At 33.4% G+C, this 267,835-nt stretch overlaps 10 protein-coding genes across 26 annotated transcripts; 5 read left to right on the top strand and 5 right to left on the bottom strand.

Moving 5' to 3' along the window:
• The first annotated feature begins 2,416 nt into the window (after positions 1-2,416).
• Positions 2,417-33,741, top strand: LOC129810415 (mucin-2). Of its 8 annotated transcripts, none has more exons than XM_055860869.1 (6): positions 2,417-3,771; positions 19,415-19,642; positions 19,921-20,067; positions 25,697-28,815; positions 31,720-31,805; positions 31,869-33,741. In XM_055860869.1, the coding sequence occupies exons 1-5, from the start codon at positions 3,670-3,672 to the stop codon at positions 31,790-31,792; spliced, it is 3,669 nt and encodes a 1,222-aa protein (XP_055716844.1). In that variant the 5' UTR covers positions 2,417-3,669; the 3' UTR covers positions 31,793-31,805; positions 31,869-33,741. The 8 variants fall into 8 exon arrangements, with proteins under 8 accessions (XP_055716844.1, XP_055716842.1, XP_055716843.1 ...); XM_055860867.1 differs by having other exon boundaries at positions 2,417-3,783; XM_055860868.1 differs by having other exon boundaries at positions 2,417-3,783; positions 31,851-33,741.
• A 3,695-nt stretch (positions 33,742-37,436) lies between these two features.
• Positions 37,437-45,652, bottom strand: LOC129810414 (thyroid adenoma-associated protein homolog). Its single transcript, XM_055860866.1, has 2 exons — positions 45,550-45,652; positions 37,437-42,317 (listed from the first exon to the last, which is right to left on the bottom strand). Exon 2 carries the CDS (start codon positions 42,159-42,161, stop codon positions 37,488-37,490), a length of 4,674 nt encoding a protein of 1,557 aa, XP_055716841.1. The 5' UTR covers positions 42,162-42,317; positions 45,550-45,652; the 3' UTR covers positions 37,437-37,487.
• Positions 45,653-46,914: 1,262 nt separating this feature from the next.
• LOC129810386 (RNA-binding protein 25) lies at positions 46,915-59,816 on the top strand. 3 transcript variants are annotated; one of them, XM_055860826.1, is made up of 8 exons: positions 46,915-47,195; positions 47,330-47,448; positions 47,516-47,772; positions 47,844-48,094; positions 53,688-54,532; positions 54,605-54,910; positions 58,562-59,248; positions 59,326-59,816. In XM_055860826.1, exons 2-8 carry the CDS (start codon positions 47,380-47,382, stop codon positions 59,416-59,418), a joined length of 2,508 nt encoding a protein of 835 aa, XP_055716801.1. In that variant the 5' UTR covers positions 46,915-47,195; positions 47,330-47,379; the 3' UTR covers positions 59,419-59,816. The 3 variants fall into 3 exon arrangements, with proteins under 3 accessions (XP_055716801.1, XP_055716800.1, XP_055716799.1); XM_055860825.1 differs by having other exon boundaries at positions 46,915-47,231; XM_055860824.1 differs by having other exon boundaries at positions 46,915-47,448.
• An 8,694-nt stretch (positions 59,817-68,510) lies between these two features.
• LOC129810394 (uncharacterized) lies at positions 68,511-96,195 on the top strand. 2 transcript variants are annotated; one of them, XM_055860842.1, is made up of 5 exons: positions 68,511-69,249; positions 93,577-93,999; positions 94,544-94,778; positions 95,182-95,711; positions 95,804-96,195. In XM_055860842.1, the coding sequence occupies exons 2-5, from the start codon at positions 93,584-93,586 to the stop codon at positions 95,883-95,885; spliced, it is 1,263 nt and encodes a 420-aa protein (XP_055716817.1). In that variant the 5' UTR covers positions 68,511-69,249; positions 93,577-93,583; the 3' UTR covers positions 95,886-96,195. The 2 variants fall into 2 exon arrangements, with proteins under 2 accessions (XP_055716817.1, XP_055716818.1); XM_055860843.1 differs by having other exon boundaries at positions 68,575-69,249; positions 95,807-96,195.
• A 3,274-nt stretch (positions 96,196-99,469) lies between these two features.
• Positions 99,470-100,716, top strand: LOC129810405 (V-type proton ATPase subunit D). The gene is made up of 3 exons (XM_055860858.1): positions 99,470-99,589; positions 99,725-100,183; positions 100,246-100,716. The coding sequence occupies exons 1-3, from the start codon at positions 99,549-99,551 to the stop codon at positions 100,484-100,486; spliced, it is 741 nt and encodes a 246-aa protein (XP_055716833.1). The 5' UTR covers positions 99,470-99,548; the 3' UTR covers positions 100,487-100,716.
• LOC129810406 (arylalkylamine N-acetyltransferase 1) lies at positions 100,698-107,004 on the bottom strand. Its single transcript, XM_055860860.1, has 4 exons — positions 106,702-107,004; positions 105,333-105,646; positions 105,083-105,279; positions 100,698-101,407 (listed from the first exon to the last, which is right to left on the bottom strand). Exons 2-4 carry the CDS (start codon positions 105,555-105,557, stop codon positions 101,167-101,169), a joined length of 663 nt encoding a protein of 220 aa, XP_055716835.1. The 5' UTR covers positions 105,558-105,646; positions 106,702-107,004; the 3' UTR covers positions 100,698-101,166.
• A 3,108-nt stretch (positions 107,005-110,112) lies between these two features.
• On the bottom strand, positions 110,113-125,381 carry LOC129810393 (tubulin-specific chaperone cofactor E-like protein). Of its 2 annotated transcripts, XM_055860841.1 has the most exons (7): positions 124,825-125,381; positions 122,299-122,357; positions 122,120-122,242; positions 118,523-119,278; positions 111,140-111,239; positions 110,757-111,073; positions 110,113-110,683 (listed from the first exon to the last, which is right to left on the bottom strand). In XM_055860841.1, exons 3-7 carry the CDS (start codon positions 122,236-122,238, stop codon positions 110,494-110,496), a joined length of 1,482 nt encoding a protein of 493 aa, XP_055716816.1. In that variant the 5' UTR covers positions 122,239-122,242; positions 122,299-122,357; positions 124,825-125,381; the 3' UTR covers positions 110,113-110,493. The 2 variants fall into 2 exon arrangements, with proteins under 2 accessions (XP_055716816.1, XP_055716815.1); XM_055860840.1 differs by having other exon boundaries at positions 122,120-122,357; positions 124,825-125,380.
• A 5,529-nt stretch (positions 125,382-130,910) lies between these two features.
• Positions 130,911-141,408, top strand: LOC129810399 (histone deacetylase 8-like). 3 transcript variants are annotated; one of them, XM_055860851.1, is made up of 4 exons: positions 131,331-131,440; positions 131,504-132,123; positions 132,180-132,312; positions 141,355-141,408. In XM_055860851.1, exons 1-4 carry the CDS (start codon positions 131,369-131,371, stop codon positions 141,394-141,396), a joined length of 867 nt encoding a protein of 288 aa, XP_055716826.1. In that variant the 5' UTR covers positions 131,331-131,368; the 3' UTR covers positions 141,397-141,408. The 3 variants fall into 3 exon arrangements, with proteins under 3 accessions (XP_055716824.1, XP_055716826.1, XP_055716825.1); XM_055860850.1 differs by lacking the exon at positions 141,355-141,408 and adding an exon at positions 132,509-132,621; XM_055860849.1 differs by lacking the exon at positions 141,355-141,408 and having other exon boundaries at positions 130,911-131,440; positions 132,180-132,621.
• Positions 132,606-133,393, bottom strand: LOC129810407 (protein canopy homolog 4). The gene is made up of 2 exons (XM_055860861.1): positions 133,156-133,393; positions 132,606-133,085 (listed from the first exon to the last, which is right to left on the bottom strand). The coding sequence occupies exons 1-2, from the start codon at positions 133,329-133,331 to the stop codon at positions 132,635-132,637; spliced, it is 627 nt and encodes a 208-aa protein (XP_055716836.1). The 5' UTR covers positions 133,332-133,393; the 3' UTR covers positions 132,606-132,634.
• On the bottom strand, positions 138,638-210,129 carry LOC129810391 (visual system homeobox 2-like). Of its 4 annotated transcripts, none has more exons than XM_055860835.1 (7): positions 208,996-210,129; positions 188,383-188,436; positions 168,993-169,083; positions 168,648-168,774; positions 143,136-143,325; positions 140,397-140,859; positions 138,638-140,088 (listed from the first exon to the last, which is right to left on the bottom strand). In XM_055860835.1, the coding sequence occupies exons 1-7, from the start codon at positions 209,348-209,350 to the stop codon at positions 139,815-139,817; spliced, it is 1,554 nt and encodes a 517-aa protein (XP_055716810.1). In that variant the 5' UTR covers positions 209,351-210,129; the 3' UTR covers positions 138,638-139,814. The 4 variants fall into 4 exon arrangements, with proteins under 4 accessions (XP_055716810.1, XP_055716812.1, XP_055716811.1 ...); XM_055860837.1 differs by having other exon boundaries at positions 140,433-140,859; positions 208,996-210,123; XM_055860836.1 differs by having other exon boundaries at positions 143,151-143,325; positions 208,996-210,123.
• Between the last annotated feature and the right edge of the window lie 57,706 nt (positions 210,130-267,835).

The following is a 267,835-nucleotide window of genomic DNA, read 5'->3' as shown; positions in this document are numbered from 1 at the left end:
TACTTGATTTTGGCTTATCTCAGGAGTGATATTGAGTCTCATTTGACCATCTAGGGAAAACGGGGTAATTCAGAATGATGTCTATTTTCAAATTTTGCTACTTTCTCAGTGTTTCAGATGGTCAACGAGAAAAAGAAAACCATGAAGAAGTACAAGACCTTACATTCGAGAGTAATTCTTCGAGGTTTTTTTTTCCTTTTGCCCTCTTAAACTGTTAGGAAATTTCAAAGTTCCAGATTAGAAATGATTCCAAATTACCCCATTTTTTACTCTATCTTGAATCTACCTCAAGATCTTTCCGCTTTGCAACGGCTTCATAATCAATCATTCATTAATATTTTTAAGTGCTTTTAAACATCTAAACTTCAGTTTTCATTAAATTTTTGATACTAACTATGTTATAATTTCATTTTGTAATTCTTTAGGAACAGAATTAAATATATGGGACCTTTGTAATTCAAACTTAGATATACTTTTTTTCTGATTCTCCCGGAACCATTCAAGAGTTTTGGAGGCTAATAAGATCTTTTTAATACAAAAAATTCTGTCTCAATACAAATTTCTTCTTTAAAAAGTAAGGTTAAATAAAATTAGATTGTTAGATATCTTTTGAGATCTGGAAAGAGTTAATGAAAATTTGCCTTACATTTTGGGTTCTCTTGCATGCATAAGCCATGTTTTTGGCCACGTCAAAGTACGTTACTTTGGACTCCTGAAGCCTATCCTATGCCCTAGACACACCTATGAGTTAAACCGAGAAACAACTTAATGTAATTATAATCAAAATGATCAGATTACACTTCCATCAATTTCAGACTACTCTGTTTCTCGGCTTAAGCCGAGAAATGGCTTAGTTAGTAAGAAGCTGATGGGAATTTAGTCAAACCATTATTTTGATTATAATTACGTTAAACCGTTTCTCAGCTTAACACTAAACCTACCGACCGTTTTTGGTCGTTTTTCAGTCAAATGACAAACCGCAGTAGGGTAGGATACTCAGCAAATTTGTCTTGGAAAAAAGCAAGAAATTAAAATTTAAATACTGAAAAATATATTACATGCATATTTTAAGAAATTCATAAAGTTTGAGTGTGACTTTGTACGGTTTAAATGTGTGATAATTTTAAACCGGTCAATTTGACCGGGTCTTGGTACACAGTAAAAAATGTTTGGCTGCTTTACCATGATTTTCATTGTAAATTTTACATTAAACATGTAATCGTGTGTACTAATAGACATTTGTGTAATTTGTACACATTTTGTCTAAAAACTGTGTTATTTGTACACCTTTTGACCTGTTAAGCCAATGCAATGTAAATATTGTTTTTATACACTCTGAAAATCAAATATGTTAATCTTTAAAAAAAAATCGCTATTGTTCCAAACATCAAAAATTGTTAAAAAAAATTGTAAAAAATGAAACAGAAAAATGTAAAAAAACACTATACGGTTTATGACGGGGGTTTTCCGTCATTTTCAGCCCCCGAGACTGGTCACCAACCCTAAGACGGCGACGGCCGCAATTTTGTTTTAGGGGAATCGCCAACAATGACGAAAACCCCTCAATAAAATGAAATGAAATGTACACCTTTTATTTAAAAACTGTGTAATTTTACACGAAATATGTAAGAAAATATACGAAACTGTGTAATTATTCCCAGTTGATTACACGGCTTACTCTTACCTAAAATTTAAATTACACATTTTAAGATTACACGTTTTGTTGAAATACATAATTTGTGTAACTTTACAAGAATAATCGTGATAAAAAAGCAAACCAACGATTATCATTGTAATTTTTTTTTTACTGTGTAGGTTTAGTGTTAAGTCGTAAGTATGTCTAGGACATTAGACAAGTTTATTTGATTACTGCCTCAATTCAATAAATTTAGGATTTTGGAGTTGCCAGATGTTTTATAGTATAAGAACAGAAATTATTGTGCATTAATCTACATTAAATTTATCGGTCTACCATAGAATTAACCGAATTAACCATTAGATTTAAAGCCGAGGGTTTCGATAATTGATGTCATCGAACTACATGTCATGTCGTCGTATCCGTAGACACGTGGTTGTTACGTTTTATGACTGATAGGATATTTTTTCGGAAAGTATTTAGAATAGAATATGTAGCAAATAGTACGATATATGCTGAATCCTTCTATCCGACAAAGCTCAAGATGAGGGCAATAAAATTCTAATTTTATGCTCGTTGTACATAAGGCTGATTCGTACATGTCAGACAATCAGCCAAGTGAGTCACGCTATGCACATTTGAATTGAAATTGGTGGCACAAGACAAGGAGCTTCGTAGTAAAAAAAAATGTGCTTAATTCGTGTCTGATTTTTCAGGATCGATATTCCACCCGCACAAACACGCGCGCGCCAATCTTGCTTCTCCGTACACTATCGTGAACAATTCATAAAGCAGAGTGTCCAATATTTCGGGGTGAATAGGATTCTCTCTGTTTCATGCTCTTGGAAAGGAGGAAAGCACACATTCCTAGGACAAAAGGGACTAAAAATTTCTACTTTTGCACAGTTCTACGGTGGTCCTCAGGATAAATGTGAGTGCAATGTGAAGTTAAGTGTGGACAATTTACTGCATTAATCGATATCCTGTTGTTTATTGATAATTTTTCAAGTTTCACTTTAATTGAAAATTCATGTTAAATTCATTTTCTTGTGTGCAAATTATTTGTGAGATTGTTAGGTGAAAGCTAATATTTCTTGCCTAATGTGCTTAATCACATGAACTTCCTTTTTATACACTAAAAGTTTGTGAATTCAGAACGTGCTTGGAAGGCATATTTAACTGCAAGGAAAATCTAGTCTCGAAGGAAAAAAGGCCTGAAAAAAAAGCTCTCAAGGGAAAGCACAAGAACTTTCCCAAGACTTGAAGAGTCCTCCGTGTGTGTGTATATTTTTGTGTATGAGAGCTTGAGAGTGTGTTCCGCGTGCTATCGACAAGACAATAAAACATAATTCCTTGTGAAGGGTGCCCTTTTATCGACTACTTAAAGGCTGGGTAACTCAAAAAAAGGATTATTTGAAATCACAGCTATATATTGGTTGCCATTCTTCAGGGTACACCATGAATGACGAAAGGGAAATGACCAAGAAAAGCCGATTGAAAATTTGTGTAAAAAAAATTTAATTTAGACTTTTAAGTGTGATTATTTGGTTTTTGTGCAAATTTCTCACTATTTTTCTCCTGAAAAAATATCAATGAAGGGGTAATGAATGTATAAATAAGTGATTTTTGTATTATTTGATAAGCTCAATAAAAAGTTCCCACCGAAAATGGCGTGCATGCTATGATAAGAAAATCGACAGTGAAAGCTTACCAGGCGCCTCCACCGTTTCGTGCCATCTGAGAGTTGATTTTGGAGAAGCTTTGTAAGACTTTATTGTGTGGTTTGTGAGCACCAAATTTTCCCAAAATATATATCTAAAATTAGAAGACACTATTTGTGAAAGTGCGTAGAGGGTGGCAAAATGGTTTGGAAGATGCTCGATAAGAAATGTAGAAATTTACGTGAACGCATGGTTAAAATGTGAAAATATGGGCAAGGGCATTGAAGTAGTAGTGATAGTTAAACCCAGTGTACAGAAAAATTTGATACACTGCCAAGTAGAATTGTGAGCCACAACCCATCCCAAAAGGACATGGAACAGCATCAGCAAGAATCCTCGAGCAAGAAGCAGAAGCGACTGGGACCAGCTCCCATTGCTTCAGTGGAGTCAGTGGATATTGGGTCGTCGGATGAGGTGAGGCAAAAAGTACGTATCTCCTTCTATCTCTTCTCTTCTACTTCTTTTCACACTAATACTATCCGGCTAGTGATCATGGCGCAACAGTAAGATTTCCATATTCTTTTATGTACATCACAACGTATTCTCTGGTACTTTCCTCCAATGTCTCGTTAATGTGTATGCCTATATGTCTGTAATACAGTACTAAAATTAACGAATTGATCGATTCACAAAAACCACACATACATACACACAAACTACCATCCACCCTCGTGGCCATTCATTCACCTCACTTCCCTCGGCATCCACATGCCGGTTCGATGTCACACAGAGCCTATAACGAATGCCTTCTTCCAACCTAGTTTCTTCTTAGTGGAAATTGAAAATTTTTGCTACTCATGGTCTTACTCAAACCCCTTCCTATACAACTCTCATCTCTCATCCCTCTTATACTTTTTGCCTAAGACTCACCCCAGAAGAATACAATAGGGAGGAAGTGGGACGTTTCACGGAACTGAAAGTTTCAAAATATTGTATAGCATAAAAGTACTCCAACTCATCTCTATGAGCACTCTGCGAGTCTTATTCCCTTTACTATTTTATGTAACTATTTGCTTTTTAAAAAATTCTCAGAAAAAGAGTCTTTGTACTCAATTACGAAAATACCTGTAGAAAATTTCATCATGTTAGAATTTCATTTCAGACAGGAAATTTCCTTGCAAGATTCCATCTTCGATAATTCATATTTAAATTGAGTTCAAAGCAATGAAGAAATCATAGGAAGAATATTTTAAAAATAAACGTAGTTGTATTTTGTAAAACATAAAAGACCTATTATTAGAAATTTTAGATTAGGGGAAAGTGCTCATGTTTTACATGGTCCCTAGCTTCAAGATGGCTATTTTTTTCTATGTTTCTGAATAAATATCACTCTACCTACAATATATTTTAAAAACACTGTCCCCTAGTTTTTAAAATATGTGTACCATGAGTCACATTTGCTGAAAAACATAGAAAAAATTTAGTCATTATGAAGTTTGGGACTGTGTAAAGCATGGGCACTTTCCCCTATTTTTCGTCGTTCTTATTTATTTTATCGGATGGTTAGGATGCATGCTGAATTTTATTGAGATATCTTATGATTTTACTTAAAGGAGGGTGAGGCAATTTTCATGACTATAAAAAAGTTTAAGATTTTGTTATAATCAATCGAGGGAAAGACAAATCGTAAACCTCGAGATGAGATGTGAATTGACGAACCAGCTCCTTGCAAATTGCTTGAATGCTCATTCCATACGAACCATACCTGTATTTTCCTAGTATAGAAAACCAATTCCTTGTCAGATTCAGAATTTATTATCATAGGGGGAGGCGGGGCTTTTTTGAGCTTTGGGGTTACATTGACACACAATTTTTCGCATATTCTTAAAGAAAGCTAAGGCTTACAATTATTTAAATTAATTCCATAGGGGAGACCGGAGTACAATTAGCTAGGGGTAGAAGTAGACAGTGGATTTTACTTGTTGCCCTTAAAATGTACAATGAGCAAAGCATTTTTAATGAAAGCAGGAACACATCCTCATATTCCCAGAAATATTTATAAGTCTGATCCTGTTATCCTACAATTTAGAAGCGTTTTTATAAAATGGGTATAAAATTGTAATTTTTATGTTACAGTTTTTGGCCCAGCATTTGACTTTCTAAGGTGTTAGTCAACATCTCATAGTTTTACTTTGTTTCTGGTTTAATAAAGTTCATTAAGAGATATTTTTCACTTGGATAATAATTATCTCCTTTTTTATATAAGATGATAAGCACTGAAACAGCCCTCGGGGCAGATATAGCCACTCTTCCGTGGCGGGATAAAACTATTGATAATTTTTCACTAATACATGGATAATTGTTAGATGAAAAAGTACTATTGATATTCCAAGTAATATTTCCATTCGGATGAACAATTTGTGAAACAGATATTTTCAGTGTCATAAAAAAGTCGGTTAAAACCTTTTTCTTTAGGTTTAAGTGACATATTTCGCATTAGTGGGCTTCAGTGTAGCAAGTGAAACAATATTTTTGATCTCCAGTTTAAAATTTCGTCTGGAAAACTGGTGGCAATTAGTACCCCAAAAGTAACTATATCTACCCAGGCCGGGGCACATGTAGCCAATGTGTCAAATTTTTTCATCATCCTCTCTAGAAAAAGTCAAGGATTTTAGAGATTTAAACAACACTGTTTCATATAGCCAATATCCTAATCCTACTTATGAAACATAAAAATATTAGACAAACCGTATCATTTTTCCACAAATCATGCGCGAAAAAAACCTCATTTGCTGGCTAAAAGTACCCCAGTCTCCCCTAATTGTTTAATAGAACTAAATTACTTTACGTCCAAGCTCAATTTCATTTAGAAATATGCGAAACACTTATATATCAATGTGCACAGCTTAAAGTAGCCCCACCTCTCCCTAGGTTTTAAATCAGATGCCGTGAAAGTTCATCACAAGGATATTTTTCACAAATAAAAATTAATGTTGTATAAAACGCTATTTCCTACAGTTAAAGCAATATATTTATTGCCAAGAGTTTCAATAATAAAAAATAGCAAACGTTTTATTTTCCAAAGTTAATAGTCTCCATGTTTATGGGTCATGCATAACCCGTAATTTTCTCTCAAAATTTATGGGAAACAAATTCCAAATCTTTGTGATTTGTTGACTGTCAATTAGAGGAGTATTCTTAAAAAATAATAAAATGAATTAAATTAATTGAATTGTTTTCTGTTATTAATTAACACTAGAAATGCCTTATTATCCTTGAAGGAGTGAATTTTAATGTATTTACTCCACCCAATCTATTATAAAAATCCAATGTTGTTTAAGGTTGCATCGCATCAAATAGAGTGGTGTCAGGCTTTACAGCCTGTAGACACTACGGACAACTCGCAGAATTTTTTACCTAAAGTCGATTTCTAAAAATTACAAAATATTTAGCACGTTAGCGTAACATAATAATAATGGTAATACTATATAACATAACATAATTATCTAAACATGAAATGCTATTTCATCATTTATTTTTAAATCCGTTTTATGTAGATTTAATACGTCCATGATCCATAGCTCTACCACATTTAAAAAATGTGTTGCTTGTTGCTCCACCTTCCTTAAAAATTTCTTAAACCTTGAAAACCATAGAAGTTTTTTAAAAGACTCATTTGACAAACGTTTGTACTAGTCTTAAATTAAATACATGTAGCAAATTTCTCTTATAAGCTCGTTCTTATAATTTGTTTTAGTCATTAGGGGAGGGTAGGCCTTATTAGTATTAGGGAAGTATTCTTGACTTTTGCAAACATACAAAAATTGAAATAATAAATTCATTTTATGAAAAAAATGCTACAGATTTCGAAATATTTTATATCTAAAAGAAGGTAATCGATCATAAGCTCGAAAAAGTTTAGAAAATAGGATAAGATGGGATAATTCAGAATATTGTCTATTTTGGAATTTTGTGATTTTCTCTCTGTTTCAGATGGCCAAAGAGAAAACAACGAAGAAGTTTGTACTTTTTTGTTGCTTTTTCCATTCGCCATCTAAAACTAGTAGAAAAACTCAAAGTTTCAAATTAGACATGATTCCAAATAAGCCTTTCTTATTCTATGTCTAAAATATAAATTTCGGATCCTGAAACTGTCCTCCCTCATTCTCTTATAGTCACTTTTTGGAGCTAAAGGAGTCTTTAGACTAGAGGTTTATCACATTTCCTGAATATTTCGTGTTTCCATTTATTCCCTTTTATGTTTAATTCAAAGTCAAAATTAAATAAATAATATATTGCTTATCGAAAAACTATGGTAGTTAAGCCACATAAATAAATCTTAGATCCGAACATCGTATAAAATTACGTTTAATAAAACCTTTTCATCGTCAAGTCAAAGCCGAAACAAAATACACATCTAACGACGAAATTTATTAATCATAAAGTCTCATTTGGAATCAACATTGAGATGCAAAAAAAAAAAAAAACAAAAAAAAACACTACGAATTTTACCGTATCATTAATTTTAGATTGTATTATGGGTTTTCAAATTTTCTTTCAAACTTTTTTAAATTCTATAACTCTAACATAGGGGGAAGTGGTGTACCTTTGAAATGGTGTACCTTTGAAATCGGGTTTTTTCTCCTATATTCAAAAGGAATTGAGGCTTATAATGAAATTTGGCTTCACAATTGGTTTCTTGGGCTGAATTATATCGAGGTATTAAATTCCAGTTCAATATATAAAAAATAGGCGAAAAAATCCCGATTTCAAAGGTATCCCAAAGTTCAAAATGGGCAGTAAAAGATTAAAAATGAGTAGTAAAATATCTAATTAAGGTCAGTAAAAACTTAGATCTTCACAAAAATGGGTGTAATTTATTATAACATTTAAAATTGTTGCAGATAGAATGAAAAGCTTTTTTCCCTTTGCCAAAATTTGGACGATAATATCACTGTTTCAAATTTTTTTGTTACTGTTCAATTTTATCTTTTTACTGCTCATTTGTACAATGCTCACTTTTCCCTAAGTGTTTTAGGTCAAAAAGTTAGGGGTTAATATAATATATTCTGTTTTTCATTTGGGCCCTGGATTAAATTCTTCACTGAAAAAACTACATAGGAGCCATTTCTATAACATGGGAATATACGGCACCAAAATCCAAACCATAGGTAATTCTCTATATGGTAATCCGGAAATGATCAGTCATCAATCATCCATTTTCTCATGTGCATAGTAACTTCTACTATTTACATTGATCATCCATCAGCACTTTTCTTTACCATTTAAATGGGATTTAATACATATAATTATTATTAATTACCAAACTTATAGCAGTTTTTCCAAAGTTTACATATGGTATATAAGAAGTATATACTGTCAAATACCAATCAGAATAGGAATAAGTACAATATATATTGTATTCTTTATTAGGTAAAATGTACTTATATCAGAAAAATGACTATAATTTACCATATAACATGGCCTGAATACGAAGTGATATAGTAAATATTCCAGATCAGATAGTACGATTTCCAATATCTTTTGGAAAAGTTATTATCCTTTTTTAGAACTGTTACCATGTAGTTGGGGTAAAATTAACTTTATCAAAAGTATATTTTACCATATTTTAAAGGAATACAACATAGTCTATTTGTACACGCTACTATGTAATATGGGTAGCGTTCCTATGTACAAGAGGATATTGTACCATATTTCAATATGATATTTCCTAATATTTTTGTAAGAGTTACCATGTAGTATGTCTAATATTCCTCTTCACTGAAGTAGATTTTACCACATTTTAATGAAATGTTACCTAGTCCATTTGTAACAAATACCATGTATTATTGGTAGTATTACCAAATTTAAAAGTATACTATACCATATTTCAATGGATTTCGTCCTAAACATTTTGTAGCACTTACCATGTAGTATGGGTAATATTCCCATCCATAAAAGCAGAAATTCCAATATATCTTAGGAACTAGTACCTAATTAGTTTGGAATAATTACAAAATAATATCGATTTGATTACATTCGTTTTGTAGTTGTTCTCCATTTGAATATAGTAATACTTCCTATTAACTTGCTTTTGTTGCTATGCTCTTATTCCTTCAATATTTCTGTAGATCGACTTAGAAGCAACAGTAGTCCCTGGGAAGAATGAATTTTAATAAGACATATTTCGCTACGCTACTGTATGATAATTTTGAACAGATTTTAATTTGAACTTTGAGATTTGCTGTCTATTTCAGATGGGCAAAGAGCAAAAAAGACTATGAAGATGTAATTTTGAGTGTAGGACTAATTTCATGTTTTTTTTTCTCTTTGCCCATCTGAAATAGAGAGTAAATCTAAAAGTTTAAAATTTAAATCTGTTCAAAATTATCATACAGTAGCGTAGCGAAATATGTCTTATTAAAATTCATTCTTCCCAGGGACTACTGTTGTTTCTAAGTCAATCTACAGAAATATCGAAGGAATAAGAGCATAGCAACAAAAGCAAGTTAATAGGAAGTATTTCTATATTCAAATGGAGAACAACTACAAAACGAATGTAATCAAATCGATATTAGTTTGTAATTATTCCAAACTAATTAGGTATTAGTTCCCGAGACAAGAACCAACTGAAATGTATTTTTGGCAAAGTAAAATGGTCACGTCAGAAGTATATAGAAAAAACATTAAATGAACTTTTTCAGAAACATTGCATATTTTATTAAATCAGAATATTCTTAAATCTAACATAAAAAACTTAAGCGAAATATAAGTATTCATTTTATACCTAGTTATATGAATATCGAATATAACAGATTTCGAAAAGACTGAAACATTTCCTTTTTTCAAACATAAAATATTTCAAAAAAGTGCCAACTCAAAAAATAAGTTTCTTCAAGGAAATCATGCATATCATCACAGAACTACTTTCAATATCGTTTGAAGTTAAGGTTTTAAATGTTAACATTATCGCATATATGTAGCCTTTAATGGCTGATACATTGTGCGACACGTTTTGGGTTCCTATGTTGAGAGTGCTAAAACTTGTTAGAGATTCATTTAGGGATCTCAAATCTGAAATCCGTCTGTCTAGATTACGTACAGATTTGCTTTTTAAATATCACAGAAAAAAAAATTTTGTAAAAATGTTCGTAAATGTTTGTGAATTCCTATGGGGGAGTTACGAAATGCTCGTGAATCGTATAACCCACAAACAAGTTCGTAAAAGTTTGTACTTTTTTCAAAAATATTTTTCGTAACATGATCACTTAACAAGCATTTTTTGTACTTTTACAAACATTTGTTCGTAAATGTTCGTAAACACACAAAAAATGTTCGTAACATTTTGTCATTTGTTCGTAAAATATTCGACAGGAAAACAAAACGAACTTGTTTGTGGGTTATACGATTCACGAGCATTTCGTAACTCCCCCATAGGAATCCACAAACATTTACGAACATTTTTACAAAATATTTTTTCTGTGTATGCATTTTTGGTTTTTTGATGTTTACCAAAATTCAAAAATTTATATCTCCAGTTCTAATCATTGTCCTATGTTAATTGTATTGAGCTTAAATTGCGTCTAATTTCATATCCTACAACCCTTCTAAATACTCAAGAACTTATTCTGTAAATAAAGGCGAGTTTCATAGATTTTTTTAATATTTTTTATAATTATAAATATAACATTTTATAATTATATTTTTTTTTTAAATATATTAACCAGTTTCTCGCTTAAAGTTCTATAGTTTGACTACTAGGATTAAAGTCAGTGTATTAAACATTTTTATTTCGTCTTAGGTTGAGTTTTCTATCTTAATCCCTTCATTCACAATAATTTTTACAAGAAAAAAAAACACATGAGAAGGGCTCTACAGTAGGTTAAACGGTTAACTCTTTCGCGTCTTTAGGGTCATATATGACCCGGGGAAAAAAGTTTCTTTTTGGCTATTTACATTAATTGGAATCTAACTGGAGTCTTGAGAAAATGAGCCAAGAATCTTACATCCTTCTATTATGATGTTGTGCACGAACAGATAGATTTCAATTAATGTAAATACCCGAAAAAACTTTTTTCCCCGAGTCATGACATTACCCTAAAGACGCGAAAGAGTTAAACAGAGTCATCAATTCACAGGATCTTTCTTGAATATATGCAAAACTTTCAAGTGCATTCATTTCTTCTAAGAATCATTGCCAGTGAACGGATTAAAATAGAAAGCTTAAACTAAGACGAAATGAAAGAATATTAAAAATACACTAACTTTTAGCCATAGTAGTCTATCTATAGAGAGCATTTTATTTAAGCAAGAGACTGGTTAATATATGAAAAAGTCATAAAAATGTACATTTTACGGTGTTTTTCAAAAAGTTCTAAAAATTCACCTTTTTTACATCATAAGTCCTTGGCATGTTTCAGAAGGGTTTGTAGGCGCTATAGGACATGCCATTTACACGCTATTTAAGCTCAATAGAATTATCATATGACAATTATTAAAACTGAAAGTTTTTGTATTTTGGAAAACATCAAAAACCTAAAAATGCATATTAAAAAAAAATTAAACGTGACCCAGAAAGAAGGATTTCAGATTTGAGATCCTTAAATGACCCTCTAACAAGTTTGGCATTCTTGACACAGACACCCGCAAAAAGGTTCATTATTTGTCGCACATTATAACCAGCACGACTACCAAATGGACCAAATGCATTGTTTTTTTTCGAAATCATTGTAAAAAATTGTTAGTGGCTAAACTATAATCATTATTTAAATAGGTAATTAGCAAAGTTTTCCGAAAATCTGTCTGAAATTTCAAAATTCAAACACGTTCTTGATCTCTTAGTAACCTTTTACATTCAAAAATAGTTTATAACACATTTTCATTTGTCAAAAGCTGTGGTTAAATGTGTTTTCAACGAGATTTCGTGTGAATTCACATTTTCTGTTAGTAAAATAAAACCAATTTTAGGTTTAACTGCATTCATTCTGTTACTTATTATGACATCTTTTATAGAGACAAGTTGTTAAATGGAGGCGTAAGAAATTGTATTCTTTTACACCCAGTGCCAATTTGTCCAGAATAATCTTGAAGAGTGTTTAAAATACATTTTGTAAAGTTTGAATCTTTATCATTTTGAGCTGGCAATTTTTTAACTTCACAGTTAAATTGCTTCCGAAAACTTCGAAAACTCTTTGTTAATCTTTTCTAAAAATTTGATTACTGTTTAGAGAACTCCTAAATAAGACTCACATTCCAAAAATTAAAGAAAAATCTGAGGTCTTGGATACTATGAATAGATTTTGATGGTACTTATAAAACAACTGTGGGTTTTGAACAACCTATCTTAACCGTTGTGGGTATTTTGAGAAGTTTTCTTACGGCTTTTCAAAATGCGACACTATTCTTCAAAGTTTTGTCACAAATAGAACATTAAATAGATTTACTAAATTAAAAAAAGAGTTGTGGCTAAATGAAAAGTACAGATTATTTGTTAAAAACTTACAAATTGAGCACTTGAATTGCATTTTCGTTAAGATGAAAATTACTTCGTCGCGGTGATTAATTCCTCCACTGTTGCATATATACTTGTCGTTTGTCAGGAACATGTCAAATACAGCATGCTGAATGAAAATCCTCAAAGGTGTCCTTGATTGCTGACATCGAATCCTTGTAGTCTCACACAATTTCATTTATAAAAACGTGGCAGCTTTTGACATCTTCCATCTCTGTAAAACAAAAATATAATAAGAGGAAGCTTTTCATTTAACATTAAACATTACAAACTTACTGTAAGAATCTCCAACGATCATGACAATTGGTTAAAGTGTCGCTTTTTTCTTTGACTCCGTCTTTTGAAGTTTTGTAAAGGTCTTCTTTAGATTAGAATGGTTCTAAATAAAATAAAATAAAAATAAACATAAAATAAAAAAAAAGAAATTGATTAAAAATACCTTCATAAGCACCATGAAGCTACCAGGCATCTCTTTTGGTTACAGTCTGTTACATTTAGCTCCTTTCTCAAGTTGGTGGTTTTATTACGAAAGACAGAACACCTGGAGAAGAAGAACACCTATGAAATCCTTAAAATCTCCATTCAAAATATCTTAAATCTCTCCGTAGTAATTTCATTTTGCATATGTATTTATATAAAAATATTGTACACCGAGACCGAATATGTAATTAAAAAAAATTACCTGCATGAAAGATTTGTAGAGGCTTTGTTCCTCTTTAAGATTAGATGGTGATGTTGTTATCGAAGATTCTAAGGTATTTTCCAGAATTGTGGCAGATGAACTAATCTGTGTAAAATTTTCAAGAAATAATCTTGAAAACCATTTCAGGACCTTGACCAATAATATCAAGATTTATTAATGTAAAATAAAATCAACTTTAAAAGTATCATTATTATAAACTACGCATTAGAGAATGTTATTTTAATTAATCAAAAATAAAACAATTGTGAAAGAAATTAAATATGTATATAAAATTGAGTATATCTATCTCGCGAACGGTTTGAGATTTCTTCTTACTCTTTTTTTTATTTGAAAAATAATTTTATGCTCTTTAAAACGATATACTCGTTTTCGTATTATCTGCTCAAGTTTTTTTGTAATGGTCTTTTGAATTCTTTTTTGAAAAAAATTAAAAATTAATTTCAGAAATAGTGTATAAATCCTAAATGTGTGTTGAAGTAATGTTTTTGATCAAAAAAAAATTTAAACTGAAAAAAATTTAATATGCCAAATTTAAAAATGTTGATATTTTTATTTTTGGTTGGTGGTATTGTGATAAATACTATATATTCCCTGAAGAAAAGAGTTTTCATTTTTGAGTTTAACTACCCAAAATATTTTTTTAAAGCAAAAAAAAATTTTAAGTAGATAAACTTAAAACCGCTAGCTATTTTTCAAGGAAATGTAATACTCCATTTTTCAAAATTTTAATTGATTGCTTCTTTGCTCTTTTATGTAAATAATCAGTATCTGTATTGAAAAATTTAATATTAGGGGAAACTGGGGCACCACCAAACACGGGGTAGCACCAAACACTAATTTTTATTTTTAACTACTTGGACTATCTCGACCATTCCTTCAGTGGACAAGCATCCCTATAATGCCTATAAATTTCTGTAAGTCTTGTCCTCTGAAGTCGAATATCTGCTTAACTCTTTCCGGACCGCAGCATATGCTGCAAGCCAATTTCACAATTTTTAATCAAAAATATCTAAGCTCAAGAATTAATTGAGGTCCTACAAAAATTATCTTACATTTGGACATCCTTATAGTTTGTAATCATCCACAAGAATAGGATTTTTATCTGTTCTGAATAATTAAAAAACATTGTTTTTCATAGAAAATGCATATGCTTCTTTGGGTACTACAGTCCCAAAAGAGACGAAAGAGTTAAAAAATCGCAGTGTTTGGTGGTACTCCGTGTTTGGTGATGCCCCAGTTTCCCCTAAATCTTTATTTAATTTGAACAATTCTTAAGAAAGTCTGCGAGACTTGAGAAAAGGTTTTCACACTCTGACTTAAACAAAAAGAAATATGAAATTCATGATTTATTTGTAACATTTTAATTACATGATACCAAGAGATGATTCACAACCCGAGTAAGGTTTGGAAAAACTTCAAAATTTGAAAAATCGAATAACTCGGAAGCGCAAAAAAAGTTTCATTAATATTTAAATAAATCTTAAAAAATATTCACAAAAAGATTTGTTTGTGAAAATGGGAATGACTTTCCCCTTTCCACCTTTTTCGATACTATTATAAGACTAAATTTGCTTGTGTTTCATATGTACAAATCAAGAACTTGTTAAAACATGTTTCATTAGGTTTAAAAATTAATAAGAAAAAGATCTATCAAATAGGGATATGTGCTTGACATAAAGTAATTCTTACTATGATCTTTGGAATACACACAAGAAACATAAACATTATTACCATGTGCAAAGGAAATTGTTGAATGTGGAACAAAGAAATACCATGCGCAACGGAACATATACTATACACATAGAAAATATTACCATGTGCGTAGCAAATTTTCAAATGTGATGAAAGTAAATACCATGAGGATTGGAACATATTCTAGAAATTCGAATATTATTACCGTGAGCAAGGGAAATCTTTTTAGTCTCAATTACTGGAATTTTCCTCAGAATTCTCCTCAAAAGCACAATAAAATATTTCCTGTAATGAAATAAAATGAAAACTTACCAATGAATCTTTGGTTGTACTTCTCAAATCCGAGAGAATTGCAAGCACTTTTTACGTAATTTACACATTCTTCACAAATTTTCCTGTTCTAGAAACTGCACACACGATGTGAACTGATGAACAGCACAAAGCAAACTAACAAAGTGAATTTATGACGCTCGGACACTAACCCAGTTGAACCACAGCATTACAAATACACTACAGTATAGTAATTATTGCCTTGGTAATCTGATTAACTCCTTTATTAAAAATTAATTTTTATTTTGGAAAGTGTAAAAGTTTTCCTATGCCTCAGTGGAAAGACGCCTAAATCATGTAGCAATGATAACCAAAAATATAGCATTTTTTACAAAATATATTGTATATATTACCAGATCATCCCAAAATAATCGCTTTGTTTATAGTAATGAATTCACAAAATTATGGTAATATAGTTTTTCTTATTAATTTGTGATCAGAATATTCCTTGGTCGATATTACTATGTTGTATTGATTAATTTCCTGGTTCCTGATAATGAGTTCCAGTTACTTTTATCTAAAATACACTACAGTATAGTAATTATTGCCTTGGTAATCTGAATAACTCCTTTTCTAAAAATGAATTTTTATTTTTCAAAGTGTAAAGATTTTCCTATGCTTCACTGAAAAGACGCCTAAATCATGTAGCAATAATAACCAAAAATATAGTACTTCTGACTTAATATAGTGTATCAATTGTCATATTATCTTAAAATAATTACTTTGTTTAATAGAAAAAAATCACAAAAATATGGTAATTTAGTTTTTATTATTAATTTGCAATCAGAATGTTCCTTGGTCGATATTACTATGTTGTATTGATTTATTTCCTGGTTCCTGATAATCAGTCCCAGTTACTAATATCTAAAATACACTACAGTATAGTAATTATTGCCTTGGTAATCTGAATAACTCCTTTATTAAAAATTAATTTTTATTTTTGAAAGTGTAAAGGCTTTCCTATGCCTCAGTGGAAAGACGCCTAAATCATGTAGCAATGATAACCAAAAATATAGCATTTTTTACAAAATATATTGTATATATTACCAGATCATCCCAAAATAATCGCTTTGTTTATGGTAATGAATTCACAAAATTATGGTAATATAGTTTTTCTTATTAATTTGTGAACAGATTATTCCTTGGTCGATATTACTATGATGTATTGATTTATTTCCTGGTTACTGATAATTAGTTCCAGTTACTATTACCTAAAATACACCACAGTATGGTAATTTTTACCTTTGTAATCTGAATAATTCTATTATTAAAAATGAATTTTTGTTTCCCAAATTGTAAAGGTGTTCCTATATCATACAGGAAAATAGCCAATAATTTTAGTAACTATTGCAATGTGAGGTGTAATAATTTTTGTTTTTTATGATAATGTATACTATATTGCAAGGCACTTATCACAATATCAAAGGCAATCGGAACTATAATGAAGCTCTAATTATTCTCCGTAAATTCAAACTTTTTTTTCATAATTTTGCTATATTACATTGTAATTAATCAAGTATCACATGGTAATATTTCTTGATGAACTGTAATAATTACAATTGGTATAGGAATTGAATATTTCTCAATATTAAATGGAAGAAATTTCTATGGCATATTGGATTGTGTCCATTGAATTCATGTAATTTTATAAAATTTCCCATCAATATTGGGCTATTTCCTATACAAAATAGTGGTATTTTAAATTATAGTCAACATTACTATAATAATTAGAAACATTTCTACAATTATGGTGCATATTCCTATACGTATAGGAATTGACGATACCAGAATCATTAATTCATGATTATGGGTCACCTTATGGGAATCAGTCCTATACAGTTTTTTCAGTGTTGTACTGTATTAAGAATACCAATGATGTAGGGGAGACTGGGGCAAAACTTGTCAAAACGAATATTTAATTCTTTCACGAGCTCTGATAAAACTTAATCGTTTTAAAATGAGCATATTCTTATAGAAAATTTACTGCTCTACACCATTGCAGAAGACTATTTTCCTCTATCTCGAAAGAAATGTGATTTTCAAATCATTTTGTAAAAGTCGATTTTGTGGAGATTCTCAAAATTGCTGGGGCAAATTTTGTCAGTCTTCGGATAGTTTGTCACGTTTTACTCTCGGAAACGTTAAAAATATCAAATAGACATATTTTTATAGGAAATTTATTCCTCTACAACTTTGTCGAAGATAATTTTTCTCTATCTTAACGAGAAATGTGCTTAAATTGAGCTAATCAGTATTGATATTTTCTGTAAGTCAAATATTCCAAAAATAGGGCTCAAAATTTCCTTATTTTTTATTTTACACAATTCTTCCTCGAATCACTTGGAACTTTGTAAGTTTAAAAAGGTTGGTAAAGGCTATCTATAATAAAAATTTCAAGCCTCAGTCTCTTTTATTTTAGAAAATAGTGAATATTGAAATTTTCGTTTTGACAAATTTTGCCCCAGTCTCCCCTAGTAAGAACATACATATAATACGTATCTCAAAATTGCGTATTTTAATAGATACTTTCCGGACTTCAACTGTATAAAGATATTTAATAATGTAAATGGAATGAATTCAGTTGATCTGAATTCGTTTATCTGAAAGAAAGATTGTGGTGTGAAGATCTAAACTGGTAAACTACATATCATCATTTTATTCGGTATTTGTTGAGTTATGTGGATGAAATACCTGGCTTGTTCTTAGGTTCTAATGGAAATTGTGATAGATGCTTACCGGCGCCACTGGAAGAGAGCTGTGGCAAAAGACTGGAAGGGGAAGCTTTTGCAACTCACTCCCTTCTGCGCACTGCATGGGGCCGATTTCCGGAGAGACGGCATTGGAGTGACGTTGGCTTAAAAGGGAAAATTCAATGCATACACTTTCCACTCGTTTTCCTCTCAGAGGCATCCCCCTAAATACCAATTTTCTCTCTCGTGCCATGGAATACATACATAGCTTTGGAGTTGAATCCTCCCTTTTTTCAGACCAACAATCAGTGAGTGTGTGGACTTCCAGAAAGCACGAAATGGAGAGATATTTTCCACTTTGTGTGCATTTGCTTAATTCAGTGACTTTTCTTCTGTGCCCTGTTTTCTTGTGATATTCTTTTCTGTCGCATTAGAAGCCACCATTGGTAATGGAAAGGCTTTCCTATTGATAATCTCTTCGCGAAGCTCCAAAGAGAGTGAAAGAAAAAAATTCTATCAATTTGTACACTTTTTTTTGAGTCCTCTTATTGCTTCTCTGGGTGTGAAAAGGTGTGTAGTCCTGCTGTAGAGCAAGATAAAATACATCACAGAAAGCTGAGATTATTCATGGGGAAAAGAGTTTTGGAAAAAATTCATATATTTACGTACTAACTCATTCGTAAGTTCTTAGCGGGGTCATTGACTCATACGGAGCACGAAGGTGATAGAAATTTGCAATTTGCAAATTCTTGAGACTATTGCAACCATTAGAATTTTATATATATCGTTTCCAACTCTGGAATTGCAGATTTTTTGATACGAATTAGAGACAGGAAGATAGAAAATGGTGCAAAGAAAATACTGATGAGACATGAAACACTGTAGAAACAGCATAGAAACATACAAGGCTTAACATTCACATCGAGAACGGAGGATTACTGACTCATACCATGAAGAGAACGCATTGCTGTTTCAAGAATTATTGTTAATTTACAGCTTTCTCTGTCGTCTAAAATTAATTTATAATTTGATTTCCTAAAATTAGCAACGTTTTGCACATATTTGGCATGGGATTGATAAATTTTTCCTCAGGAATAATTTCTTATAAACTTTCTGTGTGGAGGAAAATTCACTGGATTTTCCAGATGATCTTAAAATTATATCTTTCTGTGCGTCTGTATCGCACCATAGATGGAGAGTGGTGGTTCTGGGGAAGGACGCTTGCCCGAAATACGTGAACATCCAACGACCCCGAGTACCATACCAGGCGTCTCCACTGCAACGACATCGAAAAGTGCTGGTGGATCGAATTTGAGGGTGTCTATATCGCATCCCACCCCGAGAATAGACATTAGTAGAGCGTCTAGTTCCTCCCACCAGGACAGCCGCGATAGCAGTCCGGAAAATGTTTTTGAACAGGTAAAAAATCGTGCTGTTTGAGATAAATTAACGATTCATTAGAAGATGGTAAGAGAACACGATGGAAGAGTCATCGTATTTTCTTCAGTATCCATTCCCTCTTCTGACTTTTCTCTTTCTTCTCTTACACCATCAATCTGGCTCAAAAGCATGTTTTGTTTTATTCAATTTATATCACAAAAATCCTTCCCATAAAGCAGACAATAAAACTCTTTTAAGAATTAAGTGGAGTGAACAGAAAAAAATGAAATTCTAATGAACACAAAAAAAAACACCAGATCGGCACGGGAACACTTCAGGAGGTCGCTCCTTTTGGGTTGGGCTTCGGTGAGGATGGAGCCTTGGAATTGCGTAGCTCCACAGAAGAGCTCTACTTCATGGAGCCGGAAAAGGGCATGACAGAACGTGAAAAACCATCACAACAGGTTACTCTCTCTCACTCTTTTATCTTCACATTCATTCTTTTCATTATTATTATAAATGATTTATTCTTTCCCATCATCCACCCTAGTCTATTATCCTACCCTCTCTGTTTATATCTTTAATCACATAGTGCACAAAAACGCTTCAAATTTATTTAAACTATTCTGTGCTTTCGTTGTGCTTCATTTTCTAAGTTACTTTCCATTTCTTAATCGTTACTATATTAGAATTTAATTTTTATCTAAGATGCCTATAAGACCGATTTTAGAATAACCATTGATTTTCATTTATCCCTTTTATTCAAATTGTACATTTTTGCATAACAGATCATTATGATTCTCCTCTTTCTCAAGAGGATTTCTTAATTTTTCATGCGCTGTTCACGTTTAAAACAAAAAATTGTTTGAGTAGGGGAAAGTTCCCATGCTTGATACTGTAAAATGATTTCCAAGGTTTGTGATTATTTTCTGAGTATCACACAGACCAAAGCGATTCCTCCAATATGACAAAAAAAATATGTATCACTTATTAGGTTCATAATCCCTTCTCAAATAGTTCCTGAAAAATCTTAGATTTTCTTCAAGAAGAAAATGGAAATTCAGTGGCGATTTTTATACAAGTTGGGTCCGGGGCCTTCCTGTATAATAATTGATTCGACAATTCGGAGGCTCATTTTCACTGTAAAAATTTCACCGGATACAAAAAAATGCATATCAATATTTAGACGGAACTCTAATCTATCTGCTTAAATCGTTTGTACGACTGGTTATTCGTTTTAAAATAACTTTTATCTAATTTTTCTAAGCCATGTTTTTATGACATTAGGGCGCTAGCGAAAATCATTTTTTCCCTTTGAGTCCAAGAAAATGTCACTCTGCAACCTTAAAATTCAGTCAACAGGGTCGAAGGCTATGTCAATTGTCGATAAAATTGGAGGATTACAATAGGTGCAATTATGAATGAATAACATCTAATTATAGAGTTGCTACATTTAAATTATCATTCATGGACCCTTCTTAGAATATAGGATGGACACAGGTAGAATTTATGAATTTGTCACCACCATCAAAAACAGTGTCCCCAAGTAAAAATATTTTTACATAAATATTAATACTGAAGAACCCTCTATGTGCCTATGATAGTAGTTTTCCTGAACAGCGACATTAATTAAGAAATACTTATGAAATATCATGTATCAAAATTACAGTTTTGGACCCATTTTTAATTTTTGCTTCCTGCAACTAGGGAAAAAGAGCTGGGATCCTAATTTTTTTAGGAAATGTGAGGCTTAGGACCAGGTATTAAAATATATTGCTGTGAGTCATAATTATTGATTAACGTAGGAAAAAAATAATTATTATCAAGCTTGGATCGTATCAAGCATGGTCACTTTCCCCTATAGTCTAATTTCTCAAGTGAAAGTAAAAGAATATTTAAAAACACACAATAAATTAACATAGGAATATAAATCTCAGCTGATTGTACAGTTGCCTATATTTTGTATATAATTATTTTTATTTTAATACTACTGTATTATATTAATAATTTGTTTTAATTTAATTATGAATGAATTAATACCTAATTGTTATCATTGAAAATAAATAATGGAAATATCTGCTGTGCAACTCTTAAATGCCACTCTTAAAATGCATTGGAAATTTTAAAGTTATTTTTTATTAGTTGAAATTTTTAACTTAAAAGCTGCAATTAATTTATCGCTTTGTCATTACATTACTATCCATCATCTCAATTTGATTTTTTCACATATCTCGCATTTATTACCACCGCAATTTAGCTGTGTCGAGCATCTATTGCGTTAATCATTCAAAAAGAATCAGTGTGGCAGGAAAACTTCAACATCTGTCCGTAGGCATAAAAAACATCACCGTTTGGGGAAAATGTTTTCCACCTTCTGGCACGATGAAAAAATATTCTTCAATTTGTTGTCATCTCCTGTTTTCCTCCATTCTTGTCACTGGGAGGAGAATTTTCTCTGCAATATTAAGCTTGTTTGCCTATTTAGCAGAAATATGAGGGATTTTCTCATATTTCACGTGAAAATCCTACTTACAATACAATATTTAATTATATTTAGTTATTAACGTGTTTTTCAAAAAACAAGTCACAAACTTTCCCTATCGAACATTAATTAACTTCGTTTACCTTCGTTGAAATAATTTTTGATTTCAATCATAAGTGACTACGTAACATTATTGTCTTTATTAAAAAAAAGAGCACAGATTTTTTTTGTATTAAATAAACATATAAAATCCAAATTGGAGTATCTGATGTTCTTAGAACATTTAACAATAACGTAATTCAAAATCGGATCTGAATTTTGATTTTGAGATTTGCGTAAGGGGAAGTGGAGCACTTTTAAATGTGAGTTAGCTTGAAATTGGAATTTTTCACCTATTTTTAAATCAAATTGAGCCTTATCATGAAACAATTTAGCTGCCAGATTGAGAAGCTGAATTACATTGTAATATGGCTCAGTTCCATTTAAACATAGCAGAAAAATCCAAATTTCAAAACTGCCCCACATTCAAAGATGCCCCACTTCTTCCTACTGGCTAAGATGAGTACAAAAAGAGGACCATGAGGAAGTACACTTAAGTGTAGATCTTGTACTTCTTTGTGATCTTCTTATTCTCTTTACCCATCTGAGAAATTGAGTAAAAATCAAAATTTTGTATCAATTTCTTCAACTTACTCTATCAGTACCCTAAAGCTACAGGATATAAATAAAAGCTCACGTAATATCTTCAAAGGATTATCTTTCATCAAAACTCAAAACATACAGAGTTCAGCATAGAGACCAATGTAGGAAGAAATTACTATAATGCTGTTCAAGAAAACAATGTGTATCTAGAAGATCACATCCTGACATCTTGGGGTTGTAGGTTAGGAAATGTCTCATGAAATCACTAATCAATAATTAAATGTTTCACTGTTATTCAATACAATTACCTTTATGCTACTTTAGGGAAGTCTTAGATTTATTAAATCACTTAAATTATTTACAAATCAGTAGTACTTGTTTATCCTTTAAACATATTAACAGAAAGGAATTGCAAAGCGTCTTTTTGCGAAATCTTCGAACTCATAAGTTAGATGTTGTCCCTCAAAAGTATTGTCGCATCGAGAAGTGGGGTATCTTTCAATTGGGACAGCCTTAAATTTGGGCTTTCTTCTCCTATTTTTAAATGGAACTGGACCTTATTGTGATATAATCTAGCTCAATAAACCCAAAAATAAGAGAAAGAGGTTCATTTTCAAACGTACCCAACTTCCCCCTATCACTGGTAAAAATTAAAGGATCAAGTTGATCTAAATTTGATCCTTTTCCAAAGGATGAATCAAATTAACATGTTCTATGATAAATGTGCATTCAACGTTTGACATTTGATCCATCCTTTGCAAATGGATCAAATTTGGATCAATTTGATTCTTTTATTATTACCAGTGATCGTCTACTGGATCACAAGTGATTTAAACCTATTTATAAATTACTCAAAAGATTTTCGGATAAAAATTAGTTTACGGTGCGAAATTGGTTAATTACTAAATCATAATCCTTTTCACCTATTCAACGAGCCCCAGTATGATCCTATTCAATTAAAAAATACATTCTATAGAGCATTTTTAACTTTTGATATCGAAAAATCTTTATTAGGAATGAACGAAATATTTGAATAAGTAATCTTTAAAATATATCTAAAAATGAAGCGGTAGATGTGTTACCTAGGTCCAAGTAGAGAGACCGGTAAGGGAATTTTGTAACACTATGGCGATGCCATATGACAAATTGCGTTCGAATCTCAAGGAGAGCTTTTTCGAAAATATGATTTTGTAGCCATGACATTGCCATTTGAGTTCCTGTAGCTTCTGTAGCATTGTGAAAAGTCATATATTTGAGATTTCTGGCAATTCAAATGACGATAAATTTTATTAAACAAATCAACCAAGGCGGACTACGTTTGCGCATACCATTAAGTAAAGAGATTTTAATAAAAAAAAATCAGTGAATTGCATTTTCGAACTCATGTGATATGAGAAGAAACTTCGATTGGCATTGTCAGGTTTCGAACTCACGTATGACATGCCACAACAATTACAGAATTCCCTTATTCCCAACGCAAATCACTTTTGTTTAGTAAATATGTTTTTGACATTTCAATGAGAGTGAGTGAGATCTATATCTAGTCATCTCGCTCTCTCTCATAGGAAATTTTGAAAACATGTTTACAAACAAAAGTTATTGTGCGCTGGGTATTGCTGGGCACAATGCGTTCTATTTCATATTTTGGGTAATGTCCCCGAGTACATTTATACGATGTGCGATAAATGTTAGCAAAATTTCCTTCCCGCGATTCCAATATACTAAGGGTCTATAGGGCATGATCGGGCAACTACATACAGTAGATTTTTCACGATTTTTTTGTCAAACTAAATACTGTACGAATTTTATCCTCTTAGATTTGTTATCGCATTGAAATGTAGCACTTCTAGATATTAATCAATAAAAAGGTACATTATTAAAGTCATGCAAGCGTGAAACTGCCCTGACCTTCCCTATCTCTGCTAAAACGTCTATAAATATACTGCAGAGTCGTTCCATTTAATTATTCAAAAAAAAATAGTTGAAATGAAACAAAAATTCTGGGTAGAAATTATTTACTCCTCTACAAAGGAATAAATTGATACTCTCTCACCGCAAACCCCAGGGAAACTAAGAGAAAAATTACATTAAAAATTGATTAATTAGGAAATAGATATTGAGAAAGACACAAAAATGCACAAAAAATGTCATTCTATTTCCAATTTCCATATAAATGCATGATCATCCACATATGTACAAATATGTGATATATATAGTATATTGCCTGACAGGGGACAAGTACGAAAGTAAAATGTGTGTAAAAAATCGAATTGGAGCAATGAACTTCATTATTATCGCATTCAGTTGACTGACATAGAAAGTCCAGAAATTGTCTCGTTTTTTTTTCAGAATGTATCATGTTTCCTGTTTTGGTCTCGATATTAATCCCCTCCTATTTGAAAAAAAAATGTTAACCCTGCTTATATACACATATATTTAAAATAGATATGTCCGATATACCACATTTTATTCCCAGTGTTCTAGTAGGTATATTTAACTGACAAAAAGTCAAATAATTAAAAATTCTTAACTATGTTTATAGTTTCGTTGCTCAAGTGAACGATTACACCATTGCCTATATAGTATCTTTTTTCACGCCCGCCGTCTTGTAATTGTGTTACACAAAATTGTGAACTACGTCAAAGATAAAGATTGCTGCAAATTTTCTAACATAGAAAAATTGAATTGTGAAAATAAAAACAAAAAAAAAATGAATTGGAAATTGTATTCAATAAAACAGCTATACAATTCAATAAAATTGCTATCATGAGTGCAGCATACGATAGATTTTTGCTATATAGTGTTTTTTTTTGAAATTGTGATCGTCCTTTTTCCATGTATAGTCTGTAGAAGAGCTTTGTAACCTAAGAGAGCTTAAAAAGTTCATAAAAATGCACGAAAGTTATGTTTTCTGTTGAGAGAGAACATCAATTGCAATTAAGCATATTCTAATATTACATTTTTTACAGGGCCCCAGCCAGTCACCTATCTTGTTCAAGTTCGACGAGCAACAGCAAGCATGTCTTCAACAGAATCAACGCAAGGATTCTGCAAGTTCAGAAGTTGCTGCACTGCTTTGTATTTCTGGGCGCACAAGTCGCATCTCTAGCGTAGGAAGTCAGGGATCAGCAGCAAGCCGGTTGTCAGCTGTCTCAGGGGTTTCACGATCACCTTCACCACATCGAATGCTGCTTGAGACTTCATTCTGTGGCCCTAAGCCTCTGGATGGTGCAATAGAAGGGGGCATTGTAATGAGTACTGAACCTCCTACTGTGGAGACCCTAGAACACATAATTCTTGCAAGAAAACAAGATCCAACACAAGCAGTCTTGGCTGAGGGTATCAAAATCGACATGTCCACGCCTAAGAAGACTGATCCCAAGTCTAATGGTACGATTATTGAGTCGACAGCGAAACGGAAAGAGCCTCTCAAAACAGCACCAGCGGCAGGAGGAAGTGTCGTAAGAGGTGCCCTTGCGAAAAAGACTGCTGCCGCTTTTGGACGACGTGAGCCACCTAAGGCAATTCTAGGCGTCACAAAGAGTGGCACTGAGTACATTAGAATCAAACTTAAACCGGACCATCTCTACCAGGACAATGGACTGGCAGAGAATGAGACTGTGATTGATGCTCCGCTTTCGGAGGTGCTCAAGAAACCCCTATCGTTGAGTCTCAAGCCTCAAGAGACAAAGCGAACAGACGAGATCACACGCCATCCTGAGCAGAAAGCTCTGGCTTCGCCGAAACCAGCACGTCATACTGCCCTTGCTAGAGACTCAGGTAGTCGTTCACCATCCCCGGCAACAGTTACGATCTCACGAAAGAGTTCCTTCTGCTCGTTGTTCAAAACTAAAGATGCCACCGGAAGCCCTGAGTCACCAACGATTTTTCACCGAAAAAAGAGCAAAGAGCCCGATGACACCACAACACCTAGTCGATCACGGAGTAAGAGTGGTGATCGAGACGCACCAGCACAACCAACTGTGACGCCGAGCAAACAAAAATCCGTGTTAGCAATATTTAAGCCACGTCGAAGTGGTTCAAAATCCAAATCTGCTTCACCTGTTGAACCAGAACCAACATCAGGGATTGAAATGACCAACGTGGAATTTCAATTTCAAGCCTCTAATCAACCACCACGACCAAGGAGCCAACTGAGATACTATGACACCCCTCTGGATGGTAGTAGCATTCATATTCCTCTTCATACTCCTCCAGACGAGAAAGATAATTTCCAGTCCCTGCCCACGACAGCGATACAAATGACTTCATTTACTCCAATACCCTATCAGCAAACCATCCATCCAACACCACTGCCAGATAAGCCGAAAGAGACGCAAAAACCTCAACGAATTGAATACCCGGACGGAAGTATACGTATACCCTTGCATTCGCCTACAGAGGAGAAGGAGCGCGAGAGTCTTTGGAGTATCGAAGCACAACGTCATAGCAGTCAAGAAAGCCAGGAGACAGTAATATCAACACAGGTGGCAATGGAAAGACCAAGAAAGGTGTCGAAACCTTCTCTTACAGACACAGAACCCCTGCCCTTAGTGCAAAATGGATCAGTTGTTAGTGCAGAATTGATACCCTCTGCACCATCAGCTCCACCACCAACTCCAGCTTCGGCAAATGTAAAGGAGAAAAAGCATATTGTGTTCACGACGAAAATAGGTAGCGGTAGTGAGGAACAGCTCTTTTGCACTCAATTTAGTCTGTCAAAGACTGAAAGTCTTTCAAGCCAACTGTCGGAACAAACGTCTCAGCTTGAGAGCCCCAAAGAACCCCCTACAGGATCTCAGAAGAGTCCTCCAAAATTGGTGGCCATGAGGCGCCAAAAAGATTCATCTGATGAAAGCAGAAGGAAGTCTAAAAGCAGTAGCCAATCGACAGAATCTATTAAAGAGGAACCCATTGCCACACAGTGTTCGGTAACAGTTCAGATGCCACAGCAATCTAAATTGCGAGAAGAAGCCATCAATACCAATAGACATTCACGCTATATTGAAAATATTGATCAAATTATGGAAGAGCAGAAAAGAATTCACATGGCCATACAACATAGTAAGAAGTCAGATCTAGCATTTAAAGAGGAACCATTCAAACTCCCAGATGATCATTCAAAATCAGTTTCCAAACCCAGCTCTGTGGAAATATCTCCAAAAGAGGAAATAGGTACAGTGAAGGAGACACAAACACAAACGGTAACGGAATGTAGTACCCAGAAGAAAGTTACCCCTAGATTGGATTCACTCAGAGGTTCATCTGAAAGTGACCGAGAGGATGCAACAGATCCAACGGATACACGTGGTAGGCATCATCTTACCCGAAGTGTTGCTGAAGACCATGAAAGCGCTGGTCTTGTGTCACAGGAATCTTACGACGATGAACTTCCCTACGTACCTACAACTCTGCCTGAGGAACGATCCGTTGGTGTTACTATCATTCCTATCAAGGAACGTGCACATATGGAGCTTCGCACTTGTCCTGTTGAACGGCCTCGTTCCACAACGCCTATTAATCCCAGTTGCCTCGAGGAATACTGTGGCACACCTGGAGCCGAGACACCAGAACCACCAACTCCCAAACTCCGCATTTCTTTGCCTAGACGAGATTCTCGTGGTGAAATTAGAGGATCGAAATCTAAGTCTCCACGTCGTATCTCAACCCCATCCGGTAAAAGTTGGTTCGAATTTGCTGAACAGGGAATCAAGGGAAATGTTGGAGAGGGATCCAGAAGGAGTTCTGGTCATCCAGATGATGATACCCCGCCGCCACCATTACCACCACGCAAAGGACAATCTTCCAGTCAATGGATCAACTTTGAGAACATCCCCGAAAAGAGAAAGCCTCCCAAAAGAATAACAACTCTGCCTAGTGCTAAGGATTCCAGGAGTGGGTCTCCACCTGTGCAGTACAATTACGTAAACCCTGAAGAGTGTCAATGCGAATGTCATGAATCGGGTCGTGATGGGGGATCTGCTTCAACTACCAGACTACCAGAATCTGAGGAGGAGGAACAAGCACCACCAGAAGATACGCAGCCACTTCTGGATGAAGGAGAACCAGGCGAGGTGGAAGGAATTAGGTGAGTTGACAGTCATTTTGAACTTTCCGACTTTTCTTGTTTGCAAATCTTAAAAATCATTCCACTCATGAATTATTCAACAATTTACATAAATTGAATTACTACAGCAATTTGCATTACATCCGTTTATAGTCGATATTGCAAATATGCAAATATCACTTCTATCCATTCCGATGATTGGAAAACGCAGTTTTATTACTTAGCATGCAAATGCAAATTGATGAAAATAGGCCATTTGAATCATTTTCCATTTAACATTTTCATTAAATTCACAAACTAAACTAATTGAATACGAAGTTCAGAAATTGTTTATACAGCCATTTTTTCTAGTTCTAATCAATAACTTTGTTAAACATTATAATTTTTAATCCTTTAAGAACGGTTTTTGTACAGGGAACATATAATATTATTAAAAAATGTTTTTTTTCTCAAAGAAAAAAAATTAATAATATCCTGGCTAAAACTAAAAGATATAGTAGGATGAGATAATGAGAATGAGATAATTTGATAATGGGGCCTAAATTGGTATTTTAAGATTTCCTGACTGTTTCAGATGGGCAAACAGAAAAAAAACAACAATTATATAAGCCTTTTACGAGAATGGTTCTTCGTGGTATTTTTCTTTTGCCTATCAAAAACAGAGTAAATCTCAAAATTCCAACTATATAAGGCGCAATTAAAAAATTTCGCATTTGTGCTCTAACTACTCAAATTTTAAACATTGTAATTTTTTATATGAAAATTTTTGTCGAATGAAAAGAAATAGGGTACTTAACTGCAAGAGACTTGAACCAGTCTGATCAGATAACCCATGAGAAAACCGAAGAATTGACAATGAACTCGAGGAATCCATAAATTTTCTTTTAAGAATTGGGAAACTTTCAACCGTTGAACAATAAGAAATCTAAAACTTAATGTAAAATTGTATTTTCTCAATATCGTAAATCAAAAGAGATTAGGGGAACTTCAGGTAGAACCGTACAATTGTAAGGTGTATAAAATTGGCTTAATTTTCAAGAACACAATGAATTTTAGGAAACTAATGAATAGAGCGTGTTTTGTTCATAGGTATAGGCTAAATCGAAAATAAACAGGATCAATTTTGAACATTTTTCATGGTGCTGACGATTAAATAAGAGATTACACTTTACACTAAACTCTTCTTAGTTCAGTAAATACCATTAGCATTTAATAAGATGATTTTAGAGAAAATTAAACAGAGGAAACTGTGTCACAACCGAACACGAGGTAACACAGAACACTCAGCATTTTTAATTAGCTATTAGACTTCAGAGCACGAGACCTATGAATCCATAGATACTATAAGGATGCTTAGCTTATTCACCGAAGAAATAGTCGTCAGCCTAAGTAGTTTAGAAATATATATAGATTAAATCGGTTTTGATAAACTTTCAGATCACGACCTTCCAATTTTTATAATGCTGAAAAAAACTTACGTTAATCTGACGAACAGCTGATAAAATGAAATGATACAGGAGTTTTTAAGAATATTGATATGAAAGTAATAGATCTCGCTTTGAGACTGATATTAATGATATAATACAAAACAGTTGAATTTGAGAGCGTATGGCTCATTCGATAATTGTTAACCCAGTTGACGGCCAAATCCACCAATCCCAATCCTTCATTCATATGACATACCCAACCCATCATCTCTTGGCGGGTTCTGAAGGTTATTAGTTATTTGGTGCTCTTGTTGCTCATGGCAATTACCACTGGTACTTCAATGAGTGAGCATCAGTCGCCGTGGACAGTTCACTCCAAGGAAGATGGGTGGCACCTTCAGTTCCCCATTTTCCCTTTATAAGTTGTAATATTATTTCAATAAGCCTCCTCAAGGCTTATAATTTTTTACAAGTACAAATTTTCGATTTTTCAATTCCAATAGTCTTCTAAATTCGAACTCTTGGAGGTATGAATGACACTTCTTATGGCTTAGGCACATGTTCTAGGTCAGGAAAATTTCATCAAATCGTAATTCGCATCTCTCGTTATCTCTTTAAATTATCTCTCGATAACTTCGTCATTTCTTAGGTTAAATAATTTAAAAAAATAATTGAAATATTTTTTTTATTGCTCGAACTTCACAGAGAGGTGTCGTATTTTGATAGAAATTTGGAAATCTGAAGTTTCAAATTTTTTGACATCACACTGTCTAACTGTGCGTCCGGCCGTTGCCACACAAAGAGGTCAAACGGTTAGGGACAGACTTGGACAATAAGACGCCCCTTATCTTCCCCCACAACTCCCCACCATAACAATGTTATTGGGATTGGTCGAAAACGTATCGTGCGATTTTTTTTCAGGTTTGAAAGGTTTTGGAGGTCTGGCGGGCATTTCGCACATAACGAAAATAACGTTAAATCATTCCTTATAACGGTTTTTCAAGGTCAAAGGTTGCATAGGTTCTAGAGAGCGTATTTCTCAAGCGAATGGTATTATGTTTGGACTTTTTGAAAGATTTTGGAATTTTTGATAAAATGGATAAAATCAAACAGGTTCCAATTATCAAAAAGTCAATCGGATAATATACAATAGGCTTTATCTGAAACTATATTTTTCTGGAAGTTGAAAATAGTCTTTCTTAGTTTATAAACAGCAAAAAAAATGCATTTTTTATAAATTGGCTGGTGAAATTAATTTTCTGCCTTAAAGGGTTAAATAATTACAATGATAACAATGATCTTTTCTAAATTATAATTATTTATCAATTGGGGAAAAATAAGCCACAATTAAGAACTGATAATCAAATTCGAAAATAATTGTTACAAAATTAGAGTAATTGTCCTTAATCCACGATACAAAAAATTATTGTTTTTTTTTAATATTTCTTAACAATTGACTTCAGAAAATAATTAATTAATTTTACAATTTTGTTTCTAGTGACTCTTCAATGGATCATTTATTGTCCAGCAGTCGGTCTTCAGGACCTGGAAAATCTTTCTCACGGAAATAAACTTAAGTAACTGGTTAGTATATAATTAACCAATAATACTCCTTTTATGCTTGCAAAGATTTTTCCATTTCTGCAGGGAATTGATACTATTTACTATGTAAAGAGAAGCTAATTTTTTGTGGATTTATCATCATTCGAGACTCCTTCAGTGCTTTTTGGGAGCTTTTACTACTTCATCTGTCGACGTGCATTCTTTTTCTGTGGAATACACACCACATTTTCTATGGACATTTTATTTGAGAGATATTTGAAGGAGAAAAGTAAATATCTGTGATCCGTGACAGAATAATCCTGAATCCATCCTTGAAAGTCCCTTAGAAAAAAATCACTACAACAAAAAAAAAGACACTCAATACACATTAAGAATTTCTCGTCATGCTTCACAATTCATCTTTCACAAATCTTCTTTCACCTCCTTTTCTTCTCTTCTATATAGCAATACAAGACAAAAAAAATCTATAATGTAAAATGAAACTTTAATAATATTCATGTTGTAGGATATAAAAAGGATAAATAAAAGAAGGAATTCAAAAACAAAAATTAACACTTTAAGGATATCATGTGAAACTTCCTTTTTTTAGATAAATTTTATTGAAGGGTATAAATAATTTTTTAGGTTTTTATGGAAAACGATCATTAACCCATACAAAACGGGTTTAAAAATTTATCTGAAAATCTAGGAAAATTTTACAAAATTCAATCTTTCTCATCATATTTATATTTATCTCTGGATGTGCATTTTATAGCATTGGAAAATAAAAAGCATTGTTTAATAAAAAAGAATATCGCATCGCAAAATGTTAAAGATGAGAGAAAAAACGCAATAATTCTTATATATTCTTTGAAGTATTAAAAAAAATAAATCGTACGTTTACGATATGTAAATTCAACTTTGAAACTAAAAGTAAAATTGAAAATTATAGTTATTTATAAATGATGAAAAATCTTATGATTGGGAAAAGTATTTAGATAAAGACAAATCAGTAGAAAATAATTATGCTATTTTGCCCATTTGTTGTTCCTCTTCGTTCGATGAGAAGAAAAGCATGACACGTCAGCATTAGAAAATTATCCGCTAAAGTTGCTTATCATTTTAATTCATTATCAAATTAAGAAATTAATATTATAAAAGATTAGAAAAAAAACAGTTACGCAATAAATGTTTATCACGGATTTCCCTCCCGTAAGACGAGAAAAAAACAATGGGATCAGTGGAGATTATGTTTTTAATTTACCAGATTTCTTTTTAATCTCAGAAAAGATGGTAAGAAAAATCACATAGAATTTTCTGATTCTCTTCATTCCCCTTTTTTATTCGAATATACCAATTGAATTGATTTAGCAAGGCGGAAAATAACTGAAAAGGACAGAGAGAGATTTTTCTGAATCCACTTCATCAAAAGAATAAATCGTCAACACGAATTTATCATGGAAATCGAGAACAAAGAATGAAGAAAAGAATATTATCAATATTGAAAAAAATATAACTTCGAGAACCTTAACAAAAAGAAATCAACTTTAATTGTACGACATTCCTGAAAAAGTGTTCTTCGAGTGAACTCTCTTGTTATTTAGAAAACGTAAAAAAAATGATAACCCAAAAATTATTAATAAAAATCGATTATTACTATTTTAAATCCTATTGAAATATTTAATTTATTATTAATGACAAAGAAATCGTGGTGAAATCTTTGAAGAGCGTTTAGAAACAAAGGATAAAAAATATATTTATGAACATTTTGTGATTGTTAAAGTATTTAAAACAAAACTTATTTCATAATCTCAATATTGACTAATACCTACTTATAAAATAAAATGAATACAAATATTATGAAAAAAATCATATATTCATTATAGGAAAGATCATAAAACATGTGGCTGATCGCAGAAAAAAATGTAAAAGTCATTTATCAGATGAATCAATAAAAAAATACATGAAAAGATCGCAATTCAATATTTTTCTTTATTAATTACATATTTTTCAAAAAAGTTGGACAAGGCGTGTCAGCTTTGCAGAATAGAATTAAATTTAAATTAAATGAATTAAGATTAACTTGATCAATTTTTTACAGATTTGGACTGATATAGCCGAATAACAAATTTCAAGACCTTTCCAAAAAATTCAAATTGAACCCAATCGGTTAAAAAACATTACCCTCTGAATTGATTAACCTTTGACCCCTTTGACCTTCAATAATTCAAAATGGACGGAGGTGATTTTGGACGAAACGTTCGCCTGGGGTACTTCCAAAACATATCCAAAAATAATTGAAAAAGCTTTGGTCAATTTTAAGACAAACAGAAAAAACATGGTTTTGGAGGGGATGAAGGGCAACAAGGAAAAATACGGTTCGAGATAATGTTCACGAATTTGGAGGGTCATCGAAGACCGGAAGTCGATATCTCTAACCATTTGGCCCTAGGGAACAAAACTTAAGGTCAAGTAAAAAATATTCCAAAAAAGTCAAATATCGGTAGTTAACCGTCTTAACCGATTCATTACTGATGAAGATCGATGCAGTCAAGTTCGAAATTTCAATACCTTTCCAAAAAAAAACTAAATTTAACCAAATCGGCTAAAAACTCAGCCCTTCAAAATGATTGATCTTTTCACCTTCAATAATTCAAAATGAAGAATTTTCCGGTTATAGATAAGTTTGGAGTTAGACGAAATGTTCGCATGGGTACCTCCAAAACATATACAAAAATCATTGAACAAGCTTGGGTCAATTTTAAAACCAAAAAAAATCATGTTTTTGGAAAGGATAGAGGAAGGTGGGGGGCGGGAAGGAAAAGAACTTCCGAAGATGTTCTTGTTTTTACCGTTTAAGCTACAGAGCGTGACAAATTGGAAAAAGCGGATCATATAACTGCTCTTTCTTTGAGTTCGAATTATAGGTCATTCCCCAAGAACCAAGGTTGCAATCTTTAACTATTAGACCTACAGCTTTGGCGACGGCTAAACAGACATTTTTCATTTAGGAAGCTTAATTAAATAAATTCATACATTTTTAACTACTTTTATCCATATGAGGGTTGCGGGTTTAGGATTAGGATAGGATACTCCAATTTAGCAATAAACGTCTCCAATTCTGTACCACTTTATAGGAAGGTGTTTGGGGTCAATTAGATGACGCTCCTGACCGGGAAAGATTTGAATTTGGTCCATTAAGATCCACTCACCTTATGTTGGAGCTGTTCCACAGGTAACTGCCCTATCTTGCACAGCTTTTTTATGGGGAATTTTTCATGCTGAACATGATCACACCATTGGAGTTCTGATCTGACCTCTCAAGATGAAGAAGCAGCTCTTCGACCCTTATAACTCTGTACGAACTACAAACAGCTATACGTTCCTTACTCGATTTTGCGGTCCCCTTCACCGCCTGGAGGCACCAAGGGGATGAGGATTTAAAAAGGTCAAATAATAAAAGGATTCGAGCCCAGCCCGGTGCAAGCCACTGAATGCCATAAAAAGACATTTTCACTGTGATAAAACGTAATATAATGCACCGCCTCTGTCCACAAAGGCTCTGGGAGCATGGAAGAAGCATGCACACTACAGGGAAGGCGCTCCTGGGCGGTCTACACATGGATTTAGCGAATTCTTCCATCACGGAATACAACAGCAATATAACATGATTACACTGTAACAAAGTGTTCCGATACGATTAATAATAATAATCTCAGACTATTTGCATCAAGAATACTCTTAATTTCAAACTTCGTGGCGTAACAAATTATTGGGAGTTAGTCAAGACCAAGAGTTTCCACATGTTTAATAGAATTAGACACAATTTAAAAAGGATTTAGGTACAACGAGAAGATCATCGAATATCATAATATAATAAAACCATAGTGAGACCCATTTGTACGTATGGCTTAGTTTAGATTTAAAGGTTCTAATCTTTGAGAAGCGAATGTTGAGACGGACTTTTGGCCTAGTGAGAGAAATATTAAAGCGGAGAATCCAAATGAAACGACCTAGAGGTCTTCTAAGGGGAGCTACACATTGTGGTCACCACACCATCAAAGAACACCAACAGCTAGCTGGGACTGAAAGCTGAAAAAATGCTCAGAAAGCTACTATGCAGTGAGGCTGGAGGGATATAAGGATTAGAGGACGCCCCAGAAAACGGTAGAAGTAGTGAACAGTATCTTTTAAACAGCTAAGGATTCTGCGGTTCTGCGGAGGAAGATGGCGGAGAGTCGCCAGGATTGGAAGTTAGTGCGAGAGGAAGAGTCCCTATTTCGACTTATAGACGTTGCAACCACCTAAAGTAAATAAAGGTACCTAATAAAGGTAAGCTATATTGTTGCGAACTCATTCATATAAAAATCCAGTTCGCGAATATTTAATTAATAAGCAAATTCCTTCACACAGAAAAATTTTGACTCTAAATTTAAGAATATATAAGATCCTGGGAACTTAAATTGGACGTGAATCCCCGAGGCGTTTAAGTTTAGAAGTTCTGAGCGAAAGAAATGGGCTAGAATCCCTGGCTCTTTCAAGTTAAGAGATCGGGAACTTAAGTTCTGCATTAGCTGGAAAATGGAAAATGTCTACGGATTTGCAAATTGCAACTAAAACTAAATGTTCAAGGATTTAGAATTAGGGCATTGGCATTCATTGGATGGGATTTAAATGAAATTCCTGGGAGTTTCTGTTTAAGAATTTTCCATTTTTCTGTGTGTTTATATGGCACTTGCAGTTGGTGCGGACACTGAGAGAAATCCGAAAAAGTTAAAATAACATTCTGGAAATGTTAAATTTACCCTGCAGTATTGATCCTAAATTGGTGTAAATATTACCCTTTTTAGGTGTAATGGGAGTTAAAGTTACCTTTGTTCATGTTAATTTTACCCTTAAAAAGGTGTAAAATTAATATTAAAAAATGTTGATATATTTTTACACCTAAAAAGTGTTAAAGTTATGAGGAAAAAAAGTTAATCGCACCCTCTTTTTTTCTCAGTGGAGGAATGCCGCGAAGCTAAGCATTTCCTTCGCTAGTGAGTCAGTTCCAGCTTGGCTTTTGTACTAATCAGTACAATTTTAAATAAAATGTTTTAATTAGAAGGGCAATTTGTGTGTAAGTTATTTGAGCCCCTACAAGATAATGCATAAACATCGACGGTAAAATGGCCATTATTTTAAACAGGGGCTCATCAAGCCTAATAAAAAGTGAAGATATTTTTCACTTTTCCTTGTAAAAATTTTGCAGATATTGTACCGCGACTTAAACAAATTACCTCGTAGTTCTTGTATTATTTCGGCGAGCACTATGAAATATGTATTTTTAGATAGCTCTTAATGCACAATTTTGAAATATATCAGACTGATAAGTCAATTTTCTTTAGGAAAAAACTTGCCAATAGTCTTCAGTGCCTCTATGCAAAAACGTATAGAAAAATAAAATGTCGAGAGGCCCCTGATTTTAAAACTATGTTCTGTATTTGATAGAAAAAGTTGAGCGCAATAAATTATAAAGCTGTTGAAGACTGGAGAAATCGTTAGTCCTAATGTAAGCCAAGACGTAAGTGGAAAGAATATTGTCGTTTTCCTAAGAGTGACTTCACTTCCCCGACAAATTCCGATTCTCTTCTACCATAAGACGTGAAGACTTACAAAAATATTACAAATACATTTTAAATACATACAAATTCATTTTATTAAAAAGCTAATCGTACAATTTTATTAGTCATGTTTGTTTAAATTTTCCGAGAACCACTTTATGGTCTTGATAGTAAATCCTCTGTCAGAAAATAAATTCGCTTCCCGCGTATCAAACACTTTCCATTCATTCTCAGTAGATTCATAATTTTCGCAAGCAGCATCACTCTCCTCTAGGTCAAGAAGTGTTTTTAGGAATGCCTTGGACTCATCTTTTGGAATAATAAATTCCAGCACTGTCTTCATGTAGATGTTTAAGGCATAAGAATCGCAGGGAATATTCACTTCATCAGACACATCTACAAACTCCTTTGAACTTTCCATTCTGATGCTTTTGTTATATAGCCAAATAGCTCTGCAAATAACTTTTCTGACATCTGCATCGTCATCTCTAAGGAGTTGCATAATAACTCTTGTGATCATGATGTTGAATTCACGGACGTATTTGCAATTTTTACTGCAGATTTTCAAAAGTTCAGAGACAAGAAGTGCTACATTCATCCTTGTGAAATCATTCTTTTCACTCCCACAGAATTCCAGAAGTGCCTCAATATTAAGATTGGAGATATTTTCAAAGGATGATATCACAGATAAAGCTTTTTGAATGGCTAAGATTTTGTCTTCCTCGGAAATTTGATCATCAGTAAGAGCTTTGTTAAGATCCTCCATTGTGAACACCTCTATGTTCTCTTCAAGAATCGGCATAGAGAGAAGAGCTCTATTTCTAACAAGAGGATTTGCACTTAATATGTGCTGTTCAATTACATGTCTTCCTGATGATGCAATCTTATGCTTCATGATTTGTTTTTGCTCCTCATTGAACGACAAAACAAAATCTTTCTCAATATCTGATATTTCAGAAAGAATTTCCTCAGGAATCTTATGCTTTTCCGTTCCGTTCACCAACAGAATCACATTGAATACTGATATGAACGTTGCATCCTGAATACCAACTTTCTGTTGTTTCATGCCCTTCAAGCATTTTATTAGGATGTTTCCTGCTTCTTGACAGTCTTTTGCAAGTGTGAGCTGAAGAAGAAGTTTCGAAGTCTGCACAGCAGTTCTTCCGATAGGCGTTTCCCTATCTGATAGAATTTTCTCCAAGTTATTAAGATAATTTTTCAAATATTCTTGTGCTTTCTCCGTAAGGACATCACTTAATATGGCAGAATTTGCTTTAGGCAGGTACTTTATCAAGATTTCCATAAATAATTTCCCAATGATTAGACATTCATTAGAATGAATCATGTGCAATTGTACCAATGCATCCAAATTTCTATTGATCACAGATAAATCCCTTTTGGCAAATCTCCGGAAAATTTCTTTGATTTGCAGAATTCTAGAATGAAGTTCATTGGAATTCGATGAAGTCTCAGTATTTAGGAGCCACTGAAGACGATTTAAATACTCATTAGGATGAGTAATAGTAATTATCGCCTTAACAGCTAAAATTCTGATTCGTAAATCATGACACTTTGCAGGGATCCTTTCACTTTCCTCTATATATTCCTTTGGATCTAACTGAGGTGCCCAGTGTCCATTTAGGGAAGGTAGACGTTCCAAAACCAAAAATATAGGATACAGTTGAGGAGCATTTTGCCCCTGGGAAAGTTGGTCATTGGCTTCCTTTAATTGTCGGTAGATAAAATCGTAAAGGAGCGGATAGTCTCGGAAGAATTCATTGAAAATCCAGGTATTTTCAAAGGGAATCTCTTCAGCTGCTCCCTTAGCACGGCATACACCAAAAATGCGTACAATCAAAGCTGAGAAGAGGAGCGTAGCTGAATTTCTTTCTGCCCAGGAGGATGATCCAAAGCTCTCAATTGCGATCAAAAGACCATCTCCTGCGTACTTGAATGTCTTCAAGGAAGAACATCTAAAAATGTACCTGAGGATATTTAAGCAGTGAATTCTTCCATCAGTATTCTTCTGGGATTCTTTAAGGAGCCTCATTATTGCGTAATTTAGGAGCGAAGGATCATAGGACGTAATGATTGATTGGATTATGAATGGAAGTCCAGCACTTCGACGTGTTACGCAGAGTTTCACATATTTTGAGCATTTTCTCTCATCTGGACACAAAACAGCAACCAGAAGTTCATCAAGCCATGCCTTTGGGAGTTTGTGAATTGTGGGACATTGGCTCAAATGCAATCGGGTACATAGCTTGGAAAATGCTACTGAAGATACTTCAAAGGCTCCTCTATGTTTTGATTCCAGGAGAATCTTCGTAAAATTCTCACCAATCTGCAGAATTTCTTCTTCGGATATCAAATTCGAAAGCTGAGGTGTTTTCTCACAAATCTCTCCCAGAAGAAGTGATACCTCCTTGATTGTACGCCAGCCACAGAGTAAAACCATCTGCGGAGTCACTTGATCTTCATTGCCTTCAAACATCGTGCTATCTTCCGGGAGAAAACCTTCCGGAGAGGAGTTGTTAACAATTGGTGCAACAATTTGAGAAGCTTCACTGCAGAGAGTTAGAACTTTCTCAAAAAAGCTCCTCCATCTGGGAGTTTCCTGGATGGAAAACTGTGGGATCTTCTTGTAAGTTCCTTTTGGAATATCATCCAGAAGATAGCGTATGCAGAGAATAGTTCCGTAGAGAGGATTTGTGGCAGATGCTTTTAAGATTGACTGCTTAGCATCTTCTGTTCCATTCCTCAGGATCTCCGTGCACCATTCTAGCACTCCTAGTATATCTTCACTGTTTGAAGTTGCTTCTCCATCTGCTGGATCATGGAAGATTTCAGGTGATACATGAGCAAAAATGACCAGTTGATAGGCCGCTTGTAAGGATTCTTCAGGTTTAACACTGGTCATCAAGTTCTGCAGCTTGATTCTGATCTTCTCCGAACTCCCAAAGGTCCTTTCAGTCCATTCAACGAGGATATTCTTCGGGAATTTTTTGATACACTCAACAACAAGCTTCTTAACGTATTCATAAGGTGAATCAAAACAACTGAAAACTGCATCAACGTGCCTGACTTCCCAGGAATCACTACAATAGATATTCCAAGTATCCTTGAGAATTTTCAATGCATATCTCTGCCGCGGAAAACTCCCCCTTGAATAATAATGGTCAAAAAGTATCTCTCGGAAACTCTCTATAAACCCCTTGATGATCATCTTTTCTTCTTCGTTGCAGTTTTTCTTTCCCATCAACGGATTCAGTAAACCAATCCAATTGATCTTATTCTCTGTGGATTTCTGCTGGAAGGCTACTCCAAATTTCAACAAATCCAAAATCACATCCAAATTTTCCAGGCATCCCGATATTTCCTGAAACACTTTTGCTGCTGCGATGCGAGTGTCTTCCTCAAAAGCTAGCATAGCCTTTAACAAGAGTTTCCGAAGTCCAGGATGATTCGTTAGACTCTCCGGAGACTTTTTCTGACAATTCAGCGTGAACAGAATCACTTCTGTTGGAATTTTTTCAGTGTGCTCCATTAAATGGACAGCTATGTCACTCCGCGATGAGACAAGTTTCTTCAGTAGACCTTTAACTTGCTTCCTGAACCATCCATCGTATGGTGTTGCCTGACATTCGAAAAGTAAATCTTTAAGGAATAATTCGTACTGATGCTTAGGATCGAATGTCGTCTTGCTAAGTTCTACCAGGGCCTTCAAACAGCTATTCGGATGCGAACAGAACTCTCCATGGCAGGTCAGATCACATATTTTTGTACATTTAAAATCTTCTCTAATGAGTGAGATCACGTTTGGAAGTCTTTGCATGACTTCTGCTGACGAATAGACATCACACAGAACCAAAATATGCAAGCTCCTGACTTTTGCAGTGCAGCCTTCGTCTTCAACAAAACAGAATACTTCCTCCTCGAAACTCTCAAAGGCACATCGTTCCTGCTTCATGCAGAAACGCAGGATATTGCTGACTGGTCGAGTGAAATGATAGTCAATCTTGGCTTTTTTAGCCAACTTATAGCATATTTCTATGCACTTGCGAAGATCATGAACTTCTTCTTCGAGCCAATCATTGACTTCCGACAGATCTCTCTCAATCATCTCAGTCATTTGCACCACAATATTCAACACAAAATAGGACTTCTCAGCTTCTCCCCAAAAATCATCATAAAGTTCCTCTGAAACTCTGGCACAAATCCTGAGAATCCTGCATTTATTTTCTCTGCCCTCAAGAATATCTACACAATCTGTCCTGAAAATCCCCTCCAAATACAAGGACAAATTATGCTTAGAAAAGTTCGAAGTTCCAGCTTCAATACTGCTAAAGAAATCCATCAACTGACCCTGCGCCTTCATAAGTAGTATCACAGATTTAGCAGAAAGTTCTCCAAGTTCTCTTTCATAGCGTTTAATGCCCATAAAGTGAGGAATATTAACAAGAAGGAAATTCATTTGATCCTGGCATACTTCCAACCGGACTTTCTCTTGAAATCTCGACAGTAGACCATCGAGAGCCGACAGTGAATTAAGGAGAAATTTATCCCCAAGAGCTTTATCCTCTTCCAGAGGTAGTGTTCGATTTTTATCGAGAAATTCTATTAAAATTTTAAGTATTTCTTGGAATTTCCTCTCTAATTCCTCCCCAGTGATAATGAAATCACTGAAAAAGCCCGCAATCTTCTCCGCTAAGTTACTTTTAGACTCAAATGTGACATACGCATCCGGATATCCAGACACAGTATTCGCTACGACTTCCCCTGCAACTTCCTTCATTAGAACTTCATCATGTTTAGTTAAAGCTTCCAAAATTTCCTTGAAGAAATACTTGGCGTCAGTGCCATAATATTCCGCACGCCACTCAAGTACAAATCGATAGATAATTTTTTTGGTTTCAGGATGGTGAACTTCTTTTCTAAAGCCATCTAGGAACTTAAATAAAAACAATTATTTACCGGAATGCACGGCAAAAGGACAATAGTCAAAGGAGTGTATTAGTCGAAAAATTGTGTACACCATAACCACGATTTTTTTTTAAATTTGTATGAAAAATTATAAACATTTCCCTACTTCTGGAAATACCAAAGATACTCCAGCACTTAGACCTTAGACCGCTTCTGGAAGTATAAATTTATAAAATAGACTAAAATTATATTAGGAGTTTCGTATATCGGGTTCATTTTTTAAAACGTTTCAGAGATTTAGATCTTCGCGACCATTGATATTTTAGAATCAAGGTAAGCCAATGCACTATATCAATTGAATGTAAAACAAATACAGGGAGTTCCGGCTTAAGTGAAAACGGATTGTTTTTAAAAGACTCTTATGCAATTTCTTTGAAGTGGTAAATTTGAAAAATGTAATTTATGGACAGTTGTTGGCGCTGAAAATAGCTTGAGAAATTGACACCAAAAATATTAGTATGCATAGATTATGGCGTTTCTGTAGCTTATTCGTAAGAAATATCCCATAGGTATACAAATTTTCTGTATACAAAATCGCGGGAAGATCCTTTAGTTAGAATCACGGACCAAATGAAATCACACAGGTATTTCTAATGGTGTGCGTCTCAGTGATCTCAACTAACTAAAAAATGTTCATACAGAAAAGGACGTAACGCATAGACAGCCATGGAAATCAATTTTAAGCAGTGGATTATAATATTCACAAGAAACTTGATTGAATTCGTGATGATACGAGGAACAGATTGCACGCTAGCAATTATACCCATTTTTATTATTTTTTGTGAATAGTAAAAATTTAAATACACAAGTATAGCTAACTTTTTCGGGACCGTAACATATCCAGCAAGCCACATTCAGTAAAATTCACATTTTTGTAACTCTTAGTGGTCAAATATGATACTTTTGCAGGTAAAGAATTTTCTCTACCTTAGGGATATTGGGAAAGTCTTGGATACTTTCGTCTCTAAAAGGACCGAATGAATGAAGACAGAATTCAATTTTACCGCAGTCAATATTACCGATTTTGTGAATTACTTTTCTGTCTCCAAGGACTCCTATATGATGTTGATCACTAAAACAAGAAGAATTATTGACTAATATCTTCTCGTATGTCCAGAACCCAGGAAAAGATCAAGAACACACCAAAATCGTACTTTCCAACAAATTCCTCATAATATTTCACACAATTATACTTTAAAACGCGTTTCTCTCAGGATCATGTTATTGTAAGCCACCTCCATCGCAAGTTCATTTTTTTTTTGTACATAGAGCTATTTGAAGTCAGCTCCTTTATTCAGCTCACAGAGTCGATAGGGGAAAGTTATTTAGATAGAAATCTAGTATTATTATCCCTACGTAGGGACCAGTAACTTCCAAAAGGGAAGCAATCCCTACTTTTAAATTATTTCGCATAAAGCAGTTTTCAGACTAGAGGTTTAGTCCAGTTGCCGAAGATCTCAAAATCCTTAATAGCGAGAAATTTAATTGCTTTTTGAGAGCCTATAGGTCATTTATTTTTAATAATCCAATCCTAAGTTAAATTTTTACAAAAAAATGAGATTGATAAGAAATTAGAACTGTTAAGCCATTTGGTTAAGCCTTATGTCCTGGACACACATACGACTAAAGTCCAGAGACGACTAAGCTCGTTCATAGCCAAGTTAGTTCCTGACACACTATAAACGAGACTTAACATTTTCTGGCACTCACAAAACATAACTTTCGTGGGTTTTTGTTTTTATGCAGATATTTCTACTGAAATACACTAGTAGTCCTTTGAAAATGAAACTGCTTTTAAATTTACTTCACAATTCACGTATAACAACAAAAATTATTCACTAGAATAGCCAAAATTGGCTTAAGTCGCGAGTTAGCTTCCACCTCACAAATAATTGTAATTAACAATAATTATTCGACGTGTACTGAGACATGATATTACACATAGTTTCATTTTCAGAGGAGTATTAGTGCATTTCTGTAGAAATATCTGCATAAAAACCCAGGAAAGTTATGTTTTGTGCCAGAAAATGTTAAGCCTCGTTTGTAGTGTGTCAGGAACTGACTTGGCTATGAACTAGCTTAGTCGTCTCTGGACTTTAGTTGTAAGTGTGTCTAGGACTTTAGGTCTGAAACCCGTATAACGGTTGCAAATGCAGAGAAATTTCCATACGTGTTTGTAAGAAGAGTGAGCTTTGGCTTCAACTCCACATGTTGTAGGCACAATGAACTTTCTCAAGAACCTAAAAAATATTTCCTGGACAATCAAGATTCACCACAATCGGGAAAACGGGAGACCCCGTTTCACCAACTGTGAAAATTATCGGACATATTGTCAAAAACAATGTTTGCGCTTGGAATAATTGTTTACAAGGTTGGTGTTAAAAAGCAAGTGATAATTAGCAGGACACATGTGTCTGCAGATGGATATAACGTCTAGAATTTCGGGGTTGCGCATACTTAAAAATTGAACAGGTGTTTTTGAAAATCTAAGACAAATCTTGTAATTGTTGGTTAGCTAAGTTATTGACTGCGAGAGATTTTTCCCTATTTTGGTCTATAAATATTAAAAAAAATAACAATCTTTGCAAAAAAAAAAGCAGAATTTCGCAAATTGACAATTTTTGATTAAAAATGTCTTAGCTTTGGGTTCCTGCAGAAAATATCCCAGATTTGGACATCCTTAGAGTTTGTATTTATCCAGAAAAATACACGTTTTCGCAAATATTGGGACCTAGTCCCCGGCGAGTGGCCTTCAAAGTTGAAGCCAATTTCTTACTTTCACATACAAATGCGTATGGGAATTTTTCTGCACTCGTGATCGTTATGCTAAATATTTAAAAAGTGAGTTTTTCTGTATTATAAGATACCTTTCCGTATGGAGGGATAAATATACTAAATTTTTGAATAAATAAATTTTTTGCTTGGAGCACTGTGAGCTGAGTCCGGGATCAATTTAGGAATTGGCTTCAAATAGCTCCATATAAAAAGGCCAACTTTCCAAGCGCTTGATTGGGACGTTTGATTAGAAATTAATCGAATTTTCATAAAATGAAATGTTTGATTACTTTAGGACAGGTCCCGAACATCTTCAAAATAATTTGAAAATTAAATCAGGAAATCTCCCAAAATTTCTGAACATTTCCTTCTCGATGTACACCAATTCCAACTAATATCTCCCCCTTGATTAGAATTCTTCTTACCTCATTTAGAAGCTCCAGCTGTTCCAGTTCAGTTTGTCGTTCAGATATATCACTCAAGAGCTTGTTCAGGCAATCAAATTTATCTAAAATTAGAGATAAGGGATGTTCTTCATTAATAATTGTAAAATCAAAGATGCTTTCTCCGGGAGTTTCATTCATTCTAACCTCTGTTCCTCCGGTAAATTTCTGGCAGTTCAAGACTTGGAGAATATTTGGTGTCATCATTGTAATATCTCTGGCGATGTCCTTTTATCATTTTTCCACGACTTTTAAGTATTCAGACTTATTAGATTTTCCAGAAAACTAAACAATTGAAGAGAGGTACACAAAAACCACAATAAACACATCCCGTCAAATCATTGCTCTACCTGCCGATTTTACTCGGAGGTTTTTTGAATTTTAACGGTATATTCTAGTACATTCAGAGAAAATCTGCAGATTCTCGGCAGAATTTCTCCCTAGAAAATTTGCATAACCTCCATTACTTCACAAAAATATTGTTGATTTATGAAGAAACTGTAGAAGTTATAAAGAAAATTGTATGCTCTGCTTAACAAGCATTACCGAGTACACATTTTAGATAAGTAAAAAAACTGCGAGCAAAAATACTAATTTCTTAAAAATCACCAATCGAATGATACAAAAACACGAAATTTAGGTCGATACTCTGTTTAAAGTTTTCACTTCACTTTTCTCTACTTGTAACACGGCGTCGCAGAATTCTTTATTTTATATAAACACCGTGATATCACTAAGAATAACTCTATAGAATTTTGCAAACTTCAGTGAAAAATTTTTCCATCTCTTCTGACACATCTTGTCTGGAAAGTCTGGAATGTAGAAAAAATCTACAGAATATCTACAGAAATTCATCAGAGATTCGTCATAAATCTGCCGAAATATTCTGACGAATTTTGTCCCAAGCCCAAATAAAATTCGTAAGAATATCTACAGAATTTATCTGCAGATATTCTGTAGAGGTGTAGATTTTCTCTACAGAAATCTTAAAGATATCTGCAGATATTATTTGACGGGATCACATGTGATATTGAACTATTTCTCTAAAACGCGGCGAGCGCCATCTGATCTTGAAGGGTTACATTGGTATCTCACCACAGAATTAACCCAGTGAAGGAAAAGAGATACCAAGGGAAATTAATTAATTTGCAATTTGGATAAAGTAGTTTTCAGAATAAATCACGAATTTTTCTTGGTAGCTTTTATGAACAATAATGAGCTAAAATATGGTAAAGTTTGCTGTAAGAAACTGAATGGGCGTTGAAATTTGAAATACCTGGACAGTCACGGTTTATTCAATATTCGAACCAAACACTTTCGCTGACTTTTTCACCGCCATCTGCACTCACCACAAATTGGAGTCAGAGAGTTCCGGAGTATTTGTGTGATATTTGGGATTTTCCGAGTCCACTTTTTTCTAATTTACAGTGAATATAGTGAGAATCCACTCGAAAATTTACTTGAATTTCGTGCACAGGCACCCTTTGATTGTGTTGTCCAAGTTTTCCGTGCTATAGTAAACTTGTGAAAGTTAAAAAAACGCAAAATATGTCAGAGCATAGAATGTCGGAAAAATGCTGCTGTCTCCGTGGAGGCTTTTTCCACTAATTTGGCAACAGTGAGAGATAGTGAGGGTTTTTCTCCATCTATTGATTACTATACTTGTGAGATTTATCAGTTGGAATCATTTCTGTGATTGCCTCTATCACAAATATTTCTCTGCTGGGTTGACGATTCACCCTAACCTCACTTTATCACACAGCGAGAGACTCTCTCGAAGAGGCCGACTCCCTCTCAGTGTGAAGCCCGAAAATGTCGTATCCGGGAAGGCCACCCATTGTCCCCGGTATGTCTTACATGCCACCACCATTGATTCCGCCGGTGAGTATCAGTCCTATTGGTTTTGGGGGGCCCAAATTGGATAAATTCTAGTTGTTTCCTTGAGCAGCTTCTTCCGGCTGGGATGCCACCCATGTCGACACCTCCGCCCACCAGTAGGCCCTATCGTGGTGGCAATTCCACCACCATCAACTCACGTCCACAGATGTACCAGCAACCTCCTTCTCTCGAGGGTCCCGTGATCACGGTATTTATCGGAAATATCAGTGAACGCGCCCCAGAGGCAATGATCAAAAAGATTCTAGCCACTTGCGGTACAGTGATAAACTGGAAGAGAGTCTCAACATTTGGATTCTGCGAATATGAGTAAGTAGCCCCGGGGCAAGTATTTCGCGGTAAAACTGGGACCAAATTTAATGTTCTTGGCCTGATTTCAGTGGCCCAGTGGCTGGATCTCGAGCTGTTCGCCTTCTACATGGATTCGAGGTGGATGGGAAACGTTTAGTTGCAAAAGTAGATGCGAAAAACAAACAACTCCTGGACACATACAAAGAGGAGGAGAGTCGAAATAAATCTCGCGATGGAGATGTTGAGCAGAAAAATGATGAAACGATTTTAGGAAGGATTTCGGGAATCCTCGTGGAGCATAAGGAGGAAATCCAGAATTTTGTGGCTCCAGACGCTAAAGGTAAGTGGTCAAATTAACTCTTTCGCGTCACACTTTTATTCAGCAGATGAATTCATGTAAAATTGAGTTTTTCCTAATGCTTTATGATCAAATATAATAGTTCAGAGAGGAAAAAAAATTCCATTACGTGAAAACTCGGAAAAACCCCGGGTCATATATGACCCCGTTGTCCTCAAGGGAAGTGTACATACCATTTTCAAAATCTATATCACGGGCTTTTTAAGAGTTTTTTTTGCTTAAAGTTACTAATTTGGCCAAAACCATGGCAAACTGGATTGTCTTGATGAACACTGTACTTCTGGTGTTCAAGGAATCTTCCTGGTAATCCCTTGAACAGTCACTGTCACAATATTTTGAGTGGTATTTGGCAAAAATAAACTTATCCACATATTTATTCACACACAATACAATTGCACAATATGAGACGCTTGCAGAATACTCTAAAATATTGCAAAATATGTTATATTTCATCAGATATAAGATGAAATGTCCAGGAGCAAGATATTTTCCTTCTGGATTTCACAAAGAAAAGCAATGTTCCAACTGTCAAATCTGGCACAAAAATACCTTAATAAACTTTTACCCTTGCCGACAATAGGGTCATATATGACCCGGGAAATTCTACGCGCTGTTTTGGAAAATTGATAGTTTATTATATCAAAATATCCAATATACAATCTTTGGATATTCTATTTTGTGTTTCTAAAGAACTTTTTGCTGAAAAAAATAAATTAAAATAAAAAAAATTGAAAAAGAAAAGTCATTTCACAAAGTTCGAAATTCGTGATTTTTGATCTCAAATATTTTCTTTTCCTGAATATCTGGAGCCTTGAGAAAATTAGCCAAGAATCTTACATCCTTCTATTAAGATGTCGTGCACAAACATAGATTTCAATTAATGTAAATAGTCAAAAAAAATTGTTTTTTTCCCCGGGTCCTATATGACCCTAATGACGCGAAAGAGTTAAGCAATAAAGTAATAAAAAAAAACTGCTAAAGCGACGAAATTACTTTTATAAAAAAAAGCGCAAAGGTTGATAAATTTAATGGATTTTTCCCTCGGATGTCTTGAAATTTCTTGCTGTTTTTTTTTGATTAATTTTTTCATCCTTTTCGCGCTTTGCAAAATGATCAACTGGATAACAAAAGTTTGTCAAAAGGGCAATGTGGCAAAATATTTTTTTTTTCAAATTTTCAGTGAACCTTTTGATAAATTTTAGCCAAAAATTTCATTAAAAAAAGTGGGACACCACCAAACACGGGGTAGCACCGAACATTTTAATTTCTTAATCAGATATTAATACGGGCTTTAGACCTAAGGCTTAGCCATGTGGCTTATCTTCTTTAATATCTTATCAGTCAAGATTTTTTGGAAAATTTTGACTTAGAATTGAATTATGAAGGCTAAATTACCTATTAGATTTTGAAAAATCAATAAAATCGGTTGCTGTTTTAGGTTTTGAGACCCTCGGGAACTGGGCTGAACCTCTAATCTGAAGACGGTCTAAAGTTCAGAATAGAAGACCTATAAAAATTTATAGGGATTATAGGGATGCTTGTCCACTGAAGCAATAGTCGAGATAGTCCAAGGAGTTTAGAAATAAAAAAATACTGTTCAGTGCTACCCCATGTTCGGTGATACCCCAGTTTTTCATTTAGCATAATTTTGTATTTTTTGCGGTAAATCTCAATCCTCTGAACATGAGTCCATTATCCGTTTAAAATTATTGGAAGAATTTTCCCTCTAGAAATTCTTGAGGTAGAAACTGGCAGAAGGTATGGGGCACTGAGAAAAAAAAGAGGGTGCAATTAACATTTTTTCCTCAGAAATTTAACACTTTTTAGATGTAAAAATATATCAACATTTTTTAATGTTAATTTTGCACCTTATTAAGGGTAAAATTAACATGAAAAAGGGTAACTTTAACCCCTAATACACCTTAAAAGGGTAATATTTACACCGATTTTGGATCAATACTGCAGGGTAAAATTAACATTTCCGGAATGTTATTTTAACTTTTTCGGATTTCTCTCTGTGGGTAAAAACTTTCAGAAATCTGCCCTGAGGGATATGTACTAGATCCATTTATCTGCAGTTCGCCTTTTCTGCCTTCCATATTCAAAAACAGTTTTTGGGAAAAATATTGAAACCCACATTTTTTCTTCCAGACAGAAATTGTTTTTGGAAATATTTATCCCGATATTTTTTTTAGTACATGGCTGTTCTCATGTATTTCTGCTTAGTTGACTATTTCTGTTAGTTCCAGTTACGACTGCATTTTTTGTGGTCCACGTCGTGTTCTAAAACAACCGAATAGTCGTGACAACAACCTACAGAAAAGAATTCGATTACGCAGAAGCACATAAGAACAGCCATGTTCTAAAAAATGTTCAGGAGAACGATTTTCAGAATAGCACAATTATGGTGTAGGGAATTTTTCTCCTTAACTCTTTCGTATCTTTTGGGACTCTGAGTACCCAAAGCAGCATATGAATGTTCTGTGAAAAACAACGTTTTTTTAATTATTCAGAACTGATAAAAATCCGATTCTTGTGGATTATTACAAATTATAAGGATGTCCAAATGTAAGATATTTTTTGTAGAACCTCAATTAATTCCTGAGCTTAGATATTTTTGATTAAAAAATTGTGAAATTGGCTTGCAGCATATGCTGCGGTCCGGAAAGGGTTAACATTTTTTTAGTGCATAACTATTATCGACTGCTTCCGCATTATCGATTTTTCTTTGTGTTGGACTCTTTCACAACTGTTTACTAGGGCGTTTCAACAAGGAAAAAATTTTTTTGGCACTATTCTCAGGGTGCTGTATTTGATGAGACAAGAAAGTTTTTCTGCGACGACCATATCATCAGACGCTGTTTAGAGGTGGCTGAACGACCCTCTCTGTAGAACATTTTTCTGATTTTACACTACAGAGAGGGTCAGCCACCTCTAAACGGCGTCTGATCATATGGTCGTCGAAGAAAACCAGTGATAAGCCCAGATGAGCTTATGGTAGCTGAGATTCTTTACAGGTGACCTCGAAATGCGTGCAACTCGGGGTGCTTGCAACTCGGAATGCGTGAAAATTCGATTGTATGTTGAATTTTGGGGGTAAAGAATCGCGTCGAGTAAACTGTTCTCGGCAGTCGAAATGAATGAAATTGGCTCGACGCGATTCTTTACCCCCAAAATTCAACTCACAATCCAATTTTCACGTTTCCGAGTTGCAAGCACCCCGAGTTGCACGCATTTCGAGGTCACCTGTAAAGAATCTCAGCTACCATAAGCTTATCTGGGCTTATCACTGGTCATTTTCTATTTTAAATAGTCTGAGTGGGGAAGACCAACAAAAGAAAAAAAAGTTCATTGAAATCGGTTAATAAACATATGTGATAGAGTCCGGTCCATATGGGTATAGTAAGGGTCGGGGTACAGTGGGTTGGGGTAGAGACGGATGGGACCCATTATTAGAAAGATCGTGCTCTCAGATACAATATAGGCTAAAATTTCATCGAAATCCCTTTATAAATACAGAAAATGCAGTCCGGTCAAGAAATTTTTGATTATAGCTCGGGTCGGGGAACATAAAGGGAGGAGTGCGACCCACCGTTGGAAAGGCCTCGACCCCAGCTACAACATATTAAAATTTAAAGAAAAAGCATCGTCTAGTTTGCGAAATATTCGAAATCGTTTAATCGAAAATCGATTTTTCGATTAATCGGACCCTTGATTAAATCGGATAAAATAGGGGTGTCACAAGGGTTGTAGTGCTCCACGAGAGCTTTCCAAAATATCATTTTTTTTGCATTCCGATAATTAGAACCGGAAATATGACCATTCAAAAATTCAATTTTTGACCCCCTCTAGCTCAGGTCAGGGGGGTCGGAGGGGGTGAGGTTTGGTATCGATCGAAAGCTATATAGAGATCGATCGATGCCATAGGGGCTGAGTTATCGATAAAACAAATTTTGGGGGTGTTCCAAAATGGCGGAAGGGGGGTTGGGGGTGTGGATTTGACATCATCAACTTCTAGCGGCCCAATGACTTTTAACCTTTGCCGAAAACCGCTTGTCGATATCTCTTTCCGTTCTCTCTCCAGAAGTCGAAATGTAACGGACGGGACGGGACGGGACGTCCACGAAAATCAATTTTTGGCGCACATGATTTTCGTGATCTATGAGTGTCAAAACGTGTACATCCAAAATTTGGGCCCGATCTGACGAGGTCGGATTTCACCTGTGACCACAAAAGCTGAGATTGTAAAGAATCTCAGCTAAAATTTTCTTCTCTCATCAAATACAGCACCCCGAGAATAGTGCCAAAAAAAATTTTTCCTTGTTGAAACGCCCTAATGTTCGGGTTCGATCCCAAGGCGCTCCTACGCAAGATCCTGAATTTTATTCAGTCACTTTGTCCTATGTCTGCCTCGAGGTCGAGGTCTCCTCACAAGGGCTTGCATAACTTTTTTGGGGAATCCTTCTTCATTCATGCGTTGAACACGTCCATACCATCGAAGTTGTGATCTCTCAACCCGAAGAAGCAGCTCCTCGACTCTTAGTTCCTCACGAACGGCTACATTCCTCACTCGATCTTGACGAGTGATTCCCTTAACCGCCCGGAGGTATCTCATTTCGGCAGCTTGTACTCGCGATCTTATACTTTCGGTCATTACCCAAATCTCATGACCGTGAGAAGAATAGGAATAAACACAGCTTTGAAAACCGATAATTTAGCCAGATGGCTAAGCTTGGCCTTCCTCACCACGCGTCCGCCACGCTCCCTCATTACTGCAGAAGCCTGACCGATTCGCGACGAGAGTTCTGCCTCCATCCTACCATCACTCGTGAATAACACCCCGAGATACTTGAACTTCTCCGCCTGTTTCAATGGGACTTCACTAACATATATAGTGCATTGTAACAGGCTGTCGTGAGATTACCATTACCTGTTTCGGCATAAATATTTACAAATCGGTCAAATGTGCGCTCAAGCTCTTCTTCGGAAGATCCAAAAAGAACCAAATCATCTGCAAAGAGAAGATGGCTCACCCTGAAATCCCCAATACGAATCACATTCCGCCCCCGACTGCATTCCATAATATTGTCCATGTATAGTATGAACAACGATGGTGATAGAACACATCCCTGGCGCAGTCCAACACCCACCTGAACACCTTCCGACTTGGATCCGTTTACATGAACACAGCTATCTATCATCTATAGATCTATAAATTTAGATCTTTAGATCTAAATCGTGGTTATATGGCGTAACTTCTCCAACTTCTTATCAATCAAAATTTTTTGGAAAATTTTGACTAAGAATTGGATAACAAGGGTGAATAATTCAATTGATTATTTGTTGCTTAGGATTTTAAAGTCTTCGGGAACTGGACTAAACCTCTAGTCTGAAGATCGTTTTCACGTTGGGATGAAGCTAGTACTAATATTCATAAAAAGAGTAATTTTTGAATAAAAATCCCAATAATTTGTATTTCAAGCGGTTACTTATAATTACAAGTTCGCGGACTCCGTTAGGCCTGCAATTTGTCAGCCGTTTTAAAAATCTCCGATGATTTCCATTATCCTTGCAGAAGTATCCAGTTCGAGGCACAACAAGGTGCTCAATGACACGGACATTGAAGAGGGGAAACGTGACTTGATTCACCGTGAAATTGGTAAGTTCCGGAAGACGGCCGAGGAAGAGGAGCAAAAGAAGGAGAAGGAAAAGGAACGTGAGAAGGATCGCGAGAAAGATCGCGAAAAAGACAGAAAGAAGAGAGATGACAAGGATCGGGAGAAACGTCGCTCGGCAACGCCAACTGGACGGAAGGAAAAGAAACGACGTCGCAGTAAGTCACGATCGCGGGAACGGGAACGAGAGAGAGAGCGTGAACGTGAACGTGAGCGAGAGAGAGAGCGCGAGCGTGAACGAGAACGTGAGCGTGAACGAGAGAGGGAGAGGGAGCGTGAAAGGGATAGAGAACGCGATCGTGAACGTGAAGAAAACAAGGTAGTGAAGAATATTAAGGATCTGCAGAAGGAAAAGGAAATGGAGGATGAGGCACGTGAACGGAAGAAACTGGAGAAAAAGGCTCGCGAGAAGGAGGCAGCGTATCAGGAGCGTTTGCGTAATTGGGAAATTCGGGAGAGGCGGAAGGCGAAGGATTATGAGAAGGAACGTGAGAAGGTGCGCTGTAAAGAGGAGGAGCGCGAACGTGAGGCTAAACGCCTCAAGGAATTCCTCGAGGACTATGATGATGAAAGGGATGATCCCAAGTACTACAAAGGACGTGAACTGCAGCGTCGTTTGGCTGAGCGTGTTCGAGAGGCAGATAATGATGCCAAGGACAGAAATAAAGAGCAGGAAGAATTGGAGGAGCTACGCAACAAGGTCTTCACCGGAGAGTACGACAATCCGACACAAGAATTCGAGAGGGTGAGTCTTCAAAAGAGAAATTAGGTATTTGGTAGTGTATGATTTTCATTGCTTCTCGTCTTGGTTCTGTAGTTAAAGAAGGAACGTGAGGAAATGTACAAGCCCAAGATCCTCATTGACGTGAATCTGGAACAGTCACAGCAGCGTGAACGTGAGTTGGAACGTGAACGTGAACGTGAAATTGAGAGGCAGCTGGCCAAGGAGAGGGAAAAACTTCAGAAGGAACGGTACGTGATGGCGCAGGCGTCCAGGGAACTTGCATCTATTAATGCTGAGCCCATTGATTCCGACTCGAGTGAGGATGTCCAATCGCCGTCACGCTCCAATCATCGTCGTTCCAAATCCAGAGATTCCAATGCCAATAGTCTCAATCATCAGGTTAGTACCATGCTTTTTCTGCTTCGCTTGCCATTTTTTTTACAGTTTCACCTGAAATTTTATGCAGAATTGCATAAATATTGCAAAAAAGCTATTAAAGATATTTTTATAACTTAAGGAAAGTCGAAAAATGAATAAGCCTAAATAAGCGAATTGTAGGTGAGATTCTTAACGTGAGCCAACTCGAAATGCAGCAGTAATTTTGAATCAAATTTCTGAAATCATTTAAAATTTTGTATTTATAGCAAAATATCTAGGATTCGCATAAACTGACAGAGAGATGATAGGCGAAGTGTAGACCAGAATATCCTCTAAGTTTCTTTTTTTACCAGAGTACTCTTTATGTCCATGTGATCCGTTCATAACCGGTTTACAACCGAAATATCCGGATTTGTAAATCACTCAAAACATTACCCAAAATAACTTGGGAGTAATAGGGTAAGTGTACCAAATTTCGGCCTGCTTGTAATTCCGGCCACAGTTTTTCTTCCTCAAATTTCCAAGAATTTTTAGTTTTTGCAACGAGCAAGATGATCTGAAAAAGGCATTGAAAGAATTCCAGAAGGGCAAGGAACTATGAGAATGAAAGTGGCCGGAATAGGCCACCAATGCTATGTCCACATTTTTATTCGTTTTAAAATGTTTTAAGAATGATTTTAGACAAAATAAAGACGATAAACTGTCTAGCAACACTCCTTAAGAAGAATTAACAAAAAAGATCAACTTGTATTAAAAATAATACATTACAAACTTGATACTTTGGCGCTTGCATGCAACTATGCCGAAATTTGGCACACTTACCCTATAGGGGAAAGGCTCATAATTTTGTCCAGTTTCTTATTTTGGACACTTTGAGGATAAAATTGGACACTAAAAATTAATTGATTAAAAATATGGATTTATATTTCAATATTTGATGAATAATGAATTCTATCTAAATATTTGTTCTTTTTGGAAGATTTTAACCAGAGCCCAAACAGAATACCATTCGAATGAGAAATACAATCTCTAGATCTAGAGCCTTTTTTACCATTGAACTTGAAAAATCGCTATAAGGAATGATTCAACGAAATTTTCGTATAAGGACGAAATGTACGCCTGGGTAATCTCTAAAACATATCCAAAATATGAGAAAGAGAATTGCACGACGCATTTTCAAGCAATCCCAAAAAAAAAATCATGGATTTGGTGAGAAAGGGGAAGGGCGAGGGAAAATGAGGGAGATGTTAACGATCCTTGGATCGACTTATGGGTATTCCCTCGAAGGTGCCATGATTCTATCTCTAACCGTTTAGGCTCTAGGCGTGGTAATGTTTGGATGGACAGACGGACAGACACATAGTCAGACAAACAGCGTGACATCCTTTCTTCGAAATCTTCTGAAACGCGAAGATATGTTGAGAAAAGTAGTCCACGGGGGTGAAAAAATCGAGGGATTAACCCTCTAACGGCGTTTTCTTTAATATGCGAAAAAAGTTCTAAAGCAATGTTTTCTAGGATAATTATGATCCAATAAAGTCGAAAAAACCATCCATTCTTCATTATCTCTTTTAGTTTAGGCGATAGGTGAGAAAATATAAAAAATTGTTGAAACTCTTTTTGCTTCTAATATTCATATTTTTAGTTTTTTCAAATTTTTTAAATAAAATATACAAAGTAGAATGACATATCTTTCAGTAAAAAATAAATTTATTTTAGTCAGATAACTTGAAATCGGTATTTTTATGGAAATTGGAAATAAGTTTTTTTGCACAAATATTTTTTGTTGCTTTTTCTCTGACTTGTCACACAAAACTGGGAATAGCAACAAAACGAAGAGTCAAAATGAGTTCAAACTTTCAAGAGATGTTTATAAGACTATTACCGAGGACATTATAGCACTTTTAAATAAATAAAACCTTTATTGTCGCTCTAAATGTGATTTTGGTGAAGACCGCCTGGAGGCAGTCTTACCCATTAGAGGGTTAAGCCTCGTTTGTAGTGTGTCAGAAACTGACTTGGCTATGAACGGGCTTAGTCGTCTCTGGATTTTAGTCGTAAGTGTGTCCAGGACATAACACTTTCACGTCTCGCAACGTACTCACATCTGTACACAGAGATCGGACGATCGACTAACTCTAATGCCTTATACGGGCTTTAGACCTAAGATTTAACCATCTGGCTTAACTCCTCTAGTTCCTAATCAGGCACGATTTTTTTTAGAAAATTGTTGCTTAGGATTAGATTATAAGGGGTAATGATTCATTAGATTTTGAAAAATCAATAAAATTGCTTGTTATTTAGATTTTAAGACCTTCGGGAACTGAGCTAAACCTCTAGTCTGAAGGCGGCATTAGACACACTTACGACTTAAGCCGAGAGACGACTTAGTGGAAAATGATGGAAATGTAGTTTGACCATTATTTCTAATATAATTACGCTAAGGCGTCTCTCGGCTAATCCTCAGGTCTGTCAAGGTCCTAACACAGTCGTCTTCTCCACCACCAGAGGCGCTGACCTAGAAAGGAGACATTGCGTCTCGAATATTCGGGTTGCCTTACCAGCTATTAGGCGGGGAATTTTGACTGCTACATCTCGACCATCCTGACTACCAATGTCTTCATTGGAGTACTTGTCCAATCCGAAAGGATCAGGGTTGTCTTGAGGAAAGGTTACAGTCCCTGGCCTGCGGAGTACCTAACTCTTTTCTTGATCCTATTACTCAAAGGATCTAAACCTCTCTACGGATATAGCGACTACGTCATTTGCTCGCTTTTGTTGCGACAAAGAATAGATTTCGGATGTATGCTATCAAAAGAAAGTCCGAATATTTCTTCAGATGATGGTCACAAAGTCTACGGCAACAGGTTATCAAAAACCTTTCCATTTGCGTGATTTCTATGGGGTCACTCTGTGACTTGTTAGCCACCTTTTTTCTTTTTAGTAGTGCATGCATTACAGTTGTTCCTTACTTGTACAGTATACTCTCGGTAGTTATCGATAGATTTGGGCGTCAAAGTCTTTGTAAATTCCACAAAAAGCGCTCAATTATAAAGAATCACGATAAAATAGGAAAATCTACAGTAAATTTGAGCAAATTAGCTTCATAATTATACGTGAAAATTGTCAACAAAATTTTTCGTCCGATTGAAAAAGAGTCGATTGAGCGAGAGTCTATTGTAAATGGCTTGTTGGAGTTCTTTAAATTGTCACAAAGACAGGGTTTTCGCAAAGACTTGGGTGGTCACAATGACTCGAGAACTTGAACTTCCTGTGGGAGAATATTTATCGGTTTTCTGATTAAGGTCTCAAAACCTAGGAAGTCAAATCCAGATTAATGCCCTGAACAAACTTACGACTTAAGCCAAGAGACAGCTTAATGTAATTACGAAACATAAGGGGCCCAATTGTGGCCTAGATGCATCGGTAATCCGAAGTGGAGAACTAACCCTTGGCGAAATCTTATCTTACATGTAAATAAATACTTAAATCTTATAAAATACTTTAGCGCGATTGTCTTTAGAGATTTGAAGGATTTTAAATGCATTCAAAACTTTAATTTTAGTCAATATTCATGAGAACGTGATTGCGATTAGATAATGCGAGTACTTAAAATTATCGTAAATATCGTAAATATTCGTTTCAATGAGAATTTCGATTTGTTTTTAACAGAATGATGAGGATTCTCGGGCGTCGGCACGTGGATCGAGTCCCCCGGCGAATCATCATCATCATCATCACCACCACCATCACCATCATCACAATTCTCAGTCGTCTGAGCGATTGTCGGGAACTCCGCCTGTGCTGAACACATCGATGATCTCTCTCAATTTGGGCGAGGCTACGGCCAAGCGAAAGAAGCTTGAGATGAAGGATGTGTTTAGTATGGATGATGATGCTGAGGAGACTAATGGTCCCAAGAAGAGGAAACTGGTGCCGCTGGATTATGAGGATAGCACAAAGTCCAATGCCACTGTGGTGGTGCCTCCGAGTCAAGCGGCCGTGGCTGCAGCAGCTGCGGCTGCTATTCAGGCCAGCAAGAATTCGACGTCGTCGAGGAAGAAGGAGGAATCGTCCACGAAGAAGAGTGGCGAGGAGGCGGCTAGGAGTCAAGAGGAGAGGAGGAAGCACATTAAGAGCATTATTGATCGGATTCCGACTGAGAAGGAGGATCTTTTCAATTACAAACTCGACTGGAATGAGACGGACAACACGCTAATGGAGAAGAAGATACGACCGTGGATCAATAAGAAAATTATTGAGTATATTGGAGAACCAGAACCCACTCTTGTGGACTTTATTTGTTCAAAAGTCCTAGCTGGGAGCACACCACAAGGGATACTCGATGATGTCCAGATGGTGAGAACGATACATTTTCTGGAATTTATCTTCGAATAATCTAAAATTTGCCAAATTGTTTTGTTTTTTATTTGCAGGTTCTCGATGAGGAAGCTGAGGTGTTTGTGGTTAAAATGTGGCGTCTTCTTATCTATGAAGTGGAAGCCAAAAAAGTTGGACTGGATAAATGAGTGAGTGAGAGAGCTTCGAAAGGATAAATGCATCGAATGAGAAAGATAGAACACACTGCGTTGAATCCCTCAAAAATATTTGAAAACAAACAGAAAAAATAACTGAATGAATGATTATATGCAAATTCCTCATTGTGGAAGCTTAGTTGTATCTCCAACAATCTACAATTTTCTTAAAGCCTTTTTTCTCTATTTTATAAAAAAAAAACTGATGAAAGGAAAAAAAAAACAGTGACTCTGTTGAGATTAGGAAAATGAATTTTAGTAATTTATAGATGGAATCCATACATGATTGAGGAAAATTCTCGGAATAATAACTACAATAACATTGATTACTTAGAAGCTGAGATGATTAAACAAGGATATAAATGGATAAGAATAATTATACATTGACTATATAATTTTGGTTTTCTCTCTGGAATTTGGCCTACTAAGAGGACGCTACGGTTTCCGGTCTTTCCGGCAAAGGAATTGTTTCAGCTCAAAACATTTCAAATGTTTTAGAGTGGTAACATTTAACAAGTTTCTCCTAGATCTTAAAAAATGCGCGCGATCGAAGATAATGCATTTGATGATGAAAAATGTGCTCTCTTCCCAAGGCAGTTATAACACAAAATTCGTAAAAAGTGGTAAAGAGGAAAAAAAGAAAGTATAAATGATACAAATTGAAATCTTGATAAATTAATGAGATAAATAAAATGATAAATTTAATGAGTTACGGTTTTATTCGTAGCTAGCATTAAGAAAACAAAGATATTGGCCTCATCTGAGGCCAAGCTAGGATTTGATTTAGAATAATGAATCGTGTGAAGCAAAAATCAGTTGATCTCGATACAAATTAGTAAAATTGGTTCAGCGTGATTTTTTACACTCCAAGGTTGCCTATAAATGGCGTCTACACATTATAGTAGAATTTTTTAAAAAAAAAATGCCTTTTTAAGAAAATTTCTCCTATCTTGTAGGCAGAAACGTCAAAATTTTTTAAAAAAGGCATTTTTAAAAAAAAATCTACTAGTGTGTAGACGTATCCTTACGATCGTAAGGTCATCTGGGTTTCTCTTTGGTTGATCTATTTTTAATAGAGGAAACTGGAAAACTACTTCGATCAAAGTAATATCACTCATAGCTTGACTAAGACGAGGATGGCATGAGTGTGACAATGTTGAATCACTAAAATTTTATTCATATAGTAAGGTGGGGTAACTGGATCGTTTTCCGAAGAGTGCTACTTAAACGCTTGTTTTTGGACTGATGAAATTCTTGTTTACTTCTTCTAAATCCGTAGAATTATTCACTGTTTCATTCAGAAACATAATATAAAAAAAATCATAAAAAATATTAAAGAAAATCTATAAAATAATGATAATACTGAAATAAGTCAGGATATACTAACTGGGTCGCCTTTTCGCTAATTTACTTTTAATTAAACCTTTGGATTTAAAATACTTTTGTCACAAGGAAAAAACAATAAATGTTTTCAATCAACCAGCTATCATTAGCGAAAATATCACTGTTAGAAAATTTTTAGTGAAGAACCTAGCTGGCACAAGATTGAAATGAGTCGATTACACTCACTTAATTAATGGATAAAAATATTATTTTTGCTTTTTCTCAAACTTGAATAGTTATATTATGTTACTGAAATGACTATATTACGGAAATAAATATAAAAATATTATTTTAAGTGGATTATGTCCAGCGCACAATAACTTTTGTTTTGTAAACATGTTTTTGACATTTTAATTAGAGTGAATGAAATCTCGATCTAATCATCTCGCTCACTCACATAGGAAATTTTAAAAACATGTATACAAACAAAAGTTATTGTGCGTTGGGCTTTAGTCATAAACGATCCAGATAGCGAAGCGCCCGGATTAGCACACTTGACTGTATGCATTTTACGTCGTTTTAGACGGTGATAGCCGCTATTTTACTTCTTAATAAAACGACATTAAATTAAAATTAACTAAACTTCAGTACAATCGAAGATAACTTCGAGACAATCGACTTAGAATTTTTGATTACAGATTTTGCGATTTTAGAACCCCAGTGGCTCTAATTGTGATCGAAGAACGTACTTAGTATAGTTAATCTAGAGAACTAGCATTTTACGAGTCCTTTCATAATCACCCTAAATAGTAGAATTCAATTATGAACTTGTTTCATTTAGGAATAATGGCTATTTTAAGATTTAATTTTGAACTCATAAAATCTTGGGTCAGGGAGGGAACAGATGTGTTCGAGTTCCTATTTTTCGAAAGCTCTTATTGTCTTAACAAAGGAGTCTGCATTACAAAGTTAAAAAAGATCGATTTTTCATCACAATCATCATCATTTTCAACCGCTCATCCCTATTGGGGTCGCGGACCATGACATCAAATTTAGTAGCCCACGCCTGTCGATCCTCCACCACTTCAGAAATATGTTCGGGTTCGATCTTAAGGCGCTCCAAGGCAAGATCCTGAATTTGATTCAGCCACCTTGTCCTAGATCTGCCCCTAGTTCGAGGTCTCATCACAATGGCTTGCATAGCTTTTCTGGGAAATCGATTTTCCATTATTAATTAAATTGATAAACGTACCTCAAAAGTACTTTCGCATCATTTATCGGTTCTCAACCGATTTGAACTGATTCATAAATCACACAAAATATTTTAAATTTTCGTATATGGTCGAATGTCAGCCAACATAATCTCACATAACCAAAAATGAAAGAAATCGTAGGGTGAAAGGAATACCTTTTGACGAACTCGTTTCAGGACCATGACCTATTGACACTCTACTCTGTACCATTTGGAATACACAATTTGAACATTTACCTTTATCGAAAAACGTAGATTAATGAAAAAAACGCTATATTACTTACATTTTATTATTCTACATATTATTTTAGAATTCAAATCAGGAAAGAGGATGAAGGTCAATTTTAACAGATTCGACGGGATGTCGAATTTTCCGTACGCCATTTTGAGCAAAATTTTTGCATGACTTCACGCGAAGCAAGAAAAGAATAACAAAATGTATTTCCATCTCTGTCGGGAGGTTTTGTCCAAGTAATTGAAGGACTAAAAGTAACTAAAAATCCATTCCCGATAGAAATTCGAATATCAATTGCCCTGGAATAAATCATCTAAAATTACTCAATTTGCGTATGTTCTATAATACCATGGTAAGGAATGGGTTAAAGTACAGTGTCGGTCAAAAGTTTCTTGACATAATCTATGTTCAAGAAATCAGTTGGAAAAAAATGATGAAAAAATACTTTTATAAAATTTTTCTTTTTGCAAATAAGTTGCCTATCCATATCCATAGATGTTGTTTATGTGTTAAAAAAATACATTTTGAAATACATAAAATCTTTGGATTATTTATGCAACTCATCATTTCGACGACTCAGAATATAAGTCGTACAACTCGATTTTTTACAAAAAACGTTTTATTCACTTTTTGGATACTTCTTTATACCCTCTACCTTCACTGTTTGAAAGACAATTATTTACAAAGTTATAGAGATTTTAAATCTCAAAAATCCTATACTCTGCATGTAAAATCTCAGCTTTAAATCGCTGTATTGTAAAATTTGCCTACTGTGAGTTATTCGTTTCTTATTCTGAGGGAACGATTTGCAAAAACAAAAAAAAAACAATTTTATCATTCTTTTCTATCTGGTTTCTCGAACATACATTTGTAAAGAGACTCTTGGCCGACATTGTATGTTGGTGAATTGGACGAGAGACATAAAAATCAGGAATTTAACACCAGAACTGCTCATAATGTTCTAGTTTAAAAGAAATCAATTTGAAAAAATAGAGCAAAAACAAAGGAAATTACCTATAATTTGGATTATAATTATAATTATGACTATGATTATAATTATGCACATTTAATACCTATTAAAAGAAGTATGTAAGGTTTAATAGAACTCCTAGGTAAATGCTCGGAAGTGAGAATAATAGTTGCAAAATCAGTCCTCTAATTGTTGGCTTTAAAATAAGTGCTAAAAGGAAAGGTTATTTACAAGTCGAGTTAAATGATACAAAAAATGAGCAAAAGATGGTAAAATAGGGCAGAGGCAGTTGCAGTGATAATGAGCTGTGATAAATGCTCCTTCTTCACTTGCTCGCAAAAACCTGTTGAGGTGGAGAGGCCTGATTCTTTAGCGACCAACATTCGAGGGCGACCCGCATTCTCCACAAGCGCCAACAGCGCTGGTGCATCGAGATTGCAGAGTGGCTGCAAATTGAGCGATATTGCTGGACGATTAAGTGAGTTATTTTAGTGGAACATACTCTGGAAGAAAGAGGAATAAATTTTACCCTATTCACTGTACCACCCACATTCCCCTCTCGCTCTGGTCGATCATCCTGATGGGCTTGGAGGGAGATGCAGCATATATGGAGTATTACCTGATGGTGTTTGATGTGCGACTTCATTCTCACCTCTGATTCTTGCGGTCGTCTCTCTTTTGCCTTCACGCTTCAGAGGACTCCGTATCACTGACCACGGTTCACTTTAACGGTACACGCTGCAGAGACAAACACGAGCTCTCGACCTCGCGCTCAGCGATTCGAGAGCACCACAAGATGCTGAATATCACACAATTTTCCCATCTGCCTCTCTGACGACCTCGCGTAGCAGGTGAGACTGGTTCCGCATCCGAGGAACAATTGATCTCCTCCCACGGAAGGTTCTTGCAACTGTCACTGCAAGATGATGAATCTGACATGCTCCATTTCCCCCAATCTCAACGGGAACATCTCTCAATAGTGCACCCAGGTGACATCCCGTGACATCACGTTCAGGCACTCTAACTGTTCCCAGTGTGATCTTTCCGCCAGATGATTCTGCAGGGCTTTAGAAGAATTCACTGAGGGTTCCGCTCTATGACCTCTGGTGAGCGCCACATGAGCCATCCCAGGGATTCTGTGAATTCTCTCACGTGGCCGCCGTCCTCACCTTCTCCCTCCAAATCGCTTGGGGGAATTTTAATTAAATTGCTGCTCATCCCATGACCCGGTAGATTAGCTTTGAGGTGAGCTGCTAAACAGTCAGAAGAGATTGCGTGGCATGAAACTTCCTGAAAAATCAATTCCATCATTTGAGAGTTCTAAAAACCACAAAAAGCAATGTTAGAATAAAATGTTCCAGAAGTTCTCCATTTAATACGATTTTATTCTTAAATCAATAAATCGAAAAAAAAACTAATTTGTTGCCTAAAATCTTTTCCAAACTATAAAATGATTATCTTTCAAATTAAGAAAAAAAAGATAATTACACAATTTATTACGGATTAAAGGCTGTAGAAGGGTTCTCACTCAGTGTTTAGTTTGAAAATTCTTTGGCTTTCTTTTTACTCTTTCATCTTTGAGCACAACAATGCATTGTCCGATGATTAACCCAACACATTCTATTACAATAATCACAATATATTGTATATATACATATATTATAAGATTAAAGGTAATATTCTTTTTTATAGACTCCCTTGCATAATAAATTGCATTTTCCTATTATACATACCTAACGGAGTTTGTAAAGAAGACTATAGGATTACACTTATAAAGCAAAGGATTTCTTTCTTTGCATATAGTGAAAAAACCCAGGGTTAAACTGATATTGAGAAAATAGAAGCCAATTTAAAGATTTCAAGCTTGATTAGTCTCAGAATTTAGAGAAAGAACAAATAAAAGAAAGCTACAAAATTATCGTAGGAAAGCTTTTAGGGAGTCTTTCAAGTTTTTCAAAAATAATCAAAATCGGTTGAGTATTACATTTTTCCTCAATTGAAAAAAAAACAGTCTTGCAGAAAAGTCTTTCAGATTAAAGAACATTTTCCATTTGAAGTAGAAAAATGTTCCATAGTGTCTAATATCAAGTTTTCAGCCCTGTCATCTTACGAAGTTCGTCAGGTTTATCAAGATTGGGCTTAAGGGATTTTTAAACATATAAACACATTATATTCATTATAATAAATTTTATCATTTTGTATTTTCAACCCATTAACACCAAGAAAAATTTACTTGAAAATTTTTTTAGAGAATTTTTGTGGATATGTTTTCCGCATTACAAATTTGAGATCCTAAAATTCGCTGTTGATATTGATTTATGAGAATTTTGACTAAAGTCTTAAGCTGGCTATACATTAGACATAATTTATTGAAATATTTCTTTTCAATGTTAATTATTGACAAGGATTGCCTCCACATTGCAAAGATTTATTGACATAAATGTTTCAATATTGAAGAAAATTGTCCAGTGTGTAGGCAACTATTGAAAATTGAAATATTTGTTTCAATATGGAACATTTTATTCCATATTTTATTTCATTATTTTGAATGGCTACAAACTAGGCCAAATTATGTCAATGAAAACACATCCAAGATCAAAATACAAGTCAAGACACATCTCTCATGCTTCCTCCAGAAAATCCCAGATTCTTGGAATTTGGTTATATATTTTGTTCAATCTCCTCAAGAACCCAACTTGGTCAGCACTTAATCACCTGCTTCCTCCAGAAAATCTCAGAACTTCTGGGGTTTTCTTGAATATTATGCCCAAAACACTTCAGATACTTTCTGTGGTCAGAGGATTCCTGCAGCTTCCTCCAAGAAATCTGAGATCTTTGGGATTTTCTTGTTCATTATGCCCAAAGCACTTCATATGAGTATAATTTTATGATACGAATTGGAATCCTACAGAGGGAGGGAACGAAGGCTTGTTGTTGTGACCATCCAGTCTTTTTGCTCGCGATAGTAAACTCTCCTACGGTATGATACTAAGCATGATACTGAAAGTCTGTGAGAATTCAAGTTATTAATTCTATTTGGCTTTTGTTTTCAATCTGAAGTGTTTTTTGACATAATATACAAGAAAATCCCAGAAGATCCGGGATTTCTTGGAGGAAGCTCCAGGAATCCTCTGACCACAGAATGTATCTTAATTGCTTTGGGCATAATGAACAAGAAAATCCCAGAAGATCTGGGATTTGCTGGAGGATGCTGGAGAAATCTTCTGACCAACTTGGTTATTTTTGGGTGTTCTTGACAAAATACGGAAGAAAATCCCAGAAGATCTGTGAATCCCTGAAAAGACTGGTGTTTTTAATATTGAAGTCAATTTGTTCAGTGTGTAGCCAATTATTGAAATATTGGTTTCAATATTCGCTTCAATATTGAAGTTTCTTTGTAGACAGCTGTGTAGACAGCTTTATAGAGAATATTCAAAAGAAGTTTAAAAGTAAAATTACAGCTAATTTCGATCTCTTTTTCTTAAGAAAAAAAAAGACTTTATATTCACTTTTTAAAAAACTAGTGAAAAAGTTTATCAGCTATATCTGAACCACTTAAAGTATATAGTGAAAACTGAACCTCTTTTTGGTACAATACTACTTTTTCCGGGACATTACAGTAGACTCACTGAATCAGCTCTTTTTCAATCGGACGAAAAATTTTGTTGACAATTTTCACGTTTAATTATGAAGTTAATTTGCTCAAAATCGCTGTAATTTTATGGAATTTACAAAGGCTTTGATGCTTAAATCTATCGATAAATCGGATGACATTTTGCCCCAAATGCCCAATTGAAAGAGAGTCTACTGTATTCCCAAGCTTAAACCATAAACGCAATTTGTTCCGAGAATACATAAGCAAATCTACGATAATACTTTTAAATCTGTCAAAATCGGTGCAGAAACGGATTCAATAGAATTTCTTCAGAAAAAAAGTTCCTAAGGTAGAATAGCCTCTAATTCAGAACCTGTTCCAAATGGGAATTTTTCCTTAATAAACACAAAATTGAATTTTTATTACATACCTACTCTGAAAAAATGTCTTGTTAAAACGAACAAATGGATTTTGTTGAAATTTTGTCAAAAGGATATTATTTACCAATTTGACAAAACTTTTTCTTGCATTTTATATATGGAAAAATACCCTCTTGACAAACTTTTACCAAAATCCAGTTGTCCACCGATTTGACAAAACTTTTCCATATTCTGTATGGACGAACATCCTTTTTACAAACTTGTCTTGTTAATTTGACAAAACATATTTTTCAGAGTATGTCAAAAATCTTACTTTGTTTCTTTGCAATCTAGATAATTCAAAAATTCATTCATATTAAATCTTTTTAAAAAATGATTGATTTTAGAATAAGCTCAAATTCATAAAGATTGGTTTAAAAAAATGGACTTTTTGCGATTATTCGAGAAAGCTTATTCGAAAAACATTTCTTTTAAGGATAATCCTTAAAAAATGTTCTTCTCAAACAAATACCGGCTCATGCAATTCTGAATTTAACCTCCTTATACTATTATAGTCCTGGCTAAGGGCCTTAACAGACCTGATCATTAGTCGAGAGACGGCTTAGCGTAATTATACTCGAAATAATGGTTAAATGGTTAAACCACATTTCTATCATTTTCCACTAAGTCGTCTCTCGGCTTAAGTCGTAAGTGTGTCAGGAGCCTAAGCCTTTGAATACACCCCTTATGATTTTTTTTCATTTCAGTGCAAAGCAAAGTGTTTTCATTAAAGATAATGCGATGATATCTCAAATATGTTAAAAACTATTAGAGCTGAAAGCAAAAATTGAGATCCATTGACTCGGATATATCTAGAAAACTATCAACCAATGGCATTGAAAGCTCTACAACAAAATCATAAAATTATGTGGCACTTTAAAATGCTCTCGATCTCAATCGCTGGTGTGCTTGGTGTCGGTTTTTGCGATAAGGCTCAGGTGCAGAAAGAGGTCAGTGCGAGAACATCATCGAGTTGATCTTAATGAAGCCAGAGTGACAGAAACACGGTCCAGAATCCGTGCCAGAGAAGAGACAATTGCCAGTCCCGGACATGAAAGTCGCTCGCTCGGAGATGAAAAGAGGGATAAGAGAGCGATTGCATAAATCATTTCTGTTGTGTCAGAATCTCTTGTTCTTTTCACCGAAGAAGTGCATTATAATACCACTGCGACATTGAACTGTTGAATGGCGAAATTGGTATCGGGGGGATTCCATATCGCAAGAAAGGTAGAGAGAGAAAAGAGAGGGAAAGATTTTCAATTACACCGGAACGATTTTACACAGTTGAGCAGTTCCCAGGTGAGTTGGAGTTGGAGTTCCTCAGCAACCAATCTTCAGCTGCTCGCGAGTGTCTTCAGTTCACCACCAGCCACCGATGGAGTGACACCATATACTGTTGCGATTCCCTCGTAGATATTCTCTTTTCGCGCGCAAACAAATCGACTGCGCAACTATTGGGGCCTGTTTCTTTTTTTTTTGCGTAAAAGAACTCCCTTGATGGTCTCTCAGGCATCGCGAGATACCTGTCCAATTGAAAGTTTCGCGTGTGCTGCATTGTTGTTCGCGGTTGAGAAAATTCACCGAAAATATTGTGAAACAACCCGAAAAAAGTGAGGCAAAGAGAGAACTACCACGAAAGAGGGCTCGATCGCGAAATCCAAACCAGGAGGACTGCGCCAGGTGGAACAAAAGGTGACCAAGAAAAGTCCACACGCTGCAAATCACCCGCATTGCGAATAATGTGAATCTGAGATTGGAAATAAATCTCACGTGAGACTTTTGTGAATGCAATTAATAATTGATATTGCCTTTTGGAGGCATTGTTCCAACAATCAAAGTGGAAGAAACACCTTCTTTGTGTGATTTTAACAGTGAGATGGAAAAACGTCTGGGAAATTGTGTGATTTAGTGGAATTCTTCGTGTGGAAAAGTCACAGTGCTTTTTCGAGGACATTCCTTAGAAGTCATCAATATTCCCACAAAAGAAGGATCTTTGTAATTTTTATAATTAATTGAAAATAAAATAGAAAGGTAAGATTTATTCTCAACCTGATCGAACACTTACTTTATCTCCCTGATCCACTTTTTTTTCTGTACATGCTCAAAGTCCATAAAATCTTCCGTAATTTCACACTTTGAAGAGGAATCGCACTATTGCCCAGTGAAACGTATTTTCAATTAATGTATTACCTCTTTCATTTGTTTATGCAAATTTAATTGTTTTATACTGCATCTCTTCTCCATCATACAATGTCTGCAGAAGTAACAAAGAAAATGCAAGAAAAATAGTTCATCATTAATTTCTTCTTTCGCCCCCGGTAAAAAGATCAGTAAAACTTCCACTTTGTAATTTCCGGGAAGAGTGAGAAAAATCTTTAGAGGGAATAAATAATATTCTATGATTTTTCTTTAAATGCATTTATAGTTTGCAAAATTCCGACAGGATGGAAAAAATTTTATTGCTCATAGTCAAGGAGAAAATAACATAAAATATTCTTCTTCACAGGAAGTTATATTAGAAGTTATTCACAGGAAATTGTTACGGATCTATTAAAGACAAACTTTCAATTCTTAGATTAAAAAAAGCTTAAAGTTGTAAGCTAAATATTGAGTATCAAAATTCAAAATTTCGAATTTTGAATTTAAGGCTAATGACACTTCATAAATTGTGATTTTGCCTCAAATTGCAAAATTTAAAGGTTTAAAAGAGTTTTCCGACTAGTTTTAGAATTAAAGAAAACCTAAAGAATCCATATTTTGGAAGTTTGTCATATTTTAGCTTAAACTCTTAAAGAAATTTGACACTATTTTAAAATAATAAAACTTTATCGGAGAACGCAATTCCGCTTTCAAAGACTAATAAAGATCTGCCTCTTTATTTGTATCAGAATTGAGGAAATTAACTTCAAAAGAGACCGACCATAGGAAACCTTTTAGTACAAGTTATAGAACATTTTTTCTCTATGGAAGCTCAAATTTACCAAATTGTTCTAGAGTCATAACGCAAGGTTTAATATGAGAAAAAAGAGCTGGCAAAGCATCCCAAGCTTTGCGAATTGCTTGAACTCGTGACTTAGATGCTATACCTCAAAAATACTTATGCATTATTTACCCTTTACCGGTTCTAGCCGATTTGAACCAATCATAAATCAGTTAAAAAAATCCCTCAAAACAGTTTTAAGGACAATAAAATTCATTTTTAGACAAAAAATACTTATCGGTTCATAACCGGTTCATTACCGATTCACAACCGATTTGGACTGATTTATAAATCACTCAAAACATTTCCCAAAATAAATTAGGAGTAATCTTATAGCCTCTACACACTAGAGAAATTTATGTCCATATTGAAGCTAATTCCTTACGCTTGTGTAGGAAAAACTCTTCAATATGGACATACATTTCTTTAATGAGTAGAGGCTATAATAAGGCAAAATACCCTTACTCGACCGCGTGTCAATGAATTTGTCACTGGTTCGTATTATTCATGGAATGATTGAGCTATAAATGTTAGATCATACGCAAAATATCAGAGCAAATATAAATAAATTGAATAAATAAATCTACCGGTCGAACGAGGGCACTTTACCTTAAATCAATTTGATTGGAACGATTCAGTTTTATCGTAAATTTCTGGACTTTTTCAACGAGCGCAAACATGATACCATTCGAATGAGAAATACGCTCTTTTAACTTTTGACCTTGAAATATCATTTTTATAGGTATGATTCAACGGTATTTTCGTATAAGGATGAAATGCCTGCCTGGATAATAACTAAAACATATCCAAAAATTAAAAAAATCATGGTTTGGAGGGGTAAAGGAGGAGTAGGGAAAAAAGAAAGGCATCTTAACGATCCTTGGGTCGACTTAAGGGGGGGGGGCTAAGATCCCAAGTCGCTATCTGTAATCGTTTGGCCTCTAGACCTGGGAACAGCCGGATGGACAAACAGCATGATAGAGGAATTATATATAGTGCTCTCTCTCTGGAGTTCGAGCAGTAAATATACAAGCCATTAAAAGTTTCTATAAGATTCTCGAAACTGATCGATTGTTGGTCTCTCTAATTTTTCAGTTTAAAGTTCATAAAACATGCATTCCTTGTCTTCTGATTTATTTTACTACAAAAAATGTAAAAAAAAGAATGTAATTTTTAATTTGTAAATTGTTTTGGTCTAAAATGTGTGATGAGACCATATAAAAATCAATTTTGGTTAATGAATCCATTTTAGTCAGTAACAAACTACACCTAAAGTCATTGTAGCATTAAACTGAAAATTTCGGGTTTATAAGTTCCTAATTTCCTCTATGCCAAGAATATTTTACTATATTCTGGTGTTTAATTCTCAGATACATCTTTTAGACCAGGAAAATTTCATTAAATCAAAATTCACATTTCCTTGTGAAACCCAGGGAGTGAATATGTCTGCCACTCACGGTACACTTTGAGTGTGATCCGCGCGATCTTGGAAACTGATCGCGCGATCTTCCGATCTGCCACACACGGTACACTCGCTTACCATTACTTATTCACCCCCTGGTAAAATCTTTCGTATATATCCATTAGGGCGTTTCAACTAGGAAAAAATTTTTTTGGCACTATTCTCACGGTGCTGTATTTGATGAGACAAGAAAGTTTTTCTTCTACGACCATATAATCAGACGCTGTTTAGAGGTGGCTGAACGACCCTCTCTGTAGAACAAATTTCTGATTTTTCCGGATTTTACACTACAGAGAGGGTCGTTCAGCCACCTCTAAACGGCGTCTGATCATATGGTCGTCGAAGAAAAACTTTCTTGTCTCATCAAATACAGCACCGTGAGAATAGTGCCAAAAAATTTTTTTCCTAGTTGAAACGCCCTACTGTCCATCTCTCTCATTGGTACTTAAAATTAGATTCAACCAAATTTGATTTTGTTGTGATATTTAAAAAAAGAAGAATATTGTAAAAAATTGGCATAGACTTATTATGCAAAGCGTTGGAGAAAGAAGAAGATGTGAAATTTGATTTCATAAAATTTTACTGATCTAAAAGACGTACTGAAGTCATTATAATCAATGTGATTTCTATTTTATGTATCAAATTTCATTTTAAATGCTCTGGCACACCTTTTAAATCAGGAAAATTTCATGAAATCAATATTCACATCTATTTTTCTCAAACGTTTCGCACTCTTTGTCTTCTTTCGAGCATCTCAACAAATTCAATTTAGTTCAATTTAATTTTGAGTTCCAAGAAGTGGAATAGAGATACTGAAACATTTGAATAGCAAAAGAATGTAAATTTCATGAAATTTTCTTGATTTAAAAAATGTGTCGTAGACTTCACTAATAATTTTTAATGAAATACTGTTCAGTTCAGAGTACTACAACCAGCATAATACAGGTTCTAAATGGGTTAATCTAAAAGAAATTTGAGTATCTCAATAGCAACTTGAAACCATTGCAGAATCGTGTTTAGTAGGGTCAGAGTTGTAGAACTGAAGACACAGAAGATGTTTCTCAAATGGTCTATAAGTCTTTAAAAAAAAATGACTGTAACAGCTCGTCTTATAGTGAAATGACCCCTTTTGGTAACAAGAGGCACACGATGGAGATCACGTGGCGAAAGAAGAGCAAGACAGTGATCAAGAAGATCGAGTAAATTCACTCAATCGCGCGTGTTACGTAAGAAAATCAGCACAAGAAGCAATTGGCATTGACATTGGGAGTCATCGATCAATGATCTAGTAAGAGGAAACTCTCTTTTACCTCCATGGAGTACATCATGTGCGAGTCTGTGAGTGTCTATTCAGCACCTGAGAGAGAAATGCCAAGAGAGTAGCATAAAGCACCATTGAGATCGACGTGAGTTTGTGCAGATCAAATGGTCACGATTTTGCATAACACGGTAACAAATTACGTTAGGATCTTTGAGAACTAACAAAAATACTCTTTTCTCTCTCTCGGGCCAGAATAAGAGTTGAAAAGCACGAGGAAAATGTGAAAAAGAATCGAGGTTAGAAATCCAGTGAAACGACCTCAAATCACAAATTCTGCATATTCTCTCCACCTAAACACCTTTAGAATCACAAATAAATAAATATATTTCCAGTCAATAGAGAGATCGAAAGAAAATGCCAAAGGCTATAGAACATTCAGAAATAGGGACTGAGAGAAATTCAAGACAAAATATTGTCTACTCCTCATTCCTTTCATCGAGAGAATGAGAATTAATCATAAATTATGAGATGAATTCTTTAAGACAAGTCTAAGCAATTCTTGTATCATTAATTTTTGGCACTATCGGCACTATATCTGTAGATAAAAAAACGTAAAAAAATAACAAATGATTTTTAAATACTTAACCCATTGGAGACTATCGTATTAAACATGAGCTAGGGGACTAGGGGATTTTTCAATATGTTTTTAATGAATTTGACCCATTTTAATAGTTAGTCCAATGATTTAAGATTTCTGAAAAAATAACCATGGACCAAATCTATTACGAACATAGAAGAAAAACTGATTGTCCGAAGCTTGAGTTGTTCGAAGGTATCGTACCTTCCCCTAAACGATTTTGGATAATTTACTTCTGCACATAATGATGTGAGAAAAATACAGCCGGACAAAGGTAAAAAATATTTTGTTGCACTTTTCTCGTTTCGCAGAAAGTTATGCAAGTTTCGTGCACGAAGTTACGCACAAAAAGTGTGACATCGCTTCGATTTTGATAATATTTTCCTTTATTTTCTTTTCTCATATGAATTCTGGCTGAAGAACTAATTTCTGAAATAGTTACACTATTTAAAAAAAAATGATAATAGATAGATAGATAGATAGATATTTATTGTCATCAATATGTATGTAGGGGAGACCGGGGAGGTTTGGGACACTTTTTCATGTTTTGACTTTGAGACACTATTCCAAAAAACTACGGTAGTGTATTACAATTTTATGTGGTCTATAGGATACTTATGGGTATTGACTTTATAAAAAGTACTCGATAGAACTTGGAAAACAACTGAGTTTTCTTGGAGAAGATGAAATATTTTACTACTTAACGCTTTGTCCCAAACCTCCCCGATGTGGGGCAGTATGGGACGCAAAAGGTGATGTTTGGGACGCGTTTTTTCTCGCATAATTTGTATTACTGGAACACGTTAATTAATTTTAAATACCAGATTAAAAATATTTCTGATAGAAATAAAAATGTTTCATCTTTTATTTACACTTAGAAATTAATATCAATTTTATTTGTACAGTAGAGTCATTTTTTGTCAATCAATTATTTAAAGTATTTTCTTATTATTTTCCATCTACCTTTCTTTTCTTTTTTTATTCTAAATATTGCAATCATTATTAAATTCCTCAGGCGAGTAGATTTTCTTGCAACTCTTAGTTTTGAACTCATTGATGGATTCCTGCTTGATTTTACAACAACTGCATTGTACCTGTTTTCTCATTATTTCTCTGAATTACCTCTCGCCTTGCCTTTTCTGGAGAACTTGTTCGAGAAATTTTCGAAAAAAATAGTTTTTAACTAGATTGGGCAAAGATCGAATATCCTCTGAGAAGAAATTAATGATTCCCAAGACATTGATGGTTTAATTGTCCCTGTAGTTAGAGAAATTTGCTCCACTGGTAAACTTTGCACAAGAGGGAGATTTCCAGTAGAAACTGGGCATTACTCTCCATTTTTACAATTAAAAATTGCACGCCACCTACAATCTTGTCGAAAATCAACGTCCCATTCATCCCCATTCAGGTGTCCCAAACATCCCCACGTGTAGTTTTGGTATTTAAAACCTTTATGTAAAAAACAAGATCGTATAATCTCTGGAACTTTTATAAAAATATGTTCCCAGATTACACTGCTACCTAATGAGATAAAAAAGTTTTGATTATATATCGCTAATATAAAATGCAAAGATGAAAACTGAGACGTCAAAATATACTATTTTTATCAATTTTTAAGAAAGTGTTCACATAATTAAAACAATAAAACTGAGGATATCCATTCTTTTAATCAAGATACATCTTAATATTGCCTACGATACAGTAATGGTTAAATCCCATTTATTTCAAAAATTAATTGAAAAATCGCCTTGTCCCACGCTACCCCTGTCAATTGTTTTTAAGATAAATCATCCAAATTAAGTTGTCGTTAAGACGTATTTTTGATTGTGTCCCAATAATCATATACTGATCATTAAGGAACTAATTCTAATTTATAATTTACTACGTCTAATACATTGTTGTAGTCAGTAATTTCCATGATATATTGTAGCTTTTTCTGGTTCTCTGATTAAGGAAAACTGGGGCACCACCGATCACGGGGTAGTACTAAACACTGCGATTTTTTAATCAGATATTAGACTTCAGAAGACAAGACCTATAGGGCATAATAGGCACTATAGGGGTGCTTTTTCACTGAAAAAAAATCCAAGTAGTTTAGAAATTAAAATTAGTGTTCGGTGCTACCCCATGTTAGCTAGAGTTAAGACTTTCAAGGCATTCAAAACATAGGCCAATTAGCAAAATCTTGAATTGAAGTTTTTTGCAAGATTAAGCATATCGACCGCTCAGAATAAGAAACAAATAACTCGTAGTAAGCAGATTTGACAGAAGAGCGATTTGAAGCTGAGATTTTACATGCAGAGTATAGGATTTTTGAAATTTAAAATCTATATAACTTTGAAAATAGTTAACTTTCAAGTATAATATTCACAGTGAAGGTAAAGGGTATAAAGAAGTATCCAAAAAGCGAATTAAATAAACAATTTTTATAAAATTAAACTGAGTTGTTCCACTTATTTTCTGACAAGTAGATATGGACAATGGTCAACAAATAAATAACTGTAACTGTGTTATCACACTTGCACATTAAAATTTTAATATGATTCACATTAATTGTCGCTGGTGAGAGTTCAAATGTGTAATTTGTGTATTTGAATAATTTTATATTCAAAATTTGATCTATTTGTTGATAAAAAGGTAGACTTGGTCCGCAAAATTTGATATAAATTGATTTATAGCATTAATGCGAAAAATTAATGCGATTTTCTCTTTAATTTTTTAATGTGAAAAATATTTATGCTTTAGGTAAATTTAAACTTATTTTTGCAGGCCAAGTCCACTTCTTTAACAATAAATAGAAAACCCCCTTATTATTAAGTGACTCAAAGACACAAATGACATATTTGAACGCTCACAAGCAACAATTAATGTAAATCACATTAAAATTTTAATGTGCAAGTGTGATGACGCCGTAATAATTACATTAGGAAATTCTAAAGTTAAAATGAGATTCTATTAGAAATCTTGAACATAAATTGCAACAAAATCTTCATAAGACTCCTACACTTTTGATATATCAATTGTGGATAAAATGTATGGTTTTTTTTTTGCAAGCACGTTTTGCCAGTTCAATCACGAGAATTATTGTGTGTGATTTCGAGGGATCACGAGAAGAAGGAAAAAATATATAGAGTCAAAGAATGGAATCACGCCTGATAACGGGATTTAAAATGATTCCAACTTATTATTTTCTTCATCTTCAAGACACATCAGAAGGAAGAATTGTTGAACAAAAGCAAGTATTAGATGTGTACAAGAACCTATTGAATTTCATGATCAGGAAATTCACAATTTATTTTGATTCTATACCTCAGTGTGGTGTATATATGTCTACCCTAGGAAAATGTGGCGCCTTCTTGAGTTCTTGAGCTTCATCTCCTCCCACCAATGATCCCATGATCTGGGACTCACTCATTAACCATCGAACACCTCTCCCGTGCGATGGAATTAATGAGGATGGGGATATAATGAGGGAGATTAATCCAATAACACGCCAGAACACACACTGTCCGCAATTAATCATCGGTGAGTGAAGATTAGAGAGCCAGAGAGAATCTACCTAGAATGTGGAGCATATGAATGAAATTCTTAATGACCCGAACTAATTATCACGTTTCGCGTTGATTTTCTACCGTCCTCAACCATCTGGTGGCTCTTCCAGGCATTGAAGCACATTCACGTACCAGTCCAGTCAATCAATTTGTCTTCCCACACGCTTTCATGTACCTTTTTTCTGTGCCACTAATATGGAATCCACTTCTGTTTGCAATAAGCCTTTTTGTTTTGGGAAGCCAGAAAGGCACGATTCCAAACCGGATATTAATCAAGAATGTTTGTTATGAAATCAACACGGAAAATAATTGCCTGAATAGAGTATTAACGGAAAGAAGAGCTTCGTCATGAGAACATTCTTACTGAATTAATAACCTTAATCTATTTGTCTTATCAGAGTCAAAACCCCTTTTCAAGTACATATGTAATTTTATTTTGAATTTTTAATCTAATGTTTGGAATTTAACTGAAACATATTTTGTAATAATATTTCAACATGTTAAAACATTAGTATATGATAATAGACGATAAAGCAAACAATTAAATGATTATTCTGTCATATTACTCTTTTTATGCTGCTTTTAAAATTTCTGGGTTTATCGTGTGAATTGCAAAGACACTCTTATTTTCATTGCTCGTACTCAGAAAGAGAGAAATACATAATCAGTTGATTTTTTGATAAACTCTACCCCATGGCTTAAAAAATTACGTGACTAAACATTGAGAGATCAGAACTTGTGGTTTTAAGGGGCATAACCTTAGTTTTTCCGATTCTGCCCTACTTAAAAAAATCTATTTTGGAAAATTTCAACGAGGATGAATTTTAGCCCTTCACACTTCGAATCATATTTTTTCAAGGATTTTCAAGGTCAAATCTGAAGGACAAATTTAGTTGATGTGTTTTTCGTTCAGTTCTTTTGTAAGCAAATTAGATTCTTCTTTATATTCCAAATTAGTTTGAACATTAAAAAATCCATAATGTATCGGAAGTTTTATAAACCGCAAAGTTTAGGTAGGTAACAAAATATCTTGTGAAACTACAACAACTACAAAGAAAGGGTTAATCATGTAAGCAAGAGTTTAAAAAAGAATGTAAATTTTATGAGATTATAATTGTGTGAATGGATTTTCAAAAACTACACATTCAATTAAAATGCGAAAACAACATTAAAGTCTATGAATTTTATATTACTAAGTCCGAGCAATTTGCAAAGTTGTTTAATTCACATTTTCGTCACAAAGTCGTCATACTTAATGAGATGATAAAGTTTTATATTTTGAATTATGATCATAACTGTAGGAACTCGAACTTATGTCTCTGATAAAGTAGTTATCCTTCGACTTGGGTGAAGATCACCAACAACAAGTTTAAAAGTTAATTCATTTTTAACTTAACCATTGTCGCGATAACTCAGTCTGAAATAAGGTACAGTTCTTATTAAACTAACAAAATGATAGTAATTAAAATTTCAATTCTGGCTTTGAGCCTCGTAATTACCACCGCAAGTATCAATCGGTGAGTTTTGTTTTTGTTCACCCACGTTCCAGAGTAGTTCCCTGGCTTAACTTACTAATTAATACAAATAGATTTTCCTGGACATTGCTGGTTGAAAGATTTTCAACAGGCTGTGAAAGGTGGTGAAGAATGGATAGACCGTGAAAATTTTGCAAAATATCTCTGGTATGCTCATGATTATTCTTATGGTATCGTTAAATGTGGAATTAGTCCACCTACACCTTGTCCGATCTTTCCTGGTGATAAAACTAAGGCTTTCCCAGATTGCTGTCCATATATTACCTGCGACTAACTTAAATAAAACATAAAATTTCTTTCATATATTTATTCATTTGCAGTTTAATTTACCCTCTTTACCGTGTAAACAGACGGAATTTCCACGGGAATTCCCACGAGCAAATGGTAAATTTGCTATACAAGCGCCCTCTGCAAAAGTGCACGAAACTGCCCGAATGTCTTGAAATATTTTGAATTTAAAATGGAAATTTTCCGTTGGAGGGTGAAATATTCAATTTTCTAAAATGGAAAAAAGCTATCTCGCTCGAGATAGCTTTTTGCTTCCGGAGAATTCCGAAAATTTAATTTGGAGTGTTTTTAAGCAAATAATATATGAAAAAACATGTAAAATCTCCTGTAGTGATCAAAACATTGATTTTAAAAGCAAATTTGAAATCGAATAATAATACTATAATAATTTTGAAAGGATTAGTGTTTCTGGATTAAATTAAATATTCATCAATAACATTTCAGAAGAGGTTTAAATGATTGGAAAGGCAGATTCAAAATTTATCTTTTTCAATAAATCCCATTATTAAAAAATGTAAAGAATATAATAATGTAGATAAGGAAATACAAAGAATAGTAAGAACTATCGAAGTTCACTGATGAAAATTATAGCCAGAAACCATATAAACTGCCTTTTCGGATATAAAATATTACTTCAATATTTTTTATTGTTTACTTTTTTTTAGAAATAAAATTTTAAAATATTTTACAGTCTTCTTGTTTTTTTAAAACAATTTGTATTCAATTATTATACATTTAACTAATTTTTGTAAACATCTCTGTTCCGAATGAATTGACTGCTTGGTCACCCAGGGATATTTTATACATTTTCTTCCAACACTTTATAAAATTTTAAATTATCAGCACTACAATTAAACGAAAATTAATCAATAGGTCCTATCAGCAAAGATATCCAAAGCCTGTCGTTGATTTATCCACTTTAATTGGGGGTTTTGACAAGATATTTACGCTATAACAACGTTTCTAATCATTTCTCGAGAAATTTTAAAAGATTTTCCATGAAATGTATTAATAGATAATATTACTAATATCCTTGTGGTATAATAAAGCCACTTTAATAAAATAAAGTACGTAAAATATCTTCTAAATACACATTGTTTTAAGGCATTTTTAAGGTATTTAAGGTCTTTTGAATATTCTTGGTCAACAAATTTATTAAAGTTTTGGTTAGTAATTAAAATTTCTAAATAGAGGTTCAACCCAGTTACCGAAGGTCCCAAAATTATTAATAAAAAGCAATTTTAGTAATTTTTACAAATTTGGTGGATTGCTTTCTATAATAATATAAAATGATTACAGTGTTTAGTGTGATAGGTCTTAAACTTTTTAATAATTTTAATGTTGATTAATTATGTTCCTAACCACCAATATTCCAAACAGCCTTTGACTCAGAAGTTATTTTTTCTTCTCTCTCAAATTCAGCCTGAATTACCTAACCTACCTAGAGAAATTGTAACAACTGATATTGTAATTTAAAACATACCACAGGTAAAGAGTTTTCCGTAGTTTTATTCTGGAGGTTAGAATCGATGCTAAGTCGGCGATGACCGTATGGGAGAGAGGCAAATAGATTAAAATGAGACGAAAATAAAGTAAGTTGAATTAAAATTAAATAGATTGCATTGTAACAAATATCGAAATACGACTAATGTTAATATGGTCAATTTTAATTTTTTTTTTAAATTTGTATTAAAAAATTATGATTTTACAATACTTTAAATATTAAGACAAAACTTTGAGAGATATAAACTTATGGTTTTAGGGGGACATGAGCTTAATTATACTCATTCTGCTCTTTTCAGAAATACTTTTATGGATGTACCAAGAAGGAATTATTTTGTTTAATAGCTCTTAACACTGTGAATAGTACTTTTCAAAGATATTCAAGGTCAAATCTACTATCGAGTTTCTCAATCAGCTATTTTGTAAATTAATTGGATTCTTCTTTAAATTCTAGATTAGTTTCAACAGGAATAATTCCATAATGAGCCAAAGATTTTCTTAACCGGAAAGTTTAAACAGTTTACTAAATTTTTCGTGAAACTGACAAGATAGGGTAATGAAGTGAACAGAACCCGAGCAATTTGCGAAGTTATTTAATTCATATTTTGGAGCTTTATGTGTCCAAAATAAACAAAAAAGTCATCATAAATTGATAAGATTTTGCTTTCGTAGTGGTCAAATCTGCGGCAATTCAATCTATCTCTGATAGAAAAAAGTAATTGATGTCCTTCGACTTGGGTGAAGATCACCAACTCAGAGTTGACAAATTTACAATGCAATTCATTTTTAACTCGACCATCGTCGTGATAACTCAATCAGTAATACAGTTCTTATAAAAACTAACAAAATGGCAGTAATTAAAATTTCAACATTGGTTCTGTGCCTCGTAATTGCGATTAATGCACAATTAATAATAAATCGGCATCCACCAAGCACTAATCCTGGTGAGTTTACTTGTTGTTCACATTGTTCCAGAGTATAGTTCCCTGACTTAACATTACTAATTGATACAAACAGATTTTCCTGGACATTGCTGGTTAAAAGATCTTCAACACGCTGTGAGAGGTGGTGAAGAATGGACAGATCGGGAAAATTGTGTGAGATATTCCTGCTATGCTAACGATTTTTCTTACGAAATTGACAAATGTGAAATTAGTCCATCTACACATTGTCCGACCTTACCTGGTGATAAAACTAAGGATTTTCCAGGTTGCTGTCCCTACACTACCTGCAATCAGTCTTAATAAACTCTGTACATATTGTATCCTATACGCAAAGGTCTCTAAAATCTTAATAAAAAGCAATTTTAGTAATTTTTCAAAATCAAATGGATTATTTTCTCCTTCAGTCCTTAGTAAAAATTTTCCCAAAAATCTTGTCTAATAAGAAATTAGAGAAATTAAATCATATGATTAAATCTTAGATTTGAGGAATCGTGTAAATGTAATCCCTTAACTAAAGCAAAGGTGTAAATGAAATTTTAGAACTGTTTTATTCAAAGTAAACTTGTTATTTTAAAATTGAGTCAACGATACGACGTGCTGCTTGTTTTACTGAATTAATTGTTATGATTTATGATGGTAAATAATCAATTTTTTTAATTTTGACAAGTAATATGAGTGATATGATTGATTGATAAATTAAATTTTTCCTCTTTTCTATATCATTAAAAAAAATCATTATTAAAATTTTCCAATTTTTTTGTCTGGAGAATGTACATTTTTTATAATATTTTATTTCTCCGATAAAAATTAGCTTGGTATTATTGAATGGCGTAATATGTATATGTATACCTTTTTAGAAGCATTGCAGGGGCCTCTCGGCATTTCATTTTTTCATACGTTTTTGCATAGAGGCACTGAAAACTATTGGCAAGTTTCTTCCTAAAAAGAATTGACTTATCAGTCTGATATATTTCGAAATCGTGCATTAAAAGCTATCTAAAAATACATATTTCATAATGTTCGCCAAAATTATACAAGAACTACGAGCAAATTTGTTTAAGTCGCAGTGCAATAGCTTCAACATTTTTAGAAGGAAAAGTGAAAAATAGCTTCACTTTTTATTAGGCATGATGGGCCCTTGAGCATTGAGTACCTATTTTAGCAATAAATTTTCTATTTTATTGTTTTCTTTGACGTAATTATTTTGAGTTTTTCGGCTAATTTTTGCATGTTTAAAGTCCATACACTATATAAGATTAACTTTTAGGACAAAGTATCATATCAACATACTTGAACATTCGCTTCAACACACTGAAAAAAAATAAAGAACTGCGAGTGATTCAAAAATGACTCCCTAATGGCCTCTGCATACTAGAGAAATTTATGTCAATATTGAATAAAATGCACTCCGCTTATGTAGGAAAAACTCTTCAGTATGGAATTAAATTTCTCTTGTGTTGAGGCCATTAGACAATTTTCTTCATATGGAAATAAATTTTTCAAGTGTGTATGCGCTTTTAAGTCAAATAAAACAAGTTTCAAACTGCTCGTAAATAGACAATGTGTTCTATTTAATTCATGTTTAACAATGAAATGGTACAATTTTTGTGGAGAAGTATGTAGATCAGTTGCAAGAAAATTTAGGGCAGCAATCTGGATAATTTTTTGTGTTATCGATAGGTGTGATTGTACAAGATGGGGGTGGACTTAGTAAACCACATCCGACAATTTCATAGGAGAAGTCGTCAGAGCAGGAAATTTTCTCACATTTTTCACGATTAGTCCACTCTTCGCCACTTTTCACAGCCTGTTTGAGGTCCTCCACCCAGCAATGTCCAGGAAATTCTATTTTGTAACAATTACAAAAGTAATAAAAGAAAATCTCTAGTAATGTGAAGGGCGAAACTCACCAGGATTCGTGCTAGTTGGATGATTCACAACATATCCGGCAATAAGACTTACAGCGGATAGAACCAGGAATGCAATTTTTATCACTGACATTGTATTAAAATTTTTAGAAAATGGAGAGAAACACTTTTACTGATATAACCACGGCCACGGTCAAGTTAGAAATGATTTTAAATGGAAGATTTCAGCTGATTTGGTAGTCTTCACTAAAAGCGAAGGACGACTACTTTCGCTATCAGAAATTTGATTTGCCCCCACTCTCATGGTGAAAAAATACATGCTAATATTGCTGATAAATAGTAATAAATAAACACCCCAGTATATTTAATTAAGACAAGTTATGAGTTTAGACTCTTTATGGTGATTAGAAATATTATTTTTTTTTAAATCGTAGACCGGCCGGAAAATTTTTGGTTTATTGCATAACCGGCGTACCAGATGCGTCATCCCGTATCTATGAGTCTAACACGGTCTTCTGGCTACAGTTCGACACCAGTTCCTGAAGGTCTCAATAACTTAAAAAGTAACTATTAAATTAAATTTTGAAAATCTAGTAAATCATTTGCCCTTAATAATCCAATTCGGATTCGAATTTTCCAAAAATAAAATCGTAACTAATAAGAAATTAGAAAGGTTAAGCCATATGCATAAGCCTTACACGGTTTCAGACCGGTGATTTAGCCCAGTTCCCAAAGGTCCCGAAATTCTACATAATAAGAATTTTAGTGGTTTTTCAAAATATAATTGATCATTGGTCTTAATTCCTAATCCTAACTGAATGGTTTTCTAAAAAATCTTCGACTGATAGAAAAATAGAGACCTTAAGCTATATGGCTAAGCCTTAGGTCTGAAAACCATATAAAATTCAGGTTTCATATTGAAGGTTTATCTCAGCTTTCGGAGGTCTCGAAATTCTAAATAATAAGCTATTTTATTGATTTTTCAATCAGTGAATCATTCACTCTTATTAACCAGCCGTAAGTCAAAATTTTCCTAGAAACTTGCTTAGTAAAAACTTTCAGAAGTAAAACCACATTGCTATACCCTGTCTAAAACCCCGAATAAGCAGTTAGATTTAAACAGTTTAAACCTATTAAGTTAAAAATAAATTACGAAAATCTCAAAATATTCATCTTGGGTTAAATAAATGAAAAGAGCAATAACAAATTCCCCTGTGCAGTAGATATATACAATGTTATATTTTAATCGTCAATGAGGTACACAAATTCAGGAGATAAATTGATCAGTTGCATGACATTTTAGGACAGCAATCTGGGTGGTCCTTGGTCTTATCACCAGGAATGATTGAACAAGAAGTAGGTACATTTAAGAGACCACAGCCACCAATCTTATATGAGAAGTCCTCTGCAGAGCATGAGTATTTTAAACAATTCTCACGGTCCGTCCATTCTTCGCCACCTTTCACAGCTTTTTTGAAGCTCTTCAGCCAGCAATGCCCAGGAAAATCTGTTTGTGAAATTTTGAACTTTATATAGAATCCTGCGTAGACTCTTAACTTAAAACTTACCGGGGTTCGTGCTTGGTGGATGGATACCAACTTGTCCAGCAATCACAATCGCAAGGCAAAGAATTAAGAAAGAAATTTTACCCACTGCCATATTCTTTTTCGTTTTTTAAACAGTAACAAAATTGGGATATAACCACGACGGCGGTCAAGTTTGAAATGATGTAATTTGCAAACTTTCCAACTGATTTGATGATCTGCACCAAAATCGAAGGATAACCACTATTACTCTCCAAAATGGTTATATTTAACGTGATCCAATAGAAGTGATTTAAAAAAGAATAAACCAAGTAATATGAAATCTTGTTTAACATAAAAGTTTCCAACGAGTCAATATATATAATATATACTATTATTATTATATATTTTTATATTATTAATATTATATATATATATATATATATATATATATATATATATATATATATGTATATATATATATATATATATATATATAGTGATATATAGAGAAGATACTTGATATATAGGGGAAACTGGGGCACCACCAAACACTGGGTAGCAACAAACACTGCGAATTTTTACTCGGATATTCCACTTCAGAGGATAAGACTTATAGAAATTTATAGGCATTATAGGAATGCTTGCCCACTGAAGAAATGGTCGAAACAGTCCAAGTAGTTTAGAAATAAAACTTAGTGTTTGGTGCTAGCCCGTGCTTGGTGGTGCCCCAGTTTCCCCTATATGCTTGAATATTATGGCATTATTTTTTTCATTATTGTCCTACATTGAACAGTATCAGAACAATTAATCAAACATTAACAGCATTAACAGGTCAATTAATCAAAAATTTCTCAGTAAAAATCACACTGTTTAAAATAAAATTTGTAATAGACTTTCATTTTTCAATAAAATATTTTAATTAAAAGAAAATTAATTTGATAAGTTGTTATTTTAATATCATGATTTTCAGATAGTTTATAAGTTTTTAATTGTCCATTTATTATATATATTTTCACTATTATATAGCGAAAAAAATTACTACCTATCATTTTTTTTGACGAACAAACCACCCGATTCATCCTCTACAAAGAATATTTTTTAAATTTATTCTCATAAAATCTATTCTTATAAATTTATTCTCTTTCTTAAGCAACTATTACGTATGAGGAAGAACCAATATTTATAAACTCCATTTGATTCATGTGAGATAATTCAACGACCTGAAGGTCGTATTTAACAAAATTTTAAGACTAGTGAAAAATTAAAATCAGTTTTATTTGTTTACTTTCCATTGATGATAGGAATAACTGGAATAACAGATTAAAGTTCAAAGATAAGGCAGCCACCCTCGGTTATTTTGTATTTCAATGTATAATCACCATAGAGTACGATTAGAAATCTTAACAGTATTTTTATACCTCCCCTCCATATATGTATATTTTTTAAGTTTTTCAAATCACAATCGCGTCCTATAAGCATGGGAAGCTCTTGAATCTATATAGGGGAGACCGGGACAGAATTAGTCAAGTATAATATTAGATAGTGATATTTTATAGCCTTCGAAGAAACATTGAGGAAACCACTCTTTATTCGAAGTATATACTTCCCGTCCTATTCATTGAAATATTTATCAGCCTCATACAAACATTTTTTGTACAAATTTCATTTGGTGGCTAATTCTACCCCGGTCTCCCGTACAATATTTTAGTCCGACTTAATCGTGATGTTTTGACGACTTCTTTTCTGATGCTAATGACTCGTCTGTTAGTTTATTAAGAACTTTTCCCTCAAACTATGTGACCGAGACACACATTTGGAGTGGAAATAAAAAAAAGAAGTATACTGACAAATGGTTAACGGTTTGAAAAATATTTCTTGCAAGACGTTCCAAAGAGGTGGCACTCAAAAATGCCTCACTTGATATTCATTTACCAATGCGCGCACTCAACATTTTGCTTAATAACAGTTATACAAATTAGAAGATTTTTCCACAAACTGACACAAAAAAGTAGGTTTTGTCAATTTTTGCTTCTTCCTGCTAATTTTAGCCTTCTTCCCAAGTTCATAAGATGAAGTGGGAAAAGCCTTTCTTAAATGATATTGTAAGCTGCATTACGAGAAGCTACATCAACTCTATCTAATTAATCTTTAATGACCAATTGTTTAGAGGCTATAGTTTTTTTATCCCTCGGTCTTTCTCTCTCATGGGCACTCTTACGGGTTCTTTCCCGCCAGATTTCTTGTGCAATTCGTATGAGCATTCAGAGCGTGATTAATCGCCATGTGTACAGGAATGATGTTGAATGTGGCCACAAATCAATAAAATTATCATCACGCACTCGGCATATGAGTCAAGAAGATGCTGAGATGATCATCCCGAAGAAGCTGCCGGTGAAATCACTTCCGTCCATTATGCATCGTCTTTTAAGACCCCATCCGTGGACACGCGAGAAAAAGGCGATTAAGCCTCCCCAGGGAGTAACAGTACATCTCATAGGGAATTCGAACGTTCCTAAGTCATTGATTGAATTATTGGTATTGTGCCCAATAATGAATAAATTGTTGGATTTTTCTTTTCAAAGTCTTTCTCCCCCTTTCTCCCATCCAAAGAGAAATAAATTCAATTGCTTTTCGTGGCTCTGACATTGAAGGCATACCTTGGGAGAAAGATGAGAAAAATTCCGTAATGTTACGCTTCATGGTGAAATTATGATCTAACTGTCGTGGATTATTGAATTCTTAAAGCATCTTCCTGACCACAGTGATTCACCAAGCACGCAAATCAGATTGCGATGTTGAAAATTGTGAAAAGAGTTTCCTGCATATTCATATCAATTTGGCGACTCAAAATTGCTCAAGTTCAACAATCGAGAACAATGACTGGCGCAGAGATGATTAGAGCCAATTTATCAGCCAAGAAACGCGATCGTGTTAATTAGAGTTGATGGATCTTGAGGAAGTCAAAGTTGCGCTTTAATCTCAATCTTGGGAGAATGAATCAATTGATTTGTATGCAAAAACGCTGAGGTACTTTCGTAGAGAGAATTTCAATTGAGAATTAACCGTTTAGTCCCCTGAATTGTGTGTGCTTCTGCCGAAAATTGAAGGTGGTTCCGTGACCCAATTCTCGCTGCTATCAACGATGGTACACTTATTCTCTCGGCTGTTCTTCTTCACCAAATTATACTCAAAGTGCTAACTGTTCCTCTGTCGACAAAACACCATCCTCTCTGATGCGAAGACAGATCTCTGGGAAGCCACCAATAAAACCACTACAATGAGTCCGCAACTTCTTTAAAGCCACACACATTTAGTGCCATAACTCAACGGCGTTAATTAATTGGGATGAATAACGTAATTCAACGCTTAAATTTAAAAAGCGTAACGTGCATAAAATGCCTCATATACCTTCCCGTATTGCACCTTTATGATCGCAAACAAGAAAAAAATGTTATTTCAAAGGAGAATGGTCAAAAGTATATGGGCGCTGGTCCCGGAATCGCCACAAACGAGAATAGGCGCATTTTGTAGGTACTGATATAACATTGAAAAATTGCCGGGACCCAGGACCATAAACGCTGGGAGTCCTTGTAAAAATGCCTTTATCCTTTCGATAAATCGCTGTTTTGACAACGAATTACGCAAGAACGGCTAAAGTGATCTTGATGAAATTCGGTATAGGGTCACTGTATGACTTAAAGTTTTTATCCATGCATATCACCCCCTCCCCCCACCCTCCATTCTGATAGCCCCCATACAAAATGGGGGCGCTTTACCTTATAACTCCTTTCCAAGAGGAGGTATAAAGCTGAAATTGGGTAAGGGAACAAAGCTTAGGGAAGACTTCTAAACCATGTATAATATCTCCCTCCATTGGCCCCCTTTCTGGTAGCTCTCATACAAAATGAGAGCATTTCACCTTATAACTCCTTTCTGAGAAAAGATAGGAAGTTGAAATACAGCATGAAAACAAGGCTTAAAAAAGACTTTTTAACCATACTGACCAAACTCTTCCTCCATCACCCCTTCTGGTAGCCCCCATACAAAATAAGACTATTTTACCTTATAACTCCTTTCTAAGAGGAGGCAGAAATCTGTAATTCGACTAGATGTTTATAAATGCACATAAAATCTAGAAAATTATTGTTAACATTATTAGTTATTCATTTTTTTTTCATTCTTTTACAAACCAACTACTTCTTCTCAGAAAGGAGGTCAAAATGCTCTCATTTTGTATAGGATTACTAGAAGGGGTGGTGGAGGAGCGGGTTAACATGCATGGTTGAAAAGTCTTCTATAAGTATTGTTCTCTTATTGAATATCAGCTTTCTACATCGTCTTAGAAAGGAGTTATAAGGTAAAGCGCCCCCATTTTGTATGAGGGCTACCAGAACGGAGGGTGGAGGGAGGGGGTGGTATGCATAAATAAAAAGTTTAAAACATGCAGTGACCCTATACCGAATTTCATCAAGATCACTTTAGCAGTTCTTGTATAATTCGTAGTCAAAACAACGATTTTTTGGAAGGATAAAGGCCTTTTTTACAAGGACTCCCAGCGTTTATCGTCCTGGGTCCCGGCATTTTTCTCAACCTTATATCAATATTTTCAAAATGCGTCTACTCTAATGCGTGTATGAAGATGAACCAGCGCCCATATACTTTTGATCATTCTTCATCATTGTAAAAAATAGTTTTTATGCTCTAGAACTGTTCCTCCATGGTTTAGAACATTGATCCCAGAACAAAAGTTGTTACCTATACTAATGTCTATCCAATGACATAGGTCCCGTTCGTGGCGATTCCGGGACTGGATTTGACCATTCTCCTTTACGAAGAAAGAATTGAATTCCAATCTTGTCTATACGGGCGACAGGGAACTCTAAATAAAATTTAAAAAAAATCAAGTTCAAAGACAATAGATCTTACGAAAAACTATTTGTTTTTAGCAAATCAGTAGAAAAGTGAAATGGTCCATATCTTCATTATGTTAGTGTATCTAACACAAAAGCAGAAAACGATTTATGGTGCAATTTAACAAAGGAACAATATAAAACTTTCCAGAGATGTTTTCCAGTCACCAAAAATTACAGTGATTTCAAAGAATTAATTTCCCACAAAAAAATTAAATGGTCTCCAATCAAAAACTGGTCTTCAAAAGACTCTGAAGCCTTATTTTTGAAAGTCATTCTTTTCTGCCAAATGAGTGACTCGAAATCGTGCATTATTGAATGAAAAAAGGTGGAATTAGAGAAAGATAAACAATAAACATTTTTATAGTAACCACATTTCTTTCATTTCTCACAAGAAGGAATCTTTGAAATTTATGGAAAAAAAATAACATACCCAATGCTTTTACACATTTTCACTATGTTTCTGTTTTAAAAAATCTTCATCATGATGGCAAATGAGGAATTTTAATAATCTCATTTTCACTTTCAAACTGAATGAAATCTTTCACAAATTAACGATCTTTTTGGTTACTCAACATTATATAAAAATCAACGCATTTTCATTAAGATTAGGCCATATAAAACGATAAATTGCATATTTAAAATTTGTTTTTAATTGCTTATGAATATTCAACTAGAATGACCACCTGTGTGTACAATATATTAAACCCTCCAGCATAAGTCTTTTTCTCTGCGTATCATGAGATCCTGTGTCTAACTCTTTTTACTTTATTATTGTTAAAACGAATTAGGAACTCTGATGACTATGATAGCTAAATTAAATAAAGGTGTATTTTAAAAATCAATAAGCATTGACAAGAAAATCTGAGTATAGCACGTTAATTGTTGTTTACAAATTAATTTAAGACAATTGACAAAATAAATCAGGTAATCTTGCAGAATATTTTTATTTGCCTTGCAAATTTAGCAAAACTTAGATTTATTGCATAAGCTAAAAGTGATTAAATATTTGGGTGTAGGTCAAAATTCCAAAAGCCAAAATCCCGAATTCTTAAAAGTGTCATAGGTACTCCCACGATTGCACTCGTGCTTTCTGGAGGCAACGGGAAATTTTCTGTGTCCTGGGAAATTATTCTACACATTATCCTCTACAGTAGACTCTCACTCAATCGGCTCTTTTTCAATCGGGCGTCAAATTTTGTTGACAATTTTCACGCTTAATTATGAAGCTAATTCGCTCAAATTCGCTGTAGTTCTTCCTATTTTATCGTGATTCTTTATAATTGAGTGCTTTTTGTGGAATTCACAAAGGCTTTGACGCTCAATTCTATCGCTAAACCGGATGACATTTCGCCCCATATTCCCGATTGAGAGAGTCTACTGTATATAATATCATCCCTTTCAGGATTTGAACATTCGGAATTTTGAATTTCGGGATTTTGGATGCGTCCGTAATATTTAATCAAAGATATGGTGTGAAATTGTCTACGGATATTGAAAAAAATATAAATTGTGAAAATGACGAAAAAGTATCACAAAGAAATGGTGTGTACATTAATCCCATAATAATCTTCTTCTAATAATTAATAGATCTTTCTTTGGTATATTAAAGAGTTTTCGTATTAAAAATTCAATAAACTTAATGCAGTTAAGTAGAAGATCAAAATACAAAACTAATCCGCAATTTTTTTTATAGTTTTACAATTTCAATCAGTTAGTTAAGAGCGCTGTCGTTGCGTTATCAATATATTTTCAATATCTCATAGGAAAATGTGATACGGATAATTTTAATAGATTTTTTTTCAATTGCCATATTCATTGTTCGAATCCTTAAAACTGAGCTCTATCTATGCAGAATAAATTATTTCATAAAATTGTTCCTAAAACATTTGTGAATTGCCACTGAAATTGTGAGAAATGCTGAAATGCTCGTAAATCGTATAATCCATAAAATAGTTAGTAAAAGCTTGCATACTTTGTTCGCAATTGTTCGTACATTTTTGTTTGTCTGACAAAACTTTTCGAAAAAATTATAAAATTTTATGAACATATTTTGTGTGCTTACGAACATTTACAAACAAACGTTTGTAAAAGAATGAAAAATGCTCGATAAGTGATTATTTTACGAACGGTGTATTGTAAAAAAATAACATTTACGAAATTTTTAGTAGGTTATACGATTTATAAACATTTCGTAAGTCCCGAGTAGGAATTTACAAATAAAAATTTGAATTCTTGGTCTCTTACTGTAGAATATATTAGGATTTTAAAGTTTAAGGCTTGCCGGTAATGTATTTGGTCAGAGAGTGCTTCCCCATATCTTAATGATATCTTTTGCCTAGATGGCAAGAGGTCTCCCTCTCCAGTGTAATCCTTGATGGAGAGAAGAGATATATTAAAATTGGACTTTCGGTCCTAAAGATTTCTTGTTCTTCAATAAGTTTTTATTGGCAAACGTTGCGGTCCTCAGTTGGGACCGTTAGGACCTTCCTCAGGGCCTACAAATGTAACCTTAACATTTAAGATATCCTGGTTGAGTTTCAACATTGAAGATAGGAGTATTTCCTGTAGAAAATCAAAACCGTAATAAAATCGGTCTAACAGCTTCAAAAGACCGAAATTGAGCATCAATCAAATTTGAGTACCAATCAAAATCAAATATTTACCAATTTACCAAAATTTAATCAAATACCGGTTATGAACCGGTTCATAACCGGTAACTACTTTTTTATCCTAAAATCAGTTTTATTATTCCTGCTATTTTGTTTAGTTTAAATCGGTTGTGAACCTGTATAATTGTTGCAAAAGTATTTTAAAAGTATAACATCTAATTGACGAGATCAAACATTTCGCAGAGCATGAGACGTTTTGCCACTCCTTTTTACTGATAGTTTATGCAGTGCTATAAAAATACAATATTCTTAAGAATTACGAACCAAAAGCAGATCATATTGCCGCTGGTTTGATTTTTCAATTGACTGTATTAAATCAATCCTAAACTTTTAACTTAGATTTTGATTCCTTATTAATTTATCTTTTTATATTTATTTATTTATTTATCTTTATTTATCTTTTTATATTTACAGTATATTCTAGTATCGAAAGCAAAAAAAGTAAATTCCTACCATTGAGAAAAATAAAAAAAAATGAATATTTAATAATATGTCTCGAATCTAGAAAATAGGTACTTAATTGACTGCATGTGATCAAATTCAAGGAACAAAACAGTTAAAAGATTTAATGAAAGTCTATGAAGAGGGCAACTTTTGTACCCCGATTTCAACTCTGCTGATTATTTGATCTTATTTAGAGTGAAAAGTAGATTTTCATTGCATTGGTAAAAGAAAAAGTTCATTTGGTGTATTGTATTCATTGTCACTTTCAATCTTCATCCAAGTGTGATCTTTCAATTATGCACTAACGATAGAGTGTCGATAAATTGACAAGGTCAGGTGAGAGAGACGTGTCTTATCGCGGGATCATCGGCACTCATGTATTGCATAAAATAGAAATGAAGAGTCATTGAAGAATGAAATTTGAAGAGTGCGCGAAGAATGTCACTGCAAGAGATCGTAGGAAAGTTTACAAATTGGAGTGAATGTCTGATCTTTTTTGATGTTACGTCTGGGAAAATTATTATCATTGAAATGAATAAATCCAGTGAAAGAGGATAGCAAAAAAATGTTCATGGAAATGAAGACACTTTCACTGATATGGTGCTGTTTTTTTTTTCCTCTTTCGTGTGTCTACTAAATCTTCATAAAATTTTAATAAATATTTATTGAAGTGCAACTTCCTCTTTGGCATGTCTCGGGAGCACGAGGAAAAAAAACGTTTCTCAAAATATTTGATGTTTGGGAAAAAAATTCAATGTTTCTTCTCACACTTTGCAGGTAATCAATGGATTGGCCGCGAATACTCTTCGTAAGCTTCCTCATAGGTGCAACAGGTACTTCAGTTCGACCCCCACCAAATCATGTGGTTTCTATCTGTGCCAACTGCACCAGGGACTTCATGAATCTCCGACTTGATCTCGATCGTCCCTTCAAGGGAGTCGTCTTCGCAAAGGAATTTGCTGAGGAGTGTCACTCCAGAGGAAATCTCACCTCTATCATCTCCCTCAGACTACCAACTTCGGGATGCGGAGTTAGATCTGAACCCCAAGAGGATGGATCAATGGAACTCTCAGTGAGGATTGTTGTACAAATGGATGGAAAATTGCGCCAAAGTGCAGATGTAGTGAAGATCGCCAAGTGCTCTCTTCCCAGTGACATGATGAATATGAATGTGATTTCTTCACATGAAAAACCCGTGAGGTAAGGCTAAACAAGATGATCTATATGTCCTTCTGCGATGTTTTTTAATATTCACATATTCACTGAACACGCTCAACAAATAAATTTTTCACTAAGCTTTCTCATCTTTGTATAAAATTGCACCATTGAGAGATGTTACATAAATTTTGAGAGAAAATAAGAGTTTCGCGATTTTTTTTAAACTCGCGAATGTGCGATTTTGTCGATATTGATTTACACTTTAAATTGTTATTAGGAAAGGAAAATTAGCAATTTTCATGAGTTCTCTAAATACACTTTCTATATTGATAGGAAAGTATGAATAAGTTTGTGACTCACCATTCGTAAACATTAGTTCATTCACGAATTAATGAATGGATTGATTGCTGCACCTAACATTTTGGTAAAATTGTTCAGAGACTGAAGGAATTCCTTTCATAAATATTTGATAAAAACAATTTTGTCTCAGAAAATGCTTCTTGATTTGAAAAAACTGATTTCCTTGAAAATTTTGTGAAATTCCTTGAAATTATATTAATTCCGGAGAATCTCTTCCTTCCGCCAGAAACGGACGTATGAAGACTGATATCGCAGGATCGTCGAGAGTACGAGTCTGGCTGGAGCTAGGAGGAAGCGGTGGAACAGGATCAGTTGAAGTTGGTCAAGCCACGACGCTCGGTGTCCGAGCCATTCTTCCAGGAAGTGTAGGGGTCCGTGTGGTTGACTGCATAGCACTCGATGGATTGGGTGAAGCTTCCCAGAAGCTTCTAGATGAAAGAGGATGCCCCATCGATGAACAGGTGAGCTCTCGAAAAGGAGGGAGAATTTCACTTTTTTACGACGCATGAAGAGTCAGAGAAAGAGTCAGAAATTTGCATTACAAACTTTCTGATCTTGAAAACATTTTTCTCTTTTGTATACCATCACCCTATTTCCTCGCGCCCTTCCTCACTCATCGAGGAGAGATTAATAATTCAACGAGACGTGGGAGATTTTTTTTATGCTCTCCAATTGTTTCAACACAAATATTTTCATCTCATTGCCAAAGAGGAGAAAAATACTCTTCAATTATCCATTGTTAAGACAAAGAGATACAATTGTGACGATTGGGAGTACTTTTCTTGGCATGTGTGCAGTGGAGGAAATAGTGGAATCTGGATATACTCTCGTTTTTAAGTCATCTATTCACATTCTCTTTCACAGGTGATGCCGGCACTTCTGGTGCGATTCCGTCCAATTGAGGAGGGTTGGTCCAAGCCGCACAAGGATGATCTTGTGGAGAAACTCTTCCAGACAACCTTTCCTGCCTTCAAATTTCCCGATCGGGAACATCTTCATGTCTCCTGTGGGGTCCAACTGTGTCGCGGAAGATGCCCCAAAGTTGACTGTAGGCGCCGAGATGAGAGATTTATCCTGCCCAGCGAGAGGCATCTAGCCAGAATTGAAGTGTTCAACTCTCTGGCCGTCTCAGCACCACAGATTGAGTTAGATTCCCGAACAAGGGGTGATCGAAGAGGCAATATGACCCTGGAACAGTATCAGAAACTCAAGAAGATGCGCTCGGAAGGGACCCTCTGCCTCTCCCAATCCTTCCTAGCGCTCTCTTTCTGCATCTTGGGTGTCATCTTTCTCGTCGCCATTATCGTGGCATTGTGCTGCCTTCTCAGATCACGAATGCAGAACAATCATGGAAGTTCCTATCGCACTTCAGGAGCCAGCATATTCTCATCGAGGTGAGTGACAGATTACAATTATGAGCATTACACTCGTCAATTAATTCAAATTTGCTAATCATTTATTGTATTTCCATATCTTTCGTTCTCAGTAGCTCCGGATCCCAGTCACGCTTCGGCAGCAAACTCCTCATTCCCTACTCTGGCTCTCTCCCATACGGAAGAGTATACTGAACGGCTTTCTTTCGCTCTTGGACAGCATTCCCCACAAAGACTGATCTCTTCTAGTACATAAAAATGCATGCATATCAATTTTTTATGCATAATCTTATAAGTAACTCTCCTTTATAGTGCTTTTCTTTGAATTTTTTAATCTTCTATCGGTGCTGGCGGGAAATCAAACCTGTGGGTAAGAGGTGGGAGTGTGCCTTTTGGCACCTTCCAAATTGGGGTCTATCTTATAGTAAACACAATACAAAAACCATGTAAGATTAATGTAATTAGATGAATAATTGTGATAAGAAAAATAAACAAATATTCCGAATAATGTGTTGTTTGTTCGCTGTTCTCATTATTATAAAAAAACATTACATTTCATGAGCCGTTATGAACAATCTTAAATTGACTATAACAAGTGGGTTTATCTCATTTTATTATAACTTTTAAACACTTGCAAATATGTAGGTATGAGCGTCTGTTATTCTCTATGATTCCACTTAAAGGATAAGAGTTATCGCATCGAAATGATTGAGTATAGAAGTTTCAAAATTTTTCATCAACATTTTTGACATCATCCTCCATCCCCAAGCTCGGCTTCTCAGGTAACGTCTTTTAATTACAGATTTCGCGAAAATAGTCTTTAAATGTCTAAACTACAATGCTGCATGCTCTCTCTTGTTGTAATACAACGTCAAGTCGATCATAAATAACATAATTTCGAGTAACGTTAATATAATATCCTTTATTTTTCAGAAATTAACAATTTTAAATGACAATACTAACAATAATAAATGAACCTATGCATAATACATTTTAATTACTGAGAAACAATGTAATAGGGGACACCGCTGCAGATCAGCCAGCAAATAAATTTTTTCATTGCGTATAATTTGTTGAAAAATTTTTGTATCATAGGGGAGACTGGGGCAAAAAGTCACAAATTGAAAATTTGAAACTTGAATATCTTCCAAAAGAAAAGAGGTAGCGGCTTAAAATTTACATAGATGGCCTCCATAGGTCTTCTTCAAAGTCGTAAATTTGTTAAAATTTGAACAAGGAATTTAGAAAATAAAAAATATCGAAATTTTTAGCCCTATTTTTAAAATGTTTTCCTTACAGCAGATATCATTTTTGACCTATTTATTTTCCAAACTTGATGCTCTGGTAAATATATCCTAAATGATTTGGACTCTTTGATTACGAAACCACTATCTATATTATAATTTTACAAAGATTCTTTTCTCCAGAAATCCTTTTATTAAAAATGACCACTTGGGGTAAAAAGTAACAAAAGGTATGGAGCAAAAAGTAACAAAGACCGAAGCAATTTCTAATGTCTCACGGCGAGAAGAAACGTCATTTCCGCATCTCGCCGCCTTTTGTTTGCATTGGTCAAACGATTAGCAGTCTCTTGTGTATTTTTTTTTCTAAAATAGCTTGAAAAGCACTTTTCTCGTTCAGATAGAGAAAACTGTGTTTTAAAAAGGTGTAGAGGAATAAATTTTCTATAAAAATATGTCACCTAGCTATTTTTTTTTTAAATTTAAGAAAGCCCGTAATAAAACAAATCAAAATATGATAATATCCCATACCTGCTACTATTTGCCCCAGCATTTTTGAGAATGGTCACAAAATTACCTTTTAGAAAACAGCTCGATAAATGTATTTCCTTACATAATAGAGGAAAATGACTTTCACAAAGTTGTAGAGCAGTAAATTTCCTATAAGACTGCACTAATTAGAAATTTCTGGAGCACTAGGGTAGCTTGTAAAAAAATAAAATATCCGTTTTGTGACTTTTTTCCCCAGTCTCCCCTACTGATGAATGTTTCAATGCATATATATGAAGATATGGTGTTTACTTCGAATAATAATCCCTCGATTTTTTCACCACCCCAAAATTTTCACCTTCCACCCAATTTTATCAACAATTTTATCAACAAATCTTCACGTTTCAGACGATTTCTGTGAAATGTCGTCACGCTGTTTGTCCGTCTGTCTGTCTGTCTGTCCGACTGTCGCCAGCTCTAGAGACCAATCGGTAAGGGATAGCGACTTGGGACCTTCGGAGGACCCCCCCCCCATAAGTCGACCCAAGGATCGTTAACATGCCCCTCATTTTCCCCCCACCCCGCCCCTTTCCATTCAAAACCAAGTTTTTTTGGAATTGCTCGAAAACGCGTCGTGCGATTTTTTTCATTTTTCGATATATTTTAGAGATAATCTAAGCGGACATTTCGTCCTTTTACGAAAATACCATTGAATTATTCCTAATAACGGTTTTTCAAGGTCAAAGGTTAAGAAGTCCCTACCCGTCAAATAATATCTGCAGATATCTTTAAGATTTCTGTAGAGAAAATCTACACCTCTACAGAATATCTGCAGATAATATCTGTAGATATTCTTACGAATTTTATTTGGGCTTGGGACAAAATTCGTCAGAATAATTCGGCAGATTTTCTGACGAATCTCTGACGAATTTCTGTAGATATTCTGCCGATTTTTTCTACATTCCAGACTTTCCAGACAAGATGTGTCAGAAGAGATGGAAAAATTTTTCACTGAGTTTGCAAAATTCAATAGAGTTATATTTTGTGATATCACGGTGTTTATATAAAATAAAGAATTCTGCGACGCCGTGTTACAAGTAGAGAAAAGTGAAGTGAAAACTTTAAACAGAGTGTCGACCAAAATTTCGTGTTTTTGTATCATTCGATTGGCGATTTTTAAGAAATTAGTATTTTTGCTCGCAGTTTTTTTACGTATCTAAAATGTGTACTCGGTAATGCTTGTTAAGCAGAGCATACAATTTTCTTTATAACTTCTACAGTTTCTTCATAAATCAACAATATTTTTGTGAAGTAATATGCAAATTTTCTAGGGAGAAATTCTGCCGAGAATCTGCAGATTTTCTCTGAATGTACTAGAATATACCGTTAAAATTCAAAAAAACCTCCGAGTAAAATCGGCAGGTAGAGCAATGATTTGACGGGTATAGAGCGCATATATCAAACCAATGGGGTCATGTTTGGGCTCGTTGGAAAGGTCTTGGAATTTCCGACAAAATTGAATGGATTCCAATCGGTTTTGAACCCGTAATGAACCGGTTCATAATCGATAACTAATTTTTAACTGAAAATCAATTCTATTACTTTTAAAACTAGTTTGGGTGATCTTTTTAGTGATTTATGAATCAGTTCAAATCTGTTGGGAACCGGTAAACGGTAAATGATGCGAAAGTACTTTAGTGGTATAGCATCTAAGTCACGAGTTCTAGCATTCCGCAAAGCCTGGGACGCTTTGCCACCCCTTTTAATTAATATTATATAAAATTGATACATAATACAGGATAATATGAAATGGAACTGTCGATATTACTAGATTTATATCTACCCAGTGTGTTCCAGAGTAGAGAAGAAGTAAATAGAGTAGAGAAAAAATAGATTAATTTTCCTAACTAACATTTTTTAGAGTTCCTTCAGATGGCAATGGCACATTTGATAGGTACTGTAATCCCGCCAATTTCATTTGCAAAATTACCCGCGCTTTTTTCAACACTAGAGGCGCTATAAGCAAAAAGTATTTCCAGTGTCCACCACCAGAAGTGCTCTTTGCAGTTCAAGTCAGCTGACTTTCTGTGGCAAATTGGTACTTCGCAGGAAATTTTCCATTAAAAAAATGTCAGGAAAGGATCGTCTTGCAATCTTCCCCTCCCGAGGGTAAGTTACTATATTTCATTCTTTAGTGATTGGGCTAAAAATTCACTGCAATGTGCAACAAATAAGCTTAAATCTGGATGGGGTGTGTGAGACTGGGAATCAGTGTCATGTGAGTATCTTGTTTATTTTCTTCAGGGCCCAGATGTTGATGAAGGGCCGTCTGGCGGGTGCCCAGAAGGGTCATGGTCTGCTGAAAAAGAAGGCAGACGCTCTGCAGATGCGCTTCCGTCAGATCCTGGGCAAGATCATTGAAACGAAGACACTGATGGGAGAGGTGATGAAGGAGGCAGCCTTCTCTCTGGCCGAGGCCAAGTTCGCCACCGGAGACTTCAATCAAGTGGTCCTGCAGAATGTTACAAAGGCTCAGATTAAGATTCGCACGAAGAAGGACAATGTTGCTGGTGTGACTTTGCCCGTGTTTGAGTCCTACCAGGATGGCGCTGATACGTACGAGTTGGCTGGTCTTTCTCGTGGTGGTCATCAGATCAGTAAACTTAAGAAAAACTACCAGAGTGCTGTGAAGCTGCTGGTGGAATTGGCGTCTCTGCAGACAGCCTTCGTGACTCTCGATGAAGTCATTAAGATCACCAACAGGTGAGCCAATTTTTTTCCCGTCCCTCGATTCTGTAAACTCCAATTGTCTTTCCATGAAACAGGCGTGTGAACGCAATTGAGCATGTGATCATTCCACGAATTGAACGTACTCTGGCTTATATCATTTCGGAGTTGGATGAGTTGGAACGTGAGGAATTCTATCGGCTGAAGAAGATTCAGGACAAGAAGAAGATAGCCAAGGCCAAAGCAGAAGCTGCCAAGGCTGCACTGTTAGCTCAGGGCATTGATGTGCGCGATGTATCCAATCTCCTGGATGAAGGGGATGATGATATACTCTTCTAAGTATGCTCCAACACGCCAGGATCAGGTCCTGGAAATTCCATTCGCGTTGTCCAAATTCTTTTCTGTTTCCTTTGTAAATAACGCTGCAATTCTCGTTCACAGTATTTCCAAATAAAGACGTTATATTTCGGCGTAGAAAAATCAATAAATCGCTGTCTCAAGAGTTGAAAAAATAATGAGAAAGAGTTTGATGGAAAATAATAAATAAATGTTAGAGTATTTAATGGTAATCTTTATTGTTCTCTTTTTTTCTTTTGATAAAATCTCTGTATAATGTCAAATGAGCCAACGTGTGTAAAAATGGACAAAATATTCATCAATTTTCTCATTTAAATTCAATATTTAAAAATTGGTCGGTCAAAAGGTTCTTGTGCTTCAGAAGACACAATGGTACGAATTTTTTTACGTAGTCAACACATTTTGTGCAGAATGACAATGAGGTGAAGAATATTAAAGATATGGCACATTCAAATAAAAAATAAAATAAAATTGTGATAGAAAAAAATACTGAAAGATCATTCTGCACACAAACACGACATCTAAATGTGAATATTTTCCTCTGATTCTTAAATATTTTTCATATTTGTTTTTTAACAGAAAAATCAAAAATATATCTGCAATTAATCACATTGATCTTATAGAGGATTTGAAGCAGATGGATTGAAGGCGAGGGGAGATTCTTAATCGATCACTTTGTACATGATCTTGAGCTTATCATGTGGAGGATCTACAACAAAATTGGTAGATCGCCCATTTTCCACAAAATATGGATATTCAGATTTTGTGCAGTAGCCCAGAGAACTGAAAATCTTCTGGGAGAAAATCCCTGTAGCATCACTCTTCATCACTCGGAAGTCATTCTCTCGGGCGACTTCTTCACTTTTCTCCAGGAGCTTCTTGGCTAATCCTTGACCTCGGAATCTATTGGATTGTAGAAATAACCATTAATTTTTTTTATCTCTCCAGTGCAATATTATTAGAGGAGATCGGGGCAGATTTAGGCAGTGAGGAGAAAGAATAATGAGTATAAACTACTAGGGGAAAGTACTCTCCCTTCGAACGTGTTCATGCCTTCGAATAATGTGAATTTTCTTTTAGTTTTTTTAAAAGACTTACACATTTCTATCAAATATTATTTGGCTTATCATCAATTGTTGATAATTCCGTGATAATTTTGTGTATTTATCTTACGAAAAACAAATGAAATTCACATTATTCGAAGGCATGAACTTTCGAAGGGAGAGCACTTTCTCCTATTTATTCAGAGTGATAAACTCCCTTTCTATTCATTGAACTATTTATCAGTTTAATTTAAATCGGTTTTTCACAAATTATAAGCAAGGAAACATTTCATTTCCTGGCTAATTCTACCCTAGTCTCCCCTATGTAAATATAAACCTAAAAAAGGTAAGCCAAGAGCCTGCTCAGCGCAATACTCTTGAGAGTTGAGACCCTTTCAGAATGAGAAATTTTTTTTTATTCTGATTATAAAAAAATGCACCTCATCCAGAAATCCTATATTTTTGAAAAAGTAATTTAATAATTTAAACTTTAAAAAGGTATGTGTAACATTTAAAACGTTTACCTTTTAGGAATTAAAGTGTTTTCATTTTTGCTCTTGAGAAAAATCATAAATACAGGGTGGGTCAATTGAAACTCAACTTTTCAAAACCGAGATTTTTTATTTATTTATTTTTTTAATTGATGGAGGATAAAATTAAAGAAACATTCAAAATTTTTAACATTTTAAAACCCAAAGTGGCATTTTATTCCAATTTTAAGTTTAGAGCTTTACAGTAGGAATTCTATTCAATATTATGCTAAAGAGATAACACTAATACCCGGCGCGCAATAACTTTTGTTTGTAAATATGTTTTCAAAATTTTCTATGAGAATGAGTGAGATGACTAGATTTAGATCTCTCTCACACTCATTGAAATGCCAATAACATGTTTACAAAACAAATGTTATTGTGCGCTGGGCATAATGTATATAGAATTTAATTACCTTTCGTTTATAATAATAATAATAATGCTGGCACAACATTCCATGAAGGAACAAAGGCCTTCCCCCAAGGGGATTTCTAGATATGCATTATTATTTTTTCTTGTACGGGATGAGGTTGTCAGTCCCATGCCCGTGGAATCAAGTGCAGTGAAGCTTACTGGATGCAATTCGAACACTTTTAACGCCAGAATAATTCCTGGTGACCTAAAAGGGATTCGAACCCGGGACACTTGCATCATAGAGCGAGTGCTCTACCACTTGACCGATTGAGTGCCCTAGCTTTCGTTTAGTTGAAAAAAATAGTTAATAACCTTTCTATATTTAAAAAATAGGAAAAAAAACCAAAAAACGGAGTAGAATTCCAAATTGGCGTAAAATGCCACCTTTTTTATATGGAGTTGGCATCCGAAATGGACATTTGAATGGCTTATACTTATACTATATGACCTAAAAAATGTAAATATTTTTTTAATTTTTTGTGACGATTCGAAACAATCGTAAAAATATGAGAAAATATTAAAAATAATTATTAAAAATTAAGTAATATAAGACCTAGGATTGTTGTAAAGTGGTACTGTAGAGAAAAATAATGTAAAAAAATTCAATTTATGCCTTGTTTTTCTTTTTCGAATTCCTGTTGGAATTTCTCTTATAATTTTCTTAAAAAAAGCGCAACCTATATATGAGAATTTGAAACCTTTACAGCAAAATATATTGATATGAGCCCTAAAATCCTTGCTAAAATGCCAGGAAAAAGGAAAAGCAATAAAAATTAACTTTTTGCTACAAAAGTCTGTAAAAATTCACCCTCGCATTTTTTTTGCCAATTTTCAGAAAATTTATATAAAAATGACAAGAAAATGAGAAAATATTTAATGGAAAATAATTTTTGAGTCCTAGAACTGCTGTAGAATCCTTATACGGAACGAAAAACTATTGAAAAAATGTTTTTTTTGTTGATAATATCAGCGCTGGAATTTTATGCCAGTTTGGTATTTTACGTGATTTTTTGGCTCGGGTTTTTAAGTGTTAAATCTAAAATTTTCAATATGACTATTTTTCATGTGACATATTTTCATGGCTTGGGAGCAGAACAACATTAAATCCCAATGAATATCGAATGACCATTGTATGGGACTCAGTGACGATCTTTTAGTAACTAATATGAAGCGGATTTTCGATTATTTCATCCAAATTTACCATATAAAAATTTAAAATTTGTCATATGATATTGTCATACTCCTACAGCTTTCCCTTACTGAATCTAATGAATATCTCACATGCTGCCTGAATTTTTGGAATGCTAACCTACCTACTATCTACCCTTTAAGGACGATTGGGTCACCAGTGACCCAAGATGTGTGGATGTTGTCAGAACGGTCGGCCTAAAACTTTAAAGCGAAGAAGAAGAAAAAGGAGTAAATAATTGAATTTTGGATAAAATTAGTTATCGGTTTGGTTATAAATTGGAATCGGTTATGATTTATCAGAAATTCCAAGACCTTTCTCATGATCCCAAACATGATACCATTCTATTGAGAAATACGCTCTCTGGACTCTACTTAACCTTTAACCTTGAAAAACTGTTATTATCCGGCGAACATCAAATGTTAACCGATTTTGATTCATCTGAACGCATATTTGATTAGCATTTTTTGTTCGAGAACTCTACTAACCGTTCAGTATTAGCTAAAAAGATATGCTGAAAAACGCTGTTTTTTTTTTCAACTAAGTGTGCTCGCTTGATACGAATGATTCAACTGTATTTTCGTAAGAACAAAATGTTCGCCTAGGCAATCTCTCAAGAATATCCAAAACTGAAAAAAAAATCGTACGACGGGGTTTCGAGCAATTGCAACAAAATATGGTTTTGGTGGGAAAAAAATGAGGAACATGTTAATGATCCCAGGGTCGACTTATGGGGGGGTCTCCCGAATGTCCCAATTCAATCTCTAGCCATTTGGTCTCTAGGCGTGTGAACAGACTGATGAACAGACGGATAAACAGCGTGACATCATTAATCAGAAATGGTCTGAAACCTCTGAAACTTGTAAATTAAGAAAAGTGGTTCTCCGAGAGGGTAGCGGGTGGAATTTTAGGGATAAAAAATTCTGTGGAGTTCGGGCAGTAAAAATCGCAAATATTTTTGTGTACTTGTAAAATGTAAATGATAAAATGAATTGCTGTTAAACGAAATGAACTCTCTCTGTGGAACGGTTTTGGCCATCTGAAAATAGCTTGCAGATCATTTAGCCTACCCTGTAATTTATTGTGACTCTTCAAAGAGGTCATGAACAGAAAATTAAGGTAAAGGGTTTTTCACTTCAGACTCTGAACAACAATTTATGGCAATTTCAAAAGTTTATTACTTTATTGAATTTTCCTGAATTATTCATTAATATCGCAATATAGATTTGTGTAGTCAATTAATGAACAAAAATCAATTTTGAACTATAAGTCATTTATGGACTAATCTCAGACTCCTAAAATGGTCTCTAATAATTGCCTTATGGATGAAATTTTAACATTTCCTCATTTGAACATTACACCCAATCTGTGTAGTAGAGGTCTTAAGAGACATGGACTTACCTGCAATCAACTGAGAGAATTCTAATCTCAAAAAGTTTCGGGATCTCAAATTCCTCGAAAAAATCCACTTTGAGATTTTCCTCATATAGCAGAGTGAAAATTTTTTTAAAGCCTTCATCCTGCATGTCCTTGAGTGAGTCCAATGCTTCTTCTGTTTCACCACGCTTCAAGATGCCATTTAGAGCTACACCAGCGATCTAAAAGCTAAGACGTGAGTAGAAGATTTTAGAGATGCCTCTCTCTCACTTACCACATCTTCATCCGTGACTGCCATGACACTCAGACCATCCCTGAGTGTCTTGATGCTGTGGCGTTCGAGCTCGAGATGACCTTCACCTGGACCACAGAGCTTCACTGACTTATTGAGTGGTTCATCAGCAAAGAAAGTGTCTCGAAGATGACTGATAATATCCCCAATTCGCTCGGAATTTGGTGGTATCTGCCGAAATTCCATTCGTCTTACCACCTTCTGCATACCACTCTTATAAAGAATGTCGTAGAGATACAGCAAATAGCACACAGGATAAAGGCAGATAACTTTATTGTCTGCTAGGAATACCCTGTCTAAAAAAAAATTAAATAAAAAAAATAGATGTAATTGGGGTATGTGTAAACTCAATGGGCATACCAAAAAGATATAAAATTAGCGAAGAAAATGTTAAAAATGTGTGAAGGATCATGGGACAGTGACATGTTGTGTAATGATATGAGTAATTTCAGTTAACCGAAATATTAAGAGAAAAATACCTTTTTGTTCAATATCTAGAAGACCTTAAAGTACGATCATCGTAAAGATACTTTTAGTCCTTTCAGTAGAGTTCTTTTAAAATGAATTCTAATATGCAATAATGGTTTCCGTTTCTGCATTTTGCACTTTGCTTTTTCCATGCGGATGCGAGAAGCAGATAGAAATGAAACTTCGAAGAATTTTTCCCAAGATAATATTGATCTTGACCTTCGTTTGATTGGACAAAAGAAAGCAAGTCAAATGGATTGCAAATAGCTGATGCCGTAAAGAAAGTGCAGAGAAAAAGCTCTTGGCGCGCTTTTCATTCCATCTAACACCATTTGCCTACATTTGGGTGATATTTGGGGGAGGTGGAAGGACTAAACCTAACAAAAGCGTATGTGGTTTGTGCTTAAGTGGGAGAGAAAATGGGAAAATGCGAGGAATGGAAAGGGGTGACAATGTAAGGAAAATAAATTAATCGGCGTATCCCCATCTACTCTTCGTGATCCAAATTTCACGATGTCTTCAACAGGGTGTCGAATATGTCTATATTACAATTTATGTGGCGTGAAAGATGAAAATTTTCTCAAGACTTTTTCATGGATGATATTCTCGATTAAATTTGCTCCACTACAGCGGTAAGATTTTCCACTTAAGAGGGTGTATTTGCACGATTATGTAGAGTGAAAGCAATTAAAGTGTTTTTTATTGCTTGGCGCGAAATTCTCAGACTGAGGGAATTTTAATTTATATGTCTTTTGCACACCAAAGTGAAAAATATAATCCTTCATCACGAGATTTTTCCAACTGTTTTTCCATAAGCAATCTTCACGCTATTTTTGCATAATATTTTCAATTCGGACACATCATAAAATCAATAAACACTTACATTTTGGGGCTGAATTTGATTGTAATAAAATTAGGCAGGAAATTGTAGCCAATAGACCTCACTTCCTTTGCTTCTTCAGGTGATATAATGTAGATTTCTGGTGGTAGACACTGATGCTGTCACCAAACAAATTATTGTGTATCCTTCTAGGGATTTTCTGCGTATTTTTTTGGAGATTGAAAAGTCCACTAGAGAGGCTAAAAGCTGACGTCCAAAAAGAACGCGCGTACAACTTTCAGGAGAGCTTACAAGCAACTGAGGACATACGATAGAGTAGTAAAATCGCCTGTAGCTATGCAAATGCGATGTCTGAGAGAGTAAAGTAAGGAGAGCGCATGTCCTTAAAGGACTCTAGTAGAGATTTTCCCAAAAATTAAAGTCACAGATCTTACATTTGGGCTGAAAATTGAGATTTTTCGATTTAGTTCATATTATCATCAAACGGTCACATTTTATACTTTTATTAAGGGAAAGTGGGTAAGCTTTGAATTAAGCTACCTTTGAAATTGAACTTTTTTCTACTATTCTTAAAACGAATTCAGGCATATTTTTAATGTAATTTAGCTTCACAATTGGTTTGTAGAGCTTAATATATCGCAATAAAATACAATTGCATTTAAAAATAGAAGAAAAATGCTCAATTTTAATGATGCTCCACTTCTCCCTACTACACTGAGAAAAAAAGAGGGTGCGATTAACTTTTTTTCCTCATAACTTTAACACTTTTTAGGTGTAAAAATATATCAACATTTTTTAATATTAATTTTACACTTTTTTAAGGGTAAAATTAACATGAAAAAAGGTAACTTTAACCCCCAATACACCTAAAAAGGCTAATATTTACACCGATTTTGGATCAATACTGCAGGGTAAAATTAATATTTCCGGAATGTTATTTTAACTTTTTCGGATTTCTGTCAGTGTATTAACAATTCCAGTGAATTATTTAACCGAACTTTCGATTTATTCTTTTTCATGTTAAAGCAGAATTTTAAATAAATTATTTCAAAAAGGTTAGTAGTATTTGTTGCGCTTAACAAGTAATCCCAAAATTGGGATTTTAACAAAATTTATCAAAATTGTGAATTTAACAACACTTTTTTTATTTCTAAACAACTTGGACTACAGTGGACTCTCGCTAATTCGATTATTTTAAGATCGACTTTAATTTTATGATTATCGAATGAAGCAAATATGGTCAAATTTGCCACGATTTTATCATTACTACACAAAAATTTTTCATTTTTGAGGTAGTTTTATAGAATCTACAATGTTTAAGAATACGTAAATTTAATAGAAGTATGTAGATGGAGAAGAAATCGTTGCATTTCAAACTGTTTGACGCCCGAATTTTTCTCTAATTAGGATGTCATTTAGGTCCCAAATGCCAGAATTTGAGAGAGTCTAGTGTATCTCGACTGTTTCTTCAGTGGATAAGCATCAGTAACTAAAAATTACTATAGGTCTTGTCCTTTGAGTCTAATATATGATTTCAACCTTCATAACCTTCATTTTCATAATTCTTTGATCTTCCGGAATTCTTCCAAAGTCTTTTTAACATTATTTCGTTAAAGCGACATTTTTTGTTTTTTTTTTTTTGGATTGTATATTCTCCAGAGTATGCAAAAACTAAAAATTCATAGAAATTTGAGGAGCAAAAAAAGTTGCCGAAATTGTAAGCTGGTCGAAATTTGGTACACTTACCCTAATTGACACTTACAATGGCAGCATGTAATATAAATATATCTTAATTTTACCTTTGTCAAAACTTCCATGATTATTTCACTTATTTTGCATTTAAAAATTGAGTACGAACGAAATTTGATTTTTCTACTTTTTCTATACTGATCATCCTGATCAATAAATTAAATTTGATTTTGTTATACACCAAAAATTTTATTAGTTGCTGACCAAAAATTTGCTTTCTAATGCATCTGCCACATATTTTAAATTAAGAAAATCTCGTGAAATCAAAATGCACATCTTTTTTCTTTTACAAACCTATTGAAAATTTCTATCCCACTCTCCCGCGTACAAATCTAAATTGAATTTTACTTGATAATAACGTCATCTATCGTGAAATAATCAAGCCTAACAGAGTTAGATAGAAAACTCCATTGTGTTTGAGAATGAGATGATAATATTAATTTCATGAAATTTTCCTGATCCCAAACAATTGACAGAGACAATATCGATCATATTCAAGTTTTTTTTATTAACAAAATGTAATCTCTACAGTTGATTTTGAATAAATAACTAATCCATTTTAATATTTTACTTATCAAATTTGATATTTATGCTTCCGGTACACCTTTTAGATCGGTAAAATTTCATGAAATCAAAATTCGCGTCACTTTTTCTCAAAAGATTTGCATAAGTGTATATCATAAAGAACCTTTTGAGAAAGAAAGGAAAGTGAATTTTTATTTATGAAATTTTCGTGATTTAAAAGTTGTACAAGTTATATATAAAAATCCGTTATAATTTATGTAATTTCCATTTTTATACTTACCAAATTTCTTTTTTAATGGCTCATTCACATCTCTTAGACCAGGAAAATTTCATGAAACCAAAATTCGCATCTCTTTCAATTACAAACTTATTGCATAAGTCTATTTCACTATTTCGCACTCTTCTTCTTGTTTTAAACATCACAGCAAATTCAATTTAGCTCAATCGAATTTGGAGTGTGAAAGAAATAGATAGATATTATTAAAACGTTTATGACAGAAGGGAACGTTAAATTTGATTTCATGAAATTTTCCTGATCTAAAAATTTACAATATTTAAAATCGCAAAATATTTAAAGGAATTAGTTTTTTATTAAAAAGCAGTAAAGATTGAATTTGATTAAAAATTTTTCTAACCAAATCTCAATTTTGACTAAAAGACTTTACATTCTGCTGTAGGTATAAAAATTTTATGTAATTCATCCTATACCTAATATAGAATCATACTTTTTAGAAAGTTCAAAAGCTTACCATAAACTTTCTCCTCTCTCAGACCCCTCCATGGCATTATTACATAAATTTTCCACCAAGAGAGACTTAGGAAAGTTCTTAAAGTCTCAAAAGGCCATTTTCATCGTCCGTAGAGTTTTCCCCGGGATTTCCTTGGTGAGAGTCAAAGAGTTGTGGCCGTTTCTTCCAATGTCTTACTTTTAAAGCACTTACATGGGGAATTGAATTATTCCTGGGGAGAGGGAATTTCAAGTAACGCTCGACTCCACGCTTTTATGACAAAAATGCGACCACTGTGAGAGTATTTTCAAGAGAATGTGACCCAATTACTTTCCTGTCTCGTCCAGAACCACTTGTGGTTGTCCTTTTGTCCTATTGCCTCGCATTTCCGCCAAGGGAGACACATCCAATTGAACTTGCTAACTTCTGGGGCAGGCTCAAAACAGAATAGTTCTCTATATTCACTTTTATTTTACTCTCTCATTCACTCAAATTCCTTGTTTTCTCTTCGTAAGTCATATTCTCTAATAAGTCCAACTACAATTAGTTGTTTGTTTTACAGTAAATTAAATAAAATCTTTTTTTTTTTTTAAGTTAAAGACATGTACAGTTTTCTTTTGAAGACATCTCGTCAATTCTTTATCTGCATTTTGCGCGTTTTTCGTATTCTTTTTTTCGTTTTTGATATATCAACCCACCACCGAGATACAAATCACGCACAAATTATCACAATTTGACGATTTATTTATTAGTTAATCGAGGAAGTGAGAGTTGAATCCCAAAAAAATCACTCGTGTGTCTCACACTGAAAAACTTTACTTTTCTTTTTTTTTTAATGCTTTCGATCGATGATAATCTCATCTCCTGAACGGATATTGTAGCTGTAGAGTTGCTTGTGAGGATACTTCATCTCCTCCGGACCCTGAAGGTCACGTAGTTCTTGATCAACATAGTACAAACGCATCTTGGCCGCTGGAATTCCAGCCAGACGCTCCAAGCGTGTTTTGAGGTCGAATACAGTTCTGCAAAATTAATTTAAAAGAGACAATTAGTAAAATTCAGAATAAAATTCAATTACCCAAATTGATGAGCAACCTGTAGACATCGACACTTCTTATCTCACTTGTGTCTCCATACGTAAATGTGACTTTAACCCTCTTTTCGGGTCTCAAATCAATATTCACGAGTGGATCCAATTTTCCGTGAATTGATACAAGTTCAGTATATCTCTCAGGACGATCACTCTCCGGTTTGTCCATGTAGTACCGAATGAAAGCCCTCTCGGCATCTTCACGTTCCTCAGCCCCTACGACACCTCCACCATTGAGGGTCTGAACCTGAGGTAGACGAGCAATTAGCAATTGTCTCCTTTCATGCTCTGTTGAGTCACATTTGTCCCACAATGGCCAATTCTAAAAGAAAAGATACATTTTTAATCATTTGTCTTTTTTCTAAATATTGATTATATATAAACTTACCTGTACTCGAAGATTTTTGAGCTTTGGAAATCGTGCCAACCTATCGATATCGTCCCATGTTTGAATATCCGAATTGCTCAGGTTGAGAAATGTAAGACTCCTGCAAGTAAAGAAGAACAAAATATTAATGAAACTTTATTTAAAAATTATGCTTATGATAGCAGGAATTTTTAATATGATCCTTATTCATTTAGGAATTACAATTAACAGATATAATACAGAAGATTTACATAAAATTTGAAGGACCATTCTTGAGAATAATTTTCCAAATCTGAAGATTTAAAAAAAATACATCCTGGATCATATGACCTTCTTTAACCTTGAGAGGAGATTGGAACGTTCATTGACTCTCCGTAAATAGGCATAAAGCCTCTATGGGAAGAAACAGACGGATTCCGGGTAGTGATAACTTATCGTTGAGGTATTTTCCGGATCGTGACTTTAAAACAAATATTTGAAAATTATTTCCTGCAATACGTTTGGTAGAGTAGAGTGTCCTGATTAAGAATTTGTATTTTTATTTTCTCCCAATCCCGTCATAATTTTTTTTATTATTTTTTTGTGTTTGCTGTTTTGTGCCATATTATAATTTATTCCTCCAATTCTGGTGAACAGAACACAGTAAAAGAAGAAACTTCGTTAGAAAGGTAAGAAGTTGTGCTTCTACTTCGTAGAATACGATATATTTGTAAAAAAAATCCTTGGGGGGCAAGAAAACAAAATCTAACTAAAAATTCTCAAAAATTACCATAGAAAGGAGCTTATAAAAAATAATATAAACTAAACTAAATAAAAAATTAATGTTCTCTCTATCATGTAATAGATATCACTTAGGACTACTTTTTGTGCATTGAAGACATTTCTATTCCGGTATCTATTCATCTAGATGCCTTGTTTTTTTAGTTATTTTCTAAAAACTCGAAATCTAGTAAATTTTTGCCAAGAAAACTTTATTTCTGAACTAAACTGCTACTGCTTACTATTGTACTGGGACTGATACTATTTTCCTCTTGCGGAAACATTTCTTACTGTAATGCTTGACAGATTTTCAATGGGATTTAGGTCAGATGAATCTGCTGGCCTATCCAAAATTTGCAGTTTTTTTCTTCTGAAACCACTTCATTACAAGCATTGCCTTGAGAATTTGAACATTATCTTGCTTGAAGATGTTACCGTGATACCATTCAGTGCATCTTCAAGTAATGCACGATATTTTTCAGGTCTTATTTTAGTGATGATCCAAAAAATTGATAGTGTCTTACCAGGCTGTAAACCAATTTTTGGTATTTTGGTATATGCCAAATGGAACTCTTGTATTTTATTTATCAATAATCTAATCTTATACAATCCCTGTAAGGGAATTCTGTAACAGTATGACAATGTCATAATGACAAATTTAAAATTTTTTATATGGTAAATTCGAAAGAACTCGTCGTAAATCCGACTTATATCAGTTACTAAAAGCTTCATGGAGTTCTTTGGAATGGCTATTTGATGCTCACTGGACTTTAATATTGTTCTGCTCCCGAATTTAACAACGAATTTCTGATTATTTAAAAAAAATTAAAAAAACAAAAAAAAACAGTTCAATTGCAACAATTTACTGTACATATCGCATAATAAATCAAGTGGATAAGAGATCTCCCGGGAGTGAATAAATGATCCTCCGTATCAAAATAGGTCGCACTTTTGAATATAATTATTGTCCCAAAAAAGTCTCACATTTGGGAAAAAAATTTGAGATTTATGGACAATTTGAAGGTAAATGATTTGTGTACTATAAATGTGTCTTGTATGAACTATTGTCAAGGCTCAGTCAGTGCTAATATTGGGGTTCAGCTGCGATGGTAAGTTGAGGAACAAGTCTCACAAATTTATTATTTTCCGTGTTTTATTTTTCAACTCATTTAGATCTTTAACATTGAAAAATAGCAACTTGTAATGCTCGAATGGTCCACTTTTGGTATATGTTCAAAACGGCTTAAATGATCTTTTTTATTTTTGGACACGTCTTAGATATTATCCATATGAACATTTCGTCCATATATGCCAATGACGTAATATCACTGCTTTTACGGTTTTCCGATGTTAAACTTTTTTCTCTGCAATACTTTCGAATCTTTTCGCATCTTCTTGAAGAGTTGTTTATAAATAAAATCAAATTTTGTCAAAATAACATTTTTAAACTATTTTAGTCAAGTACATTATTTAGAAACTGACAAAGAACAATGATAATTGAATTCTGATCATAATTAGACATCTCCTCATCCGTGATTTTATAACCGTTTTGTTATAACGGCTTTAAAATTGGAGGCCTAGCCCAGTTCACAAAGGTTCAGAAATTCCAAAAAGCAATTTTTGTAATTTTTCAAAATCTATTAGGATGAATTCTTTTTGAGTTTCAAAATTTCCTGGCAATCAGTGGACGGGAAAACTTAGGCCTTTCTTGTTTTTTTTGCTGTTTTTTATCTACATCGTTTCGAGGATTGTTGTCCTCTTCATCAGATATCGAATTCGCAAAAAAAAATCACTTAAAAGGTGGGAAATGTTTACACTACACTTGAATTGGATCACTGACCAAGAGCTTTGAAATCATCATTCATTTAAAATGACTGATACAGAAACTCTTTCACGACAGATTTCCCACACAGATTTTCCAAAAATCTTGTTTGATAAGAAATTAGAGAAATTAATCCATAACTTCTTAGGTCTGAACTGAATGGCCGTCTTAAAGAATGGTCAAACTCGTGAAGCCAATGATTTTCCACATAATTAATTTATATAAGGGAAACTGGGGTAGAATTAGATAGAAAATTAATTTTTTCATTGCGTACCTATAATTTGTATCAGACTGATGAGTATTTCAATTAATAGAAAGGGAGTTAATTACACAGAATAAATAGTAGTTTGTTCAATATTCTCTCTAAGGAAAACTTTAACACCCCAATGTTTAATTTTACCCCTGACGAATTCTGCCCCGGTCTTCCCAATATATTACAAAAAATATAGTTTTCACTTTCCTTTTCTAATTTTAATAAAATATAAAACACAAATTTATAATCTATAAGTTTTATAACTGTAATATCAATTTGCAATCAAATTCTAATTTTAAAGTCCAATATTTTTCTATGGCTCGGAACTATATGCAATTTATCATACGTTGCATGAAAGATTTTTTTTTAAAACCTCTTTTGAAGTAAAATAAATGCAATCAATTGACTAGGAAAAGACTACACGTACACATATCACTTTCAACCTCGAAAAGTGAGTGAAACAAATTAATCTAAACATCACACAAGTTGCATAAAAAATACTCTTCTTTTTGTATAACACAATTTTGCCCCTTTTAAAAAAAAGAGCAAAAAGCACAAATACAAGATAATTGTGCAATTCGTCAATGAAATTATTGTTGTAATTTCTTAGTGGAAAATTTCACTTTCAGCTCAAGTCGCAGCGTGAAATTCACAATTTATAATTAAACTTTTGTAGTTTCTGACATTTTTTTTTGTGAAGGCATAAAGGCAAAATCATTTTAATTGCCTCTTTTTTGCGAGGATGATTCAGAGTGCAGCAAAGAGAATCAATTATTGCATTGAACACAAAGGCAAGAACAAAATTTAATGCAAATTTATCGTTGGAGCGAGAAGGAATTAAGAAATTGCATAAGACTGTTCTTGAAAGTGTGGTTCGTGTGGGCAAAATTGCAAGAGACCTCATTTGAATTTAATATTGGAAAATCATATGCATAGAGAGAAAATGTGTGAATTATCGAATATGATTGATTTTGATATGTGGGAAAAACTTGAAGGATCTTACTTCACACTCTCACCCCAAAAATATCCATCAAAGAAACATCTATAATTAGTTGAACACATATTGGAAACATGGGAAATAGAATTTTCCACACAACGCGTGTTGGGTATTGAATGAAAGTTCAAAAATGGATAATTAAAAATTTATTGATTTAAGATCATTTTCCACGTCAAATGAAAATTTCCCATTAATTTTTTAATCGTGTTAAGAGCATCCAATTGAATCCTTCCTCGTGTTGTAACAAGTTTGATTAAAATTTATTGCTCCATCATTTTTTTCTGTTCACGCATTGAAAAATGAGAAAATAATATACTAGTGATTTCTATGGAAATAGTTTACTTGTTTAGTATTTGATGTATTTTATTTTCTAAGCGACAAAATATTTCCTCGTGATCACAATCGGAACAGCTACTGCAGATTTTTTTATGCAAGAAACAATGCCAAAGACAAATTCGCTGATAACACGAATTTATAAACAGGTGGTTCATTCTGATAATTTAAATAAATAAATATACAATCACAATTTATGTGAGTATTTGATAGCTCAACTTGTAATTTGGAAAATGGGAAAGTTGAAGAGAAAAATTAAACATATTTTCCTATACAGGAAAAAGTGTTTTGTAAATGTTTGTGAATTCCTATTGGGAACTTACAGAATGGTCGTAAACCTGTAATCCACAAAAAAAGTTTGTAGTCTTTCACAAACATTATTCGTAACATGATCACTTGACGAGCATTCTTTGTTCTTTTACTAACATTTTTTTCGTACTTTTTGGTTTTTTTGGTAAAACTTTACAAACAAATAACAAATTTTTACGAACATTTTTCTGCATGTCTTCGAATATTTACGAACAAATGTTTGTAAAAGAACAAATAAAAATGCTTTCTGTCAATATTTGAAATCGTTTTGCTCCGGAGTAGGCTATATTCATCATGGCTAAGACGGTGGTAGTTGTATAAAAAGCTGTATGTTCTGCGCTCTAAACTAAAGTCACTGATGATAATAAATATTTAATTATCTATGTTTATCTATTGGTCCCATCAATTTTGAGAATGTCCGACAATAAACTTTTAGGAAACGGTTCGAAAACGCACATTTCTTTTCAAGATAGACAAAATAGCCTGACTGTGTTATCACACTTGCACATTAAAATTTTAATATAATTCACATTAATTGTCGCTGATGAGAATCCAAATGTGTAATTTGTATGTTTGAATCATTTTATATTCAAAATTTGATCTATTTGTTAATAAAAAGGTAGACTTGGCCCGCAAAATTTGATATAAATTGATTTATAGCATTAATGCGAAAAATTAATGCGATTTTCTGTTTAATTTTTTAATGTGAAAAATATTTATGCTTTAGGTAAATTTAAACTTATTTTTGCAGGCCAAGTCCACTTCTTTATCAATAAATAGAAAAAACCCCAAATATTAAGTGACTCAAAGACACAAATAACATATTTGGACGCTCACAAGCGACAATTAATGTGAATCACATTAGAATTTTAAAGTGCAAGTGTGATAACGCCCTGAAACAAAGTAGTAGTACAGGAAATTTTCTATAAAATTGTGCTAATTTTAAAATTCTTGGGGCTTTTAATAGCTCGTGGAAAAAACGGATATTTTAATAGGAAAATGCATAATGATAAAATATTTTTTGCATACACTAACTGATTTTATCAAGGATAGGGGAATGTAGGCAGCCTTCGCACATTTCTTCTTGCTTCATATTCAGAACTTTTTTCTGACTAAACTGTAAAATGTGCAGTGAATTGCACTACACCAAAAAGTTCTCTGATCTTATAGGTTTCTATGCATGCCTAGTTCACTATCACAGAATTGTTGGTTTTTCGTGGACAGGAAAATGAAAAAAATATGACGATTTGTGCGATTCTTGCCCCCGGGGGCAGCGTTCACACGATGGGGATTTGGGTTCGTCATTGCTTTTTTTCTCGAAATAAATTTTATCTACAATTAAAAATTATTTTCCAATTGTTATACTGTACCCCCGTAAACCCGCGGAAACTATCACTACACTAAAAGTAGATCTTTAAAATACCTTTTTTGACATTTTCTGGAGCACTGTTTTTTCTTCCAAATTAATATCGAAAAATCGACTATGAACATGTTCACACGGTTCACACTGTCAATACCCGTCGTCTCATGGAGATGGGAAGGATACTATACGCATGTCAAAGAGGAAATGACCACGAATGTCTCACTGTGGCTTATGAGGCTTTAATGAGCTTATGATTTTCAAGCTGGAGTTGTCTGATGGATGTACGAACGCTCACACATTCAGTGTTTGAAACAACATACAATGTAATACTTGCGAATGTTCCGCCACCGTGAAAATAATTTCCCTCCGATGCAAAAAGTTATTACGTAAATATCATTTCAAGTATACTCTTCATCCACTGTATAAGTGATCTTTTTCAGAAATTAGTTTAACTATGAGAAATCAAATGAAATGTGCGCCATCAAAATTACCTATTTTGGGCCAATTTTTTATTTGTGATCCTAGCACCTAGGAATAAAGGGCTTGGCTGCCTATTTTTACAATGAAGATAAGGTTCATAAATACTTAACTTATGCTTTCCCCTAGTGCTGTTTTTAATAAAAGCTCTTATGGCTTTTAGAAACTTGTGAAAAACTATCCATTTTATCATATTTGACACGCTTAGAGCAGAAAAATGCTATTTTAACAGGAAAATGCACATATCGACTTCTGAGAATATATAAGTCGAACAACTCGATTTTTCACAAAAATCGTTTTATTCGCTTTTTGGATACTTCTTGGATATTATACTTGAAAGTTAATTATTTTCAAAGTTATAGAGATTTTAAATCTCAAAAATCCTATAATCTGCATGTAAAATCTTAGCTTTAAATCGTTCTCCTGTAAAATTTGCCTACTGCGAGTTATTCGTTTCTTATTCTGAGAGGTCGATATTATAGATATAGACCATTTTTGATCATAGTAATTTATTTTATCTAAGATTTTTCTGGTTTAAGAGCCCTTAAGGGTAAACGTGTTAAAGTGTCCATTTTGTGCTATTTTGTTTTAAATATGTAAAAGATCGATACCTTGGTATGACTCAAGTTTCGGATAACTCATTTTTCTCATACGTTCCTTAAAAATCTGACCTAAATAGCAAAATTTCCTTAAAAAAGCCATGGGTCAATTTAATTAAGAAAATTAAAAAAAAATGAGTTGTCCGATGAGCTGGCCAAGGGTACCGCATTTTCCCATATGCCCATTACATTTGCTGTCACTGTAAAGTTCGAGCAATATCAAGGTAATCGAGTAATCTAATGAGATTCTGATAACCACCCAAAATTTCTATTATGAAACCTCCTAGAAAATTTCTTCGGCCCTATACAAAATTAGCAGAGAAACAATCATCTCTAAAAATAAAGAATCGATTGAAATTAGTAGATAAGGAGAAGAGTCATTAATCTTCGCTGTAGCAAAAGCTTCAAGGCTCCACGTGATCGGTTATTTGAAAGGGTCTAGTCATAAATCTAAAAATCATGACTAATTATTGTATAAAAACTAACACTCACTGGAAATGCGTGTGAGGCGAATCACAGTTGTTGTCATCACTCCCGGCACCATTGGCAGTGTTTGTGGTCTCCAAGGATTTAATGGGGCAGTCTGCGAGCACGAGAGACTCCAATTTGGGAAAAACACGACCCAAACGACAAATCTCAAGCCATTTCGTGACAGGATTTCCTGTGAAATGAAGCTTCCTGACACCTTCATGGGCATTCGTCTTCCTATACATGGAGCATACAGAGTCAGTCCGTGAAGCACCAGCTGACGGTGGAGTTGCCTTATTCTTTGAGCCACAGGTGCATACTTCATTAGCCATTTCGTCCTCCTCTGTGGCCTCATCATCATCCTCATCGTCATTCAGCTGAACGCCCTCGAGAGGCTCACTGAAGTCATCCTCGATCGTATCAATGAGCACCTGTTTGTAGTCATTGAGACTCAAATGGAGCTCTTCCAGCATTGGCAGGAGATTAAGTAGTGATTCAACATTCTCCCACTCCAGGCGGGTATTGTTCAACACCAGACTCCTCAGTCTGGTCATTGAAAATTCACTGGGAGGTGCAACAGGACCTCCTAGGCGATTGAGGCTCAAATTGACAAATTCCACACGAGGCATATTTGTAAGAATACCAAAGACTTCACTCCATTTTTCCAGCTTATTCTGAGCCAGATCCAATTCTTTTACACTGCTACATTTTTTCCGCAAATCTTCTGACTCACCAGCCTTGTCGATGTTACAGTCATTAAGGACTAGAAGTTCTGGCACACTGTAAAATGAGATTATAAAGAATTTCAGCTAAAAATTGTATTTTCTCTGATTGATAAGTAAATCAATATAAAAACAAAAACTATCGCAATAACATTTTAATCAATATAATTATCAATATCATCAATCATCAATAGTAAATCAATATAAATAGGGAAAGGATGAGGCAAGGCAGTTTACGCATGAATGAGTTCAAGTAATTTACATAAGATTGCAAACAGAACAAATATTCGTAAATTTTTTAATATACAGTAAAAACTGTTTAAGATTTGTCTAAAATAGTACTAATTTTAATCTTTTAATTTTGATAATAAAGAAAATTATTAAGTCCATTAGGACAAGGGCACAATTGTGTAAAATCCAGTCGAGAAAGTTCCGAGATGGAATAATCAGGGCGAAACGATAGCTTTTCGACACTATCGATGAATCGATAGTATCAATAAATCTGGTAGTTCATGATGGCTTTTTACACATAATTGAAATATTAATTGACCCTTTCTTTAAAAAAAATGTCACTGTTGATGAGTACCTATTCATAAGAGCTACAAAAAGTGCAGCTAACATTTCAATTTTTCAGAATCGATGGTCAATACTATTGCTTCACTCGATTCACCCCATGTTTGATGGTTTATCATCGGAAGCAGCCAAAACCCCGAAAGCCAAACAAAAAGTCTAGGCCGAAACCAAACCTTAAATATTAGCTCTGCACACCTTTTAGATCAGGAAAATTTCATAAAATCGAAATTCACATCCTTTTCTTTCTTAACCCATTCCTTACCATGGTATTATACATCATACGCAAATTGAGTGATTTTAGATAATATATTCCTGGGCAACTGATACTCGAATTGCTGTCGGGAATGAATTTTTAATAACTTTAGTTCTTCAATTACTTGGGAAAAATAGTCCGACAGAGATGAAAATACATTTTGTTATTGTTTTCTTGCTTCGCGGAAGGTCATGCAAAATTTTTGCTTAAAATGGCGTACGGAAAATTCGACATCCCGTCGAATTTATTAAAATTGGTGTCTTTCCTCTTTCCTGATTTGAATTCTGGTTGTCAATTTGTTTTCTTGGATAGTTACTCTATCTAAAGCAATAGAGTTTGTAATTAATTAATATGCACAGAATTTAAATTCAGTGACCGTTAAGACGTGTGTTTGAGGGCGAATCCCCGCGCCCCCATAATAGATAAAATTTATTTCTTTTCAAAAAATTCATCTATTAATCTGTAGGAAACTAATTCCAAAATATGAAATTTACCGCTCTACAACTTTGTGAAAATAATATTCCTCTATTTTGCAAGGAAATACGTTTATCGAGCCAATTTCTAAAAGGTAATTTTGTGACCATTCTAAAAAATGCTGGGGCAAATAATACCAGACATGGGATATTATGATATTTTGATTCGCTACATTACGGGCTTCTGTAAATTTGAAAAAAATACCTAGAGGACATTTTTCATAGAAAATTTATTCATCTATCTACACCTTTGTAAAACACCGTTTTCTCTGCGAGAAAATTGTGAAAACGAGAAAAGCGCTTTTCAAGTTATTTTAGAAAAAAAAACACACACAAAAGACTGCAAATCGTTTGACAAATGCAAACAACAACCGTCGAGATATAGTAATGACGTTTCTTTTCGCCGTGAGACATCAGAAATTGCTTCGCTTTTTTGTTACTTTTTTCTCTATACCTTTTGTTACTTTTTACCCCAAGTGGCCATTTTTAATAAAAGGATTTCTGGAGAAAAGAACTTTTGTGAAATTCTAAAATAGGCAGCGGATTCGTATTCAAAAAATCCAAATTATTTAGAAAATATTCATCAGTGCATTTGGAAAATAAGTAGGTAATAATTGTTATCTTCAGCAAGGAAAATATTTCAAAAATAGGGCTAAAAATTTCGATATTTTTTATTTTCTAAATTCTTTGTTCGAATTCTAAGAAACTTACGACATTGAAGAAGGTCTATGGAGGCTATCTATAAGAAAAAATTTGAGCCGCTATCTTTTTTACCTTGGAAGATATTGAATTTTAAATTTTTTGATTTGTGACTTTTTGCCCCAGTCTCCCCTACTTTATAACTATCTTGTAATTTATGAATAGGAGTCAGCGGGGCACTTTTATATTAGGGCGTGCAGTAGACTCTCGATAATTCGGCTCTTTTAAGATCGGGCTACTTTTTAATTCGGGCAGCTTTGTTGTCATTTTTCAAATTTTATTATGATTATAAAATGAATCAAATATGCTCAAATTTAGTATGATTTGTCTTAGTTTTGATGTAATTTTGCATTATTAAGGTATTTTCAGGCAATTTACGATATAAATGAGTGTGTAAACTCAATATGTGTATGCAGATGAATAAAAAATCGTTGCATTTCAAAGTTCGTCGCCCGAACTTCTCTCTAATTCGGGTGACACTTCGGTCCCAAATGCCCGAATTTGAGAGAGCCTACTGTACCTTTAAAATGGGGCTATTTCTACTATTTTGCAATAGTACTCGACCTTGCCATGATATAATTTATCTCCAAAAACCAATTCTGAAGCTAAATTACAGTATGATAAGGCTTATTGGTGCTCCAATTCAAAGGTGCTTCACTTCCCCCAAATGCTGTTAGAATCAATGGTAGAATGCGAACGAAAAATGCTACGAACTTCATGATTAAAATAAGCAAGTAAAACTTCAAAGTTTTAGTAGCCCATTTTTTTGAAAAAAAAAAAAATAGAAAAATAACGGAAAATTGTAACTGCCCCACCCTTCCTTACAAAAAAAATAATATCATTTTGTTATCAATCAGAAGTGTCCATTAAATAGCAGATAAGAAGTTTTTGCTCAACCTACCTCATTCTAGGCGGTAATTTTGGCACAAAGATCGACACCAGGGACTCATCATGTTGGGTCTGGATATCTAAATTACCCAGACCGTATTTTTGCTCCAAGGCTTCAACGAGGGACGGCATTTTCCTTCAAAAAAAATTTTGCAAAATTCTTCTGCAATGTTTAATCGGATTATAATGCACCTTCCTGGTTTCCCTCTCTATTTCTTTGCTATCCACTCAATAGGTCAATGAATTATTCTCTGAAATTGGGAAAAATACAGAAAAAAAAGAGCAACTGTGAGAGTCTTGTCATGAAACTAGGTGGAAATAGAGGTGGGAAAGGGAGGAAAACAATGAAATTTATATTAATATTTATGGGTTTTCCTTTCACTTTTTTTTTATTAAATATCTCGCGATCTCTATGTCTGACCACGTCTGGCAGTTTTTAAATTGTGTAATTGCACTTCAATTGAGCACAAGAGTGGTGTTTGATGACAAAAGACCCATTTTAACAAGCATTTTTATTGGCAATTATTAAACATTGTTCATCGAGAGTTTTGTTTTTGTTCATTTTCATGGGATTTGCACCGATAAACACCCAGAAAATGGCAACAAACAAAATGTGTAACAATTGATGACTCATGATTAGATTTGAAATATTTGCGGGATAGGGGGAATCATATCAAATGTGATTGATATCGGCGAGACAGGACAACAAACAGTGTCTCAACATTTTTCATATTTGCCCCGCCATTTATTTTCTTCTCTTTTTGAGCGAGAGATAGGGTAAGTGTGCCAAATTCCGGCCAGCTTGCAATTTCGGCCACCTTTTTTGTTCCTCGAATTTCCATGAACTTTTAGATTTTACGTACTCTAGATGATTATACAATGCAAAAGAATAACAAAAAATGTAGCTTCGACAAACGAGATGACGTGAAAAAGATATTGGAAGAATTCCCGAAGGGTAAGGAAGGAACTATGAGAATGAAGGTGGCCGAAATAGGGTACCAAAGCTTTGTCTACATTTTTATTCATTTTAAAATGTATTAAGAATGATTTTAGAGTAAATAAAGACGGTAAACTCTTTACAAGGTTCCAAGCAACACTCTTTAAGAAGAAAGAATAAAAAAAATCAAATTGAATTTAAAATATTACAGTAGAGTCTCGCTATAGGCCATCGCTCTATAGTCCACAATTTACCGACCGTTGATTTCAAAACACTGATTTTAAGTTAGGTTATGTTTTTTAGTATGCGACATCCATAATTATTTTAATATTTTTGGCAAACTTTATTAAGTAGTTGTGATAATTGTGATCCACAATGAAGAGAGCAAGGACAAGTACCACAATCGCAAAGAAAGTGGAAGCCGTCGAGCAATTTCAATACTAAAAATCGTTGATAATTTTAAAAAATTACATGGACTATAGTGCGACCCAAGTGTCAAATTTGAAACCAAATATGGACTATAGCGAGACTCTACTGTACATTTAAAACTTGAGATTTTGACGTTTGCATGCAACTATGCCGAAATTTGGCACACTCACCCTATTGGTATTTCAAATTTATAGAGAACATTTTCGCCTTTTATTGAAATTCTCTATTGCAAAATTACAATATTGCCAACTGTATATAGAAATAACAATGTAAATTGTGCGTTTTTCCTTGGCTCTTTGCCAATAAAAACCATTCCACCACGCTAGAAAACATAAAATTTTGCTTCTTTTCAATTCAAAAAAGAGACTTTTGAGATAAAATTGGCGTTTTAGAAGGTGGAGAATTTATATAACATGGGTTTTTCCCTTTCTTCAAACTTTTAGTGTTATTCAATATGTCGCTGAGAATTATTGAATTTTAAGATTCAAACACCAAAAACAATTTCTCCCTCGATGCCCTTTTGTGTGTACGTACGCCATCGAACCGTGACATTTTGATTTGGGAAAAAGGCAATGTGTGATCTTTGATACGTTGAGGACTTATTGTAAGTCTTTTATTGACATGAGTCTTGTACGATAGATTTCACTTTTTATATTACTTAAATGGCTCTGTTCAACTAATTATTATTTAATGTGTATCAAATTGTGGGTCAATAGAGCGAGCATGAATTGCGAACGAAGAATACGAAATTAGCCGCAAATTATGCAATGTGCGTGAGTGTGAATCGCGCGCCAAACTTTGTCCTTCACATTCAATATGGACAGAGTGCGCATTTTTTTCTTTCTTGTGCTGTACTGGCATTTTTCGCGCATTTGAAAATAATAAATAAATTATTTGACTTTTTCACGATCCCTCCTCTATATACACATTACTATATGGTATTCTATCGTGATGCTTATCTCACGATTATGAGTGTGTCACCCACCAGCTGACTTTCAATAAAAAAGTTTCTTTGTTGAATAACGTAAAATATGGAAAATTCTCCGTGTTGCCTTTTCAAAAATTGAAGCGTATACATTTTTTGAGATCTTTGTATCCATTGTGTGTCCTCTTACTTGTGAGACATTAAGAAAACACCCACAAGCGTCTGGTGAGGAAATATAAAATCGATTCCAGAACTCTGTTTCATTCTCTCCCATTCCACTTGGTATAAATCCAAGACAAAATAAGTTTGCACGATTTGAGGTGAAAGACCCCTAAAAACGTTTCTCACGTTTTTCACCCTTTTCACCCCTTGACGGGTCCATAAAGGTATATATTGTTGTGCATCTACTAGGCACTTATATTATTACCTGATTTCTCTCTCACACAGAACTTAATATATCCCAGTGTTAGATGAAAAAGCAGAAAATACTATATATCTCTTTTGTATGTGTTTTTTTCACTCCAACTCCACAGCACTTAGTCACACATTCGAAGTTTTCTCTTCAATCGCACCAATTTCACGTAGGAATCACTCAGTAATTCCATTCAAAACACACTCTTCTATTCAATCCAATTCTACTGCAACTGATGCATTGAAAACGGAAAATTTAAGCATATCATGCATGTTTCAAGCATCACAAAAGTATACTCTTAATTTATGTTTCTTCCTTGTTTCACTGTGAAATCCTCCCCAGAAAGGTGGGCGAAACAATTGAATGGTTTTCACTTAGAACGCGTTCACTGCTAAGGGGCACCCTGTATCCGCGTTTTTCAAAATTTCTATTCTCAGTCCCACGCACAAAAAAGGGGCACAAAGTGATCAGCAGGAAGTCAGAAAAAAAGAAAAACAATTGAAAAAAGAGTCTCGCTGCAAGATGTACAAGTTTCACCTCTGAGAGTCACCGAGAGACTAAAGTTGGAGGTGAAAAGTGCCAATTACGTATTTTCCCCACTCCATCTGATGCCTGCGCGATACTTTGAAAAAGGGGAGCGTGCGCATGTGTGTGAATCAAAATGATTCCCATGGAATTATAACAAATAAAAAATCCATGGCATCAGATTTCTAAGCGAAGTGATTCTAAAGTTAACCAAAGCAAAAGAGAGAGCCGATCCTTATCTATAGATTTTGCATTAAATCTTTCGTCTCCTTTGGGACTCTGGTTACCCATGGAAACAACAATTTTTTTTAGACTATCTAGAATCGATAAAAATCCGATTCTTATGGATAATTACAAACTATAAGGATGTCCAAATCTAGGATATTTTTTTCATGATCCTAATTAACTCCTTAGCTTAGATATTTTTGGTCAAAAATCGTGAATTTTTGATTTTCTGCTTTCTTGCAGATATTGTGACTTTTTTGATATTTCTAGACCAGAATAAGAAAAACCTCTCGGGGCCAATAAGTATGATAACTAACAATTACAGATTGCATAAATTCGAAAAATATTTTTTTCTTAAATTTTCAAAAAACTTGTTCAAACTTTATGGGTACTCTCGTCCCCAAAAATCTAGAGGTCAAATGTAAGGTTATCCCGCCAATGTCCGCCATTTGCTTTTTGACACCAACCTTGCAAGAAAATTCCAAGCGGGAGCGATATTTTTGCCAATATGGCCGATAATTTTGACATTTGGCAGCGTGGGAGTTTGCTTTTGGGGAAGTTTTTCCTGTTTTTCCTGATTTTAATGAATTCTGATTGTCCAGGAAGTGTTTTTTTTTGGCTCTTGAGAAAGCTTAATGTGTCTGCAATAACATCGTGTTGAAAGAAATGTGTGTTAAAGTGTTATTGTGTGAAATATTTTGAGGAATCTGTTGGCAAGGAGGAATTTGGTGTATTATTGACCACTTCCTGGACATCCCACGAGATACTGGTCAATAATTCTTCTTGTTTTAGTGATCAATATTGTAAAGGAGTCATTGGCTTTTGGAAAATTAAAGTTTGTCTCCCTTTCGTTCTTTTGGGGACGAGAGTACCCATGACTTTTCCAATTTCCCAGAGGCGGAGAAAATTCTTTCTCTACAAAAGTGTCATATTTGACCACTAAGACTTACAATAAAGTGAGTTTTACTGAAATTCGATCGCTGGATATGTTGTGGTCCAGAAAAAGTTAACATAAGAAGAAGTGCTTTCTGAAACAAAAAGTTTTTATTCTGAAACCTATTGGATTTTTTTGTTAAAAATTTGGGAAAGAATGTCCTTCTCACAAACATGCAACAAACAAAAAGAAAACTTCTTTTTAGGTAAAATCGCATGGGGTAAATTAAGCTAATTCAAAACCTGCTCCAAATGGAAATTTTTCGCTACTCCAAATGGAAACATCATTGTTTTCACGATAAATACAGTTAAAATTAAAAGTGTACCTTTTCACAATCGAATTTTTCATTAATCGACCATGTTTTCCAATGAAAAACACAATGAGGTGATTGTTTATTCGTTTTGTTTAACATTTATGTCATATTTCTGGCTAATTTTAGTTAAACTAAGTGCTAATCTTTATTGTTAACGGTATCTAAAGTTTTCAAATGAAATAATTACTTATATCGTGTACAAAAAGGGTTTTTCTGAAGTATCTGCAAATCCTTCAATAGGAAACCCTGTTATATATGATTTTTTTTGTGAGATTTTCCTATTGTTTTAGATAGGAAAGGAGAAAAGACCAAGAATAAGAACAAATCCTGCACTCAAGAGCAACTCAACAAGGTTTTGGAACCCTTTCGTCGAGGTTTCACTTACACTGTTTGCCCCAATTAGAAAATTTCCTTGTCTCCATTTGGATTAATTTGTTTCCAATAGAAGCATTTTACACTTGTGTGTTTTTTCTTGTATTTAAGAAGTTTTCAAATTATATTTAAAGAATTTTCACTAAACAGTAACATTCTAGAAGAGTCAAATAGCAAATTTATGTAATTCTCTTCAGAAAAAAATTGAACTTAAAATGTTGAATCTTCTGTTACAGTTAAAGCGTCTGGAAATGGGTTTGAATTAGAACATTTACCCTAAATTGATATAAAATGTAAAAATTTGAAAATCAAACTTTAAATTTAAACTGTAAATACACCTAATTGTTCATGTTTATTGTTCATCACCTTCATCACAATATCTGTGAATTCTTCAGGTGCTGCACTTCCGACCACTGAACCATTGAAAGAGTAATACCCAATGAATATTATGCCTTTATCGCGACATTAATTATTTTCTAGGTAAAATTGGACATAAAGGGTGTACAAAGAATTCACCTGCAAGGATGCTTCTTTTTATTTTTTTCCTGAATGCTTAGATTTTACGCCTTAACTTTATCCATGAGTAGGTTTATATAAAAATTACTTCATGGTATTAGAAGCATTTGACACTCGCACATCACTTGAAGAGTTTAGTATGTGTAACAAAGAGATTTTCGAGTGTAATAGGGGACTTCTCTGTGCTAGAGTGAGAGAGCGAATGATACGTGAGTGAGAGGTAAATAAAACAAATACACATTATTTATTTTGACGAGCAATTTCGATAGTGTATTCTATCGCTGCTTCGTGCGAGGTGACGATAAAACCTCGTAATTGCTATTCACAGCCTACTAAACAGCTGAATTCCATGTGTGTTGTTTTTTTTTTACTACACCATTTTTTAGAATCATATGTTTTCCCCCACTCAAGCCATTCACACACACACATTTGACAAGTTTTGCAAAACTTTTGGTGCTTGGAAGATGACGAAGCGCTTGTTTTTATCAAGCGTTTATACCTGTTTATACAGTCGTCCTCAAAGGATTACTTAGTCGAGGTAGAAAAATATTTATTTTGATGTACTGGGATATTTCTGCCATTTTGTACATTGTTTATTTATTATTCAGTTTATAATGTTTCGTGAAAATGTCCATTCAGACACTTCAATCATTTGCACCGGGCGGGACTCGAACTCACAACTGTGACAGTCGAGCCGGGGGTCACACCGCCCAAGAGCCGAAAGCTCTTACCAATTGCACCACGGACCCCCTAGGTAGACATTAAAAAATACATAAAAGAAAAATAATATTTAGGGGAAGTCGTTGAGATTTGCGTTTACTTTCAAACCCGAATTAATTTAATGGATCTGACCTTAGTTTAAACGTAACTATTAAAATATATTGCCATTAGGTCACATTCGTTAAAGAAATAATGGGAAAAGATGTTCAAATCCAGAGTGTGTGCGAAGCCTGAAACCTTCCCTCTTTAGAAACTGAATAAAATAATGCAAAACTAGGGTCGAATGAACACCTCTTCGGCAGGGAATCCCTATTGTCACTTTTGACAAAATGTTGAAATTTTATGCCAGTTTGGTATTTTACGTGATTTTTTGGCTTGGGTTTTAAAGTGTTAACACTTCACTTTAAAACTCGAGCCAAAAAATCACATAAAATACAAAACTGGCATAAAATACCAGTATTATCAACAAAAAAGCATTTTTTCAATAGTTTTTCGTTCCGTAAGACTTCTACAGCAGTTCTAGGACTCATAAATTCATTTCCCAATAAATATTTTCCCATTTTTCTGTCATTTTTATATAAATTTTCTGAAAATTGACTAAAAATGTGAAAGTGAATTTGTTGTGAAAACCAATTTCTATTGAATTTCCTTTTTAGCAATTTGGCAAGAATTCTTAGAACACATATCTATATATTTTCCTGTAAAATTTTCAAATTCTCATATATATTTTGTGCTTTTGTTTAAGAAAATTTTATGTGAAATTCCAACAGGGAATCGAAAAACAAAAACAAAGCGTAAAATGAATTTTTATCTTTTCTTTACAATACCACTCAACAACAATTCTAGGTCTTATATTATTTTATTTTTAACCATTATTTTAACATTTTCACTATTTTTTTGCGATTTTTACGAATCATGACAAAACTCAAAAAATGTTAAAAATTTTTAGGTTACGTAATATAAGCCATTCAAATGTCCATTTATGATGTCAACTTCATATAAAAAAGGTGGCATTTTATTACGCCAATTTGATATTCTAACGCCCATTTTTTGGTTTTTTCCAATTTTTTAAATATTAGAAAAGCTATCAACTATTTTTTCTACTAAACGAAAGCTAATTAAATTCTCTATAACATTCGTGTTATCACTTTAGCATAATATTGTATAGAATTCCTACTATGAAGCTCTAAACTTAAAATTGGAGTAAAATGCCACTTTGGGTTTTTAAGTGTTTGTATCTAATAAAATGTATAAGTAATATGGCGTTTTTTTCATTAATCTGCGTTTTTCGATAAGGATAAGTGTTCAAATTTCGTATTCCAAATAGTACAGAGTAGGGTGTGAATAGGTCCTGAAACGAGTTCTTAAAGTGTCAATATGTGTTCCTTTCACCCTACTTTAGGTGTGTGTCGTCGTGTGTATCTAAGTCATGAGTTCGAGATTTTTACTAAAATTCTTAGTAAAAAAATAAACATAAATGAGAAATTAAATGAAAACCATCTCAAGTATTTTTTTTTAGTATTGTTACAAAATGTGCTATAGTATCTTAGGCTAAAGCTATTTCGTACTCTCTTCAGTCAACAAATAATTAAAACGTCAGCAAGATTTCCGTGATCTTGCAAAGCTGAAGATCATAGAAGATAATTTATTGCGGAAGGAGGACAAATTCGTAGAGATCGTGACGATGTGGCCATAAAATGAAAGATGGGTGACAATGATAATCCTCGCGAAGAAGGGCAAAAATGTTGAGAAATTTCACTATAAGAAAATTATTTCAAATGACACACTTTTATCGACATTTTAATCAATTAGGGGTATTATTTAATCTGACTAGACTAGGCAGGGAAATAGCGTAACATTCGATGGAAGTTGTGAGGCAGAGAAATATTTATCATTGTTTCATGTCAGTTTTTTTCAGCGCGAAATTGCTTCTTGTTCACGATGAAAATCCACCAAGAGACCAATTAATGCCCATACTAAGTTGCCACTCTGCCAGAGACTCAATAATTGCGCAACATTTAAACATTTCATATCTTTCTTAATTAAAGAGTACAAAAGCTTTGGTAACCCCCCTGTGCATTTCCGCCAAGGAAAGTACCTGCGAAACCTGTTAATTGCATATCTTCCCGCCATTCTCTTTAGGATCTTCCGCACTTTTGGGGTCATTTTCTATGCAAATTATGTAGGCAAAACACTCGAGAAATGCTCTAATTCTGACCTACGTTCATCCCAATATGCTTTGGTCACTCACAACACAACAAATGGGATATTTAGATCTAGTAGAGCTATTTTTAGATATTCTAGTGACCCACTTGGAAGCCCTTGCCGAGTCATTTCGTAACAATTTGAAACAATTAAATCACGATGAGATAAAGTGATTGTGAAATCAAAGCACCCCTTCTGATTGATTTTATTCCAAATTGAAAGAAAAAAAAGCGAATATCTGAGTATTTTTATCGCGAGATGAAGTTCTTTGTTGTCAAAACAGAGACATGCGGAGTTCCGTGAGGCAAGTTTCCTCCTTTAATCGCGTCCCCAGACTCTCCAGTGAATTTCGCTGACCAAATAGGGAAACTTGACTTTCTCGGGCTTTTGAGTGGTGGTGGCTAACCTTGTAGTGATCTTTTTCGTACATCTCATTTTTGCACAATAGAAGCACGCAATGCGAAAATGAAACGCGAAAGAGCAATAAAATCGCTCAAGAGAAAAATTGGGATATGTTCTTTTTTGAGGATTTTTAGATTACTCACCTTTGGATTCCATACATTTTACAATAATTTCTTGTCTATCTCCCTGTCTTCTCCGCGGATGAATTTCATTTTCACTGAAAATTTTGATAAAAATACGCCAGAAATGTTAACGGATAATTTTCAAATACTTCCTCATTCTTCTAAAACAAAATAGCCGAAAGTTATGCAAAGTACACTGCGTGTCTCATCGTGTGACAAGTGAAAATGGCGCCAACTCTGATTCACAGTGAAAAATTACTTGAAGAATGCGACAAGATTCCCAATCTCCTTGGCCGGGTAAGTGGGGTATTTCCTTTTTAAATATCTCCATTAAGCATCACTAATGAGCTTCCTCAAAAGGCTTCCATGATTTATCGGCTGATTGAGGCATACGGGCTACTGAAATTCGTCAATGTTGTGGAGCCAAGGAAGGCTCAACATGATGAAATCCTTTTATGCCATTCAGAGAATTACTTGAAACACCTAAAATCCTGCGATGGTGATGAAGATGTCACTGAGGAAGATGAAGAATTTGGTCTAAGCTACGACTGCCCTAAATTCTCTGGACTCTACCAATTTGCAGAAATTATTGTTGGTGGGACGCTATCAGCAGCAGAAACACTGATTTCCGGGAGTAATTTTGTCATAAACTGGTCAGGAGGATGGCATCATGCTCAGAGTGATCGTGCTGATGGGTTTTGCTATGTGAATGATATTGTAGTGGGCATTCAGAAGCTTGTATCACATTTCCCGCGCATATTGTACCTGGACCTCGATGTTCATCATGGAGATGGAGTTGAGAATGCCTTCTCCTGCACACAGAGAGTCTTTTGCTTGTCATTTCATCTTCACGAACCTGGCTTCTTCCCTGGATCTGGGAGTGTGAATGAATGCGGCTTTGGGAGTGGAAAAGGGTACTCTGCCAATTTTCCCTACAAGAGAAACTTGTCCGGAAGGCGATTTAGAAAATACTTTACAAAGTAAGAACCCTTTTATGAAAATTCCCTTTACAATGCATTAATTCATTTTTCCACAGGACAACGAATCTTGTCAGGGAGAGATTTGATCCCTCTGCCTGTGTAATTCAGTGTGGAGCTGATGGAATTGCCGGAGATCCTCTGGGTGGAGCTAATTTAACACCGCGGGATTTTGCAGATTGCATTAAGCAGGTAATGTCCTGGAGTATTCCCTGTTTATTTGTTGGAGGCGGTGGGTACAATTTACCCAATGCCTCTCGCCACTTTGCCACTCTGACCGCGACAATTTGTGGAATAGATCAGTTACATGATGATATTCCTGAACACGAATTTTTTAATGCCTATGGAGCCGGATTTGAGCTCTCAATTGAACCGAAAAATCTCCCAGACAGCAACACAGACGAGGATCTTGAGGAGACTTTTCGGTCAATTGAGGCTAATCTCGACAGATTTAATGTGAATTTGAGAAAGAAAAACAAATAATATTGAAGGATCAGTCAATTTTATTTTAAAATCACAATTCATCTTTCTGGCCGGTATCTCCCTTTTCCTGAGTAACTTCATACAGACATTTGTGATTCTGTCCGACTAGAGCCCTTTCCTCGCACAGATACTGCATTAGTGGCACATTGTCTTGATGCTTAAAATACCAGGATTCAATGGTACCCTCATACTCTTCCAGAAGACTCTCGCATTGGGATTTTAAATTGGTTATTTCAGCCGATGGTTTATCCCATAATTCAAGAGGTATGCCTAGATCAACTTTCACTCCCTTATCAACTAGACCATGAAGAGTCTTGAAGGTCTGTGACATCCCTTTGGCAAATCTCGTGCTATCCTCTCGTTCCTTGTGGATATTATACTCCAGAATCCTCTCGCAAACATTTTCCAGTGATTCCAGAAGTCGCAATTCACTTCTCTTGTACGATGTTCTTTTCTTTGGCTTCACATCATCCACAGAATACCTAATGACAAAGAATTAGGTCGCATATAGATAATTGCACTGATAAGACTTCCAGAACCTTCCAGACTCACCCAATCTCTATCACATCGTGAGATTTTCCAGTTTCTGTAAGACGTGCCTGGAGTTCTGTCGCTAGAATCTTGCAAGCTTCACATTTGTCCGCATATTTTACTCCTTCCTTCTCTTCTGGCCCAGCCAAAATGTGTCCAAACAATAATAAACTTACTAAAAATACCCGGAAAAACATTTTCACTTTTGTTGGTTAGGTTGAAAAATGAAAACAACTCTTTCCCTATATCCGAACACTTCGGAACAGCTGCACTTGTATAAGAAATTTCATAGGAAATTCCATGGACTATTTCACACAAGTATTTTTTTCGCTTTCGAGATTCTTACCATTTTGATAAGTTTTCGTCACAGGAGCCAATAAAATTGTGTTGTCTACCTGGAAAATTTCCGAAAATAAATAAATAAAGAACATTCGTGGTATTTTACGAATCGAATGCTGAAAGAAGTCCGGTAGACATTCCATGGAATTGGCGGGTTATAGCGTTATAGGTGTAATAGTTCTTGCACCCGTCGCTGTGATCGCTGCTCACATGAAGGATATTCATTTTAAATTTAAATGTTTATTTCACACTCCCCAGCGAGCACCAAATGCTAAGCTTTTTCAAATCAGCTGAAAACATATATTTTTTCAGCTGAGCTCTGCTGACCTCGAAGTTACACTAGCGATCGCAGTGGCAATTAGTCAAAGTTATTCTTTTTCCCCAATCGAGTGAGAGACTTTAATGCACTTGGTTTTTGTCTTTGCTGAGTTGAGTAGAAGCTAAGGTTAACCTTTTCCATTATTACAATTTTATGATTCTTACAAAAACCACATTTGACATTAAAAAATAAAGCAAAAAATTTAAAATTCACAAAAATTTTAAAAAATCATATTTATAATATATTTTGAATAATATATATTCTTAAACCTTTTCCGACCGATAAATTTAATTTTTTTGTCTAATTTTATCAAAAAATATTGTGAATTCATTTATAAAAAATATACTACACCTAAATTAAAATTGCATTGCCAAGAATTCTTGTCCGCTGTGATTTTAGAAAATTAATAACCCAAGAAATTCTTGGGAATTCTCAAGATATTTTGATATTTAATGAATTCTAAATTAGAGAAATATTGAAAAAATTTCGAAACCTCATGGAAATACCAAGAAGATCAAGAACATATAGAATTTAGAGCCTCTATAATTTTTATTTAATGGTATACACAGTCTAATCAAAATTATTTGAAATGATTTCCAACAAATTAGCATATTTTCCTGACTTTAAAGGTATTTAAAAACTCTCTTCTAAAAAATATAAATGCATATCATTTTAATTTAAAAAATGAATCATCAAATTGAATAATTTTTCATTTCAAAAAGAATACGTACAGTATTAAAAAAACGATAATTCTTGGTTTCTTATTTTACCACGATAATAAAAGTGCTTTTTTGCGTAAAAATGCGCTTTAGAAAATTTATAATCGAAAATTTATAAATAGAAAAGTGCAGCATATACATTATGCATATGCATCGTGCACGGATCATACATTTATTTCACTTGTAAAATATAAAACATTTTATAACATAAAAAAAATATACCGGATTTACCGCAACAAACAAAAACGCTTTTATGTAAATTTTTCAACTTAAATTGTGATAAAACAATTATATTTTATTTTGTAGTATCCACAGAATTTTTTTGTAGTATTTTTAAAAGGCATTATTGAACTCATTAACTCTTTCCGGACCGCAGCATATACTGTAAGCCAATTTCACTTTTTTTTAAATCAAAAATATCTTTGCTCAGAAATTAATTGAGGTCCTACAAAAAAATATTTTACATTTAAACATCCTTATAGTTTGTAATCATTCACAAGAATAGGATTTTTATCAGTTCTAAATAATTAAAAAAAAACCTTGTTTTCCACAAAGTGTTCATATGCTGCTTTGTGTACTCAGAGTCCCAAAAGAGGCGAAAGAGTTAAGTGGGAGAGTCACAACTTTTAAATGGATTTTTTTAAATGCATCTGCAACTTTATTTACCATAAAAAAGTTAAAAAAGTAGAAAAATCCTGTTTCAAGATCAATTACAATAGTTGTGACCGACTGTGAGCATAATACATCAATGGCTGTTCCAGGAAAGATGCCAATATTTAATTGCGAAAATTGAGGAAAATATGCTTTTTGCAAAAGACAAAACATATTTTTCATAAATAATGAATAATTTTAGAACCCCCGACTGAATATTTCCTCAGAAAAAAATAATTTTTTTTCTCGGGAAAATAATGACGCAATTCACTAAAAAATGCAACATTTTTGGTCGGGAGTATGTTTAATACTCTTATTTGACCATTCTCTATAGGCAGCATACCGCAGCATAATTCCTATAATAATATAAGTAATAAAAATCGTGATTATAATATCCCCCAAGTTGATAAATAATTTCAGGGGAAATTCCAAGTCCATTTTGACATTTTGAGAGAAAAAGAAAAAAAATGAAAGAGAAAATTTGCTGCTAAATGCTTCCTGGCGCCATCTACCGGCAGTATTTAGTTCTGCCATCATCCACTGCGAGCGCTAAACAGTGCCATTTTTATGTATTTGCTTAGCACTTTTTGTTCGAGAGCTGCTGATTGGCCAGCAGACCGATTCAGCAAAAAAATGCTGAAAATCCTATTTTATTCTGCTAACTGTGCTCGCTGGGTCATAACGATCAGTCGATGTTTTTAAAAATACCAAAAATTTAAAAAATATATTTAAAAAAGGTGTGGCGAAGGGTCCCAGGCTTTGCGATATGCTCGAACTCGTGACTTATATGCTATACCGCAAAAGTACTTTCGCATATCTTTTTAGTTTGAATTTTCTATCTTAATTCTTTTATTCACAATAATTTATTGAAAATAAAGTGCATTAAAATCTCTTATTATATATAATTATATTGGTATCTTTTTCTAACCTACTGAAGAACATTCTCTTTTGCACTCTCACTTATACATTTCATATAAAAAGAGGTGAAATGAAAGAAAGAGACGTATATAGAAATAGAGAGAGAAGAATAGTTGTTATGAGTGTCAAACGACTATTCTTCTGTCTCTATTTACTCTATAAAAAATCGCACTCTACATCCCTATGCCTTTGCGCTAGGTTTCTGCCATAAAATTGTAAAACTTGCCATGTCAACTTTGTAAAAGTATAATTTTTTTCAAAAATTACACAGCCAATGAAGAAGCATTTCTGCCGTTTGGCTTCGGAGGCTGGTGGTCAACAATGCTAAGACGACGGCAGACGCATGGTAAGGGGGAAATGTTTATTATTTATTATTATTATTATTATATTATTTCTATATACGTCTCATTCTTTCATTTCACCCCTTTTTATATGAAATGTGTAAGTGAGAGTGCAAAAGAGAATGCTCTTCAGTAGGTTAGAAAAAGATACCATTATAATTATATATAATAAGAGATTTTATTTATTTTTTATTTTATTTATTTTCAATAAATTATTATGAATAAACGAATTAATATAGAAAATTCAAACTGAAAAGATATGAAAAAAATATTAAATGTATTCACTTTTAGGCATAGTAGTTGGCATATAAAATGTTCTATCTAAGTGGGACAATTATTAGAAAATGGGAAAAACACAGAAAAATGCACGATTTTCGGTGCACTTTTTCAAAAAATCTTTAAAAAATACACTTTATTTTCATCGTAGGTTCTTGATATGTTCACAAGAGTTATAGAGGATGAAATTACGCGTCATTTTAGCTTTATACGACTACCACCGAATAAATAGGACCGGAGATATAAATTTTTGAATTTTAGAAAACAGCAAAAAACTTAAAATGCATATTCAAAAAATCCAGACGTGATCCGGACAAACGGATTTCAGATTTGAGATCCCTAAATAATGACACTCTAACAAGTTTTTGCACTCTCGTCAGAAACACCCACAAAAACCTAAATTTTGTCGCACAGTGTAATTAGTACCCCAAAAGTCGCTATATTTACCCAGGCCGGGGCACGAGTAGCCAATGTGTCATACTTTTTTCATTATCCTCTCTAGAAAAAGTCAAGGATTTTAGATCTTTGAACTACACTGTTTCATATAGCCAATATCCTAATGCTACTTATAAACATAAAAAAATTAGACAAACCTTAACATTTTTTCACAAATCATGCGCGAAAAAAAGACTCATTTTCTGGCTAAAAGTACCCCGGTCTCCCCTACCTAAAAACACATAAGGTGGAGTTTTATATTTTTACCACTGATGCTGATGTCGCTAATCTTCGTAAATTTCACTAGACCGCATGAATTTAGAAACAAATTTAAAAACTGAGCATGATCCCCCAGATTTTGGGCTGATCCCTGAATATATTGATACCAATCCGCATTTTTCGGGGTGATCCCTAAGCCTATTCCTGTGTCCATTTTGGACTTTATTTCTGAAGCCTATAAAGACTAAATAGACTCAGGCTGATTCTCGAGATTTTAGTTCTCGAAGATTTCGTAAAGGATTATGCGAAGGAAATCTATGCAAAGGACCTATGGGCACTCAATGGGTCAAGTGGTAGGGCACGCGCTCTATGATGCAAGTGTCCCATAGGTTCGAATCCCCTTTAGGTCACCAGGAATTTTTCTGGCGTTAAAGGGGTTCGGATTGCATCCAGTGAGCTTCACCGCACTTGATTCCACGGGGCATGGGACTGACAACCCCATCCCTGTATAGGAATTACTATCCTCCGTTAAAATTTACTGTCTTCCAGTTAAATTCTAACATCTAATATGCGGCCAGTAAAATTTACTACCCGGATATTAGAATCTAAGAGAGGTCAAGGTAAAATCTAAAGGAGGATAGTAGATTTTACCATCCGGCTATTAGAATTTACTATCCATAGGATAGTAAATTTTAAAATGTCAAGATGGTAGATTCTAAAGGAAAGTTTCTATGGAGGATGGTATTTTCTACTATCTTTTGAGGCAGTAGAATTTAAAGACACGATTTGTAAAAAATACCATCCAATTTTTTCTCGGTGTAACTGAATTTTGATTTTAAATGTTAAATAACCCGCAAAAGCTTGTTTTAGTCATTTTCCCGGTTATTAGTGATTTAGAATTTTCGCCTTTTGCTTATTCGTCTTATCTTCGGTTTTGAAAAGAATCTATAAGCAACAATACATGAACTATTCTATATGTAGAACGTGTGAAAATAGCAAATTTTGATTTATATTCCGATATCAGATTGAGATTACAGATTTAGCCCAGTTCTCGAAGGTCTGAAAATCCCAAATAACAACCAATTTTATTGGTTTTCAAAATCTAATAGATCATTTACCTATAATAATTCAATCCTAATTCAAAATTTTCCAAGAAAAAAAATTGACTGATAAGGAATTAGAGAAGTTAAGCCGAATGGCCTAAGCCTTAGGTTTGAAGCCCGTTTTTTCTCGGTGTTAAAAAACTGAATGATTAAAAAAAACAACAGTTGAGTCTAAAAGATTCATTTTTTTTTAGTTTGGACTTTTATTTTCTTTAATTATATTTTTCATTTTTTTTCTTGCTGAGAATTTACAGATATAATTATATAGAATTGAGTTTTTATAGCCATCTTTCTTGAATGTTGATTTTCATGACAATATTCAACACAATTAAAATTAACCCATGAGTGCCATTTAGAAATATTTGCTCGGTGAATGATTTAATTCCCTTTCAGAGCAATAAATTCAATTAAAAATTGACAATATATTTTTTAGGTGTGACTTTTTTTAAACTCTGTTTTACATTTTATACTAATTACATTGTAATTATTTTATGCAATTATTTAATACTATTCTATCATTTATTATTTCTAATTAAATTACATTTTACAGTGAAACTAAACCTGAAATATCTTCGTTTACTTATTTTCTTTTTCAATATATATATAGCTTCTTTTTTTTAAATACACTAGAAGGATTTTCTTTTTGCTTTCTTAAAATTATGCACTTTGAGAATGAATTACACAAGTTCTTACGAATTATTGCACATATTATACATCATTATTTACATTTATTTAATGGGGAATATATTTTCCTTTATTTTCTCTTTCTTGTTCACTTGTAGAATTTAATTCTTTTCTCCTACAAACATTTGCAAAATTTTTAGGTAAAGTGATAAATTTGAAAGTTTCTATAGGTTTTTTTTTTAAATTTTATAATAAAATAAATCGGATTGACTGAAAATACATATTGTCAATAGCTGAGGATCTCTATTCTCTTTGCATTTTAGGAAAATTATTATATTGTTCTTTCTTTTCATTTCAGTTTTAGTTCGTTTTTTTCCATATTAGCAGTTCTTCAGAGATTTCTATAAACTTCTTTGTACGGAAATTCGATGCTTTTAGGTCTTGTTTATTTATAGATAATCTCCTTTTTTCTTTGTTGTATCTACGTGATCCTTCCTTCTACGTCGTTGTTCTGTTGCTGTTCTCGATTTTTTTTGTCAGAGTTCTTGGTAGTGTTTTTTGGTCTCATAATTCTCGCACATGAGCAGGTGAAAATGATTATGAGGAGAAAATGAAAGAAATTTGTGTTTGAAATTTATATTGGGATACTTCTTGGCTAGCATTTCCGATGGTGGTAGATGTGAGTGAGATCACAGGAAGGCGTCCCATTGACGACAAATGTGTTAGGGTCCTAGTGTCAGAAAGTTACATTTGGACTGGCTGCAGTTGGAGGTTCATTGGCTGACCTGAGTGGTGATGCAGCCGGTGGATGATACTTTCGTTCGACATGATGTCCTTCGGGAGGTGAATGATGACCCAAGTTGTTTGCATTGCTATCGCAGGATTGGGGAGAACTATTTGTGGGACTTTGCAGGCCTGCTAGAGACCGTACTTGCAACAGGAGGCCACTATTGAGAAGTCTTGCTTGATGTTCTTGTGCCTTTGCTCTTAGACACGCTATTGAATTATTCCTGTTCAGAAGGATATATACATTCATATTAGTTTTCTTCTCAACCTAACTAACAATTGAGTGTTCTTCTTGGGATGGTGTCATTAGGTTTTCTCTGTAACTAAAATTTCTTATTTGTAAATTATCAATTTAGAACAATGTATTACCCATACTCGACAGAAGCTATCGACACAATATTTTTAAAACATTTATCAAAGTTCAGCTAAATGCATACCGTGCTTCCTTAATGTGGAGTGCGGTAAGTGCTACTGCCCATTGAAAATCTAGCGACACCATCTCTCAGAATAACTTCAAAGTGTTTTGAATCACCGTATCATCGATATGGGGTCTCTGAAGTCAACCCACCTGAAGGCTTCGGGGTCTGTGTCTGGTGGATGATAACCGGGTAGGGCGAGTGCCTTCCTGTCGAGAGCTGCAATGTGGGCGTGTGTTGGGGTACCTGTGGGAATTGCCGGTGAGGTCAGCTGAGGTGGTGTTTCCGGAGGTCCAACCTGTACATTTCCCCCATTTCCTGAACCTTCTCCACTTCCATTCCCACTCCCTGGTTGTGATGTGTGAGGTGTATGTTGACCCGGCTGCATATGACATTTTCCATCTCCAGCCGATGGAATTCCCACTGTGGTTCCAGATGAGGTTGGCGGATGAGGATGTTTGTTGCTAGATGTTGTTCCACTTGCATCACTGGCTTTTGATGTCGCATCTTCACGATCACTGGCTCCACTCTCGTCATTCTTTAGGGCCTCAGCAGCCTCAAGGGACTTTCGATGCATGCCTGATGTGAAAGGTCATAATCATTACAATTGGTATGTCATTCGTCACGCGGAGGGTGAATAACGTATATATTGTCCATGATAGGGTGTGAGGTGTTAACTAATAAAAGCCATGCACACTCTATATAGCATTTGAAGGGATGTGTGGGGTTAAAGGATTGTCCACTGGGCAATAAATAAGTCAATAACATTTCAAATGGACATTGTGTTGAGTTGGCTGAAAATTAAACCAATAATTTCCCCAACTCACACATCGCGTCAACCCTCAATTGATGGGCTATTTCACCCCCTCTAGTGACTCTACAATTTACTGTGATCTTTCAACATTATTTTGCACACTATTTGATGATAATGAGAGTACTTTGGACTCCTCAAGTGAACGATTTATTTCTGATTTATCTATTTGGGCGCTTACATCAGGCTCAATTTTATTACTTTGTGTAAAATTGCCTTGTAGGATAGTAGTCTAAAATAAATTTAATTTTTTTATCCAACAGGAAACACCATCCCAATTTGATGATGCCATTCTGAGAGGTTAAAAAAACATAAATGGATACAACGGCGTGTCCAATCAAGTACAACAAGTTATTTGGAGAAGTGAAGCCTGACTGCATTGACATAAAATATACATTTTTGGTCCTTCGAGCCGAAACGAAAATTTTGTTACAATTTTCAATTTCAGAAAAATTTTAGCAATAAGCTGGACATTTAAGGAACTTCAATAATTGGACCGTCAGAAGAAGCAAAGTTAACTGGATATGAGCGGATAAGTGATTTAAAACTTCCTATGTAAGTAGAAAAGTATCAGATATTTCTTTGTTGAATTTTTGTGTGTGAACCTTCTGGGCTTAAATTTTGCAAAATATTACAATTAAGAACTTTCCTACCTGACCGGCCATCCGGCCAGAATTTTTGCCTAAATTACTTAAAAAATAAATAACTGACATCGATTTACGATTTTCGCAACAATTTGACACAAAAGGTATTGCAACCTTATCAAAATATCCAACCCTTGTGTTTAAATTTCACTAATACCTTACATCGACGGTTCCATTCCATACTATGCTATCTCAGAATGACAACTTTTGAGGAGAGCCATTTGAAGTTGGCGATTTCCTATGCTGCCCGTGTAATTTTTTCGAAAATCTCAAATATCTCATTACCCGAACATCGGATGATCACCAAATTTTCACCAGTTATAGATCTCGGTCTCAGGAACAACATATCTCTCGGAGTAATATAAAGCTAAGTCGACTTAGCATAGTATGGAATGGAGCCGCCGATATCTGGACTTTAGAGAATTGGATAAATGAAAGCTACGGAAGGTCAAAAATATTCCTAATTATCGAAAACAACATTTTTCAATTTTTTGAGTATAAATTTGCTTAAAATTTTACTATTTTATAGTCGCATAACATATCTTTTAAATAAAAAGATTGTGGAAACTGCGCTCTCGTGGAGTTCGAGCAATTAAAAATAACTAATCTATTCTAACTTACCTGAATCGACCTACAATGGTCTAAATTTAGAAAATTAGCCGATATATATCTTGTCTTCTATCATCTCTGTAGTTAACCTAATTCTTTCTTATAAGTCTCACAGGATTCTAAATTTTAGTTTTTCGGATCATTATACTTTTTGAAATCATCTCCAAATCAATTTTATCAATTTTGACAGACCACGTTAGGTAGGATACTTAACAATTTTTTCTTAGAAGAGAGGAAAAAAAAATAAAATTTGATTACTGAAAAATATATTATTTGCATATTTTAAAAAAAATTATAAAGTTTGATAGCAAAATTGTACAGCCTAAATATGTGTTAATTTTAAAAAGGTTTTAAACCGGGCAATTTGATTGGTCTTGATAGGTTTAGTGTTAAGAATCTCGCCTAGAGAAAATTAATCTAGGTCTGTGACTGGCGTTTCGTTTTTTTCTAAACTCAAAAATAATAAAATTCTGCAGTTTTACAAAAAAACCTAATTATTGTTTGTCTCTCATAACTATTCCATGTTTTTTATAGACAGTGCTTAATATTATACTAAAGAAAAGTTTTTTTTTACTAACAGATAAATTAACTTTATTTTATTAAAATACTTTGGAATTAGAAAGTGGTACCGTATCCATGATACAAAAATTTTTTTTTTTGAAAATGATCGCACGCTTTGAGGTGCCCAAAAGGCAATTTTACTCTCACTCAAATTTTGGCACATTTAATTTAAATTGTGCCAAAGTGATAAAAGAAAGAGAAAAGATAATCAGAGTAAAAAGTTCATTTACATTTTTCCTCCATACCTAGAAGCCATGGTGCGACACATTCATTTTCTTTGGCCGATTTGAGAATTGTCTCCGGCAGAGGCAATGAATGTCTTACCATTGCACCATAAAGTCCATATTCGGCCATTATTGTGCTACGTCCCCAGCATTTTTCTGTTTTGCGCCACTTGGCTCGTCGATTTTGGAACCAAACCTGCAAGATATAAAACAACCAAAATCCATATTGAGAATTAATTGAATAATTTTGCAATGTTAGGGATTGACAAAAGAGGGATTATAATTGAGTGGAATATGGGGGGATGATAATACAGTGGAATCTCCATTTTATTTTATATCCTGTGAAAGTGTCTATTAAATTTAACCCCTCAAGGCTTGGAAAATTAATAAGCAGGTCATTTTCTTCAATTCCTAATCGTATTAACATTCCATTCTTCTCATTCACTTGCTCATCCTCATGCCTTTGTACTGGGAACGTGTGCCTACGGTTTTTGGGGTGAATGAAATTTTTGAGGGATGAAAGTCACAGATAAAGCTGAAATTTACTTAATTGCTAATATTTCTGTTTAGAGGGAGAACTTTACATTGCCAAATATTTCTCTGAATATATTGGATATTGGTATAGGGTATAGTATAAAATCGATCTGCAACTTGTAAAACGGGCTTTGTTCTTTAGAAAAATTACGTTTGGTTTGGTGGTACAAATAGTGTAATACAATTTTCTATTTAGACATCTTTTGATGTTCAAAAGGAAATATATATAAAGCTGTACAGTGTTTCTACACATCCGCAATTAGAATTTGAAAGACAGGTGATTTTCACACACCAAAAGCTGTGAATCTGTTAATTGCAATTGCCCGACTTTTCTTTCATTTTAATTGACGACTGCAAATCACATTAATCAGTGCCTAGAGCAGTTACGTTACGGGAAGAGAAAGAAAAGTCTTCCTGGGTGAAGAAAAAAAAAATGAGGAAAAATTAGAAATCTCACATCAGAAGAAATTGTCAGGAAATTAACATAAATGTGATTACGTGTGCTGAGAATGCAAAAATTGGACGGTGTTAAATTCACGGATTATCCCATTGAAATGCAAATCTCTCTTTGATTCAAATTCTTTTGTCTTTTCTTCTTTCGAGTTCTTTTAATGATTTTCTCACTCATCATCTCCTACTTAATAGAGTCTACTGTCTCGTCTTCCGGACGACATCTTGTGATTTTGGGAAGAGTGGTGAGAGTATGAAGATGTTAGCGGGGAATTGAGATGATTAATTCACTGAAAAGTTTCCTAATTGGAATATTGAAGATGCTCCTTCTCTCAAGTTTTGCGCCATTGTGGGTGTTTCTTCAAATTTATGTCTCAATTGAAATCTTACCGACAGACAATTGATTCTTTATGTTGTTGACTTAAGGAAGTGCTATGATTTGTGAAACAATGCCTTTTGGATGCGAATTCTATATCAAATTGTGTGTGTATGTGTGGTGAAACTTGGATTAAATAGCATCAAATTGTGAACAAACAATCAATTAAGTTAAACATTATCAACAATCATCTTCATCCCCCTTGTGTATCGTGGTACAATCTCGTGGGACATGAAATTCTCGCGCCATTCACAAAAATTGATTCCCTATGTATTTGTTCACCAAACCACGATGAAAGTGAGTGTAAATAGAGTGAAATCCCATCGGGAGGATGAAACTTGATCATCTGTCACTATCTAGCGAGAGGGAATAAATCACTGGTGAAAATTAACTGCCTGATGGTATCCTTCCCGATGGGAATCACACAGCTACAGTTTTACCACGTGCCTATATTTTGAGTTAATCATTATTTTATGCATAATAGATAATCAAATATATTTTATAAAATTTTCCATTAAATATTTAATACTGACTTCTCATGATATTTTCTTACTCTTTCAATTTATGGTTAGCAAAATAGTAATTTTCTGTTAAGGATGCATGTGAATTGCGAAAATGTTACCCTATTGAACAATTTTCAACCCTCTTGTCTCACCTAATTCAATTATACTTAGTGAAGCATCATCTCCCTTTTTTACGTAGTTTACATCCCCTTCAATGCTACTTTTTTTTTAATACAATGTATATATATAGTTTACATGGTACCGATAAATTGGTTTTCTTTTACACCCTCTTTCAACTAAAAAGTAATAATTTTATTGAGTTTTTAATTTATTTTTCTTTTTTTTTGCAAAACATCTCAAAACACCAAAGATTTCTCTCTCACTATCAAACTAACAAAGTCCCTTGGTGTTTTTCTTGGGTCACCCTTGAGGTGGATTGTTAAGAAAGAGCCTCAATTGTTGCCACTCGAGTTATCCCAATCGCTTGTTCACTTAGTGTAATTGGATAGAAGGTTGTAAGGATTTTGAGATCCCCAACGACACTCTGAAGGAAACCGCACGTTTTTTTTCCTTACGTAAACTCTACAGCATTTTGCACATTCTTTTCTCATGGAAAAAAATGTACTTTTTCACTATTTCTTCTATAAATACGAATAAAAAAAATCCACCCTCGAAATCATGAACTCCTGTATGGCAAAAAAGAGTCAAATCTCTGCGGAAGAAGAGGCTTTGGATGTCAAGGAGATGCCAGGTAACTGAATCTACCCAATTTTCGGGTATTTTCTGGTGTCCTTTTTTTGTCATCCTTGGTCTCTCGGATTCTTTTCATCCACTTTCCAACCCAATGTGGTCTTCTGAAATGCAGACAGTTTAGTGGTGGTTGAATGGCCCGGAAGAAGCGGGGGAAAGTATGAGGGGTTAGAAAGCTCCATTTGATGTGGGGATGGAAGTATTTTGCATAATACGAGAATGATGGCTAGGAAAAAGAGGGATAGAAATTGTTTGTCAATAAATGCGTCAACAAGCTTGGTGTATGGAGGGATAATTTGACTTTAACTACAAATTGCGAGGATTTTCCATCCCCTCTGAAATCTCTTTAGTTCGAATTTTCATAGGGAGGATCAACCCTTTGAATGTTACATTGTGTCTGGCTCTTGGGTCAGTTTATTTTAATAAAATCGCATAATGAAGATTTATTAAATTCACTTGAAATTTATTTCATTTTCAATTAGCATTTTTTGTTCCTTAACTCCTTCGGGTGAGCAATATAGATAATCTGTTTTTCTTACTGTGCGGTTTCATAGCTAGAGGTAAAACGGTTATAGATTGTGACTTGAGGTCTTCGGGGATCTTCTACCCATAAGTTGACTTTCTAATTTCGCCCATTTTATCTATCTGCACTGAACGCATGTTCTGAGGAATATATTGAGACTGTTGATGCCTATGGCGACTTTATGAATCATACCATTATATCGTTTTACAAAATCAAGGAGAATAATACTTCTCAGTCTATTTGGGGAATTTGAATCTGTAATTTGTTTGACCAGATTCGAAATCATCATCATCATAATTTTCAACGCTTGTCGATCTTCCGCGACTTCAGGAAGATGTTCGGGTTCGATCTTAAGGCACTTCAAGGCAAATCTTTTCCTCATGAATTGGATCAACAATTTTACTAATCGACTCAAATAATGTTAAATTCTATTTTTGGCATATGGATTCTACTTAAATTTATAGTTTGCGCATCAGGTGCTAATGTTTCAGAGCCTAATGATCGTCCTATAACGTTGGATTGTTTAACCGATAATATTTTGTTAACCTATGTTGTGATCTAATCTTCCTAATACATAATTCAACATTTATATTATAGGATTTAGAGTAGAGTGGCTAGATTTAATTGTATGAATTCGTAACATTTTCAAAACGCTCAACACAGAGATCAGCTGATCGGTCAGCAGTGTTCTTGAACGAAATATGCTAACCAAATATATGGAAATGGCACTGCTTCCCAAGAGCCGTTTTCGGTTACAATTTGGTGCTTGCTGGGAATATTGATAAAACTTTCAAAGCAACACTAGTATGCACTTTAATGGTCAGTAAATGCCTTAAGAAACATCTTCAGGTTAAATTTGTTGGGAGAAAAATCTTTCTAGGCGACAGTTATATAGGATGTGGTTTGGGTGTTGTAAATCCCATGTTGCAACTTTAATGATTAAACAAGAATCCTTCATGGACAGACAATAAATTGTGAGAGGCGTGAACGGCACGTGGCACGGAGGGAAGTAATTTGTTATTTATTCTATTACAGTGTTAATATTTGTCCATCAAGTGAGTTCAAGAGGTTTCTGCTATGTCTGCGTTTTTCGACTCATGTTTTTTTATTGATCATTTTTTTACAAGAGATTCTTTGGGGCGCTAGAAAAGCCGAAGATTTACGCGAAATGTTGGCAACATGTAATCGTGATTTCATTTTTATATTTTCTCGATATGTTTGAGGTTGTTTTTTTTCGGATGAAGTGGGTTGTTTGAAACACGCGGCGCCAAGAGTTTTCTCTCGGGTGGGTTGGTTGCACAACGTCACTGATATTTTATTAGTGTGGAAAAAAGAGAAAAAGTAGGGAATTTTCTGGACCACCCACTGTTCAACCAAACGACCATTTGGGTGTCTTTATGGTTCCATGGACGTTGTTTCATGTTCTCTCCATAGACCCCTCCTGCTTTCTTGACACACAGTCATTGGGCGATGGAGGGTTAAACTAACAAATAATTAATTTTCACCAGAAACATAAATTCTCTAATTAGAGATGAATGTAATGTCGAGGATAACTGTAGATATAAAAGAGATTTTTGGTTTACTTTGAGGAAATACATTATGATGGTCACGCAACATTGTAAAATGTTTGTACCTTGAACTGATTGTTGCATCTTATGGGAAAAGATGGGGTGGCTGGCAACTGGGGTAGAACTGTCGAGAGGGTTTGAAAAGTGACTTGAGAAATGAAATCACCAATTCAATTTACGATATTACCTCTTAGTTTGAACGACGGTCACTTTACAAGATTACTCCTCTGAGCACCATCTTCTTACCAGCGATTTTCATCCATATGAGGCAAACTATTGGCTGAACGCTGGTTGGTTTCAGTTTTCTTATTAGATTAATGTATCTCCTGTTCTTTTCTGTCTATCTTCTTCCACTCACATGGAAATTTCTTGACCAAAAGAGCGATGGTTGGATGAAAGAAATTGGATTACTTTGCTGATTTCAATTCTTTCACTCTTACAGAATATATTTTTGTCTAATAGATTCATGGAGTATAGTATATGTTTGTTCACACTTATTTTGTATCAAAAGCAAGAGAACGTAAGGAAATATGAAGGGGTTTGGTATTACTACCCACAAAATAATTGGCCACCGGCTACGACACGTGTCACTTCATTATATTCATGGAGTGCCGATAATCTTCCTCAATCCTAATTTACCATTTATCCCCTTTTTACATGCCCATCGACACAATAGTGTTCTCAGCACATTTCTCCCTTTTTTGTCCCGACTTCGAAACATTAACCTTTTCTCAGGGTATTTTCTGGTAATCTTACTACTATAGAGATAAAGTTATCCTATTCAGTAAGATTCTCATTGAATACTTACATGTTGTATGTAGTATATAAAATTTATAAACATTTTATTAGCAAATTAATGTTTCTATGCCATACTGTTCTACCTACGAATGAGAGAATTTCAGGAGGATTATTTGTTTTTTTTTTTTAGTAAAGTTATTGAAATATAGATTTATTTGTAAGATATAGTCAGTATGTCAGTAATAGAATGCACATTCTAATGACATTAAATAAACATTTATCTATCTATCTATCTATCTATCTAAAATAATTGAAGAGTAAAAAGTTTAAATTGGTCAGTAAAGTATTAAAATTTCTCAGCAAATTATTCGAAATGATCAGTAAAAATATTCAATTTGGTCAGTAAAAAGTAAAAAATTGTCAGTAAAAGTGAAATAAGTCGCGAATGACCAACTTTGCAGGAGAGCGATTTCATAGTGGTAGATTTTACATGCTGAGTATAGGATTTTTAAAATTTGAAAGCTATATAATTTTGGGAATAATTAACTTTCCTGTATAATATTTACAGAGAAGGTAGAGGCTGACACGGAGTAGCCGAAAAGCGAAGAAAATCAATTTTGCAAAAACGCGACTTATATTCTGACAAGTCGAAATGTGGTCAGTAAAAAGATAAAAATTAGCAATAAAATATTCGAGTTGATCAGTAAAAAATCAAAAAGTGATCAGTAAAAAGTTAAAAATTAACAGTGAAAAATAAAATATGGTCTGTAAGAAGTAAAAATTGGTCAGTAAAAAATTAAAAATCATCAGTAAAAAATAAAATAAAAAAAGATCAACCACATTTTATTTTATACTGATAAAGTTTTATTTTTTACTTTACTGACCATTTTTTATTTTGTCCTGATCATGTTTTATATTTTACTGATCACTTTATTTTTTTAATGACCACTTTTAATAAAATACTGCCCTTTTTTAATTTCTTATTGCTCTTTTTTTAATTTTACTGTCCTTTTTTTAATTTTTTACTGACCATTCTTTATTTTTTACTGACCATTTAGAATTTGTTGTTGTCTAACTTATGTTTGAATAAATTAACTCATTACCCGAACATCTAATGATCATTTTCACTAACTTTTCATCATTTAGAGATAGAGTTCATTTTTTTCTAAGTTGACTTAAAAGAGTTTCACTTAAATATTAAAAAATTATCTATTAAATATTACATAATTCTATTAAAATCTTTTACGACATGGTCTCAAGTAATTCATCAAACTTTCTTTGAAATCTTTATATAGCTTTTGAAGAAGAACAAAAAAGAAATGCTTGGCACAAAGGCGATCTCCACGAAAGTGTATACTTATTAATGTCTTGTAAATTCAAGAGTATAATCAAATCAATTCCAATACATTAATCACGAGACTTTCCTCTCGCTCACCAACCCCAACCCTCTTTTGCTGGAGCCACGCGGAAAATTCAGAGTGTCTTCTGTGCAAGTTTGCGTGTGTGAACAAACAAAAATGAAATTTACATAATTGGTGAAATGTATTTTCTCCCTCAGTCCATGACAAGTTGAGAAATTTTACTAATAATTTTTTTAGCTGAAGCATCCTATAAATTTATCAATAAGGGACTTTTGAGTATCTCATTCCCAGAAAAAAGTGCAGTATCATAGTGCGGAAGACAACATTTAACAGGGGTTAAATTTCTAATCTAATTTACGGTTATCAAATCATACATTTTTGACCCTGAATGCACTAATGATAACCATTTACAAATTAATAATTCAATAATAAATTCAAATATAATTGTGTTATTTGTATCACACACTGCAAATGCACAAACAATATCACACTTGATTCCCATTAATCACTTTCACCCCTCGAGACTTGCATAGAGTCGCACATACATTAATGATCGTGGTGGTTGGTTTCCTGATAATAATAAAGTGCCACGTGATGGTATCATTTAATAATAATGTAAATATAAATAAATTTACGTTTGATTAATTTAATTAGTAATTTTATATTATTTAATGCTTATTTTGAGAGTTCAATGGCACTGTTACTAGCCATTTATTTAAATAGTTTGCAAAATGCGTTAGTTAATTTTCGTTCTAGGGAAAGGAGGGGAACTCTCACATAGCAATTACGTTTCTAATTTTGTAATTGTTTTTATAATAATCGGATTTTTTTTAGAAGACTTTCATACAGTTCATGCTTTATATAAGTCTTTGTAAGATTGCATCTGATAATAACTAAATGTTATTACTATTTTTTTGAAATTCGGATTTATAAAATTTCGTTAAATTATTTAAATTGGCTCATCATGGGGCAGTTTGAGAATTTTTTGAAAAATTAAACAAAATAAAATAGTTCTACCTTGTGCTAATTATTTTATTTGGTATTTTATGATTAATAAAATAAAATAAAAAGGTTTTAGTTTATTTGCTTTTAGTAAAGATTGAATATGGTAATGTCTTTAAGATCTTTCTTTAAGGGGCTACGTGGATCAAAACGATTAAGAAACAGCATGTTTTCTGTAATTTGAGAAAAACTTACTGTGGACAAGATTATTCAAAAAAAAAAGAAAACGAAATATTTTCTGTTATGAGATGAGTTAAATTAGTCTTTGCATGAAGAATTTTTGAAAAAAAAAATTGGGTTCTTGGAATCATTTTATGCAAAAAATTATTATTTTCGACGTATTTTACACCAAGTGTTGTATTGTAAAATAAGTTGTGATCAAGGAGATACAAAATCCTTCGTTCAAGAACTAGTTTAAATAATCTTCTAACAGGAAATATTTAGGTTTTTAATTTTAGATTACATTACTCTTGAGTAATCTAGTCCACGGAAAAGTGTGTTTTTTTTCTATAAAGTTCTCAGAAAATCAGGTCTGATTTAGCCCATGCTTTCCGAAGGGGTAGGAAAATATTGCAAAAAAATTGAATGTTCCCCAAGTCCTATTATTTCGTTTTTTTTTTTCTTTAAGATAAATCTTAAATAAAAAGAAACTTCATCCTATGTCTATACTGATAAATTGTGTGGTTTAACAGATTTGGCTTAAGCTTCAAGCACATCTCACAAGTTGAAGTATTTCGCCGCGAGATGAATTTATTATTGGTATATTTCTTGTTCATTCTTCCCACCCTGCCGCTTAAATGGCGTTCGTCACGAGTCAAGAAGCATCATCATAAGAGGAAATTAATAGTTTTAAAAATGTTTTCACGAGAATTCCTATAATAAACCTCTACCACCAGTTGTAAAGCAAATTGAAAATATATGGGTGGGAGTGAGACAAAAGGAGGATGAAAAGAAAGAAATTGAAGAAGATGAAGGGAATTTCAATCTCATTTTCATTTCAATTTTCTTCTCAAGAGTTGAGATGTTTTTGAAGTAACTTTAACACTCTGTATTTCTTCTTTTTCTACTACCACATGAGTTGATTTGGTTGCATCAGCAAAAGGTTTTGGATTTTGTTTCTTGTATGTATATCTTTGGATGATTCCAGGGAACACTTGAGAAAAGTGATGAGTAACACTTTGGATGCCTTTATTGCTGTCCGTTGAAGAATATCTTCTGCTGGGGCCAGGCTGATTTTTTCATCGTATCTCTGTTTAGGTACATTCCTACTCCCAAGTGTATCAAAATCCTTGCTCTTTCTGTTCTCAACAAGATGCGCCTCCTTATCTCCAATACATATCTCTTTGGTGGGAAAAACATTGAAGAAGTAGCAGCTACTTGTTAAGTTGTTACTGATTTGTTCTGTTGGCACTTTTTTTGCCTCTTTTTTCTCCAATCGTGTGTACTTTGTGGGAATTGACACCCTTTCTTTAAGGGGAATTTTTGACACTTTCTCCTTGTTGGTGTGCCTGGTTGAGAAGACTCAAGTGGATGCTGAAACAGGGAAGATGAGTGGTGACTTCGAAGAATTTCCACTCCTTTTGATTCTTCTCCAAAAGAAGAAAACTCTTCTACCCCATTGATTGCCTTAAGTGAGTTGAAAAAGCCGTTGATTGTGTGATGAAGGATGCTCAATTGGACACCAAAAAGGATAAGAAAAAAATTGAGTTCTCGAAACCATTCAATTTAATCTCCCTGGAATACAATTCAGAGGTATTCACTGAACTAACAAAAAAAATATCGCAAGAAGTAAAATAATTCCAATTTGTCATGACGCGACAAGATCGAGATAATTTGTCCAGGGAATGAATGTATCTGGATGCCACACACGGTGAATATGCTAAACCCGAGACAAGAGCCAAAGCTAAATGCTAGTGTATGTCCATTAAGTAGGGAGTTGCGGCAGAAAATTTAAATAAATAATTAGTATGTTATCCAAACATGAGTGAAAACTTTCAATGAGTTTCAACTTGTAGAGTGGCTTCTACAGCAAAATTAGTTTTCAACACTTTTCTCTCTCCCTCATACACTCATTCGAAATACCATCTCGTACCATATACTTGAGATTGGGTACATTTGGGAAACTGTGCGGAGGCAAAATGAAGCAAGAAGACAGATTATTCTTTGATGTTTTATCTCCCGCAAGAATCCTCTTCACAATGAAAATGGCGGCGTCAAGTGTTTTTCTTATTATCATTCACTTTTCGTAAGTTTTATTGTTCATCTATCATGTAGGCTCTTTTAATTATCCAATAAATGTGCAGAAGAATTCTTCCGAAATAATAAAAAAAATACTAATAAGAGATATAATGTGGTATTAATATTCCATAGTGGAACTAGGGTTTTTCGCAGACGAGATTGCAGGACTATTTTTTTATTCAGTGGAATTCTGTAACAATATAACAATGTCATATGACAAATTTTCATAGTAAAATAGAGAGCAGGGCAAGAGCAAAGCCCAATAATCATTTAACAGCCATGCAAGGAGCTCTGCTATTAATAACCGATATGAATCGGATTGTCGTTTCGTTCTTCCGAAATTATCTCATAAAAAATTATATTTTTCATAAGACATAGTCATACTGTTAGAGAATTCCCCTACAATCAAGACGTTATGGGTTTTGAACTAAGGTTTGGGGTAGGAGCAAACATGGGGTAGTAGTAAACGCTGCGATTTCTTTTTATATTGATATTAGACTTTAGAGGATCAAATCTCTAAATTCTAAATAAATTCATAGATTACAGGGGCCTTGACCACTAAGGAAATGGTCGACTTAAGTCCAAGTAGTGTAGATAAAAAAATTAGTATTTAGAAGTACTCCATGTATACTACTGTTTGCTACTGTTATACAATCTGCGAATGGACTTTTCCATGTTTTCGTACCTGTGAAATGTGGAATTTCGGGCAAACAAATTTTGATTTTCTGACTTCGATAATCTAGAAATAATTTCGCTCCATTACAAGGGGCCAACTGATTTTCATCCATTTTTCAGAAGACAGCATAAAAGATTCAACTTTGTGCAAATAATTATCTCAATTCAATGACTGAACAAAAACATTTATTTCTATTATATTTGTATGAGCATTAGCATAAACATAGATACATACATATTTTTACCTTTCAAAATATGTGTTTTTATGAGTTAGTTTCTTGTCTTTCTAAATGATGTGCAAATTTTCCTGAAATTAGAATGACAAGGAATCAAACTTGCTTGAGTTAGTCCCTTGTTTCACAAAAATTTGAACGATAAATCTATTTTGTGCTCTTTTACTTGAAGCAAAATTGCGCAAACAATCAAAAAGAGTAAAATTTATACAAAATGTATAAATTTTGTTCCAAATTTAATGACTTATTATCATCTAAAAATTTATTAAATTCTCTTTGTAAGTGCATTAAAATCTCAAAATCGTAAAAAAAGTGAGTTGGCCCCTTGTAATTTCCAAGGAGCGATTTGGTAATTATGCAATTCTAGGATAGGGGATACTGAGGCAAAAAATCGCAAAACAAATCAGATATCAGATATTCCCTGTAGAAAATATTTAAAAAAACAGAAATGAATAAAAAAAATCATTTCTATATTTTTTTGTATATCAAAATAGTATACATAAAGGCTATCTAATGTCTAATAAAAAGCTTGAAGTCTCAGTCTGTATTGTCTGGGAAGATAATGAATTTTGAAATTTTCTATTTTAGATTATTTACCCCGGTTTACCCTACTTTGAAGAATTCTTTTAATTGTTTCAGCAAGCTTTGTGAGATTTGTTCAAAATCTGAATTATTCGGTTTCTATGAATTCTACGATCTCTGGAATTTCAAATTTTACTCTATATAAAATTTTTATACGTAATACGCATCATTTAGAAAATCTTATAGCTAATTAATAAAAAATATAATTATATACAAGTTTTCGAATAAGCAATAAATCGAATTGTGTAAGTTTAAAGTATTTAAAATTTTAATAGAATTTCACGGAACATTGTATTCCCAATAATTATTTCCATATTCTTTTATTTTAAACATTCGAATATTTTTCTTAATATTCTTTTATGAGCTACATTATATACACACAAGTTTTGAAGTACCCTATTCTTTCTTTTGTATTGTCGGTCAAAATGTGTGAAATTGCAAATCATCTAATAGTGGGTTGTAATGAATGAAAATAGCCCCAAAATTTCCTTTTTTTCACCCGGTTATCAACTTCGTCTTTAACTTAAATAAAAAAGAAATATTCATCGTCAGAAATACTTATTCTTCATTAAACCAACAATAACGAAAAGGCACATGAATTTATAAAATAAAAATCAGCCAATGTTTTTGTCTAAAATGAGAACACAAAATTGTATATCAATATGTATGTTCAGACATATAATAAGTTGAAATTCTCAAGTCTAGTATAGGATAGCATGTGGAGAGTGTACAGAGGCAAAAAATAATTAAACATATGTTCAAGTGGATTTATTTCTACTCCCTTCCAAGCTCATTGTCACTTTTGAGAAGGATGGTAACGAAAAATAATATTTATTTGCTCTGTAATCAGTGGAAGAAAAATAATAATAATGAGATCAGCTAGTAGAGCATGACAGACAAATTAGCAGCTTCATGCTTTGACGGTTTGTTAAAAATTTGTACATTTAAGAAGAGTCATCAGAGTGCCAATGTGAAAGAGAAGAAACCACTGAGAAGAAGAAATATTTCACAAAAGAAATTACCGAGTCATTCTATTATCTTGTAATAAAATTTAAAATAACCTGAGGGAAAAAAAGTTTTTTAAATAAGACTAATATTGAAAGAGTGTGAAATGAAATAAAGGAATGAATTGTATTTAAAATATTCGCAAGTTCATTGAATAATTCTGCTCTTTTTTTGTTGTATTTTTTCTTTCTTTTGGTTCACCTTCAGTGCTATCCTTCACCAATATGGATTCTGCTTTTGTGCAATTCTAATTAGAAATTTGCTTTTCACTTACTTATTCGGTGGACATATAAATGACTCATAATTTGCATAGAGAACCGTTTAATTAATTCAACTCTCATCCGCGGAAGTTGATTTTATGACCTCTTTCGAACTCATTTCCCTCAATTACTCTACTTTTAATACACTCAATCTTGAAGGAATTTCACAAGCGTGGAATCTTAAGAAAATGGGAACAAAATGCGAAAAGGGAGAATAGATTGTTGTGTGCAGCAATTTGATGTGAAAAACTGAAGTAGATTTGGAACAATTTAAGTAAAATAGTTTAAGTTTAAAACGATACGTAAATGTAATAATTTGTATAATTAATATAAATTGCTCGATAATGCCTTAAAAACGACATTTTTTAAATAGCTTTTTCATGATCGATTTAAAAATAAGTAAACATTTTTGGTCATTAACATAATCATTTTGGGTCAATAATTAATGCACAGTTAACAGGAAATCACTTTAGACTATGCCTAAGGTGTTGAGCTTGTTCGTAACTTCTTGATTTTCCTTTGACTAAGAATATTTCTAAGAGAGGAATATTGGATGAATCCCAAGAGACGAATTGGGATACACGTATGCAATACGATTGAGGAGTTGAAATTTTGATTTTATGAAATTTGTCTAATATAAGATGAATGTTAACTATTTAAAGATAAAAAACAGTAAATGCTAAACCCAAATAAAGTTATAATAGCTGAGATTCTTTACAGGTGATCTCGGAGTGGTTGCAACTCGAAATGCGTGAAAATTCTATTTTGAGTAAAATTTTGTTCGTAAGGAATCTCGTCGAGTAAACTGTTTTTGTCGGTCTGTCTGTAAAGTTCAATTCAAAATCAAAATTTCATACATTTTGAGTAGCAAGCACTCCACTGGTAAAGCAAGCACTGGTAAAGCTGAGCTACCATAAGCTTTTTTGGGCTTTTGTTAAAGAAAAGAAAGTTCATAGAAATCGGTTAATAAACATTATGGATAAAGTCCAGTAAATTTGGATATAGTAAGGGTTGGGGTACATTGAGGTGGAGTTGGAACGGATGGATTCCATCGTTAGAATGATCTCGATCTCAATAATAAAATTTCATCGAAATTGCTCCATAAACACAGAAATTACAGTCCGGTCAATACATTTTCGATTATAGCTCAGGTTAGGGAACAGCGAGGGTGAAGTTGAAAAGGTCTCGACCTCAGCTACAACATACCAAAATTTAAAGAAAAAGCATAGTATAGTTTTCGAAATATTCATCATCGAATTTTCGAAAATCGATTTTTCGATTAATAGGACCTTTCATACCTTCGATTAAATCGGATGAAATTGGGATGCTAGAAAAGTTGCAATATTCCACGAAAGCTTTTCAAAACCCCAAAATTTTTCCAATTTTAACAATTAGAACATGAGATGTGGCCATTTAACCCTCTGTCAGGTAAGACCGTATCAAGACGGTCTCTACAAAAATTACATTTACTGCGATTATAAAATTTATTTAAAAGTGGTATAGTGTTCTCGGTAATAGTCTTACTAACATCTTTTGAAAGTTTGAACTCATTTTGACTCTTCGCTTAGTTGCTATCCCTAGTTTTGTATGACAGGTCCAAGAAAAAGCAACAAAAAATATTTGTGCAAGAAAAATACCGATTTAAAGTAATCTGACTAAAATAAATTTATTTCTTACTGAAAGATATGTCATCCTACTTTGTATATTTTATTTAAAAAATTTGAAAAAAGTAAAAATGTGAATTTAAGAAGCAAAAAGAGTATCAAAAAAATTTATATTTTCTCTCCTAACGCCTAAACTGAAAGAGTTAATGAAGAATGGATGGTTTTTTTCGACTTTATTGGATCATATATCCTAGAAAACATTGTTTTAGAAATGTTTTTCGCATATTAAAGAAAATAGTGTTAGAGAGTTAAATTTCAATTTTTGACCACTTATAGCTCTGGTCACGGGGGTCGGCAGAGCTTTATTTTTTTATTCGAAAGCTTTTAGGCCCAACTATAACATACTAAAATTTAAAATCGACCGGTTCTATAGGGGTTGAATTATTTAGGGGGAAAGGGGGGTACGGGCATCACCTACTTCTAGCCACCCATCGACATTAAATTTTTGCCGAAAACCGTAATGCGATATCTTTCTCCGTTCTATGTCCAGAATTGATTATACGACGGACGGACGGGACGTTCATGAAAATCGATTTTTAGATTCATCGACGGTGTAGATCCAAAATTTGGGCCCGATATAATAAGGTCGGATTTCACCTATGACCACAAAAGTTGAGATTATAAAAAATCTTAGCTAACTATTCTTAAGAAATAGAATTATAGTTCTTCTTTAACTGCAATTAATAAAGTGAATGTAAACTGGTTTAGAGTAATCAATATCAATATCGCATAACTAGCTTCAAAGAGTTTGTAAAAAGATAACAAACATATTTTTTAAAAAAAATCAATATGAAAAAAATGCGAAGAATTTGAAATTAAATCTTTAATAGTTGTTTGTCTAATTGTTATATATCACAGAGAACTCAAAAGTTCAGAGAGGGATAATTTGATGGAATTTTGTGTGTACTCGAAATCACATTAGATCGCATCGATGAAGCAATTAATCAAGTATAATGCAAATGAGAGACTTCCTCCGGGGCGAATGACTAAGTAGATGCATGGAAATGGGTGCGTGGGTGGGTGCTGAAATAAAGTCAACCCCCACAAATGAGCTCCCACTGAGCTTTCAATTTGAGTGTGTCACGAAGGATTTGATTAATTACCAATTGGAAGTTTTGCATTGAATTTCCTCCAATACCGAAGTGTATTTTAATCCATTGAATACGTGCCATCATCGAAAGACATTTTTCCTTTCATAGACTAAATCACTAAATTTAAAATTGAGAAAAAAAGTGATGCATGCGAGTGACATGGTGAATGTGGTTTAAAATTGTATAACAGTAAAAGATGAGGGTGGAACAAGGTGTATTTTAAAATTTGTTAAAATTACCACTTACAGTGTTATTTTCATTGAACGACCGTAAGACTTGTATTATTGCAAAATTAGAGGCTGTAAAGGCACTGAAGGATACATAAATAATTGATTTGACTTTCATAAATGGCAATTTTCCCCCTGAGATAAAAATATGTGTGAGGGAGAAATTGACACAGCGTGTGTCTCTTTCTCTACAATCAATTTCACTCCCAAGTATGAGGGGGTGGAATACTGAGAGATTGGGAACCCCCAATTGAGTTTGTACCACCCAATAACAATTCTAGACGCAAATTACGCTGTCAAAAGCACACAGGCCGACTCTTGCCCACCTCTACTTTTTTTTCTATCGAGTAAAAATTCCATTTTACTGTATTTTTTCAATTATTCGCTTTCGATTAACACAAAAGACCAATTTGTCCATGGCAAAATCTCTCCACGGAGTGTGGAAAAAAGCTCACAATTTGGGGGAAGTGGAAAATTGTATGACTATAAAAAAAGTCCCTATCACATTTTGGAATGAATTTAGGTTTTGGAAATATTTCAGCAGATACGAGCTTGGAAATTTTAGAAATATCAATTTACTCTGCAATTTAATTAATTCTTTTTTTATTTCACCAGCTTTTTTTGTATGTTCTCTTTTCGTTCAATTGGAAATGACGGTCTAAATTAAATTTTACGATACCTAGTGTCTGTTAAATTTTAAAGTACCAATTGACAAGTCAGCTTAAACCCCAAATAGGACGGAGGCTGACCCTTAACCCTTTAAGGACGATTGGAACACCGGTGTCCCATGAAGAAAATAATTTTTCCTGACTACCCCAAGTTATTTTTTTCTCACGTTTGTACTTAATTACAAAGTAGAAGGTTGAAGGAATCTAGAATATTTTTTGCAAGTCTCTAGCTATTTGCTATGTAGTAAATATTTAAGCTAAAAAATGACGAATTTTTAAATTTTCAAATTCATAATTGATTTTATTTATTTTTTAAACTTACAATTTTTTTTAAGCAAACCCCTTTTGGCAATATAAACTACAATACTCATACATAATATTTTTCATTAGACTAAAAATTATTATTCATTGGTATGTCAGAAAAGTGATTTAAATTTTTGGGCTATCTTTGTCCATATAGCTCGTAGAGGTAAAAAATGCACCGAATCAGATTCTGTTGGATTTTTCAAAGTCAGATGTAACACGTTTCATTGATTTTGTTTATCGGTTTAATTTTTATAGTTGATTTTCGGTCCGTAAAAAGTGTCTCGTCGTTAAAGAGTTTAGAACATTTAGCCGATAAAATTTAGCGGTAAAGGATTGTCCCAAATTATCGTTTATTGAGAGTTAAGGATGAAGGATTGGAAGTTGTTTGGATAATATTTTTTATATGATTTTGATCGCCAAGTTTTTACGGGCTTATAAATATTTTCAAAAATCACTCTGAGTCTATTTGTGCCTTTATATATGTTGTAAATATGGTAGTATTCTATACTGCGAATTTTCTGTTTTATTGTTCTAATTTAAAGAGAGATTTTTATAACTAGAGAGAATATGCTGTATTTCCAATAAGAAATTGAGTACTGGAAAGACTGGAAACGACTATAATGATTCAAAGATTTTTTAGTTTGTCACTGGTGTGGAGCCAAAAAAAATGAGAGATATTAGTTCGATGTCCAGTCTTCAACGACCCCTCCGATAAATAAACAATAACTCGAGACATTTCTCTTTTTTTTACTCCATCCCCAACCTTTCCCTTCTAAACCATGTTTTCTTAATTAAATAAAAAAATCAGCTCCAATGATTTATTTTTATTACATTACTGGATGTGTTTTGAAATTACTCTAGATAGACATTTAGTTCAAAGATACGCATGACCGAAAAGTTTATTATTAATCTGACCGCGTCAGTCCTAAACCGTAATAGATGTAATGAAGCAATAGGGGAAAGTCGTCTGCCTTCAAACGAAAAATGGAGTTCCAAATTTAAGATTTTTTTTCTGAAGAATCCACAAAATGGATTTTATTTTCTACTACACCAAAAAATTCTCTTGTTCATTCGGCGTATATGATTACCTCATTTAGCACTTCCAAGTCCTCAGTTTTTCCTTCTGAGGAAATTAAAAAAGTGATGTCGATTTGTATGAAGGCAGCTGGCATAGTCTGCCTTTAAACGCGAAGCAGCTACCTTTAAATATTTTTTTTTCACTGAGAATATTGAATCAATAAAACTAAATGGGCTATAAATGATTAGGTTGAAGCCTAACGCACTCACTAAAATCATCACTGCAGTCAAAAGACATTACACAATAACTTTTCTTCATATTTTTCTGAAGCACTGTTTTGCACTTGAAAATTTGGAAGAAAAAGCCATTGAAGTAAAAATTGTCAACTTGAAACATCCCGGCCGGAGCAAGATAGCAGGTTATAAGTATTTGTATGACGTTCGTCAGAGAAAAGTAGGAGTTCGATTTCAGATGTTTTGATGTATGGAAAGATAGGATTTAAAGGCACACGATATTAGCATTTAAAGGCTGCTGCAGGGTGATATTTGCAAATTTTTGCCACCCACAAAAATTGTGTCATCTGAACCAAAATGTATTAACAGAAATATTAAGCCTGATTAACTTTCTATGTGTCACAATGGAAGATTTATTTGTAAAATGATTTTTACTATGAAAAATCACATGATTTGTGGAACATCAAAATTACAGTTTAGAGCTCATTTTCATTTTTTTTATCTAGCATCTAGGAAATAGGAGCTAGGCTCTCCATTTTTTGATGATTTGTGAGGATGATGGATAGCTACCTAATAGTTAATAGAATATAATTTATGCTTTTGAGAACAACGAAAAAATCGCAACATTTGAATGCTGCTGCATTTAAAGGCAGACGACTTTCCCCTATAACAATACTGTTACAATCGTTTTTTTAATCATTTATGGTCCAGTTTAAGTCGGTAAAAAACCGATGTAACACCTAAAAGATTACGCTGAAGGTAAATCAACAATTCTAATCGAGAGTTCACGGACTTAGCAAAATTAGAACGCTTTATCATTACTTTTTAATAAGGTAATAAATTCGAAATTAATTTTAAGCCAAAATTGAATTGCAATTATCTCGAAAGCTTGTTGATATTGATAAATTTGTAATTTAATGTGGTTTTAGAGTATTTAAAAACCATACATCAGTATTTCTTAATGACTCATTTCTCAAAAACTATGATCTATTTCTTACTTGTTTCATTAGATATTGACTATCTGAAATTATGTATATAGCACAATTGTTATATTTTTTATTTATAATTATAAAGAAAGTAGGGTAAGATGGGTTAACTTGGGATCATGTCTAATTTAGAACAATGAGATTTCCTAACAGTTTTCGATGGCAATGGGTAAAAAGCAACGTACAAGTACTCCTGAATGTAAAGGCTTGTATTTCTTTAAGGTCTTTCTTTTATCTTTGTCCATCTGAAACAATGAGAAAATCTCAAAATTCCAAAATAGACATGATTACAAATAACCCCAACTTACCCTAATATTTTACCCTAAAAACATAAATTTGAAAAATCGGTTACATTTGGATGGAAATGGTTCAGGTCGTTCTGAGTGATAATTAGTTGTAGTGGGTGGGTCGGCCAAGCAGTTTTGTCACATTCCAGATTGATATCCTGCTGTGTCTCTAATCAAATCTTCCCCGGATATCTGTGATAGACAGAATCTTACAATCCTACTGATTTCTTTCCGAAGCAGATTTTAATTGTTTTTTCTTTATTTCCATGGGCGTTAATAAAATAGATTGATTTACTATTGAAACTACGCTAATATAGTCTCACTGATTTTTTAATTATTAGACACACTTAAAAAGATGTTAGTTTGGTTTTATTCTCTCCTAAAAGGTTTTGTGTGTAACATCCCTTCATCTGTCTCCGTTCAACCCTCGCTTGAGCATTCTGGTTATTCGTCTTAAAGGCTAACCTCACTATTATCGACATGTGTAACAAGATTTTAAGGACAACAAACATCTAATACAAGTTGTATTGTGTGCCTCTCATGCAATAACATAATTGATGCCCTCTTGCTAAATAATGTAAAATATTGAGGGATGAATTTACACATAAGCGATAGAACACATGAAGGGATGGTTCAGTATCCCTAGAGAGTATTTTAGTGATATTATTGCACTTGCAGCATTTAGCCAATTTATTTATTTTTTAATTTCGTAACCCTATTATAAAAAATGCAGACAATGATAATTTCTAGATCTTATTAATTGTTTTAATATCGATTTATTAAAAAGATGAAGCGAAATATGATAAGATAACAAACGGTAGCGTGTAGCATCACGGAACATACTAAATATTGAGCTCGAGGCATGAAGCACCATGCAGCCCTTACATAGTGTATTTCAAATGATTTACACGGTGACTGTCATCCCATAATTGACTCAATTCTCCCCCACATTCGATGTTAATGTTCTGCTTAAATGTTACAATATGTGCTCTATATGGTCTCACATTATTATTTAATCAAATAGAATTGAAATTTCGTTACGCTGAACAAAAGAAGCGAGGATAAAGGTGGTGAAAGGGTGTGAAGATGAGCTCAAAAGTGATTTCTACAGGGATTCCTGCGGGAGAGATTTCTATAGCACACCAAATAGTGTGGTATTTGTTGGAAGAAAATTAACAATTACCAATATTTGATGGCTTTTCAGACCTTATGTTTACTTTTCTCACTCTATGCCATTTTATTTAACACTGTGTATATAAGTTTTGCAAGAGTGTATACACAAATATTACATAGGCCATGAAATGTAATGACATCTCTCTCGAATAGGGGAGGATAAGATGGTTCAGTAATGCATGGATTTCAAAAATTATAAGATTTTGGGATAATAAATAAATTTATAAAAGATATGCTGTAGATTTTCAAAAAGCCTAAATCCATGAAAATTAACCTGGTTTATACACTGAGAAAAAACGGGGTGCGATTAACTTTTTTACCTCATAACTTTAACATTTTTACGTGTAAAAATATATCAACATTTTTAATGTTAATTTTACACCTTTTTTAATGGTAAAATTAACATGAAAAAGGGTAACTTTAACCCCAAATACACCTAAAAAGCATAATATTTACACCGATTCCGGATCAATACTGCAGGGTAAAATAAACATTACGGAATCTTATTTTAACTTTTTCGGATTTCTCTCAGTGTAGTTACTTTTCTCTGAATTTCTGACAAGTTTGAGCCGGTTCCAATCGGGTATGAACCGATAAGTAATTTTTGTCCATTAAAATCAGTTGTTTTACTCCTAAGCTAACTTAAGCGATTTTTTGAGTGATTTGTGAATTGGTTGAAATCGCTTCTGAACCGATAAACATTAAATGATGTGAAAGTACTGCTCAGAACATCTATAAATCAAGAGTTCGAGCATTTCGCAAAACATGGAATGCTTTTCCACCCCTTTTAATACATGTGTTGTGATATTCGTAAAAAAAAACAAAAAACACGTTTTTATTATTGCATATCATAAAAACGAAATAATTATACCATTGCTAATGATGTAATTTAAGACATTTTTGTATCATTCTCGCGTAAAATCCCATCGATTTTTTGCCCCTCTTTTACACATATTTTCAAATTTTTTTGATGTCTCTGATATTCCTTAAATCAAAGCCTAAGAGGATAAATTCTTAAGAGGGGTGTTATGGTTTAAAAATCATTGAATGAACACAAAACACGCCATTTTCCAATTTATCTTTCCCACTTTCACGCGACTTTCACCCTCCTAGAAAATAAGGAGTGTCTCAATGTTCATGAAAAGTTCCTCTACTTGGCGTCTCGTTATCTCCAGCCGAGTTACAGAAATTATTTCCTCCATCCATTGTACAAACATACTGTACCCTCTGTCTGCCTCGCCTCTTCTAAACGATAGAGGGAAAACTTTGTGGCTTTTCTCTCGTCAACCCCGCTTTTGCGCCAAATCCGTACTAAGGATTTTGGAGGAGATACAAGGGAGAAAAATCCCCTCAGTTATCCCCGAAGGCACATAATTCGCACACATACAGCCACATAAAAGCCAAGAGTATTGATTTTAATTGTAAAATTGTTAATTTGGAGCAAAAGAGGAAAGCTAGAGGAGCAATTCTGAGCTCTAGCACAGTCAATTCTCTGAGAAATGTGGCCTCGGATGGGTGAAAGTCAATGTGATAATCCCTGATGAGACAGATTTCCTCTCAATAGATTTTCAGCGGTTGGGTTAAGGGGAGTTTATAATCCTTTTAAGGTGAATTTCTCAATTATACTTGTCGACATGAAGAAAAAGATGTTTCATTGGAAAAGACTTTCTCCGACTCATTTTCTGTTATATCTCCAAATGGATTTTTTTTTTTTAAATAGAAAATGCTATATCAGAGGAATCTTTTCTAATTGGACACAAAGTGATTTACTATCCCTTCTATAGTCCAAACCATTCTTTTTTACAAAATGCATTCCATAGAAATTTGTATTTGTATAGGAACAATCGGTATAATATCATTTTAAATTATGAATAGCGAGAAACAAAGAATTGAAAAAAAAACCTGTAGAAATTGTGTTAATTTTATACACAGTAAAAAATATTTCGTAAAATTGTTCGTAAATATTTGTGAATTCCTACTGGTGACTTACGAAATACTCGTAAATCGTAAAACTCATTAAAAAGTTCATTAAAGTTTGTACTTTCTTTTACAAACATTGTTTGTAACGTAATCACGTGATTAGCATTTTTTGTTCTTTCACAAAACATTTGTTCGTAAATGTTCGTAAACACACGAAAACAAAGATTTAATTTATTTATTTAAAAAAAAAACAATGTTTTTGAGTAGGTTCTCTTGAAAGCAAAACAATACATCTATAAAAATATACAGATTTGTCAGAAAGAAAAGTGTGGAAATTATTACCTGTGTATGATAGATAGAGTGGATTAGAGATACTGCGTGGATAATATCCCGGAGACTCTTGCTTTCCTGCCTTTGTAAAGAATAGAAGGGAGGTTAGAATGGGGCTCGAATGACAAAATTTTTTCCTTCCCCAAAATAACTTGTTCTCCTATTCTTTCACTAATTTTATTTAAGGCAATAAACTCCACAGAATTTTATTTATAAAAATTATGACTTTTAACGAATAAAATGACTTCGATGGTTTAAAATTATACAGATTTTTCTGACTTCTTGATTCGCGTGGTTTCTTCTTCTTGTCTTGACTTCGAACGAACGTGTGTGTGTTTCGAGAATGGTGACATTAACGTTGTATCTACTTCTCTCCTTCGCCGTGGCGCTGATGTCGCCCTCACTCGCTACAAACTTCACACAAAGTTTGCGGCCATCGTCGTCTTAACGTTGGTGATCAAACTTTAGAGCCAAACGGTAGAAATTCTCTTTCTTAGGTTGTATAAGTCATCTGCATCATTTGAAAAAAGAAAACCTGACATTTTAGGTAAAAGAAAAAAAGAAAACTAAGACGACAAAAATGTTCGTAGAATTTTCTCCTTTGTTAGTAAAGTTTTGCCACACAAGCAAAAATATACGAACAAATGTTTTGTAAAAGAACAAAGAACACTGGTCAAGTGATGATGTTAGGTCCTTTATAGCCTAGACACACTAACGACTTAAGCCGAGTGACGACTTAGTGGAAAATGATAGAAATATAGTTTAACCACTATTTCTAATATAATTACACTAAGCCGTCTCTCGGCTAATCCTCAAGTCTGTCAAGGCCCTTACAGACTTACGACTTAAACCGTGAGACGCCTTAGTGGAAAATTATGGAAATGTAGTTTAATCCTTATTTCGAATAAAAATACGCTAAGCCGTCTCTCGGCTTATCCTTAGGTCGCTCAGGTCTGTCAAGGCCCTTATGAACAATCTTTTTGAAAAAAAATACAAACTTTTACAAATTGATTAGAAGCTTATACGATTAACGAAGATTTCGTAAGTGCACGGTAGAAATTCAGAAATATTTACGAAAAATTTGACGAAATATTTTTCTTCTGTAAAGAAAAGTATCACATTTCAAGTATATCGTCTAGGTAATAAGGCTTAAGAAAGTGATTTTGAAAGGGAGGGATTTGAAGAGAAAAGGTGTAAAGTTAAGAACTGTGCACTTGTTGTGGGTCACTAAAAACTTAAAGTTGATATTTCATATCGTTCAGTCTACAGCGCTGCGTCTCTCTTACTCAAACAGAGAATTAATATGTATAGTTTACAATACTTAGTCATAGTTTTAGCACAACCATATCAATTCTAATCAATTCAATCAGTGAGAGGTAGAAACTTAAATCCTAAGTAGATTCATGTATTTTATAATTTTTCATTTTTTAAAGTAATATCTTTGAAATACTTAAGAAAAGTTTGTCCATACATCTCAATGAGCCTTGTTCATTTTTCTGCAGATTTTTCAAATTCGAAGTTGTTAACCTAATGGTATATTTTTTTTAAACATAAAATAATAACATTAACTGATTTTTAGTATTTTAAAAATTAATAATGAAATATTAAGTTCTAATTTAACAATGAATGAAGGAAACAAAATTATATCTCAAAGTGTTAAAATGATAGGATTATCTTCTCAATATAGACGTTTTATTGTTTTACACTTTAATTTCAGAATGACGTGTTTTTGGGTCAATTTGAAGGAGTATTTTCCGGATTAGGGATGATTTTCCATCGCTTTCTAACACTTGGGCAGAAATTGGAGTGAATCTACCAAAATGTGATTGTTCACCAGACAGCCAATCATGGTAAGAATTGAAGTACATAAGAAAGAATTTTATGTTCTATTAGCTCCGGTCGCCCTGACTTCCAGTCTCACTCCCTCTTGTACTTCGTTAGCTTACACATATACCAGTAAGTGTGGGCTACAAGGCTTGGAAGTGCCTCTTTGTTGCCATGGATATTTTTGCCTTCCTCAGGGGTTTCACATCAGCAAAATGAGGAGACAAGTTCACTGTATGAAACTTATAAGACGCATGCGTCTTTTCCTAGCTGAGAAAAACATTCTCCCACCAGTTCTTCCATCTCTTTCCCTGGCATAGTCATTGGTATGGATTTCCCAAAAGGGAAATAAGTCTCTTCTTCATCCACTTGATATTTATTAACCTAAACTCCATGAAAATCAGCTTGGGGCTCTCTTTCAGTGAATATCAGCATTTCTTTCACTTTAAGTCTTCAATTTGAGTTAATTATCATGGGGGAGAGTATTTGGAAAACAAACGACTTAATTACATGCTCAAAGCAATTTTATAAGGATAAAATTTTAAAATCATCGTATTGTCATTCTCCTGAAGGACTTTTTATATTTGAGTATAAAGGGAATTTTTGAAATTCCTATGCTAATCCTAAAATTCTTTGCTGCTATTCTGCTCTATTTTCAGGCATTATGTACATATATTTCAAAAGAAGAGATGCATAAAAAATTGTTTTGTATTTTGCCAACAGCAACACCTCATTACAAAGATGAGAAGATCCTAAAAATTTTACCTTCTCCTCTTTGTAGGGTGCTCAAGTCCACAAAATTGTGGTATTAAATTACATTATAATTCTTGCTAAATCAATTTAAATCGTGCTTCTGTACACTGTGAGGAGAATCTAATTGTCTAAAAGTGACAGGAGATTTGAAATTCTTGATTTTCTGTCTGCTATTGAGATAGAAGACAAGTGCTTGGGAGAAACAATAGGGATTTGGTGTTAAAAGAAATTCTCACTCACCTGTATTCTGTCCTCTGGCAGATCTGTTTTGAGAGATAGCATTTCTCTGGCGTAAACGTCTGGGTAGTGAGCCTCCTTAAACGCTTTTTCTAGTTCATCGAGCTGATAACTTGTAAAAATTGTCCGACTAGTGAAACAGGATAAAAGACAAAAATTATATTTTAGTATTTTAAATTTCTTATAATTTAATGTGGGATTATGAACAGAGAAAAAATAGAATTTATTCCTTCTTTATTTCAAAACGATAAAATTGGAAAGGTAAATTCTATACGTTCTCAGAACTTGACTTGTATATTGAAATTGATATGGTTGGTGTGACAAAGTGGGAGGGTTGTACCTTCTTACCTATGTCTTCGCTTCTTCTTTTTCTTCTTGCCCCCAAAGCCATTGATGCCGTCCACTGTAAAATCTTTACTTCCATCTAATGAGCTAACACCTGAAAAATTCATAAGATAAAACATTTGAGTGAGTGCATAAGATATTTGTTCATCCATTCTCCATGAGAAGGTGTATCATTGAGCTTTTGGCACAATTTTGCAACCAGTTGTCTCTCATGAAAAATGTATGAGAGGGAATCTGCGACACCAGATATAAAAAATTCAAGAATCAATTCTGAACCAGTCATTCGGGGTAGTTTCACTATCCATTATTCATTTACATTTTCCATCCTTTTCTACATTCGACCTCATTCGTCCCTGTGATTTATAATTCAAGGCATTCCGACGTGCTCTTGTGGTGAAGAAAAACTATTGCTCAGGAAATGCTCGCGCATTTCCAGGTTAAAGGATGAAAGAAAAAAAAAAACGGGAAGGTGATAAAGGTCTCGATGGAAGAGGGTGGAGAGGTTAAGGAAGTTTTGGGTGGTAATAAAAATTGCCACTTCTCAGGTTCTTCTTTGGAATATCGAGGGAAGAGTGGAAATTGGATTTTGTCGTGAGCTCTTACTTTATTTATTAACTGAAGGAAAATGCACAAGAGTCACATTTTCCATAACGTGTTTTTCCAATTTGTTGGAAAATATTCCGGAAATTCTAACTTTCAGTTGAACAACTTCTTTCATCTCTACCATTTCTGCAGGTGAAGGGAAATTCCAAAAATCACATCACTCCGGTAGTTTTTATTTGCTTATTCACCATTTTTTTTTCATTTTCTTGCCATTTCCTTCAAATGTTGAATAAGATTTTCAATTTTATTTTCCATTCATGACAAAAAAATGAATCGTGAAGTTGGAATGAAAATAAAATTTTTGAGAAGTTTTGAGCATTTTCATGCAATTTTTAATTTATAGTTATTGATGTCCTATATAACTACTTTTCGGAGGATTTCAGTTTGATGGAATACTGCAGAAAATTAGCAGAAGGGGAGACCGGGGTTGAATTAGCCACCAAATGAAATTTTTGATTGCGTATAATTTGTATAAAAAATGTTTGAGTGATTTCCTCAATATTCCATCAAAGGCAAACTATAAGATACCACTATCTAATACTATACGTGGCTAATCTGCCCCGGTCTCCCCTACTAGAGGAAAGTACCAAACCCATGCTTTGCACGGTCCCAAGCTTCATAATGACTAAATTTTCCTATGGCCAAATGGCTGCCACTGCTTTGCCTTGTCCCTTGATTGAGTGGACATTTCCTGACATTCTAATTTACAGGCTTTAATGAAAGATCTGTAAACAAATAATGTTCCTTTGGCTTATACAACCCGTGATAGAGCTTTTCTATCGTTTTAGCTCTTGTGGTTGGTTACCAACGCTAAGATGGCGATGGCCGCAAGGGAGGTTGGAAATGTCACAATCAAGATGAAGAATAAATACAATTACAATACAAATACATTTTTCCTTTGTTTATGAATCAATGTGACTCCGAAATATACTTTAAAACTAGCAAACTTTCAAAAAAAAATAGTTATCATTAAGCTTGGAACCGTGAAAAGCACGCTCTTTCTTCTATCTTAAGTTTTTTCTGATTAAATCCTCACTTGTTTTAAAATTGCAACAATTTACAGGGAGTTCCGGCTTAAGTAAAAACGGATTGAAAGAAATTCATATGAATTGCCTACCATTGGGAGCTCATTTATAAAATAATTATTGAAATGCGCCTAAATGTATGCAAATCTTTTCACGCAGTAAATTTGAAACACACTTCTTATGAAACGTTGGCGCTGAAAATAGGCTGAAAAATTGGCGCCGAAAAGTTTTGCATACATCACGGCGTTTCCATAACATATTTCAAAGACCTTTCCTGTGGGTATGCCATTTCTCTGTATCACTGGAGTGAATTCGTGGGCTTCTTTCGGTCCCGAGAATTTCATTGAAAGCGGAACTCCCTGCACATAAACAGTGATTGCTTTTCTTTCTATAGCGTCCACCGCTGTTTTAGTGAGAATGACCAACCCCACCAGAGTTCAAACGGTGGAAATCCTCCTTCATAGGTTGTATAAGCCGTTGCAGAAAATTTACTTTTTCATGTTTAATCGTCCTTACAAAATTATATACTTTAACAATTTTTCAAAGAAAAAGCAGAAACAAAAAATCTAGAAAGGTTTAATTTTCGTCCACTTCCTGCTATACATTATTATTTGACATTTTTTATCTATTTGAAATATATTTAATTTTTATCTATAAAAAAAAAACTTAAAATGTCGTTAGAAACAGACACAATCCAAAGGTGATTTTTGTATTGTATTTTGTGTACCAGGTATTTTAATATCTAAATATAAATCAACATATAACAGCAAAAAAACAAATAAACAGTAAAAACCTAAATTTAGATAACTTTAGAAAATAACTTTTGTTTTGTAAACATGTTTTTGACATTTCAGTGAGAGTGAATGAAATGTAGATCTAGTCATCTCACTCTCTCTCACAGGAAATTTTGAAAACATGTTTACAAACAAAAGTTATTGTGCGTTGGGCATAAACGCCTAGCGCAGAATAACTTTTGTTTGTAAACATGTTTTCAAAATTTCCTATGAGCGTGAATGGAATGTAGATCTAGTCATCCCGCTCTCTCTCATAGGAAATTTTGAAAACATGTTTGAAAACAAAAGTTATTGTGCACTGGACATTAATCTTTATAAAAAAGGGATCTCGTATAATTAATACATTAAATAGCTGCAGGTAACGTGAAAACCCTTTTTTCCCTACTTTAAAACCTTAATGACAATTTAGCTCCTTTTAATGTTCTAAATTGAATACCATTCAGTTTTTCTTTGCTGACTAAATTTATTTTAACTGCATATTTTTCTTGACTTTATTTTAATCGAAATACTGCCCAATCTTTTGCTAATCTTCTTAATGTATTGATTTATAGAATTAGGAAAACGCTATAAAGTGTTTTTTGAAAATTCTCGTAATTGACTTTCAATTCAATTTTCTGCTAAACCATTTTATTATATGTATTAGTATAACCTAAATTCTGAAGTCACAGTTGAGCCGTAAAATTCACGACATCAAATTACAGTCGTAAAAGACTTTTACATATATATATATATACAGGAGACGAGTGGAAAATATCCCCATATGAGTGTCTTTTATGGAATTTAGGTATTTTCACCCTATGCTTTTTTTCGCACCCAACCTTCCATCCAGTCAATTTTGTGAGACACTCTAACTCGGATATATGTGTGTTAAATTCCAAATTTAAACTCCCAACCATGATGATTGTAAAATATTTTCCGTTCCCGTCCAAAATATCTACTCAAATTGCCAATTACTCCATGCTGCAAATGTATTTGAACGTGGTATATGCTATGGAGTTATTTGAGAGAGGGTTGGAGTATGATTCAAATGCGAAAAGGGATCCCCTTCGTGTAAATAATATGTTTCGCGAATTTATGTGGAGTTGGCTATATATGTATTTTGAGCTCTTTTACATCATTCACCACCATTCAATTTTTCATGGTTTGTTGGAGGCTTTAATTGGAAATTCACCAAGGCATTTTCGAAATGGATGTAAAGGAAAAAAAAAGTTGAAGGAAGTCTCTTCAAAAGTGTGATTGAATGGGTGGAGTATATAAAAGGGACAGATAATCCTAACCGGCTTATGTAGGTGAGATTCTTAACGTGAGCTAACTCGGAGTGCATGCAAATTCGATTTGATGCTGAAGTAGGGAGACGCCATTCAGTTATCTTGAATCAAATTCGTGAAATTATGCAAATTTTGTATTTAAACCAAAATATCAAGGATTTGGATGAACTGACAGAAAAGTGTTATATGGGTGAAATGTAGACCAGAATGTTCTCTATAATTTTTCTATAGAACATGATCTTATCGATTACTCAGAAGCCAAGATAAGCGAGGGTTTTTGTTTCTTAACTCGTTTTTTCATCCAGAGTGCCCCAAGTGTTCATTTGTTGAACTTCAACTAAATCAAAGAATTGTTGTATTTTGCGGGACTTTCCATTTAAAACCCTATTTTAAGTGTCTTGGTGGAGTAGAGGCAGTCAAATTGGCATCTGAGTGATTTCAAAGCGTTATTATGGGAAAAATCAATTTTTTCACACTTAAACGGCAAAATCGGAGTGATAGCGTAGTCTGATCGAAAAATGATGTATGGACGAAATGTAGAGACAAATGTGGTCTACAATTATGTTAAAGTAATCATCAAAATCGGTTCAGCGACAGTCGAGATAATTGAGGTTATGTAATATTGAAATTGGTTTTTCGACTGTGGCGCCCCTGGTGTTGGTCCCACGAAGTTCAAATATTCTAGAAAGTTGTAGCATTTGGTGAGACCTTTCGTTTAAGCCCTCATTCATCAAAATCGGTCACATAGAACCGGAGATATGATTTTTTGAATTTCGTGAACTTTGACCCCTCATATCTCCGGTTCTATTGAAACCACAGCGCACATACGCACCATTTTGGAAACATCCTAGACTGGACTACAACATACTAAAATTTCATTAACTTGCACAATGCCGTTTTTGAGAAAAGTGACTTTGAATTTCGATGAATTTTGACGCTATCACAGCGCCACCTGTGGTGACTTTTTGAACTTCCATCTGAAAGTGCTCATCGAGACGAAACCAAAAAGGTAAAATTTAGGTCGCTATGTTAATTAGAACCGGAGATAGAGGCCGGTCAATGTTCGAACTTTGACCCCTTATAGCTCGGGTCAGGGGTTATGGATCGACTTAAGGTTTTTTTTGTTTGATAGGTATAATCAACGGCTACAACATACTAAAATTTCAGCCCGATGCACAATGGAATTTTTGAGTTATTTAACTTATAAGATTTAAAAATTTTCTTTTTAATAATAGCGCCCCTAGCGGTGGTTTTATGAACTTGCGATGTTAGAAGGGGAAGTGGCATTTCACGAGAGCTTTCCAAAAAGCCCTCACTTTTTAAATTCTGACAATTAGAACCGGAGTTATGGCCATTTTAAGAAACTTTTTTTGGACCCTTATAGCTCGGGTCAGGGGGGTCGGGGGACCTTAAGTTTGGTATTGATGGAAAGCTCTAAGTCCCAGCTATAACATACTAAAATTTGAGCCCGCTCGATGCCATAGGGACGGAGCTATTGAGAAAACAAAAAAAGGGGGGTCTTCAAAATGGCGGAAGGAGGGGTGGGGGGTGGGGGGTCAATGCACCAAGTTGCAATTTTCACCCGATATATAACCTTTGCCGAAAACCGCAAGTCGATATCTCTTTTAGTTTAGGAGCTATTAAGCTCCAAAGAGCGGCCGGCCGGCCGGCCGGCCGGCCAGCCGGCCGGCCGGCCGGGAACGTAAATTAGCCACATATATATTCGTGATCAGGAAGTGCTGAAACACATTTTGGCCAAGTTTGAGGTCGATCGGACGACATGAAATTTTGTTAGGATTATAGTAGGTGAGATTGTTAAGAATCTCACCTAATATTCAATGGAAGAGGGACTGCTGGTCTGAAGTATGATAATTTGCCATTTATGGGAAAAAGGATGAAATGACAATCATTTATTATCTTCCAGTTTTAATTAGAAATCCTTCCCAACATTCCACATTGTGTGTGAAGTGCTTTACTTGAGGGAACCTACCACCCTTCTTAAATGTTACTCATATGTGAATAGTTTAGTGTCTTTGCAAGTTGTTGTACAGCAGGGAAAGGAACTAATAAGAAGATACGAGCAGGCTGCAAATACTAATTATACTAATCATTCTGAAGAAATTTTAGTTTTATTGGAAACGCTACAATATATAGGATTAGGAATATGATATCCATATTACTATTGATTACGATTTAAAAGTGGAGCCATGGTTTTCACAACTGAGACAGAAGAATATGCTATAAAATAAAACAAATTTGCTAATTTGCTAAAAATCGAACACAACAAAGTCGGACTTTGAAAGACGTGGCTTCAATAAATAAATACAAAACTTGAACTTGAACCCTTCATTTAGCAATTATATACAATATCGGCCAAAAGTTTCTTGACAAACCTGTTCGAGAGATCGGATGGAAAAAATTATAGAAAAAATTACTTTTTTCAAGTTTTCCTTTTTTCAAATGAGTTGTTTATAAATTATAAATGTTATTTAAATTTTTTCCAAAAATTGACAATTGAATTGAGAGACAGATTTTATCCTTTAAACATTTTTTTTTTCAACAAAAAAAATTGAGCAAGTTCTTAAGCAAATAGAAGTGAAACATTTATGCTATATTTTCTAAAATTGTCATTTAAAAATTTTAGATATTGATGCAGTTGGGGTCTGATTTCCGGAGAACTTTTCTTCTTTTTTTTAATACAATTTGCAGTAGTCACAATTACTCAGAATTGATTCATAGGGATACATTTTTTCCGTAAATATCCTAAATAGCTGCTGGGGAGTCAAATTAATCGCTAAATTCCGCATTCACATGAAAACAAAAGGTCTTCACATATAATTATACACTGAGAGAAAATGTTTAGCGAATAGAATAAACAAAATCAATATTTATTTATTCCAAAGATTCATTTATAATAGTTTTGTACTAACAATTGAACATTAGACTTTGCACTTTTTTCAGTCAAAATCAGATGTTACAGCAGCAAAGGCTTCTTATAACTGCAAAGGATTGAAATAAGGGGAAATGGGGCACCTTTGAATTTGGGGCAGCTTTGTAATTGAATTTTTATCATATTTTTAAATAGAATTGAACCATATAATGTAATTTTCCTTCTCAATCTATTTATGGAGCTAAATTATATCATAATAGAGCACAATTTTATTTAAAAATAAGAGAAAAATCCCAATTTCAAAGCTGCCCCAAATTCAAAGGTGCCCCAGTTCCCCTAAGTTTAAACTGTTCTAACCGTTCTATCAAAACTTTGTCAATACTTCCAAGCTTTTCTCTATCTGGTATGCGACAGCATGAAGAAAGGATGTAACATGAGGATTGTTTTATATCCTCCCTCAGTCACTATTTTCTGGCACAGAGTGGAAGTTTAATTTGTGTCATTTAATGTATTTTGTGAGCATATAGAAAAAGTGAAAGCGTATTCACACCTGTATTTCTTTGATTACATTATATAAAATAATGTGCATGTAAAAGAGGAAATTAGGAATTTCCATGTAATTAATGCAAGTTGGATGCTCCATTATCTTTCTTATTCAGGAAAATAAAACAGAATTGACTTTTAAATGCGAAATACCTCTAAGTAATTCGTTCAATAAAAGTGACTAACCTCTATTCCTCACCGTAAATCCAACACTAAATAACAATTTTAGTTAAAATGTTCATAAATCTTTCTAATACGTTGTAAATCTTAGAATCTCACAACAAAATACAAAACAGTAAAATTTCAAAAGTTATGACTTTTTTATATTTAAATAAATATATAATAATATTTATAATATAAAGTGGCATAGACCTAATTAGGGAGAGTAATTTTGGATCTTGATTTTGAATCTAGATTGATTTTAGTCTTAAAGCCTTTCTTCAAAGTCCTGATTTTTTCTTATGAAAAATGTTCAGCTTATTCGTAACTTAATAAAAGACAAAGGGGATTTCTCTATGAATTTTCATGAGCAAAAGTTTAACTTTTTGTTAGACACCCTGTAAGAATTTCAGGCTGCGAGAGTAAGGTTTGATAATGAAGGTCATACGAGGACTTTGCTAGATTGCTAAAATCAATAATACCTAACTCTACAGTATTTGCGTTAATTTGAAACTTTCGAGTATGTCCCTAAGCCAATCATATAAAAGGAAACAACAACTGCGGATTTTCGAATTGGAAAATGTGCTCAAAATATCTTACCATTAACTTATTCTTTGCAAAATTTGAATAAGAAAAACTCGGAATTTGGAAATTCAAAATTTTAATCAGAAAGTAATGTAGACATAAAAATTAGTATTTAATACTGCCCCAGATTCCCCTACAATTAGTGCAGTGTTGCTCACTTCATAAAAGACAAAGCACTGTAATACCAGAAAAATTTCTGGTGATTTAAAAGAGATTCAAACTTCAAACGTATCACTTAAGCCACTAGGGTAACGTGTGGTATTTCTGGACAAAGTGCTTTTCGGGACATAATATGGGTATTTTGGGACACATCAAAAATCCCAGGGGGGTGACATTAGCTCTGAAAAAGGCGACCAGTATTAGTGTAAATTTTTTCCTGTTTTCGTACACATTTCACGAGATATCTCCAAAACTACGTAGGTTGCCAATTTGGGGGTTTCGGTTGCCTATTCTATATTAAATTGGCTTTTATTTTGTATTTGTATTATTTGCTAATTCATTCTACAATGACATGAAACAGCTAATAAACTCAAAAGTTTTTTCGGCACGCTAGAAACATATGGGAAACATAGGAAACGTCATGCCCCTGAAAAATCCTATAAATATTTGTTTTCTAATTATTTTTAACTTCTATATGAAATATTAAGCTATTTACGTATCAGTTAAATATAAAACTTCTAAAATTTTATTTAATTCAAAGCGTGAAATATGCGTGAATGTGAGTGTCACATTTCGCTTTTTACAAGACCTTCAGTGTGGTCAATTTTGCAGATGTCAACACAAACAATGCTTAGTTTTTTTTCGATTTAAGTCACTTTAAAAGTGAAATTTAAACAAAATTTTTACGAAAGAATGAAGTTTACAACTTCTACTTATAGGTAAATAATCAGGCTCGGTGAAATTTATTTGCATAATAGCGACTTTTGTCTGTCCCGAAACACCCAACTGTCCTGAAATATACCATTCTTACTATTCTACAGTTTTTGCTATTTTGTATAAAAAAAATGATGAAGTCGTTAAGCTGTCTGAAACTTAAAAGTGCTAGAAAGTGTCCCGAAATACCATACGTTACCCTACGTACCCTATCCAAAAATAACGATAAAGGAAAATTCGAGATTTATTCAAATTTTTGATGTTTTCTTTTAATCTATATGCTTATTTCGCGAACTTGAAAAATTGTCTTTTAATTAATTTAATTAAAATCCAAATCAGCCACATTTCGTGTGAAATTGTGTATAAAATGAGTAGAGTATGTGACTTGGATTAAGGGTGTGAGTGTTAAAGGGTGAAAAAGTGTGAAATTGACCCTTATTTCTACCCCGAAAATTTTGTACAATAAATCAGTAATTAGGGTCATTTTGACCATTTCTCTTACACCGCACTCGCTTCATGTCACGGTGTGCTAATGTGTGTTCCAAATTGAAAATTAGTTTCACAAAATACCAAGCATGATCTCATGGATCCAATTAATCACTGTCTCCATGTCTTTGTACTTTCATTAGCTTCAAAGTGGTTCTAATTCTCAAAATTCACTTTTCATTTAGCCTTGTCTCTTCTGCTTTTCAAAATGTAAAGAAACTGAGGGCAAGATTGTAAAGATTTTCTTAGTGTATGAAAATTTCTCTTAATGTTAAATGTAAATTGTTAGTTGTTTAACACTTTAAGGCAAAGGATGCAAAAAGAAAACTTGATAAATTTGTTTCATCTTCACCACATGAGTAGAACTCTCCAACATTGAGGGTGCTAGTGAAAGAGAGAGCATTCTGTGTGTGTGTGGGTGAAATATTTTGAGGGTGGTAACGGTGAATTACAATTCAACAAAACCCCAAGAGGCGAAACCCTTTTCCTCATATACAGCTTTCATGGCTGCTCTACATGGTTTGTGCTGAACCAATAGCACTGAACATGTGAAAGTTTATGTGCAAATGAGCTATTTTGTGCAAAAGAGAGTGTGCAAGAAGGATAATTTTGTTGGAAATTGATTATTTTAATTAAAATTATCTCTGTCCTTTTGGCAAATTATGCTTCTCATCAAATTGTTTTTCTCATTATTGAGCTTCTCACAAATTTCTCGAGTTTTCCCTCTCACAAACTTTTCAAATGGCCCAAAAGTTTCCAAAAAGGGAGGAAAGTTATTTTGGGGGAGTGGAGACATTATAATTGGACATTCTAACCTCATATGTGGACAAAAATGCATGCTCACTTAGAAAAACATTTTGGATTATTGTGTAAATCTCTTATACATGTCACCTTTCACATTGTTTCATTTGGAAAAGTACAAAATAACACAGCCACGCTACATTATTCCATTAACCCATTAAGCGAGTCACTGACAACCCTTTTTTTTCCTGGGCCCACAAAAACTTGTATTTACTTAGTGTCACTGTTTTTCCTATGTCCATTCGTATTCCCAAAGGGTTGATGAAAGGGATAAAGAAATAAGTAGTACAACAGAGTGAAAGGAAAAGTTGTGATAAATAATGTAAAACATTTCAAATGTTTCTATTGTGAACGCATCTGAATTATTGAGTGGAATTCAGTTATATTGATGAAAATTATAGTACTGAACAGAAAATAATAACATAAAATTATTCTTTTTTTAAGATAATTTGAGAATTATATATTAAAAAAATGTCAGAAGCAAGGGAAAAAGAGATTGACTTAGTGCTCGATTTTTCTTTTGAAGATTTAATGTTTTGTATACAATAATAATAGTAATATAACAATTAGTATAACATATTGTAGAAGAACTAGGCCTTCTTATAAAGCAAAATTTTTAAACTTGCAATTTTAGTTTTCTTACATGTTTTCAGTTACAAATACCTTCAGTAGCACAAAATTTTTAGAAATCTAAAAGGAATGCCAATCAAGAACACTTACAATATAGAACGAGTACTCTACCTCTTAACCTCTTCAAAACTTGCCTTAAAACGGGCTTTCGATAAAAAAAAGAAATGTATTTACTATTCATAACCGGTTAACTGGGAAAGGTCTTGGAATTTCATGCTAGATTGAACGATTCCAGTCAGTTATTAATTGGTAATAAACCGATTATGAACCGATATGAGTAATTTTTGTAGGAAAATCAATTGTATTACTTCTAAGTTATTTTAGACTAACTTTTGAGTGATTTATAAATCAGTTTAAATCGATTGTGAACCGGTAAATAGTAAATGATAAGAAAGAACTTTTGAGTTTCCGTAGATGCAAATGTCTTTGGCCTCAGGAGGATCAGGAGGTGAGTGACTTTTCCCTTACGCTATTCGAAAGCTTTTCTTTATTTCTAGCACCAGTAGAGACCGGTCTTTACCGATCGGATATGGTAAATCAGATCGATGAACACCATTCTTAAGTGATAGAATATAAGAAAACCTTACGAATAGCAGGGGTTAAATTTACCCACTGAGGCTAAAATCAGCCACATCAACTGTATAGGTGAAGTATGCATCGGCCATGATTGTTGGATCATTACCCCAAAATATTTTTTTTTTGATTCTTCGTTGCTTTTTACTAATTGTTTTCTTTTTGTAAAATATCTTGCATTAGTTAATAAGGATACTATTAGGAATTAGTTTAATAAAAAAGTACGATGATGAGTCACCTTTACCGACAAACATAGGAAAAATTTAGTTATTAAGAAGCTTGGGATTGTACATAGCATGAGCACTTTCCCCTACGAATTCGAAGATTTTCTACAGTATGAGATGATTTGCTACCCTTTTTTGAGATTCATTTGCCAAATGTTTATGAAAGTTATTCAGTTATTCAGTCCTGAGTTTTTTTGAATTTTACTAATTTGAGAATCAACGGCACATTTCTCGTAAATAATTCATAATTTCAATTTTTTCGAAAAGCATGCATGCTTGAAGGTGCCTCACCTTCCCTTACGGGGATTTACCTTGAAAAATTAATTAAAAACCAAATAAGAGGCCATTTGCATATTTAAATGAAATGTGCACCAGTAGCGGGATTATGTAACGATATGTTAATTTATGATAACGTGATACATTCAAAAACAGGACAACATTAAAGGCCAGTAAAATGGCCATTACAAGGAAATCTTTGAAGCTCTTAGTAACTGATGTAAATCGGAATTTTCCACATAAAATTTTTTAAATTCATCATATGGCATTGTCATAATGTTACAGAATCCTCCTAAAGTTCCCCTAGAATTTCATATCATTTTAAATAGCAAAAGATGTATTTTTTTTAAATTCACAAAGAATAAACAAATGAATGCAATAAATAATCCTATATTATAAAGATATTTCATAAAATATTATATTTACAATAAAGAAATTATTTATTGTTGAAACGCAATACTTCTCAAAACCACTAAATAAAAACGTTAACTCGTTGTACACTCTTAGAAAAGTTTAGACGTGATTACTAATGAAAATTAGTTGTTCGGGCGATTATTATCAAATCTATTTAAAATGGTTCTTATATTCTTAAAACATTATACTCATAATAAATTTATTAGTAGTGAGAATATAAGACAATATTTACGTGGATAAGTTGCGGCAATTATTTCATAATGCTTTCATACAATTATATTTGCTTGTGTTAATTAAATGAAATCATTATCCCAACTAATATTGGTCACTAATTCCTTTTAGTTCTCACAACCAATGTAAATAGATGGGCCTATATTTTCATAAAGTTATGATTACTTTTCCAATAGTAAAGAGTGATTTTTATTTTAGTAATGCGTTGAAGCTCTTTCGAATTTTAAGCAACTAATAAGAAATATGCATCACAATGAATGCTATATAGTAACCACAACTAATATGATATAGTTATTACAGCCAATAAGATGGATATCAACCCCATTTATTTAGTAATTGGAACTAATATGTTATAGTACCCATTACTATTTTGATTTAGTTGTGATAACTAAATGAAAGGAATACTTCAACTAATTCTGGTCAACTATTTCATTTAGTTACCCAAACTAAATATATAGTTGGGTCTATATTTACTATATTTTATAGTTATAATAACTGCATATGAGCTTGTACGAACTAATTTTTTCTAAGAGTGTAGAGCGGGAATTGTGTCAGGAAGAAGGTGTTAAGGAAGCGTCAAAGAAGGGTTAAGGAGACTTGTCAAAATATTTACCCAAGGGGTTTAAGGTGTTAAAGTAAAAAAAAATCTTCCTGAATAAGCAATTTCTGGGGTGGAGCCACAATTTTCTTCAACATTGAAGAGGCATCCTCTGGAGGAAAACCCCCGGTAATTGGAGTGGTAATTATATGATTATATAAACGGGAGGGATATAAAAGGCAACATTCTTTCTTTAAGATTTTACATCTATTATTCAGTGATGAAAAGCTGTCGTACAGCAGTATCTGAGGAACGTCGTGTCGGAATAAAATTTGTCACTTATAATTACGCAAGTGTTGAAGCGATCTAATTGGCACAATGTACTTCTGCACTCGTTATAATTTTCTTTCACCTTTTGTAAAAACATACCCAAAGCATTAAATAGACATATTTGGAGAAGATGAAATAAGAAAATGTTTTCCCACTCTCACCCATTTTAAGAATAGTGAGGTGTTGACTCAAGTGTTTATCTTCAACACTCTTTTTATCATCTCATCATCTCATTACTTGAAATAATATTTAAATAGAGCCTATATAAAAGCAGATCTATTAAATATTTGGGAATGTAATTATATTTTATAGGAGGCAGAAGATGTGGGGTCTTTGGGGAATCAATCGTCCACATTTTATTTGTTAATTCAACCTCAATTTCTATCGTTTTGATCATCTTATGAACTTCTGGATAGATAATCATTAAATGTTTATTCTATTGGCACTATGTCTGGTCTCTTGTCTCTTGTTTTCTAACAGTCTACTCAAACAAGTGCACTTTCTGTTTAGAATTCACCGAAAGTGGAAAAATGAATGTTATTAGAAATATCGGTTTCATTAGAAGAAAGTATTCTGGCATACCATACAAAAAAAAATTAAATTAAAAATTGATTGAGAAACAACTTGTGAAACAGAAGTTCCCAAAAAAAAATAGTTCAACATAAATTTCTTTTCTTCTATGTTCCCAGAAATTGACAATCTCATTATGGAACTCTTCCACTTATTTTGACACATTTATCCGGGAGCTGATGAAAATGTGTAATATGATGGTAATTTGATATGATGTGTAGCAGAAAGCATAGTCTGTGTAACTGTATTTTAGAGGGAAGAATTTTGACCCTTGCTCGTAAGTGAAGGACCCGAAAATCGACATGATTCATCTGGTAAATGTTTGCACTGGAAGAAGATTGAAAAATTGGCGCCTTGTTGAAAAATTCTCTAACACGATAATTGATTTAAATTGAATTTGATTTGACAAGAAATTCTCACTCAATTTCCCTATATTACTTTCTCCCTTATCTTGCCATCTTTCACAAAAGCCAATTGAGCTTTTTCCAATCGGCAATTGAAAATATTTAATCAGTGGAGATTTCTATTAAACATGTTAACTGAAAAGGTTTATTCACCCCTTTCCATCCAAGCGATTAATTAGTTAGCAAGAATCATATAAATTTGTTATATACTTAAACTTATTTGGTTTTGGCTATAAATAATCGAACTTTAAGGACTTCATGGTATATTCGAATTTTTGCAGTTATTTTCGAAGTTAACATTCGAAATTCCTAATGTATTTTTAATCGAGTTCAATTAAAATATTGTATGATTGCTTTATTAGAGTTTTTAGCAAATAAAAACTTTCCATATACATCTGCAACATTGAATAAATCTGTAAAAAAAATAATTATTTTTAGAGCAAATTAAAAAGGAAATTATAAGTGTAAATTTTCTGTCTATTAACCTGTCATATGACGAAGTACTAGGGTGAGGTGGGGCTAATTTGAACAGTGGGATTACATAGTTATACGATTTTTCGCATATTTATAAAGGAAACTGAATTTTAATATAAAACAGAGGCGTGCAAGGGGCATGGGACTGACAACCCCATCCCTGTATAAGAAAAAATAATAATGGATGTCCCGAACTCCCCTTATGGGAAGGCCTAGTTCCTCTATGGAACGTCGTGCCACCATTATTATTATTATTATTATTAGAGGCGTGCAAGAACCGTTGAAACCGAATAAACGTCAAATGAAACATGTACGTCAATGGTCACAACGCTACCAGAAAAAACTTATTTTGACGTCTATTCGGTTTCATGATGGTTCTTGCACACCTCTTATAAAGTATTTTAGATCAACAAAACAATTGTGAATTTATATTAAATTATGGAAAAGCCCAATTTCCTTTAGAAATGTGCGAAAAAATCGTATATCAATGGAACCCCAGAGCTTCAAACAGCCCCCCCCCTACACATTCTTTGTAATTATTATAAACCATTCAGCTCTCATAGGTTTTGTTCATATCGAATATTGGATACAACATATTTTTTATCTTTTTATTGCATCTAACTCTTTGAGTAATTTTTTCTTTTAATTTCCTTCAAGTAAATGGGCGGTTTTCATTCTTCTTATGGAACGTTTTCTTTTTTTTACATTGCTAAATTTACTGGATATATCACAGTGAAAATTAAATATATATTTATCGATATAGGAAATCTCTTTGAAGTTCCTTTCACTGCTTGCACTCAAAGAGTGAATGCAATTTATATATGATATATTTCTACGATTTTTCGATAATCTCCAATCACTCCCAACTTTCTGTGAGGACGTTATTTTGAAATCTGAAGATTTGAAAATCTTATATCCTGTTGTTTATCCATTGTTTTTTTTTCTTAATTCTATAAAGTCCTTTAGGAATACAGAGTAAGACTATAAGAAATATAATTGTGGATCTTAATAAAATAATTGTAATGATCAGCTTAATTTAGAACTTAGCGAAAAAGTTGTATAACAATCTAGTCCCATACAGCTTAAAGTAGCCCCACCTCCCCCTACTCTAGATATTTTTTATAGCCCTAATGGGGGTTGATGTGACCACCAAAACTGAATATTACAATGACTACAAGTCGTAATACAGTAGTGTAGTGGTTGTAATAGTTCAAAGGTGCAAAACTCAAAGCTTTTTGGCCTCTAACAACAGAAGACGTTCGATACTTGGAAATAGCTTTAGAAGTATGCATGGCTGATATATTGACAGATTTAAAAATTAGCTGATAGGATGACCCAAATTTTTTTGGATGTTTTTTTTTTTGGTATCTAAATAAGACCTATCGCTTTGAGGTTTTTAATTTTTCTTTTATTTTTGTTCGGTTAACTTTGCCCCATGATATTTAAGCAAAATTGATGTAAAACTTTACAATAAAAAGGGTTAGTTAAAAGGGTTAAATTAAAAATAAAACTATTATGTTAACCTTCATTGATTATGATTATAATTATTTCCAGCTTAAAGACAAAATTCTATTACAAAGAGCACTAATGACCTCTACACACTAGAGAAATTTACGTCCATATTGAAGCAAATTCTCTTCGCTTCTGTAGGGAAAACTCATCAATATGGACATAAATTTGTCTAGTGTGTATAGAGGCCATAAGACTAAAAAATCAAAATTTCGGTTTTTCATGATGGTATGAAAGGGTTTTATGTTCTACGTATAATATTTTTATGAGACTTCTGTTTTTTTTTAGTTCTTTTAAGGACTATCAAGTGGCATCATACTTATTTCCACCACTGGATTCTGTTGTAGAGGTATTCTAGTAAGATTAGACAGTAAATGAAATTTTATATTGCGTATAATTTGTAAAAAAATGTTTAGGTCAGGATGTTAAATATTTCACTAAAAAGGAAGGAAGCTGTTTATTTTGAATAAATAAACACTTCCTCAATATTCCTGCTCAGGCAAGCTGCAACATCCCACAATCTAATATTATCCGTGATTAATTCTGCCCCGCTCTCCCCTACTATTATGCTTTTCATACTTAGGTTTACGCTTTTTAGTTTTAGGACTAGAAAAAGCGAATCTTGTTATTATACTTCAAAATCTATCATAAACGTTTTTTAAACCCCAAAGCCAGAAACAGATAGACTAGTAATAGGAACATGTAACATTCATTTATAATAATTGGAGTCTTAAATGCACATGATTTTTAGAACTTTACGCTTTTTGTTGATGCATATCAACAAGTCGTCGCCATTTTGATTCTTAGCTACGGTTGCTATGTTCCTATTTCATTCATTTTCATTCAATTAGCATGAGCTCTTTTTCCTGTTCCCCGGTTTCAGTCTTCATATTTTTATTATGTGCAAAAATACATGATGATTTGTAAAAGGAGAATAGGTAGCAAAGTGAACTGGAGCGATGGCAGCTCAAAAGAGAAGACATATTTGGGTATGTGTTGGTAATGAATGAATTTGAGGTGAGACAGGATTTCAATGACAAAAAGACAAAAGATATTTTGTACACTGTGAAAGGGTTGAAATTTTGTCTGTATATGTTTAAAACATTGCAAATACATTCATAAATTTCATGGTTAAAAGGTGTGTAAATTCGCGTATGTGGTAATGTACAGGGGTAGGGAGTTTACACGAAGGAGGAATAAGGAGAATATACTTGATTCGCATGTGCTACCATCTCGCGTGAAAAGTTGGAAAGTTATTTTTGGAATTGCTTTGCGTGCACAAGAATTGAATTAAAAGCGGAACATTGTAGCAATGTTTATTGTTTTGCGTACACAAGTGCTCCATAAAAACCTCCAGTGTAATACCCAAATGGGAATTTAATTCAATTATTTGATGCTCAAAATGTATCTCATTCGATGGACACCCCAGCCCTCCCCTCGTACTACGGTTCATGTCCCAAATTTGAATGACAAAAGCATAGAAAGCATCAGCAACCAGCAGCGATGATGACTAGATTCAGAGGGGATACCAAAGAGCATGTAACATCCATGAAGCGCCCCTTTTTCTGACCCTCTTGCACTCAGCGTGTTAAATTGCATGTGAGATATGATTTTGTGATTTATTAATTTACATTTTGAATCGCTTTGTCGCCGATTATCAACCCCCTTTTTCTGGTTTTGATTACTATATTTGAGGTCATTTTATCTCAATTTGGAAAAATTAGTGAAGGATTTATATTCATGATATTGTAATACAATATAATTACTGAAATTAATCTTAATCAGAACTTTTATCGTAGAAACATTTGCCTTGTTTTTGAATTTGAGTAATGAAGAAATATATAAGAGAAGTTGGGGCAGAGATCATGCAGCATAACTATTATCTAAATGAATATAAACTGTTTTTAAGCTAATTTAATGCTATTTGTGTTTTCCATAGAAACACTAGTTTGAAATTTTAAAAATTTTAATATTAAACGATATTAAAGTCGATATGGAAATCAATTAGAAAATCCCTTTTCAAAAATCCTTAATCAAATAATGTAAATTTCAGTTTTATCAGACTCGATTTTAGTGCACAATAGCGTAGAGTGGGGCAGTTTCATACACACAGAAAAATGGAAAATTCTTAAACAGAAACACCCAGGAATTTAATTTCAAATCCCATCCAATGAATGACAATGCCCTAATTCTAAATCCTTGATCATTTAGTTTTAGTTCCAATTTGCAAATCTGTAGACATTTTTCATTTTCCAGCCAATGCAGAACTTAAGTTCCTGATATCTTAACTTGAAAGAGGTAGGGATTCTAGCCCATTTCTTTCGTTCAGAGCTTAAACGCCTCGGGGATTCACGTTCAATTTAAGTTCCCAGGATCTTATATATTCTTAAATTTAGAGTTAAAATTTTTCTGTGTGTACATGTACATGCATAACTTTTGAAAAATCAAAAATTTTGGTATAATAAATTATTAAATGGGAAACGTCTTATACATATATTCAAGTAGCCAATACCCAAAGGAAACTAAACACTAAGAAAAAAACGGGGGTGCGATTAACTTTTTTCCTCATAACTTTAACACTTTTTAGGTGTAAAAATATATCAACATTTTTTAATGTTAATTTTACACCTTTTTAAGGGTAAAAATAACATGAAAAAAGGTAATTTTAACCCCTAATACACCTAAAAAGCATAATATATTTACACAGATTTCGGATCAATACTGCAGGGTAAAATTAACATTTGCGGAATGTTATTTTAATTCTTTCGGATTTCTCTCAGTGAAGGAACCCAGTTAGTTTGAATATTGTTCACAACTTTTGACAAATGAGTCTTAAATATAACTTCAGCTTCGTGAAGTTGTCCGACTTTCCTCTACAAAAAAATACTTGATATTAGAAGTAAGTTTTGGATGCTATTTGGAAAAGTTTAAAATGGAGCTGAGCATAATGAATAGCAATTTTTAATAATAAAATTATTTCCGGGTCTTATTTAGATTCAAATTTCTTATAAACCGTAAAACTAAATGCCACAAAAGCACTTTTTGATTCAATTTATTTATTATTTCTGTCAAATCGTATCAATGTTTAATTTGAATTTGAAATTCATGCATAAAACTGCCCCTTCATCACCTATGTTGTAAGAAAGACTGGCAAAGATTGATTCGATTACCTTAAAAATTCTATAAGACTTACCAGGCAAACATGGACTTGTAGCAGAACCAAAAGATGTTTTAAGTTGAGAAAATCCTGCAAAAAAGGAACATAAATGTATTAATGTATTTTCTTGGTTGTGGATAAATATTTTTATTTTTTTTTATTAGTTTAAACTCAGCTAAAAAGGATATGATGCAGTGTAAAAATCTTTTTAGAATGCTAGAATTCGTGAGTTTGATACCGTGTCCTAAATCATATTAACGATCTCAGGATCGAATTTTAGAAGGAACCGATTTAGGATCGTTATATTTTTTGTTCATGAAGAATAAAAATTATGGAAAAAAATAACGAGGTTAAAGGGAGAACGAGATGCCATAGTTTGTAGTAATCGTGTATCACTTAAAGTATTTGTCTAGCAACAGTCAAGTAACTGTCCTTTAGGAGAAACCGATAAGAGATAAATACTTACGGTTTTAGGAAAAGTATTTCAATAAAAAAAATGAATAGGAAAAATTACAAATTGTCAGAAAACTTTAAAATGGGTAGTAAAATATTTAATTTTGGGCAGTAAAAAAGTTAAATCTTTGCAAATTAGATAGATATTTTTAGAAAAAAAAACTTTTTTACATAATGGCTATAAATATAGTTAGAAGGTAATAGACGTGCTAAAGGAAAATACCAATAAGAGGATGATAAACGAAAACAATAAACAATTTTCCACCCTCAGTTTTCCCTTCATAGAAAGCTTTCAGGGAGATACTAACAAAAGGTGATACTACTGTTGAAAGCACAAATGAAAGCACGTCGAGACCTTGGAACAAGATAAATTTCTGAGAAGTATCAAAATAATATAGACGAAGAAGAATTATGAAGGAGAAACATTCACATTAACAATAAGACCAATTTTGATATTAAAATTACAGAGTGTAAACGTGTTCTGCTCCGTGATATTTCTTACATACACCACAATCAGCCAATCTATTATTTGGTTTAGAGCTTACTAAAAGGAGATTCATGGTGATTGTCCAGCCAAAAGGTGTGGATAATACAATTTTATTTTTTTTCCCTTCTTTCATCTCACCTCGATATTCAATTGATGTCATCAATAGACACGACGGAGCTACTCACAAATTATCTGTGATGATTCAATCAAAAGGCGTTCACGGAGAACGGATGATGCGAAAACGAGGAATTCACACCTACAATGATGATGATGCTTGATGGAGGGTGAAAAGAACCAGCGACAAAGAATCTCATTTGATGATGGACAGAATAATTTGAGGGCGCGCACTCGCCTATCTTGGAGTTTCTTCCATCTCCACTCCTTCACGTACTCAATTGAGGTATATTAGGAAATGATGAGATTATTATTTAAATTAATTAACCAATTGATTAAGTAGACAAAATTATCGTGACTGTTCAAATCAATGGGCGTTTCAAGTCACATATACGAATTTCAAGATCTAACAGTTAATTCTGTTTCACTTGAAGACTTTCATTCATTGAAAGGTTCTTCATTCACCATTTCAGAGTTTTGCCAGTTTTGCCATGAAAACTCTGTCTATATGGTCATGTTTAACTTCGAGATAAAAGGTGTACTTGACACTTGATCAGATTAAGTGCCGTTTAACCCTTGCAGTCATCCCTTGGCAGCTGCCTTTTTAGTATAATCTTCGAATTTCCTTGTTTGGTTTTTTTATTATCTCTCTGCTCTGAAAACGAGTGATAAGCCTAGATAATCTTATAGTAGCTGCGATTCTTTACTTCAGAGTCAACTCCGAAAATATAGTTGATCAAATAGTTTTCGATTATAGCTCAAGTCAGGATATATCGATGGTGGAAAGATCTAACGTATACTAAAATTTTATCTAAAAAACAACATTTAATTTTTTTTAAAAAGTTTTATAATGAATTTTCGAAAATCGACTTTTCGATTAATCGGTCGCTCTATTTAATTAAATGAATTATATATATTTATACAATTCAATTGGTCGCTCTATTTATATTAAACTGATCTGAAAAATTGTAACGATTAACTAGACCTTTCCAAGTTACCATTCAGGATCAAATTCTGACAAATAGAAACGAAAATACGGTGCTTTTAAGATATGTTTTAACCTTTAAAGCTCTATTCAGGGGTCGGAGGAGGTTAAGTTATTTTTTACGTAGAAACTGAGACTGGGAAGAATCCTTGATAAATAGATAAATGAATCCTTGATAAATCAATAGGTTTGAAAGTTGACTGAATGAACCATGTTTTCCAAATGTTTTTCAAAAGGATTAGTTCTCAATATAATATTTAAAAACATTTTGTATGCATGGAGCCCATGGAGCAATATCCTTTTGTAAATATATATTTTAAAAAAATATAAGATAAGAGCACCAGCTTTCGAGAGTGTTCTTCGGATCGTCAGGTTATATTATTGCGCCAATTCAAATGACTTTTTAAAAATCATTAGCTGCTTTTACCATTTAACTCTCACAAGAATGTAGTGCATAAGCTCAGATTTAACTTATAAAACCAATTCTCCATGAGACACCCTCATTAAATTCGTGACGATTCGAGATACAGACATAGTTGCGATTATATCTATTTTTTATTAATTTATTGTAAAAGTTTTAATTTCAAATGAACAGATATAGTTACATTGATAATTAGTAGACCAACTGGCAAAAACAAAACTACCAAACTTTTCTTAATAGACAGGGGAAACTGGGGCACCACCAACCAAACACGGGGTAGCATCAAACACTTCGATTTTTTAATTGGATATTCGACTTCAGAGGACAAGACTTATAGAAATTTATAGGCATTATAGGGATGCTTGTCCACTGAAGCAATGGTCGAGATAGTCCAAGTAGTTTAGAATTAAAAATTAGTATTTGGTGCTACCCCGTGTTTGGCGGTGCCCCAGTTTCCCCTACATAGCTTTACTTGTCTTGAGACAACTGATGATCTTTTCAAGAAAGGGGCTAAACGGTTAAAGTTATCAACTTAGGGTGTTCAAGACATGCAAGCATTAGCAGTTTTAATAATTTTAAAGACTTAATTTTTCTTTCTTCAGCAATATTCATTGACGAAAATATCTCTTTTACAAATCGAAATCAATATTAAATTTCACTTGAAAATACAAATGTGCTGAATCGGGCATGACGGTGAATGAAATCAATTGATATCTATTGAATGTAAAAAAAAAGACGAAGGATGAAGAGGAAACGGTGGGATTACACAATTCAATAGTTTCGAATATGGGCAATAAAATTAACAATAGAAGTCGTTTTTCTGTCAATCTATCGTGAAACGATTGAAGAAATTCAACAAAAAATGTCTCACACGGTAGGTGGAAAAATCAAACATTGCAAATTCTTCTACTCGAGCTTTTCATCTGCATTTTATTTACATTTTTTCTACTTTTCTTCAATCCTTTCAATTGGGTGAATTCTCGAAAATCGTGATGTGTATTTACAGTTGTCGAGAAAAAAAAAGAGGTTGGATGAACATGAAAATGGGAAAAGGGGTGAGAAAGGATTTTTTTGCAAGCTTTTGTTATGCCGAGCTGAAGAAAAGGAGCAAGAACTGCATTCTTCACATATTTCACATCAGTCAAAATAGTCAACCTTCTTCCTCAATATCAGGGTATTCCTCAATTTTGTAGTTATTAGAAAAATATAATGCATCAGGCACTATATAGTGACGGTTAACAATAGATATCTTGTAAGAATCATCTCCACAAAGACTGTTGAGTCCTTTTTCTTCTCACTCCCTTCTGAGGGTGTCACTAAAGGGTTAATTACTTGTGTCAACATTCTCGTGGGAGATGCAAGAAAAGCACACAGAGAAGAAAAGACATGAAAGTATTCCTCTAAATGGTCATCAAGCAACTTCTTGAGTTGATCCTTGTACTAAAGTTGCAAGTTGAACTTCCTGATAATCTCAACACTGCATTTGTTTATTCACACAACATTCTCTTTTTTTCTGACTTTGTAGTATTCTGAGTTGAAAAACCTTGAATGGATGTTGGGAAAGTAAAGAGCAAGGAATAAAAACGTCTACTAGAAATCGTGGTCTTTACTGAATAATTTCTGAGTGTTTAGGATTCAGTGAGAAAGTAAGAAACTTTCGTGAGACATTCTATGCTATGATAAATTCATTGGAACACAGCATTTTATTGTATAAGGTATTTTTTCAACTATTTAATTTCAGTGTGCCGTATGTCAAAAATATTTTTTAAAGTAGAAATAAATTGAACAACAATTGATGTGTTGAAAAAGAAAGGTATACATGGATTGAAGGAATTCTTCTCAATTAAATGGGACGGTGAATGTGTAGATTTCTTCCTGAAAATATCAAATTTCATACATCAATTGAGTGAAAGAGAGCGATGACGTCTACGGGACAACATTTAATCCCTGTACCCTGACATGAACATCTGTAGGCGGTCTATTTATCCTCGATTTCATATACACATCTTTGGTCCCCATTCAAGTATCCAAGATGACAATAGGCCAGGTAAAAAATCAATATATCTCACTTATTGATCATTTAACGCACATTAAATGTACCCCTAACCACTAAATCTCTCCAAAGATCTCTGAATGGGCACAGAATGGATTAAGTATGAACTCTTATAAGAAAAAGGGTGCCTTGTGCCTTCTCAGATATTATAACACCTTGCTGAAATTCAGATAATACATTTTAAAGTCTAAAGTCATTTTATTTGAATTTTTTTTTAAGTATCTGATGTAGTCCAATAACTTAGAATTGCTTAGAATAACAATTAATACGCTAAATTTTTCTTCGCTTATTTAAATTTTGGCAACTTTAAAGGACCAGGACACGAAGGCGGATTTTGTCTCTGATTGACGAAAAATTTTAATAATAATAATGTTCGAAAACATCTCATAGAAGAACTAGGTCTTCCGGGAAGTAGAATTTCTAGACATGCATTATTATTTTTTCTTATACAGGGATAGGAATGTCAGACCTATACCATCTACAACTCATTTGATGCCAATTCGAACACTTTTTATACTAGAAGAATTCCTGGTGGACTAGAGGAAGGTAATGAACACTGCCTTCAAAAAGCAAGTTCTTTAGCACTGCATTGTTATAACGTTATACTTAAACTTAGGATCTTTATCACTAGAGAGTTTTACTTTTACAAAATTATCGAATACAGGGCTTTCGGTGTTTCACGCTTCAGCTTAGAACAGCACGTATACTGTGGGTCACTATTTTGAGAGATTGGCTTTCAGTTCTAAGAACACTACGGATTATCGAATGATCGTGATTGAATACCTTAGTGTCACGTCAATGCTCGCAAATTAATTGTTAAACTTGAATAGTGAATAGTGATATTCGTAAGGGTCAATTTGTAAAAGAGAAAGCTAGGGTAATTAGTGTGGTTCGTGTTGGTTAGCCACTCCATTGCAATAAGCATATTGGAACTTGTTAAGCTCATTCTTCATTAAGCAACTATGTTAACTGCTTTTGCTTTGTGTCAGCATTCGTTGTAAGCAACGAATCGCTGCGCGGCATACACAGATGCACTTAGCACAGTTGATAAGCCAACCATCAATATATAGGGTGGAATAACCGGCTATCGCCATGTTTAGGAAAAAATTAAATTCATTTAATCATAACTTTTGAATCCTTGTTACAAGATAAGTCAAATTTGACACAAAGTTACTTAGATGTATTGGCTCTAGATACGTGAAAACAATAATCCTAGAACATAACGCTGGACTACTTAAAAAACTGATTTTTATTAATAATGCAAAAATAACCATTTCGTCGCCACTTTTTACCACTTTTCGCCAGTTTTGTAAAATTTGTAACCACTTCTCGCCACCCACTTGAAAAGAACCACACTCGGTTATTTTAGGCAATGCTATGAAAAGAATACATTCACCATTTCTCTTTCCTTGTGATCACTTTATTATTACTCTCTTTAAATGATTTTTCTTCACTTTTATTTGAGAAATCAAATTATGGGGCTTTTGCAGAAAGTAAACAATGCAGATTTGACAACTGAGAATGTACGAAGTGAAGTTAGCGTCGCCTATTGAAAAGATATGGCGACAGGTGGTAAAATCAATTCCAGAATATTACCACTTCTCGCCATGCCTCATTTTTATACAAAAATAATATAAAATGAAATATTAATTGACTAAATACAAATTTTATGTATTCCACAAGTGCAATTAAATATTCAATAGACAAATTATTTACCCAAATAGGTATTTTTGGCCTGATGAAAATTTGACGACACTTAGTACATTTGGTAAGAGATGTTGGATTCGATGCACTTGCTTAAAATATTGCTCTAAAAAGTGATCAAAATCGTGAATCCAAAACGAATAATTATTATTTTTCGATTCTATGCGTAGAAGCAGAAACAATACAAAAAAATTGCGACTCATTTATTTCATAAATTGCGAAAAATAGCGATTTCAATGTAAGTGGCGAGAAGTGGGGCACTGGCGAGAACTGGTGATTCCACCCTACCATTGTTTTTAATGTAATTTTAAAAAATATTAAGCAGTTCTAATAAATTCTAATAAGACAGGGAAGGGTAGGAGGAATATCAGGTATTAGATTTAAAATCTGTTACTGCATTTTCGCCAACTGTTTTTAATAATATCAGTCAGTTTCCAGACTCACTTCATCTTCGTTTTATTAATTTATAATTTACTCCATTGAGAGATACGATATTTATGATATTTATTTATATCAGTTTTAGGGGCCAAGTGCGGCTGTTCCTCCCTAGATAAATAGTTTTTTTTTTAAATTTATTTCAATTTAATTGTATACTGCTTTTGAGAGAAGCTCCTGAAAGCAAAAATTTGACAGATAGGTACATAGTTTTTTAAGGAATTTAATGTTTGTGTAATATCGGCCACCGCCGTCTTAGCGTAAAGAGTAAATAAAAGTTGCAAAGTTATATTTGTTGAGAGCTCAAAATAAAAAAAATATTTGACCTATAGTAGCATTATAGACAATTCATATACATCTTTTATAAAATATTTATACTGAATGGTGAAATAATTTTAAGTTGCTAGGGGAGACCGGGTCAGAATTAGCCAACGATAGAATTAGACAGTGGGGTGTTATATTTTTCGTTAGAAAAAATATTGAGCAAACTATTTGTTCAGAGTAATTAACTCCCTTCGAATCCACTGAAATATTTATCAGTCTAATTAAAATAAGTTTTTCCCATAATATCAGCAAATAAAATTTTCATTTGCTGGCTAATTCTGCCTCGCTCTCTCTCAATGTGTTTTTTTTAGGAATTATTTATTTAAGGATTAAAGATTATATTCAAAATGACTAAATTCAATTAGTTTATTTGAACATACGTTATTTGAAAATATACTGGATATTTCTCATATAGGGGAAAGCGCGCTACCTTCGGACGACTCAAGCTTCGTACAATTCAATTTTTTCTCTATGTTCCTTATGGATTTCACCCATAGCTCTTTTCGGAAATTTTGAGGCATTGGACTGGCTATTAAAATATAATATTACAATGGGCCAAATACATTTATAACATATTAAAAAAATGCTTTGTGCGAAGCATAAATCGTCCGAAGGTAGCGCGCTTTCCCCTATGAGAAAATACCCATTCTTTTTACCATCCCAAGCTTCATAATGATTAAATTTTCATCCAGGGGAAAGTGTTCAGTTTTTAAAATATATTGCGACGTCGCATTTATTCAGAAACATAGGAAAACTTTAGTCATTATGAAACTTAGGACCGTACGAAGCAGGGGCACTTTCCCTATTAATTCATTATCCCAAAATTTTATAATTTTCAAAAGTCACACAGACATGAAGCTACCCACCCTCCCCTAATGTCGCAGCAGGGTTAAACTTTGTTAATATTAACATTTTGAAGTTATCTTGAAGAATTATATTTTTCCATAAATCGTTACAATGACATATTACACAGCATTTACTGTAAAGCAAATTTATTTGACTCTGATATGGTATTATAAATTATATGAATATTAGTGTATCACGTATGCTGAAAGATTAAGTATATAAGTATTACGGTGAAGTGAGCTTATTTAGCACCTTCAGAATACTCATTCCACAATGCGTAGAGCCATGGAAAAGAGTCTGAAAAAACAATCGAGGGAAAAAGGCTAATGAAAGTGGTGGTAAATTTTCAGAACCTATATATCTGTTGAGTGGGAATTAGCGTTCGTGAAGCCGGAAAGCCGGAAGCTGTAAGACATGATGCGATGGCACAAAAACAGCCACCTCGCGTCCTCTCTTTCACCGGAGATGCAGAGGTGTGCGCGCTAAAAAAAAATCGCAACTGCTAGAGTGAGAGTTAATTAGTTTAATTGTTTCACACCTCGTAAGATGAAAAGGAAATAGCGTCAGAGCTTCCGGCTGGCAGCTCCATTTAAATGCTTGTTTCGAGGTGTGAAAATCATCATACAAGAGCTACCACATTGACAAAGAGGGATGTGGGTGGCTTTTGTTCTCTTTCCCCCGCGCAAAAACACATTCATGAACATGCATATATACATTTTGCCATTTGTGCTGTGAGGGGTTGATGAAATGTTCAGATGAGACAGAAAAGGATGAAATCCGTGAATTGAGGAGCATTTTCGAACACACAGCGTTATATTTGTGTGCCATAGCAGATATTCTGAAGACTCTTTCTGCATTTATTACCTGCTGTTAATTGAGACGATGGCAATTCCTTCAGCTTCTTACTTTTGAAGTTGAGCCATCAAGTGGAAATTCGAGAGTACAGGCGAATGTACAGAAAAAAAACTCAATTTAAATTCAATTTTCTCCATTCACAGAGATTTTTCTCACACTCCCCTGTGCACTGGAAAAAGTTTCTAACGAAGCTCAACAAAAATTTCATTTGTGAAATGATGAATCTTGATTTAATATCCAAAGCAGAGCTTTTTTTCTGCTCACCGTGAGGGTATCAAATCCAACTGTTTCGCTTTAATTAAAAAATTAATACTTGAAAGTCGTGCAAATTTTCCATTTTCTACTCTTCTCTACGTTTCCACCCATTAAAATGTCATCCTCATGGGCAGGTGAATGAGACTCCCTCCACACTGAAATTTGTGAATGCAAAAAGTGAATGGAAAACAAATTAAATAATCTGCAATTCGAATTCACAGGGAAAAATGTTTTTTTTTTATAATTCGTCGGTTGAATCAGCAAGAGTTTGCAAGGAATGTGAGAATAAAGCAAATGCAGCTAGCACAGTTGCTGATCAAACTGACGAAATCTATGCTTCTTACAAGTTTTTCATTGCATCACTCCTTTTCGAACTCGTCTTTTATGGATCTGGGGGAAGAAATGCACTATAAGGGATTGCGTTTGGGTACAATAAGTGAAATTAGATTTGGCGGGCTTAGAAGAAAGTGGTCAGGTTTTAACATCGCTATCCTTCGAAAAGTACATTTTATTATTTTTTAAGCAAAAAGAGTGTTCAGTTTATTTTTATCTAAGAAAAAAGGGTGGCAAAGCATGCCATGTTTTGCGTATTGCTCGAACTCGTAACCTAGATGCTGATCTTGGTAAGCATTTTCATAACATTTACTGTTTACCGGAGCTCAACTGATTTGAACCAATTCATAAATTACTCAAAAGACCTCGCAAAATATAGCTTAAGAGTTATTGAAATTGATTTTAGGATAATAATTAGTTATCGGTTCATAACCGATTAGAAACGGTTCAGACCTATCAGAAATTCCAAGACCTTTCTAACGACAGCAAGCATAACACCATTCGGTTGAGAAATACGCTGTCTAAAGCCTTTCTAACCTTTGACATTGAAAAACCATTTTCAGGAATGATTCAGCGGTATTTAACGAGCCATTAACCCTTTAAGGACGATTGGAACACCGGTGTCCCATAAAGAAAATAATTTTTCCTGACTACATAAAATTATTTTTTTCTTATGTCTGTACATAATTGTAAAGTAGAAGGTTGAAGGAATCTAGGATATTTTTTTGCAAATCTCCAGCTATTGGATATATAGTAAATATTTAATCTCAAAAATGGCAAATTTTTAAATTCTCAAATTCATATTTGATTTTATTTATTTTTTGTGCTTTTAATTTTTTTTAAGCAAAACCCTTTTGGCAATTAAAACTATAATACTCATACGTAATATTTTTCATTAAAGCGAATTATATTATTCATTTGTATTGTCAGAAAAATTACTTAAATTTTTGGGCTATTTTTTCCCTAGCGTTCATAGAGACACAAAATACACTGAATCAGACTGTGTTGAACTTTCCTAGGTTATACATATGTAAGACTTATCATTGATTATGTTTCTTAGTTTAATTTTTATTGTTGATTTTCAGTCCGTAAAAAGTGTCCTGTCGTTAAACGGTTAAGGGTTCAAAGCTCCACACAGTGAACTGTGGACTCCAGTCGTAATTTTCGGTTAGAGACTGACGGAAAAGGGGACATTGTTTTGGCGATCTGAAGCTGAACTATTTTTCTCAGACCTGGGGCGAACGCGGATTTGTGACAATGCTTAGATCGTCATAAAAGGGTGGTGTGTGGAAGACCAAGCATTTTACTTGCCACGGACAGCCAGCAAAGCCATTTCAGATATGGCTACTCACTGAGCGACAGGTGGCAACCTGCCGTAAAACTTACAGCCAAAAAATTTTATACTTGTTGTACATTATGAAGCTGTACAAGGAGTGCCAAATATGAAAAAATAATAACGTACGAATATGAAAAAAAAAATCGAAAAAACGTTTTCGAACAATCCTAAACAAAAAAATGGTTTTGCAGGGGAAGAGGAGGGGTAGAAAAAATGAGTAGCATATTAATAGTCCCCAGGGTCGATTTATGGGAAGGGCCTGCGAAAGATCCAAGTCTCTATCTCTAATTGTTTAAGGCGAGATAACGGCTGGACAAACAATGGCTTCAGATTTTCAAAATTCTACCAAAATATGATCCCATCAGGGGGTAAGAAGTCGAAATATATATATATAACTCAAAATTATATACTGCTATCTCTGTGGAGTTCAAGCAGTGAAAAAAGTGATATTCAAAGTCTGTCCATTTATGAAGCTGATTACCTTTCTCTATATAAACCACGATACCTGTATTAGGGTAAATGTCCTAATTCAAAACGAATTCCAGACGCTTTAACTTTGACAGAAGATTTAACACATTAAGTTTATATTTTTTTTTCTGAAGAAAATTACATAAATTTGCTCCTTGACTCTTTTAGAATGTTACTGTTTAGTGAAAATTCTTTAGATGTAATTTGAAAACTTCTTAAATACAAGAAAAATACGCGAGCGTAAAATGCTTCTATTGGAAACAAATTAATCCAAATGGACACAAGGGAAATTTTCTAATTGGAGACAAACAGTGTAAGTAAAACCGCGACGAAAGACTTCCAAAACCTTGTTGAGTGACTCCTGAGTGCAGTATTTGTTCTTATTCCTGGTCTTTTCTCCTTTCCCATCAAAAACAATAAGAAAATCTCTGCAAAAAAATCATATTTCCGGGATTTCCTATTGAAGCATTTGCAGACACTTCAGAAAAACCCTTTTTGTTCACGAAATAGGTAATTATTTAATTTGAAAACTTTACGTACCGTTAACAACAAAGATTAGCACTTAATTTAACTAAAATCAGCCAGAAATATGACATAAATGTTAAACAAAACGAATAATTAACAGTCACCTTATTGTGTTTTTCTTTGGAAAACATGGTCGATCGATGAAAAATTCGATGGTGAAAAGGTACACTTTTAATTTTTCTGAGAAATTAACAAATTAAAATTTGTGAATATGAATGGATATTCGCTTTATTTGGAGCAAAATTAACAAAATAATGAAACTGTGGTATAGAAAATATATAAATATAATAATTTAGTACTGTATTTATCATGAAAACAATGACGTTTCCATTTGGAGTAGTGAAAAATTTCCATTTGGAGCAGGGATTTGAATTAGCTTAATTTACCCTATTTGCAATTTTTTGGATTTTCCAATGTTCAATATCAATTACTTAGAAGATATGTAGGAATAGGGCTTGATATGTTCAGAGGAGTTCTATATAATGACATTACGCGTCTTAAAACCTGAGATATAATTTAAAAAAAAAAACTTTCAATAGAGTGAAGTCATCACTTATGGATGTTATATACCTTTGAACAACTTGTAAAAATCTTAAATTTTTGTGCCTGAAACAGAGTTTGAAAAATTCTAAAATTAGCAGTTGTGATGTGATTAATAATTTTGTGATTTTTTTAAAATCTTTAGGTAAAAATTTAAGGTTTTCGCGAACTGTTCGTAAGCATATAACGTCCATAAATAATGGCTCCACCTTACATCTAGAAAAAAAGTCATAACCTGCGTGAACGGATCTAAAAGGCCCATCTTAAAAAAAAATATCACTCGTATCAGACACTGATAAAGACGGTAATTTTCTTTCACTGTGTAATTTATAGTAAAATTATGGCAAAAGTTGACGAAATTCATAAATTTATTTGATCAATCACTAACCCCTAGCACGAAGGGATGCACAAAAACTGAGTGGAAAAAACAGCATGAGCACAAAAATGCACGAGAGATTTTCATTATAGTCTGTTGTGTTAGAGGAAAGACAAAAAGGAATTTTCATTACAATTTAATTCAGTCACACCACCACCCTTGGATTTGAGGGGTTTCAAAGCCACCCAATTCATTGCACATTTCCATCATTTGGGACATTTAACGTCCCGAGTTTGGTGATTTACATTTCAATTAATAAGATTGTGCTGGAAGTGAGCTAAATATAAAAATACTCGCATCATTATAGGGTTAATTTTCGCACATTTCACCACTTTCCAAAACATTTTAATTGAAGTCGCGTATATAGCCTTTCGGTTGTTCACTTCCATTCACTTCTTTCCCTGTATTCATATATTTTCCTGAGGGTGAAAGTACTGAAGAAAGTTTAGGGTGGTTCTTAAGAAATTTATTTTTCAATTAACTCCTTCTGGTTGAACATTTTCCTTTTTCACTCTGGGTTGTGTCGACTTGAAAAGCGATTGCGAATAAACATCCACTAAAGACACTCCAATTTCGCGAATTTGAGGGTGAAAATTGAGAGATAATTTTCTCATCGTTTAATACGAAGCGCTCACAAGGACTTTTTCGGGGGAGTTTTTTTTTCATTTCATCTGGCTAGAATTCAGAGCGATAAAATAAATAAACCGTAGCCGAGTTGACACACAAATATTTTTATGGTCACATTTAGAAATTCTTAAGAAAATTAGCATTGGAGAATTGGTTATTTTCTGAAATATTTTATTTCTTAAATTGGTTTAGAGTTAATTTATTTCTCAGCATTTCTTGGAATAATGAATCGATATAAGAAAGGCTTTCAGGTTTCGTACACACTCTGGCTTCGAACACTTCATATTTTGCCTATCTTCCTTTGATGAATCTAACCTATTTTTTCAGGAAATGTGTGACTTAATACAAATTATTAAAATACTATTGCCGTAGATAGGTCAAATTTATTAAAGGGATATAGAAAAAAAAATAAAATGTACAAATTCAGAGAATGTGCAAAGCCCGAAAGCCTTCCCCTATGATCATGGTAATTTTACATATATTTTTAAAAACTTGAAAATTTTAAATTGAAATGAAATTTTTTAAAAGTTTATTATTTCATCCACTCTCAGTCTAATAGCACGAGAATAGGGGAGACTGGGGCAGTAGTGAACATGGGATAGCACGAAGCACTGACATTTATGTCTACACGGTTTTTATGTTGACCATTTCTTCAGTGAACAAGGATCCGTATATAGTATCTATGAATTGATATAGGGGAAAGCGTGCTACTTTCGGACGACTCAAGCTTCGGACAACTCAATTTCTTTTCTATGTTTTTAATGGATTTGACCCATGACTCTTTTCAGAAAATTTGAAGCATTGGACTGGCTATTAAAATATAATATTATAATGAGTCAAATTAATTAAGGACATATTGAAAAAAAAATGAGTTGTTCGAAGCTTGAGTCGTCTGAAAGTAAGCGCTTTCCCCTAGGTCTCTACAAGTATCCTGTGTTTACTGCTGCCCCAATTTCTCTTAATACAAAGAAAAAATGTGTCTCAACAAAAGTTGTACGGTGCCTAGTACACAGAAAAAAATATTTTGTAAAAATGTTCGAAAATGTTTGTGAATTCCTATGGGGGAGTTACGAAATGCTCGTTAATCGTAACCCACAAACAAGTTCGTAAAATTTTGTACTTTTTTCACAAACATTGTTCGTAACATGATCACTTGAAGAGCATTTTTTGTACTTTTACAAACATTTGTTCGTAAATGTTCGTAAACACACAAAAAATGTTCGTAAAATTTTGTCATTTGTTCGTAAATGTTCGTAAAATATTCGCCAAGTAAACAAAGATTTACGAACAAATGACAAAATTTTACGAACATTTTTTGTGTGTTTACGAATATTTACGAACAAATGTTTGCAAAAATACAAAAAATGCTCGTCAAGTGATCATGTTACGAACAATGTTTGTAAAAGAAGTACAAACTTTTACGAACTTGTTTGTGGGTTATACGATTTACGAGCATTTCGTAAGTCCCCCATAGGAATTCACAAACATTTACGAATAATTTTATAAAATATTTTTTCTGTGTACTTACAAATCAATGTAAATTGATAAGACTATCAGTTATCGCATTTTACCTAGTTAATTTTCTTTATCTAAGTTTTTCTCTCACATACAATTTTCATTTTTAATAAACCCAAGATTTCTGTATTCAATTTCGTCAGTGACTTTATTATCTTTTTTCCGCTTATTATCCTTTCTATTTTATTAAAACACATAAAATAGACACTTCTTTGCTCCTCATCTTAATCTCTGCGACTTCCCTTTATTTGGAGTCAGTTAGAAGAGAGGAGATAATGCAAAAGAAGGGATTGTTGCAATTTAAAGGACAAATTCTATAATTGTTTTTGAGTATTTTATTATCCGTCGGGATTCTTAACCATTATCACGCGCAAAATGAATTAAGGAATTGCGCAAAAGGAACGCTTAATGGTTTAATTAAATTCGAAGACGAAGGATATTCACTTCATTTTCAAATGGCATCGTGTCACAAAGTGTAAAATAATTATTTTCCCCACACTTTTCATCCTTTTCTACGCAAAATTGTAAGTTCTTTACACAGAATCGGGAGAAAGGAATTTTTCCCTGAGATTTTATGTCTATCTGTTTAATTTATATTTAACAATTTTCACCCTCTGGCTGTTATTTAAAGACACTTTATAAATTAAGTCTGTTGTGCCAAATTGTGAGAAATACGCATTCTCACTCACTACAGTTAATTTCATTTTCACAGAGAAAGGAAAGACAGTGATTTGATACAAGCGTGAAAAAAATATCCACTGAAATTTAATACATTTTCACATTTTTAATTAACTCTAAAATTTGCAAGTGACATAATGAAGAAATGAACTTTCCTCTTTGTTGTGCCACTTCTTAAAATAAGTCCTCACCCTGTTTCATCCTTTTCGCTTGGTGGTGTTCGCGAAGTAAATAAATAAAGGAATTTCTCCTATGGTGTCTCTTGAATAGATTTACAATTACACGAGAAAGACTGTAGAATGAAAGACAAGAACTATAGAATAAGCCCGCATTTCTAGTTTATCCTGCGACAAAAGAACTAAGCTTAAGAGATATAAGAATTTATTTAGTTATTCTAATATTCTTTGTTTTTTTTTCTTTATTAGTTCAATGAGAAGTTATAGTCAGACTTCTACGTAAAAAAAATTATCATAAAGTATAAATTACTCACAGAAAATTTCTCTGAAGATTTTTTTTGTCTACAGATGAATGAGGATGAAAGAAACGTATCTGGCAGGACATGAAAGACTCCTCAAATTTGCCACCAATTCCAATTAGCAAAAGGATCAAATGTCACCAGAGACGGACTCTAAATTGCATTTTATGTAGACAACATATTTCTAACCGAACTTGATATTTAGCTATTAAATTGGTCATTTCCTCTTTTCTTCTGCATCCAAATTTTTAGTGAATCCATTATGCATCTTCATTCTTCCGTTCTTTCTTAAAACTCGGAGACATTTCCGTTTTATTCACAACTCCCTGTTCCGTACGTAAATAGGAATACTTATTCACAGCAGTGCTCATGAGCAATATCTGCTTTACTTCGCCACTGCCACTCTGAAGCAAACTGGCATTATCACGGTGTTTTAACCCTGTAGAGTTGGAATATAGAAATTTGTCTCCATCGTATTATATCATTGAGCACGTAATGGGTTAAATGATAGAGAGGTTGCTTTATGATTCAAACAGATTCAAATAATGTTCCGAATTTGAATTCCCCTCTTCATTTACACAGAAAAAATTTTGCAAAATTGTTTTAACCTACAAAAAATTCGTAAAAGTTTGTACTTTTTCACAAACTTTGTTCGGAACATGAGCACTTGACGAACATTTTACAAACATTTGTTCGTGTATATTAGTGAGTCATTTAATTAAGAGAAGGCTTTTAGGCTTCGCACGCACTCTTGCTTCGAACACTTCATATTTTACCTATATTCCTTTAATGCTGATCTATCTACGGAAATGTATTTTAATAGCCAAAAGTCTTGTATTTCCCGAAACAATTAGGTCAGACTCGTTAAGGGAATATGGGAAGAATATGAAATGTTCGAAGCCAGAGAGTGTGTGAAGCCTGAAAGCTTTCCCCTATATCAGTGAATTTGATTTTCACTCATTGATAAGCTAACTAGTATTTAATAGAAGTGTGTAAGTCTCTTAGGAAAAATAAAAGAAAATTTACATTATTCAAAGGCATGAACGTTCGAAGGAATAGTACTTTGTCCTAGATGTATGTAATTGCAAATATGTATCTATACCTTAGATCGGAACGAATTTAATCAGGTTTCTTACAGATAATTTGTTTTATAAATTAAATGGGAACTAATGTAGTGCATCCTTGTCAGAGTTAAATGATAAAAATTTGTGAATAATTTTTGAAAATTAATTTTAATTTGGGTATTCGTGGTGCAATTGATAAGAGCGTTCGGCTCTTGGGCGGTGTGATCCCTGGCTCGACTGTCACAGTTGTGAGTTCGAGTCCCACCCGGTGCAAATGATTGAAGCGTCAGAATGAACATTTTTCACGGAACAGTGTAAACTGAATAGGGTAATTGTGCCAAATTCCGGCCAGCTTGCAATTTCGGCCATATTTTTTGTTCCTCGAATTTCCATGAATTTTTAGTTTTTGGATACTCTTGAGATTGTACAATGCAAAAAAATAACAAAAACTGTCGCTTCGACGAGCAAGATAATCTGAAAAAGACATTGACAGAATTCTGGAAGGGCAAGGAAGTATGAGAATGAAGGTGGCCGAAATAGGCCACCAATGCTATGTCTACATTTTTATTCATTTTAAAATGTATTAAGAATGGTTTTAGAGAAAATAAAAATGATAAACTGTCTGCAAGGTTCCAAGCAACACTTCTTATAAAAGAGTAACAAAAATATTCAATTTATATTAAAAATATTACATTTCAAACTTAAGACTTTGTCGCTTGCATGCAACTATGCCGAAATTTGGCACACTTACCCTAATAAACTTGTGAACTGAACAATGTACAAAATGGCAATGGGATCCCGGTTACATAGAAATAAATAAAATAAAATAATTTTATTTTGAAGTAACAATATACCAGGATAAAAGTGACACTCCGAGGAATACTGCCAATCGGTGGTTCCGTTACTTCTTATTTTTCACTAATCGGTATAGTTGTTCTTTCACACTTACACCACCTACCATAACCATGGTCCACAAGCATATTTCTAATTGTCTATGGTTTAGCATGTACTAAATCAGACTGTTAGACGCATTATCTGCCGTTTGTTTGTAGGACTATAATATATAGGTAGTGAAGTCAGCGACAGTAGCCGCCAGAATTTTGATCTAGTTAAGCCTTTTTACTAAGAAGGGGAAAGCGCGCTACCTTCGGACGACTCAAGTTTCGGACAATTTAATTTTTTATCTATGTTCTTTACGGATTTCACTCACAGCTCTTTTCTGAAAATTTGAGGCCTTGAACTAGCTATTAGAATATAGTATTATAATGGGCCAAACTTATTTATAACACATCGAAAAAATATGATTTGTGCGAAGCATAAATCGTCCGAAGGTAGCGCGCTTTCCCCTACACTACACACGTATCAATTTAGTCGATGAAAATATGGACAGTTTTCATAGAGGAATGCAGGTACGATAGACTCCTTCTGTTCTGAGGTCTCAATTGTGATAAAAATTATCTTAGAGTGTAATAAATATTTTATGGAATTTGAGCAGTAAAAAATCAAATTTGGTCAGCAAGTACTGAAATTTAAGCAACTTTCAGTTTAAAACTTTAAAGGAAATTAAATTTTCATAGTTTTTGCAATGGGAAAGTAAGCAAGTTTTCATTTTATATAATTTCTTTTATTCATTTTTATAAGAATTTTGGTTTTTTTTTTGTGATCAAAATTTAATATATTACTGATAAAATTTAAATTTTTTACTGATCAATTTTTTTGCTCACCAAACCTTTTTTGTTGCTTTCTTAAGAGAAACGTTTAAAGTTTAACGTTTTTTAAGAAAAAAATATAAAAATAAACAGCATCAAATATCTTGGTTAGTAAGTGGATAGGGTAAAGTCATTTAGAAAAATAACCAATTACGTTCTTGTCTATATTTCTCCCGTTTCACACATATACTTTTTTGACTGTATCCAAAACCACGATATTTTGATATGAATTAATTTTGATTTCAAAAACTGTGATTATTCACAAATAGGGTTCCGAATTACTGAATTAGGTCCATCAACTATAACTCTAAATTCAATTCGAATGTATTCCGAATTGGTAGTTCACATTACGAATGTTGGTTTTCAAGATTTTAAAACGTCAAATGTCTTGTTTTATTGAAATTTTTCTATGAGGCTCTCGAAAGTGTTTTGAGTTATAAAATTATCAACAATAAAATTTAAATAACTTAGTACGGAATAAACTTAATGAGGAATATTTCTGTAATACAGTATGACTTAAGCGTTTCCGATTTTATCATTAGTGACTATTTTTTATATTTTCTCTTATTAGTGTAGATACCACACTAGAAGAAATTTTCGTCAAAAATTGTGTTTTTTAAAAATTTCTGACGTTTCTACCTACAAGGAAAGGGAATTTTTTTTTAAAAAGACACTTTTTAAAAGAATTGCTCCTAGTGTGTAGAGGCCTTTAAACCCAAAAACCGATTTTATATCTATGTAATATATTTTTTTAATTAGTTTTGCCAAGGTTTTTCCAAATCATGTTTTTCTTGAAATCTTGAAATTTTGATTTTTATCTAATCTTGGTTTTTAACTAACTAATATTGCTTTTTGAAATATTTGTTTTTTTGAAAATTTTGTTTTTGAGGTTGGTTTCAGAATTGAGGCAACATTCTTAAATATTTTTTAGGTTAACAAGACAATCCTTTTAAATAGTTGTGTTACTTTAATCGTTATTCCAATTTATTTCTGATTTTTACCACTGCACTGCACTGGTCAAATTTGATTTTTTACTAATCAAAAGTCACAGCTAAAGGAAGTTAACCCTTTAAGGACGAGAAGGTCAAAAATCGGGGGTCAGAAAAAATCACTTTTTCTGCCTTTTTAGAGCAAAACACAACTTTAGATGACCGTAGGAAAAGTTTCATTTTTGGGTCACCGGTGACCCAATCGTCCTTAAAGGGTTAAATGCGAAAAGCAAGAAATAACAATTTCTGTCAAATTATCTCACAAGGTTGATCAGTTTTTAAGGGTTCTGACCCAAGACATTCGAGTTGTAATGTAAGTTAATAGTAATGCCAAATAGACCCACTAAGAAACACACACTACGATTAATTTGAACGTAGATATTGAAACAGTCTGCAAAGCTACTTTCACCTTTTACATATTTATCAAGTTTAAAAATTTTATTTGTCAACGAACATCACCCCACACTTTAATAGTAATATAATCCTGTATTGATGTTAGCACTTATGTTGATGTGTAATGGATGGCAAAAATGCAATTAAAGCGAAATAGATCACTCAATATATAGATGAATAAATTTCCTCTATCGCATGCATTTTTAACAGTCTGGGATATGAATTTGTGTGCAAAACACTATAAAGTGACGAGAATTTCAATTGAATGGCGAGAATAATAGAATAGAAATGCGTATTTCACGATGGCATGTGGATGGTGTTTGAAATAAAATTCACCCGGATTTTTCATACACCAAAATTAATTGTCTAAATTGTTTTTGGCATGAATGGATGGCAAAGACGTGAAGAACAACAAAAATCACTGGGAGGCCAATAAAATAATTTCAAAAAGTGACATGACAACAAATGAGAGAATTTTTTTGTCTATGGCTCGCGCTCCTCCAGACACTCATTGAAAGGGTTAATTAGTGAAGGTGTTGTATTTATTAGCTTGTTAACGGATTTTTGCATATTGTAAGGACTTAGGGTTTTTTTTGCTGGGTGAATTGTATTTGGCTTTGTTTGGATGGTTTGAGACACAACAGAGTCACGGTGTGTAAGGATGTTTTGGGGGAAATACGAGAGCTCACCTGAGGATTGGTGGTGGAGAGATAGGGGTCCAGCGGCGCCTGTGGCCATGTTGTGTGGCAAAAAAGCAGCAGCCACGGCGGCATGTGCATTGAAATATGCCATCCGGGAGGCTGCCATTGTCATTTGATGGTGATCTGCCGAAAAGGGTGTCTGACCGACGGCAGGATAGAGTGATGGGGTTACTGCAGACACGGCATTACTCTGGTGTCTGGTGGAGTCACTGAGACCCAGGAGTTCCTGGATTGCAAAAGGTGATCTCTGGGGCATTGTTTGTGAGCTTGGCGGTGGTCGATTGAGGGCACCGGGTGCTGTGACGTGAATCGTCTCTGGACGTGGTAGAGATTCCAGATTCATTGCTTTGTTTTATCTCACAGGCCTCACACTTTTTTCTTAGATTTTATGTTTTTTTTTTTTCGTTTATCCCAAAACTTTTCACTATTTTATCATCTTTGCGAAAAACACTCAACGGGTGAAAATATGCACGCAAAGTCCCGGAAAATTACCGACGGAAAATCTTTTGAGAAAATAAAAAAAATCAGAAGTCTCAGTCTACTAAGGTTTATTTATTTTCGTTGCTTCAAATTCTTTAATTTCACTACATAGATTTTCACAATTTTCACCATGTTCACTTTTTCAATAAAAATTTTAGTTTTTTTTATTTAATTTTAAAAGATTAATAAAATATCCTTTTGATTTATTTCCAGGTCAATCGAGAATAAAATTGTAAGAGAAAAGTGTCTCGGTAAATTAGAGATCTATAAGAACGGTCCTGGAAATTTTCCAAGGGAGCTGTGATTCGGAAGGAGTATCATCGTGAAGAGTCGGTGAGTGACTAAATGTGGTAGACTTTGTGACGATGGTTAAATCGCAAGTGTCCGAGTCAGTCACAGTTTAGAATTCTCGATCACAGTTGTGAGTCTTCTATATAGGAGGGGGTGTAAATACTGTAGGACATTTCCTTGGAGAGAAGGGTATAGGAGAGGGTTAGAGGAAATCTACGATTTTTCTCTCACTCACACGCGCGTATTAGTGGAAAAAATGTCAGCAGCGATGTTTCCGTCGCCACAGTCGGAGAACAACAAGTTCGCAGAACATCTTCACCTCACCAATAAATCCACCGGCTTTGCTGCAGTCTTCATCTTTTGTGTGAATTTTCTCGTGTACGTTCCGCACGATGCATCCACACGTGTGGGTTGCCAGATGTAAAGGCGTGTGCCACGTTCTAGGGAGTGAGAGTGAGACAGATTGAAAAAACATCTTTTTATAGTTGGATTCCTTACTCTTATAGGATTATATGGGGAGAATTCAACAAGCCATTACCTATTGCTCTCACTTCCAAAATCTATATATTCGTCTCGGTCTTTCTCAAAGGCGTAGCTTTGCAGTGGGATGTGTCCAAAAAATTGAAGTATTGAGCAAAATGTCGGGGTAGGGATGATTGTATACCATGAAATTCCTGCCCAGAAATGGAAGAAGTTTTCATTTCAACGCATGATCAAACTCCTTTCTTGTTGTCTCGCTCTAACTTCTGTATTTTTCTATTGACCTCTCATCGGGTCACCCTCTTAAGGAGTGTGATCCAAGCTAAATGTGCCGGTTGAGTGAGTGTGAAAAAAGGGGCCAAAGTGGAGAACAAATAACCCCATGATACTCACAGTTTTATCTCTTTCCAATTTACAATATTGATTCAGTATTTCTATCTTTATCTGACGTGATAAAGAGGAGAAAAGGATAATTTTGCTAAAGCACCGTCAACAATGAGAACATGTTAATTAAACATCGATAATTAGTAATCTATCGATTGGCTACATCCATTGGAGGATCCTGGGGAAAATAGCATATTTGAAGGATAGAGTCAATTCACTGTGAAGAGCTGAAAGTTGCCAATGTAGATGGAATACAACCAAGTATCAAGTACGGGTATGATATTTTATGGGAAAAGTTTTTAATTATGAATTTAAAAAGAAAGACAATTGATCTTTTTTGCAAATCTTTTACAGAAATAATAATATATCAGTTATTTCACAAAATGTAAATTAATGTGGGAATTGAGAATACAATTTCAAAAGAAGGATTCTTTAGATATTTTAGACATAAATATCTCAAGAAAATTCTATCTTCTTATTATTAGTAGACAAAAGGTCTGAGAATTGCTATAGATTGTTTACAGTTGTCTGCACTTTGATTATAATTCCTCAATCGCTTCACCTGATCATCATCGCATCAATTTATTGTGGACGATGTACTGAGAGCATGAGGAAAGTGCAAATTAATTTTGAAATGCAATAGAAATCCCTCATAGGGAAATGATTATGATAGGATTTTCATGTGAATGAACAGAGTCCAATGGGTCTTCCACTATCACTGTATATTGATGACTGTAATTAATCTATTTTGAAGGTGAATATCACGTAAAGCAACACTCACATTTTAATTGAAAATAATGCAACAATTCTATGTTTGATGATTCCCGTGCTGTTTGCAGATTGCACTGAGCGGAATTGATAATGTGGCAAAGTGGGATGTGTGAGATGTTGCATTTTAATATGGAACCCTCTAATCATGGTGTTCTATTAATTTCTCCAGCATCAACCAAGCTAGCAATTATCATATTCCTATGTAATACGATTTATTGTTATACGAATGAGATTTGATTTTGGCCGTACATTGCGTGGTTTTGTGTTTTAATATTCTTCCGTGAGACTCGCATTCTTTTTTTTTATTGAAATTGAAAAGAAATGACAGAGTGAAATAACATTTCGCGGAAAGCTCAAACTCTTTGGTTATATCACACCATTCTGTTTCCCATTAACTATTTAGTTTATTTGAATAAATTTGTTTAAAGATTCAGAACACAGAAAAACAACCGGTATGCATTGTTTTTTTTTTTTCAAAATTGTCTTGAAAAACACCCAATGATTATGCTTTGTAAGATCTCAATGATCGTAAAGACAAAATTTTTCCTATGTTTCTGAATAAATTAAGGTAAAGTACCCTCTAGTCGGCCGGTTTATCAATTCGGCCAGTTGAATTATTTAACCAATTTTTTAACGTTTTATAGTCAATTTTTACGAAATTTTCACTGATTTACATTATATATAGTATAATACACCTTAGTATGTTAAATCGGTAAGACCACATAATAACAAATCTAAGTAAATTGAATAAATAGTCGCACTGGCCGAGTTGAGAAACCGGCCGACTACAGGGTACTTTACCTTAGGTACTTTCCCCTAGTTTTCAAAAAATGGACGCGATGAATCACATTTATTGAAAAACATAGAAAAGATTTAGTAATCGCGAAGCTTGCAATCGTACGAAGCATAGGCACTTTTTCCCCAAGTGGTCTAGGGCAGTAGGGTCATGCTTTGCACAGTCCCAAGCTTCACAAGGACTAGATTTTTCCTATGTCTTTGAATAAATGTGACTCATCGCACCCACATTTTAAAAACTAGGGGACAGTGTCTTGTTTTTAAGATATATTTCGGAGTCAAATTTATTCAGAAACAGGAAAAATTTAGTCATTATGAAGCTTGAAACCGTGCAAAGCATAGGCACGGGCACTTTTCCCTAATACAAATTAATTTCAAAATAAAAGTTCAACAATTGATTGAAACTAGTTGAAACTTATTGCAGATTTAAAAATCTAACAAATAAAACCAAATTCGTCCAAATCCTGAGGCAGATGCATCTTAGAACTTTAGCTTTTAACCTTTTAACAAAGTACAAGAAGACAAAGAACTTCTTAGATTCTTCTTTAAATTGTTTTTCTTTTCCTGAATGAAAAAAATAAAAGCACAAACTTTACCAAGGATCCAATTTTGATCTCTTGTTTTACTGAATAGTGATTTTTAAATACTAAGACATTGGGTCAGATGCCTCTCGATATTCATTTTTCCATACGTTTTTGCATAGAGGCACTGAAGACTAATGGCAAGCTTTTTCCTAAAGGGAATTGACTTATCAGTCTGATATATTTCGAAATTGTTCATTAAATCTATCTAAAAATACATATTATAATACATATAATACACATAATACATATTTGTCTAAGTCGCGGTGTTTGCAATTATTGCAGAATTTTTACAAGGAAAATTGAAAAATAGCCTCATTTTTTATTAGTCTTGATGGGCCCCTGCATTGGGCAGTATTTTGGTAAAAATGAAGTTTAGTCTGTGTATAAACAAATATAAGAAATGTAAAAAAAAAAAGTGAATACGCAACACTACACTGAGAGAAGGTCTTCAAATAAATAAGTGTGGAAATGAGTGTTGGAAAAACTCCGCGCGAAATGAGATTTGATAATACACATATTCCCTACATTGAGTGTTAAATCTATGGTCATTTTTTTTAAATGAGTGTCGTAACAAACCGCACTAAGGCTTGGGTAAACTTCCATCACACTCGGGCATTTGAGTGTTGGTACAAGCCTCATATTTCTATGACGAGACTAACGCCAACGCTAAAAATAAGTGTATATCGAGTGTTCCATGAACACTCGTGAGGTTGAACACTCATCTGCCGTATAGATACAAAATCGACGTACTCGAACACTCAATAAATAAGTCAATTGCACTTAATAATTTTAATGGAACTACCAGCGTACACACATTTCTTACAATAAATACTTTTCATTTGCTATTATAATATAATTTCTTACCAAATTTTGTCGATTTTTATTGAATTTAAGACACACTTTTCCAAGAATTTTAGCCGTCCGACTATTGTTAAGTGAAACATCCGACATGTTAAAAACTTTTTTACTGGGTTGCAATATCGCAAACAAATCTTTCAAACATTTCACTATTGAGGTCTTTTTGAGACAAAATATTTATCACAAAGCACTCCAGAGACTTAAGCAAGTCCTCTGAACCACAAAACTCATTTTTCCAAAAATATAATTTGTGTAAATTCATTCAAAACACTACTTAATTTTCAACATAATTCTGTCGGCACTGTCTTTTTCCGAACCACAACACAACTCTCTACCGGAGGAGCTTTTCCTCCCAATTTCCACTATTGTAAATTATTGAAAAACACGCGAAAACCATCACCACTTCGCAAAATAATTGCACTGTGAATTAATATTCTGTATGGAATTTGACAATTCTGAGTGAGTGAAAGAGCAACACTAATTGGAAGCCACTGGAAAGTTCTCACACTCGATGAGGCTTGAATTTCTCATTCATGAGTGTTGGAAGAAGCCTCAAGCGTAATACCAAGCCTCATATAAGGGTTGGTTGATTCGAGTGTAGGATTTTAGTTGTGACAACACTCATTTCGTGTCCTGGTAACACTCAACCTTCTCTCAGTGTACTGAAATCTTTTTAACTGCTCGAACTCCAAGAGAGATCAGTTTTAACAATCGTGTTTTTTTTTCAACTTCTCTCCATCCTGGCTGCCAAACGGTGAGAGATATTGACTTCCGGTCTTCGGTGATCCCCCCACATGTCAGGACTCTCTATCTCACTAACTTACATAAATTACCCCCCACGCCTTCTATTCCCTCCAAAAACATGTTTTTTTGACTGCAAAAAATTGGCCCTGGCGATTTCGTTCATTTTTGGAAATGTTTTCGAGGTAGTCCAGCTGAACATTTCGTCCTTTGATACCTATCACCTGAAAAATCGCCATCTTGAATTATTGAAGGTCAAAGGTCAACCACCCTAGAGGGCCCAATTTTTAACGAATTTGGTTAAATTTGGACATTTTTGAAAACTCTTACCGACTGCATCGGTCACAATCGGTGATGGATCGGGAAAGTAACGGTAATAGCTCTATTTTAAAAATACTGTTTTTCGCACATTTTCAGTTTTTGACCCATATAAAATTTAAACGGTAAGACATATCAACTTCCGGTCTTCGATGACCCCTCCTCAAATGACGTTATCTCGAATCCAACCTCTTTAGTTTTTCTCCCTCCCCTTTCATGCGCTCCCCATGTTTCTGAAATTGAAACAAGAATTTAGTGTACTACTTTAGATAGAAGGTTACAAGTAAAACAGATTCATTTTAACTGTTTGTGCAGTTTCCACAATCTGATCAGCAGTTTCCACTTAGCATCCTGGCTCCCAAACGGTAAGAGATATTCTGGTCTTCGGTGAATCCTCCCACAAGTCTTACGTTCTCTAGCGAACTAACTCACCCATTTTTTTATATTTTATTTTCATCTTTTTCTTTTCCTGTTTAGCTTTAGTTAATTTTCATAACTTGGATAGAGCGTATTCATCTGAAGTAAGCTTTTGATTCGCATCGTCGTTTTTGTATCATTTCCAAGGGGTTACTCAAGATCGAAAACTTGTGTCCATATTCCGTTTATTCCAAGTGATTCCAATCCAATGTGTTTCTAGTGATTCCAAATGTTATTCACTTAATAATTCAATTCGGTGATATTCAATTATTTCATTCTGTGATTCTGTTTATCCTTGATGTCTTCGAATTTATCGAAATTCGTATGTTGCTAAATACGATCAAGGTAATTTTTGAATAACAGGAAGAGTTACAATGTCGCTATGGAACAGTTTTGGGAAATATCTAGCTAGAAAGCTTTACACGTCAGACCTCAAAAATTCAAAAATTTAAACATGTAAAAATATTTTTTGACAGAATTTTCACTCGATTTTTTTTGTGGAGTGTTTTCGTCTTTGAAAATAAGTTGATACCATAAAAAAAAACGACTTGAAAATTAATTTATTGTGAGCTCTTAACAGAAAACTTGTCTAAATTTTAGAAATTGAAAAAAAAACGGAGTATCAATTAAATCTGATTATGCGCTATCTGAACCACTTAAAATCATCAAAATCGGATTAAAATAGAATTGATTCTTATTTCCAAGCATATAAAGTTTAAAAACTTTTTTGGTCTCTAAGAACATCATTTTGGGATCCTCAAACTTTAAATTCAATTTCCTGGAACGGAAGGCTACTCAAATCCATGAAAACGCTTTTGTACCTTTTGTCTAAATCCTCCAAAATCGCTTAAATTGCCAGTGATTTCCTCGTAAAACAGATCGTAAGTTTCCAGATTGTTTTCCTTTTATTGATTCTTAATTAAGCTCAAAGTCTAATAATTAAGCTTTTTTACAGTTTTTTTTTTAGGAAACTTTTGCTCTTTGCTTTCGAAAAAAATCGATTTCTTTTGGGGATAGGTCATCAATTTAGCTCCTGTCTTTCTAAATTAGCTGCATCCTTGCCTCTAAATAGAGCCTCTTATTAATCGTTAATAATAATGGACACCTCAATCTGTGTAAAATATTAAACATTGAACAAAATGTCGCGCCTCACAATTCACAATTTTGGTTTTGGTATCCCGGGGGTCCGCCTAAACCGCAATTGTTGACAGGGACTTTTACCTTGTATCCGCTACGGAAGAAATCGTATTTCTTTTTGAATGAGACGTATTCTATGATTGTTGTTTTAGTTGAAAATGTCCAATCTTCTTAGAAAAATGAGAAAAAAATCCATAGAAATCTGTAATGTACTATGGCTTATCTATCGCGGAATTAAGAATGATACTGTGATTCCATTTGATTCCAGTGATTCTTGAAGGAATTGTATTTCAGAACCTATTAGAATCTTACGAGTTATTCCATGGATTCCATAGATTTGAACGAAAAAATGTGTCGGTATTCCAATTTTGATTAGCCCCTTGATCATTTCAAATGAACGAATGATACTGCATTGAAGCTTAAATAAAGTCTATTGCAAGAATTCATAGATAGCTAAAGATAAGCAATGAAGGGTTAATTGAAGAAGGTAGAAAGAACCTCATTGTCCAATTTATGATGGAAGGTTTTGTGATGGAACATGAGGTGCTGAAGTAGCAGAAGCATGAGAAAACGTCTCTTCATCACTCTCAATGTTTCACCTCTCGAATCTCATATAAGGAGAGAATTAAGTGACGAAGGATGATGAGGGAGGTGTGAGATGGCAAAAAATTAGTTTTCAAATATTATGACGGATTTATGAAAAGATTTCGGCCAGTGTTTGTCCAACAATGAGGTCAGAGTTGTACACAGGAACAGGTATACGATTCCTTTTTATTTATTTATTTTTTTAAAAAATTTTAGCATTCATCACTGCTACCCCGTGATCTTTTCGTTTTACATTCTAGCCTTGTCACAAAATTATGCGAAATTTGTCATGTGTATGAAATTCACTTAGGGCTCCAATGTTCGTGTGTGCAGTGGGAAAGCCTGAAGAGACTGAGGAAATTCAACACTCAACCAGCATTTGATATAAAATTTAATCAGAGTCCCATAATGAATTGTTAATGTTGCTCAAATCGCGCAATTTTGCTTTTATAAATTGACATTAATGATATTAAGGAAACCCCTCGCGTTCATCGTCGTTATTTTGTTTTGAACACGCAATTCCCGCTCTTTCATTCACTTGTTTTCTCCTCTTTGTTGGCTATGGTTCTAGAGTGGGTGGCAAAAGAGAGGTTTTGTTAATTTGATAATCAAGATATATGTTTATGGCTGTGTCTCTCTCTTCAATTGTCTCCTCACCCTCGTTCATCCCTCTGACCACACAAATGTAAATATATACACATTGTATATATTTTGAGAAATTTAGAGCAAATATACCAGTGAGTGTGCGGGGGCCTTTTGGGTTTTACGAATGGAGTGAAAAGATATTTCCAGCCATAGATAGATTTTCCAATAAATTGACTTCATTTGCCACAACAACGGGGAAGAACATAAAATTTGCTCAACAAACTTTAGTATCTAATTTATTGGAATTTATATAGACGAACTGGCCAACAATAAAATTAAGTTTGGTAGTAAATATCATAAGATAATATTATTATATACAATTTTATTTTTGCTTGTGTACAAGATGAAATATTCTTTATGGGTTTTTGTTGTTTTATTTGGAAAAATAATGATGTATTTTATATTTATCTAATAGTATTTTAAGCTTGATATAAAATTTTGATGTTAGTTCTCAATTTTATTTTTATTTCACAGTCAAAGTACTTTTTTTGTGAAGATTATGTTAACTGTACAATAACTTCTGTTTTGTAAACATGTTTTCGAAACTACATCTGAGAGTGAGCGAGATGATTAGATCTAGATTTCATTCTATCTCTAGGCTAGATTCTAGATTCTATCTCTAACCGTGTGGCCTTTAGAGCTAACGACAATCGAACGCATAGACGAACAAACAGCGTGACTCCAAAAAACTCAAATCTTCATATTTCGAAAATTCTATCAAAATGCAACCTTTTGGGGGTAAGGAGTCGAATATATAAGCTCTAAATCGAGAGATTATAATACTGCTCTTTCTGTGGAGTTCGAGCAGTATAAAAGCATCAGAATATCTTTTTGCATACTAAAGATACATTTGAGAAAAGTTTGTTAGGTTATAATTGTCGTCTGTGAAGCAAATAAGCTCAAATTTGCTGTGGTTTTACTAAGTTGTTACTAGTTTTTCATTATTCAGATTTCTTTTTTGTTTTTGGTGAAATATACAATACTTGACTTGACATGAAGGGGAAAATTTAATATAAATATGTATAGATTAGTAAAGAATGACCAAAAAAACTCAGTTCACCTTTCGGTTCCAAATGCCTGAATTTCCTGAAAGTCTTAATCGGACTTAGACTTAAAATTTTCCCAATTTCTTATCAAACAAAATTTTTGGAGAAATTTAGATTTAGACATAAATAAGGATTTTAAGAAAAAGTGATCCATATTTTGAAAAACTAATCTTGTTATTTAGGATTACGAGAAATTCGGAAACAGGGTTAAACCTTCATGACCATGTCACATATAAGATTAATATTAAGATTAATACTTTCTGAATTTTCTGAACCTATCTCTCGCATTTTCTCTCTGTGTACAAAGTTGGCAGCAATATAATCGCTCGAAAACTGACCGAATCACAGTTGGTATGCATGGAAAATTAGTCGAATTGCCTTTAATACGAATTAGTAAACAATTAACACGCACAGTAATATCTTACTCATGGTATTACTCCATTTTCTGCTACATGTGATTTTCCATTTGAAATTTTGCGTACTATTAGATGAACACATATATTCTGTCGGTAGAAGAGATCGAAAGTTTGGAGTAGTATATCTCAAGCTCCTGATGAACATAATTGAATGAGTTTACTATTGTTGGAAAGCTTGGCTCATTAGGATCTTTACTTTCAGGATCTGGTATATGTAATTTGCAATGAATAAACCATGGTCTGGTCATCCAGAACCATTTATGTCGAAGAAGACCCTTTTCGCAATGTCATTTTTGGCCATCTACTGCTGGGACCAGGAGTGACCCGCGATTCTCGCACATGGACTGTTTGTTAGAGGAACTCAAAGAGTATAATTTGTAGAAGGAACTTATTTTTTGGACATCTTACTTTTTTTTATTCATCCACTTTTGCAAGAATTTTAAAATGTTACACGCACAGAAAAAATTACAGAAATCCTTCGATCCCATTTTCTGGACAAATTAATGAAGATATCGACTCGGAATGTTTTGAGTACCCCCCATAAGTTGAGCCAAGGAATCCAAATGTCACTTCAATTTCATCCCCACGTCTATCTTTCCCTTCAAACCACTCGTTTGGGAATATCTCAAGAACCACACCATCGATGTATTTCATTTTTGGATATGTTTTAGACAGTGTTCTAGCGGATATTTCATCCATACATCTCAAAGACGTCCGACTTCTTTTTCTTGCACGTGCTAAAAATCTGATCAGAAGAGCAGAATTCCTTTTGATCAATTTTCTGACCAAAAAGAGAAAGTTAGCGACTTTGATTATTCTGTGTACCCCCCAAAAATCAACCTAACGAATCGAAACAACACATGCATTTGCCTCTCATCCCACTCCTTCTCCTCCAGAAACCACTCTTTTGGGAATATCTCAAGATCCAAAACATCGATCCTTTCCATTTTTTGATATGTTTTTGACATGGTCAAGACGGACATTTCGGCCTCAGACACCAATATCATCCAGAAATTTCTTCTATTACTAAGAAGCTAACTAATATTTAACAGAAATCTGTAAGTCTTTAAAAAAAAAAATAAAAGGAAATTCACATTATTCAAAAGCATGAACGTTCAAAGGGAGAGTACTTTCCCCTAGTAAAATTTAGTTGGAACAGAAGACTATTTTTCATATAAATAAGTGAACGAGGTCTATAATTCGAGTGAAAATAAAACTATAAAGAGATCGGTCGGATTGACCTGTACTATCTTAGAATTACATTAAAACACTCACAATATGCTCAACATTTTTATCTCTTATAACAAATATTTTGGCTATGATTTTATTTTTTCAATATAATATTAACTAAAACAATGTTAGTTCATTTTTTCCTTGTAAATGAGGTAACGAAGGTCAAAAATATATGTCTATTCTGTTATTCCATTATTTCAATGTACTATTCAAAAAGGTGCGATTCTTTTAATAAATACAATTCAACGCAGTAGGGGAAAGTGCTCTCCTTTCGAATAATGTGAATTTTTTTTTGTTTTTCGTAAGGGATTTACACTAAATTATGACGGAATTATCAACAATTGATGATAAGCCAACCAATATTTAATAGAAATGTGTAAGTCTCTTAGGAAAACTAAAAGAAAATTCACATTTCTCGAAGGCATGAACGTTCGAAGGAATAATACTTCTAATACCTTAATACTAATAATACCTGATTAAATTCGTTCCGATCCAAGGTATAGATACATATTTGCAATTCCATACATCTAGGGCATAGTATTATTCCTTCGAACGTTCATACCTTCGAATAATGTGAATTTTCATCAAGTTTTCCTAAGAGACTTAAACATTTCTATAAAATATTAGTTAACTTATTATCAAATATTGATAATTACAGTAGACTCACGCTAACTCGGCTCTTTTAAGATCGGACTACTTTCTAAGTCGGGCAGCAGTTAAATTTGAAAAAAGTTTGTTGTCATTTCTCAAGTTTGATTATAATTATCAAATGAATCAAATATGCTCAAATTTGGCATGGTTTGTCTTAGTTTTGATGTGATTTCGCATTATTAAGGGATTATTATGCAATTTATGATATATATGAATGTGTAAACTCAATATGCGTATGCAGATGAATAAAAAATCGTTGCGTTTCCAAAAGTATATTGCCCGAATTTCTCTCTAATTCGGGTGACATTTCGGTCCCAAATACCCGAATTTGAGAGAGTCTACTGTACGTGACAATCATGTGGAAATCTCTTGGAAAAAGTAAAAGAAATTCACATTATTGGGAGGCATGAACGTTCGAAGGGAGAGTACTTCCCCTAACTGATTATATTTGAGATACTGTCAAAATATTTTGAGTGATTCTAGGATTTCTAGTTCTGGCAGAAAAATGTGTTGAAATTTTCATTTTGTAAATACGTTAATTTAAATCAAATAAAAGATAAATTAAAAGATTCTTATTTAGATTTTTGTGCAAAGTAGACTACTCTCCAACGAACGTTAAAAAACCCTTAGGGTCTTGAATCGTTGAAACTTCAAAAATTCAAAATTTAATTCTTTTCATCTAAACTGTATTTAGAGCTTCACGATTCTGTGTAAGTCAATAAAGCAGAAGATCAAATTCATCTTGAATTTTACTTGACAATGTAAGATATTTCTCCGTGACTTTCTTACTGATTTTCCTTATTCGATTGAAAATCAAGTAACTGCCAGAAGAAATCCTATTCTTTTTTTTAGTTTTTAAATGCAATTGACTTGACATTATGCAATTGAGCGAAATTTCTAGGAAAAATGTCATATAGAGGGAAAGAACAAGGGGAAGAGACGCAAAAACTATAATTGAGCACTTAAGGAGAAATTTGCTGAACGATTGAGAACAAAATGTATGTAATGAAGGAAGAGAATGAACAGAAGAAATTCGATATTCACTGATTTTGGGTAAAAAAAAAGAAGGAATTACTCAGGCAATTCTCTTCCAGTGTTCCTGGAGTGATTTGCCATTGTTCAAAGCATGCGATACCAAGTGAAAAGCTTCGATTTCACACAATTGGAAATGAAATAAAGGGAAAATTGAATAAATAAGTCAATTTACTGTATAGGATTGATGTGCGTGTGTGAGTCACAATTCGATATTCAATCAACGAAAATCCTTTTTTTCTTTTTCGTATAGATTTCATTTAACAATCTCTTTCTCAATATTTGATTTTCTTTTTGTGAATTTGCTAGAATCGCATTCTAACACGCTTTTCCTCGATTCAAACATTAAAATTCCAATATTAATAAGTTAAAAGTTTAAAAATCAATCATTTAAAAAAATATATTAGATTAATTTTTAACTTGTGAATTTTAAAAATTGTATGAAGAATAAGTGATGTAAGAAGCAATTCATTAATTAAGAGACATAAAATCAAATGTTGAAAAAGATTTGTTGAATGAGAATAGTCAATCGGATTCGGGTATTTGATTTAATTTAGTTAGTTTTTTTACGTGATTTCGAAGACCCTTGAATGAATTATCGTTACTTCTATTCTAAAATTTAGAAAACATTTTTTTTTGTTTTAATCTAAATAAAGTAAAGAGCCCTGTAGTCGGCCGCTTCCTGAACGCGGCAATTGGGGTTAATTATCAAATTTACGAATTTGCTAAAATATGATCCAACCGTTCTATCATTATAAGGTCTATTACTAATGTAAATCAATGAAAATATCATAGAAATTGATAATAAAACATTGAAAATTAGTTAAGAATTTTATAAAACAAAAATTCTGTTCTTCATTTCATTTTACTAAATTTTAATTCATTTACTTACCGAATTCACAATTTACAAGAAATATTCTTAAAGATATGTATATTTTTAACAGTAAAGCAAATAAAATATTTCCTTAGGTGGAGTATAATGAATTCCAGAAATTTTTGTCTAAGATTTACTTTAATACAATTTATATAAAACTACAATTGACTTGGTAATCGGAAAAAATTTGAAGTTCAAATGGGATTTTTTACGTGTTCATTTATTTTAATTAACAATATCATAAGAATAAATTGAATGATTTTCTTGTATTCTGTATATATTATAATTTCTAAAAAATCGCAAATTCCTATTAGTATAAATTTCCGTTAAATTTCGGTGGATAATTTCGAGATGAATTCCAAAAAATTGCAATATGTCGATTATGGTTGACTAAGTGAAGCTAACCACTTCCAAATGGAAAGCAACTTTTGGTGTGAACTGTGAACCGTCAGTAAATCCGTGCTGTTACTTAAATCCTTGAATTTTTTTTCAATTAAAGTTTAAAATGTTTTATATTTTAGATCTATTTTGTTTAACGCAAGCGTTTCTCATATTAACATTTTAGTTATATTCCTGATAAGACTTTGCAGCGTTTCTTTGTTTGTGGTCATCTTATTGCATATTGTTGATTGTGTTTGAAACGTAAAATATCTCAGCTAATAGGAGTTTTACCGAACTAAAATTCAACAAAAACAAAAATCCAAATCGCGATTGTATGTTTCTAAAGTGCATTATCATATAATAAATGGAATTTTCAAATGAAATTTTAATAATTAATTAATGGAAATATCTATTATTATCATTTTAATTGCCAAAAAAGGCAGAAGAAACGGCAAATGTAAAGCAAGTAAACTTCAATAAATTCATTGAATTAATTAATTTCAGTTAAAAAAATAATCAATGGTAATTATTCTTTCTTCACAAGGTGTTTCTGGCCAATTTTAAATATAAAGAATACTCAAAGAATGTTGATTTTTCTATTTCAACTTTATATTGTAAAGTAATCCAATTTTGTCTAAATATCTAAGAAATTTACACTATAAGATTTTTACAAATCAACCCTTTAAAAGCCGATATAAATATTTAAGATACACTTAAGATTTATCGCAGTATTCAGAGAAATATTTCTAATTTAGCGGTTAGTGTTGCACCTTTGAAGTAGGGCTTTTTTCCAATTTTTAATGGAACTGAGCCTTACCATAATGTAATTTAACTTCACAATTGGTTTGTGGAGCTAAATTATATCACGGTAAGGCTTAGTTCTATTTAAAAAGGAATGGCAAAGCGTCCTAGGCTTTGCGATGTGCTCGATCTTAGCGTTTTCTGATGCACAACCGATTTGAACTGATTCATAAATCACTCAAAAGATCCTGAATAATTTTAAGGGTAATAGAATTGATTCTCGAACGAAAATTACTTATCGGTTCATAACCGATTCATTACCCGGGTTCCAACTTCCAACTGATTTGAACCAATTTATAAAACACTCAAAACAATCCCAAACTACCTTAGGTCTAATATTATTGAATTTCGGATAAGAATTAGTTATCAACGGTTCAAACTAGTTACCAATTCCAAGACCTCTCCAACGAACCCAAATCTGATACCACTCGGTTGAGAAGTTCCACCTCTAGAGCCATAACCTTTGACCTTAAAAATCCTTATTTCGACGACTCAGATTGTAAGTCGAACAACTCGATTTTTTACAAAAATCGTTTTATTCGCTTCTTGGGTACTTATTTATACCCTCTACTCTCCCTGTGGATGTTATACTTGAAAGTTAATTATTTTCAAAGTTATAGAGATTTTAAATCACAAAAATCCTATACTCTGCGTGTAAAATCTCCGCTTCAAATCGCTCTCCCGTAAAATTTGCTTAGGGGAAAGTTACCATGCTTGATACTGTAAAATGATGTCCAAGGTTTGTGATTTTTTTCTGATTAACACACAAACCGAAGCGATTCTTCCACTATGACAAAAAAGTGCCTCACTTATTAGGTTCATAATCCAACCACAAATAGTTCCTGGAAATCCTTAGATTTTCCTCAAGAAGAAAATGGAAATTCAGTAGCGATTTTTATACAAGTTGGGTCCGGGGCCTTCCTGTATAATAATTGATTCCACAATTCGGATGCCCATTTTCACTGCAAAAAATTCACCGGATACAAAAAATTGCACATCAATATTTAGACGGAACTCTAATCTATCTGCTTAAGTCGTTTGTAAGACTGGTTATTAGTTTTAAAATCACTTTTATGTAATTTTTCTAAGCCATGTTTTTATGACATTAGGTCGCTAGCGAAAACCATTTTTTCACTTTGAGTCCATGAAAATGTCATTCTGCAACCTTAAAATTCAGGCAACAGGGTTGAAGATTATGTCAATTGTCGATAAAATTGGCGGATTGCAATATGTGTAATTATGAAATAATCACATCTAATGATATAGTTGCCACATTAAAATTATCATTCATGGACCCTTCTTAAAATATAGGATGGACACAAGTAGAATTTATGAATTTGTTACCACCCACAAAAACAGTGTCCACCAAGTAAAAATATTTTTACATAAATATTAGTACTGATGACCCCTCTATGTGCCTATGATAGTAGTTTTCGTGAACAGCGACATTAATTAAGAAATACTTATGAAATATCATGTATCGAAATTACAGTTTTGGGCCTATTTTTGATTTTTGCTTCCTGAAACTAGCAAAAAAGAGCTAGGATCCTAATTTTTTTAGGAAATATGAGGCTTAGCACCATCTATTGAAATATATTGCGATGAGTCATAACTATTGATTAACATAGGAAAAAAATAGTTATTATCAAGCTTGGATCGTATCAAGCATGGTCACTTTCCCCTACTATAACTTATTCGTTTCTTATTTTGAGCGGTTGATTTGGAATGATTCAATGGTGTTTGCGTATAAGGACAAAATGTCCACCTGAATAACCTCTAAAACATATCCAGAAAAACAAAACCCTGTTTCAAATAAGGTGAAAGGAACACCTATTGACATTTTAAGAAATCGTATCAGGACTTATTGACACCCTACCTGTACCATTTGGAATACGAAAATTGAACATTTATCCTTATCAGAAAACGTAGACTAAGGAAAAAACGTCATATTATTTACATTTTATTAGATACTTTAAATAAATTTCAAGATTTTGACAAAAGTGTCAAAAGAGGGGTTCCCCGTCGAAGAGGTGTTCCTTCGACCCTATTCCCCAATTCAAAATTGCCCCACTTTCTCCTAGACAGAGAATAAGTTTTGAATATCTTTTGTTTGAGATATAAGATAATATTTTATTTTTATTGAAAAGATTATTGTAAGAAAAACAATGCTAATCTAAAATATTTGGAGTTAAATTTTTTGGCAGGATAGTAAAATTTAAATTTTTATTTAAAAAATTATTTTATATCTTTCTGAACTTTCTTGTTGTAAAAGTAATTTTAAAAATTCATTTCATATTTTAGACTTTCTTGTTTTTTAGCTAGAATAGTATAAAAGAGAGTTGGAGCGACAAAAAAAATTCTGGTGGGGGTATTTTGCAATTGCAAAAGTGGTACAAAGGAAATATGCACGAGTAAAAGTGAATGAATAATCTTTCTACCCTTCATTTTTTACCTTCTTTTATTTCTGCATGAGTTTTTCATGTGAAATTCTCTTTGGCACAAGAGAGGGGTAGAACAAGTGGGAATAAAAGAGAAAAATCTGCATACTGAGGAAAATGGAGCCAAAATGGCGTCTCCACTGGCTACTAATTAGTTTTCCTGCTCGTAACATTCATCACATACCATGTGAGATGCTTCTGAGATTTCTTGAGAGACGATTACTTCTTTTTTTTTACTGCATACCACCCCCCTACTGGGATAATTAAACAAATTTCACTCGCTTAATTATATATTCACTTGCAACTTCTCTGCAGCCTCTTGTTGTGCTTTTGCTATAATCATGATATTTGTCATGGAGGAAATCAAAATTAATTGCATTCAAAGATTTCCCTTTCATACACTTTTCGTGTTAGGAGTTTTCATATAGTCAGTGCAGTGAACCTATATTGAAATTCTTTAGTTTGTCAGATAATGAGGACAGTAGCAAGTAATTCAATTTTTTAATGAATAAATTTTGAGAGTAGACTTAGAAAACTCTTTAGAGTAGAGAACGGGATGCCACTCATTTTAATTAGGAAAATTATAAAAAAAAGAATTCAAGGTTTTGATACCTTTATTTCTTTGAAATTAACAAATTACTGTTTTCATTTTGATAGAATTAAAATAATAACAATAAATCCTCTTGCATAAACTTGATAATATTCTAACGCTAAAATTGAATAGTTCAGCTTTTTCTTGAAGATCTTTTTTCCCAGTCATCACCAGATGACAGCACATTCTCGCTCAAGTGTCTCGGATTCCCCTCTTGTTTGTACATTTCTCCCATTTGAATCTATCCGTTGCTCTGTATACATTTTGGTTTTCACTTTTCGTCTCCCTTCGTAACGTATATACAAAATTTCCTCTGCAGAGTTATAAAAAGTGAGTAAAACAATTCTCAATTGACGAGAAAGAACTAACAGAAATTAATTCAAGTTCTCCAATTATACTTTTTCCGCGTGAACGTGAACATTTTTCCCGTGTCGAATGTTTTTTTGCTCTCACAGTTGCTATTCTTCGCCTGAAGCAAATTGAGACATTTCATGTAAAAGTCACGTTTCAAAAGTCCCCAATAAATAATTGATGACACCATTTTATGTACATACAATTTTAGTATAAATGTCACAATACAACTTTTCTCACTCATTCACTTTTCACCCCTGATTTTCTCAATTTTCCATCCACCCGTACGCCTCATTATTGGGACTTTTAGCACTTGTTAATCCTCCCCTGAGGCAGCATCACGTTGCAGAGGGGATGCTGTAAAATAATTCTCGGAATTCATCTTGACATTTACAAAGTTATTTTTAAATATAGCCTTAATAAATATATTTATTTAGACAAGTTCTAGTGTGAACTAGAACAATGTAAAATATTTGGTAAATAGATGCCGAAGTATCCCAATTTTGTATTTCGTAAAGCTTCAATTTCAATTTATTTCGAGAATTATGCAAACTATTTTTCTACAATTTAAATTTTATGATTACTCTCGTTTTCAAGGGATTTTGATTTTAACCGATTTATTAATCACATAAGATCCAAAAGCGTTTAACACTAAACTTACCAAGACCGGTCAAATTGACCGGTTTGGAAACTTTTCAAAATTAACACATATTTAAACAATAAAATATCGCTATCGAAGTTTATGAATTTCTTAAATACGAATGTAATATATTTTTCAGTGTTTAATTCTAATTTGTTCCTCTTTTCTAAGAAAAAATTATTGTGTATCTTTCCTATCGAGGCGTGGTATTTGATCAACTGCGCTAGGAAAAATATCTAAAAACGGTCGGTATAGGTTTAGTGTTAAAATATCGTATAGAAATAATAATAGGGTAAATGTCCTTCAAAATCATTTCCAGATGCTTTAACTTTGACAGAAGATTCAACATTAAATTCATTTTTTTTTCTGAAGAGAATTACATAAATTTGCTCCTTAACTCTTCTAGTATGTTACTGTTTAGTGATATTTTTTTAGATATAATTTGAAAACTTCTTAAATACAAAAAAAAATACACAAGTTCAAAATGCTGCTATTGGAAACAAATTAATCCAAATGGAGACAAGGGAAATTTTCTAATTGGGGACAAATAGAGTAACTGAAACCGCGACGAAAGGCTTTCAAAACCTTGTTGAGTTGCTCCTGAGTGCAGTATTTGTTCTTATTCCTGATCTTTTCTCTTTTCCCATCTAAAATAATAACAAAATCATATTTCCGGTGTTTCCCATTAAAACATTTGCAGACACTTCAGAAAAACCCTTTTTATTCACAAAATAGGTAATTATTTCATATGAATACTTCACGTACCATTAGCAATAAAAAATAGCACTTAATTTAACTAAAATTAGCCAGAAATATGACATAAATGTTAGTCTGCGGTCATATATAGGCATTCGCCAATAAGACCTAAGGTAGGGTGGGCAAAAAAAAAAAAAAATGACATAAATGTTAAACAAAATAAATAAACAACAGTCACCTCATTGTGCTTTTCATTAGAAAACATGGTTGATCAATGAAAAATTCGACGGTGAAATGGCACACTTTTATTATAATTTTTCTGAGAAATTTATAAATTAAAATTTATGAATATGAATGGATTTTCACTTTATTTAGAAAAAAAATTAAATATTGAAAGTGAGGTATAGAAAATATATAAATAAAGATTAATTGCTTCATTTATCATGGGAAAAAATTATGTTTCCATTTGGAATAGCGAAAAATTTCCATTTGGAGCAGGTTTTGAATTAGCTTAATTTATCTTACTCCCTCCGTTCCGAAAAAGTCGTACGTTTGCTAGGTTTGTTAGTATAAAAAAGGGAGTATTAAAAGATAAAAAATAATAATTGGTTCATAATCAGTGCATTTATCGACCATAGCCATACAAAACCAGTTTTGGTTCACCGAGAATTTCAAGACCTGTCCTAAACATCTAATATGAGTGTCAAAAGTTATTCAGCTTAAGGATCTTGATACTTGATAGACTTGAAGATTAGCCGAGAGACGGCTTAACGGAATTATATTCGAAATAATGGTTAAACCACATTTCTATCATTTTCCACTTTCGGTTTTAAGTTTTAATCATTCGGCTTAAGTCCTAAGTGTATCAAGGACCTTAGAAAGCGTAATTATCATTCGATTGGAGCAATTATGGATTCATAGTACTTAATATCTTAAAATTTTTTATAAGTTTAATCTTTTTCAATGAAGTAACTTACTGATAACTCATTTTTACTTCTTGAATTCCACAGAGAAAGCAGTATTCCCTAGAATTTGAGTTATGTAGATTTGTCGACTCCTTAACTCCCTAATTTTTTATTTTTGGATATGTTTTAGAGGCTACCGACGTAACATTTCGTCCAAATACGAAAATGCCATTGAATCATTTCTTAAACCGAGTTTTCAAGATTAAAGATTAAAGAGGCTCTAGAGAGGACATTTCTCTACTGAATGTTATTATTTTTAGACTCGTTAGAAAGATTTTAGAATTTCCAAAAAATATGAATCTGTTGCAATTTGAAAATCAATTCTATTACTGTAAGCTATTTTGGAGTATTTTCTGAGCGATTTTAGAATTAATTCTAAAGGATTAACCGTGCTATCACACTAGGATTTTTCCAATTTGTAAATTCAATTTAATTTTCAGATGAATTGATATATTTTCGCTTATTTATTGATATAAACTAATATTTGGCCTACTAAAACATATTTAAACACGCTAAAATAGCATAAATGTGATTGCTCAATTAAATTTGAATTCAGCAAATTAAAATGTTAAAATTGCTCATTAATTTCATTTTTTTTGCAGTTAAACAAGTAGTATTTTGAACCAAATTATTTTTATTAAATTTATTTACTCGGTATTTAATATTATTTGTAGCCAAAAAATAAGATAAGTGCAGTGATTTTGTAATTTAGTGATAAACGTGTACGTGAGTGAAGCTTCAATATCGGGAGTAATTTGCTAAGTTACTGCAAAAGCCATTCGAAGGAAATTGTTGTGTCAAGAAATCGCATTTGGTATGACTTCATTCAGATTTTCAACAAGACTGTATGAGAGTCTCTCCATGAGCCCCCTTGCCTACAACCCTTTCTTCTGGCTTTGGGGATTCTTATACCAGATAAGTGACTTGTAAAACAATTTAAGTACTATCACACATTTTCAGGAGGAGTCTTTCACAATCAAAAATCTCGCGGCACTATTTAAAATTGAGCAAATTTCTTGCAAAATGTATCCTGGCTCTGAGAATTTTAAAGTAAATTCTAGAAATCTTTTATTGCTCAATTGGCTCAATTAAATTGTGAAATACCTAATGTGATAGCAACGTAAGAACTGCTTGGCTTCTAGGACTTGGTATTCATGGTATTCACGAGATAATTTTAAGATAATTCTATATTATCATAATTTAAAAAAATTAACCACTTACCAAAAAGGGAGAGCATTATTTATCCATTCTTTATACGATCTTAGCTACTTGAAGATATAGATTCTAAATTTACCCGTAAATCCTGATCAAAATTGAAATATGTCCGGTCAGTTTAACTTCAAGAAAATTTAAGCACGGATGACCTGGCTTTGTATTTTCGGAAAGACAATTTTATTGGAATTTTTCTAAAATTTTGGTCTTTTTAACCAAATGGCTTTTCGCTAAATTCTTGCATCTTCTTTTTAATTTCCTTCATTAAGGACTTGACAAACCTGTCTCCACGGTCTCGGAAGACTTTGTTCCACTTTCTCTCGAAATCAGGCAAGTTTTCAGATGTCTGGTTCTTCTTCCTGAAATTTTACCTACGGATTTGTCTTAGGACGGGTTAAACAGGTTTCCCACAGCCTTGGAATTCTTTTAGAAAATGATCGTTGAGTTTCCGCGATCTTCTTTTAGCATTTTGACGGTGTTTATCGGTCCGATGGGGAACATTCTGAGCTCAGAACATCCCTCAGAACATCCCTCTTCTTGATTTTATGGACCAAGCTTCAACGGTATTCTTATCTTTTTACCAACATCACGCATGGAAAGATTAAGTTGCTTCTCGAAAAGCTCAAGCACTTTTTTTTATACATCCTTTTGTTTTGAATGCCATGCTTTCGGCCACTTCCTCCTGGTTTCTCAGCAACAGTTTTGAGATCCTTGAATCGAATTTTAATCTTCCGGATGGTAAGCGACACAGTTTCACAGTTAGCGATTTCAGCATAACTCGCATTTCGATTTTTGCGATTATTGTCAACTTTTAATCTTTGCATGCTTTCTATCCTCTCCTTCTTTTTCTAATTACTCAGTCAAAAATCAATATTTTTAAACAAGAATTTTACCAAAAGAAAGCTAATTAAATTCTCTTGAAACAACACCAAAGAAAAAAACAAAATCCAAAGTCTATTGCTACTGACTTCATGTCAAACGTTTGGGATTTTTTTCATCTACACGCTTTAATAATCCTTCAATAAGTATAAGAAGTTGTCCTATAGAATAGTGATAAGAATAAGTCCCTTCCAATTTTTCGTCTATTTTTTCATGAAACTTAACTGAAAGTGTTGAATAAACGATGTATTTTGGGGATTACATTTCAAAAATGAACATTCAATCCATTTCGTGTGTTTTTGGGGGTTGTTGAAGGGGTTTCCCAGCACGAGCGATATAGATAAAATGAGATATAAGTGGGATAATTTTGCGATAAACTTGTTTCAATATTATCCCTCTGCGAGTGGCAGTGATTGGCCAAATTTGAGATATTCCAGGATTCCCAGATTCATGCTCTCTCGTGTCGTATTAAAATATGTACAGCTACCATTTCGCTTGACTTTCCATCCATGAGAGAGACTTTTTCCACGATGGCGATTTGCGCTTTTCTCGCCTTTTCATCGTATCCGGGAACTACATAGTACAATACTATGGAGTGAGAGCCCCTCTTTGCTTTTATTCCTATGTAGCATGGAAGTAAGTGACGACATTAAATGTCTGTCGTGTGACAAAATAAGATAACGATGAGTGATTTATCCTTGGATGGATCTAAATGAAGCCATCAATTTGTTCTGGCATATTTACACAATTTCTCTGACACGCACAATACCAGATAACTTTGGGGAGATGGACTGGGTTGAGGGTTGATTTATGACGAAAGTAATTGGATAAAGAAAATGAAAAAATAAGATTGGAAAGGAGTGTGGGGAACATAACAAAGTTAAGAAAATTGACACGTTGTTGTCTACTTTTCCAAAAGTTTTTCATCCAAAATTATTCACATACAAGTAACCTGTAATTTAGTCAATATCATCCCTGAGGATTCTTTTCAAATGCACCTCCGACCACAAAAGTGCCAGGAAATCTCGCATGGTGAAAGTTTTGGGAAAATCGTACATGAGTTTCAGCTGTTGAGTGAAATGTACAATAAGGAAAATCACGGTAGTAAAATTCTTCCAATTTCGAACTATATTTCCCAAATGGCAAAATATGTTGGAAAATTTGTCTTCAATTTGTCACGTTTGATGTGCGAAAACGAATTCGTTTCATATTTAAATTATTCTTTTATAAATCCCTAAATATGATGACCATTTCATGAAAAGTTACAAATTCCTCATAAACTTGAATAAATTTCCAGGTAAACAAATTATTCATTAATTTATTTCTCATGCGATATTTTCCTACAAATAACATATGAAAAAGAGGAATATAAATCAGGTAAAAGTACTTATATCTAAAAAAAAATTACAAATATATCTGGGATGAAATGTTCCAGAACTTTGTCTCGAGGGATGTGCAAACATATCAAATGTCTCATTACTGTTGAATTTCTTTAGAAAATCATACATAAAATTTAGAATTTTTCACGTATAATGTGAAAATGCACACGAGATGGAGGATGTAAAGCAGATTTTACTCTTCGTAATTTGGCTTTCAATTTGTTCTTTTCTCTCATTTCTTTTTAATTTAAAATAAAACGACTTTTGAGATTAAATTTTCTTTTGATCTTGCGGATGACTTTCATTTCAGAGCTTTTATCTACAATTCCCTTCAACACGAAAAATAATGATTGAAACGTCATAGTCGTTCATTTGAAAAACCAGTGAAGAATAATGGCAAAGGAAAATTTGCTAAATGCTCGAAATTACAAGAATTCGACCATCGTAAGGAGTATACATCTACAAAAATTGTATTTCTGACGGATTTTTGACCAGGACAATTTTAAGAAATAAAATGTTGAAGAAAACTGCCCTCAAACTGTACAGAATTTTTCAGACATAAATTGTCATGTAATTTTTCTCAAAGCTCTATATTTTATTCTAATTTCGATTTGTTTTATAAGTGGTTTTTATTACTAGTTTAAGGAAAAGAGATTAAAGTAGTTTCAAGTTTTCTTTCACACTGTCTTTATGGGTTTGTTTTAATTTACTATAACTAAACTTACACACCGGATTTTCTAATTTAACCCTAAACCTACCAAGACCGGTTAAATTAACCGAATTAAAAACTTTTTACAATTAACATTATATTTAAACGGTACAATGTCGCTATAAAACTCTATTAATTTCTTAAAATATGCGTGTAATATACTTTTAAGTAATTCAATTTTAGTTTTTTCCTCTTTTCCATGAAAAATTTGTTAAGGAGCATTTATCGCCATAAATGAGTAGAGATGTCTGATATCTATACGAAAATGATGGCGAAGACTTTACAAATTTCTTCTATAACTGCATAAAACAGGCCCATATTCGGGTGAATGGGGAATTTTTATAGCCGAAATATAACAATTTTTTATTTTAGAGTTAATCAAGTCATCGTGTACGGTAAAATGTATTGTTTATGACTAAATAAAATATAATCACTCTGTCATACCAATATTATAACTATTGACTGAAGAACTGTAATTTCTTGTCCATTTTTCTTTAAGTCTTGCTCAAATATTTTCCTCAAATGAATAAATATTTATCCTCAACGATTCAGTCACATTTTTTGTGCCTCGTGCACTTTCATCGCGTATGAAAGTTTAATGCAATAATTGTTTTCCGTTAGAGGCTAAAATATTAGTGAACAAAATTTCATTCCCGACTTGAAATTCTTATGACCAACGCACAATAACTTTTGTTTGTAAACATGTTTTTAAAATTTCCTATGTGAATGAGCGAGATGGCTAGATTTAGATCTCACTCACTCTCATTGAAATGTCAAAAACATATTTACAAAACAAAAGTTATTGTGCGTTAGGCATTATGCTCAACGCACAATAACTTTGGTTTTGTAAACATGTTTTTGACATTTCAATGAGAGTGAATGAAACCTAGATATAGTCATCTCGCTCTCTCTCATATGAAATTTTGAAAACATGTTTACAAACAAAATTTATTGTGCGTTGGGCATTAAGGGAAAGCTGAAAAATTAAATAAAACAAAATTGAATAAATTTATTGCTTTTTACATTACATCATTTAAAAAACTTATGGTTCTTAAATTTTTACTGCGTGTATTGATAGAATACAGCCCTTTAAACAATAATTTGGACAAATATCATTGCACTGTAATGTTTTGTGTATCATTTTTCCATTAATTTGAGTTTTCTGTATTTTAATTTTCTGTATTTTTCCACGCCATAATCTTCTTTTTGTTCTGATAAAATAAAATCAAGATATTGTAACCCGAATAAGTAAGAAAAGCAGAAAATAAAACACATTTATATATTTTAGTGATTATATTTACAATATGTCGTATATCATATTTACATTTTGTAGACTTCTTACGTCAATAATATCACTACACAGCAAAAATGTCAAAACACTGAAAGATTATGCTTTTGATAAACTTTTTCTGCATTCTGGGCAATCATTCTGCAATTTGATTTCATAACAAATGATCTGGAAGCTATCCTAATGCTTGTACTTGCGGTACACTGCAATTAAAGGAAGAAAATATTAGCTCTCACAAACGTGTGTTAACGAAGTGTTAATTCACTACGTTTTCATCATTTGCACTTACTTTGTAAAATTTAATACCTTTTATCTGTATATTTGATTTTTGTGCACACGCTGGTGCATTTCAGGACTCTAATTTATTAATGTGAGACATCACTTTTTTCACAAATTTTCACCCGCAGATGAACTTCTGCTTAGTAAACAAAGTAGAATTTGACAATCTGGCAGCGTCATACAAAAAGAAGACAAGTTGTATATAACTTGTGTCTTTTATGGAACAAATGTAACTAAAATATATCAGAACATGAAGTTCATACAATTTCACGACATTATGTGAACATAATGGCATGAATATGTAAGATAAATATACTTTAGAAATATTTGACTTAGTTTTATACATTTTCACTCAAAAATAGATTATATTATGACTTGTTTATAGATCAAAAATGTTTGGCCGTAATTTTAAGGGAAAATAACAATATTTTAACTGCAATTTATCAAACAAAATGTATTATATGTATTAATAGAAAATAACTGATATTTTCTATACAATTTTTAGTCAAGTTATTATACTGGCATTCAACGCACATAATTTTCATATAATTTACATCCATTGCGTTCATACATTATATTTTTAAGAAATAGCCCGATTACGTTGAAAATATGTTGGTTACATTATTTGGATATCAAATGCCCCTTGGGATGGCTTTAAGCTTTAAGTTTTAAGTAAATTAGCTTCTGTTAAGATAATTTTCTAATTTTTAAGGTATAAAACCTATTTTTCAAAATTGTAGACATGTGCATTTTAATTTTAATAGAACTTTAAAAATTCAATAAAGTATTTCACCCAAAAAATGTAATTAAAAATATAGCACTCAATTGTCCTAAGCAACAATATATTCAAAAGCGAGTATGAGTAAGAAACCATTTATTAAAAAGTATTATAAAAGGACTTTGAAGGAACGAACATTAACGATAAACAAAATTATTTTAAAACGAATAGAGAATAACTAAGGTTGAGAACTGTTGCTAAATAAATATATAAATAATATTAGTACATAAAAGAATAAATTATATTATACACGAATCTATACAAAATTCCGATAAGAAATTAAAAAAAAACTTTTCTTTTGAGCATAGTGTGAATTTCTTCAAAAGTTCTAATTTCATTAAACGACAATAAAAGGTGAAATCATTAAGAATTTCGACCATTTCGCCTAATATCTTATAATTGAATAATAATACAAGCTATAACAAGGAATGCTTTTCTATGCGCGTCCTCTGATTTTTTTTTGTAAAATCTTTTATTCACTCGACAGCTTCATTATTTTTTATGATTCTTTATATTTTCATTTTCTCCTAGGACTCACCCTACAAGTTCATCGAGCAATTTTTCTTTCTCATTCCGCCAATGAGATTCTACCTTTGGGGCATTAACTGATGATCTGCCATTTTTCTCGCGCATTCAGATATTTGATATTTGCGGTATTATTTTGCAATTCCTCTTTTATATTCCCTTAAGCAGAATATGAATAGGAGGAATAATAAGGTCGCGTATAGAGGGTGAGAATAATTTTATAAATTTATGGGACCAGAGACTTGTCAGAAGGATTTTTTCGTTAATTTGTTTAATTATCTTTTCTTTTTTTCAGGCGAAAAGTATTGTGCGTTATAGAGAGTTTAAGTTTTTTAATTCCAAACTTATTCCCCTCCTCTTCGCTTTTATGTAATTGGAGATAAATTGAATTGAGAATAATAGGAAGGAGGGCTTGTTTAAAATGTTTTCAACATTTCACATGTCAAAATAAATGTCTAATGTTTTTAGGAAGGGGTCTATGTAAGACAATTTTTCAGTAAAACGCTTTAGAATTTGAAATTTCATAAAATTACACTATGAATTGTTTAAAATTTTCATTATCTTTCTGATGAATGGCTACGAATTTATACAAGTTAAATTAATGCAGGTGATTTTTTTGCTCCATCAAAATAATACATATTCTTCTAACTATTTTACTGGTCTCAAATCATTTCCGACACAAGCTCAATTTCGATAATCATTCTCTATTCATGGCAAAGGAAGCTACATAAAGAAAAAAATGATTGGAACTACTCAAAAAAAATATATCTCTTCAAAAGGATAATTAATGTGAAAATTGCGGTAACACCTTGTTCATATAATTTGTTGATCAATCAAAAGATTGTATAAATAAATGAAGTAATTGATATAAGCAGCAATTTGGTCTCATCAAGCGTATAGAGTTTCATTCTTTAGCGCTTTCTTTTATTTCTGCAACTTTATTTTCATGATGAAAAGGTGATATAATTCCTCATCAAGACTATACAACATCGAGGGGAAGAAAATGCCATCTTTAAAATGATACTTAAGAACTTCAGTGTATTCAAGGGTAAAATACCATAAGAATTGATCAAAGGTTTCATTTTTCACGTTCTTTGAAGGAAAATTTATTGAGAGCAACTCATGTTGAAAAAATGCTTTTACATTCATTAACACCAATTTGGATATCATTTGCTAAAAAAAGAAATATTTTTTGTGATTTCAATCGTTAAATGAAATTAACTTGAAGAGCAAAGGTTGCTTCATTGAAATTTAATTAGAATATTAATATGCTTAGTATTTGGCATTCATTACTTGTCCATTATGGCCTCTACACACTAGGAGAAATTTCTTTAAAAATGCCCTTTAAAAGAAAATTTTCCCTATCCTTGTAGGCAGAAACGTCAGAATTTTTTAAAAAGGCAATTATTGACGAAAATTGCTTCTAGTGTGTAGACACCATACATAAATATAAAAACATAATAACATAAAGATAATAATAAAAGGATAGGAATATTTTTCAAAGTGTTTAATTGTAATTGACCAGTCTTTAATAATTCAACTTTGGAACAATTTGTAGTCCCAAAACAATATGTACAATATTTCGGGTCCCGGTCAAAATCTCCGAAAGCCAAAATTCCGAATTCTTAAAAGTGTCATAGCTACTCCCACGATTGCATCCGTGCTTTCTGGACGCAAAGGGAAATTTTCTGTGTCTTGGGAGATTATTCTACACATTAGCCTCAATTCTGAGACCAAGATCAAGAAAAATTTAAAATTTTGGTATCGTGAAATCAAAAAAGCAAGATATAGATGCAAAATTTGTCAAATGTCTTGAAATCCAAGACGCAAACCGTGTGGATATCAAGATTTGCAATTCCGGAATCAATATTTAAACTAAAGATTTTAGTATGGTGGGGGAATTGCTGTTCAGCTTCAGTGGAAATTTTCGGAGGGAAGCTCCGTCCGGCCAGACACGGTAACACAAACTGTGGAGTCTTCAACCCAAAAGATCAAAAAACTCACTCTTTTCCAGAGCTTTCGACACGCTCCGTGTCTTCCTCATTTGTAGGATTTCTAACCAAGTTTGTAGGGTCCCCCAAATAACGAAACCCAGTGATCTTTGACATCACTCAACCACTGAGGAAGATACGGAGCGTGCCGAAAGCTCTGGAGAAGAGTGAGTTTTTGATCTTTTGGGTTGAAGACTCCACTATTTGTGTTGCCGTGTCCGGATGGACCTTCCCTTCGCAAATTTCCACTGATTTCAATATGTCAAATTTCTTCTTTTTGAAATAATTCCAAGAACCTCTCGGAGGTGCTTGGAATTTTTAAGATAGTAACAATTTGAAGAGTTTCATATGGAAATGGCTATTGATGAGGAATATTACTATAAGAGTTGGTACAAAAAGAGACTTACTTTGAAAAATAATGTATCTGGCCTTGTAATTTAATCGAAATGGTACGTATTTATAGATGTATGTTTCGAAGTACAACACCCTGAGGATTACCTGCAAAATAATCACATCTTGCATAAGTATTTCTTGGTTTATCACAGGTCACAAGTTTGGTTTACACTTCCTGTACTCCCGTTTATGCCCTCTCATTTATTTTTTAATACGTCCTATAATTTAATTTCCTAATTTATATGGCGAAAATTTCAACAAATTCAACAGAGAAATGAAGATATTTGTCAGAAGTAACGTTTCGTTAAGTGTGGAAAATCTTGAAATCTTGGTTTTTTCGCGTCAGAATACGAAATCTTGATTTTGAAAATATTTGACAGCTTGAAATTTTGATCTTGATTTTGGTCTCAGAATTAAGGCCATTTATCCTCCATATAATTTTATTCCTTTCAGGATTTTGAAAATTCGGGATTTTGACTTTCGGGATTGTGAACTTTTCTGGATTTTGGCGTTCGGGATTTTGGTTTTCGGGATTTTGCATGGCGTTCGGGATTTTAGCTTTCGGGATTTTGGCTTTCAGGATTTTGACTGGCACCCTAATCTTCCAAGACACAGAAAGTTTTATTATTAACGAACCGAAATTCTTCTGCAGAAAGTTTTACTTTGGCTCCAGCAAACACAGGTGCAATCGTGGGAGTAGCTATATGATAATTTTAAGAATTCGGGATTTGGCTTTCGAGATTTTAGCGTTGGGGATTTTGGTTTTCGGGTTTTTGGCTTTTGGGATTTTGACCGGGATTCGTTTAAAAGTTTGACATTAAACTTGGAATTTTACATATTTTTTTATAGTATTTAAAATTTTTAGGGATAACTCTATCGAAGTCGTACAGTATTATAATTAGAATTTTTATTTTCATTCTTGACTTTTAGCTTTTACTTTTTAAATAATTCTGTAATATATTGTTATTTATGAAATCAACCGCATTATTCAAACCTCCTCAATTTGAGCAATAGACTCCACTGCGCAAGGGGAGACTTGAGTCACCCCCGAATTGTATAATAATTGTCTCAATGGTGCTGTTCGGTGGCCGGAATGGAAGTTGATGCCTTTCATCAGATTTCTTTCTTTTTCCTTTCCCAGGGAAACAATTGACGAAAAACGTTGCAATTTTCAGAGTTCCATTTATTTTCTGCACATTTATGCATTGAGCTCCCTTTTGCTGGTACACTGAAAGGATCCAACGGAGTAAATGAAGGAAACGCATCTGACAATATATACCAAGAAGAGGAAAAAGAGTATCCTTCTATTCAGAATGGGAAAAAATGGAATGAATGTGTGTGAGGAATGATGAAAAATTTCATAGCATTTCTCTTTTTCTCATGTGCCCGCCCTCAACAGTCGCTAGCCGACGAATCATGAATCAGAAATCCCACACATATTTCAATGAATTGGGAGAGGGAACATAAAACGAAGCTAGAAAAAAATGAAAGAAATTCTGCTAGAATAATCCTCAATGATTCTCTCAACTCACTATAATTTACCATTCTACTGTACTCCCCGCTACTTCCGGCAGATATTTTTCCCTTAATTATAATTATGGAGCGGATGACAAATGGGATTTTTTGCTCCTTGTAAGGACATATAGAACGATTGCAGCCTTCATTTACTAAATGGAGACTCTTTTGGGTTTCCTTATTTAAAAATCAAACACTTTGATTTATAGCTATTTATAACAAGTTAAAATGCTTTTCTGATGTGTGACATGCATTTAGCTGAGATTTTTTACATTTTGAAAAACAAGAATGATTTTTTTGCTCATTCATTTGAAAACGTTCAAATTCATGTACTGACTGAGGGCAATCAGAATATTGCATTGGAGGGAAAATTTATTATTCCAATTCTCTAATCCTTAAAAGTTTATAATATAAAGTTATATAAATAAAAATATCAAATTTTCTTTTCATTTAGACTAATATCTACGCATTATTTAAACATCTGATAAACCCGTCGTTCTATTTTTGCTTTTCACCACATAAATATCTCATTAAATGAAGTGGATGGGAAAAGCGATAAAAAGAAGTGAAAATGAAAAATTCTCATTAAATTTCACATGGGATTATGAATTTGTAATTGCTGCATTAACACTTTTGTAATGATTCCTTTTATAGAGGCTCTCTTTGTCTACTTTGAAAAAAAATCTTTTAACGGTTTGAGGATTTATTTTCATACAGTCAAATAATCAGAATCCTTAAATACATTCCCTCAATTATATCTCTAGGGAATGCTTCAGTAAAACATAGAGGTAAAAGTATATAGTGGAGGAAACTCCCCGAAAAATGTTCCTTCTATACCACTCATGATATCTCAAATCGAATAAAGCTTCGTTAGAAATAATTTAATAATAGAAAATTGAAAAGCCCGTTGATTTGTATTTAAGGAGTGGAGAGAAAATCGCGTTGTGCAATTTGAAAATTCAAATATGTGTGAAGAGAGCAACCCTTTCGCAACAACGTTGATTGAGTGGTTGCCCTCCACCGGGAATAATGATGTTCACGTGGAGAGGAAAGAGAAATGAAAGCATAAAGGGGCAATCTAACATAATTTTGTAGTGCCGCAGCTTTTCTTTTTCAAAATTCTTTATATTAATTCTTACCTTCGTGATTAAGGTGATTCCTGTAAGGCTAAAAATAAGCACATTTTTGTCATTGTTTTAGGAGAAGAAAACGTCCAAGCTTCATAAAATTTTTAGAATAAGTTTTTACTTACGTATTTAGAGTAGGGGAAAGTGACCATGCTTTGCACGGTCCCAAGCTTTACAATGACCAAAGGACTTTCCTATGTTTCTGGATAAATACGACTCCGCAATATTTATATTTTAAAAACAGGACACTCCTTTAGTTTTCAAAATAGAAAAGATGAGTCACATTTATTGAAAAACATACGAAAAATTTAGTAATTGTAAAGTTTGAGACCGTGTAAAGTATGGGCACTTTCGTCTACTTAAATATTTTTTCCAAAAACAAAATTATACAAAATAGAGGTTCATTTTATCGCCTCGTCCTAATTGGTGGTACTGCTCGTAATTGTATAGTTTTAGAACGAAGTCTAAAAGAATTTCATTTTTCATAAATGTATTTCATATTTAAAATAAGAAAACCCGAAGAAAACAGTAAAATCAGGGTATTTTAAAACAATACGTTATAGGGTAAAAATTTGGTTTTTTTAATATACGATAGATGCGTGTGACTTTGAACTCCTACTTTTCTTAAACTTTTCTTTAATTCTAGCACTTAAGAATGGTTTTTTAGACCATCCCTAAGTACTTTCATGGTCTGATTATCTTTAAATGCTTGAATTAAAGAAAAGCTTACGAAAAGTATAGGTGCAAAGCACCGCATATATGTCTAAAGTACTGTAAAAGATAGAAAAATAGGTTCATAACAATTCTTTTAACTCAAATAGGAGAAAATTTAATTCTGACGAGGCCTTTATTCGTTTCATTCGGTCAATACGTTTTTTCTTAATATTTCCCGCATTTCGAAGAAATTGTAAAAACGAGAACTGAAGAAAACACGCTTTAAAGCAGATGTGTGCGAGAACCGTTGAAACCGAATAAATGTCAAAATAAGTTTGTTCTGGTAGCGTGTTGACTATTGACGTACATGTTTCATTTGACGTTCATTCGATTTCAACGGTTCTTGCACGCCTCTGCTTTAAAGTTTTGAATATTCGCCCGAGTGCTTACAAACCTGCTGGGCGCTTCTCTGTATCTTCGGAGATACTTCAAACATGCTTCTGAAATTTTTATGGTATACTGTTAGATAGTTTGTCTGTCTATTTAAAAATATTAAAAAATATAGATATTTTTAACATTGTAATTAGGAGAACCTCCTTAAGCCCTCATAAAATCGTTTTGGGTCAAGACTTCAAAACCCCAAATTACTTACTTATACTTACTGGCAACGGTCCTTTTAGGAACTATGCGTCTTGCACCTCCCTCTTTCAAGCGTGGTAACTCTCAGTCATCCCTCTAGCCTAGCTCCTCTAGCACTTCAATATGCCCAGCCCCTTAAAAAGTACTAATGTAGATTCTATGAAATCTGAATACATCATTACAAAATTTTATTCATTTATTTGCTGATCGAAAATGCTGATCAAGATGTTAATGAACGGATTTCATTAACACTGACTGAGCATAATGACCTAATTTTAACAACTTAACAATTTTAAATCTAGTAATTAGAACTTTGCTAAATTAATATCACATAAAATTGAAGGCATGCAAAATAGTATAATAAAGGGGGCAAAGGTGTAGGATCATTTTTTCTTTTAATTTCAGTTTCTTGATAGTTATCGTTAAATTGAGGCTTATATTGTATATTTCAGGAAATGACTCGATTTAACTTAAACTAAGATTACAAGATATTTCTAGTAGTAAGTTATCTAATAAAAAGTGTGGCAGTTTTAAAGTTCTCTAAGGACGAACTATAAAAAAATGAGGCAAAATATTGTTAAAAAGAGTTTTTTTCTCGGACTCTCTCAAAACACTAAATCGATTTATAATAAGCATATTCTTATGAGAAACTTACCGCTCTACAACTTTTCTGAAGACTGTTTTCCTCCTATCTCGAAAGAAAATATGCTTTTCGAGCCATTTTCTAAAAGTAGATGCCAAAATTCTCACACCTTCTGGGGTAAATCTTGCCAGATATCGGAGATAATTTGTGACATTTTGCTCTTACAAATGCAAAAAAATATCCAGCTGACAACTATTGAAAGGTCCTCTACCACTTTGTTGAAGACCAGTCTTCTCTAACGAAAAATGTCCTGAGTTATGTCAACAGTAGGTATCTGATCAGTTCTAAATAAGTAGTTTATTTAGATATGCCTTGTAAGCTAGGCAAGCTCAGAGTACTAAATATCACATTTCTGGAGATTAGTAATCTTGCATAATATGAACCTCAATTAAGGTGCTATTCCAATGAAAGAATGAGCATGTTTTTTTTAGCACATTAGTGTTCTCAAGTACTAAAAAGACCCTAACTGTTCCTACATGTTATTTTCATTAATGTCACATGGCATTGTGATCGTGTGAAAATTCGGCAAGCAGCATTAATATTCTCTACTCATTATTTTCTTCGAAATGACGTATGGGAACAGTCATGGTCTATTTTAGTTCTTGAGAACAGTAATGTGCTAAAAAACATGGTCAGTTTTTCATTGGAATAACACCATTATTCGTTTTCCCAGGAGAAGGAAAAATAAAAAAAAAATATTATGAAGAACGTTTAAGCTTTATATTTTACATGTACTTTTCTATTAAAATGAAGGACCCCTAAGCTTGAGTCTCATTCAGAACTGAGAAGAAATCACATCACAACTTTTATTTTGCAAGAGAGAAGGATACAAAAAAAGGAATACTACTTGAGGGAACACGCAGAAATAACACTTCGTTTGCCACAACACTTTTGTTATTGTAAAATAAGAGATTTTTCTGTTTTGAAAAATATTCTACCAAAATCTCATGTGAATGAATTTTATATCTCTTGAAGACAGCACAGATTGATATGAAAGAAATGTCCTCGAGAGATGTGACAAAATATGATGTATTGTCACTGTGAGATACATCTCCAGAAGATGAAAATCTCTTGGGAATAATCTCAATATATTTGGAAAGTCTACCTGCATGATTTCTATCAATGTGTGCTCGTAATCCTTCAGGATCCACGTGAATGAATTTATTGTATGCTCTTGGCCAATGGAAAAACACTATGTGGAATCCTTATGAGATTTCCTGTGAATTGCAATTGTTATTCAATTTCTCATTGTGTTTTGGATGAAATGGCGAGAAAATTGACGATGATTTTGAAATAGAGGAGAAGAGCTCCACAAAAAAAATCTCACACAGTGAGGAAAATCCAATTAAGGAAAAAGAGTTGACACAATTGACATCCACTGAGAGTATATTGAACGTATATTTTCTTTTACCCATTTTTCCAATTGGACGCTCTCCTCGCAATTGTGCACGAAAGCAATTTCGTGTAATCGAATTCCCAATTTGTATCCCACTGCTGAATATATCTCACCAACGACGTTGGAGATTTTCATGGGGGCTCATGGACAAATAACTACATTTAAGGACACTTTCCACAAACACAGCGTGAATTTTTCCGCAAAGCGTTTGTCTTCAGACTTTGGAGAGGTAAACTCTTCAATTTGAGTACATTGTAGAATGTGAATGGTGAATGTTAATTTAATTGGTTTAATAACATAATATACGAAGGGATATATTTCTTTCAGAAAAATTTTAAAATTCTTTGTAGAATTCAAGTGGCATCGTGTAACTAAAACACGCGCGAATATTGCCTTTGAACGTCTTTAATACTTCAATGTCTTTAACGTGTTAGCTCAGAGATTAAAATTTTACTAGATTGATAGCAATAAAAATAGATATAAGATTAGTTAGTTCCGTAGGCCAATTATGACGTTTACGACCATCAAAATTACTGATCAAAAGTGTGGTCAATATTTCATCTTCGATTATGTGTATTTCTTGATATTTTCACACTTTGACACGTTTATCAGTGAATGTAACCAGGATGTAAATGCTTAAAACTAATTTCATAAAGGAACCAAAACATGTAAACTCAACAAAAGCGTAACCTCTCAACGGAAGCGCATACTTTTGTAATTATTTTAAATCGAACTTAGGAGAAACATTTAAAAATTTCCAAAGAATTCTAAACACACGGTGCTCACATTTAAAATAAAATAAATTGATTTTCGGACAAAAATTACTTATCGGTTCCTAACTGGTTCATAATGGGTACAAAACCGATAGGAATGGATTGAAATCGGACCAGTTTTATTAGAAATTCCAAGGTCTTTCCAACTAGTTCAAACATGATATATCATTTTGTTGAGAAATGCACTCTCTAGACTAGGGCTTTTTTAAGCTTTGATCTTGAAAATCGTTATTAGGAATAATTCAAATGTGTTTCGTATATGAACGGAATGTCCGCCTAAATAATCTCTAATTCAGCTTAAGTAATTTTAGTAATCGATAGTCATCGAAAACGTTTTTGATTACAAAATTTGATATCGTCATATTCCTTATTCACACTTATATGACTTTCCATATAGAGTTTAACATGTGACTAAATCAAAAAATTATATTCATCAGAATTCAAATATGTCAGGCCTAGTTTGTGTTTCTTGGGCATAACTCTCATTGACCACTTTTTACGAAAATTTAGAAAAATTGTATGAATAATTTTAACGTAGGGTAAAGTGGTACATGTTGGACAGGGCTTTTTTCTTAATAAATTTAGTACTTCATTTTTATTTGTATATTTTTAATCCTTTAGTTTTATAATTTTGTTCCTTGTGCTTAAAAAAATTTCGTAGGGGAAAGTGCCCATGCTTGATACCATTGGAAGCTTCGTAATGACTAAATTTTTCCTATAAAAAATTATCCTATTAAAAAATTTTCCTATAATAAACATGACTCCGCAATATATCTCAAAAACTGACCACTTTCTCATAGTTTTTAAAATATGGTTGCAATATGTCACATATATATTGTGAAACATAGAAAATTTAGTCATTACGAAGCTTCCAATGGTATCAAGCATTGGCACTTTCCCCTACTGTATTTATCAAGAAAAAATCCCTGTCCAACTTCTAACACTATATCCAATTTGTATCACTTTATCCTACATATTTTTAAAGATAGCATTTCTCAATTGTGATATTATTAAATTCTTCTTATTAAATTTCATGCCTTTTCTTCTGGGTTCAGATTTTGTTAAAGTGTTTCCAGCAATTTCCTAATGATAATTATGTATAATGGACAAATGTGTGGCCAGACATTTCAGATTTACCGAATGCACCAATTCTTGTTTTGTTTTAATTTCCTCAAATTTTGTGTTTTCTATTTTATGGCAATGGCAGTCTCGACGTATCTGAATTTTCGTTCGTGGTACCGGTAATCCATAAAGGGTCTGTCTCACCTGCATTCCTTTCATAAAAAACTTACATAACTTACTGCATTCCTTACATAAAAACTGAATCTTCAATTGATTTCATACGACCTGTGATTCAGTACTACCTCTACCTATAGAGTGTAAAGGATTTGAAGTATAATTAAGTTTAAGTGGTATTGCTTTTAAATTGAATTATTCTGTATGGATTGCGATAAGGAAGAAGTGTGGTGGAAATATGAGAATCTTTCTTTAGGAGAGGAAGTCATTTTCCTGTAGAAATTTCAGATCCAGTTGAAAGTGAATAATATTTGATTGGTTAGAAAAAACGGAAAATTGTATGTGACTTGGAGGGGATTTTGTTCAATAACGCAGAAAAAATTGTGGAAATTGCAATGTCAAATCACACGAAATAATAACATTTCGCTTGATTTAACACAATTTTTCACTCACTTTTCAGCAAGATGAGAAAATATGTGAGTTTTCTATTTATTTTATACACCTCATTGACTTTATATTCACTATAATTTAAATACTATTACGGCTCAACTTTTCTTTTTCGTTCTCCCATTTTCTTCTTTAGAATACGATAAAAGTTCTTCAACTTCGCAGAGTACATGTATCGTACTTTAAAAAATTGTTTTCGCATTAATAAATTAAGAATTTATAATGGAGTAATTCATGACTTATGACTTCAAGTTATTCGTAAAGTTTTCTTTACAATTTTTTCTCTCGTTTTTACTGATCAATCTCCACAGAGAGAGCAGTATATGTATATAACCGTTCGGTTTTTTCACCTGCCAAAGTTTCCAGCTTCCACCCCCTGTGAAGCAATTTTCTAAACAAATCTTCACTCTTTAGACGATTTTTATTATTTGTTTGTCCGTCTAATCCGCTTGTCCGTCTGAAAGGCCAGTCATAGAGGCCAAACGGTAAGAGATAGCGACTTGGGATCTTAGGAGTACCACCCATAAGTCGACCCAAGAACCGCTATGTCCCTTATTTTCCTATATCCCTCCCATTCCCTTTCAAAAACATGTTTTATTTGAGATTGCTCGAAATTGCGTCGAAAGATTTTTTTGTATATGTTTTAGAGATTATCCTAGCGGATATTTCGTTCTTATACGAAAATACCGTTGAATCATTCCTAACAACGATTTTTCAATGTCAAAGGTTAAAAAAAGCTCTACAGACCGTATTTCTCATACAAATAGTAATCATGTTTGGGATCGCTGGAAAGGCCTTTGAATTTCTGATACTGAACTAGTTCTAATTGGTTCTTATCCGGTAATGAAAAGATTCACAACCGATAAGTATTTATTATCAGAAAATGAATTAACTCCTAAGTCCTATGTAATTTTGGGCGATCTTTTGAGTAATTTATAAATCGGTTCAAATCGGTTGTGAATCGGTAATTAACCGGCTATGAATCGATGACTAATTTTCATTCGAAAATCAATTTTACTGCTCTTAAAATTATTTCGGGGGATCATTTGAGTAATTTATGAATCGGTTTATATCGGCTAAGAACCGGTAAATAGTAAATGAAACGAAAATACTTTTGAGGTCTAGCGTCTATAGGCCTGCTTCAGACTGGAGGTTTAACCCAGTTCCCAAAGGTCTCAAAAATCTTAATAATAAGCAATTTTATTAATTTTTCAAAATCTAATGAATCATTGGCCCTTAATATTCAATCCTAAACAACAATTTCCTAAGAAATCATGCTTGATGAGGAATTAGAGGAATTAAGCCAGATAGCTAAGCCTTAGGTCTGAAGCCCCAATAAGTCAGAAGTTCGTGCACTTCGCAAATCCTGCGACACTTTGCCATTCTTTTTTTTTTCTAAACTACTATCTCCAACATTTTTTTAGTGGATTAGCATCACTTATGAATTCATACATATCTTGTGTGTCTTGTCGTCGGAAGTCTAATATTTAATTAAAAAATTGCAGTGTTCGGTGCTTTTCCGTGTTCGGTGATGCCCAGTTTCCCCTAAGTTTTTTTTACTGAATAAAAATTAATATTTTACTGTCCTTTTTTTATTGCCTTTTTTAATCAAAAATCATAGAATAAAAAGCATGAAAAAAATAATTTGCTGGCTAATTCTGCACCAGTCTCCTCTATTATGATAAAATACACTATCAAAGTATTATACATACTACCTCTCCAGTGGAACTCGAGCAATAAAAGAAAAGAATTGAGGAATTTATCTTAACAATCAAAATGATTAAATATTTTCCAAAGTGTTTTATTGTAATTTGAATGCAGATAAAAGAAAAAAAATTGATTATCATTTTGGCTTAATAAATTTGGACAAAAAGTTTGATTTGAGAACGCTTTGACCAAGAAAATTCCTCTTTTGAGCATTAAAGCATAAATAATTCATCATTTGTGAAAATTTTCTTTGCAATCCCCCTTCTTGCTGTACATTGCAGAAGAAATGAAATTTCCAATTTATTCAACTCGAATGAATAAATTTGGCAAGATTTCATTTACCAAAGAAAATTTATTCATAAAATATTATTGATAAATCATGTCATTGGGTGGGAAAAATGAAGACGACATTTCCATACAAACCAAATGAAGGATGTTTTATTCAAAATCAGCAATTTGTGTTTTCTCTCTTGAAGCTTCTCATTTCCATAATGATTTTTCTTTCTTATCCATCATCTTAATCATTATGTCAATTGAATTTCTACTCACTGACTATTTCTGGGAGATGAAAAGACATTTCAAATGAAAATATTTCTCTTAAGATATTTTCTTTATGAATTTATTGAATTGAGGAAAATTTGCCTTTCATCATTTTCTTTCAACATCTTTCTGATAATCAAAAGAGAAAAAGGATTAAGTTCATCTCATTTATATGAATTCATTTTCATGTCATTCGTTTATAAATAGAAAATTTCATTGTAAAATCAATAAGGAAAGAAACCGTAATTAGTAATCCTAATCGTGAATTTGAGTACTTCTAAATTTTTGCGAGGACCATAGGCGGATATCTGTTACCGTTTGGCCTCTATTAAGAGATTAAATCACTTTATTGCTCTCTCAGTGTGCTCCAGTAACAAAAATAACTTGAAGAGATTCTTTAATTTTTATTTTAGTGCATATATCTCTTCTGCATATTTGTCGTTTTTGACGTTAGAATATTTTGGTAAAAGTTCTTTATTGCGTGAATTGTTGAATTGCTTTGAATGTTCCAATTGTATGCTTTTCCCACTTTTCTCTGACGTGAAAGCCAATTGTGCGAATGACATTTTCCACATGTTTCGAATTGAATTTAAGTGCAAATCAAACATTTCTATGGCGAATGGATTTTTCTGTCAAATGCACCTCATGATTTTCCTCTGAATAGAGGAGAGAAAAGTCATAGAAAATCTACTGATTGGAGTGTTTTCTCTATTTCTTCCTATACTTTCCACTCACTGGCTTTGATGGAAAATTTCTTCAAACGTTGACTTTTCATTTTTCTCTTTTTCATTTCTCTCACCAACGAGAGTAATGGCTGATTCTTCGTTTCCGCCTCTAGCATGGCTATATGGAGGGATTCTTTTCATTTGATTCCATCTTCATCAACGAGGGACGAGAAATCACAAATTATTCTCGGTAATTTAGCAAAACGCGCGCACCAACCAACGTTTTGTGCCAACAAGGGGGATGGAAAAGCACTGTGAGAGATAAAAGGAGGGAGTGAAAACCACTCGAGTGTCGGATATTCAACAAGGAGAAAATATTTCGAGGGGTGAGTGAAAAAGATGAAAAATGCAAAAATATATGGTAAAAATCATCAGTCGATGTTTCCAACCCTTACAATTTTTATACAGAGAGTTAAGAGCTTCTGCTTGATGCTCGCCCAGGATTATATCCTACTTTCATACTGGAAATCTTATGCCTCTGGCACACCTTTTAGATCGACAAAATTAAAAGGATTTGCACAAGTCTATTCCATTCTTTCGGACACGAAATTGTACTGAACTAAATTTAATTTGATGTGAGAGAATAAGATACTCAAATAATGCAAAACTTTTAAAAAAGAAAGGGATGTGAATTATTATTTCATGAAATTTTCCTGATCCTAAAGTTATGTTGGAGCCATTAAATTTTGAATTGAATTTAATTTTATCCTCCTCTCATTTGAAATGCAAATTTCAAATCTAAGATAAATGATCCAAAAAGAATTTTTTGAAAAATAAATTTTTAAACACGTTTATTTCAACAAAATGTTTTTGTGAGGGTAGTGTAAACTTCATTATGGGATCCACTGTATACTCAAAAATGTCTTGACCTGACTGTATTTTTTGTGTTTATGAAGGGATTTAAATGAAATTTTAGTATATTTTATCAGAAATCGAGCTCTCTCTAGCGATAGGACTCAGACGTTAAAATTCCACCCCATTGTAGCCCGAACCTTACTATATCCAAATGGACCGGACTCTATCTCTAAGATTTTTATTAATCGATTTCTATTAACTTTGTTTTCTTTTGTTGGCCTTCCCCACTTAGACTACTTAAAATAGAAAATGACCAGTGATAAGCCCATATAAGCTTATGGTAGCTGAGACTCTTTAGAAGTGACCTCTAAATGCGTGCAACTCGGACTCGGGGTGCTTGCAACTCGGAATGTGTGAAAATTTGATTGTGATTTGAATTTCGGCCGCGAAGAATCGCTTCGAGGCCGAGGACAGTTTGCTCGATGCGATTCTTTACCCCCAAAATTCAACTCATAAAATTAAATTTTCACGCATTCTGAGTTGCAAGCACCCAGAGTTGCACGCATTCTGTGATCACCTGTAGATAATCTCAGATATCTTAAGCTTATCTGGGCTTATCACTGGTAGGGTTCTCTTACTCCAACTTTCGGTTGGTTCAGTAGAATTATTTGATATAATCGGACATTTTCGTCTTGAAGAGATTTTTCTTTTGTAAACATTACCTGTCCGAGCTCTAGATTTTGAATAATTCCATTATTCAATTAGAGAAAAAATATTTCTAATATTGTGCTCTTGCATATCAATGAATCTGCCAATTTTTTGATTTTCATTACTATGCAACCAATTTCTTTTGACATCTTGAAACCATTTTTCACTACTCCATTTGTCAGGGCTTTTGCTTCGTTTATCAAAGGCAGCAAGATTTCCATCCAGAATGGAGCTTGAGAAAATATCGTTCTAGGACATATTTGACAAGATCTGGACAGTAAAGAGGATTTGGTGTTTCAAAATCCATGTCATCAGAATTTTCATGTCCCCTTTTTACCTTTAGGTAAATATTATTGAAGTGGCTATAAATAAAAGAGGCTACCTTTCAAAAGACCAGAGGGAAATTTTTTTGAAACTCTTACTCGCATCCGTCAGGTTTTCAGTGACTGCGAGAAGTTGACTCGCACACCCCGCATATTCTTGAGGTCGTGTAACGACTACTTTATATTATAATGTAGTCATTACAGAAGGATTTAAATCTGCGGGGAGTACGAGTGGATTTCTCTCGGCTACTAAACATCTGACGGGTACGACGGTGAGTGATAAAAATTGGCCCTCAGAATTATTCTGCAAGCTCTTCAATTCATCATCATCATCCTGTTTTCAATTTCTTTTTGAATTGATTCTATATGAAGATCATATTGGTAAATAAATTGCATATTGCAATCTAATCTAGTAATAAATTCAAATTAAATATTAAATAGGTAAATAAATATTAAAATTGCTTCGCAATGCTATTATTTTTATCTACAATTTTTTTAATGTAATTTGATAAAATTTTCATCATGTGCCCTGAGCACATTATCAGATGTGTCTTTATATCTGAATTTGATTTTTATCTGAGATTCTTTACAATCTCTTTTCTAACAAAATACCATATAAAATTTTCATGTAAAATTCTAAGCTGAAACCGTTTAATGCTCGTACTGATCCTTGCATGAGAGCAAACCTCAAGACCAGAGGCGTGCAAGAACCGTTGAAACTGAATAAACGTCAAATGAAACATGAACGTCAATGGTCAAAACGCTACCATAACAAACTTATTTTGACGTTTATTCGGTTTCAACGGTTCCTGCATACCTCTGCTCCAGACATTGACTACGTATTTCAAAATTTAATTGCGGTCATTCCATATTTTCCTCCAAAATGTTGTAAGAAAAATTAAATTGATGTTATTGTGTGGGAGGATGTCACCATTTCCATGATAGGTAAGATCCTCTCCTTCAATTTTAATGACACCGACATAATAAAGAATTCTTTTGCACATTCAGTATTACATTGAGTATTACAACACTTTGTATCAGTTGCTTCTAAATGCAAAATTACAATTCCCTTTGCAGTTTTCAGTAAATTAATTTGTTTATCGATGAACATGTGCACCATAAGTAGCTCATTTGCTGTATGTTTAACGTACATTATGTTTTTTAGGTCTAAGAAATAGGGTAAAATGGTACAAGTTGGACAATAATGGTACAATTTAGAGAAGGCTTTTTTCTTGATAAATTTAGTACTTTATTTTTATTTGTATATTTTTAATGCTTTAGTTTTATAATTTGTTTCCTTGTGCTTTAAAAACAAATTTTGTACTGTATTTATCAAGAGAAAAGCCATGTCCAACTTGTACCGACGAACTGTCCAACTTGTATCACTTTACCCTAGATCCTAAATATCACAAGATTTGTGAAGGTTGTTGTCTGACTTTTGTTCACTGCGAACTTTTTGCAATATAGACAACTTAACCTCGTATCCACGGTTTCCTTGTGACGCCAAATCAGCATCTCATAGTTGAACTATTTCACTTACTAAATAGTTTTTGGAAATTCGTCCTTCAATTTTCACAACAAATTCATCTAAATTGTTTAGGTTTTGAACATTCCGTATGTCGTTTAACATTTTTTCCACCAGCAAAGATTGCTAAAGTTGCAACTCACTACCTATGTTCTTGTTAACAGTATTACATGTAGTTACATAAACCTTCACTTTTACTTCTACCTTTTAACATTGCGTGGAATTTTTTTTGGTCACTTTTGTCTTTAACAGTTCACAATGTTTATTTTTACGTTTTTCGATCTTTTCGTTCGAACAGTTGGATCAGCAACTGTGCTAACTGCATTTGCTTTGTGTCAGCATTCGTTGTAAGCGATGCATCACTGAGAGGCTTTTGCAACGAATGCGGACACAAAGCAAATGCAGTTAGCACAGTTGCTGATCCAACCGACGATATTTCTACCCTCTCATTTGGATGTATTTCTGAATTATAAGAAATACATCAAGAATCCAGATATTTCAACCCTTTCGTTCGAACATACTTCCAAGTATTCAGATTCCTCAGAAATATGTCCCAACTTTCAACTGTATTTTGCTTAAAAGCTTTTACTAATTCTGGTTTTGATGCTTTACCTGATTTTTACAAAGTGATTTGTCATAATTTTCCTTTGTAAAACTTTGCATAGCCCAAAAAGGAAGTCACATTTCACAGACTTAAATGCAATATCATTAAAGTTATTTGTAATTTTCTTACAAACTTGTGTAATATTTAATTCTTGCGTTGGTATCGCTTCAATCACGTTATATTAAGAAATTTAATAAATGTACTACAACAATTTGAAAACGATAATTCTTGAAAAATAATAATTACGTTGAGCAACAAAATTTACGTTTTTGCAGGTGTCTTTAACTAGGCTGCAAAAAGTTGTAAGATTTTTCTTTAAGGACCTCAAATCTAAAATTCATTTGTCCAGGTCACGTCTAGATTTTTTTACAATTTGATTTGTGTCAGCATTTGGTGTAAGCGAGGCATTGCTTCGCGGAGGTTACAACGAATGCTGACACAAAGCAAATGCAGTTAGCACTGCTGATCCAGCCGGACGCGATGATATGCATTTTTAGCTTTTTTATGTTTTCTAAAATTCATAAATTTATATCTCCGGTCCTAGTAATTCGGTGATAATTACATTTACCTAAAACCAAGGGTGTGACAATAGCTCTGAAAAATGCGACAGATTTTAGTGTAAACTTTTCCCTGTTTTTGGGCACATTTCACAAGATATCTCCAAAACTACGTAGGTTGGCAACTTATAGTTTTCGGTTGCCCATTCAATATTAAGTTGGCTTTTATTTTGTATTTATATTTTTTGCCAATTCATTCTACACTGACAGAAAACAGCTAATAAACCCAAAAGTTTTTCCGGCACGCTAGAAACATATGGGAAACATAGGAAATGTCATGCCCCTGCCTAAAACGATGCACAAATTTATCCTCTACAGCAGGTGTGCAAGATCCGTTGAAACCGAATAAACGTCAAAATAAATTTGTTCTGGTAGCGTTTTGTTCATTGACGTACAGTAGACTCTCGCTAATTCGGCTCTTTTAATATCGGGGTACTTTTTAATTCGGGTAGCAGTTAAATTTGAAAAAAAGTTTGTTGTCATTTTCCAGATTTGATTCTGATTATCTAATGAAGCAAATATGCTTAAATTTGCCACGGTTTGTCTAAGTTGTGATATGATTTCGCATTATTAAGAGGTTTTCATGAGATTTATATATAATAAATATGAGTACGTAAACTTAATGTGACTATGAAAATGAACAAAAGATCGTTGCATTTCAAACAGTTTGTCGTCCAAATTTCTCTCTAATTCGGGTGACATTTCGGTCCCAAATGCCCAATCTTAGAGAGTCTACTGTACATGTTTCATTTAACGTTTATTCGGTTTCAACGGTTCTTTCACGCCTCTGCTTTACAGATTTTTGAACATGTCAAGGACCTACATAGGTTGCATCGACCGTTGTTGTATCTGCATTTCTCTTGTGTCAGCATTTGATACAAGAGGCGGCGTTTGTTTTGTCATTTGTATCAAGTGTAATTATGAAACAAATGCAGATACGACAACGGACGATGCAACAATGATTTATTTATATTTTTATTTTATTTGTTTTCGAAAACATTTTATAGTTGAATATTGATCAGTTATTTAATGAAATTTTACACTTTTTTATAGAAACATTTTCTCGGATTTTGGACCTTGCCTGTCTACTTGAGCGTTCAGATCATCAATCAATTATAGTACTTACATTGACTGTAAAGGCGAGTTTGGGCAATAAAAATCAGGGGCGCGGTTTTGAAGTTCGTGTGGTGAATTTTTCTCTTTTTTACTTTCTCCACCTCTTATTTCCCTTGAATTTTATCATCCATATATTTCCATCATGAATGTGTGTTTGTATCATTTTCACGTGCATAAGAAAAAGGAAACGTTTTTCTGTTTTATCCATTCATCTCAAAAATCTCTCAGAATCTCTTTGTGTGTCATTAATCAATTCCCAAAAGAGGGGATGAATCCATCCCCCATTGGAAAATTAGGAAGCTCCATGTTGGAAACTCCAGGAGTGTGGATGATGATGGGAGATGGGATGAAAGAGCCCCTCTCTCAGAGAAAATTCCGCCTCTGGTGAAGTTTTTAATTACACCCGCCATGATTTTTCACACCGCCATTTAAAAGAATCCCGCTTTTTGCACCTCACGAGACAAAAGGATGTAAAAGAGTGTACGATGTGAATAAGGGCGTTTATATTCTTTTCATCCACTTGGTGTGAAATATTCCTGCTACCTCTTAATTTTCCCTTTTTTGCACCTCTCATTCTTTCGCACCTTTTTCACCCGCCAAAAGAGTATGAGGAAGAAACTGTGCGAATTCTCTAATTGTTGTAGGAAACGTGTTCAGTATGAACAGAGCGCCATCAGTTGGGGGTAGTTGAAACGACGGTTAGAACATTGAGTGAATTAAATCAAGGGGTGCAGTAAATTGTCACTGTAACTATAAATTGTATTCATATTCCTATCTCAATGGACTTTATAATCGCATTAACATAGAAAATCCGTCATATTGCTAGAGTTGGGTCTAAATAGGGTGCCACATGTGGCTAAAACATGAATTTAATTGAATAATAATTTTATAAATGGGCGTCAAATGTCCTTTTTTACCCTCGATCCTTATTTTGATTTGACGAGGGAGTTTGAAAAAAAAGTTATGAAATGTTAAATAGAATAATATTTGACACGTTTCATTGGGTGAACTTAAATAGGAGACCATAAACTTAAGAGGGTAGTCATTTTAGACATATTTTCTTCATGATCTTTTTCCTACAGTTGAGTTCCTCAAATTTGAACGACGGTTGAGTTCAAAATGTAAATTTTGAGGTTAGGTGAAGAAAGTTTTGCGTGGAGTGCCGTTTTTCTCTGATGTTTCCTCAATATTATTGTATTATATTAACTTTCGCAACAAATTCCATATATTTCACAATAAATTACATTGATATATTCTCTAAAGTTGTTTATCTTAATTTAGGGAAAGTGAATTTCACATGAATTCCGTTATGTTTTTGAAAATATTTTTCAAATTTGAGGAACTTCCCAGCGAGCACACTTAGCTGAAAAAAGTAGCGTTTTCAGCATATTTTTGCTGAATCGACTAGCAAAAATTTGCTGACTGATCAGCAGTTGTCGAACAAAAAGTGCTAACCAAATATATGGAAATGGCACTGAATCGCCAATTTTCTTTCAAGGTTAGCAGAATACAGCTGAAAATACATATGTTTTCAGCTGAATTGCAATCGGTTAGCATTTGGTGCTCGCTGGGTTATACTGTATAAAAATTTAATTATAACGAAAAAGTAGGCTTTTTTAGGGAAGCATGAAGCAAATTCAGGCAGCTGAAACTCTTTTTTATTAAATACTTATTTGACGTAAATTTCTGCCCCGGCATACTTTCACTGAGAAAAAAAAGAGGGGTGCGATTAACTTTTTTCCCTCATAACTTTAACACTTTTTAGGTGTAAAAATATATCAACATTTTTTAATGTTAATTTTACACCTTTTTAATAGTAAAATTAACATGAAAAAGGGTAACTTTAACCCCTAATACACCTTAAAAAGCATAATATTTACAACGATTTCGGATCAATACTACAAGGTAAAATAAACATTTCCGGAATGTTATTTTAACTTTTTCGGATTTCTCTCAGTGTTGCGACTACCTCGTCTCCTTCTTTTTCTAGTGCACTTCAAATTTCATTTAAATTTTAGTGCGAAAGAAAGAGATAGAAAGTAGTGATAATATTAATTTTATTAAATGATGCTGATCTAAAAAAGATGATAGAGGCATTATAGCACATGAAAATCAAAAAAAATAAGGCACTTAGAGGGATCGTAATGCTGGAATCGTAATACCCAAGGTTTTTGAAATTATTTAAAAAAACGTTTTTTAATTTAAATTAACTCTCATTCAACTATCGATTATGGTTGTTTTAGTGGTTGCATGATAATTGTATGACATGTATGTTCACAACTATTATTGAAATAATTTCAGAAACGTTGTACAAAGTGCTCCCAAAGAAAATCCTAAAATTTCCCTGGTAAATCTAATTAGAAATGGAATTTAGCGTAGAAAATCTATTATCTAATGTCTGTTTTATTAATTTACATGTTTAGTTGTTTCTCAGTAGGAATAGATGAGTGTAGGAAAACGAATTTTAGAGACAAAGTATCACGGTTTTTAGTGAGTGAAATTGTAACAAAGAAAATTTATGTAAGTCTCTTTAATAAAAAAAAATCCTGCCTTTTAGCCACTGAAGAAGGCCCACTGTCGCGTCGAAAAAAACATTGTTGTTTGATCTCTGAAAGGATCAGCATCCCTGACGCACCCGGAAGGAGGTCATCTCCCTATTGCATTATACTTATCGTGATATAATTTAGCTGCACAAACAGATTAGGAAGCTAAATTACATTATGATATGACTGAGTTCCCACTTAAATAGGAGAAAAATCCCAATTTCAAAGGCACCCCCTTTCAAAGATGCCCCATTTCTCCCTACAAGCATTAAACAGTTTCAGCTTAGAATTTTACATAAAAATTGTATATGATATTTTGATAGAAAAGAGATTGTGAAGAATCTTAGCTAAAAAATCAAATTCAGATATAAAGACACATTTGATAATGTGCTCAGGGCTCATGATGAAAATATTATCAAATACCTAAAAAAAAATGTAGATAAAAATAATAGGATTGGTAAGCAAGTTTACATGAATTATTTATACAATATTTAGTTTAGTTCAGTTGAGTTTATATGTTTTTTTGTCCCCAAGGCTTTTTTTACAAACATCATGTAGAAGAACTGCTTATAATTTTTGAAACTTTCAGGGTAGAGTTGGACAATACAAATAAATTCATCAAAAATATGGAATTTTCTTTGAATGTTTAATTGATAATGTATTCTATCAGAATCTTTATTCTTTGTAGAAGATTTTATCACTAAATATGTTCAATTTTGATAATGATTTGAAGTAAAATTGCTGTTTTGAAACTTCAGTGTAAGCAGTTGCTTACAAGAAAAATATGACAGAAATTTGTGTTTATTTAGCTGTGGTGAAGTACTAATAATTTTTTTTCTCCGATATCTTTAAGTCACATTATTAAATATAAATTGAATATTGTATTTATTAACGTTAATAGTAATTTGTTCATTCGACCTGAAGTGAAATTTGCATAAATTTTACAATAAAAAATGATTAAGTTTGGTTTAAAAAGGTAATTTTGATCAGTAAATTCGTTAATAATATTCACAAAACAAACTTCGCTAAAGACACGAAGTTAAAATCAGACTGACTCTTTGGGCTACATACCAGTTACACTTATAATTAACCATATAAAAGGTTTGGGCAGTAATACATGATTTTCGAAAACATAAAATTTTGAAGCAATAAATTATTTTGATATTGTAAGAAATGTGCTAATTTAATTTTAAATAGTCAATAAACACGGCTTTTCGTTATCCGGCACTTCGTTATCCGGGAGACAGCTGCCAAACGCTGGCGGTTGATGTATTCAAAACGATTTTCTTACGAAACATGCAGTTCGTCCAGAGTGAATTAATGTGTTATTTTCATTTTATTTTATCAAAGATTTTGACACACAATCGTTCTACAAAATGAAACATAAACACACCACAAAGAAAATTCTGTTGTTTTTAAACAGAAAACAAATTCCCACAGCAGAAAATATAAAAAACTTTGACCAGATTAAGAAAACCAAAATGTCATTTTGTCCCCACGTCAGCTGGATAACGAAGAGTCGAGTGTATTGAAAATACTATTAAGATCTCGTGAGCTTATTAACTTATAAATGTTTGGCAAATGAATCCTAAATAAAATATTCTAGTTGCCTGAAACCAAAGGTTGAAAAAATTAAGTATACCACAAAAATTATTCTTTAAAAAAAACCATAAGTTCATAAGATCTTATAATGACAAACCCTTCTACAATAAAAATAGAAAAACCGCCAAAATCACCCCGCCAAGAGTATCGAGATTGGAACAGTGATATAAGAATGAAAAGCAAATATTTTCTTCATCTCTTTTTAGCGCATTGATCGTGAAACATGAATAAAAATGGTGAAAAGTGTGTCACCAGATGATGACTACTGGATAATTCTATGAGAAATCAACGTGATAGATCTTTCCATGGATGTTTTTTTTTCCTTCCCTCTGAGTTTTGTTATTCAACACGCCCTTTTTGTGCCCTCATCACATTGTCAGAAGCTCCTCTCGGTGCTGATTACAAAAGCACCAATAATAATATTTTTCCATCGTCAAAATGTGTCGTAACAAAATAATCAAATAATAAATGTTTTGTCATTTTGTCATGTTTTCCTTTTTTCAGTCCAAAAATGAGACAACTGTCAGAGAACTTTCTCTTGAACCACAAAATATAAAATTGATATAGTATTTGAGGTAGATACTTGTAAGGTGGTCAAAATCAATCAAGAGATATTTCACCAACATTTTTTTGCAGGTAAAATATATCATGAATAGAAGGATCAAATTTCGATATAATGGCGAAAAATGTTTAGCAAAAGTGGGCTCTTTGATAAGAAAGGACCTTGTGACACTTTAACAGCAAGAAAATTTTGTCATCCCGTCGGCAGGTGAGCAACAATATCCTTTTCAGTTTTCACTTATTCCCGAAATAATATTTATTCACCATTTGGAAGTGTTATGGTTTTTATCAAAAGTTTAAAATGTATAAATTATTTAAAAAAAAATAGAGTACGATTAAAAAAAAACTTTCATCAATATGAATATTAAATCCAATTCCATTTTTTTAAAATCATAAAAGAAATTAAAAACAAAATCAATTAATAGTAATATTAATTTGTAAATAATTTATTTTATGATTTTATGATCGTAATGCCCTAGACACATTTACGACTTAAGCCGAGAGACGACTTAAGTTCTGCTGTTAGCCGCAGTAAGGGAAAGTGCCCATGATTTGCACGGTCCCAAGCTTTATAATGACTAAATTTTTCCTATGTTTTTGAATAAATGTGACTCCGCGATGTATTTTAAAAATAGGACACTTTCCCCTAGTTTTTAAAACATGAGCGCGCTGAATCATATTTATTGAAAAACATAGGAAAAATTTAGTCATTATAAAGCTTGAGACCGTGTAAAGCATGGGCACTTTCCCCTATGCTTCAAAAACAAATTTATTCTCAGTTAACGCATGGCCACTCCGGCATTTTGTATTCGAAATTGAAATAAAAGATGTTTCTGTTTTCCACAAGGCATTAGGTATAACTTATAAAAATTTCATATTTATTGATTCATTAGCAAAGTCATTAAAAATCGTTAATTTTGTACGTATGTAGGTTACTCCTTAATTAAAGTGTCCGATATTTCACTCAATATGTCCGATATTGCAAGCTGTCCGAGAGAATGCGGCGGTCTTCAATGTAGCAAAAGGGACAATTCAAATCCAACCAACTTTTAGCTGCATTTTGTAACTTTTTAAAATTGGCCCTTAATCAATTTTATATTACCAATTCTTCTAACCGTTCTAACTAATATGCGCTAGATACAGATTCAAAAATCCTTGAATGAATTTCAATCTTGCCAGGAACTCGTTCCAAATTCATTCCAAAATTTAACTATTAATAATCTAGTACGAAGATATTAGGTATTTATAAAAAAAAATCCCTTGTTTGATACCCATAAAAACATATTTTGAACGGAGAGAATGAAGTGAGTATTTTAAAGTTGTACAAGATTTCTAATAATTAGAATGGTATGTGCAATTAAGCGGATAAAGTGGTTGGAGCATAATTTGAAGCGCCACCAAAGAGGGTTCTCTTGTAATCCGCCTGAAAAGTAATTCAACAATGTCTGAATTTCTGTTTTAATTGGAAATTAAAATTCATTCATTGTCAACTTCTGATCCCAGTGAAGAACAATAAATTTTTGTTAGGGAAGGAGTGAATCCCCCAGACACTTGAAACTTACCTGAGTGAGACGGGAAGGAAATTGGAATTTTTGTTATGTATGTCACCCCCGCAGAATCTGGCAGAACCCTCTTCCAAGTGGTTAATCCAAGTGAAATATGATATCAAGTGTAAGACATCATGCTGGGTCTGGACAAAGACTCTTTGATGAGGTACATCAAAACAAATCAATTATCCTTTTTTTTCTTACCATTCTCTTCCGTAATTCCTGAGACATTTCTTAACATCTTTTCAACTCTTTTTAGTCTTGATGTATTTAGGCTTTACTTGTCAAAACAAATATCCCAATTAGTTCAAATTATTCTTGATACTCCAATTTCTTCTTGTTCATCTTTTGTGGTCTCTTGAGTGTAAGGATTTTTTATCCGATGAAAAATATACGGCTAGACATTAATAGAGCAATGTGTTAACTACAGTATGAGAAACTTTAATTAAAATAATAGCTTTGTTTTCCCTTAGCTTTCTTTTTTTATATTTTTTTTAATAATTTGAGAGAGATGAAGTAGACAGTGAAAAACAAACAATAGCCTTACATTAGGATATTATTATTTACGTATTTTACCACCGATGCAACTTTCTGCATGAAATGCATTTTATTTTAAAGATTAAATGTTTCATGAAATGTTGGAAGCAGGTGAAAGGCTCAGCAGAAAAATCATCAAAAAAATTTCAGCGAGATATAAAGTATTAATTATATCCCGGGGTGACATGATAACTTCTTCTCGATAGTATCTGTTGATTTTGAAAAATTTTAATGACGATAGTTGTATTTTTTGTAAAGAATTTAAATATATATCAACATTTACATTTATTTTAAATAACTCAACAATGTTCAAAATCCGTCATTCAAATCTAAGAGATACAGGTTTATTGATACACTGAGAAAAAAAGAAGGTGCGATTAACTTTTTTTCCTCATAACTTTAACACTTTTTAGGTGTAAAAATATATCAACATTTTTTAATGTTAATTTTACACCTTTTTAAGGGTAAAATTAGCATGAAAAAAGGTAACTTTAACCCACAATACACTTAAAAAGGGTAATATTTATACCGATCTCGGATCAATACTACAAGGTAAAATAAACATTTCCGGAATGTTATTTTAACTTTTTCGGATTTTTCTCAGTGTAAGTCCTTGCTGTGTTTAATTGTATTTTATTAAATTTAACTAGTACAAGTCGCACTTGAACGAGTAATGTCATCGATTTGATCATTGAAGAATTGAGTAATGTGATTGTATCAATAATTCAGTAGCTCTTTCCTTACCTATAAACTTTTACAAGAATTTTAGAGCGGTGGAATGTTGCAGAAATTGGACAGAAACCCTTAACTTCTTGATTTTTACAATATTATTTTCTACAGAAAATTGTGAAAATCAAGAGAGGTTTATTTCCACCGCTTCCCCATCCTACGCTTATTTTCAGAGACTTTTTTGATCCCTTTCCTCAGTGTAATTAATACACAGCATTTATATACAGAAATTGATTTTTATTGATTACCGTAAATTAGAAAACTAAACCGAAAATGTGAAACGTTGGCAAAAATTCACAGTTGGAGGTACCTAAAAAATTTTTGAGTCAAATTGAAAGCCTGCTAATTGATTAAAATCCCGAAGCAATGAAAATTGTTGTTTGAAAACCATTAAGTTACAAAAACTTTCGAATGAAAAATTAACGATTCGTGTAACAGATTCCGAAGTCAAAAATAGAAACAGTTTATATCCCAAGGTTAGGAGGAAGTTAGGCACATTTGAATTAGGGCAGTTTTAATAGAACTGAGCCTTATCATCATACAAATGCAAGTTCACATTGGGTTGTAGAGTTCAATTATATCATGGTAAGGTCTAGTTCCATTTAAAAACAGGAAAAAGTCTAATTTTGAAAATACCCCTATTCAAAGGTGCCCCACTTCCCCCTAAGCTATTCAATTACAGTAGACTCTCGCAAATTCGGCTCTTTTAAGATCGGGCTACTTTTTAATTCGGGCAGCGGTTACATTTGAAAAAGGTTTGTTGTCATTTTTCAAGTTTGATTATGATTATCAAACGAATCAAATATGCTCAAATTTGGCATGGTTTGTTTTAGTTTTAATGTGATTTTGCATTATTGAGGGATTTTCATGCAATTTACGTTATCTATGAGTGTGTAAACGTAAACTCAATATCTATATGCACATGAATAAAAAATCGTTTCATTTCAAAAAGTTTGTCGTCCGAATTTCTGTCTAATTCGGCTGACATTTCGGTCCCATATGCCTGAATTTGAGAGAGTCTATACTGTATCATCATTCAGAGAAGATTTTTTTAATTCGGGAATATTTTCAGTTAACATGAAAAGTTTGTTAAATATTTGATTAAAGAAATAAAAAAAATTGATGTAATTATCCTCATATCAGGAAGCAAATTACCAAAATTACTTCCATATAAATATTAATTTCGATTTAAATTTAATCATCAAAATTCAAAAAATCTAAATCACACGTTTAAATCAGAATCTTTCCTTTGCAATCTCAAAGAAATATAATTTTTTTTCTGCTGAAATCATCGCAAATTATGGAAAAATGCTCTCAAACTTAGGGTATTGAGTGTAAGTCATTGTGAATCCTCAATGGTTGATTTTTAATGAAGCATTTTTTCTCCCTATAAGCTTTTGTTTCAACTGCTGAATAATTCATAGAGGAGGAAAGTCATAATATGAGCTTCTTTCGCTTTTTTTCACGTGAATTTTCATTGTACAACACCTTTCACTGCAACTTTTTCCAAGGCTTTGTAGCTGGTAAGCGCAGAAAAGGAGAGAATGAGATGCGCGGAGGAGCTACAATTAATCATGGAAGATTGTGGGTGGCAAGAAGGACTTAAATGCAGAGAAAGATGAGTGGTTGTAAAATTATATTAATAATTCAAAAGCCGTTGGATGGATGAATTCGCCACCGTCGCATTTTTGTACCCCTTTGTGTTAGGGCAAAATGCAAAAAAAAATCCCGTATATTCGCGCCTTTTGTGGTGGAAAAAAATAATGATGATGGCTAAAATATTAAAGGATTCCACTTATGCAATATGCAGTTTTAGCAATTTATTCCTTTCATCCTTACTCTCAACTCGCATCATTATTTGTCATCACGATGCTAAGGACAAATTGAAATTATAATGAAGGATTGTGGTTTGTGACGAAATTACTCACTGATTTTTACTAGGAGGAAAATCACAGTGTCATCGAGAACATTCACGGAGTTTTATTCCTTTTTCTAAACTTTGAAATAAGAAAATCCATCAATTTAATCAGGCAAATAAAAAACAGTAATTATATAAGGGCTAGGGCAAATTTGCGGAGTATTTTGGATTATTTGAATAAACAATTAATGTAGGGGAAGTCTTTCAAGCTTCACACATACTCTGGCTTCGAACACTTTATATATTTTTTCATGTTCCTTTTAATGAATCTGACCTCATTTTTTTCAGGGAGTGACTTAAGACTAGCTATTAAAATATATTGCCATAGAAAGGTCAGATTCATTTAAGAAGTTGAGGGATGTACTCTCCTTTCGAACATTCATGCCTTCGAATAGTGTTAATTTTCTTTTGTTTTTCCTCAGAGACTTACACATTTCTATTAAATATTATCATCACATTGATAATTACAAGATAATTATGTGCAAGTTTCTTAGGAAAATAAAATAAAATTCACTTTATTCGAAGGCATGAACGTTCGAAGGGAGAGTACTTTCCCCTATGGAAAAAATATGAAGTGTTCGAAGGCAGAGTATGTGCAAAGCCTGAAAGATTTCCCCTGATTGAATTTTATAATTACAGCTTAACATTTCACTGATATAACATTGTAAACATTGTAAACTGAACAATGAACAAAATGGCAATAACAGCCCGGTTACATCGAAATAAATAAAATGAAAATAAGATGTAAGGTAATTTGTAAGGTCTAATAAAACCAAAAACTCGAACTTCACAGAGAGGGCAAAATAAATATCTCAATTTTTTACCACCCAAAATTTCCATCTTACACCCCCGAGGACCACTTTTCTCAACATATCACCACGTTTTAGATAATTTCTGAGAAATAATGTTACACTGTTCGTCTGTGCGGCTGTCCGTCCGGCCGTTACGACGTCTATAGAACGCAAATGGTTAGAGTCTTGTGACCTTTGAAGCCTTTGGGGGACCCCCCATGAGTCGACCCTGTGACGATGAACATGCTCTTCTTTTTATCCTCACTTCTCCCCAACCCCACCAAAACCATGTTTTATGGGATTCCTCGAAAACCCGTCGTGCAAATTTTTTTTCATTTTTGAATATGTTTTAAAGGTTGTTCAGGCAGACATTGCGTCCTTACGAAAATCCCGAGAGGAGAAGATATAGAGAGTATTTCTCATCCGAATGTATCATGTTTTGGGTTGTTGGAAAGGTCTTGCAATTTCTGATGAAACTGAATCGATTCTAATCGATTATAAGTCGGTGAATTACCGATTTCTATCCGAAAATCAAATCTATTCTTTTAACCCTTTAAGGACGATTGCAACACCGGTATCTCATAAAGAAAATAATTTTTCCTGACTACACAAAGTTATTTTTTTCTTATGTCTGTACATAATTGTAAAGTAGAAGGTTGAAAGAATCTAGAATATTTTTTGCAAGTCTCTAGCTATTTGCTATGTAGTAAATATTTAAGCTCAAAAATGGCGAATTTTTAAATTCTCAAATTCATAATTGATTTTATTTATTTTTTGTACTTCTAATTTTTTTCTAAGCAAAACCCTTTTGGCAATATAAACTACAATACTCATACGTAATATTTTTCATTAAAGCGAAAAATATTATTCATTGGTATTGTCAGAAAATTTACTTAATTTTTTTTTGCTATTTTTGTCCCTATCGTTCATAGAAGCACAAAATACACCGAATCAGACTCTGTTGGACTTTCCAAGGTTAGATGTAATACTTATCATTGATTATGTTTCTCAGTTTAATTTTTATTGTTGATTTTCAGTCCGTAAAAAGTGTCTCGTCGTTAAAGGGTTAAAACTATTTTGGGGGATTTTTGAGTAATTTATAAATCGGTTCAAATCAGTAGAGAATCGGTAAACAGTAGGGGAGACTGGGGCAAAAAGTCACGAAACGGATATTTTATTTTTTTACAAGCTACTCGAGCACTTCAAAAATTTCTAATTAGCGCAGAGGAAATTTACCGCTCTACAACTTTGTGAAAGTAATATTCCTCTATTTTGTAAGGAAATACGTTTCTCGAGCCAATTTCTAAAAGGTAATTTGGTGATAATTCTCAAATATGCTGGGGCAAATAGTACCAGACATTGGATATTATCATATTTTGATTCGCTTCATTACAGGCTTCCATAAATTTGAAAAAATACCTAAAGAACATATCTTCATAGAAAATTTATTCATCTACACTTTTGTAAAATACCGTTTTCTCTGCGAGAAAAGTGAGAAAACGAGAAAAGCGCTTTTCAAGCTATTTTAGAAAAAA

This window comes from Phlebotomus papatasi, chromosome 1, assembly GCF_024763615.1.
Source record: "Phlebotomus papatasi isolate M1 chromosome 1, Ppap_2.1, whole genome shotgun sequence".
In the NCBI taxonomy this organism is placed as follows: domain Eukaryota; kingdom Metazoa; phylum Arthropoda; class Insecta; order Diptera; family Psychodidae; genus Phlebotomus; species Phlebotomus papatasi.
This window is presented reverse-complemented; position numbering and strand designations above follow the sequence as displayed.

What these genes read in the sequence shown, in the direction of transcription:
- LOC129810415 (XM_055860867.1), top strand. Translation starts at nt 3,670, where the DNA reads ATGGAACAGCATCAGCAAGAATCCTCGAGCAAGAAGCAGAAGCGACTG. An exon ending in CGGAAAATGTTTTTGAACAG is followed by an intron (nt 19,643 to 19,920) that starts GTAAAAAATCGT and finishes AAAAAACACCAG; the next exon opens with ATCGGCACGGGAACACTTCA. An exon ending in GTGAAAAACCATCACAACAG is followed by an intron (nt 20,068 to 25,696) that starts GTTACTCTCTCT and finishes CATTTTTTACAG; the next exon opens with GGCCCCAGCCAGTCACCTAT.
- LOC129810414 (XM_055860866.1), bottom strand. Translation starts at nt 42,161, where the DNA reads ATGAAGGAAGTTGCAGGGGAAGTCGTAGCGAATACTGTGTCTGGATAT.
- LOC129810386 (XM_055860826.1), top strand. Translation starts at nt 47,380, where the DNA reads ATGTCGTATCCGGGAAGGCCACCCATTGTCCCCGGTATGTCTTACATG. An exon ending in TTTGGATTCTGCGAATATGA is followed by an intron (nt 47,773 to 47,843) that starts GTAAGTAGCCCC and finishes GCCTGATTTCAG; the next exon opens with TGGCCCAGTGGCTGGATCTC. An exon ending in CCAATAGTCTCAATCATCAG is followed by an intron (nt 54,911 to 58,561) that starts GTTAGTACCATG and finishes TGTTTTTAACAG; the next exon opens with AATGATGAGGATTCTCGGGC.
- LOC129810394 (XM_055860842.1), top strand. Translation starts at nt 93,584, where the DNA reads ATGGATTGGCCGCGAATACTCTTCGTAAGCTTCCTCATAGGTGCAACA. An exon ending in TCACATGAAAAACCCGTGAG is followed by an intron (nt 94,000 to 94,543) that starts GTAAGGCTAAAC and finishes TCCTTCCGCCAG; the next exon opens with AAACGGACGTATGAAGACTG. An exon ending in GATGCCCCATCGATGAACAG is followed by an intron (nt 94,779 to 95,181) that starts GTGAGCTCTCGA and finishes TCTCTTTCACAG; the next exon opens with GTGATGCCGGCACTTCTGGT.
- LOC129810405 (XM_055860858.1), top strand. Translation starts at nt 99,549, where the DNA reads ATGTCAGGAAAGGATCGTCTTGCAATCTTCCCCTCCCGAGG. An exon ending in GCAATCTTCCCCTCCCGAGG is followed by an intron (nt 99,590 to 99,724) that starts GTAAGTTACTAT and finishes TATTTTCTTCAG; the next exon opens with GGCCCAGATGTTGATGAAGG. An exon ending in GTCATTAAGATCACCAACAG is followed by an intron (nt 100,184 to 100,245) that starts GTGAGCCAATTT and finishes TCCATGAAACAG; the next exon opens with GCGTGTGAACGCAATTGAGC.
- LOC129810406 (XM_055860860.1), bottom strand. Translation starts at nt 105,557, where the DNA reads ATGCAGAAGGTGGTAAGACGAATGGAATTTCGGCAGATACCACCAAAT. An exon ending in CAGTCACGGATGAAGATGTG is followed by an intron (nt 105,280 to 105,332) that starts GTAAGTGAGAGA and finishes CTTAGCTTTTAG; the next exon opens with ATCGCTGGTGTAGCTCTAAA. An exon ending in ATTCTCTCAGTTGATTGCAG is followed by an intron (nt 101,408 to 105,082) that starts GTAAGTCCATGT and finishes ACAATCCAATAG; the next exon opens with ATTCCGAGGTCAAGGATTAG.
- LOC129810393 (XM_055860841.1), bottom strand. Translation starts at nt 122,238, where the DNA reads ATGCCGTCCCTCGTTGAAGCCTTGGAGCAAAAATACGGTCTGGGTAAT. An exon ending in AAATTACCGCCTAGAATGAG is followed by an intron (nt 119,279 to 122,119) that starts GTAGGTTGAGCA and finishes CTCATTTTACAG; the next exon opens with TGTGCCAGAACTTCTAGTCC. An exon ending in AGAAGTGTCGATGTCTACAG is followed by an intron (nt 110,684 to 110,756) that starts GTTGCTCATCAA and finishes TTAATTTTGCAG; the next exon opens with AACTGTATTCGACCTCAAAA.
- LOC129810399 (XM_055860849.1), top strand. Translation starts at nt 131,369, where the DNA reads ATGGCGCCAACTCTGATTCACAGTGAAAAATTACTTGAAGAATGCGAC. An exon ending in TTCCCAATCTCCTTGGCCGG is followed by an intron (nt 131,441 to 131,503) that starts GTAAGTGGGGTA and finishes CTTCCTCAAAAG; the next exon opens with GCTTCCATGATTTATCGGCT. An exon ending in TTTAGAAAATACTTTACAAA is followed by an intron (nt 132,124 to 132,179) that starts GTAAGAACCCTT and finishes ATTTTTCCACAG; the next exon opens with GACAACGAATCTTGTCAGGG.
- LOC129810407 (XM_055860861.1), bottom strand. Translation starts at nt 133,331, where the DNA reads ATGTTTTTCCGGGTATTTTTAGTAAGTTTATTATTGTTTGGACACATT. An exon ending in CACGATGTGATAGAGATTGG is followed by an intron (nt 133,086 to 133,155) that starts GTGAGTCTGGAA and finishes CTTTGTCATTAG; the next exon opens with GTATTCTGTGGATGATGTGA.
- LOC129810391 (XM_055860835.1), bottom strand. Translation starts at nt 209,350, where the DNA reads ATGAATCTGGAATCTCTACCACGTCCAGAGACGATTCACGTCACAGCA. An exon ending in AAGAAGAAGCGAAGACATAG is followed by an intron (nt 168,775 to 168,992) that starts GTAAGAAGGTAC and finishes CTGTTTCACTAG; the next exon opens with TCGGACAATTTTTACAAGTT. An exon ending in TGCCAGAGGACAGAATACAG is followed by an intron (nt 143,326 to 168,647) that starts GTGAGTGAGAAT and finishes TATATCTTGCAG; the next exon opens with GTTTGGTTCCAAAATCGACG.